This window comes from Lissotriton vulgaris, unplaced genomic scaffold (genome assembly GCF_964263255.1).
Source record: "Lissotriton vulgaris unplaced genomic scaffold, aLisVul1.2 SCAFFOLD_1834, whole genome shotgun sequence".
In the NCBI taxonomy this organism is placed as follows: domain Eukaryota; kingdom Metazoa; phylum Chordata; class Amphibia; order Caudata; family Salamandridae; genus Lissotriton; species Lissotriton vulgaris.
Genome location: NW_028255546.1, coordinates 17,694 through 306,051, shown reverse-complemented (window position 1 = coordinate 306,051; position 288,358 = coordinate 17,694). Strand labels below are relative to the sequence as shown.

General features: G+C 47.0%; 1 protein-coding gene across 1 annotated transcript; it reads right to left on the bottom strand.

Annotated features, from left to right (window-relative positions):
- Positions 1-76,751: 76,751 nt before the first annotated feature.
- On the bottom strand, positions 76,752-283,760 carry LOC147659085 (uncharacterized). The gene is made up of 6 exons (XM_086951979.1): positions 283,709-283,760; positions 281,984-282,091; positions 272,240-272,455; positions 215,486-215,554; positions 153,026-153,103; positions 76,752-78,992 (listed from the first exon to the last, which is right to left on the bottom strand). Exons 1-6 carry the CDS (start codon positions 283,758-283,760, stop codon positions 78,571-78,573), a joined length of 945 nt encoding a protein of 314 aa, XP_086808105.1. The 3' UTR covers positions 76,752-78,570.
- Between the last annotated feature and the right edge of the window lie 4,598 nt (positions 283,761-288,358).

The following is a 288,358-nucleotide window of genomic DNA, read 5'->3' as shown; positions in this document are numbered from 1 at the left end:
TGATGTTGATATATTTGTTCTGCTTATATGGTTGTGTTATGCAAAGCGAATAAAGCTTTTTTGAATTTGAACTTGAGTGCTGACTGTTAATCAGGCCTAGCATAATTCGCCATAAAAGCCCTCTGATAATTTCATTATATAAACGTGGAGATGTTAATAAAAGCAAATATATTCATGTAATAAAAAGGTTAGTGTTTTGACCCAAAAATAACGTTTTTGGCCATTATACTTTTAAAAAAGCTGTGATGCTTTTTATAAGTAAATAAGTACTGGAACAGACTAACATTGAGGGGCAGTGCATATCAGGGAGACACTGCATGTCTCAAGAAGTGAGGCTTGAATGTGCACAGTCAGTGCCACAGTGTGTGAGACACTCACACCCAACAATTGGACTGTCGCCTTTGTCTAAGACTCAGTGACTGCCTGTGACTCACTGGTCTATGTTGCGATTTTGAGCTCCATGAGAGACATGACGGAGCTCCAGCGTGTGAGAATAGAAATCATGGGGTGATGCTGTGCACTGTGGTGTGAGATGCAAACTCGCTGCATGATCCCGTACTGGTGAGTTGCAAAGTGGTTCGAGGTAGCTCCGACCCTATCCAATCGTTCATACTTTTTCCCAGAGGAGAAATACGTGAGTGAAGCTGTACCCTAAGGCGTAAGGCTCTACACTCTGCACCATGAGGCACACTAGAAGGTAGTGTCTGCCTCGGTTTCTGAGAGCAACATCATATTTTGAGGACAAACAGCTATTTTAACGCACTGGATTAGGCACTGCACACTGAAATAAATTGATGTAGCTGTCAACGTTCACTCACCGATCACTTATATTATTACTATTTATATAATAATGATCAAATGACATGGAATCGCATGGTGGTGAGAGAAAAATAGTTAGAGGGCAATAAAGGCAAAATATTTAAAATTGACAAAGATGAGTCTGTCCTCAAGAAATAATGCACTACACCAGAGTAGAGGATTAAAATACCTCCCCCTCCCATCATTTGTGACAATAATTATTTTGTAAAATCAAAGCCCTTTTTTCTGAGAGGTTTCTACTGGAACAGAGTTGGGTTCTGAAGTCCAGTTCTTATTCCCAGTTGGGAAGGCTTCAAAGAAGGGCTTTAAAGTTCACAGAGGTCCTCCCTTCCTGCCCTGACTCCAGACTCCCTACAGGGGGTATGACGCCCTTTGTCTGGTGGCAGGACACAACCTATTCAGTTGTAAGTGTGAGGCTGTAACCAGCTACTCCCTCCCATCCTCCTAGGATGGCGCATCAAGTCACACCTAAGCTCCCATTGTGTGTGGCTGTCTGGAGGGAATACACAAAGCCCAGCTGTCACCCACCCCAGACATGCAATTAGATACAGGCTGCAAGTACACATGTATAAAAGCAGCAACATGGCAACTTTCTAAAAGGGGCATTTTCTAAATTGAAATGATAAATTCAACTTTGCCATTAAAGAGGATTTATCATTACAATTCTAAATGTACCAAACATGACAGATCCACCTCCTCTTATTTAGGAATTACAGCGTATTAAATGTAATAAGGAATACCCAATGTTATCATATGAGAGGGGAAGGCCTCACAGTAGTTAATAAAGAATTTGGGAGTTTGTCACTACCAGTAAACCTAACAGCACTTCTTACCTTTTAATTACATACAATATGGGCTACTCTGGTCTACCTTAGGGGTGACTTATATACAATAAAAGGGAAGTTTAAGGCTTGGCAGGGGGTTTTAAATGCCATGTTGACATGGCATTGTATTTAAGCATGGGCGAATTTTGCGAATCTCGCGTTCGCGAATTTTGCGGATTTGCGAACTCGCAATCCGCAAAATCCGCGAATTCTCGCGAATTTGCGGATTTTTTTTCTGTGTGTTCGCGCGGGTTTCTGCCAGTTCGCGAGGGTTTTGTACAATTTCGCAAACGCGAACTTACCTGTCGGGTCGCAAGTTTTGCGAACTTGTTGTTTCTACGTGTCCAGCCTGTTTGGGACACTCTTCTTCATCACTGCCACTCTCTGTCACCACTGCCACTCTCTGACTACTCATGCCACCCTCTGGCCCACCCATGCCACCCTCTGTTTCATCACCGCACCCTCTGGTTGTCCAGTGTACAATATTTTCGGCAAAGCAAAGCACACCTTCCCTGCCTCAAGTGACCTGAATTAATTTGGGGCTGATTAATGTGTCACAGAATATTTTTTTAGCTGGCACCTGCTTCCTTAGTGCTTCCTGATTAGTGATCGTTTGCACTTGCTAAGTGCTTTCATTGTTGCAAAATTAGTTACAACACCTGCCCTGCCCCAACTGACAATAATGAATTAGGGGCTGATTAATGTGTCACTGGATTTGAACTTCCAGCCTGGCTCCTGCTTGTCTGCTTTAGCTGTAATTCAGGACCTTTGTGTAACTATTCTGAGGGTCAGAGCAGGGTCACATAATAGTTGCAAGTAGGCAACTGAACTCTGGAGGGGCCCCTCAGGAAGCACTACAGGAAATGGCTACTAATGATGAGCTTGAACTTTTGAACCTGGTAAGTAGTTTCAGTTTTGCTAAGATCGTATTTCTGCAATTTAGCGCTTTTTCGCGGGGCGCGAAGTTGAACTGGGAAGCCGCGAACTCACGCGAACAGTGCGAGCAAGCCATAAAATCCGCTGCTCGCGGATTTGCGGATTTTGCGGGAAATCCGCGAATCTCGCGGATTGCGAATTTACCGAAAATCCGCAAAATCCGCGAGCGTAACGGATTTTCCGCCCATGCTTAATTGTATTCTGCAAACACAGGTTCTGCAATGGAAGGCCCGAGACAGGTTTAAAGAGCTACTTAAGTGGGTGGCACAATCAGTGCTCAGGACCACTAGTACTATTTAATTTACAGGCCCTAGGAACGTGTAGTGCACTTTACTAGGGGCTTATACGTATATTAAATATGCCAATTGTGGATAAGCCAATGTTACTATATATTAGGGAGAAAGCACAAGCCCTTTAGCACTGGTTAGCAGTGGTAAAGTGCACAGCGTCCTAAAGCCAACAAAAATGATTTCAGCAAAATGGGGAGGAAGGCAAAACCTTTGGGAGTGACCATCCAGAAAGGTGCAATTCCAGCACCTGGGATACGTTTTTTTTTGGATTTTTTTGAAAATCTTTATTGAGAAAAAGTAAATCGCACTTCGAGTTACAGTATATGCAGGTGGGAAGTCCACCATCACAGATTTCAATCACAGTTATGACATACAGTACATGAATCATTACATGCAAGAAGTCCATTATATAACACAGAAAGAGATATTTATTTATTTATTTACTCATTTTAATGGCGCAGCGAATCATCCCCAAGGGGATCTCTCAGCGCCTGAGAAGAAGTACACCCTATTGACAGTAAGAACCATTTAGAATAGCCAGGTCTTGCGCATTTTCTTGAATTGGGAACAATTGGAACAGGCGCAAATCACATCGGGGAGGGTGTTCCAATGACTGGGGGCAAGATGCAAAAAGCACGCCCACCCATTATGGCCTTCCTTATTCTCCACATGCAAAGCAATTTTCTTCATCAGGTAGGCCGTCCCGTCCCCTGGAGAGACTTAAAAAACAAACATAGCAGCTTAAAAATGGCTCGTTGTTCTCCCTAAGTTGGTAGGGTATGGCCAGACGTGGGTCCCTTGCTCACTTTTGCCATTGGATTCAAGATACCCTGGCTGATGAGGGTTATGAATCCAAAACCTGTCCCAGGAGGCTTGTTTTCGGTCCAAGAAAGACATGGCTTGGCAGTTCGGCGCTGGACTGTTCCCATGAGGCACATGGTCAGACTGATTTGCATATGGCCATGTCTGAACTGGGGTGGTGGAGTGAGCTAAAGAATGATGATGGATTAAACCCAGATCAGTTGACTGGGGGGGTGTTTGATTTGCTCAAACGCTCCATCCATCATCCCTTATGGTATCGCTTAATTCGCCCTAAATTGGCAGGGTATGCCCAGACATGGGTTCCTTACTCACTTTGCCACTGGATTCAAGATAGCCTGGCTGATGAGGGTTATGAACCCAAAACCGGTCCCAGGATGCTTGTTTCTGGTCCAGGGAAGACATGGCTTGGCAGTTCGGCGCTAGACTGTTCCCATGAGGCACAGGGTCAGACTGATTTGCATATGGCCATGTCTGAACGGGGGTGGTGGAGTGAGCTAAAGAATGATGATGGATTAAACCCATCAGTTGGTTGGGCGTGGGTGTTTGATTTGCTCAAATGCTCCGTCCATCATCCCCTTGGGTATCGCTTTTCAAAGCCACATGTGGCTGGAAAGGCGTTGGGTGTAGCCAGAAGTGAAGAAAGCTTGCTTGGGCGCTGAGGGCGTATAGTTTGAAATCAGGGGCACCCAGAGCGCCCCGCTACAGAGGAAGAGCAAGTATGTTACGTGCCATTCTAGGTTGCCGTCCTGGACAGACAAGGGTGACAATGAGAGAGTGGAGTCTGCGAAAAAAGTGAGCTGTGAGGGGATTGGGACGTTCACGAATAAATACAAAAACTTCGGGAGCACCACCATCTTCGCAATGGCTATGTGGCCAGCCAGAGAAAGAGGCAGTCGCTGCCAGAGTTGGATTTTAGACTCTAACCAGTCCCCAGCGCGGCCGAAATTAGACTTCCAGAGCTCATCCACATCCCTGAATAGCCATATCCCAAGATATCTGGTAGGCCCAACGCCCATACAAATGGATAGTCAGGAGTAAAGGGGACAGTGGTGTCAGTTTGAGGAAAAAGAATGTATTTGCTCCAGTTGATCTGGATGCCGGAGAGGCCCCCAAAGCGAACCACCTCGTGGACCATAGGGCCGAGATTCTCCTGGGGGTTGCGAACATAGAGTGTTAACGTCGTCCGCTTACATGGAAACGACCAGGGTACGAGTAGCTAACCAATACCCCTCTGGGTATGGTGCTGCCAGAGTCTGGTGGCAAGGGGCTCCATGGTGATAGCGAATAACATGGGGGAAAGTGGGCCCCCCTGCCTATTACCCCGCGCGATGGGAATAGGTTCCGTGATCTGGCCATTAATCCGGAGGTGGGCTGTGGGGAGGGTGTAGAGGAGCTGAACTTTGCGTAGAAACACAGGACTGAAGCCCAAACGAGGAAGTAGGTGAAAAAGAAAGGGCCACTCCAAAGTATTGAAGGCTTTGGTGGCATCCAGAAGGGCCACCACAGCGAGCAGAGCGGGATTAATTTGATGAAGGACGGAAAAAATGGTCCTAAGATTATGCGAAGTGGCACGGCCAGGGATGAACCCGGACTGGGCGGGCGATTAGCGGCATGAGAGGGAGAAGGCGGGAGGCAAGCAATTTGGCAAAGATTTTGTTATTAGTATTAATGAGGGATAGAAGGCGATAAGAATCATGGAGCTCAGAGGGTTTTTCCAGCTTCAGGAGAACCGTTATTAAAGCCTGGCGGAGCGAGGGAGGGAATTGGCCGCACTCAAATGAGTCATTGTACATAGCAGCGAGGTGCAGCATGAGAAGGGGTGCAAACGCCTTATAAAAGGACGCTGGCAAGCCGTTAGAGCTGGGAGCCATATCCCCGGGCAGGTTGTTGATGGCAGCCAGAATCTCCTGCTTGGAAAAGGGTTTATCAATGTATTCCCGGTGGCTGTTACTCAACCAGAGAAGCTCAAGGGTATCAAAATATTGATCAAGTATGTCTCGCGAGGGTACAGCCCCAACTGTGTGAAGTTGAGAATAAAATGCGTTGAATCGGTCCACTACCTTCCCAGGAGAGACGGTTCTGTCTGGACCCGCGTCCTGATGCTCAGTGATAAAAGAAGCAGTGTGGGGTTGTAGTAAAAGATTTGCCAGAGGTTTGCCAGGATGATGCCCTTCACCAAAGCGGCGTTCCCTCGCCTCCCTGCCCAAGAAGGAGAGCTCCCTATTGGCCTTGTCATTGAAATCAGTGAGCTTGCCCCGGAGCTTTACAAGAGGGTCAGGTTTAGGGTCTGATGAATGCGAGGAGTCCAAAGCCTTGATCTCTCCCTGTAACCTGTCCAGGGCGCCTCTAATGGAACCCAGCACGCCAGATTGCTTAGAGATTCATTCGCCGCAGATCACCTCCTAAAAATCCTCCCAGAGGGTGGAAGGAAAATCGACAGAGCCTCCATTAAGGTCGAAGTAGTTCATGATTGTGTTCTGGATCTCATCACAAAACACTGAATCCCGCAGCGCATTATGGGGCAGTCGCCATGAGAACGCTTGCCGCGTAAAATGAAGGAGTTGCATACAGAGGTGAATGGGAGCGTGGTCGGAAAGGGTGCGCTCCATATGCTCTGCCGAGGTGAGCTACGCGAAGGGGTCCGGTGTAGCAATCCAGAGGTACAAGCGGGACCAGCAACCACGAGAGCCTGTCATTCATGTGCCCTCGAGTGCCACGGGACGAGTATGCTGCCACACGTCAAGCAGTGAGTTGTTGGTGAGTATGGAATTTAAAAGAGAGGAAACGCGTGGGTGAATATCATGTGACCCAGTGCAATCAAGGGTGGCTGATAGTGTGATGTTAAAATCCCCTCCCCCCCCTCCCCGCCCCAAAGGAGCGCAGCGTGGCCCAGAGAAGAGATGTGCTGCCAAACCTGCACAAAGAATTCAGGGTCATCGGAATCAGGACCATAAAGCGCGGCGAGGATCAATGGCTGATCCAGAAGAGTGCCATGCAGGATGACAAATCACCCTCCAGGGTCAGTGATCACCTGAGAAGTATGCAAAGGGAGTCCACTGCGCAGCAGGATGGACACCCCGCAGGAATAGTTGGAATAGAAGGAGGAGTGAATTTTACCCCAGTGTCTTGAGTGAAGCCTGGAGGAGGTGGTGGGCAGCAAAAGGGTCTCTTGAAGAAAACAAATGTCAACCTTATGCCAGATAAGGTGGGCATGTACCAGGCGGGCATTGCGGGGGTCATTGAGGCCACAGACATTCCAAGTCCAGAGGGTGGTGTCTGTCATGTCACTGTGCCGAGGGGATGGAAGACGGATAGAGCCATATGTGTGACTGGGACCATAAGCAAAGGAGAGGGGAAGTACGGAATGAATAGCAGTGTCTCATATGTCATGGTACAGAACAAAACATGAAGCAAAACCAACAACAAAGCCTCAGAAGGAGGCAGCAAACCTCGTAAACCCAACCTCCCACCACCCACACCAACCCCCGAATCAAGCTGAGTGGGTGTCCAGTAATAAAAAACAGAACAAAGCAATAAGAAACACAGGCCTCCAAGAAGAGGCAACGACCCGTCCTAAGACCCCCCCAGCTCCCCACCCACTCTAAATAAGTAAGTAAGTAAGTAATATTTATTTGTATATGATTAATTAAAATCTTTACAAAAGTATAAAAGCCATATGACAATTAAAAGTGATTTAACTTTTTTTTTTAAAAATGCAACAATTACTGTGGTCAATTCAAGGTTGTTACTAAGTCCCAATGAGTCTTTCAAGTGTGATTGAGTCTTTCCTTTGTTAGGTCAAAGAACTTCACAACCTGGCTGTTCAGTTTGATGTTGCTGGTGGTGAAACACAGTTTAACTGCCTGCCTACAGGTCCGAACACCATGTGCTCTAAAAAATGGTAGCAGCAGGTTGTGCCTCAGATCCCTTAATCTCAGGCATATGCATATCACGTGGACAATGTCCTCCTTGCCAGATTTACACAAGCGACACAAGTCCGAGGCATGAGATCTCTCCCATGGAGGCAGGTGCGGTAATATCGGGATAGCCCCAAGGCGCAGTTTTAGAAACTTTTCTTTAACTTTTATTTTCATCCCGATGTTAAGATAGGCTTGTGGCCGTATTTTACCGTAATCTCCCATCGTTATCCATCCGTGCGCTCTGTTGGCTAGATCTTTCATGTCTTCTATTGCTGAGATTATCCGAGCAGACTTTTTGGCCAATTTTTTGAAGGACTGAAGGTCTATGGCTGTTTCCCAAATGTCAGATAAACCTAGCACTTCAAGAGATCCAAATAAGTAGTCCATAGGCAGTGAAGTGCGACATCTGAGTAGCTCTTCCCAGACGCTGGCATTTAGGGAGTCAGAGTCAGAATCGCGGATCTTGCGCCAGTTAGCTACATATGCACTCCGTCATTTTAGTGCTTGTTTGACAAGCCCAAATTCTAAATGAATTTGGGCCGGAGAAACATATTTGGGGAGGTTAAAGATGGCCCTGTAAGAGTTGGCTATAACTGTATCCAACAGTGCAGCGTCCTTCCCATGCAGAGATTCACTCCCGTAGGTGAGCGTTGGTTGAAGTTTTGCTCGGAGGATTTCAAGGAAGGGTTTGAGGGTGAGGTCAGGGAGTTTGGGCTTTAGTCATTTTAGTGCAAGGTAGGTCATTGTTGCCTTCCCTCGGATGGACTGGAGCTGGGGCCTAGACGTATTCTTAGAACCCAGCACGACACCAATGTACTTATATGTGGCTACCCGTTCAAGCTTTTCTCTGTTCAGGTACCAACAAGGGATCCTTTTCTTCCTATAGTTCACCGTCATGACCTTGGATTTGTTAAGGTTTATTTGTAGGGCGTTCTTTACCGAGAAGGCATGGGTACAGTTTAGGAGATGTTGAAGGCCTATTGGCGACGGGCTTATCAGCACTAAGTCATCCACATATAGCAGACTTGAGAGGGTGGCTTTTCCTAGCTTGGTTGCATGATTGCGGCATTTGTCGAGTTCCGGTAAATCCGAAATAAACAGATTGAAGAACATGGACGCTAATAAGCACCCCTGCTTTAGTCCTTTAGTTGTCCTAATCGGCTTCGAGAGGTGTTGGCCAGTTCCAAGTTTGATTTTAATTCAGGTGTTAGAGTGAAGCAGTATTAGGATATCCAGGAGGTGTTTCGGAATGCCCCAATTAAATAGTTTTTCCCAAAGTTTGTTTCGGTCCACATGGTCAAAGGCAGCAGTATAATCGATAAATGAGAAGAATAGCGGTAGCTTAGTAGTTTTTACTTCACCCATCAGTAGGGACAAGGCCATGATGTTGGTTGTTGTCTCTTGGCCTTTACGAAACCTGTTTGATTGGGAAGGATAATGGCTTTTTCGGTCGCTCATACCGATAGTTCCTCCAAGATGAGTCCAGCGAAGTATTTTGCTTCTATGTCAAGCAAAGCAATGAGACGATAGCTATTCGGATTACTCTTGCTCCCATGTTTTTAAATTGGGCTTATAACGGACCCATGACAGGAGTCCGGAAGGGACAAAGTAAGTCTAGCCTCGTTAAAAACTATCCCCAGGGATGCACTCCAGAAAGCTACGTCAGATTTATACAACATGGGAGGGATTCCATTCGGCCCCGGAGCTCCATTCGGTCGCCCCTTGGTGTTTCGCCGTCCGATGTCTGCTGGGGTAAATCCCGTGAGCACTATTTCCGCGTCCTTTACAGATCTTCCTTCCCATTTTAGATAGTCAGGTTGCGGTGGGGTGATACCCTTACCCTCCCGCATTCCGCAAGTATTTGCCCCCCTATGATTGTTGAAGCTACCATCATGACCAAGCTTTGTAATTTTCATGCAGGGTGACTTAGTTGTCGTGTCTCCTGTATTATTGTCATTATTAAAATGTGACAATAAGTATTTGGTCCATACTTCCTCGGCTATGTGCGAATTTTGCCCCAGATGGTCAGGGTTCTGTATTCTTTTCACCATTTGCCAGAACCTAGAGCTGTTTTTCTGCTTCCCTTCATAGAGAAGTTTCCCCCAAAGGTCTTCGTTTCTTTGATTTTGACTTTCCCATTTCAGCCGTTTGAGTTGCTTTTTTGCTTCCCTCAGCACTACTTGCAGGCTAGGGTTTCCCTGGTCCTTTCGCATCCGCCTCAGAGTTTGATTAATCAAACGGTTTGTATTTTCATATCCAGCCGCATCTGTCTCGTGCTTGAGGTTCCCCTCCCAAGGCGAGGGTTATTTGACCTGGTACTTCCCATTTGCTCCCCGATGGTGTTAATGAAGTCTTGCCAGATGTTCGCTAGTTTGGATGAGCAATGAACTTGGTGGAAGAGGGTTTTCGCAGTGGTGCTAATAAGGTCGATGTTGTCGGGGTTGCACCGTATCCGCTTTAGGTTAGCGCTGACTTCTGTCTCTGGGCCAGTATAGCGTTGTTTTTCCTCTGCTGAGTTGGATCTTATCTCAGCCACAAGGGGCAGATGGTCGCTGAAGTCGGTTTCATCTATTTTAAATTATGTTATCCAGCTGAACATCTCTAGAGACATGAACATATAATCCAGATGAGAGGATTGTGCATTAGAGTGGAAGGTGGCTGCGGGTGGGTCGTCTTCTGCATAACGTCCGTTTAGGGCCCTTAGATTATGGTTATCCAGTAGCAAAAGAAAGTTTTTTTAATATTTCGTTAAATTATTGTTTTTTGTTTGGCCTTGTGGCGGCACGCCCCATGCTGTGTCGAGTTCGTAAATGAGATCAGTCCCTTGCTCTTTGCTGATGAGAAGCATGTTGAAGTCACCAGCCAGAATGAAGGTGTCCGACACCCTAGAATCCCTTATTTTTTGTAGGACGTGCGCCAGCTCTTCCACCGATTTTTGTTTCCGTTTGGGGTGGATGTATGTATTTATAACAATAACTTCCTGATGCTGCTTTGTTAAGGGGAGTGAGAGCTTTGCCACCTGTATGCCACTTGGGGGGGGGGGTTATGTGAAAGTCCAGAGCCCTAATTTCGCCTATTGTCGTTATAGAGGCGAAGACCATTAGTCCTCCTGACCCGCGGCCAAAGATTAAGTTTTTGTTTGCGGGCATACAGAGTGACGTGAACCCCTGGAGGTCAAATGCTTTGTCTTCCCAAGTTTCTTGTATTAGCAAGAGGTCGAATGAGGTTAAGTATTGTATGAGTTCCGGGTCGTTCCTTTTGCTAGCTAAGCCATTGATGTTCCAGGAACAGATTCTTATGGCCCCGCGTTTCGCAGAAGGGTTGAAGGGCACTTGCCCATTCTGTCAGACGTCAGCAGTAGTTGTGACGATAGTGCGCTGGATACATCTCCAATTAGGGTCAGTAGATAGCGAAAGGTTTGTGTTTTGATTATGATTTTGACCTAATTGAGGGCTTTTAGTATTCGGGAACGTTGCCCCGGTGAGCAGCTCCTGGCTCCCTTTAGTATTGAATTAGGGTTTTTTTGAGGCTGAAGTTGAGTGGAAGGTAAAAGGAGAGTCGGATAGCGGGGTTGCCTTTCCAGCTTCAAGGCAATTCCCCATTGCTGGAACATTGCCTCCTCTTCCAAAATTTTATTAGCTATCTCCAGCGAGATCCAAGTTGTTTTGGTGATATCAGGCTGGTGGAGCATGGTGTTGGATTGAAACCCTACTTGCAAAAGGTCCCCACCCACTCAAACACACCAATTAGGTTAAGCTACCTTCCCACCCCCTGGGGCCACCCCAACTGGGAAAGGAACAATTATGAGCAAAAAAGGAATCCTCCGAAGGAAGCATGGCTCTGCCAGGCGTACACCCCTGTCGCTGGGACAGGGTGGCCAAGCCGAATATGATGGCAGTGATCAGGAGCTAATACAATGGAAGAACATCCCCGCAGTGAGGGGGCAACATAGCAATACAAATAAAAGACAAGCTTCAATTTGGCGCTGGTGCTGAGGAAACGAGGCCAAACAAGAACAAAAAGGACCGGAAGTGATCCACCACAGGTTAGCAGATACCCAATAACACTGCAACAAATGAGTCACTAAGAAAGTAAACTGCGAGTGCACTTATAACCATGGGTGACCAGACAGTGGAATCAGATAACAGCAAAGCAGGCAAACAGCCAGAAGAACAGATTCCTGCCCAAGAGGACATGTGTCAGTAATAATCAGTTAAACCACCTTCATCGACTTTCTGGGAGCTGGGTGGGGTGGAGCGATGCTGTTTTTCAAGTTTCTTAGCATAGGCCAGGGTATCCATGGGCTCAGTAAAGATGTGCATGTGGGAGCCCTGTTTGACAAGCAACTTGGCCGGGTAGGTCAGAGAGTAGGAGATGTCGTGCTTCTGGAGAAGCTGTTTAGCCAGGAGAATCTCAAGTCTTGCAGCCTGCACCGCCAGTGTGTAGTCGGGATAAAAGGCATGGGAACTGCCTTGGTGGTGGATCGCTCTGTTCTCCCTGGCAGCATGGAGGACTGCATCACAGTCCCGAAAGTTTAACAGCTTGGCGATTATGGGACGTGCAGGCAAGCCGGGAGCTGGCCACGGGCCCAAGGAGCGGTGGGCCCGTTAGAAAATGAAGACATGGGATAGCACCTCTCCAAATTGGTCATGCAGAAGCTGCTCGACAAAGTCCTCCATTTTGGAAATGTTGGAGGAATCTGTCACGCCCGTAATATAGAGGTTACTCCGCCGGAAGCGAGCCTCCAAATCCTCATTGTTATTTCTAATGATTTCCAGCAATTTTCCCATTTGGAGAATCTTCCGACGGTCACCTGTCGCAGTGTCCTCAGCATAAGAAACCCTCGCCTCCACCTGAGCAAGCCACAAATCATGTGTGCCTACCCGGGCCTTGACAGTATCCAGACCAGCAGACAGTTGGTTTAGCTGTGCGGCGATGCCGAAAGCGGTGGCCTATACATCCAGCATAATAGCATTTAGGTCGTCCTCTCAGGTAGGGTCAGTCTCAGTCTCTGTAGCAAGATCACCCGTATCTGGAGGCAACCCATCCTGCCCCTTAATCTAAGCTGTTCAAAGGCCAGCTTGGGATACTTGGGGTCTTCTTTCCCCATTCTCAGGCCACCACAGGCACCCAGACACTCCACCAGCACCCCAAGAGAAGAGGCGCGGCGGGGCACGCTGGGGGTAGCCCAAAAGGCAACGCGGCGACCACAAGCAGCGCGATGGACGATGCAAAAGACAAATGTTTTAAAGCAGACGGTGAAACTGTGAAGGTGCAAGTCTATAGTGCTGGTCTATCAAAGTAGGGGTACAACGCCGACCCAACCACCAGGAACAGCTACAGTGTGGACCAAATAGTGAGGCAGATGGTAAGGGCATGCAGGGCCTCCCAGCGCGTGCAACGGATTCAATGCAGAGTGAACCAAAGACCAAGCAAGGGTCGGGTGGTGAAACATTGGGCCCTCGCTGGCAGTGCCTTCCGACGTGCAACGGACCCCTAGTGTGTGAGGGGGTTAATAAAGGATGAGGCGCCAAGGGAATCCAGCAGTCTGGCAGGGCCGCGGAGGCAGGCTTTGATGATGCAGCAGTACCAGGCAGCAGAGACGGCGAACCCAGGGCCGGGGAAGCAACACAGCAGAGCCATCCTGGGAGGTCCAAGCCCGGGGGAGCAGCGAGCGACGGGGAGCCGCGGGGAGCTCGCCGCCCACGTTGCGGGGTCCAAAGCTGTGCCCAGAATCAAGCCGGTTGTGCGGGATTAAGGAAGCGCCAGGAGGCGCACAGTAGCGTGAGAGGCAGGCACGCCCCCAACCCCGCCACAGTTCACACCTCCCACCGAGCACCCCTACCGGATCCCCAGTCGGCCCGAGCACCGGGGAGCAGCAACAAACAGCCACGGAGCAAGCAAGGCCTCGCTCGTGGTCCCCAACCACGGCAGTGTCCCAATATCAACTCCGGCTGCCGGGCCTGCCTAGCGGGGTGCGCAAGCGGAGGAGCCCAGCAGGAATCGGCATAGCAGAGGAGTTTGGCGCCAGCAGAAGCATCGTTTGTCGCCCCGGGAGGCAGGGAATCACAGACATACAGGTAGGAGAGCCAGCCCTGCTGAAAACGGCAGGATGATGACAGATTTAAGACTTGGCCAGCAGAGCCCACTTTAATTACGGCCATCTTGCAGTCCGCTAAGCCACGCCCGCGCACCTGGGGTAAGTTAAATAGGATAGGAATGGGCAAGTTGGGGGTAGACAGATTAATGTTATGCTATGTTTTGTTCACCCATCGGTTTCTTGGCGCTGGTGCTGAGCATAAGGCACAGAGGTAGGTGGAGACTGGTGACAGCTGGTGTTAAGACAAGGAAAGACCACACCTGTGGCACAGAGTGGAGAAATTCATTGAAGCAGTTTTTGGTAGACAGAGAAGAGAGATGGATTTCTGTGGCACAGAATGTCTGGAACACTTGGACGATTCAGATTGTGAGGGAAAAGAAAACTTATGAGGGAATGAATTAATTAATACATTTGTTGTATTTAAATACCATAAGTAATACAATTAAAAACAATTAAACAATGTTCAAAATAAATGTGGTGTTTCGGATATACAAAATAGTATCAATTTTATATTTAGTATTAAATCTTTTTTATTCATCTACATAAATACCGACCCATGTTTGTGAAGGCACCGGCCACACAAGAACAATGCAAAAGTAACGCCATAGCAGGCGCAAGTGCCATACGAGATGTGTTAAACACAGCAAGCCGCCTACAACCCTGTCGGGCCGGCCGCGTCTAAAAGCAAGAGAGCCAGTCGGAAGCTGTAGCCATGTGTGTAACAAAACCAAACCCCAAACGAACCCCCCCCTTTCCTACCCCACACCCCCCTCCTTGTCCGCTGAATAAACCAAGCAGAAACCCCAACCAGTCCCGCAGCAATAAAGGGGCAGTCTTTGAACTATTTTATTTCTGGACTTTCGGCATGCGGGCCCTAGCCTTGGGCTCAGTGAGGGAATTGTCCGCTAGATGCAGCGACTACAGATAACGGGGACAGCTCAGCTCCCTGAACTCCCCGGTGAGTAAAGTCAAGAACGGTCGCCAGAGGTCTGCAAACTCCTCACTTCTCCCCGCCACTGTCAAGGACAACTTCTCCATCCCCAGGATCGTCCAAAGTCTGTGTAGCCAGCCAAGTTGTATGGGGGTTGCGGGTCTCTCCAGTGCGCCACAATGTTCTGCACATCCACCCCTAGTGCAATAGCAATCAGCCTCCCCCTCATGGATTTCAGGGGTTACATCAGTGCATTTGGTAAGCCAAGGAGTATGTAGGCAGGGAATCTAGGGAGCTGGGTGTCTAAGTGTGTGTCTATTAGATCTAGGATGGTAGACCAGTATTGCTGCAGCCGCTCGCAGCTCCACAGCAGATGCTCAAGTGTTCCCCGTTCCCCGCACCCCCTCCAACAGCGATCACTTACTTGGGGGTCCCAGCGATGTAGTCGCGCTGGGGTGTGGTACCAGTATGTGGCTACCTTAGTCAGGGTCTCTGTGAGGCCAGTGTGATAGGCTGAGTGCCGGGCCCTGTGGTATATCCCTTCCCATTCTTTGAGTGTGAGTTGCCTCCCAAGGTCTTCCTCCCACCTAGCCTTCCCTGAATTGTATGTGTATATGTTGGTGAGGAGCAGGTGTTGGTATAAGTCTGAAAGCAATTTCTTCTCGGATATGCGTGTGAGGAGCCATTTCTGGTACGGCGTGAGGAAACGCTGCGCTCCTGGTCTAATGGACGGGTGCAGGACCCAGTGCCGGACTTGCAAATAGGGCAGTCGATCTGCCTCCTGTACCCCATAATCCTCCTTTACCCTCTGAAAGGAGAGGATGCCTTCAAGGTTAAACATATGGCCCGCCTCCCTACAGGATGTAGTCCTCCACGTTTTAAAGAGCTGTGGGTCAAGACCCGGTGTAAAGTCGGGATTCCCGAATATCGGCGTTAACGGGGAGGGAAATGAAGTGAGTTCTCACCGGACAGCCACCTGGTCCCACACCTTCATCACCGTACTCGTAATGTACCATGCATAGAGGTTAGGTGGCCTGTGACGCCGCGGTAAAAAGGGAACACCCTGGAGGGGTGGCCAGCCACTGCCTGGTCCTGAAAGAGCCAGTGTTTGCTGGATTCAAGTTGGTACCATTCCACCAGAGTGCGCAACTGTGCCGCTTGGAAGTATAGGGTGAGGTCGGGCAGGCCCACGCCTCCATGAGCCGGGGGGAGAGTTGCGATCTGCTGCTTAAAGCGGGGACGACAACCGTTCCATACATAACGCGCCAGATCCGCCTGAGTTTTCTGGAGCCATCCCGTCGGTGGGCGCAGAGGAAGGGTCTGGAAGACGTAGAGGACCTGCGGTAGGAGGGTCATCTTGACTGCCGCTATACGCCCTAGCTAGGAAAGCGTGAGGCGGTTCCATTTCCTTAGCGTCTCACTGAGGTGCGCACTCAGCCTGGAGTAGTTGGCCTCCGCCGTGCCTCGCACTGTCGGCGCCAGTAAGACCCCCATATACGGAACTGTGGAGTCAGACCACTGCAGGTCAAATTCGGCCTTGGCATCTGCCAGCACATCAGGGGGTAGGGACACATTCAGCGCCACTGATTTTTCCACATTCATTTTAAACCCTGAGGCCTGGGCGAAGGAGTGCAGCTCGACGAGGAGCGCCCGCAGGGATTGCATTGGGTCCATGAGGGAAATCAGGATGTCGTCCGCATATAAACTAATCTTGTGCGTGTCTCCCCCAAAGGGGATGCCCCTAATGCATTGGTGCTGTCTGACCCGTTGCGCCAGTGGCTCCATGTAGAGCGCGAATAGGAGGGGGGAGAGCGGGCAGCCCTGCCTGGTCCCTCTGCCTATCGGGAAACGTGGTGAGGTATGACCATTGACCCGGACCGTCGCGTTAGGCTGTCTGTAGCAGTTAAATATCCGATTGCGGAGAGTCTCCCCAAAGCCAAATCTCTGGAGCGTCTGTTCTAGATAGGGCCAATGCACCTGGTCGAACGCCTTCTCAGCGTCTATGGTGAGAAGCATACAACCCGGTCTTGTGTGAGATCCTGCTTAGATGAGGTGGAGGACGCGTCTGGTGTTATCGCTCGGTTGCCGCTGGGGGATGAAGCCCGCTTGGTCGGGTTCAACCAGTTGCTGCATATAGGAAGCCAGCCGGCTCGCAATGTTATGTTATGTTATGAGTTTGATTGAGCGCGACAGCTGCCCCAGCTACGAGGTGTCCCGGCGCTGAGAAACCATAGAATAACCTACTGAGTGGGAGGGGAGGAAGAGACAGATGGCTTAAGACAGTGGGAACAGATGGGTTTTAATTGCCTTCCGGAAGGTGGACAGGTTGTCCAGGCAGCGAATGTTCGGTGGCAGGGAATTCCAGAGTTTCGCTCCCAAAACTCTGAAGGAGCGGCCCCCAACACGGCAAAGTTTCGTTCGAGGGACAACTACCAGATGTTGACCTAGGGAACGCAGATTGCGTTGAGGAGTGTAGGGTAGTAAAAGCGGGCGTAGGAGTTCCGGGCCTTCAGTTTTGAGAATTTTAAAAGCAGTGGTGAGGGTCTTGAAATGGATTCTAGATTCAACCGGGAGCCAGTGTAGTCTTTGTATGGTGGCTCTAAAGGAGCACCTCCTGGGAAGACCCACTACAGCCATAGCCGCTGAATTCTGTACCCGTTGTAGCCTTGCTATCTCTGCTTTATTGGTGCCTAATAGTAGGACACTGGCGTAATCCAACCGAGAGAGGATAATGGATTGGATTATGAGCTGGCGTGTTTTGGGATCAAAGAAGCCAAGTATAGGGTTGAGGCTTCTCAGCAGGCCCACACAGGTAGCGGCCACTTTTTTTGTGTGGGTTTGGTAACTCAGTGAGGAGTCCAACCAAACGCCCAGGTTTTTTACCAAAGTTTTTGGTGATGGGATGGGGCCCAGCAAGGAAGGCCACCAGTGTTCGCTCCAACAACTGGAGTTTTTTCTGAGGAGCAGCACCTCCGTTTTCCCTGCGTTCAGCTGTAAGAAGTTGCCCGTCATCCACTGGGCAACTGAAGCCAGGCCATCCCTAAATCTCGTGGCTGAAATTGAGGGGCCCTCAGTGAGGGTGATGACCAGCTGAGTGTCGTCAGCATACGACACCAGCGTGAGGTCCCACTCTCTGGCCCAGCCGAGAGAGGCTGCACATAAAGGTTAAAAAGGGATGGACTGAGTGCAGAGCCCTGAGGGACTCCTTGGCCGAAGGAGTGAGACCGGGAAATGAACGGAGGAGCAATGATACCCGTATACAGCTTAAGGTCTACGTTTAGTAGGGATATCGGTGTGTAGGAGCCGCAGCGGGTGGGGTCCCTGCCTGCTTTGGGTATCACCGAAATTGCCACCTCCAATAGCTCCGGAGGGATAGCTCCCGCTTGATCGAAGGTGTTGAAGAGATCCCGCAGCAAGGGGGCCACCTGCTGGCAGAACTTCTTATAAAAGGCCGCGGAGTAGCCATCTGGGCCCGGGGATTTCCCCAGCTTGAGGCGGGAGATCGCTGAAATGACTTCCTCCAAGCCTATGGGCCTATCGAGGAACCGTGCTTGCGCCTCACTCAAAGATGGAAGGGTTGCTCCCTCCAAGTAGTCGCTGCCGAGCTGTAGGTCTAGCCTCTCTGCTTCATATAGGTCTGCATAGAAAGTCCCAAACGTTGCCGCGATGGCAGCGTCGTCTGTGAGCGAGTCACCTTGATTAGATTGGATGGCATGGATATGTCGCCGCTGCCGTTGTTCTCGCAGTCTGCAAGCCAACAGTTTCCCGCACCGGTCGCCACCAGCGTAATAGGCATGTTTCAGGCGTATAGCGGCGAACTCCGCCACGTCCTGATCTAGTGCATCCAACATCTTTCGCTCTGTGCATAGCTGGCGCCATGTCCTAGCAGCCCCAGTGCGTTGGTGTAGTTGCTCTAGTTCCTTTATGCGTTGTGTGAGTTCAGCCCTCTTCTGCGCGCGTTCCCTATTATTGGCCGCGGCTAATGAAATAAACTCGCCGCGGATGACAGCTTTAAGTGTCGCCCATTGGGTAGCTTTAGTAGTGTCGCCGTTAGCGTTGTGTGGGAGGAATTGGCTGATGGCGGCCTTAATCTTCTCCACCGAGGAGGGGTTCTGCAGCAAACCATCTCGCAAGCGCCAGTATCGTTGCGGGCTAGCTGTGTCTGGTACCAGTAAGGATGCCACTATCGGGGAGTGATCGGACAGCGAGGCCGGGAGAATCTCAACATCTTATGCGCGCGTCGCGAGTTGGGAGGAACACAGAAGGTAATCTAGTGGCGCATAAGACTTATGGGCTGCTGAGTAATGAGTGTAGGCTGTGGCATGGGGATGGCAGTGTCTCCACAGGTCAACTAGTCCCAGGTCTGCAAGGTATGCAATCCCCTCCGCTGACAATGCCCCCACCTGGCCGGACCTATGGTTGGAGCGGTCAGCGGTGTTATGAAACACCAGGTTGAGGTCCCCCCTAGCAATAGGTGCGGATGCGTGTTGGCTGTGGCTGCTTCTAGTGCTGAATGTAAGTACCTCTCATGTCCTTCATTGGGTGCGTACATAGAGCCTATCAATAGCGTCTGCCCCGCCACGAGAAAGCAATGGACCAGTAGCCTACCCTTCACCTCCGCCTCCTTCTGCAACACCCGCCCTCTGAAGGTTTTTGCCACCAGAATTGCCACCCCGGCCACTTTCTTGGATGCGGACGAAAAAAGCTGCTCTGGAAAGGAGCGGGACCGAAGCCTATGGTGGTCCTTGGACAGCAGATGTGTCTCTTACAGAAGGCATATGTCAGCTTTAAGCATGAGCGAATTTTGCGGATCTCGCGTTCGCGAATTTTGCGGATTTGCTGATTCGCAATCCGCAAAATCCGCGAATTCCCGCGAATTTGCGGATTTTTTTTTTTGTGTTCGCCCGTGTTTCTGCCAGTTCGCGAGGGTTTTGTACACTTTCGCAAATTGCGAACTTACCTGTCGGGTCGCAAGTTTCGCGAACTTGTTGTTTCTACGTGTCCAGCCTGTTTGGGACACTCTTCTTCATCACTGCCACTCTCTGTCACCACTGCCACTCTCTGACTACTCATGCCACCCTCTGGCCCACCCATGCCACCCTCTGTTTCATCACCACACCCTCTGGTTGTCCAGTGTACATTATTTTCGGCAAAGCAAAGCACACCTTCCCTGCCTCAAGTGACCTGAATTAATTTGGGGCTGATTAATGTGTCACAGAATATATTTTTAGCTGGCACCTGCTTCCTTAGTGCGCCCTGATTAGTGATCTTTTGCACTTGCTAAGTGCTTTCATTGTTGCAAAATTAGTTACAACACCTGCCCTGCCCCAACTGACAATAATGAATTAGGGGCTGATTAATGGATTTTAACTTCCAGCCTGGCTCCTGCTTGTCTCCCTTAGCTGTAATTCAGGACCTTTGTGGCATATGTGTAACTATTCTGAGGTTCAGAGCAGGGTCACATAATAGTTTCAACTGGCAACTGAACTCTGGAGGGGCCCCTCAGGAAGCACTACAGGAAATGGCTACAAATGATGAGCCTGAACTTTTGAACCTGGTAAGTAGTTACTTTCAGTTTTGCTAAGATCGTATTTCTGCAATTTTGCACTTATTCGCGGGGCGCGAACTCACGCGAACTCACGCGAACAGTGCGAGCAGTGCGAGCAAAATCCGCTGCTCGCGGATTTGCGGATTTTGCGGGAGATTCGCAAATCTCGCGGATTGCGGATTTCCCGAAAATCCGCAAAATCCGCGAGCGGAACGGATTTTCCGCCCATGCCTGGTCAGCTTGTGAATGTTCTAGGAAGGAGAGGATCGCCCTGCGCTTGTTGGGGCTGTTAAGCCCTCTCACATTTAGGGAAAGTATAGTCAGCGGACGTGTCATCCTGTGTGTGGAACAGGGGCAGGCGCATGTTTAGAGCGGGCTGGAGGCGTAAATGGGAAAAAAACCAACAATGCTTCTCAGCGACTGTGGACAAGGAGGCCCCTCCCCCCCCTTCCTTCTTCCCCCACCCCGAAAGACTGTCCCACCCGAACCCCAACTGGAAATCCCATCAACTCCCTCCCAACCCTCCCCCCTCCCACCCTCCCCCTCCCCCCTCCCCCCGTCAATACCCCAACTTGAAACCCCAAAGAACAAACCATAGTCTCGGCCCTGTTTGGCAGTTCAGGTCCGCAGAAGTGTCTCAGTGGGAAACGTGGCAGTGGTGGCTCCCCTTCGGCTCCCCACCACCCCCCAATATGAAAGCAAAGTGTGGTGGTCAACCCCCCATCGTGCTATTCATTGAGCAACAGTGGTATCACGCACTACTTCTTGGACAGCCGCCGCTTGCTCCTGGGCGATTGTCGCAGGGTCCGGTCTCAGGCGTGTCCCACGCCTGCATCGTCTTCTGACCCTCTGCCAGCCATCTTGGCTACGCTGCGTCAGTCTGTCCTGTGACCCATGAGGCGAGGCATCCTCCATGTCCGTAGGGTCTGGCAGGTCAATATTTAGGAGGGTACAGGTTTCGCTGACGGAGCGAAGTTGATGCAGTTTCCCCTGCCACTTGAAAATGATCCGGAACGGGTAGCCCCATGAATACGGCACCTCCTTCTCGCGCAGGAAGGTTGTTACTGCTTTGAATTCGCGCCTCTTTTGCAGCGTTATGGCCGACAGGTCCTGAAACAGGGCGATGGCAACCCCTCTAAATTGCAGAGGCTGTTTCCGCCGGGCATCCTGGAGGATCCGTTCTTTCACGGGAAAATCAGGGAAGTAGGGTAGAATATCCGGCGGCGGAGCCGGTGCGCGCCTCGGCAGGCCCACCCTGTGCGCACGGTCTATGCATATGGTGAAGTTCTCTGATTCCCCCAGCACCTCCCGGAAAAGATCCTGTAAGTATCCTGTGACGCTATTCCCCTCGGCACCCTGTGGTACATTTCTGACCCGTATATTATTTCTCCGAGAGCGGTTCTCAAGGTCCTCTGCGTGCGCCTGTAAGTCCGCCTGCTGCTCCTGGAGACGGAGGACTTCCTGTTGTAAGTGCACCTGTTCTTCGCTGCGGGCATGACCGGCCTCCTCCACCACAGCCACTCTCTCCCCCAGACCGTCTATGTCTCTGCGGAGTTCCCGTTATTCCCCCGCGATGTCCTGTTTGAGAGCCTGAAAATCGTCTCTGAGTGTGTTGAACAGTGATTCTAAGAAGCTGTGGGTGATGGGCTCTTCTTGCACCTCCTGGCGTTGCACATCAGGGTTCGCCGGAGTAGGGGGGGTGTCTGAGCCTTCCCTCCCTTGGATGTAGGCTTATGAAGCATGTCTGTGATGGTGCGATTAGCTCTACGGCTCGTGTTGGCCATGCTGCCCTCAAGCGTGAGGCCTGTTGTAACTCTGGGTTCCTCCCCTGGGCCCCAGATGGTTGTCGTCGCCGTCTGCCAGTGAGGTATTCAAGCCCACCAGCAGCACCACCTTTGTCTCTGGGCAAGCCCCGGAGCCCCTTCCTCTCTGCCCGACTCAGCCTCCCTGGCCTGGCTTCGATTAGTGCCCTTCTCTCCTCCCGCCGGGGGCCCGATCACTTTGCCCCCGAGATGTTGCGCCCCACTCCTCACCTCTGATGCGGGTTCCCTTGGGTCCCCCTGGCACTCCTCACCAGCACACTTCCCCAGTAGCGCTGGATCCTCTGCGATAGCGATGTGGCTCGGTCCCACTCCGTCAAGTCTTGCGTGGGCAACAGGGTGGCATGCAGTCAGCGGGCCTTTGTGCCAAGCGCCACCATTAACGGAGCCCTCTCTGATGCTCCCGGGGGTGTCTCGGTCTCGCTTTCCCGCCTGGCCAGCCACTGCCGTGTGCCCGGGCGCCAGGCCACTCACTGTCTCGCAGACCTGAGCCCTTCAGCCGTCGTGTCCAGCTCCTAGGCCTCCTGCCTTTAGGCCAGCAGCTCGTTCATCAGACTCATGGTCGCCTTCTCACTTGTCTGCGGCGGTCCGGTTGGGCGCCGACGCCTTCCCCTGCCTCTTCGGCCCCGCAGCCGGTCGCCCAGGCCCCAAGCCAGGCCCCCGATTACGGCGTCTCGCCACTCGGCCGCCTCCCTGTGCCTCCGCCTTATGGTCCTGGCCCACCGGCCCAGATCTGGTGACGGGGAGCCGGTCGCTCACCAACGGGGTCCCCCGCCACTGTGTCCCAGCTCCGGACCAGCCGCCTCCGGCCACTAGCGCTGCTCCTCCCCTTGAGGCGCGTGGATGCACCCCCGGTTGCGGCCTAGTCCCGGCTCAATCGTGGCGTGGGCCCGGGACTCTGGGCTATTGACCGCCCTGCCCCCGTGCTGGTGCTCCTTCACCGCCAAGTCTCTCAGGCACCTGTCAGGGGGGGCTTTCAGGCCGAGCGCTGCTGCCGTTTGCTCCTGTGCTGCTTTGCCGCCGTTTGCCTAGGCCCGAAGCCGGGGCCCCCAGCGGAGCGGCCCGCCGGCCGGATGTTTGATGGCCGCCGCCTCTTGCCGCCCACGCAGCCTCAGGGCAACGCACGGTGCAGGCCAATGTTGGAGCCCGTTCGCCTCTCGTGGTGCCCGCTCCAGACGCTCCCGGGCCCACCGCCAGCAGCTCCGCCGCTCCCTGTAGTGCCGCTCCGACTCCGGAGCCGGCCTCGCCTGCGTCTGTCTCCCGGTCCGAGCCGGGTCACGGGTCACTCCGTCTGCTCCCGCACTTCCGGACCGGGAGGGCGGTCCGGCCGCGGGTGACCACTGGCCCACGTCTCCGGGGAGTAAAATCGCCTAAATTAGGGGGTCACAGCCGCTATGTTAAGGCTTTATGGGTCTGGGGCCGGGGAGCCAAAGGAAACCACGTCCGTTCAGCTCGCCATCTTGGCCACGCCCCCTCAATTATATATTTATATGCTACAATAGTGTATCGCTCGCAGGCACTTGGATAAGGCAGTTGAGTTGCTGGTATAGAGAAGGTGCAGGAAGGGGTGCATACTGGTGGTAATTAGTATAGGGATATCTAGGGCTCGGAAAAAGGGGTTCCTAATGGTAATGGGTGGTGTCAGCACATTTTCCCTAGTGCATTGTGTCAGGATTCCCCGGCCGCTGGTAGATCACTGCCTGCGGTCCGAGTACTTTGCGGGCTCAGAAACTACAATACCCATGATTCCTAGCGCGGCGCGTCGGTATGACGCTATGCGACAGGAAACAGGATAATACGGCACTCACAGAGAGACGCGCTGCCGATTATTCTTCGTATCAGGCACGCGTGTGTTGCTCTGTATTCCTGAATTTGGCTATTCTATGAGCGTGGGCTGAGGTAAGCTCACGTCGTCTGTTTGTTGGCGCCTTCTTTAAGGATTACTTGGAGGGGCTTAGGAAGCGCCCGTGGTGTTGCTTGCAGGGGGCTTGCCTTCCTGGATAGCTCGGGTGGGGCCCTGGATACACCCGCTCCGCTTCGAACTCTGTGCCTCAGGACTCTTGGATTACTTGGTGGGGCTTAGGAAGCGTCCGCAGCTCGTGACAGAACATTCGGATCAGGTTTTCTTCGGGGGGTTCTTTTTTCTGGATATAAAGCAAAGTACGTTGTACGTTATTTCCAGCTGCCCCTCAACCTGTCCTGCATCGGACAGGGGTCGGTTTCTGTTCTTTCCGGACACCTAGAGTATTGGTGCCATTGACAATTGAGGGCGTCCGGTCTCTGTTTTGATATTGCAGAGACGTATCTGCAGCAAGCCGAGTTCTGATTTTGTTTTGTGCTGGGTTGCTTTTTTTTCTTTTGTTGGTTGGCAAAGGAACGTGACTTACAGTTTTCAATTAGTAGGTGGTGTATGAATCATTAAGGGTGTCTGAACTCATCTGCACGTACTGTTTTGACCCCTGACATATGTATTGATTATTCCACCTCGGAGGGGATTGGGAAGAACCTTTGGTGAATTAACCAGTACGTTCCGAGAGCTAAACTAGCTTGTACCTGGAGTAGAGTGATAGAAGACCATACTAGTAGTCTTCTGGGTTTCCCTGTCTTCCTCATTCTAAGTAGGGTAGGTTTGCTCCACCATATACTCTCTACCTGATATAGTTACACCAGTTGTGGAAGGGAGGTCCAATATTCATGTTCTCATTTATCTATCTACTTAGGAAAGCCTGGGGAATGAGAAGAAGCCTATTCTATTGCTCTCTTACTTCAGTATTCCTGTTTTGTATTACAGGTGAGGCATTGCCTAGCAGATTGCTTGCATAGTGTTATAGTACTAGGGTGACAGTACCACTTATTTCATGCTTTATATATTTTCAGATCTCCAGTTCCAGCCGCCCAGCTGTTCCCCTCCGGACCTATTTTTCCCCCCGCTTGATCTCCTTAACAGTCTGTGAACATGATTGCCAGAGTTGGGATGATCTAGAGGAGGGCCCCTTTTATAGCATCACATCAGGTGACGATAAAGTGATGCATTGGGATAGACAGCAGTCACTTGCCTGGAGGCGTCGGAAAAAAGGCATCTAAGGCCTGGTAGAGGATACCAGAAAGCATTTAAAGAAGGGAGTTATGTGCAGGTGACATGGTGAGGTGACTTTTGGAATATGGAAAGTGGGCACTCGGGAGCACTAGAAATGCCAACTGATAGAGGAGCAAAACACACAAGATGATGCCAGGATAGCTTGACTGCAGTGGCGTAGTGAGCACGGAACCCACGTCTGGGCATACCCTTCCCACATAGGGTGAACAGCAAAACACACAAGATGATGGACGGAATGTTGCACAATGGCAAAACATTCACCCCCAGGCACAGATCTGGGTTTAATCCATCGTTATTTTGCTCACCAAACCACCCCAGTTCAGACATGGCCATATGCAAATCAGTCTTGACCCTGTGCCTCATGGAAACAGTCCAGCCCGAACTGCCAAGCCATGTCTTCCCTGGACCGGAATCAAGCATTCTTGGACCGGTTTCTGGCTATCAGCCGTCTTCAGCCAGGATAGCTTGACTCCAGTGGCGTAGTGAGCACGGAACCCACGTCTGGGCATACCCTTCCCACATAGGGTGAACAGCAAAACACACAAGATGATGGGCGGAATGTTGCACAATGGCAAAACATTCACCCCCAGGCACAGATCTGGGTTTAATCCATCGTTATTTTGCTCATCAAACCACCGCAGCTCAGACATGGCCATATGCAAATCAGTCTTGACCCTGTGCCTCATGGGAACAGTCCAGCCCAAACTGCCAAGCCATGTCTTCCCTGGACCAGAATCAAGTATCCAAGGACCGGTTTCTGGCTATCAGCCGTTTTAAGCCAGAATAGCTTGACTGCAGTGGCATAGTGAGCACGGGACCCACGTCTGGGCATACCCTTCCCACATAGGGTGAACAGCAAAACACACGAGAGGATGGATGGAATGTTGCACAATGGCAAAATAGTCACAACCAGTCACAGATCTGGGTTTAATCCATCGTTATTTTGCTCACCAAGCCACCCCAGTTCAGACATGGCCATATGCAAATCAGTCTTGACCCTGTGCCTCATGGGAACAGTCCAGCCCGAACTGCCAAGCCATGTCTTTCCTGGACCGGAATCAAGCATCCTAGGAACGGTTTCTGGCTATCAGCCGTCTTCAGCCAGGATAGTTTGACTCCAGTGGCGTAGTAAGCACGAGACCCACGTCTGGGCATACCCTTCCAACATAGGGTGAACAGCAAAATAGACAAGATGATGGACGGAATGTTGCACAATGGCAAAACATTCACCCCAGTCATAGATCTGGGTTTAATCCATCGTTATTTTGCTCACTAAGCCACCCCAGTTCAGACATGGCCATATGCAAATCAGTCTTGACCCTGTGCCTCATGGGAACAGTGCAGCCCGAACTGCCAAGCCTTGTCTTTCCTGGACCGGAATCAAGCATCCTAGGACTGGGTTCTGGATATCAGCCATCTTCAGCCAGGATAGCTGGACTCCAGTGGTGTAGTGAGCATGGGACCCATGTCTGGGCATACCCTTGCCACATAGGCTGAACAGCAACACACACACAAGATGATGGACGGAATGTTGCACAACGGCAAAACATTCACCCCCAGTTACAGATCTCGGTTTAATCCATCGTTAATTTACTCACCAAGCCACCCCAGTTCAGACATGGCCATATGCAAATCAGTCTTGACCTTGTGCCTCTTGGGAACAGTCCAGCCCGAACTGCCAAGCCATGTCTTCCCTGGAACGTAATCAAGCATCCTAAGACTTGTTTCTGGCTATCAGTCGTCTTCAGCCAGGATAGCTTGACTCCAGTGGCTTAGTGAGCACGGGACCCATGTCTGGGCATACCTTTCCCACATAGGGTGAACAGCAAAACAAACAAGATGATGGACGGAATGTTGCACAATGGCAAAACATTCACCCCCAGTCACAGATCTGGGTATAATCCATCATTATTTTGCTAGGCATTTCCTTGGCAATTACAACAAACTTCAATCTACTCTGCCTCCTTCTCTACTGGCCCACAGGTACCTTCTGTTCATTTGGTTCCTTCCTCAGTTTTCCTCTTACACCATTTTCGGGCCTCGTCACATTTCTTACTTTTGGATGATAATAATGTTTGGGTGGATGTTTCTTTTTTGCCCGTATACCAACCTGACTTTCCAATCTTAAAAGTCTTCTCCAATAATGAGTCCATCACAGTTTCCTCTTGTATACCTATCACCTAAATGCATCACTGTGCTATTCCTTGTTGTTTCTCCACTGCTCCCACTTACTCATCATCCCTCATTTTCTTTCACTGTCACAAAACCCGTCACTGGGTATATTATCACCTCTACCCTTCCCACTCTATGGCCTCACTACTAGAAGCTTATCATCAAGTCAACTCTTGGATCAAATCTACACTTGACCACCTTACTCCTCATATATATCATATGAAGAATCATGGCTGCTGCTCCTCTGTACCTTGGTACTCTCAGGAGTCAACGTCTTCCAAAGAAATTACTCTGTACATAGGCAGACTGTATTTGGAGACACGACTACTTCCTTTCTACAAGTATTTCTTTCCAGTCTACCTTGTTTTCTTATATGGCTATCCCATTTACACAAGCATCTTTTTGCACTGTCAATGAGTTAACTCATTCCTCCAACTCAGCTGAAGAAATATTTTCTATTTCAAATTCACTTGCTAATCCAGAGTGCTTCTCTCGGATTATCGCACCATCACTGGCAGTCTTTGGTTACTTTCCTTCTTCTTACATGACAAGATCACAAACATGTACCAAGCTTTTCTTCTGTTGTTTCCCACAGCTTTTTCTAGTGCTGACTCAAATCCTGTCCCTCTTCCTCCCGATTCTGTACTTTCTCAGTTCTCCCCTCAGTCTCTAGAGAAACGACTAACCTTCTCCTTTGTATTAAATGTGGCTTCCCTTTAGATCTGTCCTGCCACATTGGGCATCTTGCCCCCTCTATAATTAGCCCAATGATTTAATAACTCTCTAATTGTTCCACCAGCTAAGGCATAGTCTTCTTCTGTACCATACAGGCGCTACTTGTTTCAGTGGGTGTCCCAAACAGCTCCTCCCTCAGCCCTACTCTTTTAAAAATGTATGTTGGTCTTCTGTCTCAACTAATAACTTCTTTGGGCTTTTCGCTTTTATGCTGACCATAACAAAATTATTTTCCGCCTTGACAGTCCTTCTTCTGCTAATCTTCATTATTGCCTTCTCTCTATGGTTGCTAGGACGACCGCTAACCACCTGAAAATGAATACCGACAAAACAGAAACTCTCCTCTTCGGCAGTCTCCAGCAGTCATTTATCACTTCCCTTGTGGCTATTTGAAGTAGCTCCCCCTCTGACCCTAGTTATGGATGTGCGAAATTTGGGTATCTGGTTCAACAATTCTCTCTCCCTTTGCACCATAATAAGGTATTCTTCTCCTGCTTTCATCATCTTTGTTTCCTAAACAAAAAATGAGTTATTTTCTACGTTTATCGTCCCATCAACTTGTGGTCAAATCTGTCATTCTTGCCAGACTGGACTACCACAGTTCTCTTTATCTTTGGTTTACATTACTACCTCATTTATATCTTACTTGCATCCAACTTGTGGCTTCCAGAGTCAGTATCAACTTCCAAAAATCTTGCCAGATTTCCTGACCTATTTTCAAGGTTCTTTGGATTCCTGCTTTCCCACATACACTTTAAAGCCACTTGCCTGGCTCATAGAACCATTCAAGAGACTGTCCCTCTCATCTTAAAAAACTCTGGGGGATATTCTCAAGAACGTGTGATAATTAGCAAAAAATTAGCTTACCCCAACTCTTCATATCGCAGTCTATTGCGGGAAAAAAACGCAGTGTTAACTCAGTATTCACAACATGGAGGTACTATGTGATAGGCCCACGACAACACGTCAAATGTCTGCGATAAAGACAACGCAACACCGCAAAAATGCAAAACACCAATGCAAAAAAAGTTGCGATGAGGCCAATCGCTCTACAAAAACCAGTGAAAACCGGCGACAGGCCTGCAAATCCCACGCTTCAGGTCGGAAAATGCACTATAAAAGCAACAAAAAGAATACACCAAAAACAATTCAAAGTGCGTAGCACCATGGATGCACCTGGACCTAGTGCAGAGACCAACGTGAACCCCACAAGCCCTGCAGACCACCAGCAAGGAACCATGGGGTCGGGGGAGGCCAAGGAGAAGAGGAAGACGGGGTGCAGTCCGCAGCAAAACCAGATCAGCGTCACCGAGGTGACAGTACACTACCATCAACTGACCCACAATTAGACTAACGTGAATGCAGTCGGAGTGTCAAGGAGGTCAATGGAGGAGGCCAAGAGAAGCGGCCATGATGTGAAAAGCCAAACCAAGCACAAACCCGCTGCCAATAGGAAGGCAGCAACGGCAACAGGAAGTGGGAGTCCTGCGCCACAGGAAGTGCTGAAGGAAATGGAGGCCACAGTCATCAGTGTGGAGACGGAGCAAGGAAGTTGGAAGGACTGACACAGCTTGATAGGACCTGACACAACATCAACAGGGTCAGTAACGACCAGGGACAGGGGGAGATGGGCACAATGGCACACATGCACAACGATGCGTAGCACACTGCACACCCACAATGACCCAGGATCATGTCCCTGATCCCCGTGGCACACTGCAGCACACATACATAGCAATCACAGCACATCCCACGACAATGTGGTACAAAGTGCAACACGGACATTGCAGAACAGGGGACACAACTGGGTTCACTCATGTGCAGAAACAGGCCAATCACATCTAACATAGCAGGAAAATGTAAGATGGGAAATGTATGTGTATAATCTCACAAGCATCAAATTGCCAGCACCTCCCAAACAGCCACAATGTACATTGTCATACAGTCTGCATGTCAACAAGAACAACACTCCAACATACATGTCAACACAATGTCAACATGCATCTCCCCTTCACATTGCAGAGGAACAAACAACACCTCCTGCAGAGCAGACCAGACAACTCAGCAGTGATGCTGAAGACGACCACCACACCTTCGACATCGACGCACTATAACAGCTAATCGACATCTTAGGCAAACCACCCCCAGGAGCAGGGCAGCCAAGCTACGTGGGGGAGACCCCAGCCCCGGCACAGACCACAAAGCAGGAAGCACCCACCACCACAGCTGGCTCCCAATACTCCACAGAGGCACACATCGCATTCAGAAGCCAGGTGCCAGAATGCCAAAAGGAGGTGGCCGAACAAGTGCAGGTGGGTCAGATCTCATGAAAGCCGAACTACATCACATACGGGGTGGAATATATGATCCCATTCCGCATTCCAAAATCCCGCAGACCATGACTCCGCATTATTTACAACGCAGAGCCATTACTCCGCAGTACAATCACTCGCAAAATGTAACCCCGCATATAACTTTACAACGCATGCCTTTACAACCCTAAGGCATGTGTGGTGAAGTTATATGTGGGGAAAAGTTAGAAAATGTACTTACACTATATATATATATATATATATATATATATATATATATATATATATTATCACACACACAAAGGACACCCTTGTGAGAGAGGCCACAGGAACGTTGTTAAAGCGAATTTATTGGCAGCAGCTCAGGCATGCAGGAATGCAGGTGAGTTCAAACAAGAGTTCTTGACTTGGCCAGACGCGTTTCGAGAATCCAAGTTCCCTTTCTCAATGGCAACACAGTCCCGCAATCACCATCTTGCTGCACTTGCACTAGTTATATCCTTAGGACTGCCTCAGTGGGCGGAGCCAATTTCCCCTCGGCCTTCTGGTCCCAGTAGTGCAAGTCGATAACTGCTCTAGTGAGCGCATTCCGGTGAACTGCAGTCTTTAAAATTATTAAATCCCCAAGTGGGTCTAAGAACCACCAGCTTACTTCTGCTAGCCGTTTAGCAAGCTGCAGCCACGCTCGTTGCTCCCGGTATGAAGATGACGCCACTGGCTGACATCACGGGTCCGCATGGCGGTGGGCCCCTCTCGCGACCGGGCACGGCCGCTATTTATTATCACACACACAAAGGACACCCTTGTGAGAGAGGCCACAGGAACGTTGTTAAAGCAAATTTATTGGCAGCAGCTCAGGCATACAGGAATGCAGGTGAGTTCAAACAAGAGTTCTTGACTTAAATTCGGCCGTGCCCGGTTGGGGATTTAATAATTTTAAAGACTGCAGTTCACCGGAATGCGCTCACTGGAGCAGTCCTAAGGATATAACTAGTGCAAGTGCAGCAAGATGGTGATTGCGGGACTGTGTTGCCATTGAGAAAGGGAACTTGGATTCTCGAAACGCGTCTGGCCAAGTCAAGAACTCTTGTTTGAACTCACCTGCATTCCTGTATGCCTGAGCTGCTGCCAATAAATTCGCTTTAACAACGTTCCTGTGGCCTCTCTCACAAGGGTGTCCTTTGTGTGTGTGATAATAAATAGCGGCCGTGCCCGGTCGCGAGAGGGGCCCACCGCCATGCGGACCCGTGATGTCAGCCAGTGGCGTCATCTTCATACCGGGAGCAACGAGCGTGGCTGCAGCTTGCTAAACGGCTAGCAGAAGTAAGCTGGTGGTTCTTCGACCCACTTGGGGATTTAATAATTTTAAAGACTGCAGTTCACCGGAATGCGCTCACTGGAGCAGTTATCGACTTGCACTACTGGGACCAGAAGGCCGAGGGGAAATTGGCTCCGCCCACTGAGGCAGTCCTAAGGATATAACTAGTGCAAGTGCAGCAAGATGGTGATTGCGGGACTGTGTTGCCATTGAGAAAGGGAACTTGGATTCTCGAAACGCGTCTGGCCAAGTCAAGAACTCTTGTTTGAACTCACCTGCATTCCTGTATGCCTGAGCTGCTGCCAATAAATTCGCTTTAACAACGTTCCTGTGGCCTCTCTCACAAGGGTGTCCTTTGTGTGTGTGATATATATATATATATATATATATATATATTTGCATACAAAGTGATCCTTCGAACCCTGGTTGCGCTCCACTACTGGTGCTCAGCATGGGGGCCGGATCATGGCCCAAACAGCAAATTTTACTCCAATGATGCGGCACACAGGCTTGGGTGCTTTCAGCTCGATATATTCAACACAAATCAACTCTTACCAACGCGTTTCAGCCTGACCTTGGCTTTGTTAAAAAAAAAAATTATATATATATATATATATATATATATATATATATATATATATATATACATACACACACACTATAGTAAGCTCTTCTGGTCAAATAATCCAAGTAGACAAGGATATATAGTTCGTAGATTAAGGTTTTAATCTCAGAGTAAATAACCCACGACCTGCGATATAAGAGTACAGGTGCGTAATGACAAAGATCACAACACAGCATTCTTAGAACATAAGAAAGAACATTGAGGAAACATTCCTTAAAGTAACCAAGTATAAATAAATACAGTACATGCTACACATCCTTCCCCTAATAGAATAAAAAGAAAACAAAAGAGGAAAACTAATTCAAAACACAAAAAGAAAACTAATTCAAAACATAGTCATGAAGTCTAACAGGTACAGTTCTAGAGGAAACATTCCTTAAAGTAACCAAGTATAAATAAATACAGTACATGCTACACACACACACACTATATAGTGTATACATATATATATATCTATATACATATAAATAAAAATAAATATATAAAAATAAACCAAATAAAGCATATGTATATAAGTAAATAAATATTTTACATTTATATTTGTTTAAAAATAATTTTAAAAAATAAATATATATATATAAACAATTAAAAAAAATACTTTTTACACCCTAAAAACTAATACCACCCTACTCCCTTAAAATACCCCATCACCCCAAAATCCAAACCCACCCTTACTCCTTAACCACATCGATGCAGATGACGAGCTCAGCTCGTCATGAGGCACAGTGGAGCTGTGCTTATGACGCGCTGAGCTCGTCATGAACTCAGGCATTTTCAATTTTTCAGCATACAGCGGGAAAATGCGCAGCAGCAATGTGGTTAAAATACCCCAACACCCTTAAACACTAACCCATCTTAACCCTATAAATATACACTGTACCCCAAAACCCAAACCTACCCCTGAACCCTAAAAATACCCCTGTACCCCAAAACCCAAACATACCCCTAAACCCTAAAAATACCCCTGTACCCCAAAACCCAAACCTACCCCTGAACCCTAAAAATACCCCTGTACCCCAAAACCCAAACCTACCCCTGAACCCTAAAAATACCCCTGTACCCCAAAACCCAAACCTACCCCTGAACCCTAAAAATACCCCTATACCCCAATACCCATACCTATCCCTTAACCCTTAAATACCCCTGCACCCCATAACCCAAACCCACCCTTAAAATACCCCTGAACCCCAAAAACATATACTCCAACACCCCCAAACTAAAACCATATACTTACCATACACTTAAATTTAAAAAAACATATGCTTTTACCAATCATGCTTTTACAACGAATTTCGTTGTAAAAACATGCGCGGTAAAAGCATATAATATATAATTGAATGCGTTGTAAAATTTTGCGGAGTAACGGTACCTGCGTTATCATGGTATGAGGAGTAATGGTATGCGGAGTAAAAAATGCGGAGTGACGGTGTTTTACCACGGGGTGTCTAAGTCCCATCAGAGACCACAAAGGAGACCCACACTGTGACAGAGACACATGCATTTGCACATTTCTTGTACTGAACCACACCCAGAGCCCCGGAATTACCATTCACACACCCACGCTGGACCTCCGTAAGATGGCCCAGTCCACTCGTCTTACGCATTGAGTGGTTGACTACAAGGTGAAATGTCCAAGGTCGTTCCCGCTGCCAGCGCAGGCACGGTTGCGTCTGCTCTACACATCACAATGTAATGTTGTAGGGCCCGGGGCTCTCATGCATACATTATGACCACAAAGACATACTTATATAGTTGGTGGGACTGGCTACGGGCATGTGTGCCGAGCCCCTTTGTTGGCATGTACAGTGACGCCTGTGCTGGATGTATGTGGGGTGAGTGTAAGCCAGCCTTCACGGAGTGGTTGGTCCTGGCAACAACTATTATTATTATTATTATTATTACTTGGATTTATAGAGCGCATGGCTGCCCTTAGGCTTCCCAGCGCTAATCATCAATTGCAAGCGTGGAGTGTGGGTATCATAGATGTAGTTTGAACAACCAGGTCTTTATTTGCTTTCTGAACTGCAACTCATTTTCGGTTTTTCTGTATTCTGGCGGAAGGGAGTTGCAGAGTTTGGGAGCTAAATGTGAGAAGGCTCTACCCCCCCCCCCCCCCCCCCCCCAATCTTGCTCTCTTGACCTTAGTTTGTGATAGGTGATTTGCTGTGCTGGACCAAAGCAGTCTGGGAGGTATGTATGGCAGAATAAGTTAATAAGTTTCTTGATTTTCCATGGGCCTTTATTATGCAGAGCTCTATGTGTGATGATTAGTGTTTTAAATGTTATTCTTGCCTCTATTGGGAGCCAGTGTAACTTGGCTAGTTCTTTTTTCACCGGCTCACCGGTCCCCTACAACAGTGAACACTATTAAAACGGAAACAGAAAACACCAGCATTACAGAGACAAAAGCAGAGCATCACAATGCACTGAGTTAGGGCCACGCGGACAGAGCGGGTCCTCATTGATGTCCAAGGGGAATGTGGCAGAGGGCTGCGGGGGACAGAGGAAGGTGTCCTCCAGGGCATGATGCAGAGTGCAGAAGCCATCCGAAAGCGGCAAATTGAGGAGTGGAATGCTTCAGCCTCGTTACTACCACCAAGTCTGTATCAGCTACATGAGGATGAAGACAACCCCTAGTCCATAGACTCAGACGCCACAAAAGTTCGACCAGAGAGTGTCCATGAATGTCGGGAAACACTTAGTGGCACCAAGGCTGAGAGGGGATGCAGACTGCGATGAGGCCGGTACAATGATGTGGACTCTGCCATTGCTAAATCAAGACTCAGTTCCAAATGTGTGACCTACTCGACCGCAGTGTAGGCGGAAGGCATTTCCAGCAAGGGGCCACAGACATGTGTGGTTGTGGTGCTATACACAGACTTGGTGGCATCACATTGAAGAGAGTATAGTGATTTGAAGTCTGCATTGCCATGTGTACTTGGCCATTGCATATTCAAGACTCAGTTCCAAATGTGTGACCTACTCGACCGCAGTGAAGGCCGGAGGCAGGGGTGAGCAGTGGCCCACAGCCACGTGTCATTGGCTTGCGATGCACAGAGTTAGTGACACCAGGGCAGTTGTCGGTAGTGTTCGATCACCTCTGTAACAATGATCCTTTTTTCCTCATGACTGCAACGCCCCATCCACTTACACCTCTCCTTGCGTGCAATGATATGTACTCTGCCATTGAATAATCAAGACTCAGTTCCAAATGTGTGACCTACTCGACATTAGTGTGGCCTGAGTGCAGTAGTCCGGCTGGGCCCACAGACAAGCATGGTTGTAATGCTATGCACAGACTTGGTGGCACCACATCGAAGGGAGTATAGTGACATAAAATCAGCCATGAATAATGTTCTCTGCCACAGTGTAATCAAGACTCAGTTCCAAATGTGTGACCTACTAGTCCGCTGTGTATGCCAGTAGAGTACGTCAACGAGAAAGGAGTACTGCAGGCCTTGCTCGCGGAGGCCGTGTTGGTCGTAGCAGGTTGCCAGGGTCGTGGGCCTCGGACTTGGAGCTTGCACAGGCATGTGGTGGGCCCTCTTAGACACACGCAGTGTCTGCAGGTGAGCAGTGAGGCCTGGGTGTACAGGGGCGGGCAAGACTGGTCCGGGGACCAGCAGCCTGGGGTGCAGCAGGCGCACAGGATCACAGGCAACACCGCTCATGGCAACGGCGTCGGCCTCATGGCAGGCTGAAGGGCGCCGCCCTGGTACAGACGTCCGGAATTCCGGAACAGAACCACGCCAAGAGCTACGTGCTTTTTATTCACACCCCTACATTGGCCTGGCATACGCTGGGCCAGCCCACTCCGCTCACGCTTACAGGGGGAGCGTAACAAGCTACATTTACGTGAGCTTCCCCACTGGCGGGGGTGACATGGTTGCATCCACTGTACACTACACTCCAAACACCAGCGGTGTATGTTGACATGGATATGTGTGTGGTCTGCATACTGCAGTCTGTCCATCACATCCACGCCACACTTGGCATAGTGTACATTCTCATTTATCGGTCACTTGCCTCCTTCGCTCGTGCCTGGTCCCCACCTCTTCCCACAATCTGCTATCGTGTGGCTGAGGTGCAATGCCGTTGATGGCTTATGTGCATGGCTGGCCCAGGTTCCCACAGTAAGTTGTGCTGTAGTGTCTGGTGGGTGGGCATGTTGTTTGGCATGTTATATGTGAGTTTGTAACATGTGCATTCCCGTGTTGTGAGTTGCATGATTGTGGAGTTGAGATGTGTGGTGTGTTCATTTGCTACTTGCCAACGAGCAGTGCATTTCCTTAGGTGCCATCCTGGTAGCGCTGGTTGATGATGGACTATCAGTAGATGTAGGAATCATGCACACTGCCTTGGTGGTTGTCGTCGATGTTGGTGGAGATTCCCCGTGGTCCACTATTGCCTGTCCATTGATGGAATACATGTGTTTTCTGTTGCAGTTATTGTGTGCAGTGTTCCCAGGGGGCACAAGAGGACACAAGTGGTCAATTGCCCCCAACATGTGCGGGAAGCCAGCTATGGCGTAGATACCTTGCTTGGTCTCCAGCTGTTCCAGCGCAGTGTGGAGGAAGTATAGATAGTGGGGTACCAAGCTGATGATGTCATCCACGACCGTTGTGAGGAACTTGGATTGGGCTGGCTATGAGACTCCTCCGACTCTGGCAGTTGTTGGTTGGAAGGTACCAGAGGCCAACACGTGCAGCACCGCCAGCAGTTTTGTCTGAGGAGGGATGTTGGTTGTCCGCTGTGTTGGTACCATCTGCCTGTTGGCAATGGTGGTCAGGATGCGGAGGATGGTTGCCCCTTTGAGCCTGTAGTGGGAAATTACATTCTCTGGTGTTGGATCTGTGAGGTTGGTGCATTTTCTGAAGGTCGCTGTCTTTGTCTGCGCTGCCTCAGTGGTGGTCCGGGGGGTGGGGGGGTCCTGGGGGTGGTGGCCCTCTTGGGTGTCCGGGCTGCATGATCAGTGGCTCCAAGGCATCTGTTGCTCTTCAGGTGTGGCTCTGGCCTGGGCTCCCTTTTCTGGTGCAGGCTGTCGTCCGACTTTACACCAGGTAAGAGCATGTGTTAAATTCCTGCTGCTAACGGGTCTTATCTGCAGTTTTGGGATCTTATCGCCGATCTGGCTGGTCGTTGTGGAATGTTGCAGAGTGGTGTTGTTGCAGCTTTTGGCACGGGAACGCCTATTCTGCATCTCATTAGTGATAGTTGCCGGGGTCATCTGTGGCGCTGTTTTTTGCGGCTGCTATTGCAGGAAAACTGGTGATATGGGCTGTTATCACCAGCTTGTGAATGGGGCGTTAATTTTATCGCAACTTTGGCTGCGATAAAGTGCCGATAACGCGGCGATAGTTCCTTGAGAATATGCCCCCTAGTTTCTCCCTGCTGTCCCTTAAGGGATCTTATTTCTAGGTCAGGACCGGAGGCTTCAGATTATGCTTTTCTCTCTTCGCTGTTTATTAACATCACATCGCACAGCAGCCAGAAAAGCATCAAACTTGAAAAAATGTTTAGTATTCCCAACACAGGAATATCAGAAAACATTGCAATAACATCGTTTAATAACTACAAATCCCACGAGATGAACATTTAGGCAGTCCTTCTTTAGTGTCCATACATCCCAATATAAGGCGTCCAACCAACGAACTCCTCCTCTTTCTTCGCTGCTTCGCAGCCAGTTAAGTGCTATTATCCCTCTCTTGCACTTTTGTGTTTGTAGAGGTTTTTTTGTGTTTTCTTCCATTATATTTGCATTTGTTGTTGCTTTTGGGGGCCTGTGGGGTTTTTCTTCCCTTCCAGAGCCCCTTCCATCGCGGGGACGCCTTCGCCCCTTACGCGATGTCCCCGTGTGTTCCGCGGTGCTGAGTCACCGCTAGAGGGAGCCGTTGCGTGTCGCCGGCCCGCGCGCAGCTTTCGTCTCATTGATTGGAGCTGCACTGGGGAGTCGACCTCGCAGGTGCCCTGCTGCCGCCTAACCCTGACACCCTTTTTGGGTTGTATTGTCCCGTACTTGAACGCCCCGGTGGGGTCTGTATAGTGGTTGTACCCACGTTGAAGCCTGCGGGCGATTTCAGCACCTTCTTCTGCAACAGCTTCCGCTGGGGTGTTCCCCGCTCGAGCGCGCTGGGAGGCGGTGCGGCCCGGTCTCTGGAGAGAGGGTCGGCGCGCTGTAAAGGCTGGTGCTGCCTTTTATTGGTCCAGTTCCACCGGCATACAATCTTTGCCAACCTTCGGTCGGCCCACACGTGGCGGTCTGTGTACGCCATCGGAACCCTCAGTTTCACTTTCGTACCTACTGCGTAGCACCATGGCTGAGGGGTACTACGTCGAGGAGGAGGAGTCCCACCATTACCTCCAGGACGACGAGTTTTATGCGGCTGTGGACCAGTCGATTTACCGGTGTGTGCAGGAAATCGTTGGGCCTATGGAGGACAGACTTTCAGCCCGCATTGTCCAGGAATGTGCAAAGTTGGCACCGGCCCCTGGGGTTTCCCCCGCCATCGATCCTGGCCAGCCTCCGGCGGCCAAGAAGTCACGTGGGGACGCGGGTCCCATTGGTTCGCAAGGTGTGGATAAGGACGCTTTCGAGCGCCTACGCGACGCTTTTCTGGCCAAAGCGTCTGGGTCGACCCCCGAGGCGCCTCCGCCTCAGACACCTTCTGCACCGGCGAACGTTGTCCCGGCCTCCCCGGGGGGGGGCTTCTCCCGCGGATACCGACGACGACGATGGGGACTCCGTGCGGTCATGGCGACCGTCGTCCAATTCGACGGAGTTGCCCAAGGACACTTCGGGCATGCTGGACCCGGACGAGATCATGCACCCGCAGTCGGCCGCCTGGGCGCCTGGTGATAAGGTGGCGCAGTTTGTGGCGGGCCGCCTCCGCAAGCCCTTGGAGAAGGAGGCGCGCAGCTGTTTGAGGGGCGAATGTCCTCGCCCGACTCTGGAGGGGAAGGTGGCCATGACGCCGGAACTTGATGGGAAAATGGCCACCTTCATGGCGAAGTTCGTCAAGGACCCCCGGAAGGGGATCGACCGTTCCTGGCGCTCCTGCCAGGACAAACTCTTGGACACCATTGGCCCCCTCACCAAGATTCTCGATATGGCCGAAGAAGCCAAGGTGTCGGGCAGCGCCATTTGCCCGGAAGTATTGTCCAACTGGGCGCAGCGGGCGGTTATCTTCTTGGGGAATGCCAACTGTGCCCTGTCGACCGAGCGGCGTCGGTCGCTACTGATAAAATTGGATCCCAAGTTGGGTGATTTGGCTTCGTCGGAAGCTGGCGCTGTCGCCCAAGGTGGACTCTTTGGTGAACCATTCATTAAGGAATTGGGGAAGTTTGTTTCCACCTTCACCTCCCTGGATAAGGCCCAGTCGACCATCAAGCGGGTCTTCCACCAGCGTTTTTCCCGGGGGGCTGGTCGTGGTAGGGGCCTCACGACCGGCCGTGGTGGTCAGCAACAGCCCGGTAAAGGGCATGGCTCCGGCAGAGGAGGCTACAACTCCAGCGCGAATTATAACAACTTCTACCCCACCAGAGGTCAGCGTTTCAGAGGACGCGGAAACTTCCGGAACGATTCCGGCGGCAACAGTTCACACGGTGAGTGTTATCCCTGCAGATCAGGTGGTTATTGGGGGGAGGTTGGTGTGTTTCCCCCAAGCATGGGAGGCTATTACAACGGACGCGTGGGTCCTTCAAACCGTGCGGGGATTCCGCATAGAGTTTTACGACCCGCCGTGCCAGGCGGAGCCTCCCCGTCCTATAGTGTTTTCCCAATCGGACGCGCTCTTGATCGACGAAGAAGTCTCGGCGCTACTGCGCAAGGGGGCTATTTGTCGAACAACGCGCCACCCCCGGGGTTTCCTGAGCAATATTTTTCTTGTGGAAAAAGTGGACGGGGGCAGGCGACCAGTCATCAATCTCAGGGAGTTCAATGGCTGGGTGGTATACAACCACTTCAAGATGGAGGGCAGCCATCTTTTGAGGGACGTTTTGCTCCCGAACGACTGGATGCGTATCTGGTGGTTCCGATTTACCCCCGCATCGTCGTTTCCTTCAGTTCTGCTGGAAGGACATGGTGTTCGAGTTCAAGGCCCTTCCGTTCGGTCTTTCCTCGGCCCCTTGATGCTTTACAAAGATTCTGCACCCGGCCATAGAAACCCTGCGGAGTCAGGGGATTCGGCTTATCGTCTATCTGGACGACATCTTGCTGTTGGGTGAGGACCCGAGCAAGTTGGCCGCCCATCTGTCTCAGACGATCTCCCTGTTGCAAGGTCTGGGTTTTATTGTCAACAGGGAGAAGTCTATTTTCACCCCCGCCCAGCAAATGGGGTTTCTGGGCTTTGTGGTGGACTCGGTGAAATCGACTCTCAGTTTGCCGTCCAGAAAGATGGCCAAAATAAAGCATCTGCTTCGGCAAACTATCTCCAAGTCACACACCTCCCTCCGGCAGGTGGCCAGAGTAGTAGGCCTTCTCTCATCGTCCATTCAGGCGATATTCCCGGGCCCTCTTCATTATCGGGCCCTTCAGCGACTAAAAGCGCACCATTTGCGCAGGGGGCTTTCCTACGACCACTTGATTCCCCTGTCGGCGGAGGTCAAAGAAGAAATGTCTTGGTGGCTAGCCCACATGGAGGCGTGGAACGGCCGCGCGATTTTCGGGTCCGTTCCAGACCTAGTGATAGAGTCAGACGCCAGCAGGTCTGGCTGGGGCGCCCGCTGCGGGGATTTCTCCACAGGCGGCGCTTGGTCGTCAGACGAACAGCGACTTCACATCAACTGCTTGGAACTTCTAGCAGGCTCGTTCGCCGTCCGTTGCTGGACGAGGGACTCGGTGAAGTCATGCGTCCTTCTGCGGATGGACAATGTCTCAGCGGTTCGGTATGTGAACCACTTAGGGGGTCCGCGATCGAGAGCCCTTGCGGACCTGGCGAAAGACTTTTGGGACTATTGTCTCGCTCATCAAGTCTCGGTTCAGGCGGAATACCTGCCGGGTCAGGCCAATCAGGTGGCGGATTGGCACTCGAGGTATCTCCGAGACTCCAGTCTGTGGAAGCTGGATGCTCAGGTGTTCCGCTGGCTGGCGGCGTGCTGGGGTCCGTTTTCCATGGACCTTTTTGTGTCCCGTCTGGACTTCCAGCTTCCGAGGTTCTTCAGCTGAAGACCGGATCCCTTGGCGGAAGCGACGGATGCGTTCCTCCAAGACTGGAGTCAGGAACGGCCGTATGCCTTTCCGCCCTTCTCCGTGATAGTACGGGCCGCGGCCCAGATCCGCCGTCAGGTGGCGGACGTGGTGATGGTGACGCCCGTTTGGAGGTCGCAAGTGTGGTTTCCAGTTCTTCTGGAACTTTCCTGGGATTCTCCAATCCTACTCCCCCGGCTTCCTCGTCTTCTCCTCAATCCAGACGGGGTCCCTCACCATCTCCTCCAGGGTTTTCTCCGCCTCATGGCATGGAGGCTTTCAGGCGACGTTGGTCGCTCCCTGGCCTTTCGAACTCAGCTCAGCACTTTTTGTCCAAGGCCTGGGCAGGCAGCACTGCCAAGAGGTATAGTTCGGCTTGGACCAGGTGGCTTCGTTGGTGTCTTCGACGGGGTTTGGATCCCGTGGTCGCAGGCCTCGTTCCTATCCTGAATTTTCTTGCAGAACTCTCTACCGCCGGTTTGGCATACCGGACGATTAATACGATACGTTCCGCCATATCAGCGGCTCATGTACATATAGATGGAGCGGCGGTTGGGGAGCATCCCCTGGTATGTCGCCTTCTTAGGGGAGTACGTCTGGCGTTACCGCCGGAGCCACGGTATTCCGTCCTGTGGGATGTTAACGTGGTGCTGAACCTTTTCCTTTCCTGGCAGCCTAACAAGTATCTTTCCTTAAAAGAACTGTCAGCTAAGCTGGCGATGCTCTTGTGCTTAGTATCTTGTCGTAGAGTGTCTGATGTGCGTGCCCTGGATGTCACGGCGAGAGCGTTCTCCCCGGATGGGGTGACCTTTACCGTGGGTCGCTGCACGAAATCGGCTACAAGGTCTATTTCCTATCCGGCATTTGCAGATGCCCCCAAGTTGTGTGTGGTTCAGTGTTTGAAAACCTATGAAGATGTTACTACGGAACTTCGCCCTCCGGGCGAACGGCAGTTACTGATTGCGCTGCGCAAACCGCACAAGGCTGTCTCTTCCCCCACTATAGCCCGGTGGGTGCGTTGGGTAATGCAGGAAGCTGGTATTGATACGAGGCAGTTCGGAGCCCACTCAGCAAGAGGGGCCATGGCCTCAAAATCCTTTGCCCTTGGGGCACGTTTAGAAGACCTCATGCGCGCTGCGGATTGGTCTTCGGATTCCACCTTCAAAAGGTTCTATTTTAAGCCAGTGGTGGATATTGCTAGTTTGGTGGTGAACAAGCTTTAAACAAGCATAATCTGAAGCCTCCGGTCCTGACATAGAATCGAAATTTGCCTAGCGTAGTAACGGTAAGTTTCAATTCTATTAAGGACACGGAGGCGAGGATTATCCCACCCATTCCTCCTGCGGAGATCCCGCCCGTACTGGAGTAAGTAATCCGTTTTCCGACTTGCAGTATGGTTACTGTTTTCTTGACTTGCATGTCGATGACTTGACATTACGTCTGTTGACTTGCCTTCATGCTTAGCGGTATGGCTTAGCTCACGCTGTTCTTTTTTCCGCCAGGGAATGATGGTGCGAAAAGAGATGCTTGAGACTTTGGCCTGACTCGCCACGAAGAAAGAGGAGGAGTTCGTTGGTTGGACGCCTTATATTGGGATGTATGGACACTAAAGAAGGACTGCCTAAATGTTCATCTCGTGGGATTTGTAGTTATTAAACGATGTTATTGCAATGTTTTCTGATATTCCTGTGTTGGGAATACTAAAAATTTTTTCAAGTTTGATGCTTTTCTGGCTGCTGTGCGATGTGATGTTAATAAACAGCGAAGAGAGAAAAGCATAATCCTCGCCTCCGTGTCCTTAATAGAATTGAAACTTACCGTTACTACGCTAGGCAAATTTCGATTCTTCTTCCTGTTGTGTTTTGACTACCCCCAAAATCTATCATTTTAGGACAGGAGTATGGTCCTTCTTCTACCTTGCACTCAAAATCTGTAACTCTTTCCCGCTCCTAGTACATCCAATTGATAAACCATGTGCCTTCCACAAAGCTCTTTAAACCTATTTCTTTTCATCTCTTTGATCAGTTACTTCTTCTTATCAGTTGTTTGCTCTTAGTGCCATAATACTCAGCTCTGAATCACTCTTCCCAGATGATAATAATGAGTGTACATATAAAGCTCACTATCACCAAGCAATGGAAAGCTCAATAAGCTGTACATATTGCTGTAATAGTGGTCTTAGTTACTGGTAGGCGGTGTTGGAAAAAAAGGCTAGGTGTGATTTGAAAAACAACTAATCTGTTAAGCAGCTCTTTGGAAGCTGCATTTTACATTCTATGTAGCTTCCGCATTATTAAGAGAGGTGCCCCAAGGTACAGTCCATTGATGAAGTCAAGGCGGGAGAGTACTAATTGGATAGTAGCTTGGATCACTTGTGGGAATACTGTGAATGGGAAAACTTGTCAGAGTGAGCTTATCAGGCAAAACGTTGTTCAGTTATTTGATTTACTTGTGCAACAAGGAATAGTTTGGAGGCCTTGATCACCCCAGGGATTGTTACTTTAGCCAAGAATGGAGGCAGCGATCCTAGCTCCTGCGGACACTTGGTTGGAGTGTGATGATTCGTCCAGCTGCTTCATAAGACATTCTCTGTTTTGGGCTGCTGAGCTGCTTGAGATAGCAAACATCTAGTGGTCGACTAATTGTAAGCATTTCCCTAAGGAACAAGCATTGAGGGCAGTTGAGCTTTTAAGCTTTAGAATAATCTGAGTGTTGTCGGCACAGTTATAGTAGTTGAGATTATAGGAGGATAGGACGTCTGGTAGTGGACATAGGTACATTGTGAACAGGAGGGAAGTAAGGGTTGAGCTTTGTAATACACCAGCTGTGGTGTGGAATGGATCAGAAGAGAAAGTGATAAATGTAATAGTGAGCATGTATTTGAGGGTGAATCCTTAAATGCCTATGTTAAGCCTCTGGAGGAGAGTGTGGTGTACCATGTCAAAAGTCAATAAAAGATGCAATAATATATCTGCTACTCCTTTAAAGACAGCTGTAGTTGTGGTGTTATCCCATGTTGCTATAAGTAATGACTCAGTACCATGTCCAGTGCCTAATCCATTCTGGTAGTCTGAAAGACAGTTATTATTTTCAAAAAATGTCTAGAAAGGGACATTCAATGTTATTAGTTATTAGGTTCTACAGGATCAGAGCCAGGCTTTAAATATAGGTTTGAATTGTGTCATTTTAAGTTTACATGGAAGGCTCCAGTCACCAAAGAGTGATGGATTTTGGCTGTTGCCAAAGTGCTTTTAAGGAATGTGTCCTGAAAACTATGTGCATGAATCCTCTGATGAGGCACAGGCTTTTGTTATGTCTTCTAATGTGAGGGTATTACAGTGGAGTAGCTTCAAGCCAAGGTGTTGTATGAGGTTAGGTTGTGGGTGAAGCATTTAGATGCTTCTCTTTTTCTTCAAGGATGCAGCTCCTTTGGTCTGTTGTATCTTCCAAACTTTTCAGGTTACATGAAAAGATGTTCCAAAGTAGGCAGATTCCTTATGGACAGACCTGCACCTCCTTCATCTTGAGGGTCAGGAAAAGATCAGATTCTCTGGCGCTCAGAGATCAATTTAATTCATGGTCAGACGTTCCAGCAAAGCAGCAATTTACGCTCCTTTACTCGTTACCAAGCAGTTGGAAATTCTTCCAAGCAGATCGTCTTCTTTCTTTTCAACCCCTCTTATTTTGAGAATGGTAGCAGTTTTTATAAGGAGAACCCAACTTTGAGTGACAAGATTCCCTAAGTAAACCGAGTCAGCTTTACTCTTTTGTTTTTTTTCAAACAACAAAATTATCTAATTCCTTTTTTCCAAGGATGACATACTGCACAAAGCACAAGTTACTACTTGTATAACGATATATCTGTAAGAGACGTAGATTCCTTACCTTAGAATATCCCCAGGCGTCAAACTGGATCTGGAAACTTTTGCGTAGCAGTACCCTTGCGCGTCGGTAGGCGTCGTCTGCGGCTCCGCGTCAGTCGTCTGCGTCGTGGGCGCCGTGATGACGTCGTTGGAGTACTTAGACACCGCCTTCGCGTGCTGACGTCAGTTTTTAGACACAGCTTTTCTGCGCCAGAAACGCAGAGCTATGCTAAAAACCAACACTGGTGCCATGAAACTAGGGCCCTGAAAGGGGATGTCCTTAACCCTAGATATCGGTTCGCAGAACGGGGAGGATGGGTGGGTCGGTAAGGTATCTATCACTAACTAATGTCTCTTACAGATATATCGTTACACAAATAGTAACTTGTGCATCTGAAAGAGACACGTTAGTGATAGATTCCTTACCTTAGAATAGATACCCCAGCAATACCAACCCCGTGGTGGTGGGTCTGCGAACCAATAATCACACCAGAAAGTCCTGGAGGACGGAACGGCCAAAGAAGCCATCCCTCCGGACTGGACTGTCCAGGCAATAATGTCTTGCAAACGTGTGCAGCGAGGCCCACGTAGCCGCCTGGCAAATGTCCTGCAAGGGCACACCTCAGCCCAAGGCAGTTGTAGTCGCTGTGGCTCGAGTGGAATGAGCCCTCAGCCCAACAGGGGGTTCCTTCTTTGCCAAGGAGTAACACGCCTGGATACACAAGATGATCCACAGCGAGATGGTCCGTTTGTGCACCGCTTTCCCCTTCTTAGCGCCCACGTAACCAACAAAGAGTTGGTCATCCATCCGGAACAGGCGTGTGCAGTCCAGATAGAACGAGTGTGCATGTTTTGGGTCCAGACGGTGGAGCCTCTCTTCCTCTCTCGAGGGATGCAGAGGCAGAAAGAAGGTAGGCAAGGTGATAGATTGCCCAATGTGGAAGGCCGTGACTACCTTGGGTAGGAAAGAGGGCCTTGTCCGCAACACAACTTTATTATGGACTGAAAGGAAAGGAGGTTTACAGGATAGAGCCTGGAGCTCACTCACTCTCCTGGCAGAGGTGATGGCTACCAGGAAGGCAGTCTTCAAAGTGAGAAGGCGAAGAGGACATTTGTGAAGTGGCTCAAAGGGAGCGCACATCAGAAAAGTTAGAACCAAGTTCAAGTCCCACTGAGGCATCACAAAGGGAACAGGTGGGAACGTATGTGTGATGCCTTTCAGGAATCGATTAACGATATGGGACTTGAACAAAGAAGGTTGATCAGGCAGCCTTACAAAGGCTGAAAGAGCAGAAAGGTAGCCCTTGATAGTGCCCAGAGCAGAGCCCTGCTGGGCAAGAGAAAGAAGGAAGAGAAGAAGCTCAGAAAGAGGGGCAGAGAGAGGATCCACAGCCTTTGCTGTGCACCATGCCACAAATCTGTTCCACCTGCAGGCGTATACCGACTTAGTGGAGGGCCGCCTTGCCGCAAGAATGATATTACAGACTTCAGGAGGCAAATCAAATGGCCTCAACTGTCGCCGCTCAATCTCCCAGCATGGAGGTGGAGACTGGACAGGTTCGGGTGGAGGACCGTCCCTTGCTGATGCGACAGAAGGTCCTCCTGAAGAGGCAGACGAACCAGTGGATCGACTCACATACTGAGTAGCTCGGGACACCAGTACCTTCGTGCCCAGTCCGGAGCCACAAGGATGACTTGGGCACGGTCGCGTTTGATCTTCTTCAACACTCTGGGCAGAAGTGGTATAGGCGGGAAGGCGTACAACAGACCGCAAACTCCACTTGCGACGAAAAGCGTCTCCGAGCGAGTGCCGCCTTGGAAATTCCAACGCACAGAACTGATGACATTGCGCGTTCTCTTCGGTGGCAAATAGATCTAACCAAGGCTCTCCCCACTGCAGAAAGAGACCTTGCGCCACGTCCGAGTACAGACGACATTCGTGATCCATCATGCACCGGCGGCTGAGTTCGTCCGCCCTGGCGTTCAGAGAACCTGCCAGGTGTTGAATTACCAGAGTCACGCCCTGATGTTCCAGCCATTGCCAGAGGCGCAAAGCCTCCTGGCAGAGGGTCCACGACCCCACCCCGCCCTGTTTGTTACAGTACCACATGGCGGTGGTGATTTTACGTGAACACCTGCACTACACTCCCCCGGACAGAGGGGAGTAATGCCTTCAGTGCTAGACGAATCGCCCGCAGCTCCAAAAGGTTGATATGGAGCCGGGACTCCGCCGGAGACCAGAGGCCTCTGATCTCCGCCTCTCCCATGTGGCCTCCCCAGCCCTGGAGGGACGCGTCCGTCACAACTACGTGCTCCGGTTGGGGAAGGGAGAGGGATCTGCCGCTGACCCAATCGCAGTCCGTGAGCCACCACTGCAGTTGTCTCGCAGTGCCCTCCGAGATCAGGACATGGTCGGACAGGTTGCCCTGATGCTGGGCCCACTGAAACTTCAGGTCCCACTGTGGAGCCCGCATCCGCCACCGGGCGTGATGCACCAGAAGGATGCAGGAAGCCATCAGCCCCAGAAGCCGCAGCGTCAACCTGACCGAAACTCGGGATAAAGGCTGAAAGATTGGAATCAGAGCCTGTATATCCCGAACCCGCTGTTCAGGTGGGTAAACCCGAAACGGCGCCGAGTCGAGAACCGCTCTGATGAAAAGGAGCTTCTGAGAGGGACACAGGTGTGACTTCGGCACATTGATGGAGAACCCCAGCTGGTGCAAGAGGTCTGCCGTCGTCTGAAGGTGGTTGACGACTGTCTAGGGCGAGCCCGCCTTCAACAACCAGTCGTCGAGGTAAGGGAAGACTGAAACCCCTAACCTGCGCAGATGAGCTGCGACCAACGCCATCACCTTCGTGAACACCCGTGGGGCGCTGGTAAGGCCGAAGGGGAGCACGGTAAACTGAAAGAGCTCGTGGCCTACCGTGAACCGCAGGTAACGCCAGTGGGCCGGCAGGACGGGGATGTGGAAATAAGCGTCCTGCAAGTCCAACACTACCATCCAGTCTCCCGGGTCCAGGGCAGCCAAGACATGAGCCAGAGTCAGCATCTTGAACTTCTCCTTCCGGAGGAAGCCGTTGACGTTCCGTAGGTCCAAGATCGGGCGTAGGCCCGCTTTGCCCTTCTTGGGTACCAGAAAGTAGTGGGAGTAGCAACCACGTCCTACTTCTGGCCCTGGAACGCGCTCGATGGCCCCCTTGGCCAAGAGGGCCGAAACTTCCTCCTGTAGAAGCCGCAAGGGATCCCCCTATACACGGTGGTGTTGCGGTGGCATGGCTTGAGGCGTCGTCTTGAAGGGGAGGGAGTAGCCCCTACGGATGATCTGCAGCACCCACCTGTCCGAAGTGACAGTGCCCCAGTGAGAGTGGTGATGGCGAACCCTGCCCCCCACTGGCGTCACATGGGCCGAGAAGCACGGACTAGGAGGGTTTCGAGGCGGATGCTGCGGGGGAAGGTGTGGACTGGCATCGCCGTTGTCCCCGACCGCCTCCACGGCGATTTCCATGGCCGCCACCGCGCTGGATGTTAGTCTGCGGCGTGTGGCTGGCGGCCCGTGTGGGGCGCCCCTTCCTTGGCCACGAAAGGAGCAAAAGGCACCCGTTTGCTGGCGCGGGGCTGAGAGGTCCAAGGACTTGGCCATAACCCTGGAGTCCTTAAAGCGCTCAAGCACGTGGTCTGCCTTTTCGCCAAAAAGGCGACGGCCATCAAACGGCATGTCCATCAGAGTGTTTTGGACATCTGCCGAAAAGTTGGCGGACCTCAACCAGGCGTGGCGTCTAACCGCCACCGTCGTTGCCATCGCTCTACCCAGTGAGTCGGTGGTATCCAGCCCACACCGGATGGAATATTTGGCTGCATCCCGACCTTCCACAAGGGCTTGGCCGAGTTTGGCCCGTACCTCCAACAGACACTCAGGCAGCACTTCCGCAACCTTCTCCCACAGAGAGTGGGTGTAGCGGCCCAAGAGGCATGCGGTGTTGGAAGACCGCAGTCCCAGACTAAGGGAGGAGAAGATCTTTTTCCCGTACTGCTCGTACCTCTTGGATTCCCTGTCCGGCGCAGCCGATGGGAACGCGGTCTGGGAATTAGAGGCCTGGATGACCAGACTCTCGGGGGTGGGGTGGGTGGACAGGAAACATGGGTCGCCCGGGGCCGGGCGGTGGCGTCTGGCCACGTTCATATCTACGGGCGAACCCGTAGCGGGCCTGGACCAAGTGCCCAAAAGAACGTCGGTCAAGGCCTCATTAAAGGGCAGCAGAGGCTCGGCCGAGCTTGACTGCGGTTTAAGGACCTCAGTGAGGAGGTTAGTCCTCACGGCCGCGATGGGGAGCTCATGGCCCAAGGCTTTGGCAGCCCTCATCAACACCACACTATAGGTTGCCCCCTCCTCCGAAGCCACGGTAGGAGGGGAGACAAAACCAGTGTCAAGTCAAGTCAAGTCAGAGAATTTATATAGCGCACTACATACCCAGAGGGTCTCAAGGCGCTAAGGAAGGGGAGGAGGATTACTTGTCAAATATCCACGTTTTAAGTTGCTTTCTGAATGCTAGGTGGTTCTGGGTAAGGCGAAGGTAAGTGGGGAGTGAGTTCCATGTTTTAGCAGCCAGGTATGAGAAGGATCTGCCTCCCATGGTGGTCTTGTTGATGCGAGGTACAGTGGCGAGGGCTTGGCTGGAAGAACGTAGTTGGCGGGAGGGGGTGTAGAAGGACAGTCGTGAGTTGAGGCATTCTGGTCCGATGTCGTAGAGTGATTTGTGTGCGTGGGTTAGCAGTCGGAAAGTGATTCTCTTGTTGACGGGTAGCCAGTGGAGGTCTTTCAGGTGACCAGAGATGTGTTCGTTGCGTGGGATGTCTAATATGATTCTGGCTGAGGCGTTTTGGATTCGTTGGAGTTTCTTCTGGAGTTTAGCGGTAGTACCTGCGTAGAGGGTGTTTCCGTAGTCCAGTCGGCTCGTGACCAGAGCATGGGTGACTGTTTTCCTGGTTTCGGTGGGGATCCAGCGAAATGTTTTTTTGAGCATGCGAAGAATGTTGAAGCAGGATGAGGATACGGCGCTGACTTGTCTGTTCATTGAAAGTGAAGAATCCAGGATAACGCCTAGGTTCCGTGCGTGGTCTGTCGGGATGGGTGCTTTTCCAAGGGCTTCCGGCCACCAGGAGTCGTCCCATGCAGAGGGGGATGTACCTAGGATGAGGATTTCTGTTTTATCTGAGTTCAGTTTCAGACGGCTGTGTTTCATCCATTCAGCAACTTCTTTCATTCCTTCGTGTAGGTTAGTTTTGGCGGTGCTGGGGTCCTTGGTGAGAGAAAGGATTAGTTGAGTGTCATCCGCGTAAGAGATGATGTTGAGGTTGTGTTGGCGGGCGATGGCCGCGAGGGGGCTCATGTATACGTTGAAGAGGGTGGGGCTGAGTGAGGATCCTTGTGGTACGCCACAGATGACTTCGGTGGCCTCGGACTTGAATGGTGGAAGGCGGACTCTCTGGGTTCTTGCGGTGAGGAACGAGGTGATCCATTCCAGTGCTTTTCCTTGTATTCCGATGTTGCTGAGGCGTTGTAAAAGGGTGCTGTGGCAGACTGTGTCGAATGCTGCAGAGAGGTTGAGGAGGATGAGGGCGACTGTGTCTCCATTGTCCAGTAGGGTTCGAATGTCGTCTGTTGCTGCGATGAGGGCGGTCTCAGTGCTGTGTTTTGCTCGGGAGCCAGATTGTGAGGAGTCGAGGGATTTGTTGGCTTCGAGGAAAGCGGCGAGCTGGTTGTTGACAGCTTTCTCGATTACTTTGGCCGGGAATGGAAGGAGCGAAATGGGGCGGTAATTTTTGAGTTCGGTGGGGTCCGCTGTGGGTTTTTTCAGAAGGGCGGTGAGTTCAGCGTGTTTCCAGCTTTCCGGGAAGGTGGCGGAGTTGAAGGAGCAGTTGATGACGTCTCGGAGGTGCGGTGCTATGACGGAGTCTGCTTTGTTGAAGATGTGGTGAGGGCATGGGTCTGTGGGGGATCCTGAGTGGATGGAGTTCATCAGGCGGATGGTGTCCTCAGTGGAGATTGGGTTCCAGTCGTTAAGGGTGTTCGCGGGGGGAGAGTGTTCAGCATGTGGTTGGGTGGGTTGGACTCCGGGTTGGTTGTCGAAGCTGTTGTGGATGTCTGCAATCTTGTTGTGGAAGAATGAGGCTAGGGAGTCGCAGAGGGCTTGAGAGGGGGTGATGTCGTTGGAGTTGGCCGAGGGATTGGAAAACTCCTTGACGATGTTGAAAAGTTCCTTGCTGTTGTGGGCGTTGTTGTCAAGTCGATCCTTGAATGCTGTTTTCTTGGCCTTTCTGATTAGTTGGTGGTGAGTGCGGGTGGCGTTTTTGAAGGCGTCCTTGGTGCTGGTGGTTGGATCTTTTTTCCAAGCTTTTTCAAGGGTGCGGCAGAGTTTCTTGGACTTCTTAAGATCATCGTTGAACCATGAGGCCTTCTTGTTGCCAGGTTTGCTTTGACGTTTTTTCAGTGGTGCTAAGGTGTCGGCGGTGTCGGATAACCATATGGTGAAGTTGGCGGCGGCTAGGTTTGGGTCCGAGGAGTGGGCTGGGGTGTTTAGAAGGAGCGATGAGGAGATCTGGTCGGTGGTGATTTTGTTCCAGTTTCTTTGCAGAGTTGGTTGGAGGTGGTTGGTGGGTTTTGGCTTGTTGTAGGTGAAGTGAACGCAGCTGTGGTCAGTCCAGAGGAGATCCGTAGTGTGGCTGAAGGAGACATGATTGCTAGAGGTGAAGATGGGGTCGAGTGTGTGACCTGCGATGTGGGTGGGGGAAGTGACCAGTTGTTTAAGTCCGAGGTTGGCGAGGTTGTCCAGGAGGGTGGTGGTGTTGCGGTCGTTGATCTTTTCAAGGTGAAAGTTGAGGTCTCCCAGAAGGATGTAGTCTTTGGAGGGGAGCGCGTGTGGAGTGATGAAGTCCGTGACGTCTTCACTGAATTTTGCGCGAGGTCCTGGTGGTCTGTAGAGGAGGGTGCCTCTGAGTGTGGTTTTGGGGTCGATGTGGATCTGGAAGTGAAGGTGTTCGGAGTTGGCGAGGTTGGCATCAGAGCTGGTTGAGATGCGGATTGTTTTCTTATGGACGATAGCGATTCCTCCTCCTGTGTGGCTGGTACGGTCTTTGCGAGTGATCTTATAGTCTTCAGGGATGGCAATGGTGATGTCTGGTGTGGAGGAAGCGTTCATCCATGTTTCCGTTAGGCAGGCGATGTCTGGAGAAATGGTGTCTAGTAGATTCCATAGGTCAATGGCGTGTCTGTGGATCGAGCGGGTGTTGAGAAGGATGCATTGTAGGTGGTTGGGGTCGGGAGTCTGTGGTGTGGTCGTAGCGGAGATGTTGTCGGTGCCGCTGAATTTGCAGGAGTAGCAGGAGAAAGGTCCATGGGTTTGTCCAGGAGCGGCTTGGACGCAGTTGGGGGCGCGACCGGGGTTGAGGGCTAGGAGGGTGGCGGCATCGTAGGTAATGCGGGAGGGCTGGGCAGCGCGAGGGACAGGGGGTCTAGCGCTGGGCGCGGTCCAGGCGCGGACGGGCGTAGACGGGCTTACCTTTGGCGCACCTTCGGCGCGGGTTGGGCGCGGTCGCTGCGCGCTGAAGCATCAGTCATATATGGCTAGTGGCGGGGGAGGGGCGAGGGAGGGTCAGCAGGGAGGCGGGCCGGGCTGTGGGGGACGGTCTCTGAGGCACCACAACAACAAGTAAGATGGCGGCAGTGAAATGAAACGAAACTGGAGGTAGGCTGGGGCACAGGCAATCAGCAATGACTATAGTTTACTTTAGAGAGCAGTCAATGTAATGGACACTCAGCCTAGCTGTAAATTCGCACTGCAGTTGTGAAAAGCGCGACTCAAGCGCTCTATTCAATGACCCCAAAAGCGCTAGCAGATTAAAATGCAAATATTAGGCTTTTTCTTAAATTTACTCGCACTATAGCGCTATACAGCGCTATGCTCGCACTACAGCGCTATGCTGTGAAGGAGGCAGCAGAGGCGATACAGGCTTGAGCAAATAACGATACCAATCAGGAGCAGGGGGCGAGGGGAGCGGCCGCCTTCAGCAAGCGTCAGGACGGTCAGGAGAGGTGTCCAGGCCACTGGCCTCCCCAAGGTCTCCTGCCCAGTCCTCTTGAGACTGACACTCCTTGGTCAGAGGGTCCTCAGACCCCTCCCAATCCTCCTCATCATCCATCTCCTGATACTCAGGGTTGTCAATCAATGGGGCCGGTTCGTAGAAGTGAAAATCTCCAAACGCCGTCGAACGCGGGGCCCAGCGGCGCCGTTCCGGCGTCGGAACCGGAGCAAAGGAGGAATCGGGGGCGCCGCAGCCCGAGGACGGCGCCGGAGGCGACACCTGATGGACCGACGCCGGGGGGGTCGTAAGGTCCACCGGTGATGATCCAGAGCCCGAAGAAGGCCCAGTGGTGTCCCGCAGCACCGGGCCCGAAGGCGCCGGGACCGCTTGACCCTGCAGCGCCGGGCCCGAAGGCACCGGCGATGTCGGGACTGTGGGGCCCTGCGGCGCCGGGCCCGAAGGCGCCGGTGGCGTCGGGGCCCAAGCCCCCGACCCGCTAGGGGCCCCAGACGGGTCCGCTGGGCCCGAAGGTTCCGCGGAGCCCGTCGGAGGAGAAAGGGACCTCATGGCCATGAGGAAGCGCTCGATCTCCGGCGTCGCGTCTCACCCAGGGACCGGAGGGTGTGGGTCGGGACGCGACGCCCGCGACTCCGAAGGAGCCGAGTGGGCGGTGTCACCCGAACCCCCGGCCGCATCACGGGAGCTTCGGGGGGGGGGGAGTCAGAAGAGCGATGACGCCTCTTCGACTTCTTGTGCTTCTTACCTGACGACGACTTCGACCCGGAGGAGTGGTGCCGACTCCCGGAGCTGTGGTGGCTCCGTCCCCGCGACCTGTCCCTCGACCTCCCGTGGGACCAGGACCGGGACCTCACGCGGCGCGGGGCCAACTGCCGGAGTTCGAGTCGGCTGTGGGACCGCTCCCGCCTGGCTTTCGAAGAGAGGGCCCGGCAGTCGGAGCAGGCCTTGTCGTCGTGGTCGACGTCTAGACAAGTTAGGCACAGGTGGTGAGGATCCGTGACCGACATCGTGCGGTCGCAATCCTCGCAGTGCTTGAAACCAGGCATCCCTACGGCACCGATCGGAGTCGCAAGACTTCGAGAAATGAATCCCAAAAAGTTGGTCAAAAATTGACTAGGGTTACTCCTTTTTCCAGATCTGCGCTTGCTGGCGCGGAAAAAAGAAGAACTGACGTCAGCACGCTGAGGCGGTGTCTAAGTACTCCGACGACATCATCACGGCGCCCACGACGCCGAGGACGGAAGCGGAGAAGCAGACGACGCCTACCGACGCGCAAGGGTACTGCTACGCGAAAGTTTCCGGATCCAGTCTAACGCCTGGGGATATTCTAAGGTAAGGAATCTATCACTAACGTGTCTCTTTCAGATACGTCCCTCATGTTTTGCTCTCCAGTTTTCCAAAGTAGCAGAACAAGGTTAAGCTTAGGATTCCACTTCCTCCTCTCTCTCCAAGTTATTACCAAAGTCAACCCACTATGGCCTCACCACAGGACTAAGCCTTCTAGGCACATTCGCTGTCCTCACCTACGGAGAAAGGCTATTCCACACATGCATGATCCCTTCCCTTCAATGAAGGTAAATGCCATGGGCCTAAACTGACATGTAGTTGTGCCAATCTTATTGATGGCCAATTTACGGAGACGCCTTTTAACCTTAATGGCATACATATTTTCAATCGCTTGCCTTTTTCATATCTCGCCAATGCATCTCAATCTCACTCACGGTCAATTTAAAGAGTCAGCAGATATGTGAAAATGAGAAGTGGCTGGAATCATGTCAAACTGATTTGAAAAACGAAACTACCAGAGGCCAATTAAATTATAAATCTATTGCGTATAACACCCATGGTTTCCTGCCATTGGTGAGTCTCTCAATGATTGCATCATAGTACCGAAACGGGGAACTATGTTATGAATATTTTGGATATCATTTTCGAATTTGTGACAAATGCATATATGGGCTTCTTTTATTTATTTTTATGATAAACTCTTTTTTACTGCTGCCATGGAAGTTCACATATGTACATAAATTGATCACCTTGTGGTAACAACGTGATTACCTATCACCTAGGATATGTTTTGTGTGACTAAAGCCATCTTAAAAATAAGGTACGAATTATGAAATAAATCAAGGTCAGCATCTAAAATAACTACCGATGTCCAAATTTTCTAAGCAAAATCAATCTGGCTCAATTAAAGGTTATTTCTTTCTTATACATTATTTGTGTGGCCCCTTCCATTAGTCTATTTAACTGAACCAAACCCAATACTTTTATAAGCCAATAGTTGCAAAAAAAAGCCCTCATGCGGCTGCTATGCGGTGACAATACCTGCCATTGAAAATGTAAAAATGGGTTCAGTTTTCACATCTAACACCCAGACATGGTCTCCTGTCTTAAACAGATGCCTCTCAGATCATAATGTAAATGTTGCTACTGATGAAAATGGTAAACGTTTTCAATACTTTCTCATACTCAGAACTTGGCTTTTAAGCATTTGGTGCTGTGTGCATTTTACAGCTGGTGTCTACTAAAGTTAAACGTGCAAACTTAAAAGCAAAAATGGCTTCGATGTATTAGGGAAAGGCTGCCTGCAGGGAGAAATGGTTTACATTAGTTTCTCGACACCCAAAGGGCCAAATTTAAGCTAGCCTAGTCAGAAGTAATCATTTTTTTAGTGGAAAACCCACTTAAACGATGGAACTCCCATACAATTACCATAGCCAATTCGTAGTTTTCAAGTAAAGAGGCGACTCCCCTAAGTGAAATCAATCATAGACACTTCCCATCAGGGGGGACCTAATGTCGGTGGGGTTCAAATAGAAGGGTTGGACCATGATGAATAAAGGCAATTACACTATCTGGTGTGGCACTAAGTATGTTCTTCTACTGAGGTAGCTCCAATATCTTCCTTCACTGTGGCATTAAAACCTTTTACAGTAGGGACATGGGTATTCGAGTCACAAGAACGGAGGTGTTTGCTTAGAGCTGCACCAGAACCCTCCACCCTTCCACTTGAGATAGATCTTGAGTTGTCTTTCGGAGAACAATTTGAAGGACGTTTAGTAGGAGGGGTGCAAGCACACACCCTCTGTGAACATTTAGCAAGACCAGAATATGGCCCATTTGGACAATAACTCGTATAAGCACTATTATTCCTATAAATGGTTTTACTATTTCAGTCAAGGGTCTGAAACCTTGGTTCATGAGCCATTTCAAAATCAAACCAAGCGATGTAAAATCGAAATCTTGCTGGCATTTTACGAAGGATAGGCACAGAGAATTCCGTATCACACATCTAGCAAGTACTAGGTTAGCATTATACACTTTTCCCTAGTATCAGGCCCTTCTCTGAAGCCTGTCAGCACATTCTCCATCATACTCTCCTCTTTCTCCTCCACTGCTGTATTCTGGATAGCAATACCCTAGGAAGCACATTGGAATGAGCATTCAATCGAGAGATTGGCCAGTGACAGGCCTGATCAGGCATGTCCCCTCTTTATTAATAATGGTATTATTGCCAATCTCATGAACCGATAGGAGGGCAAAAGGAGATGTTTCTCATTGCAACACAGACTTTGACACAATGGTCAGGAACAGCTCTCATAAGTCAGGGTTTGTCTTATTCAAGTTTATAAGTAACATCAGATTTACTAGGCCTTGAACCCTTGTAGACGTCCTCCACCTCCCTTATGATTCAGTGGGCCACAACACGGGGAGATCCATACTACTCTTTATCACATCATCCTCTGGCTTGATTTATTAATAGAGACTAAAGAAATGAAAACCCCCAATATCAAAAGGCACACTAGTGGTTGAATACTTATTGGGGACTACATCTCCTGCACCAACTCTTCTCCAAAACATTATAAATCATTTCCGGCAACTGCGTCCCTCGATTTTTACCAAGGCACCCGTTCAATCTCAATCTTCATTGTTTTAACTAACTTGTGGACGACTGTATTAGGTCTCCCATCATTTCTGCTTGTTTTATTTTCCTCTACCACTGGCTGCAGGAGGTTTTCATTCCCTGCTATCCCGATCATTCCACTCATCCAAAGATTTCATTACATCCCTGCCTCCATTGTTAGTGATCCCTTGAAGGGCACCAGAATAATCCCTGCATATACTGTCCATATTTTACTAACGTCTGTCTGAAATCTCAATTCCGTATCCATGCAGGTGTAAATATTGAGCCCATCAATGCCTATTGAAGCGGAGAGCATGACTATTCTGCACCAAAAACATCCTGTATCTTTCCTCTATCTGGTGACCCAAACAGCTCCTTATTCAATGCTAGAACCAAGGAGTTGTGTTCAAATTCAAACCGTTTCCTAACCTCCAGTACCAAATTAGCATTCATTGGACAAAAATGTAATCGTCCTAGTGGCCGGCATGTCATGGAGGGAACCTGGCCTGGCCGTTTGGGGTACACTGTTTCTATTCCACAAGGAACAATGTCGATTTGCACAGGATTGATCTCTGTTGAACAAGTTACTTACCTTCGGTAACAACATATCTGTAAGAAACCTAGGTTAGTTATAGATTCCTTACCTTAGAATTACCCCCAGGTGTAAGACTGGATCCAGAAAGTTTTTTTGGCAGCAGTACCCCTGCGCTTCGGAAGGTGGTGTCTGTCGAATCTGCATTAGTTGTCGGCATCGTGGTCGCCGGGATGACATTGCGGTAGCTCCATAGATGCCGCCCTTGCACGCTGACGTCAGTTCTGTACATGATTTTCCACACCAAAAGCGCAGAGCCATGCAAGACACTGACCACTGGTGCACTAATCTAGGGCCCTGAAAGAAAATCCTTAACCCTAGAAGTCAGTTCGCAGAACGGGGAGGATGGGTGGGGCGGTAAGGAATCTATAACTAACCTATGTTTCTTACAGATATATTGTTACCAAAGATAAGCAACTTGTTCATCTGAAAGATTAGAATAGATACCCCAGCAATGCCAACCCCGGAGGTGTGTCTGCGAACCAAGTTCACACCAGAAAGTCCTGGAGAACAGAACGGCCAAAGAAGCTGTCTCTCCGGACTTGGCTGTCTAGGCAGTTGTTTGGTGACGTGTGTGCTGCGATGCCCACGTAGGTGCCTGACAGATGTCATTTAGGGGGACTCCTCGTCCCAAAGCAGTAGTAGCTGCCGTCGCCCTGCTGGAATGGGCGCGTAGCCCTACTGGAGGGTCCTTCTTTGCCAAGGAGTAGCAGGCTTTGATGCACAGAACAACCCACCTGGAGATGGTCTGTTTGTGCACTGCCCGACCTTTCTTAGCGGCCACGTAACCAACAAAGAGCTGGTCGTTCACCTGGAATTGTTTGGTGCAATCCAAGTAGAAGGAAAGTGCACGTCTTGGATCCAGACAGTGGAGCCTCTCTTCCTCTTTCAAAGGATGCGGAGGTGGAAAGAAGGTGGGCAAAGTGATGATTTGGCCAATGTGGAAAGAAGTAACCCCCTTGGGAAGAAATGAAGGTCTAGTTCTAAGGACGACCTTGTCCAGATGCACAGCCAGAAAGGAAGGCTTGGAAGAAGGAACTTGTAGCTCACTCACCCTGCGTGTAGAGGTAATGGCCACCAGAAAGGCAGTTTTCAAAGTGAGAAGTCTGGGAGAACAGTTATGTAGCGGCTCAAAGGAGCGCACATAAGATATGTAAAGACCACGTTTAAGTCCCACTGGGGCATTACGAAGGAAACAGGAGGAAAAAGATGAGTAATGTCCTTAAGGAATCTATTTACAACAGAGGACTTGAAAAGAGAAGGACCGATCAGGAAGTCTAAGAAAGGCTAAAATGGCCGAGAGATAGCCCTTTAGAGTGCCCAGAGCAGAGCCCTGCTGGGCCAAAGAAAGGAGGAACAAAAGAACCTCAGAAAGAGGGGCGGAAAGGGGATCCACAGCCTTTGCTGTGCACCGAGCCACAAATTTGTTCCATCTGCAGGCATATACCGTCTTAGTGGAGGGATCCCTGGCTGCCAAGATAACATCGCAGACTTCGGGAGGCAGGTCAAACGACGTCAACTGCTGCCGCTCAATCTCCAGGCAAGGAAGTGGCGGCTGGACAGGTTAGGGTGGAGGACCATCCCCTGCTGCTGCAACAGAAGATCCTCCTGAAGAGGCAGTCAGATCAGAGGATCGATGGACATGTTCAGCAGCTCGGGATACCAGACTCTTCGTGCCCAATCTGAAGCCACAAGAATGACTTGGGCCTGGTCGTGCTTGATCTTCTTCAGCACTCTGGGCAGAAGTGGTATGGCGGAAAGGCGTATAGAAGCCCGCAACTCCACTTGTGACTAAAATCGTCGCCTAGCGATTGACGTCTTGGAAATTCCAATATGCAGAACTGCCGACATTGCGCAGTCTCTTCGGTGGCGAGTAGATCTAACCAAGGCTCTCCCCACTGCTGAAGGAGAACTTGTCCACCCTGGCCTTCAGGGAACCTGCCAGGTGTTGAACCACCAGGGATATGCCCTGATGTTCCATGTCCAGAGGCGCAGGGCCTCCAGACACAGGGTCCACTACCCCTCCTCGCCCTGTTTGTTGAAGTACCACATGGCGGTGCGGTGATGTTGTCCGTGCACACCTGCACTACTCTTCCCTGGACAGAGAGAAGGAATGCTGAGAGTGCAAGACAAATCACTCGAAGCTCCAGGAGGTTGATATGGAGCCCTGACTTCGCAGGAAACCAGAAGCCTCTGATCTCCGCCTCCCCCATGTGGCGGCCCCATCCCAGAAGTGATGCATCAGGCACCAATGGGAACTCTGGTTGAGGAAGGGAGAGGGATCTGCTGTTGACCCAAACCTGGTTCGTTAGCTACCACTGCAACTGGTGTGCTGTGCCCTCAAGATCTGGACGCAATCGGACAGGTTCCCCTGATGTTGATACCACTGGAACATCAGGTCCCACTGCAGAGCTCGCATATGTCATCTGGCATGGTTCATCAGCAGGATGGAAGAGGCCATCAGACCTAGTAGTCTGAGGGTCATCCTGACCGAAACCCAGGATAGAGGCTGAAAGTTCAGAATCATAGCCCGAATATCCCAGACTCGCTGTTCAGGAGGATAAACCTGAAACTGCATTGTGTCCAGAACCGCTCCGATGAAGAGGAGCTTCTGAGAGGGAATAAGGTGTGACTTCGGCACGTCGATGGAAAACCCCAGCAAATGCAGGAGGACATCCATAGTCTGGAGGTGGGCGACGACAGCCTGGGCCGAGCCTGCCTTTAACAGCTAGTCGTCGGGATAGGGGAAGACTGAAACCCCTGATCTGCGCTGATGAGCTGCGACTACCGCAGTAAAATGAAATGTAAAATGAAAATGCCCGTGGCCTACTGTGAACCGCAGGTAGCGCCGGTGAACCGGCAGGACGGGGATGTAAAAGTAAGTGTCCTGCAAGTCCAACTCCACCATCCAGTCTCCATGGTCGAGAGCAGACAGGACATGAGCAAACATCAACATCTTGAACTTCTCCTTCCGGAGGAAGCGGTTGACGTTCCTGAGATCTAAGATAGGATGCAGGCCTTTGTCCTTCTTGGGCACCAGAAAGTAGTGGGAATAGTAACTAAGACCTACTTCTGGGACAGGAACATTCTTGATGGCTCCCTTGGCCAAGAGTGCCGAAATATCCTATTGGAGAAGGGCCAGATGATCGTCTGTCATGCGATGGGACTGAGGTGGCATGGATGAAGGGGCAGTTTTGAGGTGAGGGAGTAGCCCCTTCGGACTATCTGCAAAACCCACCTGTTCGACGTGATGGCGTGCCAGTGGGGGAGGTGATGGCGAATCCTGCCGCCCACTGGCGTTTGGTGGTCCTGAAAAGTCATACTACGAGGGTTTGGAGGTTGCTGCAGAGGGGCCTGTGGTGGACTGGCCTGCCCTGCCCGCTGGCCCCCAGAACCATGGCGCTGGTTCCCACGTCCCCGACCGCGCAGAGTCTGAGCACCTTGCGCAGCCTTTGGCCCTGGGCCGGATGTGGCGAGCACCTCTTCCAAAGCCACGAAACGGGCAAAAGGCAGACTGAGCAGGGCAGGTGGTGGAGAGGCCCAAGGACCTGACTGTAATTCAAGAGTCCTTAAAGTGCTCCAGCGTGTTGTCTGCCTTGTCGCCAAAAAGGCAACGGCCATCTAAGGGCATGCCCTAAGAGTGGATTTGACACCCCCGAAAAACCAGTCAACCTCAACCAGGCGTAGCGTCGGATGGCTACCAACGTGGAAATCGTCCTGCCTAGTGAGTCAGCGGTATCCAGCCCACATCGGATGGTAAACTTCACTGCGCCTCTCCCCTCGGCAACTGCACAGGAGAGTACGGCCTGGGCCTCCACTAAGGTCCAACAGACATGTAGTGTTTACCGAACGCAGTCCCAAGCTGGAGGAAGAAAGCATTTTCTTCCTAAGGTGGTCCAGCTTTTTGGAATCCCATCTGTTGGTGTGTTAGGGTATGCATAATTACAAGAAGAAAGGGGGGGGTCCTAGGGATTATTTAACGACCGGTCATTGATACTGCCCCTATACATATATAACTACCAACAACAATGTAGCAATGGGTCAAGGAGGGAACTCTATTGTATGTGTCTGTCAATGGGTGACCTCAACTGTGAATAGTAAAGAGCGAAATCGAACCTCGGGTTCTTTCTTTGTGCGAAGAAAATTCCCATCAGATTACCAACCTGTACCGCCCTACATCATCTGGGAGCCTTCACCGTGAAGGTAGATAGTCGTACCCTCGGAAGATTTGGCCAGGCTCAGCCGAATCTCACCAGTATGTCCCAGTGTCAGTATGATCTTACTGGGTATCAAGTGGTAACTGAATAGCAGTGCTAACTAGTGAAAATCATAAGTGATTAAAGTGAGATAAGTAAAATTGAGTAGTAAGGAGGAAAAAGTATGTGTGGGCCCCGGTTAACTGCAGAAGCATGTCGACCTAACACCTATCCTAGTAGCTATTTGTTAATACTACTACTTGCACTGTTTTTAAAACTTGGGAATAAGGAGGTGCCTATTAAAAACACTTTTTCCTTCTTCCTACTCAATTTTACTTATCTCGCGGTACAGGTTGGTAATCTGATGGGAATTTTCTTCGCACAGAGAAAGTACCCGAGGTTCGATTTCGCTGTTTGCTATTCACGGTTGAGGTCACCCATTGACAGACACATACAATAGAGTTCCCTCCTTGACCCATTGCTACATTGTTGTTGGTAGTGTTAGGGTATGCGCCTTTGGAGGTGGAGGCTTGGACAACCAAGCTCTTAGGGGTGGGGTGTTGGGAGAGGAAAGGGCGTTGAGCAATCATCCTGTCCACAGGAGCCCCTGTGTTGGGCTTGGACCAGGTGCCAAAAGGTTGCCCACGAGGGCTTCATCAAACGGCAGCAGGGGCTCTGAAGAGCCCGCTGCTGGTTGAAGCACTTCTGTCAGGAGGTTAGTCCTGACTGCAACCATAGGTAGCTCGAGGTGGAGACCCTCTGCCGCCTTACGCAACACCACTGCATATGACGCTCCCTCCTCCGTAGCCACGGTAGGAGGAGATAACATGCCACGGTCTGGGGAGGTATTCAGACCACTGGCTTCCCCCAGATCCTCTCTCCAGTCCGGTACATATCCTAACTGGTCAGTTAAAGTGTACCCAGAACCCTCCCAGTCATCCTCACCCTCTTCTGGCTGCCAATCTGGTCTCTAAGAGCCAGGGTAGAACAGGGGCACAAAAGTACTCATCGGATGGAGGCCGGGGTCGACGTCGGTTAGGGACACAGCTGATGCTGTCTGTGGACATGGTGCTGGTGGAATCGGCACCAGGGGAGGCATAACATGGTTGACTGGTGTAGATCTGGATCCAGGCCTGGACCCAAGGGGACCCTGCGATGTGAAAGCCACCCGGCGTCGAAGGACCAGAGCCCCTAGCGAGTCTGGGGCCCGAAGGCGCACCAGCGGAGTTGGGCTGTCCAGGTCCCGGAAAGGGGGGGAAACCCGGAGTCGACCCTCGGGCACCCCCCAAATCCCTCGTTGCGTCGGCCGACGGATGGGGTGAAGTCAAAGAGCTATGATGCTTCTTCGACGACTTCTTACTTCGACTTACCTGACCCCGAGTGCGAAGATTTGGATGAAAAATGGTGTTGGCTTCGCAACTGGTCCCTCAACCTCGTATGCGACGGGGACCTCAAACAGCGCAGAGCCGACTGCCGAGGCCTCGAGTAGCTTTCGGGACAACTATTGCAAAGACTTCAGGGCCATGATCTGGCAGTCGGAGCATGACTTGGGGTCGTGGTCACGCTCCAGGCAATAGAGGCAAATGCGCTGCCGATCTGTCACCGACATCAGTTGGTTACAGGAACTGCAAGCCTAGAAGCCGGGCATGCCTCATACACCAGGTGTCGAGGACTCAAAAAACAAAGTCGACAAAAGTAGAGAAAATTTCAGTCAAAAAGTGACTGGAGGTCGCTCTCTCAAGATATGCGCTTGCTGGTGCGGAAAAAGAAACAACTGCCGTTGACCGACGCCACCTTCCGACACACAGGGGTACTACTAACGAAAAAAAATTCCGGATCCAGTCTGACGCCTGGGGTAATTCTAAAGTAAGGAATCTATAACTAACTGTTTCTTTCAGATTTGAGTGGCACAACAGAGGAAAAAGAATGGATTGACATGCACCCAGAGACTCCAGAAGTAACTAAGTTCAATTTAAGAATGGTTTACGTCATTTAGTTGCTTGTTGGAGTAGACACCCTAAGAGTGACTCATCGTGTGTTGGGAATTAGCATAGAATTAGCTACCTTTTTTGTTCTGAACAATCCCTGCCATGCGTGCTTGTATTTGGGCGGAGTTCGGGGTCGGGTATAAATTGTGTTGTTTCCAAGCCGTCAGCGCTTGGTTCCTTACCCGGTCCTGTTACCCGGAAGGTCCTGCCCTTGTTTCGCGGAATTCCTTCCTGTTTCCTTTGGGGATCTGGTTGCCTGACTTCTGGTAACTGGTATTCATTATTTAGCACCCTTTTGTTTGTTCCCCATTTGTGGTTCCGTGTTATTTTTTACTGTGTACCACGTTCAAAGCTTTTAGGGGATTCTGAAAAGCAGTAGACTCGACATTGGGAGGAACGCGGCTGCATTTCCTCTGAGCGATGTAGGAAGGTGGATACCTGACTCTGGTTACCCCAGATTTTTTGCCTAGTGTTTAGCTGGTTTTCGACTTAGTTGGCCTGGGATACTGCTAATCAGGGCCCCAAACTATCTGCTCTCTCTTTAAAATGGACTCAAAGTACCCTAGGTACATCTCCAATTGGATACTGGGTCACCTTATGAGCCCCTGTACAGTGTACTATAGGTACCCAGGGCATAGGTGCATCCAAGGCCTACCAGGGGTTGCAGCATGTATAATGCCACCCCTGGCTGGCCATTCACATTGACACAACTGGCTGATCACTCAGCTGGGGCAAGGTTGTGTAATCACCCCTTGCTTAGGTATAGTATATCTATATCTAACCTTATATCTAGACACATATACACCTATAAGTCACTCCTATGGCAGGCCTTAACAATCCTGGAGGCAGAGTGCTTGGTTTTATGTGAGATGGTGCTCTAGCATGAGCTGAGCCTGTCTGCAGCTTTCGGAGCCATGTCCTTATAGCTGTTCTAGGATATTGCCATACCATATACTCTTAAGTGCATTATGAACCTTGCGGTTAAATGCCAACTATGGTTTGGCTTTATCAAAACATGTCGAGTAAGGTGTCATACGATTTGGAATACTACCCCCTCGCCAGTCCTGGCGACGGGGGTAGCATTCCACCCTTCTAGAGGGAGAAGATATGTTGTTCCTACTATTCCCGGTTAAAGTTAACCAGAACCTCGGCATCACAAAATGGATGCTGCTGCCACAGACACAAGTCTGACCTCCTGCTGCTGGGAGTCCTTCCAGCGAGGGAGGCTTGGACAATAGGTTTCCTGCCTGGGGAGGTGCTAGCACCACCCCAGACAGGACTTTGTGTATTGGGACAGGGAGGGCTGAAAGGATTGAGACACTGCCTGGGGCACACAAGGTGTCCCATGCATAGGCCAGTTCAAACCGGTGCTGGGGCACTCCAGTCCCAGCTCTGGCGCGAAACTGGACAAGGGGAAAGGGGTGCAACCGCCCCCTTCCCTGGTATCACCCATAGGAGGGACCTAGCAGGTAATCCAGCCCCTAAGATTCGTATATAGGTAGGAGCGGAGTCACAGGACTTTAGATTATCCTGACTGAAACTAAACTCTGGACCTTCATCACTCTACTTAAAGAAGACGACTGAAGAATCTCCCTTGTGGTCAATGAGTGACCACCCTGCACAAGCAGGCACCATCCCGCGATCAACGACTTGCTTTGCTGCCGCCTCCCGCTGGAGCCTGAGCCCAGAGCCTGACAAGAACCGGATACCCAGACATCCAACAGCCCGATCCACAGTCCCTGCAAAGCTGAGACCCGTGGAGGTGACGAGAGACGTGGGACCGGCCATCTTGAAAAGTCTGCGACCTGCTAACTGTGCAGCCCCATAGGCCGCCTCGAAGCTGTGCATTGGGGATTGAGAAGGCCCAGCTCCGAGCAGCATCTGCAACAACGATCAGCCCTGCACCCTCCACGAGTTCTGCGTGGGGCCCTTTTGCATTTTCCTGCTCGAAGCGTCTGCCCGGTCACTTGCCCGTTGGCTAGTGGCCATCTTGGCGACGATCTTTTGAAACTACACCGCTGCTCTGGTTGCTCCAGACTGGCCCTTGCTTCCCTCAAAAGAAGCAGCCCCTCAGACCTAGCTGGTCTGAGTAAGAAGCCTACATCGTAGCCTGCGTGGGTTGCCTTTGCCAAGGCTTGTTGACTCCAATCCTGAAGCCAACACCGCCGACAGGGAGAGCCTTCGTGGGACAGTCCGTGCCTGCCTCCTGGTCATTGTCGACGCCTCCTGGTCCACGTGGCTGCAGAGACAAGCTTCCCATCAGCACCTAATTGCTTCGCGACATCGCCTGGTTCCTTCCTGGTCACTGGCTAGTGACCCAGACTCTGTCCCCTCGGCTTTCAGGTCCTCTACATCTTCGATCCACCCTTGGATCCACCCGGACTGTTCTCTTCTGGCCGCCTGCAGCATCTTTTCTCCAAGGCTCCATAGAACTCCACGAAGAAACCCGACACACTTTGGGACCTATTCACCCGCTCCCTGTGGGTTAGGTAACACGAGTACTGCGGTGCTCCTGTTAAGAGTAACACTCATAGTGTCCTAGTTCAAGTGGTTAGGTTCTAGTCCAGTCGGAAGACTCCCAAACCTTTAACTTTCCATTTTTACACACCCATTGACTTCTATGTGTGCACACGTGTGCCTTTAGACACTGCACACGCATCCCGTGGGCCTCCTGCTCCCTAACCATTGTTAGTCCAGTGTAGCCCCAGCGATTATCAAGGCCCTAGGCTTTACCATTGTTCGTGACGTGGTACTTATACCATTTTTTTAGTATATGGTTTAGCGGCCACCCGGCCCTATCCATAATTGTGCAACTTTTGTATGTTATATTAAGTTACTTGTTATGCGCTTGTGCTTCTGTGCTCATAAAGAGTTCAGGGGATTGATTTAGAAATAAATACATATATATTTTGAATATATATCCTGTGTGGTGTCCCTTCATTAGGTATTAAAGGGATTGCATATGGTAAAACAGCTGGCTTCACTTGCCCTCTTGAGTTTAGCCTAAGACTGCTTTGTCCATGCTACATCTAGGATAGCTGGTCTATAAGGTTGACTTTACAACCATCACCATAAGGGTTGTTTGGACTGGTGCAAGGTGCTCACTAGAATAGTGAACATCATATATCAGGCCAACTTCTCACAAGCGAGTCCTGTTGTTTTCTTCTTGTCCTACTTTAATTCCTCTTGGGACAACCGCTGTTGTGCAAGTGGAATAGCCACTACATTAAGGTGGCAAAACTGAGTGCACCCTTTTTTGTACATTTTTTTCCTCTTTTAGGTGGACAGCTATATATATATATATATATATATATATATATATAAAAGCTCTCTCCCTCCCGGTCCCGGGTGGAAAATAACGACAGCACACGTGGGAATTTCGTTGTTAGCAGTCTTTACTCGCACAGACGCGTTTCGGAAGCAACGCTCCCTTCCTCAATGTTTACACCGTAATGCGCGACCTGGCGCCATTTTATTTCAACATCACAGACAACACGTGTTGGTGGGTGTAGAGAGAGGACTGACGCAAAAGCGCCATCTTGCTAGTACAAACAGTCCCTGTATTAGCATGCATGAAATTAAATGTCACATTTCATTTGTGATTGTTAATGTCAAATAAAGCATTTATAAAACCCTCATAAATTATAACGAGGAATTTACAACATAATTGTGCCGTGGATCGGCAGGTAACCCTCTCCTTAGTACAGTGGGTAATGGACAGTAATCTCGCCGTGGATCGGCTTGTGGCAACTCGAAGGTTGCCAATTAAATTCCCATTAACCCCGTGTCCAAATTCAATCCCCCACAGTGTTGAATGATAATTATCAAAATTATTAGAAAAGTTGCTAAGAATAAAACCAAAATCCAGAAGTTACCAAGAATACTAAACAATTATCAAATACGTGGTGCCATGATAGTGAAAAAAGCTCTTAATTCATCCTAAAGCACACTTATTCACAGAAGAACACATATTGTGAGAACCGAAATCCTTAAGCTGTGATAACATCAAGATAGTCCTCACTTCGGATACTGCAGTATTGACATTTAGCTCCCTAAATGCACAGTAAGTTCCTCCCCACTGTTGAGTCCCAAGGGGGCCTTTGTCTGGCAGTCTATAATATAACGGGATTCTAACCTACGAAGTTTCTGTAGTTTATCCCCACCCCTTATATTTTCAGAAATTGCATCCAAGCAGAAGTATTGTAACAGATTCCTGTCGCCCTTATGTTTGATGGAAAAATGTCTTGCGACCGGGTATGTAAAGTCTCTGTTGACTATGGCTCGCATATGTTCTAGGATACGCAGTTTCACGGGGTTGATAGTACTGCCTATGTATCTAAGCCCGCAAGGGCAGAGGAGGCAATAGACTGCAAATGGGGAAGTGCAGGTAAGGAATTGATTAATCTTCTTTTTCTTTTTGCAGCCCACAAGTTCGTAAGAAAGAACCCTTTTACTATTGGCACAGGCCTTGCATCGACCACAAGGGAAGAACCCTTTTGCATCTCTCAATTTCCCTGTACGTGTGGGGATTGGTGACAGGTGACTATGTACCAAAGTATCCCTCAACGAACGTGCCCTTCTAAAAGTAATTAAGGGATTTGCAGGGATATCATTCCCAATGATATTGTCTTTCTGCAATATATGCCAATGTCTTTTCAGGATGTTCCTCAATTGTTGACAGTCTTGGGAATATGGTGTTATCATCCTGAATTTATCTGCATCATTAGTGGGTTTATGTTTCTTAACAAACAGAGTCTGTCTGGGTTGTGTCCTTACTCTGTCTAGGGTGTTACATAACATCTGCTTGTTGTACCCCCTGGCCTCGAATCTATTGATACTTTCCCGGGCTGCTAGTTCAAAATCATCATTTGTGGAGCAGTTCCTTTTCAACCGCAGAAGCTCACCATAAGGTATACTCCTGATGAGTTTCTGGGGATGATTGCTTGACGCATGTAGCGTGCTATTCCCTGCTGTGGGCTTCCTATAGAGGGAGGTTCGAATGTTATTGTCCACGACTTCAATCCTTAGATCTAAATAAACCGCCTCACTCACACTTGCATGGCCAGTGAAAATGAGGTTACAGTTGTTATCATTTAGTACTTTGACATATTCCCAGGCAGTCTCTACTGAACCATTCCAGACTATGCACAAATCGTCAATATAACGATACCATGAGACGATACAGTCTGACCACTGTTTTCTGTCGGGACCCCAGGCCTCCTGCTCCTCCCACCAGCCCACGAATAAATTCGCGTAGCTGGGGGCGAAGCAGGAACCCATGGCGGTACCGGACAGCTGTCTAAACAAGTCATCCTGAAATAAAAAGATGTTATTAAATAAGCAGAATGCAATTAGCTCTATCAACATAACATTATGTTGGGCATATTTCAGTGGTCTTTTCCCTAGGAAATACTTGATCGCCTGCATTCCATGTGCATGTTCAATGCTCGTATAGAGACTTGTGATGTCAAGGGTCAATAGACAATAGCCTGGTTGCCATTCAATTGATTCGATCTTTTGGATAAAGTCAGCAGTGTCTCGAATGTAGGACTTTAGACTCAAAACCATCTCAAACAGGAAATAGTCCAGAAATTTGGATAGATTCTCGGTTAGGCTGCCCATAGATGAAATAATTGGGCGCCCAGGTGGTTTGTCCATCCTCTTATGTACTTTGGGTAAGTAATAAAAGGTGGGGGTGATGGGATGTGTTGTTTTCAAGAAGAGATACTCTTCAGTATCAAGCATCTGTTTGTCATGCCATTTTTTAAGTAGTCCATGCAGTTCTTCAATACTGGACTGGTATCTTTGCTTAGTAGTCAATTCGTAACAAGACTTGTCCTGCAACTGACGCATTGCTTCTTGGACGTACTCTGCTCGTGAGAGAATGACGACATTGCCTCCTTTATCTGAAGGTTTACAGATTATTGATGTGTCATCCGCCAGTGTCTTTATGGCCATTCGTTGTTTGGCAGTTAGGTTGTGCTGACGTCCGCAGGGTTTTTTATGTGTACGCATGCGTCTAAGATCCCTTATTACCAGTTCTGAGAAAGTGTCAATCATATCGGTTTGTGTTGGAGGAACAAACCTAGATTTTAATTTGAGTCCACTTATGGGAGCCTCTTGTTCGATATCCACAGCCTGTAATCTCTGGGTCAGGCTGTCCGATGGTACGGGTATCGTGTCTGCTGTGCTCTCCAGACGTAATTCTTCCAATAGTTCCAAAGTGGTCAACTCGTTCACTTTCAATAGGTCAGTATCTTTGTACCGGGATCGGATTATTTTAGCTTCATCCATTGTTGGTTTGGTTTTGAAGAATTTATGCAGGCGAAGTCTTCTGACGAATTGGAATAGGTCGATCCTTGTCTGTGTATATTCGAGGTTACTGTCCGGGCAAAAGGTTAGTCCCAATTTAAGGACTGATTCCTCTGATGGTGAAAGTACCCTTTCTGAGAGATTAATGATAGTGAGATTATCCTTTGTAGTATCCTAGAACATATGCGAGCCATAGTCAACAGAGACTTTACATACCCGGTCGCAATACATTTTTCCATCAAACATAAGGGCGACAGGAATCTGTTACAATACTTCTGCTTGGATGCAATTTCTGAAAATATAAGGGGTGGGGATAAACTACAGAAACTTCGTAGGTTAGAATCCCGTTATATTATAGACTGCCAGACAAAGGCCCCCTTGGGACTCAACAGTGGGGAGGAACTTACTGTGCATTTAGGGAGCTAAATGTCAATACTGCAGTATCCGAAGTGAGGACTATCTTGATGTTATCACAGCTTAAGGATTTCGGTTCTCACAATATGTGTTCTTCTGTGAATAAGTGTGCTTTAGGATGAATTAAGAGCTTTTTTCACTATCATGGCACCACGTATTTGATAATTGTTTAGTATTCTTGGTAACTTCTGGATTTTGGTTTTATTCTTAGCAACTTTTCTAATAATTTTGATAATTATCATTCAACACTGTGGGGGATTGAATTTGGACACGGGGTTAATGGGAATTTAATTGGCAACCTTTGAGTTGCCACAAGCCGATCCACGGCGAGATTACTGTCCATTACCCACTGTACTAAGGAGAGGGTTACCTGCCGATCCACGGCACAATTATGTTGTAAATTCCTCGTTATAATTTATGAGGGTTTTATAAATGCTTTATTTGACATTAACAATCACAAATGAAATGTGACATTTAATTTCATGCATGCTAATACAGGGACTGTTTGTACTAGCAAGATGGCGCTTTTGCGTCAGTCCTCTCTCTACACCCACCAACACGTGTTGTCTGTGATGTTGAAATAAAATGGCGCCAGGTCGCGCATTACGGTGTAAACATTGAGGAAGGGAGCGTTGCTTCCGAAACGCGTCTGTGCGAGTAAAGACTGCTAACAACGAAATTCCCACGTGTGCTGTCGTTATTTTCCACCCGGGACCGGGAGGGAGAGAGCTTTTATGTTTCCAGTGCGAAGCTCTGACGCGCTTAGACCTGCACCCGCTGCGAGAGTGCCCCGTAGTTTGGAGCAGTGAGCCTGGATATATATATATATATATATATATATATATATGGCGTAGGGGGATTTATGCGTCCTTTATTGATGCTTTTTCCCCTTTCCTCATTTCTTTGATTTGGGAATCAATGAATAGGATTCCTATTGGATATTCTTTATTTTGGACATCTGAATCATACTGGAAGGACATTGACTTCGAGGACCTCATGAGTTCTTCAAAACAAACAACAGACTTTGTTATTTGAAAACTTAGAAACCTGTGGACCTCAATTAGGGGTAAGACATTTGTGGGTATCCTGCCTTTTGTCCTCTGCAAGCGCGTATGTTCACGGATGTATGATTTTTTTATACCTTCTTCTTTTTTCTGTCTTTTCTGCAGGTATCTTGGGGTCTACTGGTTTGTGAAAGATAGTCCAGGGATATCCGAACGTTTGGCTTGTCCACCTTCTTCTATGGTACAGGTCTGCCATCACTATATTTGTTGTTGGTGTTGGCGTCAGGTGCCAGGGAGAGGAGTGGAATTTATCTTCGCTCCTGCAGTATTCGGCTGGATGAGAACTGGGTACAGGACAGTGTTCTTATTGGTGGTCTTCAGCTCTTTAGCATAAGATGCAAACCGGGCTGAATACAGCATTTGAAGATCCCCCATCCAGCTCACCCTTTTCATATGTGTATATTTAGCTGTATATGAATATAATCACATAAATGTTAAATGCTAGCTATGTTATAATTGTGGAAATTCCTGACACATTGTGGGACTCCATTCTATGACAATGCACACTAACAAAAATTGAAATAATGAAGGCCCTGGCGTGATAGTGGTAACTCCTGCCATACTGGGGTCATCAATGACGAGATGGTGCCCAGCCCCAGAATAATGCTGGCCCTCGTATAATGGTGGACATTTCGAGTATTAATGTGATCCTAGCATAACAGTTTTAATCCATTGCTTGAGACAATAACAGAGTGGCATAGGAGGCAGGATCTAAGAATGTTTGATACTAGTTATTGATAAAAATTACTAAATGATGTTTGTGCACCAAACATTTAATTGCTAAAATGCAAAACTGTTTAGGCAGCTGCAAATTGGTCTGTTACAGTATAATGGTTTACCGAGTTTCGTCCTCAAACTGACCACAACAGCATCCATTATTGTACGTAATGTGAAAATTCAAACCTCATTTATTTGTGAAGAAGCAATATGCACACTAGTAAGATGTCAAAAAGATATTCAATTTATCCTTTTGTACACGCAAAGGCAAAATAAATACTCTGCCTGAAGGTGGCATAAATGCATCTGTATCATCCACTCCACAAAAATGTAAATCTCTTTAAATGCTGCTTGTTAGATACAACCATAATCTGCTTTGAAAATCGCACACAGAACCCTGAATCTAATGTTCTGAATTACTGCCAGCCAATGAAATCTCTTCGAGAGCTGGGGATATGTGGTCAGACCACTTCAAGCTATGACAGAGTCGGACTATGTGGGTTTTCATCCACTATTCTACGAGAATGTCTTTTGTGTGTGCTACTAAGTAAATTGTCTTCGAATAGCAAAATGTAAATTGATACTTGTATAGCGCACTACTCACCCGCAAGGGTCTCAAGGCGCTTGTACGAATACCGCTGTGGAACCCATCCTGGTTTTCCCTGTGAGGCGTCCACTCCTGGGCACCCCCAGGGTGGAGGCCAGGCATCCTTAGCGTTTTGGGGGCCGTTGTGGAGATTAAGCAAGCTATTGCCCAGAGTTGCAGAGTGGGACTCCATCATTGGAATAGGCACCGAGGCGAGAATTATTAGGTCCGTGGAATTTTGAGCCCAAGACCTGCCGAGGTGGGGAATTGAACCCTGGTCCCGGGCTAGACCTCTGCATCAGGGTCTGCCACTCTAATCATTGAGCCACACTTCTCCACATAGCCGAGCTATTAGAGGATCACATCAAATCAAAGTGGAGTTTTAACTAAGAATGGGATGATCATTAAAAGGATCATGAGTTGGAATTGGATAATTTTGACAGCCGCCCCCGCTGCAAGTAAGAGCTGTGGGGCCGGGTTGGGTGGGATTTCGACGGATGACGACGAGGGGAAATTATTTATTTATTTAATTTCCCCATGTCATCGTCCGTCAAAATTCCCCTGCACCCGGCCCTACTGCCCTATCGCTCTTACCTGCAGCGGACAATTTTTTATGACTATTGTAACCTGTTGTGCAAAAAATGGGCCTTTGCCAAACCACACACAACTTGCTTACTGTTTGAGCTGAGGATGCTTCAAACTCCATCAGCTAGTGGAACGGGAGATTACTTGGAATGATATCACAGGCTCTCAGGATTTTACCTTTTATTTCATTCATATGAAGACAGCTCAATTTCAACCAAGGGTGGATGAGTTTTGGGGACATTGTTTACTGGCTTCCTCACCTGACAATTGTCCCAGGTGGTGTAAATTTGAATGTCATCTACGTACATTTGGAATTGTCAGTAATAGATCCTGATTTGAGTTAGAAGTCTTATGTAAAAGTTAATAAATATTGGAGAAACTGGAGACCCTTGCCTACATTGGCTGTCAAAGTGGAGGAAGATGATGCCATTTTAATGTGGTACTGTGCTGGATTCTTGATAGCTGTTAAAAGGCAAGTAGCCGTAGTTTTGGAAATATATTCTTTAATATTTCATGTTTCTTGGTACTTAAGCCTTATCAGCAATGAAGCCTCTGCCCTTCTATTTCTTAATAACCCCTTGATTGGGATTTCAGGTCTTTTTACTGAGGGAGTAGGCGTTAGATTCTTTTTCCTCCTGAGAACCACACAGTCTGAAACCCCCTGATCCTTTGCTGTGAGACAGCACATGCTCCTGATGTGCGGTGAACACCCCAACATCCACTTTTTAGAGTGGGCAGGCATCTCCAGTGTAATTCTGCACAGGATTTCTGCCACAAAATAAAATAAATATTAAAATATATAGCTGTAGTCCTTTCTGTCTAATTTCTACTCCTGCTACCAATATACTAAATTTCAATTCCACCAGTGCGGACATTGGAAATGGTACCTCTGAGATCAGCCTCTTGATTTAAATAGTAATAAATTATATATCAATATCTTTGCAGGTGTCTGAAAAAGCTGGCAAACATGTTTTTATGTGTGACCTTTTTTCATCTTATGAGAAAAGCATAGATTCTAACACCTCCTGCAACATCTATACCATCTTCAGAGAAGTCTCGTACCATACACCTTCTTCCAGTGGTTCCCATTTCACAGCACATACATCTGATGGTGTCTTCTTTAAGCAGTTAATCTTTCCTTTTTTCAACCTCAATATGCAGCTTAGCTCCCAAAAGTATTACCAGACTTTCTCCGGCAAAAGTTCTCTTGGGTGGCTAGGCGTAAATCTGGTGTTGTCCATTCAAAAGGCACTCATTCTTCTCAAATTGGCTGTCTTTACCTACGAACATCGTTTAGGAGTTCCTCATAAAAAAAATTGACTTGCCCCTTCTCACACTAGGATTCCTTGTCCTTCCTTTCTCCTGTTGGTTTCCACTAAAAGCAGTTCTCCATCATCACACTAGTTTCTTGCGCTCTTTCTAGTTTCAGGAACAGGAATCGCAACAACTTCTAATATGGTATTGGAGGTTTCCACCACTCTCTGGGCATCCTGTGAACCTTTCTAGCAAACCAATCTTTTAGGGAGATCCTTATTCTCTTTTGTACACAGCCATCCAATAAAATGTAGCTTGTCTACTCAACTCGGACTCTGTAGGTCTGTTCTGGACCTTTCAATGGTTAGCAAGACCATTAACATTTGGAATGACAGTGCATTCCATTCTGTTAGACCCCCATGTTTTCCTTAAATACCGGTTTTCCTCAAGGCTTCCAAAGTATGCTTCTTCCTTCATTCTTAGGCACTGTAGAGGTTACAGCTGGAAACAGACCGTCTATGTCATACTAGCAAATTCGAATTTCACTTTACAAAATGCTCTCTCTCTTGTCTGGGCTGTTTCGGCTCCATAAAGAGCCATTCTTGAAGATATGACTTCCCCAAGAGAAGTGCACAATAACCTGTAAGACGTCTATCAATAGACTTTTCATTGTTACTCTAAAAAAATCTCAAAAGGGTGATAAAATGAAGGTATACAGGATTAGGACTACCAAATAAATTAAAGGGAGCAATTTTAATTCCAATTTAGACTGCAGAACAAATCATTTTGTAGCGAATACAAGATTGCCCCAGATAAATTCACCACTGGGCATCACGACCCTATGTAATGCATTAGTGCAATTCTTTATCGCCACTGACACCAAGTTTAAAAAAAAGACTTTTCAATACCGTACATTTTGCAAGACATGCGCCTATGTTGGTGGTGCATACGCCGGGTTCCCAAATTAAATTATTTACCCATGTAGATTCAGCAATAAAAGCCGCAAATATTTCAGAGTATACATTGTTATCACGATGGTAGACAAATAAAAAGTCACAAGCAAAATTAAAGGCGCCCCTTCTTTGCTTGTATCATAAGGGACAGAAGTTACTATGATTAAGCAAATAGTTGGCTAAAATAGCTATACCAGAAATCCTGGATGAAAATAGTTAAGGCTAATTAATGAAGGCGCAAACATTGAAGTTTTTTAGGTGCGAAAGGCCTTCTCCTAATAGGTGGACATTAAGTTCAGCAGGGGAAATAAACCCCTCATATTCTTATAAACAGAAAGTTGCTTGTGATACTTCCAACATGCACATGCAAGCTTAACCGGTCCACACATGCTTACTTGGCTCATTAACTCGCTTTGGTGGAATGCACTTTGTGGACCAGTGTGACCTGCAGTTGGGGAAATGGGAACACACCCCTTTATAGGGTTCACTTCACCAAGTCAAGGCTAGAATTATGGAATAGCCACCACATGTGCAACTGTCAGAATACTAAAACTAGTGCTTCATAAGATAAGCACGATTGGGATCATTGAAAAGCAAACACATTTTTATCTTAATATTGCTTGACAATATAGCCATGCAATAGACAAATTCGAAATGAATGCTCATTTACAATTAAAGAAGATTTGCCAAGTCAACGGGATGACAATGGTGATTTATAGGTTCAAGCAAGGAAACAGCAGTAATTCCGACACAAACATTACACAGCACATGATCTTGAGACACACCAGGAGGATGCATAGTGTTTTATCCAGGGCAATGCAGAAGGTAAGCTAGACTCGATCATTTAATATACAAAAATGCTTTGAAACCAACAGTTAAGAATACACATTGACAACATCCTCATTAGAGACCCTAATGTGGGAAGCAACATAGACAATCCAATTGTAAGTGGTGTCCAGAGAGACTAGGGAAAGAGCACCAATCTTCCTCAAATGAAAATGATAGTAAACACAGACTGTTGAGTCTATCAGCCAGTGCACAAAAAAAGTTACAGGCAGCATCATAACCTCAGGCAAGGCACCTAAAGCATCGAGGGACCAATTCTTCAGTATCGTTTTGGGATTAGTGTAATTATTGGCGAAGTTGTTCATGTGTGCTTTAATGGTCAAAAGGCTATTGAGTATTTTAATCATAGTAATCTTTACAGGTGGTAATGCTGAGTAGTGTAGGTATACGAAAATACCTCGAGGGCAGTCCCAAAGATAAATGCCTCCGGATTTCCTTAGACTGGGACCTTCTAGAATCTGGTTATAACTTTCTTGACTGCAAAAAACTGAGTCCCTTAGCTTGGATTGAAAAACACATATCTGGAAAACCATAATGGTTAAAATGAACATTTTTTAAAGTGCTATGCAAAAAAATAGAAAGTCCCCCAGAACAAAATGCATAGTTCCTGATTCTAATGGATGACCAACAAAGACAACAGAGGTGGGAGAATATATGTGAGAGGGGCAGGGGATGATTACATTTTCTACTCCAGCAAACATAAAATGTTTGAGCATTCAGAGTCAGTGCAGAATCTAACACAATGAGCTCTACATCCTCAGTAAGTCGGATGAGTTAGAATACATGTGGAAATAAGAGAACGGAGATAAAACTACTGCAGACCAGAAGAAGGTTCTGATAAGCAAGTAGAAAGTCACCACGCCAGAAACCATATAGCTACGGTTCACACTGCAATCCCTACATGTACACATTTTTGTCTGTGAATTGTCTAGGATGATCATTTGCTACCATGGCTTACCAAACTACTTAGGTTTGCTGAACAGCAGTCAGGCTCCTTTCTTTAAATAATAAAGCATACATATTTCATTGAGTGCACTTAAAAGGTGTGGCCTTAATGCACTGGAAATGCATGTCCTTCATTTACCCGCAGTACAGGCACAACACATCCACGCACAAAACCTTCTTTCCTACTCCCAAACTTTTTTTTAAAATATTCTCTGGAAGGCTCAGCTCTACTGATAATAAAGGCACTAATGGTCCCTATTAAGATTCAACCTTTCAGCAGGATAGGGGAGATTAAGGACATGTCTACATCGTGGGCTTCAGAAGAGAGCAGTTTCATCTCCATGTTGTTCTTACAAAGATTTCAAATCTGTGCGTGCCTATAGCTACGTTGCTGGAAATGATTAAAAAATGTTTTAATTTAAAACTGTGATCGGAGACATAAGGAAACAGATCTTAAGATCACAAGATGATTAATAGCATATAAACATAGTGAACACACATAATGGAAAGAGCAAATGTACACAGCCTAGTAGCTTGCAGTGATCCTAAACAAGGATCTGAATGGGCCACTGAATGAAACACAGTCCAGTAACCAATTTCCATACCATGTACTGCCCAGCAAAGTAAAGCCTCCCATCACCTTGGCCAAAGGGGCTTATGTTGCCAGGTACTTTGTACTAATTGTACTAAAGGGAAAGCTTCGGTCTCGGGTTAGCGTTTTGGTTGTAGCCATAGAGGCAGTGAGGTCATAGGTGAGCAGCTTTGGAGCCACAGTTTCACAAGCAGAGTTGCTATTGCTACGTTAGTTCCTTCTGTTCTTGGTGCTCCAGGCATGCCTGGAACTCACAGTCCTCCATCTTGTACTGACTTAGAAACATGCTGTTGGCTATGAGGCTTGCAGTCTGTAGATGATCTGCATCACTGTTTAATGCAATGTTCTGGGAGGACGACTCCACCACAGGAAGAAGACACTGGGATGGCTCAAAGTCCATAATGAAGTTTTGAAAGGATCCAGGGAAGTTCCTCATTGACAAATCAAGGTCAGAGCTCAGTCCGTTGTCTTCAGAGTGATAAATGTTCATGTGATCCGAACCTGAGAAATCGAGGAAATCCTCCAGAGTACTTTCCACTGGCACTTGGTTCATAATGTCCTCAACATAGCTGAAGGCGTCTTCATACCCTCCGGAATGAACTGGAAGTCCAAGAGATGGCAAACACACTAAATACAAGAAAGGAACGAGAAAAAAATATGAGAGAGTGGACTGACAGTAGTTATATATTAATACATCGTGCCTGGAGTAATTGCAATGTGCGAAGGACCTTGAATAATAAGACCTGTATCTGCAGCCTTCACAGAAACACTGACATGAATTACTAATGACCTGATCATGAGTGGGCTTATATTACCGCTCATATTAGAATTCAGAGCACTGGTGGCTGTCATTACTGTATAAACCAAAAAGTTGTGCTTCCCACTGAAAAAGTGGAAGCATCCCCTAGCGCACAGCTGTTAAATCCAAAGTTCCTCAAAAGTTCAAAACAAATTTTTAACTGTTTGTATGTTTCTTTATTTTTCAAAGAATGTCATATTTGATTAAATTCATCAACTTTTTCTTATGGATGCATTTTTTACTTAAGTCCAATGCATTTCGGTCATTTAGACCTTCATCTGGGACCACATGAGCTGAAACAAGGAATAACAGAAAAAACGTGTCACAACAATCATTCTACATAAAAATCATACTACATAGAAAGATAACTTAATACATACTCAATAATCATAGTGACTAATAGTGAAATACACCCCAGTGCGTGAACCAGCTTCTGTGTAATGGTGACAATTTATCGCAAAAAACGCCCATGTGGGCACTCACATTTCTAGTATTAGCCAGCGTCTCGTATCTTATGCTCGTGGTCGCATGGATAAAACTGTCAAGAAGAATATATGAACAACTTCAACATAAAATCCACGTTCGTGATTCTAAATGCTCAAAAACTAAATAAATTCCCACTCGACGAGTGATTAACAAGTTATTCACTTACTTACTCGACGCAAAAAACAGCGTCTTCTCTCTCCTAGTCTCGAATAACCAGCTCGGTCAATCTCCCGGCATCCATTAGACGCCGGACCTATCCGTATTCATATAGCTCTCACTGCGCTAATAGTAGTTCACACAGTTACTGTGATTGGGCGATTCCCGGTCATGTGATCGGGATAACGTCCAATCCCAATCTATTACTAGTTCAAAGGCGAGTTAATAAAACATTTCAAAGCGTCAATATCAACTTAGACAGTATCTGATTTCATTAGAATGAGAACGCTTTGATAATGCATAAACTATGTTAAATAAAATGGTGGAGATAACAATAACATAAATCATCTTAAATGTTAAGCAAAAATCAGAAAACAAAAATCAGAAATGGATGGCTTTTGCATCCTCCAGTGTAGGTAAGGCAAAGCACAAAAAATGTGCTTAATTCAACATATTATCCAGTTCATAAATAGCACATAAATTCTATCCGATCATTGAGTCCACAGGGCTTATGGGTATTCAACAGGTACATCCAGCTATTCTCCCTTTGTAGGAGAAATCTGTTGTTATCACGACCTTCTCTTTTTTCAATTACTTCCAAGATCGTAAATTGAAGTTGGGAAATATTACGCACTGGGGTGTATTTCACTATTAGTCACTATGATTATTGAGTATGTATTAAGTTATCTTTCTATGTAGTATGATTTTTATGTAGAATGATTGTTGTGACACGTTTTTTCTGTTATACCTTGTTTCAGCTCATGTGGTCCCAGATGAAGGTCTAAATGACCGAAATGCATTGGACTTAAGTAAAAAATGCATCCATAAGAAAAAGTTGATGAATTTAATCAAATATGACATTCTTTGAAAAATAAAGAAACATACAAACAGTTAAAAATTTGTTTTGAACTTTTGAGGAACTTTGGATTTAACAGCTGTGCGCTAGGGGATGCTTCCACTTTTTCAGTGGGAAGCACAACTTTTTGGTTTATACAGTGGGTGTCCGAAGGCGAGAGACGCCGCCCTGACTGCACGCTAAAACTGATAAAAGGTACAAACCATAAGGCAGAATACAACACGTCAATAAAATAAGCAGTGCGCTCAAAACCTCATTTTTCTTTCAGTTCTGAAGTTTTTCTTGCCACGTAGGTGAGCAGCACGCAAAATTACGAACAGATAAAAATTGTCAAAATGCAGTATGAAGAGATTACAAAGAGTACTGAAGCAAGGGCAGACACGTTTGGATTTCAAGAGGGGGAAGCCTCTAGAATTTATTCTTTAATTCAGGAAGAGATGACTCAAACATCTTCCGGTAGGACAAAGGCACAAAATTTGAAACAACTGATCTACATTTCCAAGCGTCACATCAACCAAAAACTACATGCAAGCACGCTCATCCGTTACCATAAAGCTCAGCGCATACCCAGAGGCCTAAGAATCGCCCTCAAACCATCTCTGTGCAAAAACTCCAAGCCCTTCCAAGATAAATGGTATGCCATTTTGAATCGTTGTTCATTGGATCTCATTCTACTAATCATAGAGGAACTGTCGCTTATCCTGATAGACTTGACCAAAGAAATGGAGGAACTCACAGAAGACTTATCAAAAATGATGACCACAGAAGAACTAGACGAAGCCTTAAAGGATGCTAAAGAACAAATAGATCGTCATACTCAAGAAGTCAATGAGAGAAAACTAAGAAAATTTAAAAGGGACACGCTTGACTATAAGCTTGGGGAGGTGTACACATGGGCAGATGTGTACGCCCAAAGAAGAAGAAATCGCCCTTACACCCCATACACCGATACCTCATCATCAGGAAGCGATAGCAGTAACAAACCACCTCCTAATAGAAACTATCAACCTAAGAAAACAACACAGAATGCACAAACCAATGAAGAAAGGACCGCTAAGAAGGGAACTACTGGAACAGATAAGCCCACTGAAGAACCGACGACCTCAGCAACAGGTGGCATCACAGAGGATCATTTTTTAGCCGAAGGCCCAGACCCACAAGGAGATCCAGGAGGAGAAAACGAACCTCCAAACACGAGAAGCATGACAACGAAAATAAAGGAGAAAGAGAAAAAGAAGACCACACCAAAACCCACTTAGTGATCAATATATCAAACTATAAATTGACAGACCAAGAACTCACAGTTTTGGAAAAAGGTACTTCTTTTGTTCCCACCACTTTGACGAACCCACTGGAGTTGGAAATTAGTTTTTTCAAACTGATGCGAAAACTAAGGTTACGTTACTTTTTTGACCATGTAGTGGATAAACCCATGGCAACTGAACAGGATCAATTAAAAGGATTACGAACCAGAAGTACATTTATGGCACCATCAAGTCATAAAACCCTTGACTTATTTGAAACCATGGTGAAGCAAGACTTGAACAAAATAAAGTTTGAAAGAAGACCTCGTAGAAACCTAACCAATAAAGATTTGGATACTTTGAAAAAACTTGCTGATAACAAAGAGATAATATGTACTAAGGCTGATAAAGGCGGAGCCCTTGTTATAATGCAAGCTACGATGTACCAACAAAAGGTTGAAGAACATTTAGCTGATTCCAATACCTATTCTAAATTGAACTCAAACCCTACAAAAGAATACACCAAAAAACTGACTGACATAGTCAACAAAGCAAGGGAGAATGGTACTATAAATGACAAAACGAAGAAATTTCTGTTGAAAGAAAATCCTAACAGTCCTACGTTCTACATGATACCTAAGGTGCATAAAAACTTAATGGACCCTCCATTGCGTCCCATTGTATCTACAAAAAACAGCATACATGAAGCCACAGGGAAATTCATCGATAAATACATGCAACCTTCAGTCCAAAACATGACTACATATATCAGAGATTCCACCGACTTTTTGATCAAGCTAAACCAGTTGGAACTCAAAGATGATGAGGAACTGATTCTTTGCACAGCGGATGTGAAGTCTCTATATACTTCGATACCCCACGGCAGTGGCATCGAAGCAATGGAACAAGCTATCCTGGCAACTGATCATGAAAAATCCATGCAAATTTTTCTTCTAGAACTAATAATCTTCACGCTATACCACAGTTACTTCAAGGTTAATGATGATTGGTACCAACAACTAGTCGGAACATCGATGGGCAATTGTGCGGCCCCTGTATATGCGAATTTATACATGAAGGCTTATGAAGAAGAGCATATACTAAACAACCCAACATGGACAAACAATCTGAAAATATTCGTCCGTTACATAGACAATATATTTTTAATATGGAAGAATACTGAAGACAGATTACAACTTGTTTTAACGGAATTGAACCAGAAACACGACAGAATTCAATTGACATGGGAAACTTCTAAATCTACAATAACATTCCTGGATGTGCGAGTCAATCTAAAAGACAGAAAAATTGAAACGGAAATGCATAGAAAATCAACTGACAGAAATAACACAGTTCACTTCCAAAGCTTTCATCAAGAATCACTAAAAAACAATCTTCCAATATCTCAAATGATGAGAGCCAAAAGAATCACTTCAGAGGAGAACAAAGTTGATTTTACTTTGAAAACGATGGGTGACAGGTTTCGAAAAAGAGGATATCCTAATACTCTCATTGAACAATCAATTGAAAAAGTGAAAAAGATACCGAGGACAGACCTTTTGAAAACACAAACTAAGAACAAACAGGAAAGAATGACAGTGGTATCAAAATATTCAACCATGAGTTACAGATTTAAAAAAATCATAAGAGCACACTGGAGTATCCTTAGAGCGGAAATTGACTTCAAACCCAGTTTTGAACAACAGCCAATCTTTGCATTTACCCGCAGTAAAAATCTAGGAGAACTGTTGAAACAGAAGACTTCTAAAAATGAGATATACAGAGGAACAAGACCATGTTTGCAGTGTGGCCACTGCAATAATATCATAAAAGGAAACACGATTACACACCCTATGAAGGGTCACAATATAAAATTACAGGTCAACGCTACTTGTGACACGAGCAATGCTATCTACATGCTTAAATGTCCATGCGGAAAGGCATATGTGGGAAAAACAACCAGAAAAATCAAAACACAACTAAATGAACACAAATCGAATATAAGAACGGCTAATGCCAAGTCTACAATAGCAGTACATTTCAATGAAGCTAAACATAATATTTCCCAACTTCAATTTACGATCTTGGAAGTAATTGAAAAAAGAGAAGGTCGTGATAACAACAGATTTCTCCTACAAAGGGAGAATAGCTGGATGTACCTGTTGAATACCCATAAGCCCTGTGGACTCAATGATCGGATAGAATTTATGTGCTATTTATGAACTGGATAATATGTTGAATTAAGCACATTTTTTGTGCTTTGCCTTACCTACACTGGAGGATGCAAAAGCCATCCATTTCTGATTTTTGTTTTCTGATTTTTGCTTAACATTTAAGATGATTTATGTTATTGTTATCTCCACCATTTTATTTAACATAGTTTATGCATTATCAAAGCGTTCTCATTCTAATGAAATCAGATACTGTCTAAGTTGATATTGACGCTTTGAAATGTTTTATTAACTCGCCTTTGAACTAGTAATAGATTGGGATTGGACGTTATCCCGATCACATGACCGGGAATCGCCCAATCACAGTAACTGTGTGAACTACTATTAGCGCAGTGAGAGCTATATGAATACGGATAGGTCCGGCGTCTAATGGATGCCGGGAGATTGACCGAGCTGGTTATTCGAGACTAGGAGAGAGAAGACGCTGTTTTTTGCGTCGAGTAAGTAAGTGAATAACTTGTTAATCACTCGTCGAGTGGGAATTTATTTAGTTTTTGAGCATTTAGAATCACGAACGTGGATTTTATGTTGAAGTTGTTCATATATTCTTCTTGACAATTTTATCCATGCGACCACGAGCATAAGATACGAGACGCTGGCTAATACTAGAAATGTGAGTGCCCACATGGGCGTTTTTTGCGATAAATTGTCACCATTACACAGAAGCTGGTTCACGCACTGGGGTGTATTTCACTATTAGTCACTATGATTATTGAGTATGTATTAAGTTATCTTTCTATGTAGTATGATTTTTATGTAGAATGATTGTTGTGACACGTTTTTTCTGTTATACCTTGTTTCAGCTCATGTGGTCCCAGATGAAGGTCTAAATGACCGAAATGCATTGGACTTAAGTAAAAAATGCATCCATAAGAAAAAGTTGATGAATTTAATCAAATATGACATTCTTTGAAAAATAAAGAAACATACAAACAGTTAAAAATTTGTTTTGAACTTTTGAGGAACTTTGGATTTAACAGCTGTGCGCTAGGGGATGCTTCCACTTTTTCAGTGGGAAGCACAACTTTTTGGTTTATACAGTGGGTGTCCGAAGGCGAGAGACGCCGCCCTGACTGCACGCTAAAACTGATAAAAGGTACAAACCATAAGGCAGAATACAACACGTCAATAAAATAAGCAGTGCGCTCAAAACCTCATTTTTCTTTCTGTCATTACTGTATCCCATCTGCAAGTTTTCCCTGGCAACTTTTGAAAGGTCAGTCTGCAGACATGTGAAATTCAATTGGGTAAGCGCTACGCTACATGTTTTGCCCCATTTTGCAAGTGAAAACTCAGAATACAAAGCATTCCCTCGAGGTGTCGGTATTTACGAAGCGCAGTAAATACCCTATCTGCCTCACTCGTGATCATGGTCGAAAACGTTAAAATATCTCAAGCAAAGAGAAGGGACGTAAAAGGACACCAGTTTAAAAACATACAAGGCGAATGAACAAAGAGCAATGCTTGGAATGCCTACCTGCCCTTGCGTCCAATGGAACATTCAGCTTAAATTCTGAAATCTTTAAACCTAGCGAAGGAAAATGTTACTTACATTGTGAGCATTTGTTTGTAACCTATAGTACTGTAGGTTCACATGCTCTGCAAAATCATGCCATCTAGTGTTGGGCTCGGATGTTTACAAGTTTTTTTTTTTCTAAGACATTTTTTGTCATGAGATGTGCTTTCACTCCACCCTTGGTTCTCTTGGTTCACAATGCACATGAACACCAACTCCATCTTGGATTGTTTTTTTACAGAGGGTGAGAGTGTTGATGGGGTGTCAAATGGAGCATAGCTTGGTGCACTATGCATATTATGCAGTGAGAACTGGGTAATATAGGAAGATACATGCAATCAGCCCAAGTTTCTGGAGAAGAGTGTGACAGAATGTGAATGTACACCACAACGAACACATGCTTAGAGGGTAAGTACCATATTCCATTCGTAGCAAGAGTGGCTGTGGATAGACATGCTCTGCAGTGACTGTAAATATGCACCATTCATAAGTGGTGGTTTGCGAGTAAATAATGCAAATGTCCGGAGCAAAGTTCTTAAAACTGTCTAACCAACCGTTGCCTACTGTCAGACTAAGATGCCCATGCAATAATGGTTGGTATAAGTGTATGGGTTAACAAGGTGGCCACTTGGCAGATGTCAGCTACCAGGATGTACCCTGCTATCCGGGCCTTACCTGTGGGCAAGACCCCGGGTCCAGAAGGCGTTCCGAGGGACCTGTTAAAATATGAGGCCGACTTATGAGCCCCCTTGCTTATGCAGTACTTTAACGAGGCAGCTAGAGGGAAGTTACCCACTAGCTGATAAAGTTCCACCATAGTACCAGTTTTGAAGAAGAGGTGCTGGACTGATCCTGCCTGTTATCGTCCTATATCTTTGGTGGACAGTGAGGTCAAGGTCCTGGGAAGGGTTTTGTTTGACCGCTTGGCATCGTGGACCAATCAGGGGAATATTCTTACAGAGATTCAGTATGGGTTTAGACACGACCATGCTCTATTTGTTGCATGCCCTTCATGACAGCCTTTCCGCCACAGTTAAATTTGGACCGGAGGGGTAGTGCACTTTGCCACTGGAACTGAAGAGAGGGGAGCACCAGGGGTGTATTTTGGCCCCCTTTCTCTTCACTATTTACATTAATGGTTTGAAGAGGGCTTTGTTGGATCATGAACTAGATGTTCCATTAGTAGGTGCTCAATGTTTACCAGTTCTTTTATTTGCGGACAATGCTGTCCTCATATCTAGGACCGCTAACACATTGCAACGATTAATAGATCTGTTTGTAGGGTAAATGGAAGGTCTGGACCTCACCACAAATCATTATTAATCCCATGTGATGGTGGTGCATCCTAGGAACATCAGGTCTAAAAGCTTTGCATCAAAGGGTCAACCTATTTCTAGGGTGGAGCACTTTTCTTATTTGGGGATTCTCTTAAACTCCAGGCTCCACTGATGAAGAAAAACTCACTAAAAATTAAAAATCGGCTACCGGGGGTTTTGCCCTTTTAGCTAGACGCTTTGGCCAAACTAGCATAGTTAAAGGTCTACTAGCCCAAATGTGTGACACTGGCCAGCTATGGTAGTGAGATTTGGGGTTATTTATTGTGCCCTCAGCTTCAGGTGGTTAAAAACTATTTTCTTATGGGCCTCTTCAATGTTCCTCTAAGCACTCCTTCAGAAATGTTGCATGAGGAATAGGCATTGGTTTGGATTGCCTTCGTCCCCTGATTTTCTGGCTATCAGTCTGCTTGAAAAAAGATCTCTAGCTTAATAGACTCATAATACAAGGCTGTATTGTGTTGGATGAGTATTTCTTTGTTAGCCTATATCAAGCATGCTTTTAAGACTTTGGGTTGACCCGAGCTGTTCTCCAACCCTGAAGGGATAGTCAGGAGGGATATTCCCTCGGTAAAACAGGCTTTATTTTCGAAAAGGCTGCTTCAGAGCGGGAGGCCCTAGCCCTTCATATTTATTATGATTAAGACAGTGCAGGGCATGGAACCCTATTTATTGCGGGAAATGTCTAATTATCATAGGATGCTCCTGACTTACTTCAGGTTTAACTTGTTTTATCAACTATTGTTATCTAGTGGGGCTAGATGTACCACCTTGGATCCTGCTCCTGCGATAACGTGTCCCTCCCTGATACTTTCCATATTGTTAACCTATGCCCCAGATTCAACCAGTTGCACCACAATCTAGTCCAGCCTCTTCTATTGAACCAGAATTGTAATCGAATTCGGCCACATTTTTTTCCCCCCAGATGTTAAAAAAACACACTATTTGTTATTATTCAGCCCATTTTTATCAGAAGTTGTTAATGGACGTTGCCAATGTATTATAGATTGCGTCTTTTAACTGGAGAGCTGACCTTATTATTTGATGAGATGGTTTATTTTAATTTGATGTTTTTATCTTTTTTGTGACTTTATGTCTATACTATATTAAGTGTTGCGATATTTGGGTACTGATCCTTTAAATTGCCTGAGGCTTCTGTAGAAACTTTGAGGCGGTGCTGGCGATTCCTACCTGCTGCGGTCTGGGACGTGATTGAACCACGAGCCTGATCTTCCCCACGGACCCGCTCCTTTGTCCTGGTGCTCCCGCTCACCCCCCGCTGCCGCTTCTTCCATCTACAGGGCGGCGGTGCTGGCGATTCCTACCTGCTGCTGTCTGGGACGTGATTGAACCACGAGCCTGATCTTCCCCACGGACCCGCTCCTTTGTCCTGGTGCTCCCGCTCACCCCCCGCTGCCGCCTCTTCCATCTACAGGGCGGCCGCCGAGCAGGGGTGAGCCTTTGATTACAGGTCCCGGTAGACCCTGCGGCCGGAAGTCGCATACACGGACAAGGCGCCAGGAGGCGCATAAAATTCAGCGTCACTCTCGGCGGAGCGTGACGCTTCTGTAGAAACTTCGAGGAGGTGCTGGCGATTCCTACCTGCTGCGGTCTGGGAGGTGATTGAACCACGAGCCTGATCTTCCCCACGGACCCGTTCCCTTGTCCTGGTGCTCCCGCTCACCCCCCGCGGCCGCCTCTTCCACCTACAGGGCGGCCGCCGAGCGGGGGTGAGCCTTTGACTACAGGTCCCGGTAGACCCTGCGGCCGAAGCCGCATACACAGACAAGGCGCCAGGCGGCGCATAAAATTCAGCGTCACTCCCGCATCGCGGGAGCGCCCGGGCTAAGCCCGGGACAAGGACGGGGCCATCCGTGGCCATCCGAGGCCAGGTGAGGCAGGGCAGGGCTAACCCCCTGACAAGCGAGACTTGGTTAGTGGCCAATTGTGTTTATTACATTATATATATCTGTCTAAGTTTATGGCAGCAACCCGTAAAAATGGTCCGAGAGCGGGGGAGGGAGTGGCGGGAACAATGGACGCTTTCTTAATAAGGGCGGAATCTGTTTTACAACGCGAGATAACTCTAGCGGAGAAGCGGTTATCTCTAGGTATAGCTGAGGCGCAGATGAGGCCTTCTTTGGGTACAATTAGCAATGTAAAATCGCCTGCAGTGAACCCCTATCCTGTACTTCTTATTAATAAGAAGGGCCAGGATCAAGGGATAGGCAGCGCACATGATGATACAGATACATCTATTAATGATATCATCGAAGCTGAGCCTAGTGGGCATCCCCTTGTCTCATTAATACCTTCTTTGGATATGGCCTGTTTACCCCCCCTAGCCCATTATTGGATTCACCAAATACATCACGGTTGTCCAAGACCCCAAAGACCCCAAAGAATTCCGTGATTACTTCCTCTGAGGAAGATATATCATAAACTATTATATCCCTGGTATCAAGACTTCGCTCCCATAGACCAGCTGTAGAGCGCAAGGATCAAGGTCATGGTCCAAAGAAAAATATAACAAATCCTATAGTAAGGAATAAAATTATCAGTAAGGAAACGGGCGGGCTAGACCAAAGACTACATATAACCATGCGAGGGGCAAGCAAGGGGTCCCAACAAAAACTATAGGCACTCAAACAGAAAGCGGGAGTTCCACTTATGACATTGGGTTGGAGAGAAGGCTTGAAAATTTAGAAGCATCACTAAAGGACTCCTTAGTAGAAATGTTAAGGGGGACAGTGGATGAATTAGAAAAGGATTTGACAGCAAGCTTAACACAGTTCACCGCGAGAATAGAACATATGTGTAAAAACTTGGGGAACGCGGGAAGAAATCCAACATCAAAAGAGAGTAATCTCCCACTACCAATCATATCTGCAGGAAAAGAAGCAGAGAGTTCGGTGTCATCTACTAACCCTCCACAGAGGGCCGTAGTTCAACTGAGGGGGAAAAGGATTTAATACATAATAAGGTGGGACCTAACACTGGAAGTGCAGATAGACCGCCAGTCCAGGGAAGCCAGAGTAAGACACTAGGCAGTAGCAAAGTCTATAGCCCAAAAGGAACGGATTTGATGCCAAGCACTGATGTTCTGCAACTACCCCCGGCATCTTCACCATATGTAATAGTTTTAACTGGGGTACCATCCTTGAAAAGAGATCAAACAGAATCTTGGCAAAACCTGCGCAATAAGGCAGTAGATTGGCTATTAAAATTTAAAACGGTTCCATCCGGGAAATAGCCATGACATTGTGATGGTTCGCAGAGTGGGGTGGTTGGGTCATTCACCTAAGAACATCAGAGGAGACTGTGTGGTCATCAACTTTAGGCACCCCCAGCAAGCCAGGAGGGTCTTGGAATCAATGGAAGAGCCTCAGGGTGAAAATACACTTATTAGCGTACTTGCCCTGGGTTACTTCTATAAACCAAGGCACGAAGGGATCCCAAGACACCAGTCCTTCTTTATCCCCTTGGAGAACAGATCTGACGGTTTTAACACTCTAGAGGAGGTAGGTTGACTAACCAAATCAAATACACCTACAACCCCCACTATTAAAGTAAATATGGAGTCCGACTCTTTATTCCATCCCAAGACCTTTTGGGCGTAAAAATAGTGACCAGAGAGAAAGAGGCTGTGTATTTAATAAAAGTATACAACAGGCCAAGCCCATTAAATTAAGAATCTAGGGTGATAGATCAACTTGACTCTTATCTTGACACACTAGTTTCTAACTTGCAAATAATTATAGGTGGGGACTTTAATTGCAAATATGAGCCTTTATTGGGCCTGGATGGTTTATTTGATGAGCAGGATAAGGCTAATAATATCCCTGCCCTAGATAGTACTGGGGAGGTAAAATGCACGGTTGCGGCAACCCAAATTTTACTATTAACTGTAGGACACGACCTAAGGGCATGCAATGGTCGTTTCCTGTCAGATAGACCATCGGCTCCTACATTTTGTAGAGGAAACTCCAAATCTCATATAGATTTTATATTGGTCTCCATAAGTCTGTGGTATTTAATTGTTGATTTCAAAGTTGATATCAGGACAGAGAGTGATCACCTGCCGTTACAATTAATTTTAGAACCTCAGCCCATTATAACTAATATAGCTGAAGAAGCAGCGTCTAATGGGAATGATGGTGAACTTCAGAAAAGCAATAATAGGCGCGCTTTAAAATTGCCGTATATTTTAGCCAAGGAAGCAACTATGGTAAGCATCTACAATACTTTTGCAGACAACGTTGCAATTTATCAGGATCTCCCATTAGGTGACCATGGTGTATTAGATATGCACTATCAATTGGTTGACGCTCTAATACCTCTCTTGAGTAAAATCTATGAGAAGGACGAAAGCCCTAACATTAGTAACTTAGAATTAGGTAATCCTTGGTATAATAAAGAGTGCCGTTTAGCTAAGACTCTCTTGATTCAGGCAGTAAAGACCAAGAATTCAAAGGGAATAAGAGAAAGAGATAGTAGACATGCTTATAAAAAAAACCTTTTTCAATCAAAAAAAGCATGGGATGAGGAAATCTGGGCTGATTTACTCACAGCAGCTAAAATGAAGGACCAAGGTACCTTTTGGAGTCTAATATCCAAGAGGAATAAGACCGGTAGAACCTCTAAGGATCTCTACTTAGATGAAAAAACATGGAGTGATCATTCTTCTAAGTTGTATTCGCAAAATGAGGAGGGTTCGTGCATAGCAGAACAAGAGGTTGTAATAGCACCAAGGTCAGCTAACTTATACTTTAGTCTAGAGGAGACTGTTCAGGCGATACAGGCCATTAAAGCAGGGAAAGCCCCAGGACCTGACAAGATTCCTGGTGATCTATTAAAACATGATATAGAAGTCTGGGGTCCACATATAAACTTTTTATGTAATTCCATAGTAGCAGGCACGCAGATTCCTGAGACTTGGAAAGGGGCAGAAATCGTAACAATTTTTAAAAAAGGGGATCGTTATGACCCAGCGAATTATCGCCCAATTAGTTTAATTGATCTTATACAAAAAGTGTTTGCCAGACACATTTTAAATAGACTTTTAGAATGGATGGAAGAAACCCAGGTACTGTCTAAAAATCAGGCAGGGCTCAGAATAAAAACTAGCACTATAGACCAAGTATTTAGGTTTACATGTATTTGTTGGAAATACATTAATATAAGGAAGGGCAGTCTGTATGTTGCTTTTATGGATCTGAGGGCTGCCTTCGACCTTGCCCCTGCACCCTTTTATGGGAAACATTAAAAAACACAGGGGTTCCAGGCGAATTACTTTTAGAACTAATCAGACTTCATACAGGAAATTACGCCGAAGTAAGATGGGGGAAGGGAGGGGAGGTAACAAAGGCCATACCAGTGAGAGTGAGACGGGGCGTACGCCAAGGCTGCGTGTTGGCACCTACGCTCTTCTCGCTGTATGTTAATGATATACCAATGTATTTGGGGAATTGTGATCATGATTCTCCAAAACTTGGGGGCAAAGCGATCTCAGCATTATTATTTGCTGATGACACCATCCTCATTTCATAGACCCTAAAGGGACTCCAAAATCCGGTGAATTCATTCTATAGTTACTGCGTGGAAAAGGGACTAGAAATGAACTCATCAAAAACCAAATACATGTGCATAAACCCTCAAAAATCGTTTAAGAAAAATCTGGCCTTAAATAACCAAAAACTGGAATATGTGGGGAGTTTTAATTATTTGGGAATTATGCTGGATAGTAAGTTATCTTGGAAGGGCCATCTAGAAAAGAGCAGGATAGCTTTTCGCCAAAATTCGATGCCTGTCCTAAAAGTACATGGTGGTAGCCAATCTAAGGCTATCACACCAGCATTGGAAGTATTCAAAGCAAAGGCCTAATCAGCTGGACTTTATGGGGCTGAGATTTGGGGGCCATCCTGTAAAAAGAATTTTGAACGGGATGAAAATAATTTTAAACGGAGATTGCTTAAAATACCGTCTAGAACTCCCCTAGTATCTGTGTTTCTGGATGTTGCTATTAAACTTACAGATCACCAGGCTATTTTAAGGCCTTTGTTGTATTGGGTTAGGATATGGACTGCCCCAGAGCTGATTAACTATAGAAGTGGTCTGATAGAAATCATGCAGATTGATGGATACAAGAACATTGCCTGGTTAAAACATATTTCACTCTGGGCAAATAGGCTAGGGTTATCCCATTACTGGGAAGAGCCCTTGAGCCTGACACCTTCTTGTAAAAAGCTTTTAAGGTCTGCTTTTTGGTCTTATATCAGTAATACAACACTACACAGTTCATCCACTGGTCGTCCATTAACCCAGAAGTTCCTAACCTTTAAAGATGTTGTTTCCTTTGAACCGTTTATGGACGAGATAGGACCACCATTAGCAAAAACCTTATTCCTGCAATTTAGATATGGGGTCCTGCAGATAAATGCAAATAGGTACAGGTGGGGGGGAAACAAGGAAATTGACTTGTGCACTCTTTCTACGCAGAAGGCGAAAGAGGATGATGTTCACTTACTCTTCTTTTGCCCGGTATACAAGTCACCCAGGGTTCGCTGGATTAGATCTTTATGTAGAAACATGGGTGTTAGGTCATGCAATGAAGCCAAACGCATATTGAAGTCCAACACTTCTCAGGTGGTGGTGTTCTGTATAACTAGGTTTCTATACAATGTTTACCTTATTAGGAAGAAGGCTGGGTTAAAACTATAGTGAAATTGACTAGATTTTAAGATTTTAATGACCTCCGTTTTATATCCTGTATACATAAATTGTTGGGTAACGTGATCAAATTATTTTATGCTCTGGCTTTTAGACTAATTTTTATCTTATTTATGTAAGTAGATTGAAGGTTTTAGGGCGTAATTCATAAAGTGGATAAATTGTATATCTGTTTCTGCCCTAAACTATTGTAACCTGCCCATGGGATTACTTGTTATGTAATGTTTTTATCTTGTTGCTTTTATGGCTAAAGATAGCCGAAATAAAGTTGAAACAAACAAATTGCCTGATGCATTTTCTATGTACATTTTTGATTTGGAAGAAAATCGAATAAAGTTTTTTACTTACTTACTAACTACCAGGATGTTTCCTAAAACGTCATCCTTGCCCCTTTCTTAAGTACAGGTAAGACTTTCCCAATTTAGAGAGCAGTGAGTTCTAGCCTTTAGCTACACTAGATCTCCCCAGTGACCCTGCCTGTGAGCATTGCCTTGCAAAGCATTCTTTTTATTGGGCGCAAAGGGAGCCTGGAATGGGCTACAATAGAGATGCAGTAGGCAATCATTCCTATGAGACGCATCACAGTTCTGACGGTGAGCTGATGACTCGGCTGAGAAAGAAGCTGTTGTTTAGGGTAGGCTTTCCCTGCAATTGTGTTCAACATATATCCCACGGAGGGCTGAACCTGCTGTACTAGGAGGTAGAACTTGGCGACATTTATAGTAAATCCCAAGCTGTGGAGTAGGGAGATTGCTGCTTGAGTGTGGGCTAGGCAGTGCTGCCTGCTATCAATCTTGACTAGCCAGTCATTGAGGTAGGGAGAAGACGGATTAACTGCCTTTTCACAGATGGGCAGCCACTACTGCTAGGAGTTGTGGTGATCCCAAATGGAAGTACTCAGAATTGGCAGTGATGTCCACTTACCACAAAGCGAAGGTACAGAGATCAGCAAGGTGGATGAGTATATGGAAGTAGGAGTCTTTGAAGGGATTTAAAAAAAAAAAACATATCTGGCATTTCAGAGGATGCCTATTGGTGCATTTTGTGATGTGCCCATCGCTTCTCTCTAAAATACCATAAGGTTGTCTTCTAGAGAATGGTGAGGCAGGCTTTAGGTGAGAGGAACAGAAAACAAGCGTGGTAATCTGATCATGGATACTTCGAGTTGCATAGGGTGCAACTTGTTCCATCACCCTTTTGGTTTGCATTTTCCAGTGTTGTTGGTCAAAGCAAGACACACAGTCCATAAAGGACACAGGGAGGCCCCCACCGCCTGGGGTGTTGAGCGGTGGTAGGTAGTCTCCTGAAGGAGCCCAGTGAAGCAGCACAATGGAGAGTCATCTAGACGTTGACTGTTCTGAAAATGTTTGTGTCAAAACGGAACCGCATGGTTCAGAGAAATGTGTAAGGAACACATCAAAGTCGAATTCCTCTTGATGTGCATCCAAACCTGATGGCATAAAAAACAAACTAAGATAGAGGTGGCACCCTTGCACGTTGTGAACCAAGGGAGGAGTCACAGCCCATCTTGTGACTGGAAAGGCTTCTTGGAAGAAAAACATGTTGCAAGCATCCAAGCCCAACACAACATGACAGGAATAGCCAGAGTCTGTGTATCTGGACCCACACATGCTACTAAGATATATTTTGCTGGAGTTGAGCTCTGCAAAGTAGGAGATCTCTCTCAAAGTGAATTAAATGATTGACAAGAACTGGCATATTTATTGTGAATCAGGATAATTTACTTCACTGTGACATTTTATCATCCTGGAACCTTTCATATGTTCTCATGTGTTGCATTACATCGCCACCTAGTGGGTCAATTGAGAACAGTCATATATTTTTAAATAGCCAATCAGGATATTTCTGTGATCAAAGGTGATTATCTGATTTATTAACTTCAATTGACCGACCTTGACCACACAATCCATAAAGGAAAACACACTCAATAGTATTTCAGATGTTTGCAGTGTAAATTTGTGCAGTGGCATGACAGCCGGACCCGCTGAGGTGATGAATTGTTTGGATTATTTACTATTTAGATTTCGTCTGCATGCTTGCGTCCACAAGAATATCTTTGAGGAGGCCATATCTCACAACAGTTCCAGATTTAATAGGCTATATGATGATGGAGTCAAATGCTGGTCAGCCACTCTGGAAATGGGGAAGAAAGGAAAAAGAGTGCATATACATATGCAGTTCCCAGTTTGTAAGAATAAACACCTTGGGGCTTATTACGATGACGGGCGGACAACACCGTTGCAGATACGGGTCCGACCGATGTCTAGTCTGCAGTCCCGACTGCCTATTTATGATGCAACCGCCCCACTCACATTTCCCTATGGAAGCATGTGCTACGGCTGTAAATGGCCGTAGCAAAAGCTCCCATAGGGAAATTGGGAGTTCTGTCCAACCCTGCACCGCGTGGCAGGCCCCTCTGGGTGCCTGCCATACAGTGCAGGGATCAACAAAGGGACACTTAGAGGCTGCAAACAAAAGGGGGCCAGGCTAGGGGCCCTCAAATTTGCTCTACGACAGGCTTTTCTTGTTGGAAAGCCCGGCATAGAAAGCCTGCTGGAAACCGAGCATCGTAATCTGGACTGATAGGGGTAAAATGCCATCCATATGGATTACGGGCCAGTATCCGACTGGCTGACGGGTTCTTTGAGCTTGTCGGAATCCAGCTGGAATTACAGGTCAGTTTCACTTCTGACCGCCTAAATTGTAATTCGGCAGTCGAAAGTGAGGCCAACGATCTTGGTCAGAAAGCCTCCGACCTAAGGTTGGAGGCTTTCCGACCGAGATCAAAGTTAGCCCCATGTGTTGTTTTTATGTACTTAGTAATACTATTAACAGGGGTTCATCGATAATGCAATTCCTAAAGCAGGAACACCAAAAAAAAGACAGATGTCTATAGAGTACTAGCTATAACAACAGATAGAAGTTACCTCTGTAAACCTGATGTATCTTATATCGTAGTAGAAAAAGAAAAATAAGTAGATCAACCTTTACAATTATAACTAAAGCTTGGTAACTTGGGCAGTTCTAGGGCAAGGCAGTACTAGACGCTGGCAGCGCATTACTAGAGTAACAATATTTCTTGGGCGCATCGAACAATCCAAAGTACATCAGTAAGGTTCACTCCTTTTATTTGAAATATAGAACTCTTATGTATAAACTATATATTATTGTAATTAAATTATACATTCATTCTGGTATTAAAAAAGGTAGCAAACTTCTATGGTTACAATATAAAGATAACTTAGCATCATTATTTCTGTTGAGCCAATTTGACAGCTTTCAGCTAACATGTTTTTTAGGCAGAATATGCCACTTCTTCGGAGCTAGTTACATGTCTGTAGTGTATCATACGAAAAAGGTTTCCCAATACACATAAATTAAGTTGTGTGTGGATCAGTTGATTATATGTAGAGTTCAAAGTGGTTTCCCAGGTACTCTCAATCTAGTTAAGAAGAGGTCAGCGTAGATCAAGAGGGATTCTTAGTCTAATCAGGATAGAGGGGGAAGCTTCAATAGGAATCTTCCTTGCAGTTCGAACTACAGTTTATATGATGTGGTCAAACTCCTGGTGAAATTCCAAGCAGTAATGCGCACAGTTAGGACGTATGTGTTTCTAAGAGGATGGGTAACCATAATAGTGCAAATCACTTGTAGACCAAACGTGCATCAACTGGGGTATAACAGGCTTAAGAAAATATAGAAGGAATGTTCTCTAAGGTGTCCGTATCGATCTGGAGCTTACTATCTAGATGGCACCAAAACCCCACCAGGGAATAAATGAGACCCAAACATTGGCAGAAATGGGCGGCCGAGTGTCATTTCACCATTGAAAATCCTAGCACCATACCTGTCCCGCTAGAAACAACTAAGAACCAGAAAACCTTTTTGAAAAATTCAAATAAACATTAGCACATCAACCCAATATTTGAAGATCTAAATGTCAGATGGCGAAGTTTATTAGATTCACCTTTGGCATACCAGGATTGGCTGTATCTGGGAGAGGATATACTTTATCAATCCTCTCCAAGAACCACCAATAATCCCCTTCAGCAACAAATATATTGGGGGAACAGCATTAACCTGGCCTGGTCCTTTTGGCAACAACACAGCTTTCATCAAAATACATGTATGAATATCCTGCTTATTGTGCTACTGGACCAATCACTTCTCCCAATAATGTGTGGAACACAGTGGAGCCACCTCGAACTGAATAGAGAAAGCCTGAAGCAAAACAGTAGGAATCAAAAGTGTTCTCTCTTCTACAACTTCAGAGAATGCAGGTGCTTATGGTGATTTTGACCACTACCCAGTGATGTATATATCAGAATGGGTAGGGAGGAATGGTGCTGGCAGACCGGCTGTGTGTTTCCTTCCCCGATTGTTTACATTTCTTAAATTTACTAAAGAATGTTAGGGTGACTAACTCTGGGAATGCACCTGAGTTTTGAGTGGGACAGAACTTGAAAGTGCTTGCCAAGAACCTAGAAACCGAAGGATTGATCCTTGACGATGAGTGCCAATAAGCACAAAAACGTGTTCGAGAATATCCAGCACCCCCTGTACCAATTCTGGGTGTCAAGCACTCGATTACATGTGAGTATAAACACTATTGAGTACAGAATCTAATGGAATGCACCAGAGGAACGGTGCCTGACGGTAGTGTGTCCCTCCTTCACGGTTTACATTTCTTAAAGGATGGTGGGTACACACCCAGAGAATGCATCTATGAGCTTGGAGTGGTACAGCACCCAATATACTGAAAGCAGCTCCACAAGCTCCCCAGAACGAACGGGTTGCCGCTTACTGATTAGTATAAATTAGCATGAAACACATGTACACGGATATGCACAACTGCTGTGATAAGGCTGGGTGGCGAACACGTGATTAGCTCTACTGAGGACTGCATCTACCAGAATGTATTGAAAGGTCTGGTGCATGTAGACAGGCAGTGCACTCCCATCCATTGATTAAAATGTGCATATTGGTGTATCAACTGTGAATGGTTGGTAAGAAAACAGGAGTACCAAATCAGAAATTGACTAAATATTCATTTGCTGCTCCAAAATAGAGATTAGGCGGCTCCGATCAACTGTATTGAAAGCTGCCAGGAGACAAAGTGCTACTCCAAAATACAATACTTGATGTACGCTGTCTTACATTTTTAGAGTGGCTACCTGTAGGAAGGTAGGGTCCTTCTGCATGGTTACCCCCACTTTTTGCCTGGTGTTGTTATGGTTTCTGACAAGCCGTCTAGGATCCTGCTAATCAGGACCCCAGTCTCTGTGCTTCCTCCCTAAATTGGACATGGTGAGCACTGTGGTACACTCCAGATTGGCTACTGGTATACCCTTGTAAGCCGCTAGTATATGGTACTAAGGTACCCAGGGCATAGGCACAACAGGAGTCTCCCTGGGCTGAAGCATGTATTATGCCACCCATGAGAGACCACTCAAATTGTGTCTGCAGGCCTGCCATTCCCGCCTGTATGAGCTGGTGCTAGCACCACTTACAACAGTTATAGATTTCCCTATAGCTGAGGTTACTACACTTAAAACCTATAAGTCACCCCTAGGGCATGCCTTTCAATCTTGAAGGTAGGGTGCTGGGTCCTAAGTGTGAGGGTGCCCCTGCATGATCTGGGCACCCCTACGACCTTCAGAGTGTGAGTGCATCAGCCATTAAGACATATAGAGGGGCCACGCATCATTACACAATGACCATCTCTAAAATGGCTGTAAAGAACCCTGTCATGTTTGGTATCAAACATCTTTGAATCATACCCCCACACCGTAAATGCTTTGGGGTTATGATTCCATGCCTGTAAAGCTCCTCCGGGTGGCCCTCCGTGCTCCTGGTACCAGTCTTCCAGAACGCAACAGCAAGCTAGGGCTGCTGCCGACCAGAGACACGTTTTTTCCCTCCTGCTGCGGAGCCAAGCTCGACCAGAGGAAGACAGAATAAAAGAAATCCTGTCACAATGAGATATGACCACCTCCCAGACAGAGGTTAGTGTATTGGGACAGGGTGGGGGCGGTTGCCAGCGCCACTAAGACTGCTTGAAGGGCACATTTGGTGCCCTCATTGCATACTTCAGTTCAAACCAGTTCAGGGAGCGGTTGGCTCCCACTCTGCTGCAAAACTTAACAAATGATATTAGAGTATCCTCCCCACTGTCCAGCTCCTCCTCTGGGAGGAACCCCTGAATCATCCCAACACTTTCCTAAGGGTACTTAAGAGCTTACATCTGGTTGGGTCCCCAGATTCGTCATGTGATAAGATTCAGATCACATACCACTTCAGCTTCGACCATCTGGACTTCGCTGGACTTCGCTTTGGGAACAGAGACTGCACCGGGGAAGATTTCTGCTGCTCCTGGTCGCGCCATCCTGCTGGTCTTCTGCAGCGTCTGTGTCCGTGCTCCAAACAGCTTCTTCACCTACATTGTTAACTGTTGCCAAGGCTTGTTGGGGCCCCGGCCGGTCCCGGATCTTCTGGCTCTCGACATCCGACATGAGACAACTCGTAAACGGCTCCTGGTCTTCCACAACATTGCTTGGTCCGCACAACTACAACTTGAAGGGCCATGTCAACCTCTCCTGCATCCCCACCATCGGTGGGCCTTCGTCTTCTGAGCCTGCTGGTCACTCCTGAGTGAAAATTGCAAAAAACACAGTTGATGGACAGAATGTAGAACAATGTCATACATTCACCCCAGTACAAGGATCTGGGCCTAAATCCATCGTTTCTTTGCACTCCACACCACCCTGGGTTAGACACTGGCTATATGCAAATCAGCTCTGACCCTGTGCCTCATGGGAACAGTCCAGTCCGAACTACCAAGCCATGTCTTTCCCAGACCGGAATCAAGCATCCAAGGACCGGTTTCTGGCTAGCAGCCTTCATCAGCCTGGATAGCTTGACTCCAGTGGTGTGGAGAGCCTGGGACTCACGTCTGAGTATACCCAGCACACTCAGGGTGAAAATTGCAAAAAACACAGTTGATGGACAGAATGTAGAACAATGTCATACATTCACCCAGTACAAGGATCTGGGCCTAAATCCATAGACTCCAGCCCTTCCGCTTGCAGGTTCTTCTTACCGTGAACCCACCTTTGGGTTCCACCAGACTCCCCTGTTATCTTCTCCTGCAGCACCTTCCCTGAAGTCCTCGATTGTGGTTTATGGCGGTTCCCATCGTCACTTGACACCTATGCACCCAGCTCCCCTGGTGTAGGTATCCTGGTTCCTGGAGTATCCATGAGTGGAGTGACTCTCCAACCTTCAATCTTCCATGGTAGTCTTCAGGGTCCGCTGGGAAGGGTCCTTTTTCTTTAAAAATGCAACTGCGACTTGCCACTGGTCCAATTTCTGTCTTGCAGCGACCACTGCAGATCTTTTGTAGTCTCCTCTGAAACCAGAATAGATTGTGAAAAGTTGCCCTGGTGCTGGGCTCACTGAGACTTCAGATCAGACTGCAGAACCTGCATGAGTAATCTATCATGGGTTGAGAAGGCTAGCAGGCAAAGAAGCCTTAGAGCCATTCACACAGAGACCCAAGACAGAGGTTGAAACATAAGGTTCATGCCCTGAATGTCCCAAACTTGTTTGTCTGGAAGAAAGAGCACCGTATTTAGGATGGTTCAGCTGAAAGGGAGTATCTAAGAAGGAGTCAGTTGTGACTTCAGCAGGTTGACTGTGAACCCAACAATGTCAAGAGATTCACCATCGTCTGGAGGTGGTCTGCAGTGACTGTGGCGAGCCTGCCTTCAATAGCCAGTCATCAAAGGTGGGGAACACTTGTACTCCCTTCCTCCAAAGAATTGAAGCGATTACTGCCATTAGTTTTGTGAACACACAAGGAGTGCTGGTTAGGTCAAAAGGGAGTACAGCAAACAAAGTGCTCCTTGGCCCCAATGAACTGCAGGTAGTGTCTGGGGGCCTGCAGGACAAATATGGAGAATAAGCATCCTGTAGATCCAGCGTCACCATCCAGTCTCAGGGATCCAGGGCACGGAGGACCAGGGCCAAGGTGAGTATTTTGAATGTGTCCTTGCACAGGAAGGCGGTGAGAAGATTAATATCTAGAATGTGAGGGAGGCATTTGACCTTCTTCTGCACAAGGGGAGAAGCAGAATACCATCCAGTACCTACTTCTGAGGCCAGCAGCCTCTCTCGGCCTCTTTTGGCCAAAACAGCCTACACTTCCTGGCATAAAAGTGACATATGGTCCTCGAAGAAGTGTTCTGATGTAAGTGGCAGGTGCTGTGGTTCAAAATTAGATAGTAGGTCATATTCTCATCGTCATCCTGCTGAAAATGGCTGATCCTGCATTCTACGGAATGGCTGAGGCCCACTATGGGTGCAATAAAGGGTTTTCATGGTTGTGGTTGAAGAGTCGGAGGACTGGCATGAGCATTCCCCTCAAGCAAGTCGTTTTTTGTTGCTTCCATAGCCCCTTTCTGAAAGGGCTGAGAAGCCTGTGTGCGAGTGGAGGAGCCTGGGGCTGCCGGTATGCCAAAGCCCTGGCATATCTGCCAAAAGGGAAAAATTGTTGAGGGGTTGCCCGACTGTAGCCAAAAGGCTCAACGAGTGTCCCATGGCTAGGCTCTCCTTAAAACTCTATAGGGTCAAGTTCAACAGGTGGAAGCCATTGTACGACATGTCCATTAATGATGCCTCATTCATGCATGCAGCAGAGCACAACACTCATTCTCATTGCTCTTCCCATACAGTCAATGGTGTCTAGATCTGAACGAATGGGAAATATTGCTGGATTCAGACTATCCTGAATGGGTTGGGGGTATGGAGGCAAGCATGTCTTCTCGACCTCCAACCAAGACTGGCAGAGAAGAACAATCACTTGTCAAAGGTATCCACAGGTTTTGATTCCCAGTCAAGAGGCGTGATTGGTAAGGCATTAGAATTTTCTCAACTGGTAGACACCTGTACCACCAAGCTCCCATGGGTTGGGAGATGAGTAAGGAAATCTGGGTTGCCTGTAGCCGGTCTAGCGAAATGGGAGACTTGTTGGTTAACTGGGGGACTAGAACATGGCTTAGACGAAGTGCCCAATAACGTGCCAGTGAGAACTTCGTTGAAGGGTAAGAGAGGTTTGGTTGGTGACTGGTGATGCTGCTGGACCTCTGTCAGCAGATTTGTTTTGATCTCCATAGTGGGAAGGTGAAGGTCAAGGACCTCGGTAACCCTCCTAATTACAGTACACAGGATGTGTTTCTACTGTTGCTGCACCAGAGGGGTTACCAACTCAGAATCGGGTGAGGGGTCTTGGCCACTGGTATCTTGTAAATCGAAGTGGCAGTTTTTATCATCAAAGGGTGAGGCAAACTCTTCCCCATCCCTATCATCTACATATAAATGGCTCTGAGCTGAGTCTGAGCCAAAAAACTGGCATGGAGTCAGAGCACAGTTACACAGAAGTGGACTCAGGACTAAGTCTGAAGTATTCCGTATATGCACATCAAGATCTGGACATGGTCTTGGTCAGGACAAAGTATGCTCAGAGTCTGACGCCATAATAGACTGTGGTTCCTCCTCTTACATCGTCAAAGTTGTAGAGGCCCCATGGATTTCAGCGCTGAGCCCAAAGCCAGTACTGATACCATTGTGGATCTAAAACTGGGCTCGACTGGCACAGACAGCACCACGGTTAACCCACTGGTGATAAAATTACTCAAGGCCCCTGCGGTTCCTTGGATCCCAAAGGTGCCCCAGAGGGAACCAGAAGTGTGCCAAAGATGTGCAGTCTCAAGGAACAAGAGCAACCCAATATGCCATGTGAACTTGGGTATAAATGTTAACACTGACATTTTTATTCACTTGGAACTCATTGATAAACACAATCTAAATGCAGACTTCTGTACAGACAGTCTGTATACGGAAATGTATTACAAGGCAGACATGTTATTCTATAACAACTCAGTCTTTATTTCAAATTCAGTAACAAACAGACAACCAGTATCTCATTAATTTATTTTCCAAGTTTGACTCAGCCCAATCAAAGTTTATTTAGAGACACACAGCAAAAAATATTTTTGTATTGCAATTGTAATGAAGTGAAGTGGTGAAAATTTTTTCAAGATGCACCCCAAGTGGAAAGAAACAAAATCAGAAAAGGAGCAAAGTGAACAACTGAGTGAACATAAATGGCAAATTGGTTTCCATGGGGAGACATCCAGTCTCTTTACAAATGATAAGTCACAAAGGATAGATAGACAATGTGTTTCAGTATCCCGCGGCACAAGCCAAATCCCACTGCGTGTTCCAAGGTGTACCAGATTTCAGAGCAGCAGCGAATGCCGGGGGGTGTGCACTTCCCGCCTTGCGGCCACCTCGCCCTGTTCGGCGGCGCGCAGACGCCCAGCAAGTGCAGAGCGCACTTATTTAGGTAAACTAAAACAAAGAGAGAAGCCCGGGACAGTAAACAAGCCTCGCCGTGGCCAATGGCTTTCTGCGCCATTCTGTTTATAGTTCGGTGGCTTGCACTCAGAGGTCACCGCCATAGGCAGCTTGTGTCTTCCAGTGGGGCTCGAGTGCGCGACGCTTATCCCAGAGCTCTTTTAATGAACCCACCTTCCGAGGTGCCTGCTTGCCTGCAGTCACCGTGACGCATCTGGCGCTCATTGTGCTAAGTTCCTGCAGCCGCTGCGGGTTTCTGCAGGAAGCCGAATGACTGACAGGCTGTGACCGCGCGCGACATATCCACACAGCACTACATGGCGAGCGATTCTTTCAGCCATCATAACACTTCAGGTGCATAGTAGGTGTAACAGGGCACGCCAGGTCCAAACCGCGCAGCCTTTAAAGTAATGTTGCGCGGCAGCGAAAGTCATCACGACCGCGATGAAAGCGATCGCGATGACGCGCTCTGTGCTCGCAAAATTGAAATTAAAAAAAAAACGTGAGTTGTGCGCACGCGCAACGGGAAAAAGTGCTGTGCACGGCGCGCATGCTTGTGCACGTGAAAGCAAGCTGGTGGCCGGCAAAAGTAGCACTTTTTAAAAGCCAGCTACTAAATGTCTCGCCAGACCAGCACATGCGCTGGCTCTAGCGAGACCTAAAAATGAGTGAAACTGATTATTATGTCCAATTTTAAAGAAAATTTATTTTAATCAATGTCGTCCTGTATTATACATCTTAAAGAAACTTTTGGATCCATTTGTATGCTTTTCAGTAGCTATGTTCTTATAGGCATGTCTAAGGAGAAGGAAAACCGTTCAGTAAATGCCTTGTGAATCCTGATGAACTAGTTATTCGTCTTTCCTAATACAACTGTAACAGGGATGTCTGTTATTAGTATTTATGAAATACATTCTTAACATATTCGTCTTTTTAGCATGTTGTGTGGTAAAATCAAATTAGGAATTGCGCAAATTGACTTGAACATAAATGCTTTTATGATTTTTACTTTTTTATTGTACTTTTATTATCTATATTTTTAAATGGATCAAATAAAGTTTCTTTGACCTGGGGAATGTCTATGTAGTTGAGAGTGGTCTATTCTAATGTGTAGACCCTGGTTCAGCAAGCATAGGTCTAAGAGTTACCCTTGACGTGTTAGCCAATACAGGCCGAATGGATACGGTCCTGTAAGACACGGTTGAGCTTAAAGGATGACACCAATTTGTACCATCAGGGAGCTCAGTGTTGCGAAGAAGTTGCAGCCGTGGTCACAAGGAATTGAATTGTTTAAGAAGGTTTTCTTAATAGCCCCAAATTTCAGTGGTGAGACCTAATGGCTGAGTAGGTCGGTCTCCCAATTGACAATGAAGAAGCATGGGCTGTCGAAAGGCTTCAATTTGCTGCAATGTTGCAGAGCGACTCGAAAACTCAGGGTGCATAAAGACGAAGGATGGAATCAGCTCCTCGGCTGAGAGAGAGCTAGACTTAGAGGCACAATGACTGCCATGTGCCTTCTCTGGAGAAAGAGACTGTCGGGAAGGAGCAGAGTCTCACTTAGACTTCGTATGTTTCTTATTTGACCTGTCCAAAAGCTTTGACTGTGAAGATGATCTGCTACGGGAATGACTTCAGGGTCTGGTCCATGCTCTCAACTTAAACTTGGAGCAGGACCGATGTGGATCCTTCCGGGGCTTCATCATGAACAGCTTCACTTTGAGGTCTTAGATGGCTTTTGGATTCAACTACGTGAAGTCGTAGCAAGTCCTTGAGAGGCTGTGAGTTGAACCCAGACACCAGAGGTACACCTCACTGGCCTCTGTCACAGACACCTGTCTGTCCTAATAATTGGAAGGTTTACACCCTGTTTTATTGAGTGGCATGTCCCTTTCACACTGGAAAATCTGTGAAGGTTAGAAGGATAGAAGAGTGGACACCGGAACCATGTCTGAAGCGTAGTAAAAAGGAACTGATGTTCGCTCGCATGGGTGACGCTTAAATGCACATTCATTCATCACTTCCAGAATGGAGTAAAATAGCTCCACCCACCAGTTCGCAGGTGCACTGCTTTTAAATTTTCCAGATCCAGTTTGGCGTCTGGGGAAATTCTCAAGGTGAGGAATTTGCAGTTAGAAGTATACGTAGGAAAATTCCAGACCCTTACACTCCTAAGGAAGGCAGTCCTGGCTAAAGATTCTTTTAAATACTGTCTCAGAAGACGATGGAAGACATGAAGTAAAGTAAGAAGCCAGTGATCATTCCGTCATTCATGGTTCTAGAATACAGGCTGGAGGCGCAGGGACAAGACCTGTAGTTGTAAATTGTGTCTGGACATGGAGTGTCAATATTCGGATGTTACAAGTCAGTTGGAATTACTGGGTTTTGTTAAAGGAACAATGGAAGCCGAGGATACCCTTTATATTTGAGTAAAGGTAGAGAGGAGAATCTGTACATTTTAAGTTGGAAATCAATTAAAGTAAATTTTACCCGGGATTGTACTGCACTACCTTTACATGTTTACTTATTGATTTATGATGTAATAACTTTTTTCAGAGAATAAATCTTTATATTATTCTTTCAGTTGTAACAATACAGCAAGTACACAGTGATACATTTGTCCTGTGATACTCTATAAACAGCTTCTTGCTATATACGGACTCCTGTGCCTTTTGCAGAATGGGTCATTCCTCTCAGCCACTCATATATAAGAGGAGTCTTGTTTAGTCGCCAGTGGCGGGCAAAGTGCCTCTTAAGTAGACCTACTACTGTCAGTAAGCAGGAACAGTAGTATGCTTCCCAATTGTCCATTATTCCCATAAGTGCTGTTTTAGAGTCTGCCATTAAGTATGTATAACAGTCCTCACTAGCATTAAGACCATTTGGAGTCTTGGTATCTAAAATAATTATGTTTCTGGATTCTAATTTACGTAGAATAGACTCTCGATCCCCACCTCTTCTCTGCGGGGGGACGGTGTCTATAACTTAGTATCTGAGTTCAGCAGGATTTTTATTATGTCGCTTCTCAAAGTGTCTTGCGACACACATATATATATATATATATCCTGCTCGTTTGAAATAAAGTCCTTCCCTGAAATCCCCGTTGTGTCTCCTCTTGTTCTGTGGCAATTCGGGATCAATTTGTGGTATATATATATATATATACTACAAAAAGTGGAAAGAGGGGTTTGCGCGCAAACAAAACTTTATTTAAATCACATATGCTGGCAAAATGCTTGTAATTAATGTAAGCATTTATTGGGGCTCTAATAAGTAGGATAGCCCTTAAAATGTACAGCAATCCACAACTTGCCGTTTACTGCCAACACTTTCCAATATGGTGTAACGATTTGATGTCCCTTGTTTGTTCCGTCCACTGATCACGTGTGAACGCTATCAAAAACATGGCGCTCGCCATCAATGTTTGTAACATTGAGGAAGGCGGAGCGCCGAAACGCGTCTGTTGCAAACCAAAGAATAAACCAACTGAAAACGACCCCCGGAGTGCGTGGTTTCTTTCCTTCGTGCAAGTCTGGTGGAAACCGTGAGCTGGATATATATATATATATATATATATATATATATATATATATATATATATATGTGTAAATGTGTAAATGTATTTGAGCTTATATAGCGCACAGCTACCCACAAAGGGTTTCCTGGCGCTTGCTTAGGGAACCCGTCCTGGTATTCCCCTGTGAGATAACCCCGGCAGGGTATCCACAAGGTGAAAGCCAGGCATCCCGCCGCGAGGGGCCGTTGTGGAGATTAAGCAAGCTATTGCCCAGAGTCGCAGAGTGTGAACCCGTGAGTTGAGAAGGCACCGGAGCGAGAATTATCGAGTCCGTGGAATTTTTGAGCCCAAGACCCGCCGAGGCGGGGAATTGAACTCTGGTCCAGGGCCGATCTCAGCTTCCGGGTCTGCCGCCTCTAACCCCTGAGCCACACTTCTCCACTGTGAACACACATACATACACACACATATATATACACATCTATATAAATAAAAATGTAACTGTTCGTTTGTTCAAAATCTCAAATCTCCGAAAGTTCTTCACCGATTGCTTTGAAATTTTGACACAACGTTGCATTTGAATACGCATGTGTTTTTAATCGAAAGCACAAAGAGACACATACAAATGTCAATGTGCATTTGATAAAAATCTTAAATCTACGAAAGTTCTTCACCGATTGCTTTGAAATTTTGGCACTGCGTTGCATTCGAATATGCGCATGTTTTTATATACACAACGTTGGATTCAAATACGTGCGTGTCAAATACACGCATGTTTTTAATCTAAAGGACAAACAGACCCTAACGATTGGGTTGCTGCGCACCAACTACAATAGACGCATAGAGACAATAGTCTACATATATTAGGATGGACAGATGGTGTCAGGATAACAGACCAGGAAGTGGGTGGAGGGAGGGGGGAGGAGTTGGTTCACTTGGCAACGTTAAGAAAGGACACATAGAGACAATAGTCTACATATATTAGGATGGACAGTTGGTGTCAGGATGGCAGACCGGGACGTGGGTGGAGGGAGGGGGGAGGAGTTGGTTCAATTTGCAACATTAGGGCGTGTTTTTTATATACACAACCTTGGTTTCGAATACTTGTGTGTCCAATACGCGCGTGTTTTTAATCGAAAGGCCTAACAGACCCTATTGGTTTGGTTGCTGCACAACAAATACAAGGGACGCATATAGACAAAAGTCTACATATATTAGGATGGACAGTTGGTGTCAGGATGGCAAACCAGAAAGTGGGTGGAGGGAGGGGGGGAGGAGTTGGTTCACTTTGCAACCCGAACAGACCATATCGATTTGGTTGCTGCGCAACAAATACAAGGGATGCATATAGACAATAGTCTACATATATTAGGATGGACAGTTGGTGTCAGGATTGCACACCGGGAAGTAGGTGGAGGGAGGGGGGAGGAGTTGGTTCACTTTACAACATTAAGAAAGGAAGCATAGAGACAATAGTCTAAATAGATTAGAATGGACCGTTGGTGTCAGGATGGCAGACCGGGAAATGGGTGGAGGGAGGGGGGAGGAGTTGGTTCACTTTGCAACATTAGCGTGTCAGACTGGGAAGTGGGTGGAGGGAGGGGGCAGGAGTTGGTTCACTTTGCAATCCGAACAGACCCTATCGATTTGGTTGCTGTGTAACAAATACAAGGGATGCGTATAGACAATAGTCTACATATATTAGGATGGACAAAAACATATTGGATACCCACAAGCATTGTGAAATTAAACATATTAGAAATGTGCGCTTTCTCTTTTCTTTCTCTTGCATTTAACCAGACTGAGCCACAGCAATTCGTGGCCGGGTACAGCTGGTAATCAACGCTGATAAAACGAAATACCTTGTGATGAATCCCCCTAAAAAAATCTGTACCCCCCCCATGCTAAACGCTGTACCTCTGGGGAGGGTAGACGTATTTGATTACCTAGGCATCCGGCTGTCGCACAACATGCAGTGGGCCCCTCACTTAGATAAAATGCTGTTAGCTCGCAAGAGGGTAACAGGGGCTTTCCTAAAGGAGCAGCGCTCATGCGCTATAAGACCTATAGCCCCCGTTATCGATATTTACACAGCAAGGGGAGTTAGCTCTGCTCTTTACGGGGTAGAACTATGGGGCTCATGAAACATCAATGAATTGTCACGATCTGAGAGGAAGTTCTGTAGGGCCATCATGTCACTTCCCCGAGGTACTCCCATGGCCCCACTAATGCTAGACTTGGGTTGTCGCCCTATTGAAGACTTAGCAAAGTTCCGGCCCTTACTCTTATGGGCCCGGTTGTGGCGAGTTCCGGAGGTCGCCAATTATGCGAAAGGACTCTCTGAAATGATGTCATTACAAGGGTGGCACAGAATTAAATGGTTAAGAGACATGAAATCCCTCTTGTGCAACTTGGGCATAAGTGAAGCCTGGGCAAATAGGTCCTCTCCACCAAAGGCAACACTTAAGAGTCTATACTGGAACTGGATTCTGTCCCAACGGAGTAGTAATCGCACATTGGGCAGATTGACGGAGGACTTCTTGAAATTTAAGGACCTACCGATCCGAGAACTGTATCTAGATATCATTGAAAAACCATTTGATAGGACCCTTTACTTCAAATTTAGAACTGGAACTCTTCCCCTGCACATCTTTACATCACGGTGGAAACCGCCAGCACAGACCACAGAGTTCTGCCCCATGTGTACATCTAGACAAGAGTCAGTGGTACACTTCATGTTTGAGTGCCAGGTGTATGAACAACCAAGAAGAAAATGGCTTAAACAACAGTGCCGCATGTTGGGGACCAGGCACCACGTTGAGGCATTACGTATTTTAATGTCAGATTCTCGCCCACTGTATGTTTGTAACCTCTCTAAATTTTTATCGTGGGCATGGTGTATTAGAAGTAAAAGGCTCAAAGAAATTGTTTAAATCCTTTTTAACCATTCTTTTATGTTACGCTCCTTTTATCTGTAAATTAAGACTTTTTTAAGCTGAATGTAATTAAATTGTTGTATCGTCTTTTCTTTTTAATCAAATGAACTTGCGTACTTGTAAATTGTGAAGCACTTACGATAATTTTTATCAAAATAAAGCCTTTTTGACTTGACTTGAATATATATATATATATATATATATATATATATATATATATATATATATATATATATATATATATATATATATATATATATATATATATATATATATATATATATCATGAAAGAACGAACCCAGCCGAGCTCCTGTCCGTGGCCCAGCAGCTCGAATTCACCACAGCACAAACGGAATCCAGACGTGATTTCTTCAAGATTAAGGTATTTTTATTTTTTACAACACCATTAGTGCAACAAGGAGGATGGTCAACGCGTTTCGGCGGATGCCTTCAACTGGACCATATAGTCCTGCGGTCTAAACTGTCCATTTAAAGTGTTAAGTGCATAAGTCCCTTCTTTATTTCATTAAAAATAGACTAGACTGTCAACCCTGTTGAACTACTCTTATTTAGTGGCCGTTTTGGTCCTACATTTTTACTGTTTCTGTCAAAACAGAAAGGCATAATGGTAAAGTACCCGAAGACAAAAATGAGATCATATCAACATTATCATTGCCTAATTAAAAACATGTTATTAAAATTCTTAAAAATCGGAAATAGGGGAGTTTATACATGTCAAAAGGTACAATGTGCGATATTCAGTTGTCATGATGTAGGAGGAAAATGGGGGAAGAGGAGGAGGAAAGAATAAAGCAGATCTAGGAAAAACAAAGGAGAGAGAGAGAGAGAGAGAGAAGGCAGGAGAGAAAGAGGAAAAGAGAAAAAGGGGAAAAGAAAGAGGAGAAAGGATAACAGATCTCTATAAGGAAGATGGAAAAGGAGAAAATTTGGAAATAAAGTGTCATGTGCATTGTGCAAAACTTCATGCGCAAATATTTTTCATGTGCAAAGACGCATTAGACTTTTCCTTCTTCCTGTGTTCTATCATACTAAAGTAGACTTTTTTTGTAAAGAAAAGTACACAGATGAGGAGAAAGAGGAATACAAGTATCTATCCATTTTTTCCTATTCCATTCCTAAGTACAACATTTGGTCCTAATTACAACTACCCCCAGTCCTTCCATACATTTCTCCCCTCCCCATTATCTTAGTTATGTCTCTATTTCTCTCTCCTTCACCCCCCCTCCCATATATTTCCTCTTCTTAATTATGTTCATTTCGTGATCGAATTCTCATCGCATTGTACTTATAGTTGTTCTGTCCCCATGGGATTTATGTATGACCCTCAAATCCTGTCCATTTGGTTCCATTTCTACAAATGCACATGCAGTTCAGCATCTAAGTTATGTCCAAAGGGACTTTCTGTACCAAGTGTCTACATATATTAGGATGGACAGTTGGTGTCAGGATTGCACACCGGGAAGTAGGTGGAGGGAGGGGGGAGGAGTTGGTTCATTTTACAACATTAAGAAAGGACGCATAGGGGGCGTGGCCAAGGCGACGATCATGGCGGACGTGGCTTGAGTGAGCTCCGTCTCGCCACTTCATTATCCTGTGTTTATCCCCCGTCACCACTACCCTGGGAGGCCCAAAACCGGCGAATTCAGCAGTCGGACATCGCCGCGGTGCCTTGGCGATCACCTGGAGACGAGCCGGACAGCTGGGCAGCGACTCAGGCCCCCGGAGCCGTGCGGCCTACTGCCGCGTGTGAAGCCGGGACCCTCGATTGGCGGTGGCGGTCCGGAAGTGCGACCTGGCCGGCGCGCCGCGAGAGCTGTGGCCGGTCCCTGATTGCTGTGACCCTGGTAGCCCTGGGAGCGGTGAAACGCTGGGAGACCCGGTGAGGAGGCTGGCGGGTTGGCTCCCGGGTGCTCCGCTCTGAAGCGCCGGCCGAGGGAGGAGTTGCATCGGCAGCCGGACCGGCCCCCAGGAGGCGGCGGCAGACTGGCGGCGGCCGCGTTGTGAGGCAGCAAACACCCCCTACTGGTGCTGTGCCCTTCCTTCGGTAACACCCGGGCAGCGGATCCTGGTGCTGTCTGGGGGGGGTGAGGCTTCTTGATTGCGGCGCACTGTCGGACGCTCCCCCCATGGTGTGCTGGGACCCCTCCTTGACTGCTTTTGGGACTCTAGTGGGCTAGGGCGTGCCCTTATGTGCAGCGGTGACCACAGGCAGCGGCGGCCAGTAACACAACTGCTGCGGAGAGTCGATCCCACGGGGTCTCCGTCCTGCGGCCTGTTGGGGCGGTGGCGGCTTCTGTGCTGGTGGGCCCCTTGGAGTGTGCCCGGTGAAGTGACTTGCCCAGGCCCTGGCAGTGGCCCGTCTACTGGTGTGACCCAGTGGAAGTGCAGCTAGCGCAGGAGGGCGGCATCTTAGGTGGCAGCGCGGCTCGACCTGGGGGAAGGTCACCTGCACCCCGATAGCACCCCGAAAGTACTTTTGGTTACGCCCCGAACCTGCTCACGTGTCTACCTACAGCTGTGACTAGAGGCGGCAACAGCGGACACACCTCAAAGCAGGGCACTATCGATAAATCTACGGGGCCGCCCGGGGGTGCTGGTGCGGCTGGGGGCCCACCGGCGTCCGTCCCTGATAATGCCGCCCTCCTGGCGGCGATCACACAGTCCAGGGACATGCTGGATGCGGAAATTGGGGCGGTCGGAGCAGATGTTACTCTACTGCGCCAGGACCTGCGCAGCGCTGTGGCCCGCATAACCGAAGCCGAAACGAGGATTACTGGAGTGGAGGATGACGTCGCGACTTTTAAGAAGAAAGTGGCAAATCTGGAGGGCGCCCAGAGGGGCCTAGCCCTGCGGGCGGAGGATGCAGAGGGGTGACCCCGGAGGAATAACCTACGCTTTGTGGGATTTCCAGAGGATTGTGAAAAGGGCGACATGGAAGCCTTCCTGACCACTTGGCTGGAAAGTTGGATTCCTCCGGAGTCCCTATCGCGATGCTTTATTATCGAGAGGGCACATCGGGCGCTGACCCAGAAGCCGCCGGTTGGGGAACGACCTACACCTGTGATAGCCAAACTCCTCAACTATCACGACCATGACACGATCCTGCGACAGGCCCGGGCGAAGGAACCTCTGCTGTTTGACAATCATAAAATACTGATTTTTCCAGACTACATTAAATTGGTGCAAAGACAGCGCCAATCCTTCACTGAGGCCAAGGCGAAACTGTGGGGCCTGAAAATTCAATATGCATTGCTTTATCCGGCCAGACTGAGGGTGGTGTTCCAGTCCAAGACTTTATTCTTTAACACCCCGGAGGAGGTCTTTGCCTGGACGGACGAGACGGTCCGTATTAGGGTGCACACACCCCCGGGTCGTCATTCGGACTCCTCCCTTTCGGGCAGACCGTAACAGGGCGAAACACACTCCTGCAGTTTTCTTAGCTTGGGTCCGAAATGACAAGTCTTGCTCTAACCAGACTCCCAGGCTCTTAATCACCTCTTTGGGGTCCGGGAGGTCTCCCATACAGCTCGGCCAGCTGGTCAAAGGAAGAAGAGGAGTTTTGCTCCCTAGCAGCATTATTTCCGTCTTCGAGCCGTTCAGCTTGAGGGCTGATTCTTCCATCCAGGTGTGAACGTCCGACAGACAGGAGCGCAGAATATCCGGATTCTCAGCCAGTTGGGATAAAGAAACCACCAGCTGCGTGTCATCCGCATAACTAACGATCACCATAGGTGTGTCTGTTTGTCAACAAAAGTTCTGAATTGCATATATGAAACAGAATTTGGTGTAATTTTTAGCTGACCAAGAGATGACAATGTCTTTTTGTGTAATTTTCAGTCATAATTCTATAACGTGGTCCGGGAGACACCACCCCCTGGAGACTCTGTTCCTCTCGCCCTCCGCGATAGGTGAGCCAGTACTAGATCTTGTATATCTGGATTGCAATCCCCTGCAATATTAGAACTATGTGTGTAGTGTCTTTTGCATTTTGACAACACGTTTTTAACTGATAATTTTCCTAATTCTGCCTTCTTAGTATTAATCAACAGGAAGGGTGTGTGTTAATTGATTTCTTTTTAACTGCCCCTAGGAACTCGCCCACCCACAACTGTTTTGTCCTGAAGAAGACCCGTTCTGTAAGGGCTACTTTCCTACACGTATTTTGGAACGTAGACCATACAACAATTACCAACTCCTAACCCAAGCAAGACTTTAGCGGCTGAAGTGGAGTCTGGTTGTCTGCATTAGTTGTTTCTGCACTCTTTATGAGCCTTATGTTGTGGCCTTTGGCTAAAGGAACCACATGTATTTAATTTTTGAATTGTGAATAATACCGGTCACTGAATGATTCAGGTTATCCCTTTATCCTACCCTATCCTTGACACTTTCCCTCACTTCACCCCTTCCCCGTTGTGTATGTGGGCACATAAAAAATCTTGCTACTTAGAGAAAAAATTGTTATGTGTTCTAACCAATGAAAGGTAACATGTGCAAATCTGAATTAAACTTTTTTGCATCTAATAACTTTGCTTCTTGAAACAATTGTCTTTTTTCAATTAAGTCATATTTTGAATTATCTGTTTTCTGTCTGGGACCCCTTCCTTTTGTACTGCATTTTTAAAATGGTGGTGCTTCCCCGCCTGCTGTACCAGCTACAAAATCACCCATTCCCAGTGCCGCCACAATGGTTCCGACTGGTCAACTCGGCGCTTGGTCGATTCCTGCGGGCCGGAGGCGCGTCGCGGGTGGCTCTGCGGACCTGCTTTCTGTCCACATACTGTGGGGGACTAGCGACCTCGGACCTTCTATCGTACTACCAAGCATCACATTTGGTAGTTCTAAATGACTGGTGGTACAGTGGCAGAGAGGACCCGGCATATGCCCTTGAGAGGTACCTGATGGAACCAGACTCCCTGCACACGGTCTTATATTCGGCACAGCTGCGGAAGGGATTGCCTCGGGCAACACAGGTTGTCTTTCAGATTTGGCGACAGTCTTTGCGTCGTATGGGATGGTGGGGAACACTGACGGGGGAGACCCCACTCTGGCACAACGGGCGCCTACCAGCCCTGATGTCCCTCCCGGGTTTTAGGGGCTGGGATACGATAGGAATCTCCACATTGGGCCAGGTCCTAAGGGGCACCACACTCAAATCTTTTCAGGACCTTAGCGCAGAATTTGATATGCCCCGCACGCAGTTTTTTCGCAACTTACAATTTAGGCACGCGCTGGCACCTGCGCTTGTGGGCTTGGATACGCTGCCTGAATTCAGCCCGATAGAGGCGAAGGTCTTTATGGGGGACCTTGAAGACAAAAAGATTTCCAAAATTTACCAAACATTAGTGACACTTTGTTCCTCGGACCTACAGCCCCTGAGAGACTGCTGGTTGCAAGATGTGGGAGAGCTGGAGGAGGAAGATTGGCGGGAGGCTCTCTAGTCCCCCAGGGGGGCGGCAATAGCGGTCCGCTTACGCCTCATTTAATTCAAATACTTGCACCGTGCCTATTATACCAGAGAGAGATGGTGGAGGGCTGGCCTGATTGAGTCCCCGGAGTGCTTGCGATGTGGTCATGAGTTAGGCACCCTTCTACATACAGTGTGGGAATGTAGTGCCCTGGCAAGATTTTGGAAAGGTGTATGGGACTGTCTGTCGGAGGTGCTGGGGTGGGAACTCCCCCGTACGGCGAAACTGGGCCTGCTCCATGTGCTAGAAGGGGTCTGCGGTAACATCTACAAGAGACACTTGCTGTTACTAGGGCTGACTCTGGCTAAACGGGATATAGCACAGGCCTGGAAGGATCCCAGGGCTCCCAAGGTGGTCAGTGGAAGAAGGGTTTGGACTTTTGCATGGGACTGGAGAAGCCGTTGTTTGAGGCCAGAGGCTGCCCCACAAAACACTATAAAATATGGAAGCGATGGGCAGACTACAGGGGATTGTGGCTGGAGCCTTCGCCACCGCCCAGAGGCGAGGATGGGCAGTTGTAATGGGCATGTTGAGACAAGGTTATTTCTACGGACAATTGTATGCTTACCTTAAACAGTTTCGGAGAGGAATCGTGTTGCAGGAAGGGGGGAGGGGAGGGTTGGGTAGTTGGGGGGGAGGTGGAGGGTAGAGGGTTTGTCAATTAAAATGTATCGCACCATCTGAAACATGATTGTTGTCACAGCCCCTTCGGGGTTCGGAGTACTGTGTATGTCTATCTCTGCGATCTTAATAAAAATGGTTTTGAAAAAAAAGAAAGGACGCATAGAGACAATAGTCTAAATAGATTAGGATGGACAGTTGGTGTCAGGATGGCGGACCGGGAAGTGGGTGGAGGGAGGGGGGAGGAGTTGATTCACTTTGCAACCCGAACAGACCCTATCGATTTGGTTGCTGCACAACAAATACAAGGGATGCATATAGACAGTAGTCTACATATATTAGGATGGACAAAAACATATTGGATACCCACAAGCATTGTGAAATTAAACATATTAGAAATGTGTGCTTACTCTTTTCTTTCTCTTCCATTTAACCAGACTGAGCCACAGCAACGCGTGGCCGGGTACAGCTGGTGTATGTATATATATATATATATATATAGATCATGAATGTTAAATGGTGTGCAAATTATTTATTCTTAGTGATGGACATTGATTCACTATACACATCCATCAACCACCATCATGGCATCAGTGCTGTTGAATATTATTTGAGTAAACGTGATATTTGTGTTCGTGATCACAATACAATGTTAATTGAAATGATTAAAATCTGCCTCACCTCAAATTTCTTCAGGTTTCAGGGCAATATATATCAACAGCTACGCGGTGTGGCGATGGGCTCGTGCTTCTCCCCCAGCTACTCATGCTTGCATGTGGGCTGGTGGGAGGAGCACGTGCTCAGAACCACACACCAACACTGGCTGCCCAATATCGTCAATTATTGGCGGTTTATTGATGATGTTTGTATAATCTGGAGGGGGACGACAGAGGAGGCATTAACATTTGCAGCAGATTTAAACATCAATACACTCAATTTATTGCTGCCATAACCACAGAAGTGGCCGAATTTCTAGATGTACAACTGTTCATAAAAAATGATAAACTAGAGACCCGGCTCCATCGTAAACCTACAGCGGGCAACTCAATTTTACATGCCCGGAGTGCCCATCCCGCACATACTATTAAGAGTATCCCCTATAGGGAGTTTATACGTATCTGTAGGATCTGTAGTGATAAAGTCTCATTGGACCTTTGTTTAAACCAATCAGTACATCGGTTCTTGAACAGGGGATATTCGAAGCTTACATTGGAACAAGCTTTAACTAAAGCCAAATCAGTACATCGTAAATCCCTTCTTGCACCTAAAAACATAGATACCACCAGATCAGAATACTCAGTTAGACTGATAACAACTTTCTGTGCATAAGAACGAAAAATTTGGCGTATTATCAGCACTGAGTGGCCAATTGTGTTAACAGATGTTATTTTGGGCTCAATTTTGCCTAGCACACCAAACATAACATTCAGGAGGGCGCCTTTGATGCGTGGTGCATTAGATAGACCTAAACCTGAGATTACTCCTAAAAAAACTTGGCTGAGCAAAACAGGATTCTTCAAGTGTACTTCCTGTCGCGCATGCACATTTGCAAGAAACAGTACTCACTACACAACAGCTTCTGTCCCTATTCGAGAGTATTTAACCTGCAGGTCAGAATTCGTAATTTACAAATTAAAATGTACCTGCAATCTCGAATATATAGGAAGTACGAAATTGCCTGTGCATAAGCGCATTTTACAACATATAAGAGCAATCATCAACAGTGACAATAACTATCCTGTGGCGAGACACTTTCGGGCTGTTCACAATAGATTACTGAAAGATCTTGAATACACTGTTTTGTGCTCAGTACCCCAGCCCGGACGGGGTGGGGACCGTGAGAAACTACTCAGGCAAAAAGAGTCACACTTTATACTATCTCTAGATACCAAGGCACCGAACGGTCTGAATTTAACAGATGATTTGAATAATTTTTTATGAGAATGAATTGTATATTACATCTTTTCAGGTTGTATTCATATTGCTGCATTCAATATTTTATTGCTAAACTATAATTGAACAGATGTGTCATCGGATGATGACTAACTGTGTCATTTTTTTGCATACAAATTTAATGATTTCAGCGATTTATACAATACACATGAACTGTGATGGGCTGTCAAATTTGCTTAATCGGCTGTAACTAGTATACACTTTCTTTTGTGGGTTGAAACCATGAATCTCTTTTGTTTATTTTGCACTGCACTTTTTTATGCACTTTTTTGACAGCAAAAATCTTAAATAACTGATAGCTACCACTTATGTTTACACATACTTGGTAAATTTTGAGCACTGTTACATGGGAAGTATAGCATAGCCTAAAAAATTGTATGAGTTTATCTTATATTTTCAGGTTTCTGACACTTGTCATGTATTTAAAAAGCTAGACTTGATTATGGCACTATGCCTTTAAGTTCTTACCTACATTTTTGGCTAAAAACTATAAGCTGAATACTATATTTTAAACAACATAGTTTGCGCTTTTTTGCTATTTCTAATATTCCTCCCTTGGTTTAAAACTAAAAACATCAACGAAACCTATAATGATAAATACATGCATGCTGAATTTGATATTTATTGCAAAATATTATAAGATAGTGTTTCATCATTGTATGAATTGGTCAGTACAATATATTTTTTTGTCTGTCATTTGTTTTCACTGTCTGCACGTTGAGGGCGTGCACTGCACTAATTTGTCCCACCACTATGTTTACTATATATTGGGACACCATTCTGAGCGTTTCATGTGATCAAGCTCCCTAGAGGAGTGAAAGGCTTTGTGGATGGACACTGGTCCTATGATTTTGATTCAGTAAAATCTTGAACTCTGCTATCCATTTGAGGATTTGAGGATCTGTATTTTCTTTTTGAACCACTACAAGCTACAAAAACGGAGTTGACTTGGAGGTCTGCACGTGGTTTTGTTTCCGCCGAGCAGTGGTGGAACAGGAACATTGCGCATATATATATATATATATATATATATATATATATATATATTCACAGAAAAAACCATATGTTTTACACACGTTATAGTTAGGAAGTAGCATTTAAAAAACCTATGAAATTCACTGAAAAAACCATAGGTTTGACACATGTTATAGTTAGCTGGAAATTTTACTGATATAAAACCAATGAAATTCCACGTTATAGTTAGTTGGACTCACTATAACTTGCGCGTGCAATGCACTGCTGATGACGTCACATATTACATCACTCATGACATGGTCAGTGACATCACTCATTACATCACTGATGAAACCATCCAGTGAATATGTGTCTTTCTGAAAAATAAATATTAGTGAGTAATGTTTAAATATTTAAATATATATATTAGTGTTTCACTTTGTGTATAAGTGGCTACATGTGTTGGTAAGTAGCTCCATGCGTATGTATATGGGTTATTAGATGTTTCTCTTAGTATCAGTATGAGTGTCTATATGGTTTGGTGGGGGTATTACTTAGCACATAGATGCATGAGTGACTGACTCTCTGTTTGTATGTGTTTTGAAGACAGCATATGTGCAGGACTGTATGGGTGGATGAGTGTGTATATGTGTTTGTTAGTGAGTGAATGACTGTCTCACTAGTGTCTTTATCAGTAACTACATATGTTTTAATCTAGTATATGTGAATATTTATGTATATAAGTCAGTATATGTGAGAGTAAGAGATTGTAAGAGTTCCTGTTTAAATAAGTATGTGTTTCTATAAGTGATTGTTTAAGAGAATAAATATGTGTAATTTTCAATAGAAGTAAGGTGGAAGTGTGTGTATAACTCTATATTCAAATAAATGGATGTTCAATAGTTTATTTGCACGTGTGAGTATGTGTGTGAGTAACTTTTGGATGACTGTCGGTGTGTAACAGGATGTATAGGTGTATCACTTCATATGATGACTGAGTATATGTATGAGTGACTATATAGAACTGTTGGTGAATGAGTGGATGTGTATATAGATGGTGGAATTACTGAATTGCTTGTTGTAACTGATATGGGTATCTCCATTTTTTTTTAAATTTCAGTTTCTATTTTTGAATATGTGTTTCAAGGGTTACATTACAGTGAAAGGAGGCCTGTCACTATGTCACAAGGATGGTGCCATCAGTGATGTCATGAGTGATGTCACTGACCATGTCATGAGTGATGTAATATGTGACGTCATCAGCAGTGCATTGCACGCGCAAGTTATAGTGAGTCCAACTAACTATAACGTGGAATTTCATTGGTTTTATATCAGTAAAATTTCCAGCTAACTATAACATGTGTCAAACCTATGGTTTTTTCAGTGAATTTCATAGGTTTTTTAAATGCTACTTCCTAACTATAACGTGTGTAAAACCTATGTTTTTTTCTGTGAATTTTACAACCAATTTTATTGAGCAAAAGAGTATCAAGAATGTGGTATCTTCACACACCAAGATCCCCACAACAGTATCAATGTAATGGTGACATACATAGTAATCCACGAAGCAAGTGTCAATGAAGCTCAGCTTTAAAAATGCCCTAACAGCCCACCCCAACCCCAACTACACCCCCACCCGTACCCAACACCCCCCCCGCCACACATGTACAGAAGCAACACAAAGACGATACACATAGAAGAAGCAGGTATAATGCAACCAGGGTTTTGCCATTCGGGCCAGAAGAGTCACTGCGATCAAATGTCCTCCTCCTGCTCCGCCGGGGGTTCCAAGGACAGGCCACGGTAGTCGGCCCACCGCTTCCAGATCTTGAAATGTTTGCGTGGGCAGCCCCGCGCCTCAAAGACCGGTTTTTCAAGACCCATAAAGTAGTCCAGCCCAGCCTTCCATGCAGACAGGGGGGGGGCCCTCACAGATTTCCAGGCCCGAGCCAGGTCACGCTTAGAAACCACCAGGCCCAGGAGCAACAGATGGCGCTTATACATGTTGCCACCAACCCCTTCCATACTGTGCAGCAGGCCTAGCCGGTGGGTTCGAGGAAGATCCCAGCCCAGGACCTCAGCCAGGCAACTCCATACGCCCCTCCAGAATCCAGCCAGGGGACCACACGACCACACCGTATGCAGCAGAGAGCCAGGCACTTCCCCACAGCGCAGGCACTCCGATGACGCAATCAAACCAGCCTTCCACAGACGTTCACGTGTATAATAGGCACGATGCAGGTATTTGAATTGTATCAGGCGGAGCCGAACCGCAATAGCGGTGCCGCGCGGGGACTCCAGCGCCTCCCTCCAATCGTCCTCATCCAGGGCGCCCACGTCTACCTCCCACGCCTCCCGAAGGGAGCTGAGAGTGGATGAGCAGTGAGTAACAAGTGACTGATAGATCCTAGAGACCTTCTTGTCTCCCAAGTCTCCCATAAACACTTTCACCTCAATCGGGCTGAACTCCGGCAGGGAGTCGAGGCCGGCAATGCTCGGGGCAAGGGCATGCCTCAGCTGAAGGTAACGGAAGAACTGGGACTGAGGCATCTGGAACTCCACACGGAGTTCCTCAAAGGACTTGAGGGTGGCGCCTGATACGACCTGGCCCAGTTGTGTAATTCCAATAGCCTCCCAACCCTCGAACCCGGCCAGGGCCGCCAGTTCCGGGAGCATGCCATTGTGCCACAGCGGCGTTTCAGCCGTCAATTTGCCTCACCAACCCATGCGGCGCAGAGACTGCCGCCACACTGCAAAGACCACTTTAGTTACCGACGGCAACCCACGGCGTATACGGGCCGAATAAAGAATGGTGTGGAGCGTACGATCTCCCATGAGATGTCTCTCCAGGGCATAGGCCGGGTCACTCCTATCCCCGTACCACCAGTCATTGAGGACAAGTAGGTGCGACGCCTGGTAGTAGGAGAGGAGGTCGGATGTGGCCAAACCACCACAGTATGTGGACAGAAAGCACGTCCTCAGGGCCACTCTGGCTGCACCGCCATCCCACAGGAAGCGGCTCAGCACAGAGTTCACCTGGCGGAACCACTCCATGCCAATAGGGTGCGGGAAGTGTTGGAGGTGGTACAACAGCCTCGGCAGCGCCACCATCTTAAAGATGGCCGACCTCCCAAAGATTGTAAGGGGCATCCTGGACCATGTTTTGACATCTGTCTGGACCCGTTCCCACACCGGCAAGACACTGCGCGTCCAGGCCACGGCTCGCGAGGTCGAGAGGAAGACACCCAGATACTTCAGGCCGTCCGTCGCCACGCGCAGGTCGGCGGCCCAAGGGTCGGCAACCACTCCGCCATGTAAAATCCACAGGGTCGATTTAGACAGATTAAGGTGAAGCCCTGAGACTTCGCCAAACCCCCGCATGATCTCCAAAACTCGAGGGCCCGAGCGCCGCAGATCGGTAAGGAACAGGAGGACGTCGTCTGCATAGAGTGCAATCCTATCTGTTAGGGTATCGTTCCAGACAAAGCCACGTAGATGGGCATCCATTCGTATCCGCGACGCCAGGGGCTCCATGGCCAGGGCGAACAGATAGGGGGACAGCGGGCAACCCTGCCGAGTACCACGTCCGATTTGGAAGCGCCCAGAGACCGCACCGGCTACACGGACCGACGCCGTAACATTGGTGTATAGGAGACGGATATAGGACAAAAAGACAGGCCCTAGATTGAGGCGGGCCAACAAGGTGAACAAATACGCCCAACTCACCGAATCAAAGGCCCGGTCCATGTCCGCAAGGAGGAGTGCGGCCTGTTCATCCCTAGCACCCATGGCGTCGATCGCTGCCTGCGCCCGCCGGATATTATGCCGGGTGGCCCTGCGCGGCATGAACCCGGCCTGGTCAGGGTGGACTAGGTCGGCGATGTGGGGCAGAAGGCGGTTCGCCAGGGCTTTCGCCAAAATCTTGGCCTCGATGTTGAGAAGGGAGATCGGCCTGTAAGAGTCGTGCCGGTCCGGCGCCCTGCCTGGCTTCAAAAAGACCACAATCTCGGCATGACGCCAGTCAGGTGGCAGCTCGCCTCTAGTCCGCGCTGCCTCCAGGGTTTTTCTGTGAATTTCATTGGTTTTTAAAATGCTAACTCAGAAATATGTCGTGTATGCAACCTATACTTTTGTCAATAAAGTTCTGGCAATATTTTTTTCGAAAACAAGCCGTTTTCTTCACTGTTCAAGTTGCATAGAGACTCCTTGTAAAGCGATACAGAATTCGAAAGTCTGTACCTTGCCTTTTTTTAAACACATTAAAATTTGTCTGTAAATAAAAATAGCCTTACTAAACTTTCGTGCGCGACCCGGTGTGCGCACTCTCGGCAACAGTTGTCAATAAAATGGATATCGCATTTCCAGGCTTTCGTGCGCGACCGAATGCGCGCACCTGCCTATATATTTTGTGAAAACTTTGCAATTTGAACTTATTGAATTTCTTCATACACCCCTCAAAGAACTTATAGTACGTCAAAGAGACTGTACCTAGACTTCTTTTTTATTCTTATGAAACTTTTCAGTAAATGGAGCCGAATGTCTTTTTAAACTTTCGTGCGTTACCGGATGTACACACCTTGGTATTTTCTTTAGAAATATAAAACGTTTCATACTTTAACAATTGTGTGCTTAAATCCAGCTCAGAAGATATACAAAATCAGGATGGTAGTTGGTTCAACCCAGACTGTTTATTAGAGGTAGATCGTCCGACTCCACCGGAGGACACCCCTAATAAAAAGGAAATATATATAAAATGCGGACTAGCCGCTGTATCGTGCTAGCAAACTATAACATATAAATCGTTAGAAAAAACAAAAGGAATCGAGCAAAATCAGTAGGCCACTGATGGGATCTCTTTTTGACCTCGCTAAAATAGAAAAATTAGGAACAACCCCTCATAAGAAATATGAAACTAGTGAGAGGAACCGAGCTCGACGCCATGATGGCTGCAAGACAGCTCGGCTCCGCCGCCCACCCCACCCAAAATAACGACAAATATTATAAAGATATACAACACACCAGCAAAGTAACAGGGTAAAATGTTTTATTAAATAACTATTTACATGGCAGCCTGCTGTAACATGAAAACAACACTTTCAATTGGTTCTTAATAGTTTCAATTCTGGAATTTACACGCAGCACTCCACCCACTTCCCTCACTATCTTTTCTACTCTCAAGAGAGAACAACGTCCTACATCTTTCGGAAGACTTTGGTGAAATGGCTACCGTATCTCATTCATCTTCCGAATCTGACCAAAATGATCGACTACCTTTAATAAGAAAAAATAAATCTTTCATCTGGCAATTTTTCACTTATCCTGAAGATCAAAAGAAAGTGAATGCACCAAAAGTAACCTGCACGATATGTGACTTGGTTCTCTCAAGAAGAAATCCAGCAAAAAAAAAAAAAAAATATTCCTTTTCCATACATACCATGGTGCGGCATGTCAAACAAGTGCACCCTGTGCAATTTGCAGAGGCAACGACAAGAGCCCTGGCCACGCTATTACCATTAGAGGTGGCCAGCACATCTTCTGATCGACGACCTGTATCTCCATCGAGTGCAGAGATGGACTTCAGATATTTAACTATATATGGTCTATAACCTATGGTTTTTTCAGTGATTTTCTTTGGTTTTTTAATAGCAAATATCAAAAGCTTTTTTCTGGAAAATGACTAAAATTAGGTATACATAAGCGGCGTTCATTTATGTTCACCACAGCCACTGTTAAAAGTAAAGTGAAAGTCGCGAAACAGTGGCCACGCCATCTAGTCCCTTTTAGGCCCCATCATGCACGTAAGTAACAACCATTTTCTGTGTCATGGCCTCTCTGCCCACTGCCAATAGCCTATGATTGTTCGAAATTGGTTCTCTTTGGGTCATTCTCTGTTCACAAATAAGCACAGAGTCGCAATACTCTGTTTAGTTTTTGCAGATAGTGAAGGATAGGTAGTGCACACTTTTGTCCCCTTTGTAACCCGTCATGCCTATCTCTGCCCCGTTTGTTGGTAGTTGCTTCAACCCGGACCGTTTATTAGAGGTAGATCGTCCGACTCCACCGGAGGACCCCCCTAATAAAAAGGACATATATATAAAATGCGGACTATCCGCTGTATCGTGCTAGCAAACTATAACATATAAATCGTTAGAAAAAACATGAAACTAGTGAGAGGAACCGAGCTCGACGCCATGATGGCTGCAAGACAGCTCGGCTCCGCCGCCCACCCCGCCCAAAATAACGACAAACACTATGCAAATATTATAAATATATACAACACACCAGCAAAGTAACAGGGTAAAACGTTTAGTTAAATAACTATTTACATGGCAGCCTGCTGCAACATGAAAACAACACTTCTAATTGCTTCTTAGTAGTTTCAATTCTGAAATTGAACACCCAATACATCCAGAGGTGATGTCCGACAAGTTGTGTGGGGGGATGCCTTGCTAATGCCGCCACCCCCACCACCTTCTGTAGGAAGGACTCTGGATATGCTTGGTCCCTGAGAGGCTTCGATCTCCCTGCCTTGCACAAATGTCATAAGTTCTGGATGTTGAGTGCCATACTTCAGGGTCCGACAAGTTGTGTGGGGGGATGCCTTGCTAATGCCGCCACCCCCACACCACCTTCTCTAGGAAGGACTCTGGATATGCTTGGTCCCTGAGAGGCTTCGATGTCCCTGCCTTGCACAAATGTCATAAGTTCTGGATGTTGAGTGCCATACTTCAGGGTCCAAGAAACGCGGACTCTGAGGGGGTGCTTGGCTCCTGCCCCCTCCCCAAGTCTTGTTCCCCTGGTATGGCCTGAGATCGCCCGCGATATAGGCGGCCGGCTCCCGGGGTCAGGCGGAACTTGTTGCCTTTTGATGCCTCTTCCATTCTGGACCTTGTCCCACAATCCGTTTGACCTGAAGACACTTCCTGCGGTGCCCTGGTCCGACCATCACATATACCTGCGCCAGGAGACGGCGTGGGGTGCACTGGAAGGGAGAGGCGGCGCGAACGAGCCTCTCCCACCTCACCAGGTGGAGGTTTCTTAGCTACACCCCAGCGCTTCACTCGGCCAGCTGAGTTGCGCCTGCTCCTGCGGCACAGTGCCTCGCTCGGCCAGCTGAATTACGCCTGCTCTTGCTATTACAGCGTCTCACCCGCCATCCGGCTGAATTGCACCCACTCTTCCGATACAGCGACAGGCGGCTGCCACGGAGCTCAGGAAATGGCGGTCGGCTCCACAGACTTGGGCCTGGCCTGCAAGGATGGCTCTGGGCAACCCTGGAACTCGGACGCTTGACTGCTAGGGCATGAGCCCCATTCCCAAAAGCGTCCCCTCAGCCTTGAAGATTCTACAAGAGTCACCGAGGCCCCGACTCCTGCAGACTTCCGGTGGGGAGCGACTGCCATGATTGCTCGCGGAATAGCCACGACGTAGCCACGAGGTGCTCTCATGCGGACGCCAGCTTCAGTCTGAAACATCCAGAAACACTGTAGACTAGTTCAGTTCCGGTGGAGCCCCAACGACGTATCGCGTTGTTGCGTAATCCGTCATATGACGCGCTGCGTTAACGCACCCGGAAGTGCTCCGGTGCGCGAGGCGCGAAGCGCAGCTTCCCAGAAGCAATCCGGGGCGCGGCGCGGAGCGCGTAACGTAAGCATTTACATTTCAGTTGGTTCTCCCTCACAATATTTTCAATGTCACATAAAAGTCACCCATCACCCACTGCCATCTCTGGCTGTTTCCATGGCAACACCTCATTCTGCACCTGGCTGAAGGCACAGGTCAAAAGTTCATATCTCAACGTTCTACAGCAAAGTAACAACACTGTTTTCCCTCCAGAAACACCTGCCTATCCACAGCTCTGTTACATGTCATTTTTTTCACACCCAATAGTACTTTTAGTTTTACATAACATTAACATGCAACGTAGTCTTCAATCTTCACGTATTAGAATCAACCAATCATTTTTTGTTTTTCAACCACACCAAGCCTCATCCATTTTTTTATCCTGACTTTCAGCTTCTAACTGCCATTCCACTTCCAGAACCCATCGGAGTACGAGTGCATCTGCCTTGAAAATGAAGCTTTGGCTTTTAGGACACAGCTATATTCACTGGACTGGAAAATATGCAGCAAGCAGACGAATTTCCAACCTTCATTTACCAAATGTGCAAATAACGTGGATTGGCCAAAGAGGATTGAGATGTCACCAATTATTCCCATTGGTGAAAACTTTTATGCATCTCCCAGAACCACACCTTATAATTGTGCACTGTGGTGGGAACGATCTAGGCACATTGACTGAGGTAGGTCTGGAAATGCTTCTAAAACACACCTTTCAACAATTGATGACACTTTTTCCTCGAACTGCCTTGGTATATTCCAATATATGCTAAAGACAGAAATGGAATTGGTCCAATCAACATTGTGCACAAATTGAGAAAGCAAGGAGACATGTAAATAAATCTGTTTCTGCATTCCTCAGAGATTATAGCATGGGTTCTATTTACCACAACGACTTGCGTTACCACATGCAAGACATCTATAGGAGAGATGGTGTTCATTTCACAGATGAGGGAAACAGAATCTTCCTCTGCAACATCAGGCTCTGCATCGGTACTTACTTATAAATGCAGAAAAAACTCAATTAACACAAGGGCTCTTTTCAGAGCCACCTTATATCAAAGCACTCAAACTTCTGATTTATCTCCATTTTCACACTCTTGTAAATAGGTGTGCGCGACCGAGTGCGCGCACCACGCAACTTAAAAAAAAAATATATATATATATTTTCGCCTTTAAGGGCCTTACTGCACACCCTGAGAAAACCTACGCAGCAAAACAATCTCTACCTTCTCCCCTTTCCATGTTCCAACGCTTTGAAATCAACAATATATTTACTCACAATGACAAAATGGCGGTCAACACTTCCTGATTTCCTTCGAATCGAACGTTAACAGACGTCACGCAGCAAAATTCCGCTCGCGCGCGCAGCCGCTTGAGTGCGCGCACCCGTCCGCGCGTATAGATATATAATTGACTTTAACTTTAATTTCCTCAGCAACTACTGAACGGATTTACACCATTCCAAAAAAAGCGTCATCTGTGAGCCGGACTGTACAGTTTTGCCAAATTTCTTATAAATCCATTCAGCCGTTCAACCTGTAGCCGAGTCTAAAGGTCCTATGGAAAATAACATGGAGAAAACACGTTTTGGGACCCCCCCTTTTATCTCAGCCCCCACTTGACCAATCCCCCCCAAACTTTTAGGGAAGGAGAGCAGCGGACCGAGCCATCTTCTTTGAGAAATTCGCTAAGATTCTTCAACCAGGGCCAAAGTTATTCCAAATAGAATGTTGAGGATTTCCGATGGAAACTAGGTCCTAACTATAACTACCTACTGGCGACCGCCAGTAGGTAATATATATATATATATATATATATATATATATACACACACATGAGCTGAGAAGCCTACAAAAACAACGATTGATGGGAGAAAAGAAACCACCTCAACAACCATGGTGGCGAAATAAGCAATAGGTGACAGGGCCCATACTGTAATGAATTTAACACCCACAATCTTGAGCAAAGCAGAGAATCAAATATTTTCTTTGGGCTTATCTTTCTCTCCAGAAAGCTCATTTCAATATGGACAATCCCGTATTGATGTGTTTAAATTCATTCGAAAGTTAAAATTGATGAAGGTATATCCGTCGAAACAACTCAAACCCCAAAGTCAAATGCCTGTGACTAACATACCTATCCATCAACAAGCATTGGCATAACCAAATAGGTCTCGCCTTTGGGACCTTATAAGTGTTTAGCCATGTAGCAGTTGATATAAGGATATTGTGCTGCATAACTAAATACTTATAAGGTTCCAAAAGCGAGACCTATTGGCTACGCCAATGCTTGTTTAAACACTGTAAAAACAAGTATTGTTGGCGAATGTAACCGCTTTTCAGAGAGTGCATGAACTTAGAGGGAAGGAAAGGGATTAGGGACAGAGAGGGAGAGAGGGTAGAGTAGGGTGGTGAAGGTGGAAAGTGTAGGATGAGGCGGAGAGGGATGGAGAAAGAGCAAGGGGGGAGTAGAAGCGAGACTGAGGAAAGAGAGTGGAGAGGAAGCAGGGCAGAGTGAAGGAGAGGTGACAGACCAGGGCACAGAGTGCCCGAGCACGATGGCAGCATTGGAAAAGGGGAGATAAGTGAAAGAGACAGTCGCTAGAAGATTAAGAGACAGTGACTGGGGTACAGGGTACGAACTGAAGAGACAAGCTGAAATGAGAGGAAGAAGAGGAGGTGACAGACTGTGCAGAGGAAGAGTTTGATGTGGACTCACAGGGTCTGATAGAAAGTAGACAGCAGGGCTGGTAGGGGCAGGGCGGGCTCCAGAGGGACCCGTGTCCTGGGGGGTGCACTGTACTGAGAGACAAGTTGCAAGTCCAGCGGGCGCGCTGCAGCAGTGACCGACGGGAGACAAAGGTGAGAGATAGGCGCTGGGACAGTATGAGACAGTCACTGTGAAATAGGGTCCGATGGAGGAGATGGGTAGGAAGAGGACACAAGGGACAGGGCAGACGGGGGAACAGAGCAGGAGGCCTGAAAAGAGTTAGAGAGAATGATGTCTGAGAGAGAATGCTCAGCTAAGACAAAATATGTGCAACAGGCAAATAGAGTTTGAAATACTGAGCACAACTCTAAGCACAAGCAGGAAAGAGGCAGGTATATGTGAGGGGGGCTGTGGGGAGCACAACAGAAGTCCTGAATCGAGGAAAGAGGTGCAGATAGTTAAGAGGGCACAGAAACAGCCACACCAACTGGTGAAAGCGGAGATGTAGACGGGCGAAAAAGCAGACAAAAGGCAAAAGTGAACAAGTGGGAGGGGTGGGGGGAGTGCGCTCGCGCGCAAAGTAACAGCTGTTTGCTCTATTTCAAAGCACATACTCGTACTTGTGGCACGCCGCTGCACACTCCCACAAGGCGTATGCCGCCACAAGCACGAGTATGTGCTTGGAAAAACAGCTGCACGACGGCTAAAGGTCTCCTATGCAGTGCATGCGCACTGCGTAGGCGAGACCTAAAAAGGTATGATAATATCTGATATGGTCCTGATATGTCCCTGCTTAACTGACCTGCAAAATGAGCATCTGGGTCTTGATAGACCGATCGAGGAACAAGAGCTAGCTATCTAAGAAGAAGTTGAAACATGGGGAAATGCCGAGTCTCCTTTTAAACCCACAACCAAATTCTTACCAATGACTCCACATAAGGGATTGATAGATATATATATATATATATATATATATATATATATATATATATATATATATATATATAGTGACTTACTGATTAAGGACTTAAAGCGACTACGAAGAAAACTAGCCAAAAATCCTGGTAAACACAAAGGACACCACCAGAAATACTTTATCCTGATTGATAAACTTAAGAAACCGCATTAGAAAGTTGTATCTAAAGCTGACAGAGGAGGAAATATTGTTTTGGGGACTTTAAGTGACTACGTGGAAGAAATCCAAAAACAACTAAGTGATGCCCAAAGATCTATGGACTAAAGTAAAAATTGAAACCAAAGAATTACAGCAGGAATGGCGTGAGGAAGGTCCCCTAACACAGCAGGAATATAGTTACTTTCAGATGAACATCCAAAATTGCCAGTCATATATGTGATTCCCAAGGTACTCAAGAACCCAGTTAAAACTCCAGGAAGATCCATTATTTCGGCCATAGGGGGATGTGAGAAGTTGGCCTGGCATATGATGTTCACTATTCTAGTGAGCACCTTGCACCAGTCCAAACAACCCTTATGGTGATGGTTGTAAAGTCAACCTTATAGACCACCTATCCTAGGGGTAGCATGGACAAAGCAGTCTTAGGCTAAACTCAAGAGGGCATGTGAAGCCAGCTATTTTACCATATGCAATCCCTTTAAAACCAAATGAAAGGACACCACATAGGTTATATATTCAAAATATATATGTATTTAAATCTAAATCAATCCCCTGAACTCTTTATAAGCACAGAAGCACAAGCGCATAACAAGTAACTTAATATAACATACAAAAGTTGCACAAATATGGATAGGCCCAGGTGGCACGCTAAACTATATACTAAAATTGTATATTAGGGCTTTGGGAATCGCTGGGGCTCCACTGGGCTTAACAGAAGTTAGGGAGCAGGAGGCCCACAGGATGCGGGTGCAGTGTCTAAATGCACACGCGTGCACACATAGAAGTCAATGGGTGCGTAAAGTATGAAAGTTAAAGGTTTGGGAGTCTTCCGACTGGACTAGAAGCTAACGACTTGACACTAGGACACTAGGAGAGTTACTCTTCACAGGAGCACTGCAGTACTCGCGTTACCTCACCCACAGGAAGCGGGTGCATAGGTCCCAAAGTGTGTCGGGTTTCATCGTGGAGTTCTATGGAGCCTTGGAGAAAAGATGCTGCAGGCGGCCAGGAGGGAAGTGTCCAGGTGGATCCAAGAGTGGATCGAAGATGAAGAGGACCTGTAAGCAGAGCGGACAGAGTCTGGGTCACTAGCCAGTGACCAGGAAGGAACCAGGCGATGTCGCGAAGCAATCAGGTGCGGATGGGAAGCTTGTCTCTGCAGCCACGTGGACAAGGAGGCGTCCGCGACGACCAGGAGTCAGGCACGGACTTACCCACGAAGGCTCTCGCTGTCGGCGGTGTCGGCTTCAGGATTGGAGTCAACAACCCTTGGCAAAGGCAACCCACGCAGGACACGAAGTAGGCTTCTTACTCAGACCAGCAAGGTCTGAGGGGCTGCTTCTTTTGAGGGAAGCAAGGGTCAGTCTGGAGCAACCAGACCAGGGTGTAAATTCAAAGGATCGTCGCCAAGATGGCCACTAGCCGACGGGCAAGTGACCGGGCAGACGCGTCGAGCAGGAAAATGCAAAAGGGCCCCACGCAGAACTCGTGGAGGGTGCAGGGCTGATCTTTGGAGCAGATGCTGCTCGGGGCTGGGGCTTTTCAATCCCCAATGCACAGCTTTGAGGAGGCCTCGGGGGCTGCACAGTTAGCAGGTCGCAGACTTTTCAAGATGGCCTGTCCCACGTCTCTCGTCGCCTCCACGGGTCTCAGCTTTGCAGGGACTGCGGATTGGGCTGTTGGATGTCTGGGAATCCGGTTCTTGTCAGGCTCTGTGCTCGGGCTCCGGCAGGAGGCGGCGACAAAGCAAGCCGTTGATCGCTGGATGGTGCCTGCTTGTGCAGGGTGGTCACTCCTTGACCACAAGGGAGATTCTTCAGTCGTCTTCTTCAAGTAGATCGTCGAAGGTCCAGAGTTTCGTTTCAGAGTTTCAGTCAGAATTAATCTAAAGTCTTGGGACTCAGCTCCTACCTATATACCAAACTTAGGGGCTGGATTACCTGCTATGTCCCTCTAAGGGTGGGACCAGGGAAGGGGGTGGTTACATCCCTTTCCCTTTGTCCAGTTTCGCGCCAGAGCTGGGGCTGGAGTGCCCCAGCATAGGTTTGAACTGGCCCATGCATGGGACACCTTGTGTGCCCCAGGCAGTGTCTCATTCCGTTCAGCCCTCCCTGTCCCAATACACAAAATCATGTCTGGGGTGGTGCTAGCACCTACCAAGGCAGGAAACCTATTGTCCAAGCCTCCCTCGCTGGAAGGACTCCCAGCAGCAGGAGGTCAGACTTGTGTCTGTGGCAGCAGCATCCATTTTGTGATGCTGAGGCTCTGGTTAACTTTAACCGGGGATAGTAGGAACAACATGTCTTCTCCCTCTAGAAGGGTGGATTGCTACCCCCGTCGCCAGGACTGGCGAAGGGGTAGTATTCCAAATCGTATGACACCTTACTTGACATGTTTTGATAAAGCCAAACCAGAGTTAGCATTTAACCGCAAGGTTCATAATGCACTTAAGAGTATATGGTATGGCAATATCCTAGAACAGCTATAAGGACATGGTTCCGAAAGCTGCAGACAGGCTCAGCTCATGCTAGAGCACCATCTCACATAAAACCAGGCACTCTGCCTCCAGGATTGTTAAGGCCTGCCATAAGAGTGACTTATAGGAGTATATGTGTCTAGATATAAGGTTAGATATAGGTATACTATATCTAAAACAAAGGGTGATTACACAACCTTGCCCCAGCTGAGTGATCAGCCAGTTGTGTCAATTTGGGTGGCCAGCCAGGGGTGGCATAATACATGCTGCAGCCCCCGGTAGGCCTTGGATGCACCTATGCCCTGGGTACCTATAGTACACTGTACAGGGGCTCATAAGGTGACCCAGTATCTAATTGGAGATGTACCTAGGGTACATGGAGTCCATTTTAAAGAGAGAGCAGATAGCCTGGGACCCTGATTAGCAGGATCCCAGGCCAACTAAGTCGAAAACCAGCTAAACACTAGGCAAAAAATCTGGGGTAACCATAGTCAGGTATCCACCTTCCTACAGGGGATTACATGAAAACATATCAAAATATATTGATTACTTTTTGCAGCCCTATGTACAGAACTTGCTATCATTTATTAGAGACACAGGGGACTTTCTAAGAGTGATTTAGAATATGCCATGGGAAGATGTATTTGTATTGATGTTATTAGATGTTTCATCCCTCTGTACCAGTATAGACACCAAGATAGTTTAGAGCAGTGGAATAATATCTAGGTAACAGGCCTCTAGCATTACATCAACACACAAGGATGTTACTAACTATGATAAGGCTGTGTCTAGAGAACAACATGTTTCTGTTTAATTATCAACTATACCGACCGATACGAGGAACCATGATGGGAGCCTGCTTCTCTCCCAGCTACGCGTGTCTACACGTGGGCTGGTGGGAGGAGCTGGTTCTCAAACTGACTCACAGCAATCAATGGGGAAGAATATGAGGTAATTTGGTTATAATACATTGATGACCTCTTCATTATATGGGGAGTGTGAGAAAGTGGCTCTATATATACTGGACTAGAATGAAGTACAGTGTGTATAGAGTCCACCAACCCCAGAGGTATAATAACAGAGGTTAAAGTCAGAACTGACCTTACTCTCCAAAGTGGTAGCTTGGTCGAGCAGTAAGGCAGTACCAGAGGACAGTGTAACGCATTTGTTATACACACTGAGTCAGCAAAAGGTTTCACACACTCAAGGACTAAACTCCAGGCCAATTGTTTTTACATTCACAGATATCGCTGTTTTATTTTTAGAACCAACAGTTATAAAAATATACTTTTCTTGTTATGAGTTCTCTCATGTAATTACCTTGCAAAGGAGCAATAAAGTTCATGCACACAATTAATACAGTATTGACAGTAAGCAACACAATCCTACAACACACGATAGCATTGAGCCCAATGGGTTTTCCACATGTAAGTACAGTTGATTACTATACAGATCACTTTAGTAGTCCCAGGACTAGATCTTAGATTCGGTCCTGCGGTCTAAACTGAAACCAGATTAGCAAAAACGTTTTAGTTACTGTAGTGAATTTTCAGGAATATAAACTGTTTTAAAAGTTCACACTTAGAAACTTTTCAATGGAAATCTGACAATGTTATTCAATGGGAGCAAATTCAGGTTGCAGGTAAAGTACGATCGAGTTACTTTTGTAATCCAGTACTGGTCTCCTAGGGCCAGCAATGGGGTCTTAACTCAAAACAGGTAGGTAATTGCGTTTCAGTATTTTGTGTGATGTTTAAAGAATATTTCAAGTTTTCAAAAGTAGACAGAAGAAATTTCATAGAAAAGCAGGCAATGGGTTCCTATGGAGAAAAGACAGATTACTAGTAACCCCGCTAGGGATTACTTTTGCGGTTCAGTACTGGGCTGAAAGGTACAGTACTGGCTTTTCCCTTGATCACAGGTGAGTATTTCGGAATTCGGACTTTGGCTGATTTTATGTGAATATTTTTAGATTTCAAAATGAGTCAATGTTATCCAATGGCAGGTAAATAAATTACCGGTTTCCAGGTGAGTACTTGGTTGGTGAAGTTAAGGTTCTGGGCATAGACTCAGGGGTCCCCCAGGGTCAGGTAAATACAGTTAGTTCACTCCCAGGGGCACAGGGGCGACCAGGTGCAGAGGTAGGTAGGCCCAATGATATCCAATGAGTCAAGGGGGGCCTACGGTTGGTGGCTGCTGGCTAGCAGGCCACGGGCTGTGGGAGCTGGGATCCTGGTCACTTGCTCAGGGCAAGGAGGGAAGTAGGATAGGACACAGGGGTCACAGTCAGCGGCACTCGGGCGGCTGGGTGCAGGGTGCTTTTGAGCCTTCGGGCGCTCAATGTTATCCAATGGGAAAGGTCAAAAAGGAACAAAGGCGGCAGGCTCAGGGACGGAGACTCTACAGGGGCGACCAGCACTTCGAGAGGTAAGTTGGGATCTTGGAGCACAGGTAGGTACCCCAAAGGGAGGCACAGGGGGCTGTAGGGCGCCGGGGTGTCTTTGGGTTTCGGAAAAGCTTACCCTCGGCTGGTCGCGGTTGGGGTGGCCCCTAGTTCTGAGTCTGCAGGCGTCTGCTGGTTCGTCGAGGAGGGTCTTTGGGCACTGGACTTCAGGTCCCAGTCGCCGGGGGGGGTCGTCCTCGTGGTCTTGGTTCGGTTGGGCCCGGGCTCGGCGGGTGCAGAGTGGGCCGGTCCGGAGCTTTCAGGTTGGCACCAGGTGGGTTGTTGCAGCAGAGACTCTGCTGATGGGACTCCCAGTCTTCAAGAGGGTCAAGGCAGGCAGGTCCTCCGGGTGTCCCAAGGTTGCTGTCCGCAGGAATCGCCGGGATTAAGCAGGAGCAGGTTCCAGGATCGACAAGCCGTTAGGGCTGGGGCCAAGTCAATTGTTGTCTTCCTGTTAGCAGCTGCACAGCGGGTCTTCTTCTTCTTGATCCTCTTTCTTCTTTTCGTATCGGGATCTGAGGAAGGAAGGTTCAGGGAGCCCCTAAATACTGAATTTAGGGGCGTTACAGGTAGGGCAAGGACAGGGACCAATGGGTTCCTGCCCTGGGGTGAGTACACCCCCTAGCCTGCTCCTCTCCTGTGGGAGGGGAGCAGGAGCCTAGCTGTGATTGGGCAGGACTCCCCATCTTCAAGATGGCCGGAGCCCGAGGTCGTGCTTCACCTCGTCTCCCCCACCTGAGGGGTGGGATTGGCACAGGCTGGCACCCCCCCCCCCCCTTCCTGACGCAGTTTTTCCCGCCAGTCTTCCCGCCAGAGTGGGGAGCAGGACTGGTGGGGGCTGGTTGCTGGGTACAGCAAATGGTCTGGAGAAGCTCACAGAGGAGGCATGCCTTTGAAGCTTCCCCCTGCCCATCCTGGGGGAGGAGACCTAGCACCTCGCCCAGGATGTGCATTGTTGCAGGCCCAGGAGAGTGGGGGCTCTCCTATCCAGGGGACCAGCAACATGTCTGTTGTGTTGCAGCCTCTGCAGCCACTCAGCCAGACATGGATTGTAAGTTAGGTTTTCAGGGGGCATCTCTAAGATGCCCTCTGGTGCATTTTACATTAAATCTCACACTGGTGTCAGTGCGGGTTTAATGTGCTGAAAGGTTTGGTACCAAACTTGTCAGTCTTCAGTGTAGCCATTATGGTACTGTGGAGTTCGTAATGGCAACCTAACAGCACCATATACTCTTAATGGCACCACTGCACTTACAGTGCCCAGGAATGGCCCTGGGTACTGTAGGTGCACAGGGCTAATGAACCTGGGCCCACACCACTGGCAAAGGGCCCCCAGCTAGAGGGGTGACTGATGTATGCCAGGGCAGTGGGTTTGTGGGCACAGCATACAGGGATGTGTGCCATGTCGAGTCTTTGTTTAGTTCTGTTCCTAGGTACTCACCCTGCCAAAGGCAGTGGGTGGGTACCCAGGTACAGTGCCCCTAAGGGTGGCACAATAAGTGCTGCAGCCCGTAGGAGTCTTCTCTGGTCACAATGCCTTGGGTACCTAGGGTACCATTTACTAGGGGCTGATAGGTGGCCAGAGATGCCAATTGGGTTTTGTTTCAACACAGTTTTTAGGGAAGGAAAACAGGCCCTGGGTACCTGGTTGGCAGGAGGCCAGGGCACACTCAGTCAAAGCACATCAGCAATTCAGAAAAAATTGGGGGCATACCAAGGCAAGAAAGATGGCACTTTCTCACAGAGAGGATCAAAATAAAGTGCTGTAGAATTCATAGCTGTACAAAAGGGGGTGTGATGGACGGAGCATCTGAACCAATCAAACACTCACACCCAGTCAACAGATCTGGGTTTAATCCATCACTGTCAATTAATTTCTTCGATCTAAGAATATTTGTGCAGGACGGTAAAATTGAAACAAACTATTTAGAAAGACTACAGCCGGCAATTCCATATTGTATGCGACTAGTTTTTATCCTAAGCATGTAATAACAGGGATCCCCTATGGGGAATTAATGCGGGTCAAAAGAAACTGTAGTCTACCACAACACAGAAATTCAAATCAAGAAGAAATGATACAAAGATTCTCAGATAGAGGGTATAATTCACGCACATAAAATACAACAATGAAAAAAAAAATTGTTAAAATTTCAAGAGAACAGATACTATTTGGAAGTAAGAAAATGGAGGACAAAGATGATTGTGTGAGGTTACTACATATAGTAATCAACGCAAACCGTTTCAAAGGATAGTTACGAAAAATTGGCATATTGTGTGCGCTGACCCAGTCATAGGTGAGAAGGTACCAATCAAACCCTGTACCACATACTGAAGAGCTAAATCCACAAGGGATACTTTGGTTAAATCAAGGCCAGAAAATACAAGATCAGGTGACTGGTTGACTGCCCTGAAGGTTTTTTTTTTAAATGTTCCAAATGCAAAGCATGCAAAATAGGTAAAAACACTGAGGGAGATACTTCTCCATTTGTAAACAAACCAATACCTTTAAAGAACAGATACACATGCAAGAGCGAGTTTGCTATCTATGTACTAACTTGCACCTGTAACAAAAGATAGCACGACTTTACAAGTACATAAGCGCATGCTACAACATACGTGTGCTATTAAGAACAAAGATTTTTCATACCAAGTAGCTAGACACTGTACTGATGTACATCAGAGTGATGAAACACAAATGTCTTATTTTGTGATTGATACAATACCAACCTCAAGTAGAGGGGGTAATAGAGTTAAAGCCCTCAGAAGGTTGGAAAGTATGTATATCCTATCCTAAACCTTGATTCTCAATACCCTAATTGATTGAATATAGAAGAGGATTTACGTAATGTTCTATGAAGAAGTAATGGAAATTATACTCCACACTCTTCGCCACAATGCCCCACATAAGTTTGTAGAAACTATATGTAAGGGATATATTTCCGTTATTAAATTTTCCCAATTGATTTAGTCTATTATTAGATCTTACACAGTGGTTGGTAACGATTAATATGGATGAGAAGTATCAGCGGCACGATTAGGAAGTATAAAATGAACTACATTGGGAAATGTTCTAGAAGCTTTGATACTGCCACAATAGGCGATAAACATACACAATCAAATATGCTCTATAAGCAGTAACTACCTAGTTGCAAATGTGAGCTACCGAAAGACAGACTAAGATGGGTAGAAATGCATAGAGTGATGTCACAGTGGTAATTATTAATATGGATTAATCAATCCTCTAACGTTAGCGTCACAATGTGTGAGTGGCGTGACAACAATGAATTATCAATGATGGATATGCAATCTGGAAAGATTTAAATGTTTTTGGAATAACATGTGCAATAGAAGGCAATCAACAATGTATACATTGTTTAAAAATAAATAAACAAATAATATACAATAAACAATAGGTAGGGGGAGGGATAAAATAAGGAAAAAAGTAAATACGAGAAAGTATGTTGTTTATGTTTATGCTTACTTGAGATATAAAGACTCCAAACATGGCGCCGCCGCAATTGTGTGGTCGAGGCCGCGGCTGCGGCCGGAATGCATCATGTTGGACTTGGGCAATAACTAATAAACCACTGATAGCATCCTAGTTGGTCTGTTTCATTTTCTGCACCTGGATGTGCGTTGAAGAAACTGGAGTGCTATAATATATACATACATACATTACCTGCTGGCAGTCGCCAGTAGGTAGTTATAGTAAGGACCTATTATCCATAGGAAAAGCGTTTTTGATTTGCCAATATCTTTGGCACTTTTTGACGAATCTGCGAAAATTTCAAAACTAATGGCCCGGTCTTGAAAGTTTGGAGGTAATTCGTCAAGCAGGGGCCGAGAAAAAAGGAGGGTCCCAAAAATGTTTTTCTCCATGTTAATTTCCATAGGAAATTTTGGAACAGGCTACAGCCTGAACTGCTGAACGGAATTACACCAAATTTGGCAAGAAGGTAGCTCTTGGTTCATAAAGTGACATTTTTTTACAATGGTGTACATATGTGTTGTAGTTACAGAGAAACTCAAGAAATAAAAATATCGATATCTGAGCACCGAGGAGTCACAACTCCTCCCAAGCACGAGCTGACTTCTGATTGACTGCCAACACTCCAAACCAGGAAGTGTTAGGAGCCATCTTGTGACTCAGTAACCGAATCAGTAGAAGAAAAGGTGAAAAACAAGAAAAGAGAGCAGGGTAGAAGCACCCCGACGCCCTAGGCCTGTTCAGAGGGTCCCATAAGGATCCCGAAGGCAAAAAAATGCATTAAAAATAAAAATTTCGGCTGAGAAAACAACAAAAAACAAAGTGCGGCCTCCTGCGCTTCGTTATTGTTAAGCCCTCGGGTGGGCCAGGTTTCGGGGGCTTTGCCGAATTATATAGCGGGACCCGCGCAGCCCGGGGACCGCCACCTACCTGGGGCTTTTTACATAATGTGCGGGGGCACGCGGCCCCCTGCAGCCCCGGGAACTACCACCTCCCCGGGGTATAATGAAAATAGGGGCAGGGGGCCTCAGGGGCCCCCCAAGCCCTTGGGACCGCCACCTACCCGGGGTTTTGTTGAAATTGGGGGGGCTTGCGGGACCCCCAAGCCCCGGGGAGCGGTACCTCCACCACCCCAGGGCAGTGTTTATTTAAATATGGGGGTCCGTTGCCGACCACCACCTCCCTGGGGCTAACTTCACCTTGGGAGGGGGCAAACCAGATAGCTTTTTGGCAAGGGGAGCTGCATGTCAGCAGCTACCCTTGCCCAAAAGCAATGCCGGCTCCCAAAGGAGGCGGGGTGCTGGCAGGGACCGTGAAGGCATTGTGGCTCCCCAACGTGAGGGCGGGCCCCGGTGGATGGGGTCCCCGGGGCCAGAAGTGGCCCAGGAGGGAGGCCACTCGCCCCTTTAATAATTGTTTTTGTTTTAAAAGCAGTAGGCCGGCCCCGGGGGATGGGGGCCCCGGGACCATAATTGGCCTGAGGATGTATTAAATAAAAAAAACCAAGTTGGGCCATGCCCCGGGGGATCGGGTCCCTGGGGGCGAAATTGGCATCGGGAGGGGGGCCGCGCTTCCCCCTTCCTGTTGTTTTATTTTTTAAATGTGCAGGCCCTGGGGGTTGTGTGGCCCAAAGGCCCAAAACCTATTGAAAGAAAGGGGTCCACTTCAAAGATTTTTTTCTTTAAACCAGGCATCTAGCCAGAGGTTCCACCCCCTCCCTGCATCGCTCTGCAAACGCACCCCTAGCGTGTTCTAAGTTGGGGAATTAAGTCCCCTTGAATACTGAGGGTCCCTAGGGGCCAACTAGCCCACCAGGTACCTCTAGTAAGCACCAAATAGCTGGATTGCAGAGAGGTGGTCCGAGGCAATGCCCCTTTCTTTTTACACCACTCTGCAAACGCGCCTCTTGGCACACTGCTGATGGGGGGATGAGGTGCTGTACTCAGGACACAAGAGGCCCGGTACCCCGAACAGCAGTGTACCAGGAGCCTTGTTTGCAGAGTGGTGTAAAAAGGGGGCGTGGCCTCAGACCACTCTCAGCAATCCGGCTGTGTGGGGCTTACTCGAGGTACCTGGTGGGCTAGTTGGCCCCCAGGGACCCGCATGAGGAAAGGGGACTTCATCCTTGAACCAAGAGCGCGCCAGGATGTATGTTTGCAGAGTGGTGGAGAAAAGGGGCGTGGCCTATGTCCACATCTCAGCAATCCCACTGTGTAGGGCTTACTGGAGGTAAGAGGTAGGCTAGTTGGCCCCCAAGGACCCCCAGCAGTGAAGGGGACTTCAATACCCATCGAAAAGTGCGCCAGGGAGCACGTTTGCAGAGTAGTGGGCAAAGGGAGCCTGGCCTGTTATGAGAACTTAGCAATCCTGCTGTGTGGTACTTATTATAGGTAATAGGAGGGGTAGTTCGCCCCCAAGGATGTCCTTGGGGGCCAAGTACCCCTCTTGTTACCTCCAGTAAGTCTCACACAGTAGTATTGCTAAGACGTTTTTGAAGGCTTTGCCCCCTTTCTCCAGGACTCTGCAAACGCGCCTCCTGGCATACTATGGATGGAGGATGAAGTCCACTTTACTTCTGAGGCACTTTGGGGGCCAAGAAGCCCTCCAGGTACCTCCTGTAAGTCCAATGCAGTGGAATTCTTGAATGCTGGTCAGAGGCCCAGCCACCTTTCTCTACCACTCTGCAAACGCGACTACTAGTTGTTTCTGCACCTCTGACTTAGAGGTAGTTTTAATCCCCCTGCCCTATTATATACTAGGGGGGCAGTGGTTCCCAAACTGTGCGCCGCGGCACCCCAGTGCGCCACTGAAACCCGCCAGGGGTACCACGGTCGCAGTTGCTAGGAAGAATCCATTAGGAATTAATTACATTGGCCGTTTGTATGTAGGCTGGGTGCACTGCTCCTGGCGTCCACTAGGTGGTGCACTTGCTGCCTCTTAGCCCCATGATTTGTAACTTCGCTTGGCAGCTGTAGTTCTGTGTTTTTTTTCCGTTCTCGCTCTGCTGCTGCAGCCTAGGCCCTGCGGACCCAGGGAGAGGGGTGAAAGAAGGAAGTCAGCAAGAGTTGGGAAGCATAGGACGAGCTGAGAGTGTGGCATTGTTACTAGGTAAAGTGTCCTTCTTGTTAAATTTTGTTTCAACCGACTACTAGTACTACTAGTCTTATTTACATCACGGAATGCTCACATATTACACCAGATATTACACTGCATGTTCTTTTATTCACTTTGAAAATGTTAGCTGGATAAGTATAGAATATCTCTCACTCGCAACTGAATTCCTAACTCCCCACGAGCCCTGATAGGAGGCTGCGCAGCAGAATGTCTTCTGTTAGTTCATGAGGAGAGCAGTGCACGGGTCAGGTAGTGAGAGCACTGAGCATGTAAAAATGGGTATAGGAACTCTCGTAGCATAGTCAAATAGTCTGCAGTCATTTTGTTTTAAAATTATATATGTCAATTATATTTGTTTCTGAATTCCGGTTTGAGAAATAACCATAAATAGAAATATTACTGGCTCTGGGCTTGCAAAATGCATTCATCCCACACTTTTGGATAACTAGCTTAAACTGAAAAAACTTAGAAGAGCTATGTCAGATATATATATATATATATATATATATATATATATATATATATATATATATATATATATATATATATATATATATATATATATATATATATATATATATATATATATATATATATATATATATATCCACGAACACCCTCCAACAAAATGAAAGGAAAGAATCCCAGGCAGGGAAATACAGGTGGGGTTCTTTATTGAAGTTCCTTACAGCCGGGCATAATGCATTTCGGATTGAAATCCTTCCTCAGACGCCCCTAGCCGCTGTGCCCCATGTCCGTTGTGCCCCGATTGAGAGTCGTCAATCTTAATAAAGTTCACTTCTGGCACCGCCCCCGCTCATATAAATATATATATTTATATTTATATATATTTATATATATATATATATATATATATATATATATATGTATATATATATATATATATATATATATGTATATATATATATAGGTTTGATGAAGAGGGTCCCCAAATTCAGTTAAATCTCCATTTTCTCACTTTCACTTACCCCCAAGGTGCTTGACTTTGTATCATATTCATATTTGAAAATCCTTCATACTTAGAAATGCGTGTGAATGCAGTCTTTATTTCCCTCTTTTCAAGTCACCATTAATCTTAGTACTATATGTATCTGACGCACATGCACTAAATCAGCTGTCCAAAGGGACGCTATCACAACTTAGTTTTCTTTATAGCACTTAACATAGTTTCTAAGCACTAGCTCTCGCAGCATACGAAGGAACATGCAGTGCCTTCTCTGAACTGGGAAGCTCAAGATCAGAGGGCCGCGTGGACCAATAAGCAAGTGTGCTCTTCTGTTGACCCCCTCCATCTTCCACTGTGTTTCACTCTTTCGGACGCGCTTTCCTGGAGAGGCGCTAGCTGCTTTGTCTCCGAGCTCCCTGCTTCTGCTATTTGCTACAGTTGCTGACATAATTTTAACCCGACCAGAGCTACACTTCTGCTATTTGCACAGTCGCTGACATTATTTTAAACCTACCAGAGCTACACTCCTTTTAATTCGTTTTCAGTTCAGTGTGCTGTTTGCGTGTTAACTTACTCGGCATTTTCCTCTGTTTATATTCGTGGACTGGTGGTGCTCGGGGATTTTAATTTTCATTGGGAAATAACCCCGAAGGACGGTCAGACAAAACACTTAGAAGAGGTTTTAACATCTTTGGGACTTAGTCAGATGGTGGGTTGGCCCACACATGAGAGGGGCCACACTTTGGATCTGGTTTGGTCAACCTGCCCACTTACAGCTCTATTAGTGGTCTCCCCATGCTCTTGGTCAGACCACTATCTGATTGAAGGCCAATATCCACTCTTTACAAGAAGAGCAAAAGTTAAACCAGAATGGAAAACACTGCGTAGTTGGAAACAGGTCAAAGCGACTGACCTGACAGCTATTCTATTACACTCTGATAACCCTCAGTCCACGAAGGACGATCTGGAGACTGAAAGTGTTACCCTGTTGTCTACACTTAAGGACGCCATCGAGGTAGTAGCACCGGCTCATAAAATCAGACTGATAGACAAGGGTAAGGCGACACTATGGTTTAATAATGCTCTTAGGGAACAAAAACAAGTCCTCCGCCAATGCGATAGAGCATGGTGTAAGTCTCACAAACCCAGTGCTTTTGCTGCATATAAAAAAGCCATCCGCCTGAGGAAGGCCGAATTTTATGAGGCGACAATTTCTGAGGCTGCCAACCCGCAGAAAGAAGTGTTTAAGGTCTTAAACGATATGCGGACGTTAGGGTGCCAAACCCGACCTTTAATCAAAAGGACTGCCAAGATTTTCAAACCTTTTTCGTGGACAAGATAAAGGATCTGATGATAGAAATCAGTCATACCACAAACTTTCTATGTTCAATCAAGCCTCCCTCCATCCTCCTTAGGCTGACAACGAACTTTCTGACTAGGCTGCCTGCCCTTACCAAGGAGTCTCTGTCCACCATAGTGGGCCGGGTGAAATCAGGCTCTCCAGCGGACCCCTGCCCTCCTAAACTTTTTAAGCTGGGATGGTCAGGGATGGAGGATAAAGTGCTTGCCCTTCTGAACCGTTCCTTGGAGACGGGACTTGTCCATTCTAATTTTAAGGAAGCACAGGTGGTTCCTCTTTTAAAGAAACCAGGTGCAGATCCCAAAAATTTAAAGAACTTTAGGCCAATTTCTCAGCTGCCTTTCTTGGCTAAAATTTTAGAGCAGCATGTTTTACATTCTCTTACCCACTTCCTAGAATGTAACCACCTCCTTGAGCCCAATCAGACTGGGTTCAGAGCTCATAACAGCACGGAATTGGTTATGCTTTCCGTGCTGGATGACCGGAGACTCAGGGCTGATAAGAAAACTCTGTGTGCCCTGGTCTTATTGGACTTATCCGCGGCGTTTGACACCGTCAATCATCTATTTGCAGCCTCTGATAGCAGCATTGAACCAGATGGACAGCAGGGTTTATAATTATGCCGACAACACTTACATTCTGATCCAGATTGACCATGCATCTACGGCTTACTTGAGAATGCAAGACATTCTCAAGTTCACCATCAACTGGATGTCAGCTAATTCATTAAAAACAAACCCGGACAAAACCGAAGTCCTAGCAGTCACCACAGCTTCAAATCCGTGGAGTGATCTGTTCTGGTCGGCAGAATTGGGGTCTTTTCCAGAACCTGCAGTGGCAGTAAAAAGTTTGGGCATCAAAATTGATGCCCTGCTATCCATGACACAGCAGGTGTCGGCTGTGGTGTGTACATGTGTTAGCCTGATGCGCCAGCTCCGGAAACTATCTTCACTGCTGTCTTTCTCCACTCTTAGACTGGCGGTCTCTACCCTGATTCTGGCACGTCTTGACTATGGCAACTCCTTATAGTATGGCCTACCCAAAAACCTCCTGGCTAGGCTCCAGGTTGTAATGAACGACACTAACAGACTAATTTTCAAAAAACCTAGGCGAACCCGGGCCACGCCCTTACTACAGGATTTACATTGGCTTCCAATTACCCAGAGAACCAAATTCAAAAGCCTATTTATAGCACAGAAAGGCCATCTATGGCTCAGCCCCTAGCTATATCAAGGACAGACTGATCAACTACATGCCAAGTAGGGCCCTTCGGTCAGCTGAGGCATGTAATTTGGTCTGTCCCTGGTTCAACCTTGCGTCTATGGGCGGTAGAGCTTTTTCCAGCACTATCCCTTAGGCTTGGAACCGCCTTCCAGTTAAACTTCGGAAGGAAACTAATCTCCTCCCTTTTAGGAAGAATCTGGAGACTGCGCTTTTCCTGGAGGCCCCTCTGAGCTGGTGGTTCTGCGTCTCTCGCTGGTGGTGTATGTCTGCTGATAGCGCTTAGATACCCCTGGGTGATAATGCGCTCTATAAGTTTATAATAACATAACATAACATAACTTTGTGAAGACAAGCCCTCTCGACGAAACGTTCACCTCTTGCTTAGTTTATCAAAAGATAAATACCCAACTCGACACCCTTATAAATATAAAGTAAACATCTGCTAGTCATTTCGAACTGCTCCACAGAGCATGCATTTGAAAGCAGTCTCATCATTGATGTAGACACTTCTGCAGCGATTAGACTCAATTTGAGACTTTATATGGCCAATCAGGGTGCAGGTTTGAGACTCCATTCCCGTTTATAAGGTGGTAGAGATGAATTCCATCCAAGTCTACAAGACCTGTCGGAGTGCAGAGTGAGGTTCCTTTCTATAGGGCCTGTAAAGATGCAGGGGAAAGGGAAATTCAAATCTAATTTGTAATGCTCACCTCATTTTCATGTAGGACCTCACAAGCATCTTACACCTAACCCTACATTTGTGATTGCAGACATTTTATCATACTGCAGAATTTAACAATTCCTAAATCCCATTTAGGACACTACAATCCTGCCAATTTTGCTAATCATGATTATAATTTTGCCCTTGAAAATCCTTTTGCTTGCAAACCTAGGTTGCAATAGATACACAAATGCATGTAGAAATCAATCCAACAACGTGTAGTTTATCCACGTGAGAAATTTGCTGGCTTTCTTTACAGAAACAATCTAAGATGTAAACCAAGTTTGATTTAGTCAGTTGAGCAGGACCTCAAAAGAGAACGATTGTAGGAAAATGATATGAGAAGCTCTCAATAACTTCATTCCTATTATTTTCAGGGATTAAAATGGAAGTCCTACCGAAGTCGGCCTTACATTCTCCCCTTCAAAAAAATAGTAATGTAATGGGGAGCCGTGGCAAATGGCCAATTGGTCAAATGAGCTGAGGGTCAAAAAGTTTGGGAACCACTGTACGAGGGCCTTAAAGGGGATATCATGCCAATCACAGGGGTACCCCAACCCACAGTATACTCTAGTGTAAGTAGGTATTTTCACTGTATTCTAAGTGTCTTTTAGCATAGCACTAGCTCTAGGCCTGGTTAGTCAGCCAGTTATCACCAGTACCCATCAGCAAAAAGTTTGGGGCACAGGATGACTTTGCAACAAGGCCTCTTTCTGCACCTCTGCTGGTTCTTTATGCACATCGTTTGCTTCTTTCTGCACCTTTCCTTGTCTTTCTGGACTTCTGTTGCCTCTTTCTGCATTTCCCTTGCTTCTTTCTGTGCCTTTCTTCCTATTTCTGCACATGTCCTACCTCTGTAGGCATAATTAGAAGTTAGCATTTAAAAAACCTTCAAAATTCACTGAAAGAAAACATACGTTCCAGGGACGTTATAGTTAGAAATTAGCCTTCAAAAAAATCTTTGAAATTCAATGAAAAAAAGCATAGGTTTCAGGAACATTATAGTTAGAAAGTAGAATTTAAAAAACCTTAGAAATTCACTGAAAAAAACATACGTTTCAGGGACATTATAGTTAGGAATTAGCATTTAAAAAATCTTTGAAATTCACTGAAAAAACACAGGTTTCAGGGACGTTATAGTTAGTTAGACATTTCACTCGTACAAAACCAGAGAAATTAGGCTGTTATAGTTAGTTCAGATAACTATAACTTGCGCCTCCGCAATGCACTGGTGATGATGTCACATAATACATCATTCATGACATGGTCTGTGACATCACCGATGACATCTCAAATTACATCACTGATTATATCATCCACGTTATAATCTGATGCACCTCCCCACACCCTATGATAACCTTTGATACACCCACTCTAAAATACAGACTACCATTTTTTAAACCATAGACACACCAGTACCAGTTACTACATACCCACTCACTGATTCCTATGTCTACACACACATCCACTCATTCACCCATACAGTCACTCATACATGCAGGCACTCATCAATACAGCACTATCAAATGAACTCATACACCTATACAGACACTCATACACCGCCACTCATCCATAGCGTTACTCACACACCTAGTCATGCAAAGAGCCAATCACACTCCCATTTACTCACCTATACAGTTATACACACACACCGCTTCACTTATTCATACAGATACTAACACACACTTGCTCTCTTATACAATCACTGATACAAGCACACACTCCTCCATACAGCCACTCTCACAATCACTCACTCTCACATATAGTCATTTATATACTTCAACACTCACATATACTGCCTTTCACATATGTAGTTACTCACACATGTACAACTGAGACATCCATTCACTCACCAACATACGCATACACACACTCACCCATCCATACAGCCTTTCACAGATGCACTCTTGAACCCATACATCCAGTGAATCACCCACTCTCACATCTATGCACAGAATCACCCCCCCCCCCAACTACCCCCACAGACACTCAAGCACCCATACAGACAACCAATCAATAACCCATATAGACACTCATGTAGCTACTCGCAACCCATGCAGCTGCTTACACACCAACAGCCAGACTGATACAGACATTCACACAGTTTGGTCACTATCCCATGCAATCAGTAAGACACATGTAATCACTCGCTCATACAGTCAGTCATGCACCTACTAAATCATTAATTCAGACACCTATACATATAACATATTGAAACTTTACAGAAACACACAGTCACTGGATGACGTCAACAGTGATGTCATTTGAGATGTCATCAGTGATGTCACTGACCATGTCATGTATGATGTAATATGTGACGTCATCAGCAGTGCATTGCAGGGGCGCGAGTTCTAGTTAGCCCAACTAACTATAACAGCAGAATTTCTCTGGCTTTGTACGAGTGAAATGTCCAACTAACTATAACGTCCCTGAAACCTGTGGTTTTTCAGTGAATATATATATATATATATATATATATATATACACACAAACACATATATATATATATATTTATAAAAAAGCAGAGAACAATGGGTAGTTCTCAAGTTTAGGTGAAAAGCAGCTCCAATATAGAGCACTCTCAACACCAGCGACACTCTAAATTTGCTCACCTCAAATGTCTACTTTTCTTTCAAAGTCTTTCAGGGTAGGATTAGCACAGTGCCATCCACGCCGATATAGAAAGAGACAAAGTATTTTGCTATTTCCACAGCAAATTCTTTAAGCATAGTATTAGCACAGTGCTATTCATGCCGAGCTGTAAAATGGCCAAAGCCGTTTACCACTCCAGGCACAGTGTTACATCTTTGGATTGGTAAAATACCATCCAAGCCAACCGGAAATGAATAAAAGCAACCCCTGACACGTGTTTCGCTCTCATTAGAGCTCTTCAAAGAGGTATACTTTGTCCAGACACAAGGGAGCACCCATCATAAGTCAAAACCCTTTCAGGCACAGAATGATGCATACATTATGCAAAAAGCTGAGAACTCTGGGTAGTTCTCAAGTTTAGGTGGGAAGCAGCTTCAATATAGAGCACTTTCAACACCAGCGACGCTCTAAATTTTCGCACCTCAAATGTCTGCTTTTCTATCAAAGTCGTTAAGTGTACGATTAGCACAGTGCCATCCGCGCCGGTGTAGAAAGGGACAAAGTCTTCTGCCTTGCCACAGCAAAATTCTTAAGCATAATCCTATGCGTAAAAACTGTGCTGTGGAAATGGCAAAATACTTTGTCCCTTTCATATAATTAGCAAAACTGTCTGCGATTTCAAAAGAGCCATCAACTAGAATTTCGAAGGGTTCTGGATTATGGTTATTATCCTAGTTTCCACTTCCTGGTTAACAAGCTAATCCAATAATTTGACCTACCTTGTCTCCTGCCTTCTAAATTCTGTATGGGGACGTAGCCCAGGCTAGTCTGCGCAGATGCTGTTTGAGGGACAATCTGGCAGCCTCCAGCTAGTGGAGGATGTCGTGGTGGTGGTGCACTAATATGAATTTTCTCTTCACAGCATTAATGATCATATACTTTCAAAATATATGAATTAGCATTCTCTTTCCGTAGCTCTTCTGCTTAGAAAGGACGACATTCATTTTTATAAGGTTCAGATAATGCAGTCTCTGAGGGCATTGTAGTTAGGAATAAAGCAAAGAAGGCCCCAATTTCTTCCCGGAGGAACACCAAGAACTCATCTTCTATAAGCCAACATGCAATTATGTGTCAATATCCCAAAGGATCCCTTCTTGAGGAGGAAAGGGTCATCTCCGAAAGTGGGTGGTCTGTAAGACTTCTTGGAAGGATGCATTTATCTACTACCTCTTATCTCAAGCAGAAGAAATAAAGAAGTAGTCTATTAGTGAGAAAAGGAATGATACGCGGTGGACTAATGTATTCTCTGTTTCCTAAATGAATAATATGCCACATGTGCAAGTCACTAAACCCCAGTTGCACCATCCAGGTGTTTTAGTGGTGTTAGTGATTGGCAGAGGGGAGGAGGTGGGGGGGGATTCTCCTCTGCCATGAGGCTAGTTCCTTTGTGTCCATTTTGTGTGACATTACTGATTTGAAACCATTTCCCCACCACTGTCATCCCAGATGGTTAAGTTGTCAGTAATTCTGCTACGGGTTATTAAAATTAGCACAGATGTGGCATAGAGGCAAATTATGGTGCACATGTAAAGCAACCTGGTTAGCATCACAAAAAACCTCAAACTATCATTGTGTACTTCCTTGACTGTCATTGGAAGGGATCTATGTTGCATACCCCACAGGATTCATTTGTGTAGCTGGAAAGGCAGACTCTGGTGTTCTCATGATGACCAAAGGAAGTCACAGTTTATTACCAGTAGGTGGGTTTCTAATACTAGGAGTACCTTGGTGAACGGCCCCTCTTAATTATATTATTAAGGACATTCACATTCCAAGATACTAATCTATATTCCCTGAATTTCCTATTCTATGTTAATGCAAGTGTGCAGTTGGCTTGCCATGTGGTCTATGTGCATCCTCTGTGTGCTGCAGTGAACTTGGTAACTGGGTGAACAAAATAAATACCCTACCCTCAAATACCAAAAACCCACACTTCGAAAAATCTCACCCATATATACTCTATTAATAGGTATTACATAGCTTGGTTAATTCCTGTGGTACTTTGTCAGTAACATCTCCATAAATACCGATACCAATGCAAAATTATAAATATTTTGCCCAGTGGACATTTATATGTAGCCAATAGGATCTGACTTTGCAAGCAGGCCAAAAAACACAGCAAGGGGTGCCCCCACTTAGCAATGGTTTTAAGCGTTAGCCTAATAAATAAAATGTGTTACAACTCTTTGAATCACTGCATTTGATATGACTTCTTAAACATTCAGATTGTAGATTGCCTGGGGACTTCCTCCCTGCTGTCACTGATTCACACTGACTCCTCTCTTCTCTTTTTTGTGCTTTTACATGCAGTTTTCTTTTAGCAGCAGCGTGTCTTATCTGTCACTTTTTAAGAGAGGGCATACTCATCAAACCTCAGCCGGCAGGCAGAGGTATTGGGTTCTGATCTAATTTTGATAGTTTTCCTCTTTTCAATCCATTTCCAAGAACCATAAGGTCAAAGAAGTATGACTTGCCCTGGTGCATTATCTTTAATTTTGACATATATATCAAATATAAGTAATTTGCATTGTTCTGATTTGTTGCCTAACCACATGGAAGATTTGGGCAGCTGACATCCAGGCAGGGAATACCATGATTCTTGAGGATTTGAGCCTGAAAATCTAATTTGTGGCATGGTGCTTTAAGAATTGCATCTTTGTCTAGATAGTTCATTAATTAAGAAAATTGAGGGGGGGGTGAGCCCAGTGTAGGTTTGTGCCAAAGCTCTATGGGCCCTTTTAATCACAAAGCTTACATGTAGTTGCTCCACCTGTATCCACGTTTTAAGCCATTTAGTGAGGAACTGTTCTAGTCATGGACCATTAAGGCCCTTTGGAATACCAAAAACTCTGAGAGTATATCTATGGGAATTCGCTTCTGTATATTCAGCTCACTTTTTAAGTAGTGTGGCAGTGTTCAAGTTAATGTTCGACCCAGAGAGATTATTCTAAAAACAAGCGATGATGGAGATGTGTGAATACACACTGAGCTGTGTGGCTCCTGTGTAGTTATGCAGTAAACAGGATGCCTGCAGTCTAGATGTTCACTTAACAATGTGTCTGCATGGTACATGATTCGGACAAATAGTTTGCCTTATCTGGCTGTGGACCCTAAGAATTGGTAACACTGTGCATTATGACTAGTTAAAGAACTGATCAGTTTACGTGTAATAGACTGTCAAATGTAACTCCAAGTAAAGTAAAATGTGTGTTTTCAAGCGATGCAAGTATGGTGCAGATCCAGCAACATTATCTGTGTGGTGGTATTTGAAATCTGAAACACAAGGAACTTGAGTCCATACTTTTAATTATCAATGTAAAGCTGCTCCATATAGATTGTGCTACAGATAGCTGGATCACAACTGGAAACTGACATCTAGTTCTACACTTCATATGATAAGTAAGCACAGCAGGTATTTGGGAGTATACATCTCTATGTAATGAAATGACCAGAACAGCACATCAGATTGTGACAAGTGTGCGGGCAATCATCTTACCTTCTTCAGGGCCTAGATTGCAGTGATCCTTATAATGTGGCTTCTTTTTTCTCCTCTTTGCTTCAATACCATGTGGATCTAAGGTGGAAGAGAAAAAAGAATCAGTACAAGCGCATTTTACAGAGGCAGTATGCTTTAAGGTTGCTACTTAAAAAAAATATTGCATTGTGGTCTTATTGATAAGACAGAAATTAAGTCAGTGTGATGCAGGGATAGGATTAGGTAAGAAGAAACAAATATGAATGAATGCCTTTTATATAGCGCACAGTTACTTGGAAAGTGTCTTGAAGTTGGGCATAGAAGTACAGGTGAGGAGGGGCATGGTCCCCAAAGGTGTCCCAGAGTCCTTAAAGCTTAAAAAGATGTCTTCAGAGTCTTCTTGAAGGGTGCTTCCTCAAATATTAATCTCAGGTGATTAGCTGGTTTCACATGCTTACTGCTCTGACCATGAAGGAGGACCCTCCCCTCACCCTCCATAGTTTTTGGAAACGAGTGATTGTTAACAGGCCAGCGCTAATAGAGTGTAGCAGTCATTTGGGTTTGTACTTCTTGATTCTCTCATTTAATAAGAGGGAGCCGTGTTGTAGCGGGCTTGGTGGGCCAGGATCAGGGTTTTAAACTTTATGCGCTTGCCCACCCAAAACTAATGAAGCTTCTCACGGAATTGAGATACAGAGGCATATTTAGGTAGCCTATAGATGAGATGCACTGCCATGTTCTATATCACTTGTAGATGCTGGACTAAGTAGTCAGGAAGACCCAGATACAGAGCGTTGATATAATCCAATTGGGGCAACGTCAGTGCCCTGATCACTGTGACCTCACAGGGCCAAGCTCCAGTCCACCTGAAAAAAGGGTTCAACCCAAACAACAGGATCTCAGTTTTGTCTGGGTTGCATTGTGGTTTATTAGACTGGAGCCAGGTCAACAATGCCTTCATACAGAGGCCAAAATACCTTTTTGCACGAACTGAATCCCCTTTATAAGAGAATAGGAACTGCGTATCATCCGCATATGATACAATCTTGATGGCAAAAGATTCAACCAGGAGGGCTAGTGGGACCATGTAAATATAAGCATTTGCAATGCAATAGGTCTCGCATTAGGAAAGTTTGAGCTATTGGAATTGTAAATGACAAATTTTTTAGTTAGGTTTTGTTTTTGAAAATAGCAAAATTAATAGTTTTGTCATTTACAATGCCAATAGTTATAATTTTCGCAAATGTGACACATATAGCACTTGTAATGCAATATGTGTTGTATTTACATGACTTACATGTATTGATATTACAAATAACAATGGCTTTTAATTTTTTTTTACATAATTAATACTTAAATAAAAGGTATTGTAATTTATAATGGCAATAGCTTAAACTTTTGTAAATAACTTGTGAAGATTATGTTCTGTGTGTTTTATTGTTACAAAAGTCCTAAAACAGAAGTGAAATATTAACATGTTTTTGTTACATTTGTAATAAAGCTTGAAACATTGAGAGAACATATTTGAATTAGTTGTTGAATGGTTGCACAGATTGATGTTGTGGTGGCGAATGAGTGATGCGGGGTGAGGATGTGTTTGGGTGAGAGGGTGTGTGAGGGTGAGAGGGTGTGAGGGTGAGGGGGTGTGAGGGTGGGTGAGAGGTGTTGAGAGGGGGTGAGAGTGAGTGAGGGTGTGTGTGTGTGAGGGTGAGGGGGTGTGTGAGGGTGAAGGAGTGTGTGCACCAGGACATGAAGACGCCACCAGCACCGTCCTATCCAACATGGTCCTGTTTTCACACGAGCAGCAGGGGTAACATTTAGAAAATCATGGTCCCCTTCAAAAATGCTGCTCAACCTGGAATGTTTGCAAGGCTAAAGTTGTTGGCTTGAGTTCTTCACTTCTGCCACCTATCGCCAGATTAATCAATACCTCCATATACCAAGCATGAGAGCATCATTCCCATCTTTAAGAAACATTCGCCAGTGTTTCCTAATATCTCCGACTATAGATACACTTCTGGCTCACTCTGTATTGCCAAGGTGCCCTGCCACAGTTGTCACCTGCCAATATGTTTCTCACTTTGAATTGAATAGCCTCCTCAGAGAACTCGGAGTCAGGCTTAAATGTAAGGGAAACATGTATGTTGGGTATCACCAGCGACGTTCTAAAGAAAAGTAGAGAGACTTTTGTTAAGGGGACTGTGATCGCCGAACACATAGGAGATGCGGGTCCACTAGGGCCCACCGTGAATAACAGGGGCTAGATGTGCTCGATAGATCAGACCAATGGCCAGAGAATGGATGATGGTGTATCAAGGCCACACCGTCCCTTCTACCAAGCTTCCCATTCTTTGGCGGGATGTAGCGGTTGGAGGGTGGGTCAAGTCACCGGTTCAATAAGGCATAGCGGTATGGTCAAACCAAGCCACAGTGATTGCAGGCAGGTGAGGCAAATGATCGGAAATGAGGTCGGGAATATGTATCGAGTAAGGCATGAACAAGGGGTGGAGGAGTTAGAGGATAGTATACATAACCTTTAAGTTATCAATGTAGTTTCCTGCTGTTCATGCTATATTCATTAGGAATTTTGCCTGCCTGCCTATACACATACCAAAAAAAATAGGTGTTGACATAGCAAGATTAACTTAATTTAATTGTTTGGTCGTTTAACCCACACGAGTGAAAGCAAAAAAAAAAACGTTTTCTGCCATATGTTCGCCATAAGAACGTCTTCCTCAAATCCGCAGCACTGAAGTATGATTAAATGAATACCTGACATGTGGCTGGCACCGATTAAGAACTACTAGCGCAGTAGCTTGTCATTACACCAGTTCTATTGATGACGATGCCCCCGAGTTTAGAATTGTACACGCAGAAAGGATAAATCTTTGTGAATGAATAAACTCCACACTTAACTGTAAAACATAATAATTGTCAGGTCGGTTACAGGAACAACGTTATTAACTTAATAAATCTGTCCGTGCTTTTATTTATGCTGGTGTTTTACATGACCGAAACCGGATAGAAACAAGCATGGCGCGTGCTGCAGTCCGCCGCCGGCCTGCGACCAGGAAGTCAGGCAGGCCGGGTGGGACAACCGGAAACAGGAAGTAGGAGGGCGGGAGCCTACCCCGCCTCCCACGGAAGAGCCGCGATTGTTTTGAGCACCGGAGCAGGCAGGAGCCTACCCTGCGCCCCGGTGCCGAAGAAGGAAGGAAGAGTCCTGCTGCCGGTGAGTGCCGAGGAAGCCGGTGAGTGGGGCTTCGCCTTGTTGCTGGGCTGCGAGGGCGGGGGGGGGGGGGGGCATGTGTGTGCGCGCGCGCGCGCGTGCGGCGGCGGGCTGTGTATGTGTGTGTGAGCGTGCGTGTGTGTGTATGTGTCTTGGAGTCTGTGTGTATGCGTGTGTGTGTGTGTGACTGTGGGGGGGTTGCCTGTCTGGGTACCTGCGTGTCAGTGTAAGTGTAAATGCGTGTGCATGCATGCGCGTTAGGCTGACTTGCTGGGAGTATGGGAGGGAAGTGCACGGCGCGGCACAGGACGGAACGTGCGCGTTCGCGCAGCCAAATCCGCCTGCTAAAGCTCGTGACAGTTTCTTGTCCCTCATTCCCCGGCATCGGATAGCTATAAGTCTCTGCCCTGGACGCATCCTTCGGATGCGAATTCCAGGGCGAGACCTAATTAAAAAGGGTGGGGCTCAGAAAGGATCCCTGGGGGACACCCCATTTCAATGATTTGGCTCTGGAAGAGCAGGGGTTCATCCAGACAACTTGTTTTTAGTTCTCCAAAAATGAGCTCAGTCAGCCAAGGGCCGACCCCGACACTCCTAGATGTTCTAGCCTTTGTAATATAATGCTGTAGTCACCATGTTGAATGCTGCTGGCAGGTCCAACAGCACCAGTGCCACATTAAGGCCAGAATCCAGACTAGTTTTGATGGATTCAGAGAAATAAAGGAGCGTTGTTTCCATACTGTGATGGGCTCTGAAGCTGGATTGGGATGGGTGTGAGATTATTATCTATCAAAAAGGTAAGTGAACTGACGACTCACTACCTTATCCATAACTTTTACTGCTGCTGGCAATATGGAGACTGGTCTGAAGTTTGCTGGTACTTCCGGATCCGGATTAGCCTTCTTAAGAAGGGGGGCCACATTCGCCCTCTTACAGGAATCAGGCAGGACACTTGAGTGGAGCGAGATGGAAAATCAACTCCTGATAAATTGGGGCAATGTTGTTAGCTATGGTCTTCAGGATGTGAGGTGGACAGGAATCTTTCGGGGAACCTGATCTACAAAGTACAAACATCACCATCAATTCATCACTTGTAGAAGGGAGAAAGCAAGTTAGCTTTGCTTCAGATGAGGGTCCTGCTAAAACACCCAGGCTAGGTATTAGATCGAAATGCTGACTAAGATTCCCCAGATTGGCCTGGATTTTGGTGATCTTTTCATCAAAGAATTCACTGAGTCCATTACAAAGGACCCGATTGTTATCCGGTGGTGGGGCCATCTTTTTAGGGTCAAGGAAGCTGGAGCGGATCTTAAAGATCTTCTTTGCATTATTATCCGCCTCTATGATCTGATGGGTATAAAAGGAGCAGCAGGCTTGTTTTAAGTTTTTATGATAGACACTGAGGGCCACTTTGTAGCGTGTTTTGTCTGCTTCCTGATAGTGTTGCCTCGCCGCTAGGCTCTCTCCAGCCTTTTACAAGAGGCTCTTTCCAGGGCTAAGATCTGGGTAAACCAGTGAGCTGAATAGGCTGTAATTCATTTCTGTGGGACCCTCATGGGTGCCACTGCATCAGCGGCCATAGGAGCCAGGTGCTGATAGTCTTCCTCAGTGACCCTGCCAGTGCCTTCTGGTCTTGAATCATCAATAATTTTTTTGAGGGCAGGTATAGAGACCTTTTTCCAAGGTCTTTTCTTCTGCTTCTGAACGGATGGCCTACTTTCCGTAAAAGCGGCAATAGGCCAGAAAAAAAGGGAATAGGAAATGATGCCTGGGGATCAACTAGCTATTTGACATCCGAAGGACTAAGACGTGACTAACAGCGGTCCCATACAATTATAATTTTGTGCATTTGAGAATCCTTTGCGGATGTCAGGGCTTTCAGGATTTGTATTGTATTGTATTGTGTTTCTTATAAAGCGCTAACTATCATCCTGAATAGGATATCACGGCGCTGCAATAGCTATGGTGAACGGTGGGTAGACCGGAGTCCTACAAGTTTAGTCTGGTTTGGGGAAAAGGAGGGTTTTCAATTGTTTTCTAAATAACAATGGCAATCCGTAAGTCTGAGAGCCACGGGCAACTCATTCCATTTGGTTGCGGCTATGTGGGAGAAGGCTCGCTCTCCCATCCTGACTCTCTTCACTCGAGTAGTTCTTGCTCTTGCTGTGAATTGAGAGCGGAGATTTCTAGTTGGTGCATAGAACTTAATCCTATTTCTTAGGATAAGTGGGCCTGTTTTATGCAGTGCTCTGTGTGTTATACACAGCATTTTGAAGGTTGCTCTCTGCCTCATTGGCAACCAATGGAGTTCTCTTAGGCAGCTCTTGGCTGAGTCAAATTTTCTTTTCTTACAAATTGCCTTAGCCGCCGCGTTTTGCACTATTTGTAGTTTGGTGAAGAGATAGTCCGCCATACCTACAAACAGGGAGTTTCCGTAGTCCAGCCTGCTCATCAATAGTGACTGAACCAGGATCCTTCTACACTCTATGGGAATCCAGGGGAAGACTCTTCTGAGCATCTTTAACAAGGCAAAACCTTTGCCGCAGATTGTTGACACGTGAGACTTCATAGACAGAGTGTTATCAATCGTCTCTCCCAGGTTCCTTGCTGTCAGTGTCAGGATAGGGGTGGTGCCCAGGGACGCTGGCCACCAGCTGTTATTCCATAGCTGAGTATGTCCCCCAAAAATCAGTATCTCTGATTTGTCTGCGTTCAGTTTTAGACAGTGGTTAAACATCCAGTCAGACAGTTCTGTGAGACAATTTAGTAGCCTGTCTTTGGGGTCATCATCCTCATCCAGGATTACAGTTAGTTGGGTGTCATCTGCGTAAGAACAGATTTTGACACTCCACTTTCTTCCTATCGCTGCCAGGGAAGACACAAACACGTTAAGGGTATTTGAAGGACTTGGCTATCCCCTATCTACCCCAAAGAGCACTTCGCTCGGTGGGTATGGGTCTCCTTACAGTTCCTCGTGTAAGAAGAGCCAGGATGGGAGGCCGCTCCTTTCGGGTGCTGGCAGCCACCCAGTGGAACAACCTTCCAGCTGTGATCAGACTAGCCAAAACTGAAACTATGTTCCGGAAACTTTTAAAAACACATCTGTTTGCCCTTTAGGGATGGATGCCTCTGCCATCTTGTCTCTCGCTCCACAGCGCGGGGACACGCCGTGATGGCGTCACCAGGCGCTTTAGAAACCCCCTTTTATTAAACAACGTTGGACTCAATGAGGCCTCCTGTGGGACCCCATATTTGATGTTCCGGTGGGGGGATGAGAAGTTACCCATGCGGAACGATTGCGTTCTGTCCGACAGAAATGATTGCAACCACCCCAGTGCTCTGTCCCGGATACCTTTTGCTGCAAGAGTTCTTAGTAGCAGATTGTGTGGTACGGTATCAAATGCCGCCGAGAGATCTAATAATATCAAGGCGACTGTTTTCCCCCGATCTACCTGCATTCAGATATTATCCAGCACAGACAAGAGTGTTGTCTCTGTGCTGTTGTTGACCCTAAAACCTGTTTGTGAGATATCTAATAAATTGTTCGTTTCCAGAAAAGTCGATAATTGCCTGTTAACCAGTTTTTCTAGAACTTTTGATAGATAGGGCAGTTGGGATATTGGTCGGTAGTTGGCAGGATTATTGATGTCTGAGCCTGCTTTTTTTTAGTAGAGGGGTAACTATGGCATTCTTCCAATTGGTTGGGAATTCAGCAGATTCTAGCGAGTGGTTCAATGCTTGTGTTGCTGCTGGCATATTATTGGAGCTAGTTGCGAAAAAATATGATGTGGACATGGGTCCAGCGGGGAGCCTGATTTCATTTCTAGTATGACTTTACCCACTTCTTCCGAAAACGGGCCAAAGCTGGAGCAGCTGATCTGGGGGATGGATGACTCGTGGGCCTCTAAGCATTCCGGTTTAACATGAGAAAATGAGGAGTACATTTTATCTATTTTTTCACAGAAAAAGTAATTAATTTTATCGCAGCCTGCTTGTGAGGGAGTCAAATTCAATGAAAGGCTTGTAGGACTGCAAAGTTCTTTGACTATTTTAAATAGTTCTTTGGACGAGTTTTTATTTTCTGTTATTGTGCGAGAAAAATATTCCTTCTTTGCTTTTCTAATGGCTTTATTATATAGTATAAGTTCTTTCTTATATGACAGTCTGGCGTCTTGAGTTTTTGTAAGTCTCCATTTATGTTCAAGTGATGTACATTTCCTTTTTAGTAACTTTAGTTCTAGCCCATACCACTTTTCTGACATAGTACGTCTGGGTTTGTTATTGGAACGTAGCGCTGAACAATGTTCCAGTGCGTTCCTGATGTGGCTCTGAAGATAGTCTATTTCGTCGTTGATACTAGTTTTGGTTGTAAATAAAGTGTTGCTGAAAAGCTTCTACTGTGAAATTTTTCCAACTCCTAATTTTTGCCGCTGCCGGAGCTAGAGGTCTGGTGTTTTTGACAGGTAGGTTAATGTCGAACTCAATCATAGAGTGATCTGTCCATGTCATTGGTTTTATCCCTTTAATGAGGATGGAACTTATATTGGAGAACATCAGATCTAATATGTGTCCTGCCCTGTGTGTTGTTCGATTCTCTGGGACAGTTGTAAGATTTCCATATTCTCCTCTAAATGTTTAGCTAGGGCGTTATTGCTATTATCATAGTGAATGTTAAAGTCCCCTAGTAACAAGAAATTTTTGTTGTTGAGACAGACCGGCATAGTTTGCGCAAGAAGTACTAAAATCAGACATGCAGCCTGGTGGATTATGGATGATCGCACCGCCGAGCAGAATATTGGTGTCTATGGACACTGAGAATGCCATTGCTTCATGGCTGTTGGATTGTGTGATAGCCTCTTGTCTGCAAGTGAGGGAGTCTTTGAACAGCAATGCTACCCCACCTCCCCTTTTTTTCCCCCTATTCAGATTAAGAATTTTATAATCTGCTGGGAGGGCCGTTGCAATATCCGGGGTAATGTGATTATCGAGCCAAGTCTCAGTAATGAAGGCCAGATCTGGTTTTTCCGTGCTCAAAGTATCCCAGATTTCGGTTGCATGTTTTGGGAGGGATCTTACATTGAGGTAAATACATCTCAGTGCAAGGTCTGGGGTGCTTATATTAGCAGGGCAGTACCAGGGATCACTCTCCCATTTGCAGTTCTGACAGCAGACTGGCCCTATGGTGTTCAAGGGCTCTAATTGTGAACATGACGCAGGATTTTTTGCGCCTAAGGTGTTAAGTTTCCTAAGCTCACTGCTTAAGTATGTAATGGCACTCCTTGCTGTTCTCGGTGTCTGGCTAGTCAGTTGTGCAGGGGTTGTGGCCCCTGGCCCCGGCCTTTCGCGGCGGGGCACAGACGGGCTTGCCTTTGGCGCGCCTTCGGCGCCCCCGCTGCGCCCGTCCGCTGCACCTCCTGAGAAAGGGTACCATTTTATCCTGGCGAGGGTGGGAGTGCGGGAGGGGCCTAGCACTAGTCTGCTAGCCCTGCGCTTTCTCCTCACCCAAGATGGCGGGCCCCAAGCAGCACCTACTCGGCTGCAGTGGGGGCGGTCTGGGGAAGTGATCTGGGCCAGGTGGGCCGATTACCTCAGCACAAGTAGTTGGGACGAAAGAGCGACCCGCTATGGCACAGCGGTGTTCATTCAGTCTCCAAATCAATCGGGTGAGTGAACATTCGGGCAAATTAAAATGTAATAAGTGCAAGTTAAAAACACATATAGCAGTTTTTTAAAACAAATAATCGCGCTAAGTCCCGGCTTTCCGCCTCAGGACGCTCAAAATTACCACACCACACACACTAGCAATCAGCGGGGGAATGGCTTTCAGGGTTTTTATTCTGGCGAGGGCGGGAGTGCGGGAGGGGCCTAGCACTAGTCTGCTAGCCCTGCGCTTTCTCCTCACCCAAGAAGGCGGGCCCAAAGCAGCACCTACTCGGCTGCAGTGGGGGCGGTCTGGGGAAGTGATCCGGGCCAGGTGGGCCGATTACCTCAGCACAAGAAGTTGGGACGGAAGAGCGACCCGCTATGGCACAGCGGTGTTCATTCAGTCTCCAAATCAATCGGGTGAGTGAACATTCGGGCAAATTAAAATCTAATAAGTGCAAGTTAAAAACACATATAGCAGTTTTTTAAAACAAATAATCGTGCTAAGTCCCGGCTGTCCTCCTCAGGACGCTCGAAATTACCACACCGCACACACTAGCAATCTTTTGACTCTACCTGTTGCAATAGGGCTACAAGCCGCCTTTCACTGGTACCTGGATAACCAATTTGGTGCCCAGGCATTCATGTATACAGATCCTACTTCGGGGAGGCAATATATATATATATTTTTTATAACAAGGAAACTTACTTTGGAGTCAAAACACAAGCCTACACTTAAGGCCATCTTTTCACATTCTTTTGTCCTGAGGAAGACCTGCGGTTATGACTAATATGAGCACATGATTTAACGGGGTCGAAACGCTGACTATAATTACTGTTGCTCCGTAATGTTATCAAGCAGACCCTCATATTTTAGCAAAAGAATGCAGGCTTAAATCGCTTTCACAGACAGCACCATTGCAAGAAACTCTTTGTCTTGTATTGTTATGTAACATATGTAATGTCTTGTGTTTTTAATGTGTATATATATATATATATATATATATATATATATATATATACGCTTCACAGTCCTGCTCCGTTTTCTGCCAAAGGAAAAGATTTCCGTAAACAACCAACGGAACCCACAGGTACAGACCACTCCACAGTATATTCGAACACAATCTGACTATCCACGTCAGAAAAACGGCAAGCACACTGGAATCCGGTATAAAGATTTTAATTCTGCAAACCCCCCTCACCCCAGACAGACGCGTTTCGCTGTGAAAAGCTTCGTCAGTGTCAGTTAGTGCTTTAATTACAAAGCCATTTAAAAGCCCGCCAGCCGCTCATGCTTACATCAACATAGAAAATAGACAATATGTACAAAGAATTGGGGTGGCCATCTTATAGTGTACCTATCAACACACATTTCTATTACTTTTAAATGGCTGAGACTATAAAGTGCATAAAGTGCATAATAAAATTACCAAACAATAACACAATAATAATCTCATATATGTACAAACTTTCATTTTGCCATATTTAGCATGCAAATTTCATAGGTTTGTAGTGACTTATTCCAACTTTTTTGTTAGCATCATTTTGTTTTTTTAGTGGGAGGAATCCCCTTAGATTTAGCCACTACTACTTTTTCTTTGTCTTTTTGCCCTGTATGGGCTAGCTTGACCATTTTAACTATTTCATAATAGGCTGCAACATACTATTGGGCAACATTATGTAGGGACTGGTTTCATTTATTCTAATGTTTCTGAAGAATATACCCAATGACTGTTTGTGGCCAGAACTCTGTTCTATAGTTTCAACTACCCCTGTTTTATAGGATTTCAAAGATGAACCCACATCTCCTCATCATTATTCAGGCCCCAAGGTGTTATTGTTTTGAGGTCAATAATGCATTTTGACTCCAAGATTCGAAGTGCCTATTCTCTGTTACCGCCTCTTTCTGCTTTTGCAACTTGGTCCATGCAATAAAAGCTGAGCAGATCCCTATTACTTTGGTGGTATATGGCAAAATGTCGAGCGACCGGATAATTCTTATCCTTATTTGTAATTGCTCGCATGTGCTCTAAAATCCTCAGCTTAGTGGCGTTTATTGTGCTGCCTACATATCTTTTTTTGCATGGGCACTCGAGGCAGTAGATCGTATGGTCAGAGTTGCAATTGAGAAGTTGTTTGATTTTTCTGTGGGGTCTGTCTTCACCTGTTCTGCCTGGGAATTCTAGAACTTTTCTGCTATTTTTGCAGGCTTTGCACCTTAGACAAGGAAAAAATATAATATGTGTCCTGCCCTGTGTGTTGTTCGATTCTCTGGGACAGTTGTAAGATTTCCATATTCTCCTCTAAATGTTTAGCTAGGGCGTTATTGCTATTATCATAGTGAATGTTAAAGTCCCCTAGTAACAAGAAATTTTTGTTGTTGAGACAGACCGGCATAGTTTGCGCAAGAAGTACTAAAATCAGACATGCAGCCTGGTGGATTATGGATGATCGCACCGCCGAGCAGAATATTGGTGTCTATGGACACTGAGAATGCCATTGCTTCATGGCTGTTGGATTGTGTGATAGCCTCTTGTCTGCAAGTGAGGGAGTCTTTGAACAGCAATGCTACCCCACCTCCCCTTTTTTTCCCCCTATTCAGATTAAGAATTTTATAATCTGCTGGGAGGGCCGTTGCAATATCCGGGGTAATGTGATTATCGAGCCAAGTCTCAGTAATGAAGGCCAGATCTGGTTTTTCCGTGCTCAAAGTATCCCAGATTTCGGTTGCATGTTTTGGGAGGGATCTTACATTGAGGTAAATACATCTCAGTGCAAGGTCTGGGGTGCTTATATTAGCAGGGCAGTACCAGGGATCACTCTCCCATTTGCAGTTCTGACAGCAGACTGGCCCTATGGTGTTCAAGGGCTCTAATTGTGAACATGACGCAGGATTTTTTGCGCCTAAGGTGTTAAGTTTCCTAAGCTCACTGCTTGAGTATGTAATGGCACTCCTTGCTGTTCTCGGTGTCTGGCTAGTCAGTTGTGCAGGGGTTGTGGCCCCTGGCCCCGGCCTTTCGCGGCGGGGCACAGACGGGCTTGCCTTTGGCGCGCCTTCGGCGCCCCCGCTGCGCCCGTCCGCTGCACCTCCTGAGAAAGGGTACCATTTTATCCTGGCGAGGGTGGGAGTGCGGGAGGGGCCTAGCACTAGTCTGCTAGCCCTGCGCTTTCTACTCACCCAAGATGGCGGGCCCCAAGCAGCACCTACTCGGCTGCAGTGGGGGCGGTCTGGGGAAGTGATCTGGGCCAGGTGGGCCGATTACCTCAGCACAAGTAGTTGGGACGAAAGAGCGACCCGCTATGGCACAGCGGTGTTCATTCAGTCTCCAAATCAATCGGGTGAGTGAACATTCGGGCAAATTAAAATGTAATAAGTGCAAGTTAAAAACACATATAGCAGTTTTTTAAAACAAATAATCGCGCTAAGTCCCGGCTTTCCGCCTCAGGACGCTCAAAATTACCACACCACACACACTAGCAATCAGCGGGGGAATGGCTTTCAGGGTTTTTATTCTGGCGAGGGCGGGAGTGCGGGAGGGGCCTAGCACTAGTCTGCTAGCCCTGCGCTTTCTCCTCACCCAAGATGGCGGGCCCAAAGCAGCACCTACTCGGCTGCAGTGGGGGCGGTCTGGGGAAGTGATCCGGGCCAGGTGGGCCGATTACCTCAGCACAAGAAGTTGGGACGGAAGAGCGACCCGCTATGGCACAGCGGTGTTCATTCAGTCTCCAAATCAATCGGGTGAGTGAACATTCGGGCAAATTAAAATCTAATAAGTGCAAGTTAAAAACACATATAGCAGTTTTTTAAAACAAATAATCGTGCTAAGTCCCGGCTGTCCTCCTCAGGACGCTCGAAATTACCACACCGCACACACTAGCAATCTTTTGACTCTACGTGTTGCAATAGGGCTACAAGCCGCCTTTCACTGGTACCTGGATAACCAATTTGGTGCCCAGGCATTCATGTATACAGATCCTACTTTGGGGAGGCAATATATATATATATTTTTTATAACAAGGAAACTTACTTTGGAGTCAAAACACAAGCCTACACTTAAGGCCATCTTTTCACATTCTTTTGTCCTGAGGAAGACCTGCGGTTATGACTAATATGAGCACATGATTTAACGGGGTCGAAACGCTGACTATAATTACTGTTGCTCCGTAATGTGATCAAGCAGACCCTCATATTTTAGCAAAAGAATGCAGGCTTAAATCGCTTTCACAGACAGCACCATTGCAAGAAACTCTTTGTCTTGTATTGTTATGTAACATATGTAATGTCTTGTGTTTTTAATGTGTATATATATATATATATATATATATATATATATATACGCTTCACAGTCCTGCTCCGTTTTCTGCCAAAGGAAAAGATTTCCGTAAACAACCAACGGAACCCACAGGTACAGACCACTCCACAGTATATTCGAACACAATCTGACTATCCACGTCAGAAAAACGGCAAGCACACTGGAATCCGGTATAAAGATTTTAATTCTGCAAACCCCCCTCACCCCAGACAGACGCGTTTCGCTGTGAAAAGCTTCGTCAGTGTCAGTTAGTGCTTTAATTACAAAGCCATTTAAAAGCCCGCCAGCCGCTCATGCTTACATCAACATAGAAAATAGACAATATGTACAAAGAATTGGGGTGGCCATCTTATAGTGTACCTATCAACACACATTTCTATTACTTTTAAATGGCTGAGACTATAAAGTGCATAAAGTGCATAATAAAATTACCAAACAATAACACAATAATAATCTCATATATGTACAAACTTTCATTTTGCCATATTTAGCATGCAAATTTCATAGGTTTGTAGTGACTTATTCCAACTTTTTTGTTAGCATCATTTTGTTTTTTTAGTGGGAGGAATCCCCTTAGATTTAGCCACTACTACTTTTTCTTTGTCTTTTTGCCCTGTATGGGCTAGCTTGACCATTTTAACTATTTCATAATAGGCTGCAACATACTATTGGGCAACATTATGTAGGGACTGGTTTCATTTATTCTAATGTTTCTGAAGAATATACCCAATGACTGTTTGTGGCCAGAACTCTGTTCTATAGTTTCAACTACCCCTGTTTTATAGGATTTCAAAGATGAACCCACATCTCCTCATCATTATTCAGGCCCCAAGGTGTTATTGTTTTGAGGTCAATAATGCATTTTGACTCCAAGATTCGAAGTGCCTATTCTCTGTTACCGCCTCTTTCTGCTTTTGCAACTTGGTCCATGCAATAAAAGCTGAGCAGATCCCTATTACTTTGGTGGTATATGGCAAAATGTCGAGCGACCGGATAATTCTTATCCTTATTTGTAATTGCTCGCATGTGCTCTAAAATCCTCAGCTTAGTGGCGTTTATTGTGCTGCCTACATATCTTTTTTTGCATGGGCACTCGAGGCAGTAGATCGTATGGTCAGAGTTGCAATTGAGAAGTTGTTTGATTTTTCTGTGGGGTCTGTCTTCACCTGTTCTGCCTGGGAATTCTAGAACTTTTCTGCTATTTTTGCAGGCTTTGCACCTTAGACAAGGAAAAAATCCCTTTGTTTTAGTTAGAGGTGCAGGTGGGGGTTTTGAAATGAAATGACTATGTACTAGATGTTCTGCTAGTGATTGACAGCGGCGATACGTGATTAAGGGCCTATCTGTCAGCTCTTTTTTCAAGATATTGTCCGTGGTCAAGATGTGCCAGTTTTTTTGAAAACTCCGTACTAGATCACACGATTTGTTATTATACGTGGTGATCAGTCTCACATTGTTATCTTGTTGGGGTTTATTTTTGACTACTAGGAGACCCCTCCTATTTATAGACGATGACTTCTCAACTGCTTCTTTGAAAAGGTTGCTAGAATAGCCCCTATTTTTGAAACGTGTTCCTGCCTCAGTTTTAGCTTTTAAGAAATCATCTTCAGACGAACAGTTTCTTTTTAATCGTAGGAGTTCCCCATAAAAAAAAAATATATATATATATATATATATATATATATATATATATATATTTGTGATGACTTGCACTAACTGTGTATTGTGTACTTGTGCTTTTTGTTAATTTCATGTGTCGATATATCCAATGGCCTTTGAGCTATTGTAAGCATTGATAGTATATGAAAATGAACCCTAGATTGATGCTGAAGGATCCGCTTTTTGACCACTTGTGTCGTTTTGCCAATGGCTGCAAAACCAAAAATGCCCCACTGGTTGAAAATTATGTCCTCAAGAAACACACCGAAAAAGAAATGCTGTGGTGGGTAATGTAATGTAATGTAATGTAATGGTGATACTTGTAAAGTGCACTGTTACCCCATCTCGGGGTGTCCTGGCGCTGAAGACCGCTGGGGAACCCGTCCTGGCTTCCCCTGTGAGATGGTCCCTTCTGGGTATCTCCAAGGTGAAACTAGGCATCCCCAGCGTCTGTGGGGGGGTGTTGTAGAGATGAGGCAAGCTTAATGCCCAGAGTTGCCGAGTGTGATCCCTGGTTAGAGTAGGCACAGAGGCGAGAATTATCAAGTCCGCTGACCCTGGTCCACGACCCTGCCGCGTCGGGAATTGAACCCTGGTCCCGGGCCGTTCTCTGCTTCCGGGTCTGCCGCCTCTAACCAGTGAGCCACACCACTCCTCCACATGGAGGTTGTTAAACCTACTATCAGACAAGCATTTGTTGACCGTGTTCTCAAATTCAAAGAACAACGTTGGACTGGTCGTGCTGACACTGTGAATCATGGTCTCAACTCCCAGACTGAATGGCATACATTGGCATGCCTCTAAAAGCATTTTATCAACATCTGTTAGCTGTATAACAAACACCATGTATATACATATCGTGGTAAGTTCATTATTAAGTGCTGGCTCTCTTTTCACTACATTGTTGTCATGTATATAAAACAATTGTGGTTTTATTTCTCAACATGTAACTGACTTATGATGCTCTGATACCTTGATATTTGTGTTAAAGCAATTGTTAGAATAATCGCACATATATATTCACATGATTCGTTGCAGGCTTACATAGACCACCAATATCCTCTGTGCATGATAAGGATATATGCTGTGACATGTCGATTACTATTATATAGGTAAAGTAACTTTATTAACTGTGCGGTTACTTAAAATCTTTACAGTATAAAACACATAAGCATCCCCCCCCCGAATGCCCTTTTCCCAATAAAACCCTATGTACAACTTTAAGATAACATAACAAATGTTTTCATTACTTTTTGTCCATTAAAACTTCTGTTAAAAAGAAACATTTTTGTTTGTTCCTTATCTTCCCACCTTCGAGAATCTAAAGGTTGTGTGGGAATTGAGCATGGTTGTTCTCATCACAATGCCAATTGTCAGTAAGACAGTTCTTCATAAGTCCCTTGACCAACCCTGCTTCGATTTCTGGGTCCGGTAATTCCACTTACTTTGCAAGCTAAATTAACTATCAGCTAGTATGGTTGGGGTACCAGATGGATCTCCTTGCACAATGTCAGGACCCTTGGGATCTGTGACCTTTTGGTGGAGATCAAGTGCCATTCTGACTTGGTGGATGAACTTGCCGACCCTAGCTAGTAGGCAGGTCATGGTTTCCGAAAAGCACCAGTCCGAGGCCTCTGTGCATTTTCTGTAGCCTAGGTTCCGTAGGGCCGGGCGCAGCAGACGATGTCAATCGCGGTCCAACTTAGTGCCGCAGCACAGAAGATGCAACCAGGATTCTCTGCGGTAGTTGCATAGCCGGCAGGCGATTGCACAATCCGTTTGTGCACATTTTGGGTTAAAGTCCACAATCCTGAGGGCCAAGAGGCGCAGATACAGAATTTTCTTCCTCGCTTGAATTGATAGCGAGTCTTGCAAGTATGGTTGAGGTTTGCCGGGAATATAAGACTGATCCAGGGCCAGAGTTAGTGAATTGTGCCGAAGTGATGAGCAGTCAAGCTCGAACGAGATGGTCTGGACTTGGCGCTTTACGGCTTGGGCCCAGGCTGAATAGGGAATTTCATGAAGAGGTAAGTTCATGCCCTCGATTTTCAGTGAGGCAATACATTTTTCCACCTTAGCGTGCCATTGGGTGCCCGCTTGTCCAAATATAATTTTTAGAAAATGTTTGAGGTTGTTTTCGGGCTCTTTCAGCACTCTGATGTACCATTTTAGCAGGTCCCCCCTGTAGTACCAGCTCTGGGCGTTTCAAGCCTATTTCTAGCCTTAGCCTGTTATTCCTTGCCTCTTTTGGGGCTTGTAGCACTAATATATATATAAGGATTGTTGCAAGCCCACTGACAAGTGCATTTCTTTCTCTTCCTCGATTTCTGTCATGAATACAAAGTTACTGGGTACTTTTCAATATGTGACTGACCTGCGATTACTAAAATTTATGTCAGATGTAATTGCGAGGATATTGTATACATATATTTACAGGATTTGTTGCATGTTCCAATAGACTATCAATATCTTCTGTTGACCACAATGGTATATGCTGTTATATGTTCATTAATCTACACCTGTGGATCCCTCTTTGTTATCCGTTTTTGTCATGCTGCATTGATGCTATGTGTTACTATTCGCATCCCCTAGGTGTTTACATAAGTTGCATTTTGGGCAAAGTTAAATGGATATCTACTCTTTGTCTGAAATATCCATTTTCGGCAAAATCAATTTTTTACTTCGGCAAAATCCGTGTGTCTTGCCCTTTACAAGACTCAGTAAGTCTGACTATAGACATTTAAAGATGTCCGCCGTTCACCATGGCATACCGAGGCCGCCTTTCATGTTTAGTATCATCAGAGTGCCCGACCCAGATAAGCATTTCCGGGTCGTGCATTTTAAATATACGTACCGGCAAACATGCCTTTGCATGCAGCCCTGATTGCTGGACGCACGCTGGTTATCACGCTACGCCATCTACTTTCTTCAAGTGAACAAATACATCTTGTGGTGTTAGGTGCGCTGTCTTGTGGGTTTCGTGACAGTCTTAAACCACTGTGTGAATGAGCGTTGCAGTAACAAACATCACCCATTTGGTTTTCTCATATGTGCGCTAGCAGCGCTTAATTTAGTTAGCTACCCCCAGTGACCGCTAGCTTTAACGAGACACCCCACGTTTTTCAAACTTGATGTATATGTGGCCTGCATGCACTTTTGGCTGCATTGCTATTCCTTAGTGAGGTTTCTGTCTCTCTGCTGCAGCCGAGTAGTCTGGCTGCGGTAGAGCATATTTGTAGTTGTGTATTGTATTTTGGCATTAAATGTGTTTGAGCCACTACCTTGAAGTATTTACTATAAGAAGTCCATTACATCTGTGTTCTGCTTGGCTTGACTCAGTTTCATTTGTTAAAATCACATTTATAGATGACCGATGCAGTTGTTTTGCAGTTTTTTCGTGTATTTACCAATCACACATACCGTTTTTAAACACAGGATGTGTGTATCCTTCAATTTAAATTAGTTAGGCTCACTAGGTGTTAGAACTGGCTATTTCTGGTAGGCTAAGGCTGACGCCAAAGCCAGGCAGAAACCACTATTCTAGTCAGGGCAAGGAAGTCACACGCCAAGATAACCCCTGCTCACCCCCTTGGTAGCTTGGCACAAGCAGTAAGGCTAAACTCGGAGGCAATGTGTAAAGCATTTGCGCCAGCGCACAACAGCAACAGCATACTAGGCACACCACAAAAGAGACTCCACACAAGGTTATTATAAAAATAACTTTTGTATTGTAAAAACACATCAGATAAGATCACACATATACATTGTGCCAACTGGATGGGGGCAATATTCACATGGGATTATTCACAAGACAGGGCCACATGGGCCACTGTCATATTCAGATATAGCACTTCTAGAATAAGAAATAATAAACATAAAATGGTAATCACAAAGATCACAACCAGTATCCACTGGTAACAGGAACCAGTACCTTACTAGGACCACCTGTACTAAAAAGGACAACCACCTAAGAGTAAAATACATTTAGGGGTATACCAGAACACATTACCCATGATGCATGAACCACATTCAGAGGAGTAATAAAGAGAAACACATGATGCCTAAAACATTCAGAGGTGTTAAGAATAAAGCACATGATGCAATAAAATACATTCTGGGGTGCAGCGCAAGAAGACACATGATGCCTAAAACATTCAGAGGTGCAGCGCATGGAAAGGAAGACACATGATGCCTAAAAACATTCAGAGGTGCCAGAACCACACAATAGCGCAAAAACACACAGTAGGCAATTACTATTAAAACCATAGAAATCACATTGCGCATAACTTACATAAGCCACCACCTGTGGCAGTCCCTAGGCCAACTGGCCTTGTGGGGCAAGGATGCCCCGAGTCCAATGTCAGAGCGCGCTGCCATGCAGCGCCAGTCGCAAAGTACAAAACCCTAAACGTGGCAGCTGCCCACAAAGTGCTGGGCAGCTGGGAACTCACAGAGAAGGCCTAAACGGTGCAGCTGCCCACTAATTGCTGGGCAGCTGGGAATCAAAATCTGTGGCAGGGCCTTCACTGACCCTAAGCAAAACTGCACCACTCTGAGCCACACAGGCTCTACAGCAAAACATGCCCCCAAAGCGTTGGAGCCCACTGGGCTCTGGAAAGAAGTAGGGGGAGGGGCGCTGGAGCCATCTGGCTCAGGAATTCACTGTGCCCCCTAGAGCCCTCGTGGCTCTTAACTAAAATAGGCCAACGAGCCTCCGTGGCTCTGCAAACAAAATGCGGGCATCGTGGGAGCCTTCACGGACTCGTGGACAAGGGCGCCGTGAGCCTCGCAAGGCTCTAAGTAAATAAAACATGCCCCCTAGTCACGCTGGAGCGCTAGGGGCTCTAAATCATCAAATAACGTTGGGGCGGCCCACTGCCATCCGGGGCCGCCCTGACTCTGCAGCACACAACCGGCACCGCCAGCAACCTTACGGAGCCCCCCCCAGCCCTCTTAACTCACCGGGCTGTTCTGCAGCAGGGGCTCCGGCGTTCTCTTGGCTGCAGCTGGCAGCTCTTCCTCACCCGGTCCCGCTTCCTGGGGCCGGGTCTGCACACGGGCGGTGGCGGAGCTCTTCTCAGGCGGCGGCGGTCTCCTAGATGCAGCAGGGCTCCCTCGCATCACGGGAGCCCTGCCAACCGGCCGCCATGCTTCTTCTGCTTCTCCGGGGCTCCCTCTGCACACGGGAGCCCCGCACCGACCCTTGCAGCTCCTTCCTTCCCCCCGGACTTCGGGGGCGGTACCTTCCGGCCAGCCGCGCTTGGATTGGCCGGCCGGCCAGTCACTTCCGGGTCGCCGCGGGCAGCGCGGCGGCCCCTCTCTAGCTCAGGGAGGCGGGCAGACAAAAAAAAAATATTGGCAATCACGGCGTGGGCAGCCGAAGATAAAGTAAAGTTGAAAATACGCGAGGTGGGCACTCGCAAAGTAAATAATCAAATAAGCGGGGTGGCACCCGCCAATCCGCACGCAAAATGCGTGCAACGAAACGCTCGAAATGCAGCCAGGAGCGCTCTCAAGAGCTAGGATCACAGCACAGCTCTCCCAGGCGCCAAAGGTCCCCAGAGCAGACCCCTACAGCAAGAAGGGTCCACAGAAAGCGCTCTCTGCAGGAAAATGCAGCTTCTCCATGCTGAAAAGGTCCCAGAGATTCCCAGGAGGCAAAGCAAAGTCCCCCCATCAGCCCAGCCAAGGCAGAGGGGTCCCCCAGGAGTCCAGGAAAGTCCATCATAGGTCCAGGGGATGGGCAGGGCCCAGGGATTCCCCTGAGCCCCAGCAGCAGCATGCCCCTGGCAGATTCAAGTTAGAAATTTTGGAAAATGTGATGGACAGAGTTTCTGAATGATGCAGAATACTCCTACGCAGTCAAGAGATCAGAGCTTGATCCATCACCATTTTTTAGCTCACTGCACCATCCCAGCTCAGAACCTGGCTACATGCAAATTAGTCTGTTCCTGTCCCAGTGCATGATGGGAACAGGGCAGACCAAACTACGAAGCCAATTCTTCACCAGAAAGGAGACAAGCTACCGGGGACCGGTTTCTGGCATTTCAGCCGTCATCGGCCCGGCTTGCTTGAATCCTGATGGTGCAATGAGCTAGGGACTCACGTCTGAGTATACCCTCCCACAGGTTCTGAGCTGGGATGGTGCAGTGAGCTAAAAAACGGTGATGGATCAAGCCCTGATCTCTTGACTGAGTAAGAGTATTCTGCATCATTCAGAAACTCTGTCCATCACCACCCCCTTTTCCACAATAGATTCAAGTTAGAAACAAGAACATTTTGGAAGGGGACACAGCCCCTTCTTATACAGTGAAAAGTCTTTGAAGTCTTTGAAGTCTCAGTGTGAGAACCAGCTGGACTGGTTTAGAGGGAAGTCCCTTCAGTATCAGGGACAGAGGTGACAGTCGCCCAGCGGGAGGTGGAGCCAGCTTTGTAGTTAGGCAGGCACAGCCCTTCACTATCAGGTGCCATCTCCTCCCACTTCCCTGGCAGCAGATGCTGCCTTTCATCCATGGGCTGACTTCAGACAACCTCCTGGGCTCTCCAGCCCCTGTCACCCTCAAACCAGACAGTTAATCCACAAGCAGGCCCAGGCACTCTAGGCCAGGCTCACCAGCCAACCAAACGCCAGCACCAACTTACACAAATATGCCAACTTCCAAAAGTAGTACTTCTAGACTAGACACAGTCATGCCGCATATATCATTTTGCAGCATTCATTCTCACGAGTTCATACATACCAAACTCACCCCTGCACTCCCCACACATCCGGAATTACCATGGGCATACATCTTCCCCATTCATTCCTATGGGAGGGCAGGTCACTCACCATACATACACAGAGAGCTCCAGCACTTTACACTGTACCACAGTGAAAAAGTGCGCAGAGGCCTAAAATCACCAACACCAGATTCCATAAACAGGCTAGGAAAAAGCTAAAAGTCTAGGGGTAATCCTGCCCAACGGGCCGGGTCCAACACAACCATCTTCCAGCCAAAACGCAGGGTAGACCAATCACTCCACTGATGGGCTTTCTTGCTTTGGGCGACAAAACACGGACACGGACCCGCACAGCAGGGACACCTTCCGGTTTTACGCCACTCTGAACCCACTTGGTTACCTCCAAACAATAACTCTCTGACACAACTAGGATACCACACTGGTACTCCCTAGTCATCCACAGCCAGGACCAGGCCATAGGCCATCCAAATCACAGGTCCTAACTAATCCACAGAGCGGGGGGTAGTAACCCCTGGCACACAATAGCCATTCTCCACTTTCTCTCTCAGTGTAGCTAGAAACTACCACTGATCCAACAACCTAGGGTCCACACCCCCAGGCTGACCAGAGGTCACGGGCAAGAATGCCCCACCCTACCTCTACTTCTGGGTTTCCGCACTCTCACAGAAAAGCACTCACCAGAACACAATTCTCCTACCAGATCAGGACCTCACTCCATTACTGGTCTACCACCTGGAAACTATTCCACTTCTGAGGTACAAAGCACACAGCACAGTCCCTCTTCAAGCAGGTGGGAGGACACAGCACATAGCAAAGCCCCCTTTCCTCTACCTTAGTGGAAACAACAAACTGCAGGTGAGCCCCAGAACACACAGCAAGGGCAGCCCCCTCAGTCTCTTCAGGAGATCCACTTTGGCAGAGACTTCTCTTGACCTAGAAGTTTCCTAATCTCCCAACCTAAGATCCAAAACCTCAGGTTGCACCGGGGTCAGAAGTAAGGACACCGTCCCTCTGCACCCCCTTCCAGTATCATGACTACAGGCCCAGTATGTCTCAGGCTAGACAGAGCACACGCCAGCGACGTATCAGCGACACACACTCCTCCAGTACTCCCTATCACAGGGTGATTCTCAGTATGTCCCAGGCTAGACAGAGCACACGCCAGCGGCGTATCAGTGACACACTTTCCTTCAGTACTCCTTCCAGTTCAGGCCACAACCCCAACCTGGCTTTCCCCCCTCCTCGGGGAATTACCTCCAGAGGCCCCACAAATGGTCAAGCACTCTAGACGGTCAAATGCTCAGCGAGCCAGGACTTCTGCACCCTCCTCTTAGGAGCGGTACTGCCCAACACTAGGACCGCCGGAGTTCTGGTTACAGACACTCCCCGTCCTCTAGACACAGGAAGATCCTCCTCAAATGACCTATGTACAGCTTAGGCCCCTGACCTGGCGCTCCCTTAGGGAACCCTCCAGGCCCTGAGATAGGGTTTCAGGCCAACGTGGGACACACCGTCCCACATTCACTCCGCCTCCACTAAGACAGGACATGAGCCCCTACACCCTACCCTTTCTACTGGGTCCTAGCTGGGATACATAGTAACCTCTTCCCCTTCACAGGATCATCAAATACACAAGCCACTCCTTTTAGAATCACCTCCTAATGCCTCTGCAAGACATCTTGCACACCGCCAGACATCCACCTTCTTGTCCAGTGCCTCTGCAGGACCTCCTGCACACCACCAGAGGTACACCTCATGTGCAAGCTCTTTAAAAAAAAAAAACCACACCAACTCCTCCAGTTCAAGACACCACTCATCCACACGCTCCCCCTCCAGACTGGTGAGGATGTTTCTACCACCCCTGATCACTCAACCTGACCACACGTGACACAGGTACTAAACTCTGGGAGCGGGGAATGGGAATTAACACACTGGACACATTAAAGCTGCCACCACTGGATCCTACCACACTGGGGAATCCAGACACACACACACTACACTCGGGGAACAACCACCCTCCTGAGCTAGTCATTTCTCCTCACACTCCCTCTCTTCCATCTACCCACACAGGGACAGGATTTGGGATTGGACACGGGACCCAGCAAGGGATTCCTAATCTATGGGAACCTCCCCCTCTAAAGGCGTCCCGCCCTGTCACTTTCTCTCATCTGCCACTAAACATAAAGCGCAGAAACACATTTGAAAATGACACTCTTGAGGAAAAAAATCAAAAACAATAATCCCATACATGTGACTATCTGAAAAAAACAATTGCAGAGTTTTGTAATGTAGCCAGTTGTCGCTATGGCACTTCGCAAACACAAGTCCAAATCCCACCGCTGCCACCAATGTTAGAACTGGCTATTTCTGGTAGGCTAAGGCTGACGCCAAAGCCAGGCAGAAACCACTATTCTAGTCAGGGCAAGGAAGTTACACGCCAAGATAACCCCTGCTCACCCCCTTGGTAGCTTGGCACAAGCAGTAAGGCTAAACTCGGAGGCAATGTGTAAAGCATTTGCGCCAGCGCACAACAGCAACAACATACTAGGCACACCACAAAAGAGACTCCACTCAAGGTTATTATAAAAATAACTTTTGTATTGTAAAAACACATCAGATAAGATCACACATATGCATTGTGCCAACTGGCACGGGCAATATTTACATGGGATTATTCACAAGACAGGGCCACATGGGCCACTGTCATATTCAGATATAGCACTTCTAGAATAAGAAATAATAAACATAAAAAGGTAATCACAAAGATCACAACCAGTATCCACTGGTAACAGGAACCAGGACCTTACTAGGACCACCTGTACTAAAAAGGACAACCACCTAAGAGTAAAATACATTTAGGGGTATACCAGAACACATTACCCATGATGCATGAACAACATTCAAAGGAGTAATAAAGAGAAACACATGATGCCTAAAACATTCAGAGGTGTTAAGAATAAAGCACATGATGCAATAAAATACATTCAGGGGTGTAGCGCAAGAAGACACATGATGTCTAAAACATTCAGAGGTGCAGCGCATGGAAAGGAAGACACATGATGCCTAAAAACATTCAGAGGTGCCAGAACAACACAATAGCGCAAAAACACACAGTAGGCAATTACTATTAAAACCATAGAAATCACATTGCGCATAACTTACATAAGCCACCACCTGTGGCAGTCCCTAGGCCAACTGGCCTTGTGGGGCAAGGATGCCCTGAGTCCAATGTCAGAGCGCGCTGCCATGCAGCGCCAGTCGCAAAGTACAAAAGCCTAAACGTGGCAGCTGCCCACAAAGTGCTGGGCAGCTGGGAACTCACAGAGAAGGCCTAAACTGTGCAGCTGCCCACTAATTGCTGGGCAGCTGGGAATCAAAATCTGTGGCAGGGCCTTCACTGACCCTAAGCAAAACTGCACCACTCTGAGCCACACAGGCTCTACAGCAAAACATGCCCCCAAAGCGTTGGAGCCCACTGGGCTCTGGAAAGAAGTAGGGGGGGGCGCTGGAGCCATCTGGCTCAGGAATTCACTGTGCCCCCTAGAGCCCTCGTGGCTCTTAACTAAAATAGGCCAACGAGCCTCCGTGGTTCTGCAAACAAAATGCGGGCATCATGGGAGCCTTCACGGACTCGTGGACAAGGGGGCCGTGAGCCTCGCAAGGCTCTAAGTAAATAAAACATGCCCCCTAGTCACGCTGGAGCGCTAGGGGCTCTAAATCATCAAATAACGTTGGGGCGGCCCACTGCCATCCGGGGCCGCCCTGACTCTGCAGCACACAACCGGCACCGCCAGCAACCTTACGGAGCCCCCCCCCAGCCCTCTTAACTCACAGGGCTGTTCTGCAGACGGGGGCTGCGGCGTTCTCTCGGCTGCAGCGGGCAGCTCTTCCTCACCCGGTCCCGCTTCCTGGGGCCGGGTCTGCACACGGGCGGTGGCGGAGCTCTTCTCAGGCGGCGGCGGTCTCCTAGATGCAGCAGGGCTCCCTCGCATCACGGGAGCCCTGCCAACCGGCCGCCATGCTTCTTCTGCTTCTCCGGGGCTCCCTCTGCACACGGGAGCCACGCACCGACCCTCGCAGCTCCTTCCTTCCCCCCGGACTTCGGGGCGGTACTTTCCGGCCGGCCACGCTCGGATTGGCCGGCCGGCCAGTCACTTTCGGGTCGCCGCGGGCAGCGCGGCGGCCCCTCTCTAGCTCAGGTAGGCGGGCAGACAAAAAAAAAATATTGGCAATCACGGCGTGGGCAGCCGAAGATAAAGTAAAGTTGAAAATACGCGAGGTGGGCACTCGCAAAGTAAATAATCAAATAAGCGGGGTGGCACCCGCCAATCCGCACGCAAAATGCGTGCAACGAAACGCTCGAAATGCAGCCAGGAGCGCTCTCAAGCGCTAGGATCACAGCACAGCGCTCCCAGGCGCCAAAGGTCCCCAGAGCAGACCCCTACAGCAAGAAGGGTCCACAGAAAGCGCTCTCTGCAGGAAAATGCAGCTTCTCCATGCTGAAAAGGTCCCAGAGATTCCCAGGAGGCAAAGCAAAGTCCCCCCATCAGCCCAGCCAAGGCAGAGGGGTCCCCCAGGAGACCAGGAAAGTCCATCATAGGTCCAGGGGATGGGCAGGGCCCAGGGATTCCCCTGAGCCCCAGCAGCAGCATGCCCCTGGCAGATTCAAGTTAGAAACAAGAACATTTTGGAAGGGGACACAGCCCCTTCTTATACAATGAAAAGTCTTTGAAGTCTTTGAAGTCTCAGTGTGAGAACCAGCTGTACTGGTTTAGAGGGAAGTCCCTTCAGTATCAAGGACAGAGGTGACAGTCGCCCAGCGGGAGGTGGAGCCAGCTTTGTAGTTAGGCAGGCACAGCCCTTCACTATCAGGTGCCATCTCCTCCCACTTCCCTGGCAGCAGATGCTGCCTTTCATCCATGGGCTGACTTCAGACAACCTCCTGGGCTCTCCAGCCCCTGTCACCCTCAAACCAGACAGTTAATCCACAAGCAGGCCCAGGCACTCTAGGCCAGGCTCACCAGCCAACCAAACGCCAGCACCAACTTACACAAATATGCCAACTTCCAAAAGTAGTACTTCTAGACTAGACACAGTCATGCTGCATATATCATTTTGCAGCACTCATTCTCACAAATTCATACATACCAAACTCGCCCCTGCACTCCCCACACATCCAGAACTACCATGGGCATACATTTTCCCCATTCATTCCTATGGGAGGGCAGGTCACTCACCATACATACACAGAGAGCTCCAGCACTTTACACTGTACCATAGTGAAAAAGTGCGCAGAGGCCTAAAATCACCAACACCAGGTTTCATAAACAGGCTTGGGAAAAAGCAAAAAGTCTAGGGGTGAACCTGCCCAACGGGCCGGGTCCAACACTAGGCATGTACTCTCCAATGTAACTACACGTGAAATGTAACTAATAGCAATGTGTCATTTAGTGCTAGATTGTTTTTACCTCATGATCACTCATTCAGTGCCCTAGTCTGAATGGCAATTGTTGACTCTTTATTGGTGTTGTCTGAGTCAACATCTTAGTACTACCTCTGCAGTCTTTTACTGCAAGTGAACCCTCTGATACAACCGCGGTCTATCTCTACAATATGATGATTGCCTTTCATCAAGCGTTCAACCAAATATATTTTTTGCGCTTTACCTAGAGAAATCAAAGATACACTAAGCATGGAAGATTGTTCTCCTGCTCTACACGATTGATTCAGCTGAACTGAAATATATACATGCACCATAGATGTCCGGTATTGGCAGATTAAGTCAAACACGACCTTGAGTTTACCTAAGTAACCTTCACAGCCGACGCAGGTTGTTTCTTTCTCGACAGCGTTAATATTGACGTTTGTGCCCATTGATCCGTCTCAAGGCTTTTGGCCGCATTCCATTATTCATATAAGTACGCTTCTTTTCTCTCACAAATACCCATTGAGGTGACGGTGGATTTTTAGGTCGAGCCTGTCAATGCGCTTGCAAGAGATATTGGGGCATAACCAGAGCTTAACCATCGGGCGATTTGATGCTGTGCCCGTGAAAAGCAAGCTCAATGCGCAAGGGCATTGACCTAAAAAGCACGTACACATCAAAGCCACCAGCCTCCCTCCCACCGGCATCCCCCAGCGTGCGCTTTGCCTCAGGCATTTCTCCTCCCCATATTTATTCACTGCCCACGGCTTTCACTTTGACGGCCGCCGGGCCGTCTTTCGCCTCGCGCTTATCACACCCCCCCTTCTCTCTAGCATGCTATGAGCTTGCGCATTGAGCTTGTTTCTACATTGAAGACTTCGCATCCGACTAAATAAATCTCTTGGTGCCTGCTGCCCTTACGTAAGCAGGAAACTCCTGATTAAAATTATAGCTAGCCCCAATGCTGATCTGACTACTCGTGCCCAGTGTCTGCTCAGCCTTTGTACTGTGTGGATTCTACATGCAATACATTTTCAGAACCCAGCGATTCATCCAATCATTTATTCACTGGATCTGTGCCTTTGACCCTGCACAGTAATCTGGTGTTTGGCTTTGTGCTATACAAATACCACGTACACGCATTGAGCTGTTTGCTAATCTCAAGTAAATTGTTTTTATTCTACTTTGAGGGACGTAAAAGCGAAACTGCATGATATCTGGCTATTACCTCTGTGAAAATGCTCTCATTGTTTAAATAAAAAAACACAAGATTGCTCGACTAGAAATGTTTTTTTATTTTGCTGTTAAAAGTAAGATTTGAAAAAAAAGAGAAAAACGCAAGAGCAACTATTATTTTGCCTTGCAGCGCCAATGCTTGTTTTTATTATTACTGAGGCTTTTTAAAGCGTTTTCCAGCTCTCCTTCAGCGCCTCCTCTCCGCCCCCTTCCCTGCTGCTATTTTACACCAGGTTTTCACTCTGCCTTCAATTACGGCTTTGTTTCCTTCTCTTCAGACAGCTTCTCACAGCTTTGATGTTCTCAGTGGGCTGTGTCTCGACATTTGGCTAACTCCAGCTTGTCTTGTTTGTAAAGCAATCCTGCGTAGCCATTGGTTTGCAGGATACACGTAATTGGCTGTAATAAGCAAACCTTAGCGAGCGTATCAGAAGGAATTATTTTGAGGGAGAAATTCCTTTTAACAATTATTTATAATAAGGGCAGATTAGAACTGCAGGTTAGTATCTCAACATCCTTGGAAAAAAAATATCTTCTAATGTATGGGATTTTTTAAGTCTCTGCTTTGGGGAGGGCCAGAGCTTCAACAACGTAGATGCAGAATACAGAACCAGTTGTACAGAACCTCCTAGTGCCCACATTTCTCACAGCCAGTTTATTCATTTCGGAAGTGAAAATCACCCCAATATGCCTCCCGCTATCTCTCTCTCTCCCCCTCTCTTTCTCACTCTTTCCCTTTCTTTCCTTTCCTCTCCTCTCTCTTTCTTCCTCTCTATCTCTTCTCCCTCTCTATCTCTCTCCTTTCTCTTTCTGTCTCTCCCGCGCTCTCTTGCTCTCTCTCTCTTTCACTCTCTCCTCTATTTCTATCTTTCTCTGTTTCTTTTCGAAACCTCTTTCTCTTTCTCTAGCTCTTTCTCTCACTCCCTCTCTTTATCACTCTTCCCTCTCACACTCCACTCTGTGCCACGTAATAAAACGCGCTACATAGTTACACTCTACTCAATACTACATAAATACACCACACATAATACCACCTCTACTACCCCTCTACTACCACTCTAACTCTACTATACCCCTCTACCTCTACTCTACCTCTCTACCCCTCTTCTACCCCTATACACCCCTTTTACCCCTCTATTACCCCACTACCTCCACTCTACCTCTCTTCTACCCCTCTACCTCTCTTCTACCCCTCTACTCTACCTCTCTACCCCTCTTCTACACCTCTACCACCCATCTACTACCCCTCTACCTTTCTTCTACCCCTCTACCCCCCTACCATACTACCCCTCTACTACACCTCTATTGCCCCTCTACTACCACTCTACCCCTCTACTACCCCCCTACCTCTCTTCTACCCTTCCATCCATCCATCCCCCACTACATCCATCCATCCATCCCCCCACTCCATCCATCCATCCATCCCAAGCCATCCATCCATCCATCCCAAGCCATCCATCCATCCATCTCACTCCATCCATCCATCCCCCCACCTCATCCATCCATCCCCCACTCCATCCATCCATCCATCCCCCACTCCATCCATCCATACCCCCACTCCATCCATCCCCCTACTCCATCCATCCATCCCCCTACTCCATCCATCCATCCCCCTACTCCATCCATCCATCCATCCATCCACCCCACTCCATCCATCCATCCATCCATCCCACTCCATCCATCCACCCACCCCACTCCATCTATCTATCCACCCCACTCCATACATCCATCCCACTCCATCCTTACATCCATCCATCCCACTCCATCCATCCCCCCATTGCATCCATCCATCCCCGCACTCCATCCATCCATTCCCCCGACTCCATCCATCCCCGCCCCACACTCCATCCCTCCCCCGCCCCACACTCCATCCCTCCCCCGCCCCACACTACATCCCTCGCCCACACTACATCCCTCGCCCACACTCCATCCCTCGCCCATACCTCGCCCACACTCCATCCCTCGCCCACACTCCATCCTCGCCCACACTCCATCCCTCGCCCTCTTGCCCTGGCTCTATCTCTCACCCTGCCTCTATCTCTCGCCCTCCCTCTATCTATCTATCACCCTCACTATCCATTGCATCACCACAGCATCACTCAGGTGCACCACAACATCACTATGCGCTACCACAGCATCACTGAACGCCACAGCATCACTCGTCGCCGCCACAACATCATTCAGAGTCACCACAGCTTCAATCTGTGCAACCATTCAACAACAACTGATTCAAATATGTTCTCTCAATGTTTCAAAGTTTATTACAAATGACACAATTATTTTTAATATTTCACTTCTGTTCTTGTATTTTTATCACAATAAAATACACTAAACATAATCTTCCAAAAAGTTATTTGCAAAAGTTTAAGCTATTGCCATTATAAATTACAATAACTTTTATTTAAGTATTAATTATTGAAAAAAACACAACCCATTGTTACTTTTAATATTAATACATCTAAGTCATGTAAATACAACACATATTGCATTACAAATGCTATAGGTGTCACGTTTGCAAAAGTTAACACTATTGGAATTGTAAATGACAATGTTATTAATTTCGCTATTTTCAAAACAAAAACATAAATAAAAAAATTGTCATTTACAATACTAATACCTCTAACTTTACTAATGCGAGACCTATTGCATTGCAAATGCTTGTTTGAATTTAGGATGTCTTCACCTGGGTTGTGCATCTATTTCACAATAGCACTTTTTATGATAATTCAAACACAGCACTTTTCTTCCACACAGGTTCTTATTCTTTTAATGTGTTCTTTGATAAACATTATGTTTGTATTTTTGTAACATATTGTATTATATTTGTATAGGAGTTTTGTTATAGCTTGTCCTGAAGATGGTCTGATGGACTGAAGCCACAAGACTGAAACGTCGACTCCACCTTCTATTCCGGAGAAATTGTGTTAATCTCTTGCGACATACATTTTCATTAGATTTGTCGTATTAGAATGTTTGTTGGTCATGAACTGTTAGGATAATCTGATTTTACTTCTTTTCATGATATTTTGCTGACTTAATTCATGTTTCTGTACTCCTTTTTAATCATTGCTTTATACAAACAATTTTGTACCTTCAAAGAATCCGAATTTCCAATGTGTTTTGTGCTTATCAGTTTCATTGGTTGAGGTTGTCTAAGGACAAATTAGGGTTTGCCCCAGATGGACTAACCTTTTAAGTAACTACATTTATTCAAGTCCATTGCAAATAAATTCCCTTGTTGGCACCTATTATTGTATTGCCCAAGCCTCCAAGGGTTTATTGGGTTTCCCAATCTATTTACTTTATTCTAAGAAGTCTTTTGAATCATGAGGTAATGTGACTTCTTCACTGGGTGATAATGCACATGGTCATCAATTCCATTGTTAGATTTCATTCCAGGACGGAGGGTAAGGATGGAATATGAAGCAATCAAGATATATATATATATATATATATATATATATATATATATATATATATATATATATATATATATGTATATATCCATGCAAAAGAGGAAAAAGAGATAGTGAATAGTGATAGATACTGCAAAAGCCAAAGGCCCCCAGGGAGGAAGGTAGGTGCATGTGAGTCTACAGTACTACATTCCACAAACAGATGCTTGCAGTGTAAGTAACATTTTCTGAATGAGGCATGTGTGGCTGTAGATACACATGATGTGCATAGACTGTAAAACAATCCTGCCAAAAAGCAGAGGCTAGGTAGTGGTTATTGCATAAGATTGATAGAGTGTACAGAGAACTGCTTTACCAACATTAGCTTGTTGGCGGACTAGGACATCCACACAGAAATGTTTTGCAAAAGTGTGAGGTGTTTTCCAGGTAACTGCCTTGCCTATATCCGCTATATGAATGTACCCAAAGAAGGCAATTTAGGCTCCTTTCTTCTGAGTAGAGTGTGCTCCAAGAGGAGTGGGCAGAGTCCTCTTAGCTTTAGTATAGCATGTCTGGATGCATTCAACTATCCATCTGGTTATGCAGTGCAAGTAACATTTTCTGAATGAGATGTGTAGCTGTAGATACACATGCTGTGCATAGACTGTAAAACAGTCTTACCAGGAAGCTGTGGCTAGCCAGTGGGTACTGCAGAAGATTGATAGTGTGTACGGAGAACTGCCTCACTAACATTAGCTTGTTGGGGGACTAGGATATCCACACAGCAAGGTTTTGGAAAAGTGTTCAGTGTTTACCAGGTTGCTGCTTTGCATATATCCGCTCAAGGGATGTTCCCCAAGAAGGGAATAGAGGCTCCTTTCTTCTGAGTGGAGTGTGCTCCAGGAGGGGTGGGTAGAGTCCTCTTAGCTTTAACATAGCATGTCTAGATGCATTTAACTATCCATCTGGCTATGACTGACTTGAATAGAGCCTTCCCTTTGTAGGTTTCAGAAAAAGCACCAAAAGGTTTTTGTGTCTTTTGAAATGGTCTATTTCTATCAACGTAGTACATGAGGGCTCATTTTACATCCAAAGTATGGAGAGCCCATTTCATAATCCACAAGTGACTCATGTTGTGGAAAAAACACGAAGGTCAATAGACTGATTAATGTGGAAGTGAAACACTACCTTAGGGAAGAATTCGGGGTTGGTGTGGAGGACAACCCTATCCCAAAGCCCAAAGGTTCTTTCAGGGTTAATGTCTGAAGCTCACTGGCATGCCTCAGTGAGGTAATATCAACCAGAAATGCCACCTTATAAGAGTGGAACTGAAGGGGGAAGAATGGTGTGGCTCAAAAGGAGGGCCCATGACCTGTGTGAGTACAATGTTGAGCTTCCATGAGGGTGCTGATGGGACCTGTTTGTAATTTGTAGAGACCCTCCATGAAAGCTTTAATGAACGGAATCCTGAAGAGAGAGCTATGTTGTCTATTCTGAAGGTAGGTGGCCAGTTGTAATCGTATAGAGGTAAAAGGTAGACCAGAAACCTGAAAGTATAGTAAGTAACAGACAATGTCATGTACTGTGCCTGTCAAAGGATCAACATTATTTAGTGAGAGTAGAACAGAAATCTTTTCCACTTGGTTGCATAGCAGGCGCATTTGGTAGTGGTAGGTCTTCGTGCATCTTCGAGAAAGCCAGATAGCAAGGATGAGGGATCTGGGTGCCTGATTTCTCTATGGTTCTGGTCCTGCTTGTTGGCAAGCTTCTCTTGCAGAACCGGAGAGAGTTCAAGCAGAGTAATTAACTAAGGTTAGTGGGCCCATTGGGGAGCTACCAGGATAAGTGTGAGGGACGTCTGCTGAAGCCTTTGAACCCCAAAGGGGAGAGGAAAAAACGTAGGCAAATATCCCTCACAAGTTTATCCACAGTGCATTCCCGCAGAATGTGGGTGTGCGAAACTGGAGGTGAAGTTTGGGCATTTGGTGTTTTCTGCTGTTGCAAACAGGTCTATCTGTGGGAACCCCCATCTGTGAAAGTAGCGGAGGACTTGTGGGTGAAGTTCCCTCTCGTGGACTTGTTGTCACATCCTGCTGAGGAATTTGGCAAAATCGTTGTCCATCCCTGGAAGATTCTCTGCTAGCAGATTTATTTTGTGGCAGAAAGCCAAAATGCTCTGGGATAGCTGAGACGGAGTTTCCCTCCTGTTTCCGAAGGAAATACATGGCTGCTACATTGTTCGTCTGGGACAAGAACAACCTTGCCTATAGGATGAGGTAGGAAACCCTTAAATGCTAGGTGAATGGATAGAAGTTCCTGGTAGTTGATGTGAAGGCCCTGGTGCTTGGCTTCTCACTGACCCTGGACAGTCACATCTTGTAAGTAGGCGCCCCAACCCATAAGGGAGGTATCCTTTGAAACAATACTCTGCAGAAGTGGGTCAAGGAAAGGTCACCTCTGCAACAGGTTGTTGTGGTTCCATCATCCACTGTAGAGATCGATAAGTGCGGCAGTTGATCAGCACTAGATCGTCCCAATTACCTTCCACCAGAGACCACTGTTACGCTAAGCATTCTTGCAGCGGACGCATGTAAAGGCTGGCAAAAGGTACATTGGCAATGCAGGAAGCCATCATGCCTAGATGGCGCATGACTGTTCTGGCTGAGTTGTTGATCTGGCTGGAACAAAGGGAGAGGTGCCTGAAAGGACATGATCCTGGCAGGTTTTTGATAGGATAGGCTTTGCCTGCCTACGAGCTGAGAATGGTCCCAGGTAGGGTTGGATCTGGAGGGGCAGGAGGTAGGATTTGTGACGTTGATGGTAAAACCTAAGCGATGAAGGTCTGCTGTGACCCGTGTGTGTTTGCGGTACTGTCGACAGGTGGCATTTTTGATCAGTCAGCCATCCAGATATGGGAAAACGTGGACACCCTTTCTGCACAGGTGTGCGGCCACCACCACAAAGCATTTGGTATACACTAGAGGCGTAGTATTGACCCAAAAAGGGAGAACTTTGGATTGGCAATGCTTTCCGCTAACCACAAACCTGAAATACCGGCATTGAGCCGAATGTATTGGTATGTGGAAATAGGGATCTTTTAGGACATGCGGCCCATGAAGTCGCCTTGCTGGAGAACCGGAATTACATCCTGAACGGTAACCATATGGAAATGCTCTTGACATGATTTATTCGTTTATGGGCCTGAGGTCCAGAATGGGCCTGTTGGACTCTTTTTGGGTATTTGTAAGCATAGTCAGTACACTTCCGTGCCTTGCTGATGGCGGGAGATGGGTTCAATAGTCCCTTTGTGGAGGAGCGCTTTGACCTCCTTTAGGAACATTTGGTTTTCTAATGACAGTTTGTGTTGGAATGTTGGCAGGCATGGAAGTGAGCTCCAGACAATAACCATGTTGGATAATATCCAACACCCACTGGTCTAAGGTGACTTTGCCATGTGGGAAACAAGCCTTGCAAGAAACCCAGACTAGTGTCGTGTGGTCAGGAGGAAGACGGGGGAAATCAGGGTTTGGTGGCGATTGTAGCTCCTTTTGGGGAGCTACCCTTGCCTCTAGAATTGTTGCCCCCATCAAACCCTCTAAAATAACCCCTGGGGGTGATCTTGAGGCCTTGGGTGCACTGATAGGATTGAGAGGAGGTGGTCTTTCACCACCCCATCACTTTGGTCGTTTCCATATCATTTTTTACCTTCTCTAACATTTAGTCCACCTGTGCACTAAAGAGATGCTCACCACCAGACATACGGAGCCAGGCGTGTCTGCATAGCAGAACACTGGAATTTATCCCACTGGCAGCGGTGTGCGCAACATAGGGGGGGGCACAGCGAATAGAGGATTTAGATATCAGCTTGTACTCAGAAACTATCTTGTGTCCCCTTTTTCCATGCTCCTCTGGGAGGTATAGGAGTAGCTCCTCCATGGCGTCCCAGTAGGCACGATCATATCTTGCTAAAGTGGAACCTGAAGAAGGGTATCCAGCAGTATTTTCTGCTGTTTCGATTGAACATTCTGCCATTAAAGCACAAGTTACTTACCTTCGGTAACAATATATCTGTAAGAGACATTACTTAGTGATAGATACCCTACCTTAGAATTACCCCCAGGTGTTAGACTGGATCCGGAAAGTTTTCGTCAGCAGTACCCCTGCTCGTCGGAAGGTGGCGTTGTGCTTCTCCGCATCCGTCGTAGGCGTCGTGATGACGTGGCGGCTACTTAGACGCCGCCCTCGCGCGCTGACTTCAGTACTATACACAACTTTCCACACCAGGAACGGAGAGCCATGCAAGATACTGACCACTGGTGTATTGAAACTAGAGCCCTGAAAGGAATGACCTTAACCCTAGAAATCAGTTCACAGAACGGGGAGGATAGGTGGGGCGGTAAGGAATCTATCACTAACTAATGTCTCTTACAGATATATCGCTACCGAAGGTAAGTAACTTTTACATCTGAAAGAGACACGTTAGTGATAGACTCCTTACCTTACAAAGATACCCCAGCAATACCAACTCCGGTGGTGGGTCTGCAAACCAAGATCACACTGGAAAGTTACGAAGAACAGAACGGCCAAAGAAGCTGTCTCTCCGGATTTGGCTGTCAAGACAATAATGCTTAGTAATAGTGTGCAGCGAGGCTCACGTGGCTGCCAGACAGATGTCTTGCAGGGGACACCACGTCCCAATGCAGTAGTAGCTGCTGTCGCCCTGGTAGAATGGGCGCGCAGCCCCACCGGAGGTTCCTTTTTAGCCAGAGAATAACAGGCTTTTATACACAAGACAACCCAGCGGGATATAGTCCTCTTGTGTACAGCCCGGCCTTTCTTGGCACCTACGTAGCCTACAAAGAGCTGGTCATCCACCCGGAACTGTTGTGTGCGATTCAGGTAAATCAAGCAGTGTAGGCAATAAGGGGACGTGAGACACGACACAGATCAAAAACTGGGCACAAGCCTGTACCAAGTAAGAGAGGAGAGAAAACAATACAAGGGTAAAAAATGACAGGCAAACAGAGTGGAGCAAAAGGTGGCTTACAATACAATGCAATCTTGTGTAAGCACAAACCAACAGTAGCTGCAACACATATTGTACAAATGAAAGATGCAGTACTGTTAAAACAGTCGACGTGACGTTTCGATCCCTATCTCCAATTAATAACTGGGATCATCTTCAGGACTACTTATAATACTATTGCCTGAGTGATTTATGGAAGCCTGTGGGAATAAACAGGAGGAAGGAAGAGAACATTTTTTCTAAAAAATCAGGTAAATCAAGAGCGCACGTTTTGGGTCCAGACGGTGGAGCCTCTCTTCCTCTCTGGAAAGGTGCGGAGGCGGAAAGAAAGTGGGCAAGGTGATAGTTTGCCTGATATGGAAGGCAGTAACAACCTTTGGCAAAAAGGAAGGACGAGTGCAGAGCACAACCTTGTTCTGATGAACCGACAGAAACAGAAGTTTACCGGAAAGAGCCTGGAGCTCACTCATGCGCCTAGCGGAGGTAATGGCAACCAGGAAAGCAGTCTTTAAAGTCAACGAAGAGGACAGTTGTGAAGCGGCTCAAAGGGAGCGCACATCAAATAGGTAAGAACCAGATTCAAGTCCCACTGCGGCATCACAAAAGGAACAGGAGGAAATAGGTGAGTAGTGCCTTCGAGAAATATACTTACGAAAGGGACTTGAAAAGAGAGGGCTGATCAGGGAGCCTGAGAAAGGCCAAAATTGCTGAAAGGTAGCCCTTAATAGTGCCCAGAGCAGTGCCCTGCGGGCCAAAGGAAGAAGGAACAAAAGGACTTCTGAAAGAGGGGCAGAAAGGGGATCTACAGCCTTTGCTGTGCACCATGCCACAAATTTGTTCCACCTGCAGGCGTATACCGATTAAGTGGAGGGACGCCAGGCTGCCAGAATTATACCACAGACTTCAGGAGGCAAGTCAAATGGAATCAACTGTCGCAGCTCAATCTCCACACAAGGAGGTGTAGGCTGGACAGGTTTGGGTGGAAGAACGTCCCCTGCTGCTGCAACAGAAGATCCTCCCGAAGAGGCAGTCGGATCGGAGATCCACGCTCATACTGAGTAGCTCGGGATACCAAACTCTTCGAGCCCAGTCTGGGGCTACAAGAATGACTTGGGCCCGGTTGCGCCTGATTTTCTTAAGCACTCTGGGTAGAAGTGGTATAGGCGGAAAGGCATACAATAGACCACAACTCCACTTGTGGCGAAAAGTGTCGCCGACTGAGTGCCGCCTTGGAAATCCCAACATGCATAACTGCTGACATTGCACATTTTCGTCGGTGGCAAATAGATCTAACCAAACTCTCCCAACTGTTGAAAGAGACCTTGCGCCACCTCCGAGTGAAGACCCCATTCGTGATCCATCATGCACCTGGGGCTGTGTTTGTCCGCGCTGGCGTTCAAAGAACCTGCCAAGTGGTGAACACCAAGGAAATGCCTTGATGTTTCAGCCATGTCCAGAGGCGCAGAGCCTCCTGACATAGGGTCCACGACCCCACCCTGCCTTGCTCGTTGCAGGACCACATGGTGGTGGTGTTGTCTGTGAACACCTGCACTACTCTCCCCTTGACAAAGGTAAGGAATGCCTTCAGTGCAAGTAGGATCGCCCGGAGCTCCTGAAAGTTGATGTGGAGCCTGGACTCCGCCGGAGACCAGAGGCCTCTAATCTCCGCCTCTCCCATGTGGCCTCCCCATCCCAGGAGGGACGCATCCATCAGCACTGTGTGCTCCGGTTGGGTAAGGGAGAGTGATCTGCTGCTGACACTGCAACTGTCGTGCAGTGTACTCCGAGATCTGGACATACTTGGACAGGTCCTCTGCCCACTGGAACTTCAGGGCCCACTGCAGAGCCCGCATATGCCATCTGGCATGTTTGGTCAGCAGGATGCAGGAGGCACACTCTTCTCCAAAATCACTGGAATCCGCATCAATAGGTAGAGATAACCGAGACATACAATCAGCGTGGACATTCATGCGGCCAGTAATGTACTCAACGCTACATTGAAATTCTTGTAACTTAGCAGCCAACCTAGCCAAACGTGCAGTTAAAGTTCTTCCACCATCTGCATCTAACATGTTAATCAACGGTTTATGGTCTGTCCTTCAACAAAATTTTGTTCCCCACAAAAATTGTCTGAAATACTGTGCAGCCCAAGTACATGCCAATAGTTCTCGATCTATAGTGGAATAATTGCATTCAGCACCACACAATGATCGAGGCATATGAAATGATTTGTTCAATTCCATTATTTTTCTGCATCAAAACTGCCCCCAGACCAGTCCCACTCGCACAACAGCTACTACACATTCCTGTCCAACCACAAATGGTTTCAAAAATGGTGCTGAGCAAATCTCCTTCTTTAGAATCTCAAACTCAATTTGTTGATCTTAGCCCCAGTCAAATTTTGCATTTTTCTTTAACAACAATCTAAGATGAAATACTTTCGAAGCATAGTTCTGAATAAATTTGCTATAGAACTCAGCAAGACCCAAAAATGAATATAACTGTTCTTTGTTTGTAGGAGCAGGCGCTTCAGCAATACTTTTAATGTGGTTAAGCTTAGGTTTAATGCCCAGGCTAGATATTTCATGTCCCAAGTATTCAACCTTTCCTTGTCTAAATTTGCATTTAGAATATTTAAGAGTCAACCCTTTAGTCTGTATACTCTGCAAAACTTTCATCAAGTTGTTATCATGTTCTACAAAACCTTTGCCATAGATTAATATGTCGTTTTGAAAGGCTATCGCACCAGAACAGCCTTCCAAAACTTCCTTCATCAACCTTTGGAATACCGATGCTGTGCTAGCTAAACCAAAAGGCATTCTTAAAAACTGGTACATACCCTCTGGTGTTATGAATGCTGTTAAACATTTTGAATCCTCATGTAGCACAACCAGATGATAGGCACTAGCCAAATCCAATGTTGAAAAAACACAAGCCCCAGATAATGTTGAGATTCATTCGTGTATATTAGGTAAAGGATGTCTATCAGTCCAAATCTCTTTGTTAAGACTGCGGAGATCAACACATAACCGAAGATCCCCATTAGGTTTAAGAGAAAGAACAACCGGAGAAACCCACGGTGAAGATTCAATGGGTTCAATGACCTTACCATGCACTAACTCTGCTAGCATATTCTTCAATTTATCACGATAAGCAAGAGGTACATTGCGTACTCTGTGTCTCACCGGAATAGCAGTACTTTTAAGAATGATCTTATGTTTGAAGTCAATGAATTCACCAAGACTCTCCTCAAAAACTTTAGGAAATGTCGCCTTAATACTAGCAACAAACTGTTCATTAGAATCAGATACGACATACACAGAAGGTGAAGCCTTAGGATCAAGTTTCATCCCCATTTCCTTCTGATGAGGCCAACCTAAAATTGACACACCTTTAGTAGCTACATATACCTTGCCTCTGGTTCTTCTACCTTGAAAATTTAAATCTGCCCAAAAAAAACCTTCCAAATCAATTTTTTTTCAGTATAACCAGCAGGTCTAATATCAGAAGGCAATAATTATTTGTCCCCCTTTAATTTCATAAAGACTTCTTTCCCAATTATAGTGTACCAAGCACAATAATCAACCATCACTTGAATATCTTCACCATTAATAGATATCAAACAAGATGGAAAACTCTTGGTGCCAGTACATCCAACACAAGAAATGCAGTTAAATTCACTAAATTGTTCACACATACCATCTTCACCTGAAGTTACGCAATTTACTTTTGGATTGGATCTACACATTTTCCCAAAATGGCCTACCCTTTTGCATTTTATACAAATTTTATTTAATGCTGGACAATTTTAAAAATTTCCAACATGGTCAAAACTACCACATCTATAACATATTATGAAATTACGTTTCCCAGCAAATTTGTTTTCAGAAAAGGTAAATTCTTTTTTTACCCACTTGTTTTCTTTTATTTCCACCTCTTTTTTAAAAAGATGCAAAGGTTTCTTAAGATAGGACTGGTTCTTAACCACAGATACTTCAGAAGTGGAATCTTGAATTTTCACCGAAACAGTTTGAGATTGACCTCTGATCTCATTAACAAATTTCTCAGATTGTTCAATACCCTTAGCTATGTTAAATACAGCACTCAGAGAAGATTCAGTACCCAACCATATTCTCTCTTGTATTTTTTTACTCTTGGTTTTCATCATGATTTGATCTCGTACAACTTGTTCATAGTTGATAGTGTCAAAAGCGCATGAACCCGCTAAAGCACGTAATGCTGAGACGTAACATGTTAAATTGTCATGAGATTTTGTATGTTAGTAGCTTTGCCTTTTAATTCCGCTATTCCTTTGCACACTTGCGTCTTGACCATGTTCGTTATGTTTATTCTCTTATTCTGTTATGTTCTTGCATCGGTTCACGCATAGCGTCCGCTATTCACTGTTTGTTTTGAAGCTCACTCACTCAGTTCACGTGACCGCCGTGTTGCAACGCCATTGGTCGCAACCGCGATCACGTGACATGCAGCTCTTCCTATGAGTACGCAGCTAGTTGGATAGTGCTTATCCGGCAGACTCCCATAGAAGCGCCCACGCGCGTTCAAACTCGTAAGTTTTTCTTCAGCGTACTGTTATGCCAGCGTGTTTAAACTCTAGCCTACCATTAATGCGCAAGATCTGCACACTAGTATAATGGTGGAGCCTCCTTCGGCTCGGTTGTGTAGTGTTGATTCAAATTCGTAAAGTTAAACTTGGGCTCAATAGGGTTCTCATGGCACTCCCTTTTCGTTTTCTTCGTTTGTGAAAGGCATAGCTAGGTGCTTATATTGTTGTTTATGTGGCCGGGTGACTAATTTGGTCCTGTTTGTTTTCCTTTATTCAGACCCCTGACGAAGGGTCATGGCTATGGTTTGACCCGAAATGCATTGGGTATTGTGAAAAGTTGAAAGCTTTGGATGAATTCAACTATGGTTCATACAACATAAGATGCGATTATGTTGGAAATATGCATAAACAGTAAATATTCAATCTATGAATAGAAATTGAAAAAAATGTGAACTGCAAATAAATGTGAATAACCTAACGAGAAAACAGTGTTTTCGTGCTAATTGGAGAGCCCAGTCTAGAAGTTAGTGATCCTAACCTCAAAATACATTGTAGTTTTCAATAGACTCATCATCTTTTTGAGCTTGTGAGTAAAATTTGAATCTCTCCATTACAGTATTGATTTTCTTGCCAAAGCGTAAAGACAGTTGTTTAACAGCAATTTCAAATACATCAGTCTCCTCAGATCATTCAATTGGAGGTAAATTTGTAAATTCTTTTATTCCCTGTCCACCTAAACAATGCCTCAAAAGATCCAATTTCCTCTTTTGAGAACAACCATCTTCCTCCAATACCTCAACGTATGCCAAAAACATGGGGTACCATAACTCCCATTCAATTTTTGGTTCTCCTGCAACCGGTAAAAAATGTGGAGGCGCTAAAATAGAGGACATCTTGATAACAGTATAATGTGGAATAACAGGAATGAATGACAAGAAATAAACTTGTTTAAAAAAAAATAATTTCCACAATAATATTTTGCAAATTGACAATAAATGTCTCAAATACAATTAAATATCTCAAATTCAATTAGTATTAAAAAATGAGATAAATATCTTTTAAGAAGAAAGTGTGCGAATCACTGAAGTTCGCAATAAAATACGAAGAAAACTGTGTGTAAACTGCTTTGCAATGCTGAAAACGCAGAATAAACCAATCTAAAATGGCCGCCTTGCGTGCGTGATGACATCAATGCCCCAGAAACCTCAGGAAGATCCAGAATGCATTGCACGACAACAATGAGAACTATGTCAGCTTCATATGACGAAAAGAGTGTATGGATCTCGCTGAAGAATGCAAGGCTCGAGCAAAAATGACGGTTAGCTTAAATAAATATTTCCTTAAGTTTCTGTATTATAAGTGCCGATAGAACAAAAATGCTTCAGAGCAGAAGTCACAACAACAGAGTAATTTGAAGCAGGGCACAGGAAATAATAAATAAAAAAAATATATATTACTCTTGTTCCTGCCGTGATGCGATCACAAGCACGGTATATTAATCAGCCGCCGGTGCAATCACAACACGATATATAAACCAGCCGCGGGTGCAATCAGAAGCACAACACATAAACTGCTGCTGGTGCTTTCCCCGCACAAAAATAAGTTTAAAAAAAAAAATACCTTGAAGCTAGGTGAACGCTGTCTTCTTCTACTGGTCTTAGAAGTATCCCATCTTGTCGCCAAATATTTATGAAGTAACTTGGAAACGAAGCGTGAGATGTTTTCCTTAGTTTTATTCCAGGTATAGCAGAAGGACAGCTTACACAACCACCATGCAACAGTATCTTCAAACACTGGTCCCCAACCGCCCATCCATAGAATCCCCAACAAGAATATAGAACATAGAATACCAGCCCAAGATAAACAAGTGAAAAGGATACAACATGGTTGTGTTATAAAATAATTGTTGGGCAAAATCAATAGCAACCACAAAATATTTAGTAAAATATTTGATAAATGTGTTCCATATTTCAAACCTCACTTTTTTCTTTAATTCTGATTCTGCTTCACACTTCTAACACAAACACAGGGAATTCAAACTCTACCCCAGAGCTATCAAAACTAAAACAACTCAAAACTTGTGAAGGGTTTGAGATAAACTCATCTCAAAATATAGCGCAACAATCTTATTATAATGGAAATAAATGTATCCCAAAATCTACATCAACTCCCCACATGGATTCTAAACCCAGCAAAGCATCCAGCATCCATATCCGTCTTAAAACAGTGGCAATCCCTTACAAAAGCTACACTGTCTGGTCACAGGAGGATGTCCCTGAAAAGCAGAGGCAAACAACAGCCAAAGCTAGACGTTAGCATGGCATAAAAACCTAAAAAACATTTTACTTCTTACAGTAATCAAATCTTCAGGCTGGTATATTCCGGAATGAATTTGAAACATACAAACATACACAGAAGATATTTATACTTCTTTTTTTTTTTTACCAATTGGTACTGGGCCACCTTATCAGACCCTGTAACTCAGGGCATAGGTGTACCCAGGGCCTACCAGGGGCTGAAGCATGTATTATGCCACCCCTGGCTGGCCTCCTAAATTTGACACAACTGGCTGCATGACAGCTGGGGCAAAGTCGTGTAATCACCCTTTGCTGTAGATATAGTATACCTATATCTAACCCTAAAAATGGACACACAGATTCCTATCAGTCACTCCTATGGCAGGCCTTAACAATCCTGAAGGCAGAGTGCTTGGAATCGTGTGAGATGGTGCTCTGGCATGAGCTGAGCCTGTCTGCAGCTTGCGGAACCAAGTCCTAATAGCTGTTCCATGATATCGCATACCATATACTAATCACTGTGGCATAACACCAGTGATATTTATACTTCTAACTCCATGGCTGATTTGCATGGTAGAGGTTTGATGATCTGTAGTCATCAGGAATCAAGCTTAAAACCATATATGTAGATTTGAATATGAATGACTAAAGCCTGAAGGCAGGACACTGTTATGAAGAACCTGACAGTAGATGTGAGGAAGAATTCAGGGACTGCTTCGAATAGGGTGCTATTGATCATCTGCCAGGAAAAAGAAGGCTGTAAAGTGGCCATGATTGATTTATCTTGGCTGCATTTGGAGAATGGGGATATTGCCCATTTCCTGTTGCAAAAAGGGTAATGGCTTTTTGGCCAAAAAACTGCAGTAAGCTGCCACAACAAAATATGAAGGATGGAAATGCTGCAGAACGTGTGCCGTTCAATAGAGGTTAGTGCTCTTAAAAGATGTAATGGCAGACAAAACTGACAAATACTTCACAAGACATAGGCAGTTCTTTCTGACAAGGGTACGCTTTTCTTGTCTACTTCTGTATTTTCAAATTGCAGCAACAGGCTAACATGATTAGGCTCCTCAAATTGCACAATATGATAGATGTATAAAAGATATATCAAATTACAAGCTGATCCATGGCCACATTTTTTATTGTGTATCGTCTGTTGAGGCAACATTTATGTTTAAGGGCATGTTGTAAGGTATATATTAAAAGTTATCACTAATGGTGAATTAAAAAGATGGTGTTTAATACATTTTATGGTGGATCAATATTGTCATGTCCTGTATTTTGATAGCGCTAGAGGGATTGGGTTTGTTTTTCTCCCTTCTTACCTTTCTGCATATTTGGCATTCTGCTGTTTGTTTTCTTTTTCTGACCTGGGGAGCATTTGGGCACAGCTGCTGTGGATTCAGAGAGCGGCCGGCGATTATTTAATCACCGCCCACTTTCCACTCTTCGCTTGGTTTCTTTTCCGGTTTTTCGCCTCAGATCTACTTCGCCTACAGAGCTTCCTGGATCTCGTGCTGTACCCTGTTGCTTCGGCCCTTCGCGGGTCACGCTTGGTGGAGCCCTTAGATCGTCATGGGAAGTAGTGCTTCATTCTGGTTGGAATCACTTCTGCATTTCATTGGACTCGTTGTCCTTAAACCTTCATTGGGAGGTAACGGGGCTTGAGATATCCTGTCTCTCGCTTCCTGGAATTACGGGACATTTTGTATCCTATTTACTTCGTTGTGCACTGATTGGTGTCTTTCAAGAAGCACTGTTACGATATCTTTCTTTGGTAAGGGATCTCTTTTTAGGTCTCGCGTGGTGCTGCAGCACCTAGGCGAGCTTTATTGTGAACGAGGAGTTTCAGTAGAGGGCTTGAAGCCCCGCCCCTCATTTCCATTGGCTGGATTCACCGTTTATGCTAAATGGTGGCCTGCCATTGGAAATTAGGGTTTTTGGTTCACGCCCTTTCACCTGCGAGCCGGACTGGCTCGCCTGCTTTGCTGCTGTCGCAAAGCACTTTCTTATCTTTATGGGTCCATGTGTTTCTACATAGAAACACATGGCCCCATAAAGACAAGAGATCAATGCTTGTTTTAACTGTAACTTGTGTTTGCATCGCGCGCTCACTTTCACTTAAAGTGAAAGCGCAACGCTAAAATAAACACACTGCTGTGTAAATAATAGAGTTTAGAAAGGTAAGACACGGACGAAGGAGGAAGCACCGATGTGTTGGGGGTTGAGTAAGTACGGCATAGCCGATTGCAAACAGCTGAGAGCTCATCTTGCAACCTGATGCAGCCAAAAAAACATTTAGCCTGTAAAACAACAACCTAGAACAAGAAATCATTCCGTTCCTTCGTTCCCATTTTTATCCCCTTTTGCAGTTGGACCCTCAAAATACCCTTCGCCCATCTTGGCTAATGGGGCACTGACTCCAACCTTCCTAAGTATGTATCTATGACAGAATACATGCTTTTTCAAGCTAACTTTTTGTGTTCTAATGAATGTGTGTTTTTACTGTTTGTTATTCAGCACTTCACTGTCCGACAACAGAGTACTTTCCAATTCATCTAGGATACCAAGTACCATAGTCTATATGTGTGTTGGTTTTTCTTCTTCTTCCCTTACAGGTGACTAGTAGTCTAGCGCAATGGGATCCGCACATTAATAACCATGTGCTCTTATTTTTTCAGGCTTACTACATCAAAACTTCTGATAAGCTAGGGATACGTGTATCTATAATTTATATTTATACACATTGATAAAGAGAACATTATCACTTTTCTTTGTACATACACCTTAATTTTTCTGTGGTAAAACATTAGTGAGTGACAGGGGGAATCTGACCCATGTCATGACGAAGGGGCATGGCGCCCCGAAACATGTTGACCCGCACAGGAGAGTTTCAGCCCGATTCATCATCGGTATGTTTTGCGAGTCTGTAATAGCGAATAATAAGGAATCGCTATTACAGACTCGCAAAACGGGATTCATGTAGGAATCTCAAAATAAATTGCGATTCCTACACATTCCTTATTTGCGATTAGGAAATTGCTAATCGCAAATAAGGAATAACTCCCCATTCAATCCTATGGGTCTAAAGGCCTATAGGAATGAATGGGGAGTTATTCCTTATTTGCGATTAGCAATTTGCTAATCGCAAATAAGGATGCGATTTCAAGGGTGCTAGGGGTGTTCACAGGACACCCTGTAGCGCCCCAGAAATGTAAATTGGACTCATGTTGCGCACACACATGTCCAAAGGACATGTGTGTGTGTAACATACAACTGAGAAAAATGCACAAAAGTACATTTTTCTCAGTTTTCGCTATTTACCACGAAGTCTGACTTCGCGGTAAATAGCGGGAAAAAATAGCAAATTCACAATTTTTTATTGGGTCTTGAATAGCATTTAAGGAATCTCAAATTGAGATTCCTTAAATAAGATCGCAATTTGAGAAATCGCAATTTTTTGCGATTTCTCAAATTGTAAGTACATGACCCAATGATGAATTTCAAATGCCATTTTTGCGGGTGCAAACGGCCGAATTCTGCGATTCGCACCGTTTGCGCCCGCAAAAATGCTTCATGAATCTAGCTGAAAGCCCATTAACTTGCTTTATCTCTCCGTATCACTTTTTTAACAATACCAGCCAGTGTCTATTAAAAAGTTTTTTCTACCACTAGGCCAGGTATTTTTTAACATCACTTTATTTATTATCACTCCTGACCCTACTGACACTCACTCCTATTCACTCACATAGCACCCACAATAAAAAGGTGCTCCAGCGTAATCGCTTGTCATAGCACTGCCCCGTCCCGCAGCGGGGCAGGAAGACCCCAATGATGAAGCATGCCACCAAGGGCCCTTTTGGTGTGTGAGGGGTATTTTAACACGCATTGTGTATTCCATGAACGCCAGGATATACACTAACTCTACGTGAGGTGGACTTTGATGATGATCTAAATAATAGAGTTGTCATGGCCTACATTTTCCTCATCTGAACCTGCCCCCTAAGGCTCGCCTCCGCACTGACACCTCCTCGACCTAGTACAGTATTTGATATTAAATGTGTGCTTGGCCCGGTTCCATAGCGCCATCCTACACAGTTGGGGGTTTCTAGCAGCTGCTGGCTGCTGCCCTGGAAAGCTAAGCCTGGCACAGGTACAGAGGCGAGGCTCAGCGGCCAAGCTGTGAATGGGAGAGAGGTGCCATCTACACTCAAAGCTGGCCAGGGGCTGCTGTGAGAAGACGCAGGGGAACGGACGGTCAGGACATAAACAAGGCAGGGCCGAAGACGCAGAGACCCGATGTACACAGGCCACATACCCAGAAGGAGGACCAGAATTAGGGGCAATTTCCGTGATCTCCAAAGCTGGAAAGGAGGCGCGAGACATACGCAGAGCTGGGCAGGAGAACTGTCGAAACTCGCCGGTGGGAGGAGACCTTCTGCACCCCACAGCTCGTTAAGAGACCTGTTGGAGCGTAAGGGTCAGAGGGGCTGCAGTGGGAGCAAGGCTGCCATGGCCCCCAATGCAAGGAGAGGAAATGGCAGTCCAGAGTGCCCAATTGGATAGCAAAAGACTGTACTAATTAGTGTACAGTGCCCCCACATCTCCAGTGCCACTCCACCCGCTGTACCATTTGCTCGCGGCGCCCGAGCCTCAGCAGGAGAAGGGGGGGGGGGGGCAGCAGGGGTGCAGTGCAGTGGGCCCCGAGACCGGAAGGACCCATTGAGCCCGGATTTATGTTGTAATTTATAATTGAAACAGCAGAGAGGGACAATTCCCTTCTGTGTATTAGGGCTTTTGACATGCTGGCTATGCCACTGGCTGGCAGGTCGACAAGCAGGGCACCTACGGCTGTGGAGGAGGCCAAAGGCTGAAGGAAAACTGCGTTACAACCAGAGTTGGGCGGTGGCGGAGACCTGCATCAGACTCAAGGTTTGCCTGAGGGAGACATGCACAGGGTCTGCGAAAGAAGCGTGCAGGGGGCAAACTGCATGAGAGGGGGCCTGCGAAACACCTGAGGCTAGGCAAGATGCCCATGCCAAGGGGATGTTGGGCTAAGGCACGTCAGAAAAGGGGGGGCCAATCGGCCCCCACGCAGGCATGGCAGGGCCCGGCCCCTCCCATATCCCGCCCCCTTCGTGGTGGCTTGTCCCGCCCCCTTGCCCCGGAAGTAGTTTTGTGCTTCCGAGCCGGGGGGGCGGGGCCGCGACCAATGTCGTATTTATTATGTGGGTCTGGCGGTAAGGTCATAATCGGTGAGCAGCATTTTAAGGTCCTTGGGGGGGGCGGGCCCATTCACGAAAGGGCCGCCCGTCGGGAAGGATTGGTCTCTCCCAGAACTTCAGGGGCAGGATATGATATCCATTACTTAGAAGGGTGCGGGGGAGGGAGTCCACGCTTTCCTCAGGCTGGTAGCCACCCCTCACAGACACTATGACGTCATCAAGGTGCGCAAGTGTGGGCCCTCCTGTTATGGTTTAATGGAGTTCAGAGCGCACGGGGTGAAACGTGCCCTGGGTTGCGCATGCGCATCTCGAACGTGAGAGCGTAGCTGTAAAGGATCTGACACCGGTTAGCGACCTTGCCGTCCGACTTAATTATTAGAATGCTTAATTTTCAGAATGTTTAGATTCGGTTAGGAAACACGCTGTACTAGATATTTGTTAAGGTTAGCCCATCTTACAATGTCAAAATGGATGTAATTTAATGTTCTGAAAGGTGCATTCAATAATTGTCAAAAATGTTTATTTTATTAAAATTTTCATTTTATTTTCATATTTTAATAAATACGGCCAGGGGTCCCTTGACCCCTGCCTTCCAAAGACCCATGTGTTGACTTGCTGAATTAAGTAATGCAATTTGTGTAGTAAGGAGGGGGGTGGCCGGTAGTCCCAGACCATGCTCGCGGGAGCTTATGTCTTTCATATGTGTGTACACAGTAATCCCGGATGCGTGCATGCGGTCATCTTATTTCGCAATCAAAGCAGAAAGCGTTTCCACCTCTAAGCTGTCTGTGGGCAGCGCTAAGTCAAACAACAGGTGTGTCTGCAGTCTCCGAAGAGAGGCCAAAGACTGAATGGGCATAGAACACGATTAGCAACCCTTCCTGTGGGATTCAGTGAGGTGATAACAAATCTGTACTGTTCCAGAGCAAGGTGGAGGGAGGTATGTTGGCTTTGTTGTACTTGGGCTCACTTTCTTCTGAGAAGTGACAGTACCCTACAAGTGAAAGTATTGTACCTCTGCTGACAAGTGCAGGTTCTCTCCCTCTCAAAATGAAGACATGCAGGTACAGTACCGGGCTGGTCCATTTAAAACACTCTGGCTCTAGGGCTGTACCATCCAAGGGCTCCGTAGGTCAGATCGTACAAATGACGCTGGTGTATGTTCTGGGGTCCAAGTCCTGAGACAGGAAGCACTTCTTGAGGTCAGACTAGAGGCAGGCAGTTTAGGTAGATGCTAAACGGCGATGAGTCAGAGTCTTGAAACCCATCTAACATGTGATATTTTCATGTGGACGGACGGGAGGGGGGACCGTCTTGTTCTCTCCTGAATCAGACCCCTTCACACATAAACCGTGCTGAGCGGGTCATGCGGGGGCTCATGAACCACGCGGGTGGTCCTGGGAGTGAGCGCTCCAGGTACCAGCACCCCCTCTCTGCTCTGCATGTGGCAGCACCCGAGCCATCTTCGGTGACCTGTGAGTGTCTGGAGAAAGGACTAAGCGGCTTTGGAAGAGAATAGCACAGCCCTTCCCGCGGGGACCGTCCAGTGAGTGGTGAGAGGAGGAGAACACATTGAGAGGGAAGTGTGAGAGGTGCCAAGAGGGAGTATTTTTCTCCCTGCTCTTTAGAACCCCTATCCCCTTCTTTCCTTTGCTCTGTGTTAATCTCCTCTCGATTGCCCTCGCCCGCTCTTCGTCCCTCTTTCGCCTCTCCATACTTCCCCATCCTAGTTCCCTCCCCAACCTAGTTCGCTCTCCACTCTTGCCTCTCCCTAGTCACACGCTCTCACCTGCTCTTGCTCCGAACCACTTTCGATACCCTACATTCTTCATTTCTTAATTTCTTTCCTCATGCTCTCCCCATTTGTTTCCTGCACTCTCACTCACTCATGTTCTTTTGTGCACTCCTTCATTCTTTTCTCTTGGGCCCCCTCTTCTTGCTTTACCTCGCATGCTCACTCTCTCTTGTTCATATTCTTACAAATAATATATCTCAGTCTTTTCATGACACTTTAAATTTTTTCAGTATGATAAGTTATCTCACTCCCTCGCGTACTCTCACACCTTCACTATCTAGCTTTCACCGGCTATGTCTCTTGTGCTGCCGGTGAACGCTAGGTAGTGAAGGTGAGACAGGAAGTATTTCCCGAGGTCAGACTGGAGGCAGGCGGTTTAGGTAGACCCCTCCGAGGCCTGAAACCCATTGAACATGTGATGTTACATGTGGACGAGGTGGGACAGCAGTCCTGCTCTCTCCCTGGTGCATACGTTATGCACTGCATCCACTACTACTTTTTTCTCTTTTACCCTTCTTCGCATGTTCTCTGCTAATATTATCTCCCTCTTGCCTTCAACTCCCTCCCCTCACACTGACGTTCTTTCTCTTATACCCTGTCTCTGACTATCGGAATGTCTAGTACTTATGTGCGCTCATTCTTCTGCAGTGCCTCATGGTCTTTCAAACACTCCCTTACACTCTACTTCTTATTTTCTTTTGTACTTTTCACAGTTTTTCCTCTGTTGCCTTCACTACACTGCACTCTACTTGGAGCTTTTTTTTTATTCTCTTGACTTGATTCTCTCACACTCTTTCTCTCGCTCTAGCCTACAAATACCCCTCTTGTATTTTCTCTGTTACTCTCTTGTGGTCTTTCTTTTTTCTTTTTTTGTTTCTTCTCCCTCTTATCATTCCTTCTTTGGTCTCATCTTCCTTCTTTCTTCCCTGTTGCTTCTTTTTTTCTCTCTTTCTTTCTTGTTCCTTCTTTCTCTCTCTGCCTCACTATTTCTCTCTCTCTCTCCCTCACTATTTCTCTCTCTCCCTTTGTCTCTCACACTCACCCTCTTTCTCTCACTCCCTTCCTCTTTCTCTCTCTTTCTCCCCCTCGCTCTTTTCTATCCCTTATTATCATTAACATATATCCTTTCCTCTAAAAGCACATAAAAGTACAGTATAGTTACTCCATGAAGGAAGGGCACTATCTAAAAGAATAAATGAGAGCAGCTCAAGGCTGTTAAGACACTCGTGTTCTTGATTTAAATGACAAATGTGTTCCCTATTTGGGTTTTAGAAATCCCTGCTTCGCCGGACCCCTAAAATATTTTGGCCTCCTTCCTTATCCTTATACCCCTTGAATTACTCTTTCTGGAGCTCAGTGACTTTTGGTTGCAGTAAGTGGTGATCAGGATTGTGCTCCCCACCAGAGTGTTATGATTTGGAGTCTTGAGAACATGGGGTTTACATCCAAAAGTACAAAAGAGGTGTCAGTATGTTGTCTTTGCCTAATATTTCGTTGTACCTTTATTTCATCTTTGACAGTATTGTACACGATTAAATGGCAGTCAAAAAGAATGTCAGGCTTCAGCCAGGTTTAAACGGGGACATTCAGACCCAAAGCTTCAGTGTGCCTGTGACTCAGTGTGCCTGCGTGTGTGATCATGTGCTTCGGTGCACCTGTGTGCTTTTATGTATTAGTGTGTCTGTCTCACGGGGGCATGTGTTTCTCAGCGTGTACATGCATGTGTGCCTGTTTGTAGTGCGGTTTCTATGTATGTCTGTATGCAGGGGTCAACAGGGGGTAAAAGACATTGTCATTTACAACGCCATTACTTGATTAATGTTTCACGAAGGGAAATAAAAAACAATAACATTTTCAATGCCAATAGCTCAAAACAATGTAATTGCAAGAACTATTGCATTTTAAATGCTTGTTTCTGGGGTAAAGAGGTGCAGGTTTATTGCCACTTGTGGATTTTTCCCCACTAGAAGACTTGGATGAGTGGGTATACAACATAAAAAAGGTTGTGGGCTTAAAGAAGACCTTTCTAGAATCTACACTTTCGAAATTGAAATTTGTGTGTTTTTTTGTCTGCTCCCTTGGACAGTACTCTGCCTATGAACGGGTAAGCCTCATGAATAACACTGCTATAGTGCCTACATGTCTGGTGCTGTGTAAAGATTTTACTTTTCAATTTTTTATGTTAATAATTCTCTTAATTTTCTCCTTTCCTAAGCCTCCAGTGCTTACCCTGGGTCCCGTACAAGGTAAAGTCGTCTACAAGGGATTTGTTTAACCACTATCATTTACACTATTTGTTGAAACCTTATTCAATGAGATTGTCATACAAGAACTATCTCACAGGAGTCCACAGAACAACACTTATGGATATCTGAAAGCAAAAGTAACACACGGGAGAACCTATTTATATGAAAAATATATTCTGTATTTAATTACAAATTGATTAAAGCGGATACATAAAATCTTGAATCTAATGCAGAAATGTAATGAAAGAATGTATAAATTAATTCAACGTCAACAAACAGCAGGTTTCCCTTTTCCTCACTTTATCAAGGATAATGATCCTCATGGGTCACTAGATCTTAGTGCGCCCTTCCCACACAACATGAGTATGGTCAATGCGAGAGTTACCAAATGTACAAAACTATTTTGGGACAATTCTTCAACAAGAGCACCTTCTCACACATGAGTTTAAAATTTCAATGATTTATTGAAAAAATTGTTAAAATATCAGTATTCTATTTGGGTCATGGTGTACATTATTTCCAAATCAGTAATCACAATTAAAAAAACATTTCCATTAAAATCATTAACAAACACAATTTATTGCAAACAATTCTTTTGGTCACTTTATAGTTAAAAATAAAACAAACAAATTGTCGACGCGGCGTTTCGGTGTCATACACAATCTTGCACCTTCTTCAGGACTTTGTTCATTACATGTACATCTATTGGCTCCAGATGGAACCTCCAAAGTTCTGTATGATTAAAAACTCTTCAGGTCCCAAATTTGACAAGCTAGGGGTTATTTCCTTTCCAGGCCAGAGATTTGGTGATCCGAGTGTCTATTTTCCTTGTCTTTCAAAAGCTCTTACAAGAGGGGCTTGCTTACTTCTTCTCTGTAAGGTATATGTAAGCGGTGTTGTTTTCACTTAAAGTTCTTTTCTCCTCTTTGGGGTAAGGGGGACGTCTTTTAGTTAAAAAGGTCCAAGCTTCCTGGATATGGATCTTAGTTATATATATTTATTAATTAATTGGTGAGGTTTTTTTTGTCTTCCTCTGTAAGTTTTTCTTGATCTTGTACAATTCAATCAAGGTCCACTGTATTTGAAATTTTAACAAATTGTTCCAAATAGTGAATAGGTGGATCTGGCACGACGTCCTCCCTTGTCAGCTGCCTTTCTGCATCCGAACAGCAGTTTCTGGATAGATTCCAAAAATTGAAGGACGTGGCCGAAATTCACGCTTGTTCAAAACGCAGCCAACCGACTCGGCCAATGACATGCTCCATTTCCCAGACCGTAATTGGCCGAGTAGGTTGGCTGCGTTTTGAACAAGCGTGAATTGAGAACACGTCCTTCAATTTTTGGGAATCTATCCAAAAACTGCTGTTCGGATATTGAGGTCTTATCGGTGGAGGTTAGTTCCAAGCCAAGAAGAGATTTTGAGACAATTCTGCCTTTCCAACCTGGTAGATCCGTTCTTCCCAATAACCCTGGGGCACTCTTTTTTGCTATAAAACATTTTTCCTGATGATGGTCTTGGAGACTACAGCTACAAAGACCGAAACGTCGACCTGCAAACCATCTCCTAAGGAATCCATGTCTGGAAGAGCAATAATGATCTATGATTTTTAGTTGTTCTCACCTGATTAATAGGAGTGGTTATTATGTTATGAATTGTTTTGTTGAATTAATTTATACATTCTTTCATGACATTTTTGCATTAGATTCAAGATTTTCTGTATCCCCTTTAATCAATTTGTAATTCAGGGGACACTTTGTGCAATTTAGGAACTGCGTGCGGAGGAGGAGTTTGCCTTTGGACTCATTGTGAACATTTTCCCTGACTCTGATCACTGCTCGCCGGACCCGCTTCGCGGGTCCCGCTTCGGCAGTTCGAGGTGGGTGTTTGCTCGTGTTTGGAGCGGAGCAACAAGGGCAAGGAAAGAACACCAACAGGGCTGCGAGCAGTGAAGCAGGGTCTCCGTATCCCAGGAGTCCCTGCACTGACCATCAGCACACCTGGTCTGCACTCCCTGCTGCCACGCCCCGCCCTCGAGCATTGAAGAACAGCGGCGTTTCCAAGCCTCTGTGGGACACTTTGTGCAATTTAGGAACTGCGTGCGGAGGAGGAGTTTGCCTTTGGACTCATTGTGAACATTTTCCCTGACTCTGATCACTGCTCGCCGGACCCGCTTCGCGGGTCCCGCTTCGGCACTTCGAGGTGGGTGTTTGCTCGTGTTTGGAGCGGAGCAACAAGGGCAAGGAAAGAACACCAACAGGGCTGCGAGCAGTGAAGCAGGGACTCCGTATCCCAGGAGTCCCTGCACTGACCATCAACACACCTGGTCTGCTCTCCCTGCTGCCACGCCCCGCCCTCTCCTCACCCTTCATAACAGGATTAGTATACCGCTGCACGGGAACGCGCAGGAGAAGCCCGGGACAAAGGCGGGACCGTCTGTGGCCGACCGGGGCTGGCCAAGGCTGGGCTGGGACACCCCCTGTCATCTGCTACTCCCGGTTGTAAGGGCTGGATTCTGTTAGGCTTAGTGTGTTGCTATACCCCAATTGTTACTACCAATGTCTACACGCTCGGGGAAAATCTTGAGGGGGAGGAGAGGCGTGGCCCAGTACCATTATAGGAACTATGGACCAGTTCATCACACGGGTAGCTGCTGTTATTGAGAAAGAGATTGTAATGACAGAGCGCCACCTTTCCCAAGAACAGCTTCCGCCAAAGCGCTCTTCTCTGGGCTTGTTAGCCCAGGCTAAGTCACCAGTATGCAGCTCTGGTGCCCTCAACCCCACCCCACACACATCCGACCAGTTAAGAATTGCCTCTTTGAGGGACAGTATTGATAGGCTGGAGAACCTGGTAGCGCAACCCATCCCGCTCCCCCTGCTGGTAGTGGACTAGACTTGTGTTCCCAGGAAGCTCCAGCACCCTCACCACGCCCGGCATCCTCTCCTAGTGGTTCTGGTTCTCCATTACCTTACCGGTGATGGAAACCAAGAACCCTTCTCGCACCGAAAGGAAAAGGATTGCTAGTCCGCGTAAAGGTAGTTTCTTTAAATTATATAAGAGATCGAAGAAGCTTGGAGGTAGGGGTACAGGAAACGCAATGGTGGAGGGTTTAGTTAAGGACAACAACGATATTGAAAACAGGGGCAACCATCCCGGTACTAAAGTTAATGAAGCATGTGTAGCCGCCCCTCCAAATTGTCAACTGGGTGCCAGCCATGACCCGATAACACAGGCTCAAATCGAAAACATGATGAAGACACTACTGTCACCGATAGTCGACAGAATAAGGGGGCTAGGGGAAAGGGTGGACAGGTTTGAACAGACAACCCTGGATAACTTCTTCTAGTTGAAAACCCTTATCAAATTGCACTCTAGGATGAGGGAGGATGGTCAGGGAGGGGTAACTGGGTAATCCCGGATTCCCCGCAGTCAACTCCCACAACAACAACATCCACAGCAAACACAGTAATTCTACAGGCGTCTGAAAATGCTCCTGCAGTTTGTGTTGTGGATACCTCAGTGAGTACTACCCTGACTGCCCATGCACCCACGAGTATCCCCAAACCCCCTGAAGCCCAGGTGAAGAAGCCTAGTAAGGCCAAGCCGCCGGGAGGGAATGGCTCCGGCAATAACACGACTACATCGAAGGGGAAGGGTTTTGGTAAGGGTCCTGATCGGGTACGTCCTGTCCCAACTTCCACTACTATATCTGGGACCACCAAACCGGAAGGTTCTGTGCTAAAAACCGCCCCAAAGTGCCCCCCGGTTAATCTGCCCCCTGATTGTCATCCCTATGTTGCCATCCTTACAAATGTACCAATCTTGAAGGATGGACAATACGAATCCCACCAAACACTTAAAAATAAAACCTTACACTGGCTAAAAACCAACAGACCACTTCCCAGGGGTGTTGACGGGCTGATCCTGGGAGTAAGAAGAGTAGGGTGGGTGGGGTATGGCAAAAAGCAATTTGAAGGGGATTGTGTGATAGTTAATTTCAAAGACAGTAGAGTAGCTCAAGTTATTTGTAACCAGAGGGATACAAATGGGGGTTCCAGCATTGGCGTAGTAGACCTGACCTATTTTTATCCTAGACCTGCTGCAATCTCCATTTGTCCATATCCTGATGGGGGATGGAGTAGTGGTCCATCTTACTTTGGTAAACAAGTGGGCCCTCAGTTCCACCCATGTGCTATATGGCCTGGATTGGAATGGAGCGCTCCTGGATATTGAACTGAAATCCACAATGGGGAGGCTACCCGGGCACAGAGCATGGGTAAAGTTGGCGCAGCCCTTAAAGCATCAGTAGTGGCAACATCCGGGTCGACAGCCCAATGCCACCTATTATTGTACTTGGAGATAACGCGTCCCATGGGAGATCAAGCAGGGGCAGCGAAACAGGAAGCCAGGATCAGTTGGAGGGTAGAGATGGTCCCGTATCCCGCGGCAAGAGAGCTGCAGCGGATCCAGTCTTAATGATTTGCAGCTGGAACGACGTGGGTATTGAGAGGAAGTTGGGCCTGCCGGATTGGAATACCCTCGTGGAGGGTTATTCCATCTGTATTTTCCAGGAAACCTGGTGCAGGGAGCCTTGTCACAAGGTGGGTTACTCAACCCACTTTGTCCCAGCTGTTCCCTCGGTCACAGGGAAGGGACGCCCTTCGGGTGGTCTCCTTATCTGGGTTGGAACTTCCCTAGAGTGCAAGGTGGTGGAGCATCCTACTAACTCTCCCGACCTCCTTAACATCACCCTATAGGATTCTAGGGGTGTCCTGCTTTTGGACATCTTTAACATCTACGCTAGAGGAGCAAAGGGTGGTACGCAATCGGCCACCATTGCTCTCCTAGAGGATCTCCTTAGGCAGCGCGCCCCTGGATCCCACATCTTGGTGGCGGGTGACCTTAACTGCACATTTGAGCCCCTCGATACGGATGATGTATTAGGCACAGAAGAGGAGGACTCAAGGCGGGGTATTCCCGCTCTTTCCTTGCCCCCCATCAAGAGGTGGACTCAAGTGGCTCTACAGATTAACTCCCTTAATATGGAGTTTCACTTGAGGGCAGTCAATGGGAGGTCTAAATCAGATTTGAAAGGGGCCCATACTTACAACAGGCCAAATCATACATCAAGAATAGATTACATCCTTCTTGATGTACGTTTATGGGGTGACCTAAGGGATATGGAGATTATTTCGACCATTGAGAGTGATCACATTCTCCTCTCTCTTGTTCTTTCTCCCCAGTGGCTTAAGGGAAGGAAGAAATCCCTCCCCCATATGGCCCCCAATACCCAGGCAGTTGATATCTCTAACTGTGGTCGACGGTTGAAGTGGGCTAAATTTACCTTATCCCCAGAGAAAGTTGCAGCCGTAGGGTGTCTCCTGCTTGCAGCTTCGAACAAACTAGACCTGTCTTCCCAAGTCTCTGGAGAGGTCTCGTTGACCTTCTGCAACCTAACTAGGGAATTAAGTAATTTATTTACTCTTCCTGGTGGGTGCATGGGAGCTCACAATAGGGAGCGACCACTTACCAAACAGGGTTGGTATACAAAGAAATGTAGGGCTATGAAAAAAGCCTTGGTGGGAGCAGTCATATCTAAATCCCAAGTAGCTACCAGGCTTGCAAGGAAGGATTATTATCGGCCATTGAAGGCAGCGAAAAAGGAGTGGTAGGAAAAGTTCTGGGTGGACCTCTTGGCAGCTAGCATAGGAAGGGATGCTAGGGGTTTCTGGAGCCTGGTCAGGAATAGGGATAGGCCGGTAGCCACGTTGGTCACATGTAACATTCCAGCCCAGAGTTGGTACAACCACTTTGAGGCCTTGTATTCCTTACCTGGCGGGGCCAACAGTGATACTCCATCCATGGTGGTCGAGGCAATGGTTGACCTCCCCGATGCCTTCACCGCTAGGGAGGTCGAAACTGTAATAAAGACCCTGGTCCCACTAAAAGCTGCAGGACCAGATGGGATTCCTGGCGACCTGATACGAGCCTTCCCCAAGGAATGGGGTAAGTTGGTCGCCTCCCTACTGAACGCAATTCTGGGGGGAGGTCCTGTACCCGACTCCTGGCAAGGGGCGGAGGTTGTCCCGATTTTTAAAAAGGGGTGTCGGGACAGCCCTGCCAACTACAGGCCCTTAAGCCTCATAGACTCTTCCCAGAAGGTGGCAGGGAAGGCGATCCTGGGGAGGCTTCTCCAATGGGTAGATGATAATAAGATCTTGTCAGACCTTCAGGCGGGTTTCCGGTCGGGAACTGGAACTATCGAACAGGCCTTCAGACTAATGCTCCTGCATTGGAAGGTGGTAGTGCTGGGCAAGGGCAGTCTTTATCTGGCCTTTATAGACCTGAAGACTGCCTTTGACCTGGAACCTAGGGAGGATTTGTGGAGGGTCCTGCAGACCATGGGGTTGCCCCCCTACCTACTGTTGCTCCTAACCAAACTACACTCAGGGAACTACGCACAGGTGCGGTGGGGCACGGGGGGGAAAAGACTGATAGGATCCCGGTGTGCAGGGGAGTCCGCCAGGGATGTGTGCTAGCCCCCACCCTATTCTCCCTGTATGTGAATGGGGTGGTGGAGTATTTACAACAAGAACCGGCCGATGCACCCTCCCTGGCGGGCATCCGGATCCCTACTCTGCTTTTTGCGGATGATACTCTCCTCATTTCTAAGACCCCCCAAGGTCTGCAAAAGCTTCTCGACCGCTTCCAGGAGTTCTGTTCCCTGAGGGGATTAGTGATCAATATCGATAAAACCAAATATTTGGTCATGAATCCCCCCAGGAAACTAGGGCGTCCACCGGTGCTGAATAACAGTCCACTGGAGAAAGTAGCAGAGTTTGACTACCTGGGAATCCGGCTTAGTGACTCCATGAGCTGGTCCCCGCACATTAACAAAATGTTACTCATCCATAAAAGAGTGGGTGGCGCGTTACTTAGGGAACACTGTTCTTCCCCCAAACATTGTATGGCCCATGTTATCGACATATATAAAGCTAGAGGGGTCACCGCTGCACTATATGGGGCTGAGCTGTGGGGTACTTGTAAATTGGAGGTACTAGCCAAAGCGGAGAGCAAATTTTTGAAAGACCTAATGGCTCTCCCTTTGAGCACAACCACAGTCCCAGTATTATTAGACTTGGGATGCAGACAGATTGAAGATCAGGCACCATTACGGCCCCTGTTGTTATGGGCTCGTTTGTGGAGGGTCTCAGAACTCGCCTCATATGCAGAGGGCCTGTCCGAGGTGATGGCCATGGGGGGTTGGCATAAGATAAAGTGGTTGAGGGATGTCAAAAGCCTTTTGGGGAGTTGGGATTGGGCGAAGCATGAGTTACTCGCTCCTCCCCACCCAAAGCCACCTTAAAGAAATTGTACTGGGACTGGGTCTCTTCTAAACTTATTAGCATCCCACGGCACTGTAATTCCACCGCAGCTTTCTTACGAATCAAAGACGTGGTGGCTTACAAACCCTATCTTGATTTGATTTCCATCGCATTTGATAGGGCTCTGTACTTTAGGTTTAGGGTGGAAACCCTACCAGTAGGCTATTTGACATCGAGATGGAAATCTACCTCCTAGCACTCCCCCTATTGTGCCCTATGTTCCTCGAGGGTGGAGACGGTTGCCCATATCTTTTTTGAATGTCCAGACTATTGCAACCCGAGAAAGCGCTGGCTTAAACCTGTGTGCAGATCACTTGGCACTCGCCAATATTCAGTGGCCCTATGTATTTTACTAACAGATACCACCCCCCTTGTAGTTTGTGGTGTTTCAAAATTTTTAAAATGGTCTTGGTTGATCCGATCGAATAGGCTTTCTGTATCCATTTAATTTCTTTTTAACTGTACATACTAATCCAATTCTTTTTAATTGTACATATTCCAATGTTTTATTGTCTTTTTTATCTCATGGATGTATACCTATGTAGATTTGTTGTATATCTTTTTTAATTTCTATTGTATGTACTGCTTTTAAGATATTTTTATGTATCGAAATAAAGCATATCAACCAACCAACCAAGAATTCAGTAATTAAATACAGAATATATTTTTCATATACATAGGTTCTCCTGTGTGTTACTTTTGGTTTCAGATATCCATAAGTGTTGTTCTGTGGACTCCTGTGAGATAGTTCTTGTATGACAATCTCATTGATTAAGGTTTCAACAAATAGTGTAAATGATAGTGGTTAAACAAATCCCTTGTAGATGACTTTACCTTGTACTGAACATTGCCCAAGCCTACAAGGGTTTATTGGGTTACCCTTTTTAGAATCAATACCCTGGGTCCCAGCATTACCCAGTGAGGGGAACATAGAATCGACCATCCACATCTCCTTTCTCTTTTCCCTTGTTTACCCACCTTCTCCCAGTGTGCTCTTCTACTTGTGCCTCTTCAATTATTGGACATGAGTGGATAGTGTACTGGGATAGGAACTGGACATTCTTTGTTCCTGCAGGACCTGTGTTACAGGTGAGTGGGGGCGGAACAAATATAATACAGGACTGGAATAAGAAGCCATATTTACAAGAGATCCTGGGTATTTAAAGTTTTTAAGCTAACTGCATTTGCAGACACTGGATCTCTGTTCACCTCATCTTAAACCAGCCAGGAATTATATATTCTTTGATTTATATGTGCTTCTGATATTTAAAAATAAATGCTCCCTGGCCTGACCAAATAAGAAAAACAGAAGTAACATCAGATCAGTGTTTTACCACTCTTGTTTCTTACCCAAATATTTTAAAAATGTGAATGTAATATGACTTGACTAGTTCTATACTATGATTGACAAGTTGGTGTCACTGCTAAGTCAATAACTGCTACTCCTATTCTCTAAACCTCTCCTCTGACTCCTCCAATTCTCTTGTTCAATGGTTACCTACCGCTCCTCCATACAACCCCAATATATTGAGTTGCAGATTTAGAGACCCTCATGAATAAAGAGGGTGGAGGAAGCACTAAAAACACGGGTAATACTTTTCTTTGACACACCAAAAATGGTTGCTTAAAACCATTATTTCATTAGGGATTCCTGTACATGAGATTGGCATAGCTAGTAATACACAATTCTATCATCTCAGTATAAGTGAAGGATGTGATAAGAGATGGTGTGGTGATTTGCTTATTTGATTGACAGTTTGAACATGAAGCGTGTCATGGAGCTAAATCATACTGCATGGTGTCCCCAGTCACCCAGTATTGGGCTGCATGGCTGAGGGGCCAGTCTTCATTCTTGGAAAGAATTCTGAAAAATCAAAGCAATGAATACCCCAGAGATACTGCAAATATGAATGTCATGCAAAAGAGCCAACAGGCGGGTGAACAAGTAAATCGAGAAATTATATGATACCTGAGTATTACCTTTTTAGAAATCACTTAGGCAATCAGCACTTCATGCAGAATTCTAACAGATAAATCCAATTCAGTACAGTTACTTCCAATATGAGGCATTTAACTTCTTTTTGCAGGACTTACATGTGGAGATTCCAGACGATAATAATAATTCTAGCTGCCAGTTATCTATCTGGGAATCTCCGCACATAATTGTTCAAATCAGAGGCATATAGGGCTATTGCAATAAAGGCTTATACTTCAGACTGAAAGCAAATAAGTATCTAGTCCTCATACACACCACCCCTGAAGATGAGAGGCAAGGGTGGAATAAGCAGATGAGCTTACCAGAGCTGGAAAGTTCTCCAATGACGTCAGGAAAACCTCGCTTCCTCTTCAGATTCACTCCATAGGCATCTACAGAACAAAAAAAATAAATATAACATATGCAAAGCTGGGCACGTAGATGACTTTGGCGGCAATCTTCTACAATAACCTTCTTGCTTCTTGTGACAATGGAAAACCATTTACAGGCAATGGTATTAACACTGGATTGGACTGCTTTAACATCCTTCTCAATCACTAACAATACCTAGTTGGCTTCAATCTCCATAAAGCTCAAAACACAAAGACCATCGGAGACTTCCTGCTAAATTTGATAGCATTACTCTACCTCACACATCTGGGGTACATACATGTGCCAACCTTTTATTTCGAATACCTCAACCCTTGCATGCTCACTCCTCCTCCCTTTTGATGCCCCACCATACATTGCTCAAGTCTTATCACAAAGGACAATCTAAAAACCCACCAGTTAGATCCAGTTTCTTTAAAAAATATTAAAGTGAAATCCCACCAACATAACTTTCCAGCCTTTCACTTAAATGGCCCCAATATTGATACCATTCTAGAAACACCTAACTCCACACAAAGACAATTTACTGATACCCATGCAACCATTCTATATCGAAAATATGAAACCCAAGTCCAAAGCACGAGACAACACAATACACCATGGTTCTGCAGTGCCTGGAATTCATCTATATGCACAATCAAAAAGCTAGAAAAGGATTGGCCATCATCTTGTTCTCTTGTAGACCTTATTGAGCTCAGAATCACAAACTCTGCCCAAACATTCTAAAGGCCAAGCCAACTCAGAATATCATTCTAAAATCATCACTGACAGTGAGAACAAAAGCAAAGTTTGAGTCAAAAACGTTTCAGTTCTGCAAACATAACACCCCCAATTATTCAACCCTCAATTGAACAGGCAATCGAAATTGAATATTTCTTCACCTCTGAAACAGAAACCATAAGTTATACCTCCCTAACTCACATTACTCCTCCACATTTGCATTTGGGATACCCACCCAAAGGGAACACTGACATGCGTCAGAGCCCTCAAGTGACACACACCCCTCATATAATCAAATTCTTCTATTTCAGTTTCAGCTCCCCTTCTCTTCATATCGTGCACACTTGCAATTAGACATGCCTCTCTGTAATACTGCTGAAAAACAAACACTCCTATTAACAAGGTCGAACATGGACCTTGGCAGTGCCACAAACTATGCGTCCATCTTCCACCTCATCTTTCCTGTTAAAATTCTGGATAAATCAGTAGTACTGCAGCTCCAAATCATACTGAGCAACACAACCTACTATTTGCTTCTCAATCTGGCTTCTGCTGTCAAGGCAGACAGCTGTCCTTCATAATGTGCAGTTCTTAATAGCAAAAGAAAAAGAAAAACAGGCGAGTAGTTCGCGGCGATCACATAAAGTCATGGGTCAATACCCCTAGACAGGGCGGATCAGTGCTGATGAGTCTCACCAGCGGGTGACATATAAACGGATAAAATACAGTGCAGTCTAAACTAAACTGGGGACACAGGGTACAACAAAATGAGGACAACATAAGCCAAGGAAGGGAAACTGGAGTCGCTTAGGACCTGCTGAAGCATTTAGTGTAACCGGGGGGGCAGAGATGATGGAGTTCTTAAACAGGAGAGCTAAAGCAATCTGGAGGGTGTTGTAAATTAACAGCGATTAGATTAAGCATTAGCAGAAGACATCCTGTATTTAGAGATTATCTTGACCGTTTATGGAATCCATTTTGTATTTCTGTCAACCATTTTGTTTGCCATGTGCTCACCATGTGCTCTGTCCTACCTTCCAGTTAACTGCTCTTGAAATCTGCCTAGAGACGAGATATATTTATCCTCCTTTGCTTTGCACATGCCCAGTAGAGCTTACAGCTGTTCCTAACTTGTAACTGTCAAGATGTGTCCACCAGAATTAGCTTACTGTCTGCCCTTCCCACTTGTTGCTAGCACACTCTCTGTATGACCTTTTATGTATTTGAAACCAACACTCTGTGTCTTGTACCGCCTTCATTTCAGCCCCTGTGTGGGTATAAAAGGACAAAGATCCTTCTGGTCAGTGTACTACTTCATACACTACCGAAGGGTGTTGTATGGTTGTGGTTCCACCTCATGAGGTTTAATAAATACTTTGTTTTCTATTCCAGTTTCTGTGCCAACTTCTTACTATTGCTGATGAGCCGGACACCCTGGCCCCCTTGCACTCGCTCTTACAAACTGAAACCCCTAGACACGTGGTGTCCATGCTTTATAAACATGCCCATCCTGCCCCATCGCCTCCCCCACTCAGGGTTCGCAGGGAATGGGACGGTGACCTTGACACACCGCTCTCTGACGATCAGTGGGAGGAAAGCTGCTCGCATACTACCACAGTGACCGGTAATACTCGTTTACGGTTGATTCACTTTAAATTCTTGCATCGCACTTACTTCACTCCTTCCAAATTATTCCGGCTCGGCCTCCGAGATAATGACCGCTGCCTCCGATGCGGGGTGGGAGGGGTTGACTTCTTCCATCTGGTGTGGACCTGCCCTGCAGTGGCGGAATATTGGCATGCCATTTTTAGAGCTTTATCTGATATGGTTGGGGTCGATATGGACCCCTGTCGCAAGACCGCCTTGTTGGGACATGCGGTCCCGGCATTGAAAGCACATAGGAAATTTTTTGCGCTGGGCCTTTTGTTGGCCAAACGCCATGTTGCATGTAGATGGGGCAGAGGCCGTGCTCCTAAATTCAAGATCTGGCTCAATACGATGTCTACCTGGCAAGATCACCTCCACAATTACGCCGAACTCTTACCACACAAATCACGTCCCAAGGACATATGGGGGGCCCTCACTGCCTATCTACTCCGTCGCCAGAGTGAGGACCATCCTGATACCTGAAGCACTCTCCCCTTCTCCCCTGTCCCTTGCCTGGCCCTTGCCCTGACCGCCCTACTCCCATGCCGCCCTCTCCCCTTCCTCCCTTCCTCCCTCCCTCCCCAGGTTGCTATCCTGTGGGCGGGCCTGCCTGCACTCTGTGCCCTTAGGCCCCCTGACCTAAGACACTCCTCTGCCTCCTAATCATGGATAGTCCTCATATACTCCTTGCCCACTTCCGCTGCCCGGCCTCTACCAGCTTTGCGTCACAATACTCTCGTCACCAGTATATCACACGTATCATTACTTACATGACCTCGGCACTCTACGGACCTCACGGACTTAACCATATGATGTCTCCCCCCCCCCATTCCCCTCCTACCCCGTGTTAGCCAGAAGCATTTCCCTGGTGCGGACCACACTAATACTGGCGCAGGTCGCCCCTACTATTCAGCAGTACACTGTGGTTCCTCACCTCCAAATTCTCTGATCCACATACAAGATATGGTGGTACATTACGGGTGGGATTGTTCCCAGTTTGGTTTTTGTAAAAATGATAAAAGAAGCCCCATTTGCATTCTTCTTGTATACAGTGTGCCTTCTCCCACTGCTATGATATATGCCTTACCTGACTGTATCTCAATTATATCGTGGCAGGCCCTACGGGGTTGTAGGCGACATGCTGTGTCTAAACTATACTGCCATGCCGTTTCAAGTATGTGCCTGCCTTTGACTTCCTTTTTATGGCTGCCGGCCTGACGTCTCAGGTTGTAGGCGAGAAACTCTGTGCTGTAATATTGCTTTGGTTCTTAATAAAGGCTTCACAAAAAAAAAACAAAAAAAAAAACTTCTTACTATTGGTCTGAGGACTCTGAGCAAAGAAGGGTGAATCCCTTGCACTGGCAGGCCTTGTTGAGGCTTGCTACGACAAATTGGCGCTCCAACGTGGTGCTCATCAGCAAGCACTGGTCAAGACGAAGGATTGGAATCCTGCTTTGGACGTGATCACTGCCGGAGGAGACGCGAGTCTTGGCATCCACAGCGTTTTTCCTTTCTTTCTGATCTGACCATCCAGGTGGCGCCGGACCTCGACTGAGATCTCTTCTTTTGATTCGCCGTGCAGTGACCGTTTGGTCGATTTGAGAACTTGGCAGTAGGAACCTGGACAACATTTGATTGGTAAGAGCCGTTTTACGGCACTTGTTGCAAGTTTGAAGCCTTGGATTGGTAAGGTAGTTAAGAAACACTTACTGTGGCATTTGTATATGGAATTGGCCAAATATTGAACTTGTCCTATGAATATGAAAATATATGTGTTGCAATACATATAGGCAGGTAATGAGGAGATTTTTCTCTACTTCTAAGAATATTTGAACGGCGCAACGTACGAAGAGTACTTTAAGTGTTACTTTGATTATAATACTGCATATTTTGCACTATTTTTGGCAAGCCTGTTTCCAGCACACTTCGTAAGATGTGTTGCTTTTGTAGTGGTACCAGTTTGAAACTCGATGAAAGACAACCGCCCCACCCGGAGGGGACCCCTAATAGGGATATGTATAATAAATATGGTATTTCGTCCGTAATGTACAGCACATTATGGAGTAAATACACCCGCAAGGATCCTGAGTTGTGTTGGCCTATACATGGGTCATTTGATTTGCAAAAGATTCAGTATGTGGAGCAATGGATGTTCAAGCGAAAGGCTAGGCAAGACATGTTTGACTGTGTGCGAAAGTGGGAGAAAGAAGTGCGTGAGCGAATGAAGCGTGAACAGGCCTTGATTGAAAAAGAACAGCGTAAAAGTGTGCATGCAAAAGCATTAAAATTGAAAGATAAAGAGATTAAAGAAGTTAAAGTAAGGGAAGATAAGGAGCGTCAGTTACAGGTATATGGCCAATACGCTATTCGTAGGCCTCTTTATCCTATCCTTAATAAACCTCAAGATGATTTCTTGCTATTAGAGCGTTCTCCACCTCCTTATATTTTCCCTTCTGGTCCTGCTGAGTCAGATGAGGATTCTCCTACAGATCAGGATAAAGCCCGAGACACTCGCTCGATGTTAACTACCGAACGTTCCTCTGAGATTAGATCTGCGGCGCAAAAAGCCGTTCGTGGTACTCTCACTGCTTCTGAACTTCTATATACTATTAAGAATTGGTCGGAAAAGGAACAGAAATATTTTACTGAGATATTGGCTACAGAGGTTGTTGAGCGATTTAGGAAACATTCGGTGGAAATAGAGCCAGCTGATATAGCAGCTGATTGTAAGCAATTACGTGAAGGTTCTTTTGCCTTTTCCCAGGTGGCTGACACGATCAGACGCCTGGTTAAACTACGTGATGAAGCAGTCCATTTGCGAGAGAAGAAAAAGGCAGCAGACGCAGCTGCACAAACATCTCGAGTCAACATGGCACGAGCTCCGACGTTCGAAACAGATAAGAATGTTGTAAATGTGAAACCCATGCGGGAAGCAGCGCCTTTATATGTTCCTCCTAAAGGAGCAGGTACGAGTGATGATGATACTTCTGCCGACGCGAAGGGTATTTTATTTATAATTGGGTTTACACTTCTTGGAATAGAGCAGATGTCATGGCTCTTAAAAATGCATTGCCTGATCCGCGAAAGAATCCGACAGCCTTTTATGAAGAAATTGAGGGTGCCATTAGTTCTTGTGCTATGACTTTGTCTGACATTGATTTGCTTTTTGGGTTAATATTACCGCCTGATATTGTAGCAGGGATTCCGTTCTCTTACAGAACTGTGCATAGAGATCCGGAACCTCAGTGAATTAGGGTGACCCAAAACTCACTTCAGTATCCAAAATCCCCTTACCGAGCTAGCTACAGTGTCTCATTGGTCATAACAAACTCCCAATGACTTAGACAAACCAGAACATGAACTTAGGTTACCTCAGGTATCGTGGAACACATGAACACTCTTTCGCTCTATAATCATTTCAAACCAGAACGTGGAGTAAAAGAGGACACGTGCACATTTGAAATATTTATTATTCAATGCAAGGTTCTCAAACGCAGTATCTCATATAATACAAGAAAACATATCATAAGAATCAAAGTTATTAGCATAGTTACTAGTCCATAGTAAGCAAACGGTGATAGCATATTATAATGCTGAAATTAATAGGAATTAATAACACCTATTTCTCGCCCTCCCTATTTAGCATATTATATTATATCTATGAAGGTATCTTTTGGGTTTTACCAGGGCGGGCCCATACCTCTAAATCTCAGGAGGAGAGGATCACATCATCTCCTACCAGCTCTCTGCATGCGAAGTATCATCAAGTGTGTTTTTGCATTCTCAGTAACTCTATCTTAAACCCGCTTAGAGCCCAATGTTGGCAGCAACTATATTTGTGTTATGTCTAATGTGGTGCGAGGATCAGACCTCCCAGCAACCTTGTGTTAGGTTATTCTTAGAGGGTTCAGCACTCAGTGTGCAGACAGTGTACCAAGCACGACTGATATCAGAGCAATAACATATTATTCTCAAATAAATCACATCTTTCGTCTAGGTTGAAAGCTACAATAACAATAATGTGTCGTGTGCAAACGGAAGCCGAAGGAAAATATGTTGTTTAAACACTTAATAAACTCATGCTAACTTAACATAGTATATAGAAAAGCAGCATCTATATGACACCCGCCCAATGATCCGAGGACGGTCAAAAAACAAGCCAATACTAGAATAGAGGCATAACATGAAAGCAGAGTTCAACAATATTGAGCCAAGCTAAATATAAAAAAATATGTATGAATGCCTATAGTGGCCAAACAAAATTTAATCAAAAGTCTTCAACGCGAGGCCACTGAAGTATGAAGTTATAGGCCTAGGTCGTATAAAGTCAAATGTTCGTAAGAAAAAGGCACCTTTGAAAAATACTAAAAAGTCACGTGCCATAATAATGAAAGTCTCCAAGGCATCTCATGATTGGACAGAATATGCAAAATAGGCAGCAACAGCTTCCAACATGAAATCACTGTCATCATCCAAAAACAGTTCAGCCATCCAATTAAGCAATGGGAAAGAACATACGTGCTCCTCCAGCACCGGATCCTCTACCAACATCAGAGGACAACTCGTGGGTTCTCAAGAACGCTATGTGCCAGAAGAAAACAAGTTACTTACCTGTAACTTTGGTTCCCCAGTATTGGTAACTTTCATAGATTCCCATGCTTTGTATCATTCCCCGTCGTCGGAATGGGAGTCTCAGTAATAAAAAATACCATAGTTGTAGGTACAAAATAGAAAGGAAAGGCCTAGGCCTCATTCCCTTTTGTAGCATATCAGCATCTTTTTGTAAAAGAGACCAAACTCTAGGCATCAGCCAATCAGAAGAGCCTCACCCCTGGAAGCTTCCTGAAGGAACCTCAGAGCCTCAGATTTTCGTAGCCTTTGTGTGTTAGACACCATACTTGCTGAAGGCTGAGCTTTCCCCGGGGAGGTGGGCGGGCGCATGGGAATCTATGAAAGTTACCAATACTGGGGAACCAAAGTTACAGGTAAGTAACTTGTTTTCTTGCCCCAGTATTGGAACTTTCATAGATTCCCATGCTTTGTATCAGAATAGCAAGCAGTAAAACACCATAAACACATTTTGCAAATAAGTACCTTATAACATTACAAATGAAAGCACAAAATGTGTTACCAATGGAAGGTGGGATAGAAAGGAAAGCTCACCAATTACTTGAAGAGGTTCCTCAGGACAGCCTGGCCCACCGCCGCCTCCTCCTGCTGCAATGACTCTAACTAGTAATGCTAGTGAACGTGTGCACGCTGCTCCAGGTAGCAGCCCTGCAAATGTCCTTTATATGTACCCCCGCAAAGAGGGCTGTTGAAGATGCCACTGATCTCGTTGAGTAAGCACGGATCCTGCCCACCAGAGGTTTTCCTGCTATCTTGTGACAATGCAGAATAGCACTCGAAATCCATCTTGAGATCCCCTGTTTGGACAGAGGGAGACCTTTGCTCGGACCACCAAAGGCAATGAACTATTGCGAAGTCTTTCTAAATTCCTTGGTACGGTCTAAGTAGAATTTTAGACATTGTTGTAAATCCAGAGTGTGCAATGTCTTCTCCGCTGGAGTGACTGGGTTTGGAAAAAATGACTTTAGAATTACTGGTTCATTTAAGTGAAAGTCTGTAGGAACTTTAGGAATGAATCTTGGGTTCGTCCGCAAGATGACCGTGTTCCTTTTGAACTGTAAAAACGGCTCTTGGATAGTAAGGGCCTGCATCTCCCCCACTCGCCTAGCCGAGGTGAGGGCTAAGAGTAGAGCCAATTTCCATGACAAGTATTTCAAGTTTGAGTGGTGAATCGGCTCGAATGGTTCCTTCATCAGTTGAGCCAGGACCAAGTTTAAATGCCAAGTTGGAGGAGGAGGTCTCACTGTTGGATAGACCCTGAACAGGCCTTTGAGGAATTGCTTGACAATCCTTGAGGACCATAATGAAGGACCAGAGTCAGATCTCCTGAATCTTGAAATTGCTGACAAATGGACCTTGATCGTGGAATGGGTCAGATTAGACTTTGCCAGCGAGAGTAGATAAGGCAGGATTTGATGAGGTTTCGAAGTAAAAGGATCAACCTTTTCCTTTTTACACCAAATACAAAACCTTCTCCATTTTAATTTGTATGTCTTGTTCGTTGAAGGTGCTCTTGCCTGGGAAAGGATGTCCTTGATCTCCTTGGAAAGAGGGACATTCATGAATTCTCGCTGGTCAGGAGCCATGCAGTCAGGTGCAATGATCTTGGGTCTGGATGCCAAACCTGTCCTCCGGACATTGTCAGATGATCCGGAACCTCCTCCAGCAGCAATGGAGGAACTAGCGACAGCAGATGTAGTTCTGTATACCAAAATTGTCTCGGCCATGCTGGAGCTATTAGGATTAGTTTGCATGGTTCTGTCTCCATCTTCCTGATGAGGCGTGGAATCAGGGGAATTGGTGGAAACGCATAAAGAAACCTCCCCGTCCAGGCTATCGACAGGGCATTGCCCAATGAGCCTTGATGGTGGAACCTGCTGGCGTATGACCGGCATTTTTTGTTGGTCGGCGTTGCAAATAGGTCCACCTCCGGTGTGCCCCATGTCTGAAATAGGAGATCCAGAACCTGCTGTTTTAGTTCCCACTCGTGACTGACTGAGGATAACCTGCTCAGTCTGTCGGCGCCTTCGTTCAGCACTCCTGGTAAGTGCTCCGCCTTTAGTGAAGTTCTCTGAAGAATTGACCATTCCCATATCTGTTGAGCTTCTCGCGACAGGAGGAGTGATCTCGTTCCTCCTTCTTTGTTCACATAATGCATAGCCGTGGTGTTGTCCGTCCTGATGAGCACTTGTGAACCCTGGAGTCGCAGAAGAAAGGCTTGAAGAGCTAGCCTGATCGCTCTCAGCTCCAACAGATTGATATGCAGTTTTTGTTCGCGAGGAGACCAATGGCCGCTGACCTGCAGATCCTGCATCACTGCTCCCCATCCCTCCAATGACGCATCCGTCGTTAGTATCTGAGGCGATGGTACGCTTGCGAAGGGTAGACCTTGGCACAATTTGTCTTGATGTGACCACCAAATCACTGCTTCTTTCATCTCTCGAGTGACAACCACCTTGTCCTCGAACGAGCCGTGCACTTGTTTCCATTGGAGGTCCAGTTGTTCCTGCAGGGGACGCATCCGCAGTCTGCAGTGTGGAATTAAGGGAATACATGATGACATCACTCCTAGCAGCGACTTGTAGCTGCGTACAGAAAGACACCTTTTCCCCGAAGGTTTCCTGCCAACCGTTGGAGTTTCGCAATCCTCTCTTGAGTAGGAAACGCCCTCGAGAGCCTTGAATCTAATACTGCTCCTAGGAACCGTGCTCTTCTTGAGGGCATCAGCGTGGATTTTTCTCTGTTCAAAGTAAGCCCCAGATTCTGGAACAGATTGGTGCAAGCCTGCACAGCGTCCTGCGCTAATCTTCTGGACGGGGCCTTCAGTAACCAATCGTCCAGACAAGGGAAGACCTGGAAGTGGTTCTTTCGCAGTAATGCTGCCACCGGTGCCAGCACCTTCGTAACAATCCTTGGGGCAGAGCGAAGACCGAACGGCAGAACTCTGAACTGAAAATGGCTCGTGGCTACTGTGAAGCGTAGGAACCTTCTGTGTGCTGGGTGAATCAGGACATGGAAGTAAGGGTCCTCCAGATCGAGCGTGGCCATGAAAACCCCCGGGCTGACCATCTTCAATATGTCCTGTAGGGATACCATCCAGAAGGATAGGGAGACGAGATAGATATTTAGCTCCCTGAGGTCTAGGATGGGGCGCCATTTTTCCAGCGTCTTTCTCACCAGGAAGAACCTGGAATAGAAACCTTGGCCCTGTTGTCTGGGGGGGACCAGCTCTATCTCCCCTTTGCGGAGCATTTGTTGTACCTCGAGCCTTAGGAAACGCAGATGTTTCGATGGAATGGCTGCCGGGGGGCCTGGGTGGAGGGACTTCCATAAATTCCAAAGTATGTCCTCGTTTTATGATGTTGAGCACCCAACGGTCCGATGTTATTTTGGACCAATTCTGAAGGAATTTTGATACCCTGCCTCCAACCGATGATCTCTTGGAGGAGGGAACAGTAGGCAGAGCCAGGAGGCCGCTATTGGCGCTTGGACGTGTCCCGTCCACGGGCAGCCTGCTTGCCCTTGTTGTAAGGCCTTGAGTAACCCGAAGATTGGCCCTGTCTTTGCTGGTATGACTGGCGGTTTTGTTGGTATCCTGAGCTGTTTGAAGAATAGCGTTGCTGCTGTTGTTGGTATGAAACGCTATAACCACCTCCTCTGCCTCTCGCACCTCTGAAAGGAGTTTTGCGATACTGGAGGGGTCCTAGCGACCTGGCTGTTTCTGTGTCTTTTTTGATCTCTTGAAGAGTATCATCTATCAATTTCCCGAAAAGGGCCTCGCCATCGAAGGGCAGATCAAGGACCTTGTTCTGAATTTCCGGTCTAAACGAAGTTGCCTGCAGCCACCCTTGGCGTCTTAACAGTGCCGCTCCTGCCAATGCCCGAAAGGACGTTGTGGCAATGTCCATGGCACAGTCTATAATTTCCATAGAGACCGCCTCACCCTCTTGTAAAGTTTTCTTTGCTTCTGCCACTGACTCCGGTGGAAGTTGTTCTAAATATGGAGCTATATCACACCATAATTGGCGATCATATCGTCCTAATATCGCCAACGCATTGGCGGCACGTACTAGCAGGCTAGCTATCGATGAAAACCGCTTGCCCGTGTTATCAAGACGTCGTCCATCCTTGTCAGGAGGGGCCGTTAAGGGAGCAGAGGGGTTCCGTGACTTCCTCTGTGCTGCCTGAGAGATGACAGAATCAGGTTTTGGATGGCCCGTTAGCGCTGCAGGTCCATCATCTGGTGCTTTATACTTTTTATCCAGACGCGGTAGCACAGGGACCACCGTCGCTGGGTTTTTCATAGCTTTCAAACCTTCCTCCCACAAATGATCCACAATTGGAATCGACCTGGTTGTCTTGCGGTGTGTTTCTTTGAAATCATATAAGAAACAGTCCGTGGTTTGAGTGGGCATTACCAGTTTAAATCTCCCAGCTGCACGTTCCATCAGCTGGTGAAAACTGCCGATGTCAGCAGGAGGTGAATCTCCCAAGTCTTGATGAGGCGAAACTTGGTCTGGGATGACTTAGTCATTATATTCATCCCCGTCATGATCCGATTCTTGGTTACCATCGGATGAATCATCATCATCATCATCCCCATCCGGATCATCGGCTGGCTCTGATGTAGCCTGAGGCACCGGCCGCTGAGGTTGAGGTGGCGTCTGTATCGGAAGTACCGGAGGGACTACAGATGATTGATTCCTCACTGGTGTCGAAGGAGCAGATCTACGTGGTGTTGGTCTTTCTGCTTTTGACTTATAGTCCTGCAGCATCTTGTGGAGGTCATGCAGGAATGTTGTAGGAACCGAAACCATGTCTTGTGGCTCAGAGCCCCTAGAGTGAGCCATTTGATGATATTCTCCTTCCCCTTGGTCATATGCCCCTTCTGAATCTGTCTCTTGACTCTTGATCAGGAGCTGAGACGGGCTATTGGCATATTTAAAAGCATCCTGTCTGTCTCCCTCAGAGTCTTCCTGGTCCAACAACATAGTTGGCGGTAAAGAGGTCACCCTTCTCGGGGATGTCATCTCAGGAGTGATTCTCGTCAAAGAAACCGTCACTCGTCTCTCCGTAGCCAGTATCGTCGAAGGTTCCGTCGGCGCCGGAGATATCCTCGTCGACGATATTGGAATTACAGATGTCGTCGTCGACGACCCCGCCAACGTTGTAGATATGGTCGTCGTCGTCGATACTGTCGTCGACGCCGTCGTCGTCACTGCCGTCGACGATGATGGTTTCCTCGTCGACGATGTTAAAGAAGCCGTAGACGACGTCTTCGTCGACGATGTCGTCGGCACGCCCTCCGTCGACGCTGCCGTCGACGACACCTTCTTCGACGACGAAGCTTTCGTCGACGATTCTCCCGCCAACGAGCCCGTCGACGAGATCAATTGGATTTTGGGCTTCATTTTCTTCGTTGACGGAACCACCGTCGACGATGACTTCGTCGTAGAGGACTTGGAACTCCTCTCTGAAGAATGTGAGGAGGGTTTTTTGAAGGCTGGGTCTGTCTTCTCACCCTTAGGAGGCGAAACCAGTTCGGCCTTATCCTTCCCACTGCGGTGGGGGGAACTTCCTGAACCCCGGCCATCAGACTCTCTGGGGGTCTTTTTTGAAGCCTTTGAGGGGCGCCAAACAGAGGACGATGGGGAATCTCTACCCCTTTTCACTGACCTTTTTGAGGAAGCAAATGAAGACGATTCCTCCTCATCACTGGAAACTCCATGTTTCCTCTCCTTCTGCCTCTGTAGCCATGTAAGCAGTCTTCCAGCACGATCTCTCAAGGTCTTGGTGGAGAGAGTGCGGCAAATCTTGCAGTCCTCTGCCTTGTGATCCGGGTAAAGGCAGTAAATGCAATCCTTGTGTTTGTCCTCCACAAACAGCCTTTTCTTTCCACAGGTGGAACAGGGCTTGAAAAGGGCTTTCTTTTTCTCAACTTCAGACATCCTGATGAAAAGGAGAGATCTCTGAAGTAAACTGAAGAAATCCTGAAGAAAAAACTGTAGAAATCTACTAGAAAGAGTTGAAAATAGAGCAGAGCTCAATGGAGACTCCCTAGCACAACGTGCGGTAGAAAATCTGAGGCTCTGAGGTTCCTTCAGGAAGGTTCCAGGGGTGAGGCTCTTCTGATTGGCTGATGCCTAGAGTTTGGTCTCTTTTACAAAAAGAGTCTGATATGCTACAAAAGGGAATGAGGCCTAGGCCTTTCCTTTCTCTTTTGTACCTACTACTATGGTATTTTTTATTACCGAGACTCCCATTCCGATGACGGGGAAAGATACAAAGCATGGGAATCTATGAAAGTTCCAATACTGGGGAAAACTCATGCGCCGCTGCGGGTATGTCCCACTGACCCATTAGTCCATGCATCGCTGCCAAGGCCATAATCCTTTCGCCAGAACAAACCAACTCGTGAGCAACTACGGGGCCCATCAGGTGATTAAAATCGACGCCAGGAGATACCGTCAAGCAGAGACACAAATCAATGGCCCAGTCGAAATCGCAGCTCAGGCAATGAAACACAGGCTGGACACATGTGAAATAGGAAAATCGAAACGATAATCCAAATGCCGTGCTTAAAGTCGCAAGCGGCAGGGTGCCATAGTAATCAAGCATCCGGTTACAAAACAGTGTCAGAAGGAGCTGAGCGGCTTCTTGCGCAGGACAGGCATCCATGTTTTAGGAAGCAAAACAATATCAAAATGCCTGCAGCCAAAGCCAGCAAAACAGGGAATCCGCCAAACAAACTTGAAAATATAGAATGAAAGAACGCAGGGATGACACCAAAAATGTTTTCAAAGGTAGTCACAAGACCACTGCTAACTAATTTAAAAAAATGAGCCAGGCCAGACGTGGAGGAGGTATTAAAGATTTGATGAACTAGTTCGCAGAAATGAAACTGCAAGTCAATATTTAAAAGTGCCTGCACCTCTGTGCGTGTGTTAGCTATGTGAAGGACATAAGTTTCACGGGCCGGGCTCAGGGCCACTTCCTTTTGAGACAGAAGGGCTCTTATTCTACTCATACCATTGAACTCCGCTTTCAAGGTTGGGATGCGCGGCCAGATGGAAACATCTGAATTCCCATGTGTGGGAGGATATAGTACATTTTTGCAACACACCACACGTTCTGATACAGTAACCACATAAGCGATACCGACCATTAAACCACAACACTCTTCGTTATTCAAAAGCAAATAACTACCATTTGTCAATAATGTAAATGTGGGAACTATCGCCGGAACTGGTGTGCCTTTCAAAACACAGGCTAAATTAGGCCGGTCCTGATTACAAGAACCGTGTAACTGGATGTGTCTGCATATTAATGAACGGTCAGGCGACTGTGTGCAATCTTCACCATTAAGATTCACTTCCTTTCCATCCTTTAGACATCTGTATGTGTATGGTAGAGACCATGCCTCATGGAGGAATGCGCTGCCTAGTGGTTCATATCGCCCTATTGCAATAAACCGCATACAATTAGTAAATATTTACAAAGCAAATGGTAATGTAATTAAACCATGGATAAGCCATGTTGCAGCAGCGGCTTCAGCTACAGAAAAGGGTAAAGATTCTAACTTTTCAATATGTAACATAGAAAATGATGCATTCCGCATTGAAAGCATGAGCTGCTTGTCAGTCAAATTAAATGGGGCAAAGAGGGAGAACACGTTCATGTAACTCCAGGGCCTTAAGAGTCTGTAGTGTCCATGCAAACTGCATTACAGAACGCAATTGATTTTGACCATGGTATAATACAGACACCTCATCATTCACAATGTCAACTACAGAAGAAACAATATTATTCAACGTGTAAATTCGGGAAGAAAGCATGTTAATACGGTTATCGACAACTGCAAGCACTTTTTCCAAATTTGCTTGGTCAACCGCCCTTAGGCGCTTAGCAGCCTCAATTTGCGAAAATTTCCAAATTTCATTGTAAACCGCATAAATCCACCGTTTAGATCTACCATTAGCCGGGCCTTTTGTAAAATCATTTAAATCCACATTATCATTTAACTGAGATAGATGTAGTTTAACTGCAGCTAACATGGAATGTTGCAACCAATTCTGACAGTTTGCCCACAGAGTAAGTTGTGACAGTATGATCAGTTTCAAAACGGGGATCAGGCCTGACTTGTGTAAACCCTTCAGTCAAACCCAGAAAACGACGTGGGCAAGAATCAGAGCTTCTATGCCACATCAGCCAATCCTTCGGATCCAAACTGGATACATTAAAGGATGAATTGTGCAATAGAGTTTGTAACTCACGAATGGACAATTCAGTATAGTTACCCCAACCTGAATATTCTTCCAATTCGGGGATAGTTGGTGTATTCAATTTTTTAGAAGTTGCCAATCCAAAGCATGTTGTTTGGGAAATAGTAGAATTTAGAAACAACATATGATTCGGAATGAGACATGCACGGTGCAAAGCCTCAGTGCCTTGTACCTGCCAATCTTTGGTACCCCAAACCGATTTAAGGTCAATTGTTTTCTTCCATAGCTCGTAGCCATCCACAGCTAACTTGTCTAGAAAGGACTTCGAATACAGCAATTTTGTATCGGTAAGTCTAACTTTGGACATGGACTTTTGTGTCATTTTCAAATAAAATGACTCAGGATTTGATTGATTAAAGTCTGTAAAATAAGTGTATTTTTTCAGAAATGTACTGGAGCTGCCTCTTAATGGAGCTGGGCAATGTTCCCACTGTGTGTAATTTACAGTACCCTTTCTGGAACTTGTTTTATGCAGAAAATTATTACCATAATGTTGAAAGCAAAACAAATCACCATAATTAACAGAATCTAAGTATAAATCCTCAGCATCAAAGGCAGCATAATATTTTAAATCAGAGAATAATGCTTCCACGGCCTGAATATCCCAATCATCAGAACGTATATTTTGTTTTACCACATCCCCCATGTTTACTCTAAGCACATTCGGAACATTAATCACTTCAGTGGGGCCATGTATTTGAAACCTAACCGCATCCCACACAATCCCATCAAGAACAGGCCAAGCAGTGATGTTAACTGTATTCAAATCTCTTTTCAGTCTGTGTGCTGAATGTGAAGGGGAAAGAGGGGCCAATGTTCCATTAAGGTACCGAATTCCTGTTCTCTCTTTGACATAGTGTCTATCAATCAGACGGAAAAAATAAAACACAAAACCAATTGACATAAAAAGATAAATTGAAAATAGAATCATCCAAATGTATGTCCAAGGGGGAATCAAAAAATGTTTTTTAAATAATGTGGCATAAATTGCAATATTTGAGGGTTTCTTCGAATGTACTGAAACAAGAGTCAAAAGAGAATCTGGATTCTGTGGCCAAACGAGTCTGCAAATCCGACATTGATAAATCAGTTGGATAGGTGTAGTTCAGCTCATCAGTGTCATTAACAGGAAAAGTATTTAATAAAGGATTGGAAACAACAGGCATTCTCGAGGGACACCTCTGGCTCAGCACCAGAAGTAATGGCCAACACAGAATGTCTCACCATGGATGGACAGGATACTGCCGGTGTCATGCTATGAAGAATCGGCCACCCTGTGTATCTTGACATTGTCAATTGAGATAAATCTGTTTTCCTTACGACCTGGAAGAGGTGGTAATATGACTGTTCTCGTGCCCTTCACTCCAAGAACTCGAACCGGTGCACGATATGAAGGACCGAATTATTTCTTGTTATCGATCTTCTCTCGAACCAGTTCTCCAACTTGGGGTAGCCAGCCAACTACCGGGATCTGCAACGCAACATCCGATGTGGAGGGCAAATGGTCCTTAGCTAGACTGTCTCTGGTCTTTCGTAGATCCTGTAAAACATTGCAATGTTCATCTACGTCAAAGGCCGCGGCCTGGGCCTTGCAGTCTAGACCGTCGAGGTCAGGTACATACATCTTGATACCAAAGAGCATTTCGTATGGGGTCCGCCCACCCAGAGACCTTCTAGGGAGATTATTAAGAGCACGCTGCACGCCATTGAGATGGGCCAACCCGTTTCTGCCAGTGCCTATAACTCGAGCTGTCAAAGATTGCTTTAAGTCACGGTTCATTCGTTTCACTACACTGTTACCCTCAGGTCTGTACGAAGACGAAAACTTGACTTGGACCCCCAACTAAACCATAGCATCCTTATACGCCTTAGAGGCGCAAGCCGGACCCTGATCCGAATGGAAGGTACCACAGGCAAAAATCCCTACAAAGACACGCAAATCCTTTACGACAGTCCGTGAATCAGCGCTGCGATGGGGCCATACCCACACAAAGCGTGTGCATGAATCAACTGCTACTAAGATGTACTTATACGCAGTATCAGAAGAAAAAGGACCACAGTGATCTAAATAAACACAACCTAGCTGTTTATTAGATATGTACAACTGTGTCTGAGGCGGACGCGCAGCAGTTGAAGGCTTAATCTGCTGGCAAATGTCACATTGAAGGACATAATAGCGCGTCTGTTTGTACAGTCCCCGCCACCAGAACCTCTGTTGTAGCTGAGTTACAGTGGCCGAGACGCCCGCATGCGCAGACGCCACACCTTCATGCGCCGCTGTAATCAAAGTAGCTCTGCGATCCGAGTTGGGAATTAAACGTTTGCCAACTTCAGGAATTTTCACATAAGGAACCTTATCGGGACTTAAGTGGTATGTGTACTTCGAAGGGAACCCCGCAGGATATTTTACCTCCCTTCTCAGTGGCAGCAACACCCGCCAAGATGTCATCATCTATTTTACTTTTGGACCGTGTAACTGCTGCAACTAAGTATTTTGATACTGCTGACTTCGCCGCTTCATCAGCAAGCGAATTACCAACAGCGTAGACTCCCACACGCTGGTGGCCAAGAGTATGAATCACAAACACGAGTGGTAACTTTTCTTTAAGTTCCGCCACTCGGACCCAGATCATTTTATGTTTTATTGTGCTACCTCTGGAATCACGAAATTCATTCTGAATCCAAAAGAACAAGTTCTCATTGTAAGACTGGACACAGTAGTAAGAGTCACTTACGATTAAAGTCGTCAAACAAGGATTAGCGTACTCTAAAGCAAGCATCAGAGCACGAAGTTCTACTAATTGTGCGGTGCAGTCCCCAAGTGACTGCGTGTGAACGACACTGGACTTGAACTCGTCGTTCACCATGGCACCGACCACAATGGCGCACGTGGAAACGTAGGCATGTTTAGAGCCATGCGCTACCTGCGCCGAACCATCAGTGTAAATGATGCAATGGAAATCCTCCAACGGCCGCATTGCTAAAGGAGCCGGATGAACAAATTCATACTGTAAGTACTCCTGCGACCGTAAAGTGGCGTCAAAAATAAACGTGACATCCTGGGATGTCAAGGATGCAGCCCATTGAATCCACCGAGGGTGCAAAGCTTTGGAATTTGGTACACTGGCTTTCGTAACTGCCTCCAAGGCAGGACACGGGGTAACAACCAACATGCGTTTTCCCTGTGACAGGGCACGTTCCTTGAGAATTGGGCGCCATGTAGCAGGGATTCCGTTCTCTTACAGAACTGTGCATAGAGATCCGGAACCTCAGTGAATTAGGGTGACCCAAAACTCACCTCAGTATCCAAAATCCCCTTACCGAGCTAGCTACAGTGTCTCATTGGTCATAACAAACTCCCAATGACTTAGATAAACCAGAACATGAACTTAGGTTACCTCAGGTATCGTGGAACACATGAACACTCTTTCGCTCTATAATCATTTCAAACCAGAACGTGGAGTAAAAGAGGACACGTGCACATTTGAAATATTTATTATTCAATGCAAGGTTCTCAAACGCAGTATCTTATATAATACAAGAAAACATATTATAAGAATCAAAGTTATTAGCATAGTTACTAGTCCATAGTAAGCAAACGGTGATAGCATATTATAATGCTGAAATTAATAGGAATTAATAACACCTATTTCTCGCCCTCCCTATTTAGCATATTATATTATATCTATGAAGGTCTCTTTTGGGTTTTAGCAGGGCGGGCCCATACCTCTAAATCTCAGGAGGAGAGGATCACATCATCTGCTACCAGCTCTCTGCATGCGAAGCATCATCAAGTGTGTTTTTGCATTCTCAGTAACTCTATTTTAAACCCGCTTAGAGCCCAATGTTGGTAGCAACTGTATTTGTGTTATGTCTAATGTGGTGCGAGGATCAGACCTCCCAGCAACCTTGTGTTAGGTTATTCTTAGAGGGTTCAGCACTCAGTGTGCAGACAGTGTACCAAGCACGACTGATATCAGAGCAATAACATATTATTCTCAAATAAATCACATCTTTCGTCTAGGTTGAAAGCTACAATAACAATTATGTGTCGTGTGCAAACTGAAACCGAAGGAAAATATGTAGTTTAAACACTTAATAAACTCATGCTAACTTAACACAGTATATAGAAAAGCACCATCTGTGCAACGGTGCGTAAAATCGATGATCGTGCGGTATTGGGGCATTGTGGTCAGATATAGAACAAGTAGATAAAGATAGGAGACCTGCACAAAAACCATGTCAGCTAATTTTAGATCTTCCAGCAGCTGTCTTGGTTAAATTAAAGACTATTATTCCCCCAAAAAAGATAGATTAGACTATGTTAGCGTCTTGTAAGCAAAAGATAGATGAATCAGTTTCAGACTTCTTCACACGCTTTGAAGAAGCATTTCACGATTTTAGTGGTCAGACATTGACAGATGACACAGGTAGGCATCTGTTTGTCGATAAATATGTCACAAACCTTTTGCCAGAAATAACTAGACGCCTAAAGGCGAGTGAAAGTTCATGGACTACCTCCTCTCCGGTTTCTCTCTTAGCTATGGCTCAGTATTATGAACTACAAGAATTAGAAGCTAAAGGTGAAGTGGATAAAAAATCTTAAGAGTTAAAAACAAAGGTTATGATGGCTCAAGCTTATGGCCCACCTTCTAGAGGTACTAATAGAGTGGATGTGGATCTTATGGTTCGTCTTTTCCTCCCAATCCTTGTGTAGATTTGTCTATTGATCAGTGTGCATATTGTAGACAATGCGAACATTGGATTTCTAATTGTCCAGTGCTACGTGCTCAACGGAGTTCCTGTGGTCGGGGACAAGTGAGAAATCGGTCAGGATATTCAGGACCTAGAGGAAATAGAAATGATTGTGCTAGGTTTGATGCTAATACACGTGGACAAGAGGGGGCTAATACTTTTGACAGACGGAATCAATATCAAATGTCCGACTATGACCCGTCTAATTTGCAAGCTTCTGCTTATGCATAGGATTGCCTAGGATGGTGCAAGGAATCAGTTGAAGTTCCAGTAGATCAGAAGGGTCCCTATGTTACAGCACATGTTTTGGGTTTTACTGATCAGTTTCTGGTTGATACAGGAGCTACTAATAGCGCCTTGTCTAAACACTTGATTCCAAGGGCTCCCCTGTCTGGCTTAACTATTACATCAATAGGTTTCGATGGAACATTATCCCTTAGCCCATTGTCACAGCCACTACCACTTCATGTTGATAAGTTTACTGCTTCATGTCCGTTTTTGCTTTCTCCAAGTACACCAGACAATATTGTGGGTCTTGACATGCTCAAATATTTCAGGGCCACAATACGATGTTCTCCGGAAGGAGTATGGCTTATTTTGAATGACAACCACCCCATGATTGAGAGATCCTGTATTGTTAAAGAGGACATTGCCCTAGCTTCACTCCCTAGTACTCTCTGGGTTACTTCAGATACTGATGTAGGACAAATGTTTATTCCGCCAGTACATATTAGTGTCAAGGAGGGTGCTATACTACTGAGATTGCCTCAGTATAAAATTTCTCGAGAAGGAGAAGAAGCACTTACACGTATTGTACAAGACCTGATTGAAGTGGGGGTGGTGGAAGAAGTTCCTTATAATGTCTGCAATAGTCTGATTTTTCCCATTCTGAAAAAAGATACTGACACTAAAATTTAAAGATTTATCATCGATTTGAGTGAAGTCAACAAGATTGTAGTACCACAGTACCCTGTAGTGTCTGACATAACAACATTGCTTACCTTGGTCCCTCCAACAGCAACTACATTTTCAGTAGTGGATTTGAAGAATGCTTTCTTTTTGATTCCTATTCATCCTGATAGCCGATATTTGTTCAGTTTTACTTTGAATAATCGATCGTACAGATTTTGTGGAGTTACTCAAGGCTATACGGAGAGTCCTAGTATTTATAGTCAAGCCTTAAAACGACAACTTGATTCCTTTACTTTGACTGAAGGAGTGGCTATCATACAATATGTCGATGACATATTGTTGGCAGCCGATACACCTGAGCAGTGTGAACAATGTACTTGTCCTTACTTTCTTTCCTTGCCACAAACAACCATAAAGTATCACTGAAGAAATTACAATATTGTAGACCGATGGTGACCAACTTAGGACACCTTCTGTCTAAGGAGGGCTGTGCATTGACATCAGATCGCATTCAAGCAATTCTAGACACTCCAGTACCTTCCACACAGAAAGATGTCTGTGCATTTATTGGTTTAACTTCATTTTGTAGGCAATGGATATAGGGTTTTTCACACATTGTTAAACCGTTGCTAGCAATTTTGACTAAGAACACTCCGATTCCTCTTCCTTGGACAGATGAATGTCAGAATGCCTTCCGCCAGTTGAAACAAGCTCTTTGCTCTGCACTAGTGTTAGGCACACCAGATTATACGAAGGCCTTTACACTCTATGTACACGAGAAAGATGGATGTGCATTGTCAGTTTTAGTACAGACACACAGTGACTAGCAGCGTCCCTGTGCATATTTTTCTGCAGTTCTTGATTCTGTTGCTCGTGCGTTGCCTGGATGTTTCCAGCGACAGCTGTGTCCATACGTCAGAGTGAAGGGATAGTTTTGTCACACAAACTGTTGGTGCTAGTACCCCATGCAGTAGATGCCCCTTTGAATCAGACTAGAACGCAACATTTAACTAGTGCTCGCCTGACAGGATACGAATTGACACTGTTAGCACCTCATATTACATTGAAGAGGTGTGCAACATTAAACCCAGCCACTTTATTGCCATATCCTGTGGCTCAATCTCAACCAAAGGAGCCTCATGATTGTATATTCCTTACTAAGGAACAGACAAAGGGTTGCATTGACTTGCAAGATACGCCCCTGAAAGATGTAGATGGGGAACTGTGGGTTGATGGGTCCTGTTTGAAGTTACCGGATAGCACAACCTCAGCTGCATATGCAATTACCACTCTTGAAACAGTCGTGGAAACAGCTCGCATACCACAGAAGTCGGCTCAAGCAGCTGAACTAATAGCTTTGACACGAGCGTGTGAGCTTAGTACTGATTTATGTGTGAACATTTACACGGATAGCCGCTATGCTTTTGGAGTGGTTCATGATTTTGGCCTACTCTGGAAGGAAAGAGGCTTTCTTCCATCACATGGGATGCAGATAATGCACGGAGAATTAGTACATAATCTTTTGACTGCACTTACATATCCGAAGAAAATTGCCATTATTAAGTGTAGCGTACACAAGAAGATCACTGACAAGATAGGACAAGGAAATGCCTTTGCAGATCGTGTAGCTCTTGAGACTGCAATACAGCGAAACACTACAACTATGTACGTAGTAAAATCACAAGCTGAGCATTGGCATGATGCTAGAGAGGAAGTATTGGATATACAGAGATCTGCCTCTGTGCAAGAACTTGAGCAGTGGTCCAAAGAAGGAATGTTAGACGATGAGGGTTGTTGGCGTAACAAAGAAATGAAAGTTACCTGCAGCCTATTTGCAACCTATGGTTCAAATGGCACATGGGCTGGCACATGTTGGAGCTCTAGCAATAACGAAACTACTTACACAAGTTTGGGAGCATCCTGAGATTGCCAGCACAGCTAAAAGAGTAGTACAGTCCTGTTTGATCTGTTGGCAGTACAATCCTGGAAAAGGGACAAGAACTCCTACAGGAGGGTTTGTTACACCAACCGTACCTTTTGAAGTTTTGCAGATGGATTACATCCAACTTGAACGCTGTAACAATCTAAAGTATGTCCTAGTGGTGGTATGTGCCTTCAGCAAATGGATAGAGGCATACCCTACGAAGGATAATACAGCGCTCACTACAGCCAAGGTGCATTTAAAGGAGTTTTTCCCACGGTATGGTGTTTGTAAACTTTTGTGGAGTGACAACGGACCTCATTTTATTGGGCAAGTTGTTGATTATGTCATGAAAGGATTAGGGATCAAACAGAAGTTCCATGCAGTCTTCCTCCCACAATCAGCAGGACTATCGGAGAGGTATTAACGCTACTCTGAAATTAAAGTTAGCGAAAATTCTGGCTCCCACATCTTTAAAGTGGCCAGATGCGTTACCTCTGGCATTGCTGTCCATAAGATCGGTGCCACACTCACGATCTGGGCTCACACCTTACGAGGTGGTATTTGGAAGACCAATGAACATTTGGGGAGTTCCTAAGCCGCACCCCATACATGATGTACCTTGTGTTCTGTTGAATGATTATTTGGCACAATTAACTGGGTTAGCGGAAACGGAATGCCGACATGACAAGGGGGGGGGGGGGGATCAGCCCTGCGTAGTGTAGTGACACCCGTCTTGATCTTTGGTGAAGAAATCAGCGGATGCCCACGGGATAAGAGCTCCAACGATTGTTTCAACAAGTTTGCAGAAATATTAAATTATCACTGTTGCTACAATGCTCAACAAGCGAATCATTTGTGCTGTAGGGTTTGTTGTTGCTTTGGTGGTTATGGCGATAATCACCTGGTTTGTTGAGAAAGTGGCTCCTACGCCGGTTCCAGTGGAACATAACTATTTTACGCTTCCCTATCATGAACAGAAGCATTGACAATCCTACCTAAATAACACCTTTATCCAGGTGTTGCATCAAACACATAATGCCACGAATACCACCAATTGTAGGGTGTGTGGGATGATACCTGCACATCAAAAGAAAGGAGGAACGCCTTTTATTCCTCTTCCGTTTTCCCATAATGGTTCATGTCAAGCTTGGTATGCCCTTTTGTTTGCTTATGGAAAACCTTCAATAGGTGGAATAATTTTTCAATTCAATAAAGAATGTTACCAAGATAAAGACGGTTACCCTCAAGCTAAAGGGACTAAATGGGAATGGGATGAATACCAACCGGACAATATTTCGACACCATATGTCTTCACAAATGTAAGGAATATGAAGAACATTGGACCCTTTGTGATTTCTGTAACCAGAGCAAAAGCAGATTTATGTATTGGCAGTGTTAGGAGAATTCCCGTAGGATGAAGTGAATGTACTTCTGTACTAAACATTGAGGGCATAAATAATAGTAGTTTTATATCGTCGCACAACACCTATTTTGTGTGCGGTAATAAAGGATATTACCAATTACCTGTTGGTTGGTCAGGGGTATGTTATATATCATTTCTGTTACCACCTGTGTTTTTAGCACCTGCATCATATCATCGTGACCTGAAACTGTACAATGATATTTCTAAGAATAGATATAAACGGACAACAAGTACCGACGAGATTGATCAGACAGACACCACTCTGCAACAATATGTTGATTTCAATTTGGGTTTGTTTTTCTTTGTGGGTGCTGCATTGAATAGCAGAAAAATCAGACGATTGACTTGTGTAGTGGAAGTTGTCACCATTCAGACAGCTATGGCACTTGGGAACATTACAGAAGAACTGCAAATTGCAAGAATAGTAGCACTCCAAAATCGAATGGTGCTTAATGTGATTTTGGCTGATCGAGGTGGTGCATGCCGCATCATCGGTAGCAGTTGCTGCGTCTTCATCACAGACCACTCACCTTCAGTTTATGACGCAATCTCTAAGCTACATAAGATTGCTGCAGACATTCACCCCGAGACTGGTACATGGACATTTTCAAACTGGATATGGACACTCTTTGTTACTTGGGGCTGGAAGCTACTGACTATTCTATGTATACTGCTGGTGATACTATTTACATGCTGTACTTGTATACAATGTGGTCCCATGATTTGCTCCATGTGCATCACTGCTTGTATACCTGCAAAAAGAGGTATTACAAAAGAACAACAAATGCTAAATAGTGAAGTTACTGAGATGATGAACATCAATGTACAGGATGCAGATCTAGATTACCCTAGACAGACAAATGTCTTCAGCTAATGCTGAAAGGGTCATCTGTTGTAAATTAACAGCGATTAGATTAGGCATTAGCAGAAGACATCCTGTATTTAGAGATTATCTTGTCCGTTTATGGAATCCATTTTGTATTTCTGTCAGCCATTTTGTTTGTCATGTGCTCACCATGTGCTCTGTCCTATCTTCCTGTTAACTGCTCTTGAAATCTGCCTAGAGATGAGATATATTTATCCTCCTTTGCTTTGCACATGCCCAGTAGAGCTTACAGCTGTTCCTAACGTTTAACTGTCAAGATGTGTCCACCAGAATTAGCTTACTGCCAGCCCTTCCCACTTGTTGCTAGCACACTCTCTGTATGACCTAATATGTATTTGAAACCAACACTCTGTGTCTTGTACCGCCTTCATTTCAGCCGCTGTGAGGGTATAAAAGGACCAAGATCCTTCTAGTCAGTGTACTACTTCATACACTACCGAAGGGTGTTGTATGGTTGTGGTTCCACCTCATGAGGTTTAATAAATACTTTGTTTTCTATTCCAGTTTCAGTGCCAACTTCTTACTATTGGTCTGAGGACTCTGAGCAAAGAAGGGCGAATCCTTTGCACTGGCAGGCCTTGCTGAAGCTTGCTACGACAAGGGCAGGACTACTCTACGCCTCTATCAGTGAGGGATGGATCCCGAGTGTCAGCCCCAGATAAAGCATTCAAGTCCACCACAAGTGATCAGTAATGTCCTTTGAATTACAAAGTGTCCCCCTCGCATACACTCCTCCTTAAGCTCTCAGCAGCTTTAAAAAAAACTACCATTTGGAGGTCTATCCACATGTAATGGCATCTTTGACACTATCCTCAACGTCTTCACTTGGCTCTTCGCAAAAAGGCATTATATTCAAATAGACTACTCAAAATCTCCTTAACTCGTGACTCGCTGAATCCCAACATGGAGCATCTGGTTAATGCTTCTAACCAATTAAGATATCGCCCTTCACCAACATCATTATGAGATGAACTTCATTATAAGAAGTCCTCCCAACGATAGGTTTGAAGAAACTCTTTAGTTTTTCATATATACATCGTGACTACTTTGATGCCACGTAGCCATCTAGTAATTCAAGATTTTCTGACGTATACCACGTAGACACAGTTACGCCGGCGTACATACTCGGAAGGGCCATTCGGGAATTTGTGGTTTCACAGAGACGCTAACTTGGCAGGCAGGTGATTGTATGGATCCAGCTAATATTTTCTGGAGGTTCAACATTATTTGACAACTCTGGGGCTATTTGTGTCCCCTTATTGCATGGAACGTTCTTTAGGCATTGTTGCTACGTTGCTACCACCCAGATAGATCGGACATTTTTAAGTAATGAGTAAGGCCGAACTGGCATGCTGGTCTCAATAGGATATAGCAATGAGGGTATCACAGTTTTAATTGACTAGGTTCTTGTTGAGTTGAATTGTTAATTTTGATGAATCTTACCTAAGTGCCTTGCCTCTTCGTGTTCTTGCATTACATATAATGAACTTCACGTATTCACATACAATTGGAGTAAATACTGGTCTGGAGAGTTCTATAATACTAACTTTAGGGCGTGGTACTCCCGAGTGGTAGGAGTATACATTTGTTGTTTCTATAGAGTGCCCAGTCGGGTTGCTGGTATAGGTCACATTTACCTATTAAAGTATACGCGGCCCGAATTATTTTATACTCTTAACCCACTAGCATTTTACACACCGGTTTCAGCCATTTGGCTCTGGCCATACTATAGGCCGGGCAGGCAAAGAAAAGGTGAGCAATAGACTCATTGTGATAGCCACAACCTGGGCAGGGCACAGATGGCGAATTCGGCCCCTTCCAAACAGCTGTCACACTGTTAATGGGGAGAGTCCCTAGTCTCATCTTAATGTACAGGGTCCTGTCCCTAGGGATCTGTATAAGATCTAGATACGGTTCCAGACTACAAGTGATGTTATGATCAAAAAAACCCTCTGTCAATTTTCCTAGTTTGGGGTTTAAAAGGTCTTGTGTCTGTACTCAATCCCAGTATGCTCTTTTCAGATCTAGCTTTGAGGGAGGGACCTGGGTATCCCAGGCCTCTTTAAATCCTATCTTGGATAAGAGCTGGCGGAGATCAACTAGCCATTTAATTCTGTTCCCAGAGTAAGCTAGAACCAATTCTTCAAGGGCGTCCGCATAGTTGGACAACTCGGGAGTCCTTATGCGCGCCCAAAATAGCAGGGGGCGCAAACCGGCAATGTCCTGTATGGAACGTTTTCCCATATCATAGAATAAGGGTTTCAGTGGGGTAGATAAAGGAAGGGAAGTAAGGTCTCTCAAGAACTTATTTTTGGATCTGGCAAGCTCACTAACTTTCTCGAAGCCCCACAATTCTTCCCCATACAGGGCCGAAGGAAGCGCCTTGCAGTCATATACTGCAAGATCCGGGGCTACTGGCCTGCTCACTGACTTACGTTGTTCTCTTGCAATAGCTCCCGACACCCGTTTGTGGCTTAGGAGCATTTTGGCTAGATGGGGACCCCACCTCATATTCTTAGAGATGCGGATTCCGAAGTAGTCAAAGGAATCAACACTGTCCAGAGGGGAGTTATTTAGGGTAATGCCATTTCTAAAACGAAGTACGAATCCCAAGGTAACAACAACCAAATTAACATCACCCTAATTCAAAATTTATCACACAATATTTTTTTTAATTCAAGAATCATTTTACATACATCTTATCACGTGTAACATATATCACAATTCAAGATTATTTTTTTTACAAAATACACCACAAGACCAATATTTGACCAACCAAGACAATCAATGGCTTTCGGTCATTACATCAATACGACTGACTCGCAGACAACACATGTAACACATAACAGACATCCAAGTGATCTTTTAGTTCCACAACTTTTCAACAGAAGTTTTTCAACTAAAAAACAGTGTGATTCTTAGAAAGAACAATTTCTGCACTGCACCAGTAAATAAACACACTTTTTACAATTTGTCTAACCAGGCAGAAAAAATCATATTATTAATCACACTTGTTTTTGCCAAACACAACAAAAAGGTCAACGCGTTTCGAACCCCACTATTGCTGGCTGGAAGTTCTCTTCAGGATCAGACAGTCTTTTGCGAAATCAGCCGATTTCGTGTTTAGACTCAATCAAATACTCTCTTCTGAATTTTTTATGTCTGCAGAGCCTGGAAACGAAGTAGGTGGTTGGCTTGCCTTCAAGCGTTATGTTCTATGAAAAAAGAAAAGTATAATGTTACTTACCCAGTAAGCATCTGTTCTTGGCATATAGAGCTGTAGTTTCACATGCTTTGCATACTCCTGCCATCTAGTGTTGCGTCCGGATGTTCGCAAGTTGTCTTTCTTCGAAGAAGTCTTTCCAAGTCATGAGGTAAGGTTACTCCTCCTTTCAGTGATAGTGCACATGGTCATCAACTCCATTGTTTGATTGTTTTTCTGCAAGAGTGAGAATGGAGGAAGTAGGAGTAGTATAGATATGCCCATGCATATAAATGTATAATGAAGAACTGCAACAACTACAGGTGCCCGGAGAGGCGGGTGGGAGCATGTGAATCTACAGCTCTACATGCCAAGAACAGATGCTTATTGGGTAAGTGACATTATCCGTTCGAGGCATGTATGCTGTAGATACACATGCTTTGCATAGACTATAAAGCAGTAGACTACCAAAGTGGTGGATAACCTGTAGATGCTGCAGGTGTTTGAAATAGTGTTTTAAGTACTGCTTTGCCCTCATTAGCTTGTTAGTGTGCTAATGCACAAGTTACTACTTGTGTAACGATATATCTGTAAGAGACATTAGTTAGTGATAGATTCCTTACCTTAGAATATCCCCAGGCTGACATATGTAAAGCAGTGACACGGTCTATACCACACACATTTACCAAACATTATTGTGTAGATGTATCTGAAAGAGACACGTTAGTGATAGATTCCTTACCTTAGAATATCCCCAGGCGTCAGCCTGGATCCGGAAACTTTTGCGTAGCAGTACCCTTGCGCGTGGGTAGGCGTCGTCTGCGGCTCCACGTCCGTCGTCGGCGTCGTGGGCGCCGTGATGACGTCGTTGGAGTACTTAGAAGCTGCCTCCGCGTGCTGACGTGAGTTCTTAGACACAGCTTTTCCGCGCCAGAAACGCAGAGCTATGCCAAAAACCAACACTGGTGCCATTAAACTAGGGCCCTAAAAGGGGATGACCTTAACCCTAGATATCGGTTCGAGGAACGGGGAGGATGGGTGGGTCGGTAAGGAATCTATCACTAACTAATGTCTCTTACAGATATATCGTTACACAAGTAGTAACTTGTGCATCTGAAAGAGACATCTTAGTGATAGATTCCTTACCTTAGAATAGATACCCCAGCAATACCAACCCTGTGGTGGTGGGTCTGCGAACCAATAATCACACCAGAAAGTCCTGGAGGATGGAACGGCCAAAGAAGCCATCCCTCCGGCTTGACTGTCCAGGCAATATTGTCTTGCAAACGTGTGCAGCGAGGCCCACGTAGCCGCCTGGCAAATGTCCTGCAAGGGCACACCTCGGCCCAAGGCAGTTGTAGTCGCTGTAGCTCGAGTGGAATGAGCCCTCAGCCACACAGGGGGTTCCTTCTTAGCCAAGGAGTAACACGCCTGGATACACAAGATGATCCACTGCGAGATGGTCCGCTTGTGCACCGCTTTCCCCTTCTTAGCGCCCACGTAACCAACAAAGAGTTGGTCATCCACCCGGAACTGGCGTGTGCGGTCCAGATAGAACGAGAGTGCACGTTTTGGGTCCAGACGGTGGAGCCTCTCTTCCTCTCTCGAGGGATGCGGAGGCGGAAAGAAGGTGGGCAAGGTGATAGATTGCCCAATGTGGAAGGCCGTGACTACCTTGGGTAGGAAAGAGGGCCTTGTCCGCAGCACAACCTTGTCCGGATGGACTGAAAGGAAAGGAGGTTTACAGGATAGAGCCTGGAGCTCACTCACTCTCCTGGCAGAGGGGATGGCTACCAGGAAGGCAGTCTTCAAGGAGAGAAGGCGAAGAGGACAGTTGTGAAGTGGCTCAAAGGGAGCGCACATCAGAAAAGTTAGAACCAAGTTCAAGTCCCACTGAGGCATCACAAAGGGAACAGGAGGGAAAGTATGTGGGATGCCTTTCAAGAATCGATTAACGATAGGGGACTTGAACAAAGAAGGTTGATCAGGCAGCCTCAAAAAGGCTGAAAGAGCAGAAAGGTAGCCCTTGATAGTGCCCAGAGCAGAGCCCTGCTGGGCAAGAGAAAGAAGAAAGAGAAGAACCTCAGAAAGAGGTGCATTGAGGGGATCCAATGCCACTGCAGCCCTGCCTACCTGCTGACCCTCGCCGACGCCGCCAGCAACGCCCCAGCCGCCGCTGGGCCGCCCGCTCTGCCGGTCCCGTTCCCGCGCCTCCTGCCTGCGGCCCAGCCCCCCCGCCACACGATTGGTTAACCCCTTCCCGCCTCCCAGCGGACCCGCCCTCCCTGCTCCCCTCTTAAGGGGACCTCGCCTGCTTCTAGGGAGCGACCACTGCGCCTCTGGCCTGGTCGCCCCCCTGCTCCTCTCCGTGCCTGCAACTGCAGCCCTGCCTACCTGCTGACCCTCGCCGACGGCGCCAGCAGCGCCCCAGCCGCCGCTGGGCTGCCGGTCCCGTTCCCGCGCCTCCTGCCTGCGGCCCCGCCCCCGCCACACGATTGGTTAACCCCTTCCCGCCTCCCAGCGGACCCGCCCTCCCTGCTCCCCTCTTATGACGCCCCCTCAGCGACCGCGCAGCGGACGCGCGCAGCGGGAGCGCCGACTGAGCGCCGAAGGTGCGCCAAAGGTAAGCCCGTCTGCGCCCGTCCGTGCCTGGACCGCGCCCAGTGCCAGGACCCCTAGCCCCCGCAGTTCCCAGCCCACCCGCCGGACGTACGCCGCCGCCACCCTCATCGCACTCAACGACGGACGAGTCCCGGGATGCTACCGTGCCACCCCGAGACGCTCCCACGGACCCTTCTGCTGTACCGCCTGCAAGTTCACCTGCATCCGGACCTGCCTCGCACCAGCACCCGCCAAGACGAACACCAGCAGCAACCACCTCAAGTGCATCCTGCTCAACACCCGCTCAGTCCACAGACACGCCATCGAACTCTGGAACCTCATCGACACCACTGCTCCTGACGTTGCCTTCCTCACGGAGACCTGGATGAACGCCTCCTCAGCACCCGACATCGCCATCGCCATCCCAGAGGGCTACAAGATCACCCGGAGGGACCGCACCGCCAACCAGATAGGAGGAGGCATCGCCATCATCCAAAGGGACACCATCCGCATCACGACCTACACCGACGACATCCTGACTACCGCCGAACACCTACACTTCCAGATCCACACCGACCCGAAGACCACCCTCAGAGGCACCCTGATCTACCGACCCCCGGGACCACGCACCCAATTCAGCGAGGACATAGCCGACTTCGTCAGCCCGCATGCCCTCCCCTCCGCTGACTACATCCTCCTGGGGGACCTCAACTTCCACCTGGAGAACAACAACGACCGCAACACCACCACCCTGCTCGACAACCTCGCCAACCTCGGACTCAAGCAACTGGTGACCACCCCCACCCACCTCGCCGGACACACACTCGACGCCGTCTTCTCATCCAGCAAAGACATCGCCTTCAGCCACGCCACAGGACTCCACTGGACGGACCACAGCTGCGTCCACTTCACCTTCAGAAGAACAACGACCCACCACCACCAGCAACAGGTCGCCCCAGAAGCTGGAGCAAGATCCCAGCCGACCAGCTCACCGCTTCCCTGAGCCAGCACCCTCCCGCCAGCTCAGCGAACCCCAGCCAGGCCGCCGACAACCTCACGAAGTGGATCAGCAACTGCGCAGACGAACTCGCCCCACTGAGGACCCCGCCCAGCAGACCCGGCAGCAAGAAGGCCCCGTGGTTCACCGACGAACTCAAGAGCTCCAAGAAGAACTGCCGAGCCCTCGAGAAAGCCTGGAGAAGGGAGCCAACACCGGACAACATGACCACCCTCAAGCTTGCCACCCGGAAGCATCACCAACTGATCCGCGACACCAAGAAAACTGCATTCAAGGACCGGTTGGATAACAACGCACACAACAGCAAGGAACTCTTCAACATCGTGAAAGAGCTCTCCAACCCCAACGCCGGAAACAACAACATCACCTCATCGCAAGAACTCTGCAACTCCCTCGCCTCCTACTTCCACAACAAGATCGCGGACATACACAACAGCTTCAACACCCAACCGACGAACGCCACGTCCAACTCGACCGAACCACCGCCCCCCACCACCACCCTCCGCGCCTGGACTCCGATCTGCACCGACGAAACCGTCCGCATGATGAACTCCATCCACTCCGGATCTCCGACCGACCCCTGCCCTCACCACGTCTTCAACAAGGCCGACGCCGTCATCGCACCCCACCTGCGGGACATCATCAACACCTCCTTCACCACCGCCACCTTCCCTGAGAGCTGGAAGCATGCCGAACTCAGCGCTCTACTCAAGAAACCAACAGCGGACCCCACCGAACTCAAGAATTACCGCCCCATCTCGCATCTCCCGTTCCCAGCCAAAGTCATCGAGAAGACCGTCAACAAGCAGCTGGCCGACTTCCTCGAGACGAACGGATCCCTCGACCCCTCACAGTCTGGCTTCCGAGCCAACCACAGCACCGAGACCTCCCTCATCGCTGCCACCGATGACATCCGAACCCTGATGGACAACGGAGAAACAGCGGCCCTCATCCTACTAGACCTCTCCGCGGCCTTCGACACCGTCTGCCACCGCACCCTAGTGCAGCGCCTCAGCAACGTCGGAATCCAGGAGAAGGCGCTGGAATGGATCATCTCCTTCCTCGACGGAAGAACACAGAGCGTCCGTCTACCACCGTACAAGTCAGAGGCCACCAAAGTCATCTGCGGCGTCCCTCAAGGATCCTCGCTGAGCCCAACCCTCTTCAACGTCTACATGAGCCCCCTCGCGGCCATCGCACACCAACACAACCTCAACATAATCTCCTACGCCGACGACACCCAGCTGATCCTCTCCCTGACCAACGACCCCGCCGCCGCCAGAGCCAACCTGCACGAAAGAGGTTGCCGAGTGGATGTCGACCAGCCGCCTGAAGCTGAACTCGGACAAGACGGAAGTCCTCATCCTGGGATCCTCGCCCTCCGCCTGGGACGACTCCTGGTGGCCCCCCGCCCTGGGCACCGCACCCAAACCGACAGACCACGCACGCAACCTGGGCTTCATCCTGGACTCCTCCCTCTCCATGACCAAGCAAGTCAACGCCGTCTCCTCGTCATGCTTCAACATCCTGCGCATGCTACGGAAGATCTTCCGGTGGATCCCCACCGAGACCAGGAAGACTGTCACCCAGGCACTCGTCACCAGCCGTCTGGACTACGGCAACGCCCTCTACGCCGGAACCACCGCCAAGCTCCAGAAGAGACTCCAACGGATCCAGAACGCCTCAGCCAGACTCATCCTCGACATCCCACGACACAGCCACATCTCCGGACACCTAAAAGACCTGCACTGGCTCCCGGTCAACAAGAGAATCACCTTCCGTCTCCTTACCCACGCACACAAAGCTCTTCACGACCAAGGCCCGAGCTACCTCAACAACCGCATCAACTTCTACGCTCCCAAACGACACCTCCGATCAGTCAGTCACGCCCTCGCCGCCGTCCCCCGCATCCGAAGAACGACAACAGGAGGAAGGTCCTTCTCCTACCTGGCCGCCAAGACCTGGAACTCCCTCCCAACCGACCTGCGCCTGACCCAAGACCACCTCGCCTTCAGGAAGAAGCTCAAGACCTGGCTGTTTGGGTAGCAGCAGCACCCCCCCCCCCCCATGCGCCTTGAGACCCTCCGGGTAAGTAGAGCGCTCTATAAATGCCTATGATTGATTGATTGATTTGCTGTGCACCATGCCACAAATCTGTTCCACCTGCAGGCGTATACCGACTTTGTGGAGGGACGCCTGGCTGCAAGAATGATGTTACAGACTTCAGGAGGCAAGTCAAATGGCCTCAACTGTCGCCGCTCAATCTCCAAGCATGGAGGTGGAGACTGGACAGGTTCAGGTGGAGGACCGTCCCCTGCTGCTGCGACAGAAGGTCCTCCTGAAGAGGCAGACGAACCGGGGGACCGACTGACATACTGAGTAGCTCGGGATACCAGTACCTTCGTGCCCAGTCCGGAGCCACAAGGATGACTTGTGCCCGGTCGCGCCTGATCTTCTTCAGCACTCTGGGCAGAAGTGGTATAGGCGGAAAGGCGTACAACAGACCGCAACTCCACTCGCGTCGAAAAGCGTCTCCGAGCGAGTGCCGCCTTGGAAATTCCAACGCGCAGAATTGATGACATTGCGCGTTATCTTCGGTGACGAATAGATCTAACCAAGGCTCTCCCCACTGCAGAAAGAGGCCTTGCGCCACGTCCGAGTTCAGACGCCATTCGTAATCCATCATGCACCGGCGGCTAAGTTTGTCCGCCCTGGCGTTCAGAGAACCTGCCAGGTGTTGAACCACCAGAGTCACGTCCTGATGTTCCAGCCATTGCCAGAGGCGCAGAGCCTCCTGGTAGAGGGTCCACGACCCCACCCCGCCCTGTTTCTTGCAGTACCACATGGCGGTGGTGTTGTCCGTGAACACCTGCACTACACTCCCCCGGACAGAGGGGAGGAATGCCTTCAGTGCTAGTCGAATCGTCCGCAGCTCCAAAAGGTTGATATGGAGCCGGGATCCGCCGGAGACCAGAGGCCTCTGATCTCCGCCTCTCCCATGTGGCCTCCCCAGCCCTGGAGTGACGCGTCCGTCACAACTACATGCTCCGGTTGGGGAAGGGAGAGGGATCCCAATCACGGTCCGTGAGCCACCACTGCAGCTGTCTCGCAGTGCCCTCCGAGATCAGGACAAGGTCGGACAGGTTGCCCTGATGCTGGGCCCACTGAAACTTCAGGTCCCACTGCAGAGCCCGCATCCGCCACCGGGCGTGATGCACCAGAAGGATGCAGGAAGCCATCAGCCCCAGAAGCCGCAGCGCCGACCTGACCGAAACTCGGGATAAAGGTTGGAAGATTGGAATCAGAGCCTGTATATCCCGAACCCGCTGCTCGGGTGGGTAAACCCGAAACTGCGCCGAGTCGAGTACCGCTCCGATGAAAAGGAGCTTCTAAGATGGACACAGGTGTGACTTCGGCACATTGATGGAGAACCCCAGCTGGTGCAAGAGGTCTGCCGTTGTCTGGAGGTGATTGACGACCGCCTTCAACAACCAGTCGTCGAGGTAGGGGAAGACTGAGACCCCTAACCGGTGCAGATGAGCTGCGACCACCGCCATCACCTTCGTGAACACCCGTGGGGCGCTGGTAAGGCCGAAGGGGAGCACGGTAAACTGAAAGTGCTCGAGGCCTACCGTGAACCGCAGGTAACGCCGGTGGGCCGGCAGGACGGGGATGTGGAAATAAGCGTCCTGCAAGTCCAACGCTACCATCCAGTCTCCTGGGTCCAGGGCAGCTAAGACCTGATTGCAAAAACAACAGGTGATGGACCGAATGAGGATCAATGTCACACATTCAACCCAGTCAAAAGATCTGGGTCCTAATCCATCGTTTTTTTGCACTCCACACCACCCTGGGTTAGACAATGGCGATATGCAAATCAGCCCTGACCCTGTGCCCCATGGGAACAGTCCAGTCCGAACTACAAAAGCCATGTCCTTCCCAGAACGGAATCAAGCATCCGAGGACCGGACCGGTTTCGAGGTAACACCTCTCATCAGCCCGGCTAGCTTGACTCCAGTGGTGTGGAGTGCCTGGGACCCACGTCTGGGCATCCCCAGTACACTTATAGCGAGATTGCAAAAACAACAGGTGATGGACCGAATGAGGATCAATGTCACACATTCAACCCAGTCAAAAGATCTGGGTCCTAATCCATCGTTTTTTTGCACTCCACACCACCCTGGGTTAGACAATGGCGATATGCAAATCAGCCCTGACCCTGTGCCCCATGGGAACAGTCCAGTCCGAACTACAAAAGCCATGTCCTTCCCAGAACGGAATCAAGCATCCGAGGACCGGACCGGTTTCGAGGTAACACCTCTCATCAGCCCGGCTAGCTTGACTCCAGTGGTGTGGAGTGCCTGGGACCCACGTCTGGGCATCCCCAGTACACTTATAGCGAGATTGCAAAAACAACAGGTGATGGACCGAATGAGGATCAATGTCACACATTCAACCCAGTCAAAAGATCTGGGTCCTAATCCATCGTTTTTTTGCACTCCACACCACCCTGGGTTAGACAATGGCGATATGCAAATCAGCCCTGACCCTGTGCCCCATGGGAACAGTCCAGTCCGAACTACAAAAGCCATGTCCTTCCCAGAACGGAATCAAGCATCCGAGGACCGGACCGGTTTCGAGGTAACACCTCTCATCAGCCCGGCTAGCTTGACTCCAGTGGTGTGGAGTGCCTGGGACCCACGTCTGGGCATCCCCAGTACACTTATAGCGAGATTGCAAAAACAACAGGTGATGGACCGAATGAGGATCAATGTCACACATTCAACCCAGTCAAAAGATCTGGGTCCTAATCCATCGTTTTTTTGCACTCCACACCACCCTGGGTTAGACAATGGCGATATGCAAATCAGCCCTGACCCTGTGCCCCATGGGAACAGTCCAGTCCGAACTACAAAAGCCATGTCCTTCCCAGAACGGAATCAAGCATCCGAGGACCGGACCGGTTTCGAGGTAACACCTCTCATCAGCCCGGCTAGCTTGACTCCAGTGGTGTGGAGTGCCTGGGACCCACGTCTGGGCATCCCCAGTACACTTATAGCGAGATTGCAAAAACAACAGGTGATGGACCGAATGAGGATCAATGTCACACATTCAACCCAGTCAAAAGATCTGGGTCCTAATCCATCGTTTTTTTGCACTCCACACCACCCTGGGTTAGACAATGGCGATATGCAAATCAGCCCTGACCCTGTGCCCCATGGGAACAGTCCAGTCCGAACTACAAAAGCCATGTCCTTCCCAGAACGGAATCAAGCATCCGAGGACCGGACCGGTTTCGAGGTAACACCTCTCATCAGCCCGGCTAGCTTGACTCCAGTGGTGTGGAGTGCCTGGGACCCACGTCTGGGCATCCCCAGTACACTTATAGCGAGATTGCAAAAACAACAGGTGATGGACCGAATGAGGATCAATGTCACACATTCAACCCAGTCAAAAGATCTGGGTCCTAATCCATCGTTTTTTTGCACTCCACACCACCCTGGGTTAGACAATGGCGATATGCAAATCAGCCCTGACCCTGTGCCCCATGGGAACAGTCCAGTCCGAACTACAAAAGCCATGTCCTTCCCAGAACGGAATCAAGCATCCGAGGACCGGACCGGTTTCGAGGTAACACCTCTCATCAGCCCGGCTAGCTTGACTCCAGTGGTGTGGAGTGCCTGGGACCCACGTCTGGGCATCCCCAGTACACTTATAGCGAGATTGCAAAAACAACAGGTGATGGACCGAATGAGGATCAATGTCACACATTCAACCCAGTCAAAAGATCTGGGTCCTAATCCATCGTTTTTTTGCACTCCACACCACCCTGGGTTAGACAATGGCGATATGCAAATCAGCCCTGACCCTGTGCCCCATGGGAACAGTCCAGTCCGAACTACAAAAGCCATGTCCTTCCCAGAACGGAATCAAGCATCCGAGGACCGGACCGGTTTCGAGGTAACACCTCTCATCAGCCCGGCTAGCTTGACTCCAGTGGTGTGGAGTGCCTGGGACCCACGTCTGGGCATCCCCAGTACACTTATAGCGAGATTGCAAAAACAACAGGTGATGGACCGAATGAGGATCAATGTCACACATTCAACCCAGTCAAAAGATCTGGGTCCTAATCCATCGTTTTTTTGCACTCCACACCACCCTGGGTTAGACAATGGCGATATGCAAATCAGCCCTGACCCTGTGCCCCATGGGAACAGTCCAGTCCGAACTACAAAAGCCATGTCCTTCCCAGAACGGAATCAAGCATCCGAGGACCGGACCGGTTTCGAGGTAACACCTCTCATCAGCCCGGCTAGCTTGACTCCAGTGGTGTGGAGTGCCTGGGACCCACGTCTGGGCATCCCCAGTACACTTATAGCGAGATTGCAAAAACAACAGGTGATGGACCGAATGAGGATCAATGTCACACATTCAACCCAGTCAAAAGATCTGGGTCCTAATCCATCGTTTTTTTGCACTCCACACCACCCTGGGTTAGACAATGGCGATATGCAAATCAGCCCTGACCCTGTGCCCCATGGGAACAGTCCAGTCCGAACTACAAAAGCCATGTCCTTCCCAGAACGGAATCAAGCATCCGAGGACCGGACCGGTTTCGAGGTAACACCTCTCATCAGCCCGGCTAGCTTGACTCCAGTGGTGTGGAGTGCCTGGGACCCACGTCTGGGCATCCCCAGTACACTTATAGCGAGATTGCAAAAACAACAGGTGATGGACCGAATGAGGATCAATGTCACACATTCAACCCAGTCAAAAGATCTGGGTCCTAATCCATCGTTTTTTTGCACTCCACACCACCCTGGGTTAGACAATGGCGATATGCAAATCAGCCCTGACCCTGTGCCCCATGGGAACAGTCCAGTCCGAACTACAAAAGCCATGTCCTTCCCAGAACGGAATCAAGCATCCGAGGACCGGACCGGTTTCGAGGTAACACCTCTCATCAGCCCGGCTAGCTTGACTCCAGTGGTGTGGAGTGCCTGGGACCCACGTCTGGGCATCCCCAGTACACTTATAGCGAGATTGCAAAAACAACAGGTGATGGACCGAATGAGGATCAATGTCACACATTCAACCCAGTCAAAAGATCTGGGTCCTAATCCATCGTTTTTTTGCACTCCACACCACCCTGGGTTAGACAATGGCGATATGCAAATCAGCCCTGACCCTGTGCCCCATGGGAACAGTCCAGTCCGAACTACAAAAGCCATGTCCTTCCCAGAACGGAATCAAGCATCCGAGGACCGGACCGGTTTCGAGGTAACACCTCTCATCAGCCCGGCTAGCTTGACTCCAGTGGCCCAGATCTTTGGACTGGGTTGAATGTGTGACATTGATCCACATTCGGTCCATCACCTGTTGTTTTTGCAAATTCCGCCCTAAGTGCGCTGGGGATGCCCAGACGTGGGTCCCAGGCACTCCACACCACTGGAGTCAAGCTAGCCGGGCTGATGAGAGGTGTTACCTCGAAACCGGTCCGGTCCTCGGATGCTTGATTCCGTTCTGGGAAGGACATGGCTTTTGTAGTTCGGACTGGACTGTTCCCATGGGGCACAGGGTCAGAGCTGATTTGCATATCGCCATTGTCTAACCCGGGGTGGTGTGGAGTGCAAAAAAACGATGGATTTGGGCCCAGATCTTTTGACTGGGTTGAATGTGTGACATTGATCCACATTCGGTCCATCACCTGTTGTTTCAGCTAAGACCTGAGCCAGAGTCAGCATCTTGAACTTCTCCTTCCGGAGGAAGCCGTTGACGTTCCGTAGATCCAAGATAGGCCGTAGGCCCCCTTTGCCCTTCTTGGGTACCAGAAAGTAGTGAGAGTAACAACCACGCCCTACTTCTGGCCCAGGAACGCGCTCGATGGCCCCCTTGGCCAAGAGGGCCGAAACATCCTCCTGCAGAAGCCGCGAGTGATCCCCCGATACGCGGTGGTGTTGCGGTGGCATGGCTTGAGGGGTCGTCTCGAAGGGGAGGGAGTAGCCCCTCCGGACAATCTGCAGCACCCACCTGTCCGAAGTGACAGTGCGCCAGTGAGAGTGGTGATGGCGAACCCTGCCCCCCACTGGCGTCACATGGGTCGAGAAGCACGGACTAGGAGGGTTTAGAGGGGGATGCTGCGGGGGAAGGTGTGGACTGGCCTCGCCGTTGTCCCCGACCGCTCAACAGCGATTTCCACAGCCGCCATCACGCTGGATGTTAGTCTGCGGCGTGTGGCTGGCGGCACGTGTGGGGGTGCTCCTTCCTTGGCCACGAAAGGAGCGAAAGGCACCCGTTTGCTGGCGCGGGGCCGAGAGGCCCAAGGACTTGGCCGTAGCCCTGAAGTCCTTAAAGCGCTCAAGCGCGTGGTCTGCCTTGTCGCCAAAAAGGCGACGGCCATCAAACGGCATGTCCATCAGAGTGTTTTGGACATCTGCCAAGAAGTTGGCGGACCTCAACCAGGCGTGGCGTCTAACCGCCACCGTCGTTGCCATCGCTCTACCTAGTGAGTCGGTGGTATCCAGCCCACACCGGATGAAGTATTTTGCTGCATCCCGACCTTCCACAAGGGCTTGGCCGAGTTTGGCCCGTACCTCCAACGGACACTCTGGCAGCACTTCCGCAACCGTCTCCCACAGAGAGTGGGTGTAGCGGCCCATGAGGCATGCGGTGTTGGAAGACCGCAGTCCCAGACTAAGGGAGGAGAAGATCTTTTTCCCGTACTGCTCGTACCTCTTGGTTTCCCTGTCCGGCGGAGCCGACGGGAATGCGGTCTGGGAATTGGAGGCCTGGATCACCAGACTCTCGGGAGTGGGGTGGGTGGACAGGAAACATGGGTCGCCCGGGGCCAGGCGGTGGCATCTGGCCACGTTCCTATCTACGGGCAAACCCGTAGCGGGCCTGGACCAAGTGCCCAAAAGAACGTCGGTCAAGGCCTCATTAAAAGGCAGCAGAGGCTCGGCCGAGCTTGACTGCGGTTTAAAGACCTCAGTGAGGAGGTTAGTCCTCATAGCCGCGACGGGGAGCTCAAGGCCCAAGGCCTTGGCAGCCCTCATCCACGCCACACTATAGGTTGCCCCCTCCTCCGAAGCCACGGTAGGAGGGGAGACAAAACCAGTGTCTGGAGAGGTGTCCAGGCCACTGGCCTCCCCAAGGTCTCCTGCCCAGTCCTCTTGAGACTGACACTCCTTGGTCAGAGGGTCCTCAGACCCTTCCCAATCCTCCTCATCACCCATCTCCTGATACTCAGGGTTTTCAATCAATGGGGCCGGTTCGTAGAAGTGAAAATCTCCAAACGGCGTCGAAATCGGTGCCCAGCGGCGCCGTTCCGACGCCGGAACCGGAGCAAAGGAGGCATCGGGGGCGGCGCCGCCCGAGGACGGCGCCGGAGGTGACACCAGACGGACCGACGCCGAGGGGGGGGGGGTCGTAAGGTCCACCGGTGACGATCCAGGACCCGAAGAAGGTCCAGTGGGGTACTGCGACACAGGGCCCGAAGGCGCCGGCGGCGCCGGGACCGCTTGACCTTGCGGCGCCGGGCCCGAAGGCGCCGGCGGTGTCGGGACCGTGGGGCCCTGCGGCGCCAGGCCCGAAGGCGTCGGAAGCGTCGGGGCCGAAGCCCCTGACCCGCTAGGGGCCCCAGATGGGTCCGCCAGGCCCGAAGGCGCCGCAGAGCCCATCGGAGGAGAAAGGGACCTCATGGCCATGAGGAAGCGCTCAATCTCCTCCGGCGTTGCGTCTCGCCCAGGGACCGAAGGGTGTGTGGCGGGTCCCGACGCCCGCGACTCCGAAGGAGCTGCGTGGGCGGTGTCACCCGAACCCCCGGCCGCATCACGCGAGCGTCGGGGGGAGTCAGAAGAGCGATGACGCCTCTTCGACTTCTTGTGCTTCTTACCTGACGACGACTTCGACCCGGAGGAGTGGTGCCGCCTCCCGGAGCTGTGGTGGCTCCGTCCCCGCGACCTGTCCCTTGACCTCCCGTGGGACCGGGACTTCACGTGGCGCGGGTCCGACTGCCGGAGTTCGAGTCGCCTGCGGGACTGCTCCCGCCTGGCTTTCGAAGAGAGGGCCCGGCAGTCGGAGCAGGCCTTGTCGTCGTGGTCGACGCCTAGACAAGTTAGGCACAGGTGGGAGGATCCGTGACCCACATCGTGCTGTTGCAATCCTCGCAGTGCTTGAAACCAGGCATCCCTATGGCACCGATCAGAGTTGCAAGACTTCGAGAAATGATCAAAAATGATCCCAAAAAGTTAGTCAAAAATTGACTAGGGTTACTGCTTTTTCCAGATCTGCGCTGGCTGGCGCGGAAAAAAGAAGAACTGACGTCAGCATGCGGAGGCGGCGTCTAAGTACTCCGATGACGTCATCACGGCGCCGACGACGGACGCGAAGCCGCAGACAACGCCTACCGACGCGCAAGGGTACTGCTACGCGAAAGTTTCCCGATCCAGTCTGACGCCTGGGGATATTCTAAGGTAAGGAATCTATCACTAACGTGTCTCTTTCAGATACATCTACACAATAATGTTTGGTAAATGTGTGTGGTATAGACAGTGTCACTGCTTTACATATGTCAGCTAGAGAAATGTTACCTAAAAGGCCCACAGGAGCCCCTAATTTGTGAGTGGAACGCGCTCTAGGGGGTATGGGTAAAGTTCTTTTAGCTATAGCGCAGCATGTTTGAATGCATTTAACAATCCATCTTGCAATACCAGATTTAGAGATGGGATTGCCTTTGTGAGGCGAAGCAAATACAACAACAGTTGTTTTGTTTTGCTAAAGTCTTTTGTTCTATCTATGTAGTACAATAAAGCTCTTTTAACGTCAAGCGTGTGACGAGTGTGTTCTGCTACAGAATCAAGTTTAGGAAAAAAAACTGGTAACTCAACTGTTTGATTTATATGAAAAGTAGAAACTACTTTGTGAAGGAATTTAGGGTTGGTGCGTAGAACTACCCTGTCTTTGTGTAGCTGAAAGAAGGGTTCTTCTAAGGTTAATGCCTGTAGCTCACAAACTCTCTTCAGTGATGTGATCGCAATGAGGAAAGCAACTTTTCATGAGAGAAATTGCAAGGGGCACTTGTGCAATGGTTCAAAAAGTGGACCTATGAGCCTTGTGAGAACAATGTTGAGATTCCAAACTGGGGCAGGAGGAATCCTTGGTGGTATTACTCTTTTCAACCCTTCCATGAAAGCTTTGATTACTGGAACTCTAATTAGTGACAGATGTTGCCTGTTCTGCAAGGTGCAAACAAATCGATGTATAAGCTACTCCAGTTTCCTGTAAGTGTAACAGATAATGGTTTGCATAGAAGCATCTAAAGGATTGATTTTGTTGTTATTGCAGAATACAACAAATCTTTTCCACTTTACTGCATAACAAGCTCTGGTGGTAATCCTCCTTGCTTCTTTTAGAATATTCAAACAGTCTGGTGGCAAATGTAAATAACCAAACTCTATGACCTCAGAAGCCAGATCGCTAAGTTCAGTTCTTTGGGATTTTGATGTCTTATTTCTCCATGGTTCTCTGTGAGGAGAGTGGAGGTGAGGGGCAGCTTTTGATGTGGAACTAGTGACAGCTCCAACAGGGGGGTGTACCATGGCTGACAGGCCCATGTAGGAGCTACTAGAATTAGTGTGAGGGATATTTGCCCGAGCTGCCGAACCACACACGGAATGAGCGGGAGAGATGGAGAAGCATAGGCAGATATCGCTGACCAGTTCATCCATATGGTATTGCCCTTTGAGAGCAGGTGTGGGAACCTGGAGCTAAAGCTTGGGCATTTTGCATTTTCTGCTGTGGCAAACAAGACTATTTGTGGAAATCCCCATTGTTGAAAGTACAGAAAGCGAACTTGGAGATGATGTTCCCACTCGTTAATTTGCAGTCTCCTTCTGCTGAGAAGGTCGTCAATTTAGTGGTTTACTCCTGGGATGTGTTCTGCCAGAAGGAGTAGTTTCTTTTCTGGAACTCCAGTTCTGTAGTAGGGGTATCTCTGTTATAGTCATAATCTAGTGAATAGTCCCTGCTCCCGTGGACCCCGGAGCAATCAAAAATAATCTCTTAAAGTGTCGAAGAAATGCAGAACTGCACAGACACTTAAGAGAGAATTTAAAGACATATAATGCAGCCTATACACAGGCTACACTGTCCAGTACTTCAGCTAGAGATTCCACCAAAAATCCACAAAACAGCAAAGCCTGTCCAGATTACTCTTGCCTTCAGCAAAAAACCCCTCTGGAATGATAGAGAGGAAGACATGGACAGACAAGCCCCATAGGCTGCCATTATGTGGCTCAGAACAGGATACTGTGCCTTTAAGAGAACTTTCCAGAACTTCACAGTATCCCAGAATGCCCTGCAGGTCCCTCTTACTTTCAGTTCTTTTTGAAGGCGTAACACGCCAGACCTGTAGCATTCCTTACATGAATATCTTTCTCCACCGGGGAGGAGGGCGGGCGCTTATGACTATAACAGAGATACCCCTACTACAGAACTGCAGCCTATACACAGGCTACACTGTCCAGTACTTCAGCTAGAGATTCCACCAAAAATCCACAAAACAGCAAAGCCTGTCCAGATTACTCTTGCCTTCAGCAAAAAATCCCTCTGGAATGATAGAGAGGAAGACATGGACAGACAAGCCCCATAGGCTGCCATTATGTGGCTCAGAACAGGATACTGTGCCTTTAAGAGAACTTTCCAGAACTTCACAGTATCCCAGAATGCCCTGCAGGTCCCTCTTACTTTCAGTTCTTTTTGAAGGCGTAACACGCCAGACCTGTAGCATTCCTTACATGAATATCTTTCGCCACCGGGGAGGAGGGCGGGCGCTTATGACTATAACAGAGATACCCCTACTACAGAACTGGAGTTACAGAAAAGAAACTACTCCTTCTGTAGTAGGGGATCTCTGTGTATAGTCATAATCTAGTGAATAGAATGGCAAGCCCATCCCCACAACAAAGCGGCGGTGGAGAGAAGAAACCAACACCACTATTGTGCAAACAAATTCCGCAGCGAAGCCTGTCCAACCTGAGCATCCGCCCTGGCATCAGTGTCCAGACAGTAATGCTTAGCAAAGGTATGAACCGACTTCCAAGTGGCGGCCTTGCAAATTTCTGCAATCGGCACATTACGGAGCAAGGCTGTTGTGGCAGCTTTGCCCCTGGTGGAATGAGCCTTAGGCTTACCTCCTAAGGTCTTATTAACTTTCTGGTAACACAGTTGTATGCAGGACACAATCCACCTGGAGATGGACTGCTTACAGGTCGCAAGACCCGTCCTGACCGATCCAAAATTAATAAACAATTGGTCTGACCTACGAATAGCTTTGGTCTTATCCAGATAAAATTTCAACACCCTCCTAACATCCAGGGAATGTAGAGACCTTTCCGCTGGAGATGAAGGGTTCTGAAAAAACGTAGGCAAAGTTATAGTCTGGTTGACATGAAAGTCAGAAATAACCGTGGGAAGAAATTTAGGGTGAGTACGCATAACAACCTTAGCAGCATGAAATACAGTATAAGGTTCATTACAACACAACGCCTGAATTTCACTCACCCTGCGGGCCGATGTAATGGCCACAAGGAACACCGCCTTCCAGGACAGGTGCTGCAACAAAGCCTTATGAATGGGTTCAAAAGGCTCCTTCATCAAACCGGACAGCACCACATTCAATTCCCATGAAGACGAGGGAAGCCTGACAGGAGGGAACACTTTCTTCAAGCCTTCCAAAAAGTCCTTGATCACAGGGATCTGGAAGAAGGAAGTCTTCGAAGGGCTTTTCCTGTAGGCAGTCAATGCAGCGAGATGAACCTTAATGGAATGAACATTAAGGCCAGACCTCGCCAAATGCAGAAGGTAAGGAAGGATGACATCTTCCTTGCACGTCGTAGGGTCAAAGTTCCTGGACACACACCAGACACAAAACCTCTTCCACTTGTAAGCATAAGAAGTCCGAGTGGAAGGTCTCTTAGACACCTTCAGTATGTCCATGCAATCTTCGGGCAAATTCAAATGGCCATATTGCACTATCTCAGGAGCCATGCCGCCAAACTCAAGGACGAGAGGTGCAACATCTGCCCCCCGAACTTCGTGAGAAGGTCCGGCCTGCACGGCAGCCGTATGTGCGGAAGGATTGACCGGTGTAGAAGGTCCGTGAACCACCACTGCCTGGGCCATTCCGGGGCAATCAGGATCATCCGTGCCCTGGACCGGGACAGCTTGATGAGCACCGCTGGAATCAGGGGAATGGGCGGAAAAGCGGAAACAAAGCTGTTCGACCAGTTGATCCAGAGTGCATTCCCCAGCGTCCCTTGCTGGTAGTATCTGGAGGCGAAGTCTCGGCATTTGCTGTTTTCGGCGGAGGCGAACAGATCTACGTCTGGCGTCCCCCACCTTTCAAAGACTTCTCCTAGTACGTCGTCGTTTATGACCCATTCGTGGTTTTCCTGAATTAGTCTGCTCAGTGAGTCTGCCTGAACATTCTGCACACCTGGTAGATGGGTAGCCGTTATCGTCAATCCTCTGGCCAGAAGCCAGTGCCAGATCGTCTGCGCCTCCCGAGACAGAGTGCGCGATCTCGACCCCCCCTGCTTGTTGAGGTAATACATCGTGGTCGTATTGTCCGTCTGTACAAGCAGAGAGTTGGTCTGGAAGGACGGAAGAAAGGCCTTCAGTGCCAAGTGAAGAGCTCTGAGTTCCAGGAAATTGATGTGATACGTGAACTCCATCTGAGACCACGTCCCTTGAATCTGTAAGTTTCCCGAATGTGCTCCCCAGCCTTGGAGAGAAGCATCCGTCACGATAGTCTGAGTAGGGATGTCCTTGTGGAAGGGAACCCCTCTGAGGAGATTCTCCGCTGAACACGACCACTTCAGAGACTGAAGAGCATGCAGAGACAGTCGTATCTTGTCGTCCCAAGATCCTTTCCTCTGGTCCCATTGGTCCTCCAAGCACTCCTGCAGAGGTCTCATGTGTAGCCGCGCATGAGGAGTGAGGAAGATACAAGAGGCCATCGACCCCAGTAGAGAAGACACCGTCCTCACTGTTGTAGATGGAGCGGTCATAAGAGTCTGAGCCTTCCGAAGGATCGATCGCCGTCGCTCCTCCGAAGGAGACACGCTTGCTGACAGCGTATTGATGGTTGCTCCCAAGTATTGAATGCACTGGACTGGGATCAGGACGGACTTGGACATGTTGATGTGCAACCCCAACTTGTTCAAGAGAACGCACGTCTTGTGGAAGTCTGCCTGAGCTTCCGAGAAGGAGGAGGCCTTGATCAACCAATCGTCCAGGTACGGGTAGACAAACACCTTGTTCTTCCTGAGGTGTGCCGCTACCACTGCCATGCACTTCGAGAAAGTCCTGGGCGCAGACTTCAGCCCGAAAGGCAGCACTGTGTATTGATAATGGTTGGGGCCGACTTGAAATCGCAGAAACTTCCTGTGTTTGTACGCGATGGGCACGTGGAAGTAAGCATCCTGTAGGTCTATGGCACAAAGCCAGTCCCCCTGTTGCAACTGAGGAAAAATCTGATGCAACGACAGCATGCGAAACTTTTCTCTGCGAATCCACTTGTTTGCCTGCCGCAAGTCCAGAATGGGCCTGAACTCGTTCTTGTCCTTCTTGCGAACCAGGAAGAACCAGGAGTACAGACATCTTCCTCTTTGAGACAGAGGTACGTCTTCTATCGCCCTTTTCCTTAACAGGATATCGGACTCCGCCTGGAGCTCGCGCAGTTGATACTGCGAGCTGACCGGAGGGATCGCTGGAGGAGGGCTGATGAACCGAAGACTGTATCCATTGCAAACAATATTCAGCACCCACTTGTCCTGAGTAATTTTTCTCCACTCTGCCAGAAAAGATTGAACGCTTCCCCCCACCGGAGCGGGTAACGGATGAAGGGGGGGGAAGTAACCGCTCAGGGTCGAGACCCGGCCGGGCCCTTGTTCGCGGTAGAGGACTGCTGTCCTCCTCTACCCTTTTGCCGTTTCTGGAAGGGTCTCCGGAACTGCTGATGTTGTTGCTGCTGTTGTCCCGAAGACTGTCCCCGTCCTCTTCCTTGTGCACCGAACCGCCTTTGGAACGGTCGGTAGGCTTTCTTTTCTTTGGGCTTCTCCAAGCCCACAGCCGTAAGGGTCTCCGCCTCCGCCTTCATGCGGGCCATCTCATCATCTGCGTGTTTCCCGAATAGGGGCTCACCAGAAAATGGCAGATTGGCCACCCGCTGCAGGGCCTCCGGCTTGAGTGACGTGAGCCGTAGCCAGGCATGCCGCCGCTGATTGATTCCATGGCAGTAACCATGTGCGGCCAACAGGGAGGCGTCCGCCGCTGCACTGATCACCTGGTTTGATACCAGCATCCCTTCCTTGAGGATCTCCTGCAAGTCCTCCCTCTTGTCTTTCGGTAGCAGTTCCACGAACTGTAGTAGGGAGTCCCACAGCGCCCTGTCATAACGTCCCAGCAGAGCTGTATCGCTGGCCGCCTTCATGGCTGCGGAAGCGGTCCCACATGTTTTCCTGCCCGCTGAATCGATCCACCGACTCTCTTTATCTGACGGCACTGTGGATGACGGGGAGGTAGAATGCAATTTCCTGGCCACCGTCACTATCACTGAATCCGGTACCGGATCCACTCTCAGAAAGGCAGGGTCCGAATCCGGGGCCCTGTACTTCTTTAGAAGCCGGGATGGAGCGGCCTTCACCACCGCTGGCGTGAGGAACAGCTCCTCCGCAGGTTCCTTCAATCCAGACACCAGAGGCAGAAGAGGGCGAGACAAGTGCTTCTTGTGAAGCGTCTCGAATATCACGGACGTCGTAGGTGTTGGAGCCGTCACCGTGATACCTAACTTCGCAGCTCCCCTCAGGAGAACTTCCAGGAATGTGGCAATGTCGTCCACTGGAGAGATCCTGGTCTCAGGAGAGTCCGATAAGGTCGGCGAGTAGGAATGGGTCCTGTAAGAGTCCGTGCGGGACCTAGACTCTCGCCTCCTATGGCGACGCCTCGATCTGGTGGAGGATCTATGACGACTCCTTGATCTTCCTCTCCGTCCGGAGCGTGAACGGGACCTCCTCGGACGAGGACGATCAACCGGGTCCACCGGAACGGGTGACTTGGGTTTGGACGGAGCCTTCGGTCTAGGTGTACCCTTGGGAGGCGTCGGAAGCTTAGGTAACGAGGTTGACCTCGGTGGAACCGGAGGTGGCTTCTCAGGCAACCCTGACCCAGGTTGCGGTGGAGGTAACGGAGGCGGAGTAGGCGTCCTCGGAGGGGGACCCCTCGGTAACGGAGGAGGGGGAGTCACACCGAGTGCGGCGAACCCCCTTCTCTTCCAGCCTGGGACGTAGGCGAACCTCCCACGGCATCAGGTCTACTTCCACCTCTTTTCGGCGTCGAAGAACGGCGACCATACGGCGAGTGTCGGCCCCTGGACGTTGAGCGTCTCTTCCTCGGCGTCGGCCGCCTCCTGCGCCTCGACGGCGGCCTTTTGCGCCTCGACGGCGAACCTCTGTGCCTCGACGGCGAACCTCGGTGCCTCAACTGCGATCCTCGGCGCCTCGACGGCGACCTCCTGTGCCTCGACGGCGACCTCCTGTGCCTCGACAGCGACTTTGACGGTGAGGACCTCACCGACGACGTCCGCCTCCTCTTCACCGACCGCGAACGGCGGTATCGCCTCAACGGCGAGCGCCGACGCCTGGCTCGTCGACGTCGATCGCTCGACATCGACGAGGATGACGATGAAACAGTCACCGGGGACTTCGAAGGTCTAGTGATATCCCTCGACGCCGAGCGTCGACGTCGTTTCGTCTCCGACGAAGGGGAACAGACCGCAGTCATTCCTCTCGACGCCGTAGTGGGCGCAATGGACCCAGGCAGAGAATGGTGACGCTTGCTGGTCTTCCTGCCCCTGGGGAGCCCCCCAGGGGCCTCAGCATGGGCAATGAAGCCCCTTCAGACCCACCTTGTGCCTTCAGTCTTCTTTCTTCGAGACCCTGAAGTCTGATCTTCTTCCTTTCCCTCAGGGTCCTTCCTGAGAAGCCTTGGCAGATAACACACTCCTCTGGAACATGAGAAGCTGGAAGGCAGAGGATACACACCCCATGGTGGTCCGACCTGGCCTTTTTCCTGGAGCACTCCGGGCATTTGTCGAATAATGCAGGCATATTCGACAAAAAACAGAGTGAGAAAACCAAGAAGAAAAGCCCCACAGCACAATAAAGTACTAAATCTGTGAAAATTAGAGAAAAAACACCAAATAAATCCCAAAAAGGGAGAGCTCAATGCTCCAGGGTCCTGCTAGCAGGAGCCGGAAAAAAGAACTGAAAGTAAGAGGGACCTGCAGGGCATTCTGGAATACTGTGAAGTTCTGGAAAGTTCTCTTAAAGGCACAGTATCCTGTTCAGAGCCACATAATGGCAGCCTATGGGGCTTGTCTGTCCATGTCTTCCTCTCTATCATTCCAGAGGGGTTTTTTGCTGAAGGCAAGAGTAATCTGGACAGGCTTTGCTGTTTTGTGGATTTTTGGTGGAATCTCTAGCTGAAGTACTGGACAGTGTAGCCTGTTTATATGCTGCATTATATGTCTTTAAATTCTCTCTTAAGTGTCTGTGCAGTTCTGCATTTTTTCGACACTTTAAGAGATTTTTGATTGCTCCGGGGTCCACGCACATGGGCGGGACTATTCACTAGATTATGACTATACACAGAGATCCCCCTACTACAGAAAATAAGTTCCAACTGGCATGAGCGAGTCTTGACAGTTAGAGAGAATGTGTGCCCCCTGCTTTTGCACATAATTCATTGCTGTCAATATTGTCTGTTTGGACTAGGACAGTTTTGCCTATGAGTTGAGTTTGAAAAGCTTTGAGTGCTAGAAAAACTGCTTGAAGCTCTAGATAGTTGATGTGGAGGCTTTTGTGTGTGTTGCTCCACAGGCCTTGTATTGTGTATTCTTGGAGATGAGCACCCCAACCTGGCAGAGATGAGTCTGCTGTGAGCACGATCTGTGTAATAGGGTCGATGAAAGGCCGTCCTTTTGATACGTTTTGTGGGATTCAACAATGCAGAAAGCGATGGGTACGGGAGTCTATCAACATTAGATTGGATAATTGACCGTGCGCTTGATTCGACTGACATGCCAAGCGCTCTTGTAGGAGACGCATGTGAAGTCTAGCATAGTATACAATTGCGATGCAAGACGACATCATTCCCAGCAATTGCATGAACATTCTGGCTGGTAAGGCTTGGTTGGACTGAAACTTTAGTATCATAGCCTGAATATTGTGAACTCTGGCTACACTGGGAGAGCCTAGAGCTTTGACTGTGTCTAAAGTAGCTCCTAGTTAAGAATGCATATGTGACATATGCAGGTGAAATTTTTGTGCTTTGCCGTGAAGCCAGTTGATGAAGTAGGTCTATTGTGGTCTGTGTGTGTTGTAGACAGTTTTGGTAAGTGCTTGCTTTGATGAGCCAGTGGTCTAGATAGGGAAAGATGTGAATATCGTCTTCTGAGATGAACCGCAACTGCTGCCAGACATTTGGTAAATACTCTGGGCGCTGTAGTCACTCCAAAGGGAAGTACTTTGAACTGGTAATGCTTGCCAGCTATTACATATCTGAGGTATTTGCGATGAGCTGGATGAAATTGAACATGAAAATGTAGGTCTTTTACATATAGAGTAGACATAAAATCTGCCTTTTGTAAAAGTGGAAGTTCCTGTTGATGGGTCACCATGTGAAAATGTTCTGTCCAGAATATGTCTTAGGGAACCGCCCCTTTTGGAATGAGAAAATACAGACAGTAAATCCCTGAGCCCTGGTACGGTGTTGAAACCAGCTCTATAGCACCTTTTAATCAGAGAGATGGCACTTCCTGTTCGAGCAATTGTGGGTGTTCTGGAGACAATTTGTGAGATTGAGGTGGAATGTTTGGAGGATTGACGGTAAGCTCCAGGCAATAACCATGTTGGATAGTTCCAATCACCCCTTTGTCTGTTATTATAGATTGCCAAATGGGGAGAATTTTTTGACGTCTTTCCCAGACTGGTGAGGTATAGTCGGGGGGAAGTGCGGGCAAGTCACTGCTTATTAGGGGAAGGGGAGATGCTAGGTGTGTTGCCCCTACCTTTAAAGTGGTTTCCTCTATAACTTCCTCAAAGAAAGCCTTTTGAGTGAGAGGACTGTTATTATCTATGTAGGTTGAGGTATTCTGGTCTGCAAGTGTGGTTTTGGACCCCCACTCGGTAAAAGGAACAACTAAAGGAGCCCCTGTTTGACGGAGACTGCAGCGCTCCCATGGACTTGGCCACTTCAGGGTCCTTTTTCATCTTTCCTAATGCCTGATCTACATCAGGACCAAAAAGATGTTCTTTATCAAATGGCGTGTTAAGAATGGATTGTTGGACCTCGGGCTTGAACCCAGAGATCCTTAACCAAGCATATCTCCTAAGCAAAATGCTAAGTCTTGACCTCTCTAGCCGCGGTCTCAGCAGCATCAAGAGCACACCTTATGGAGGAATTTGAAATTAGCTTACCCTCATTTACTAAATCCTGCACTTTAACTTTAAGCTCATCTAGGAGATATTGAAGCAATTGCTCCATTTCATCCAAGTGTGCCCTGTCGTACCTGGCTAAAAGGCTCTGTGTATTTGAAATGAGCCATTGATTTGCAGGTTGTATGCGCTTGCCAGAAATGTCTATTAACTTAGACTCCTTATCTGGTGGAGGAGCATCCCCTGATGTCTGGAAATTAGCCCCCGACAAGCATTAGACACTGCCAGTGAATCTAATGGGAACTGGCACTTGATAAATACTGGGTCTGTTGGGGAGGCCTTATATTTTTTGTCAAACCTAGGAGTTAAGATGAGTGCTCGTATTGGGTCCTTAAAAATTTCATCAGTGTATCTCATCATTCCCATAAGCATAGAAAGTGTTTGTGACGCCCTAAGTGTGGATCCTAAAGTCTCAAACAAAAAATCTTCTTCTAATGATTCTTTGTGCAGTGCCACTCCATGATATTGTGAAGCCCTGGCAATGAGTTCCTGGTGGGATACATTGTCGTCCGGAGGGGAAGGCTTGGCTGGGTTTGGGTCATTATCTGCTGGCGGATCAATTGTATAATCCATCCATGGATCTAGTGGAAAATGTGTCCCCCAATCATCAATCAGGAGTTTGTTAAATCAGGAGTTTGTTAAAGCGCGACTACTCACCCGTAAGGGTCTCAAGGCGCTAGGGGTGGGGGGGGGGGTTGCAGGTTCCATTCCATCAAGGAGGGGGTCTGTCGAAGAGCCAGGTTTTGAGGTTTCTTGCGAAGATGGGGAGCGATGTTGTCTGTCTGAGGTGGAGCGGATAGGCGTTCCATGCTTTGGCCGCGAGGAAGGAGAAGGAGCGGCCTCCCGATCTGGTCTTTCTGGTGCGGGGGACCACGGCGTAGGAAAGCTGGGCTGATCATAGGGTCCTTTGGGGTGCGTGGAATTTGAGTCGGCTGTTCAGGTATGCTGGTCCGGTGCCGTGGAGGGCCTTGTGTGCGTGGGTGAGCATCTTAAAGGTGATTCTCGCCTCGACGGGGAGCCAGTGAAGTGTGCGCAGGTGCTGGGAGATGTGGCAGTGTTTTGGCAGGTTGAGGACCAGTCTTGCGGCGGCGTTCTGGATGTTCTGTAGCTTGCGGATGAGGTTTTTGTTTATTCCGGCGTAGAGTGCGTTGCCGTAGTCGAGTCTGCTGGTGACCAGGGCGTGAGTGACTGTCTTTCGGTGTTCGAGGGGGATCCATTTGAAGGTCTTACGAAGGAGGCGGAGGGTGTGGAAGCAGGAAGATGAGACAGAGTTGATCTGGCGGTCCATTTTGAGCTCGGAGTCCAGGATGATTCCCAGGTTGCATGCGTGGTCTGTGGGGGTTGGCGGGTTTCCGAGGGCGGTGGGCCACCAGGTGTCGCTCCAGGCGTCGGGGTTTGGGCCCATGATGAGTACTTCTGTTTTGTTGGTGTTTAGTTGAAGGCAGCTGTTTTTCATCCATTTGGCGACTGCTTCCATGCCTTCTCGAAAGTTGCGTCAGCATAATTGTCATCATGGTGAGATTGTGGAGAATACTGAGGTGTGATTTGCAAAGGATTTGCAGTTGTAGATGGAGGTGGTGGAGAGGATGATGGTGGTAGATGAAAAGGACTGGTAGAAACAGATTTCCCCCCTAAAGGGATTTTGTAGGGAATGTCCTCATCAGGAAGCTTATGTTTCTGAGGCAGCTTGATATGAATAGGACTAGTCTCAGGATTAATAAATAGTCTCTTTTGCTTGAGATCCATTTTCAGTGGGACAATGTCTAAATTCTGGTCCGAAGGGACATCTTTCAGTTTTGGCGCTGACATTTTCGGTGCCAGTGTGGGCTGGCCTTTCCGTACTGAAGATTTTGGCTCCGATGGCTGCCTGGCTTTCGGCATGGCGGATTTCAGCTCTGAGACAGATTTCTGTTTAGAACCAGAGGGCTTCGGTTCCGACAAGGTCTTTTGTTGACTCAGTATCGAGGCGGGGCGTCGGAAACATCGTCTCGGTGCCGACCTTGGCCAGAAGGCAGAGGTGGTGCCGAATGCCTTGTGCATTTTGGGAGTAATTTGAAGGGGCAAGCGGTCTTCGTACTCATGTCACCTTGTCCCTGTGGCAGTTCTTTGGCACCAAGGTCTATGTCAAACTCTGAGTCGAAGTCCTGCCTGGAGAAGGCTTCTTTCTCCTATGCAGCTGATACATCAAAGTCTTCTTGACCAGAATCTTCCCTGAAGATATCCAGCATTCCTTCAATGCTCTGACGCTGCATCTCTTGATGTTGAGCCCAATGATCGCGAAAGATCGATCTGCAAGCGTCGCAGTCTTCTTCCTTGTGCTCGGGTGACAAGCACAAGTTACACACCCTGTGTGAATCAGTGCGCGAATACTTAGTGTGGCACTGAGGGCAGTATCTGTTCCATCAACTGAGAGCTGATCCGATGTGGTTAGGCCCGAAGGCCGTCCACAAAGCTTTCCGACCGAAAGGTAGATTCTGTTGACCAAAATGATACGTGGAGAAGTGGGAAACACGTACGAAACAATACCGCCAAGGGTAGAGAGGATTGCGCGTCGAGGGGAACCCGAAGAACGGTTTCAGGAGCGCAGCAACACTCGTACGAACGCGATGGCGGAAAAAAACAGTCTAACAATTGAGTGGATGACCATGCGCACTATCATTGAAAGGAGGAGTCACCTTACCTCTTGACTGGAAAATACTTTTTCGAAGAAAAACATCTTGCAAACATCCAGACCCAACACTAGATGGCAGGAGTATGCAAAGCGTGTGTATCTACAACACAGATGCCTAGAACATAAAGAATTTTTCGGACATCACTTGCAAAGAATGGGCTCAATTCATGTGGAACTTTGATTGTGCAGTGCACTTCACATTTGTTTGTGTGAATCCTTCATCTTATAAAGGGACTCAGGCCATTCTGTGAAGGGTAGATTCAATATGAACCAAAGAGATTGATACCTTATCAGCCTCTGACACAGAATAAAACAGTTTCTCCCAGCACTTGCCTATCACACAACCACACAAATCCTAAAGGTACCCGACTTTGAGGCAAAACTGGCTTCCCTGATCCGATGATCATCCAATTCAAAACAGTCCTTCAAAGTCACCACATGACCAATGACACAAGAACAAAACTTTTGCCACATCATTCTTACACTCCAGGAAATTCCAGAGACTCCAAATACCAACAGACATGACATTTAAATCAATATGCAGCAACAGTAATACCGAAGAAACATATATACGCACAATATAAAAGGTGGACTGCCTAGCAGAAAAACCTGCCTTCACTAGCCATGCATGGTCCAGCCCGGCCACCAAACGAGTGCTCCTGAATGTACCCAAAAATTGAAAGGAAATAAACAAGGCTATAAGCATTTTTCTTCTTCACTTCCTCCCTATTGAATGGGCTCATCCCCCTAAGATCTCATCACCATTGGTAGCATTCAGAAAACAACTCAGGACCCTACTCTTCTCAGTGCATCCTTTGCACCTGACCCCACTTCCTCATACATCCACAACATAAAGAATGTGAATTATGAAAATTATATAATGATTGCAATGTATGCTGTTGTTTATTCTGTCTAAAAGATACTGTGATTTTTCTTGCTTCTATTAGGATTTTGTAAAAGTCTGCACATGCTCCGGTAACCTGTGGTGACAAAATATCCTGCTTTCTGTAAAGCTCTCCATCTTAGCTGTGTACTGAGATTGCAATTACCAAAAACATCCTTTTAAAATGCACAATAGTTGCCTATGCTAATTGACTCAAATGTGTAGGTAACTCAGTAGTCAGTTATATACTAGTAAGACTAGTATATAACTAGTTGTGTCTATAAGATTGATTTACGACAACACCATACAAGAAAGGATTCACAATAGGGCATACATCTTCTATAATCTTCATATAAGTGTTTATAAGACAGCTATTCCATGAAGTAAAACTGACTGAAAGAAAACGACTTATGGGTATTTGATGCCAATAGGGAATAACCCTTTGACAGAACAGACACGGTCATCTGATTGGTAGCTGTACAGATCCAAGTGATAGATGAGCTGGGGTGCAATTATCCTTTAAAGCATTCTAGGGAAGCCTTAAGCACATCCCTTTGGACTACTCGAAACGCTTACCATGGTCTTTCGGGAGATATGTGAAATAGAAGCCTTCACTTCGGACTTTGTCAGTTACTCGCTCTAAGCACACCTCAACGCAGACCGGTTCACTGATCTCAAGGTCTTGGTAACTGGGAGTCTTGAAAACAATAGCAATCTGTCGGTGTACATCTGCCTGGGAGAAGTCTGCTTTGGCCTCCCACGCCTCTTTGTGAAACACCACAGCAATGTCCTCTGAAAAGAAGGAAGAAGAGGAATCATTACTCCAATTCAACAGGCACTTTTTTCTCACCAGGCAAGACAGTAACAAGGCCGATACTCATTTAGCAATACAGCTTTCCAAGTCACCGAGAATGCTTCAAAACAGGGACTCTAAAGTTGACCTTGCTTTTCAAAAAATAACAGATGCTGTGTGCAGTCCTCATATATCATCGACTCCCTTAGCTGGGGTTAAGAAGAGGGTGCTTGTTATTGGATAGAGGTTTATGATTAGAACCATTCAGATAACACATAATTTCCCTATTATAAACTACCTTTTGCAATTACAAACAGAAGCATGTCTGGGCAGTGGTTACAATTAAGTGCCAAGCAAATTACAGAATAGTTCAAAAGCAGAAGTTGTGGCGCATTGTTTGGCCAACCCTCATTCAGAATATAATAGTCATGACAGTAGGGTTTCCAATTGATGCATAAAGCCACTCTTGAAGCTGTTCTGCACATTTTCCTGAAACAAATGGGGTTTAAATCCTAACAAGCATTTACAATGCAACGGTTTCGCCTTTGCAAAAGTTAGAACTATTGGCATTGTAAATGACAACATTTTTATTTATGTGTTGGTTTTGAAAACAGATAAATAAATGGCATTGTCATTTACAATGTCAATAGCTTAATCTCTCGCAAATGCCACACACACACACACCCATAGAGTGCCGGCTGCACTGAACGGTAATCCCCCCAGCAGAGGTCCCTTCCACTCAGGGAGCCCCCCCCCTTTACAGGAAATAAACTTTCCGGCGATGGGAGCACTTTTATTAAGACGTGCCTTTTTTTATAAAACTAGGAACTTTTTTTTATACCCACCAGAGTTTACCCGAATATAGATTCACTGTTAGCTCGCAGCACCATATTGGTGCTACCAATGTTACTGAGATAGGAGGGAGTTGACAAACTGTTTAGCCCAAGATTACACATGGCATGGATACGGATACGTTGAAAATACATTTCAGCTCGTGCTTTCAGCCTCCTTCTTCGCACTCGTCACCACCAAGTGATATCATATGCTAATATCAACTGGACAGCACTTATCCTATCGATATTGTGAGGATGAAGGTGAAGTCACCCAAGGTGGCGTACAGAGCAGCGTCAAGCTTAGAGAAACAGATCTCAGTCCCACTGCTAGGGAGAAAGGTACTCACAGTCTGAGGACAGAAGTGAGCCCTGAACTAAGAACTAACCATGCAGGTAAGTGTATCTGTCTGACATTTACTCCCATCCAAAACTATTACTTTTCTACCAAGTGAATTCGAAAATGTCATGAATGTTTACATTTTTTAAAAGTACGCTTAGACATGAGCTCACTGGTTCGACTATCCATCCTACACACCAAGCGCCGTTGATCTAATACGAACAGAATCATTTGCAGTGAATACAAAGTGCTGAGAAAGTGTTCAATGAAAGATCTGAATGGAAAGAAGTTATCTAGGGATAGGTTACCCATTCCCATAGGTCCTGGCAAGATCGCACTCATTCAGGCAACCCTGCTTGTTCCACACAGACATCAGCAGACCCCCAGTCTCGTTCCTCCTCCCACAACCGTGCCAGCCCTGGAGGCACAGACCCTGTTCTGTATCTGATGTGATGATTGTGATCCCCTGACAGTGCAAAATGCACAGCTCTGAAATGATGAGTTTCTATGGTGCAGTAGCTCACCCATAACAAGTCTACTTTTTGTGCTTTGTGGAACCGTCACCGGGTAGTCGCTTTCCAAGTTCGACTTCACAAATACGACAATACACTGAAATTAAAAGGAATGGATCAGCAACCCCCCCCCCCCAATCACGGTTTGAATGACACTAAAATACTAACAACTGTCTGATTCCGTGGGACTTATTTTCAAGCACTTCGACTAGTAGGAAGAGACCAATATCTATGTAAACAAAAATTCAAGGTCCTAAAAACGTACACATTTTAGTTTTCTTTCAGCTCGTCGTTGCAGTGTGCTGATAAGGCATTTTAAATTAATCAATGCCGTCACATAATCACCGAGACACGTGCAGTTTTTCACTGCAGGGGTCAAGTGCGAGCTATTTATGGTTGAAGATTGTTTTGAGAAAGAATAGCATATGTGTAGCTAAAGTAAATGTCATATTTGGCTCGAATTCTATTTTTTTTTGGTAATAATCTAATGCTGTTGGGACAAAAATTGGCCACATCTCAATCGAACTGCAGCTCTGAGTGGGAAAAGAAACAGGAAGTAAAACACCCAGACACCAATGTAATTCCCAGCACTACAGCGTGTGCTATTTTTCAAACACTCAGTGAAGGTTTTTTGTACTTGCAGCTGCCATGCTAACAACTCCCCTTGGCGCAGAATGGGATGAGCAGTCCCCGGGTCTTGCATATATTCCTAATATTTAGTTCTCTGATCGTCAAAGCAGGAATGGTACATCAAGGATTAATTTAAACACACAGCGGGAGGGGGGGCGGGAAGGGGCACACGGACAGCGGGAGGGGGGGGCGGAATCAAAAGCACTCACCTGGAACTGGACGTCCTCCGGCGGCGGCGGTCGGCCGCGGAATGAGCTGGATGCCGAGACAAAAAAAAAAAAAAACAACTCCGCCCACCGCCGCATGACTACACAGAGGGAACGCCCAGGGAAAAAATCGCGGGAACGCCCACGAATCTGGTCCGTGAATGACGGACAGATCTCTGTTCCAATGGCTAGCCTCCATTTATGGAGCTAGCCAATGGAACAGAGGGCGGATTCAAGTCCCCCATACTGCAAAACAAAAGATTTCTCCTAGGGGCGGAGCTAGGAGCTCCGTGCCCCAGGCGAAACCTAAAAACGAATTTCGTTGCGCGATGCAGGGTGCGCTATGAAATTTGTTTTATTAATTATTATATTATTATTGGTTTGCTCAAGGATTCTATCTGTAATCTTTAGTTGTTGGTTTTTGTAGCACTAGACTGTAGTTGTCTCATCAGCTGAAAAAGAATTGATGAAAAGCTGCTAGAAAATCTCTCTCTTTCACTGTCATGAAATTGTGTAGTGCAAAGTGGAATATTTTTGCACTAGCATCTCTCTGTCTTGTCCAGTAACTTCAATTCTGGATCGTTTAGGAGTGCTTATGCCCTCAATACAACAAAAGAGCTCTATGAATGACTACCTGTCACGTGTGTGTGCCTAAGGATGAAGCCCTGGTCAGACTTGGTAAGGCTTCTATATTTAATCTATAACTAGTAGATAACTTTATTGTATTGTATTGTATTATAATAGCATTTATATATCTCTTACTACCCCTGCTGAGGCATCAAAGCACTTTTTCAGCGAGTAGCACGCTACTCCAGAACCCATAAAGTATTAATGTTGAATTAGTATAGTGAAATAGGAAAGGAATTTGAGTGGTGGATAGGTTAGTCAGTTATTTGGATTCAGAAGGATAGCGGAACGAAAGAAGAGAGAAAAAAAATGGTTTTTATATTGCGCTTGTTACCCCTGATGGGGTGTCAAAGCGCTTTTTTGGCGAGTAGCACGCTACTCCGGAAACCCACAAAGGATTAGTGGTGAATTTGTATAGTGAAATATGAAAGTAATTTGAGTGGTGGATATGTAAATCAGTTTTTTTGATTGAGAAGGGTAGAGGAGGGATGGAAGAGGGGAAATGTTTTCATTTCTATAGTGCTTGTTACCCCTAATGGGGTGTTGTAGCGCTTTTTGGGCGAGTAGCACGCTACTCCAGAACACATAAAGGATGTGCTGAAAATGAATATTGTGAAATATTGAAAGTAATTTGAGTGGTGGATATGTTATTCAGTTATTTGGAGAGAGAAGGGTAGCAGAGAGATAGAGATTCTGGAGCATTTTTTCAGCTAGTAGCACGCTACTCTGGAAACCATAAACAATTAGTGGTGAATTAGTATAGTGAAATATGAAATTTGAGAAGTGGACATGTTAGTCTGTTATTTTGATTGAAAAGGATAGTGGAGGGATAAAAGCATGAAGGATTTAGACTATTTTTTTTGTTTGTTTTGGAGGTCACAGGAGTAGGAGGAGGCTTGGGATGAGTTAAAAGGGATGCCGAGGTAAACTCTTTAGAACGTCTCCAGTTTGGCCTCCAACAGGGCAGTTAAATTGCAAAGCTATTTGATTCTATGAACTATAACTTTAAAATATTATCAAAAAGAGCAAACCCAGAGGTGTTCTGGGCCCTAATGGATCGCCATAATGTCTATTCAAGATGGACCTTGTCTTCGAGTCGGCTGCCCTTACACCAATGTTCAACTATACCACAATCAAACATGATTCCTGACTCAATCAATCAATTGCTTTATTCAAACATTAAATATGAGCATAAAAGCAAATATATAATTATCACACTTAGGGAGCCATTAGGATGAGGGGCGGAGTTTGTCCGCCCACCATCCTATCGGATACCGGGGTCCTGTGGGGGGTATTAGGATGCGCCCGCCACAGTGGCGGGCGCATCCTGCATTTTTAACATTCGCCCGCCACAATGCTAAAAATGCTTGTCGTGCATGTGTATGCACAACATGGCAGGCACTGCGCAGTGCCTGCCATGTTGTGCATGCACATGTAGGGGGTACCATAGGTACCCCCCATGTGCCTCGCCCAACCCCCCCATCATCCTGGGGGCCCGCAACGGGCCCCCAAACAGAAAGACCGCATGCCTTTTTCGTGGCGGCGTTGCCGCCACGGAAAGGCACCTTTATCCTAATATGGTTGTCAGTGTCTCGCAGACACCGCCACCATAGGAAAGCACTTTTTCCGCCGGTCGACTTTGTGACTGGCAGAAATGCGGCGAACGGACTATCCGTCCGCCGCGGACCCCCCAGCCATCCTAATGTGGCGGTGGGCCATTTTGTTGAGGATGGCGGGCGGATTGCCCCAGCCATCCTAATGGGCCCCTTAATATTAAAACTATAAAAGCATTACGTTAAAATCCTGTCCTCGTTACATCTTTGATTCAATAGACCATATGACTCCTAACTCGAAGTGCTTTAAAGAAATGAACGCTAAAGCAAATCAGTGGTGAGCTAGAAGTCTGTAAGTACAATAGGGCAGGTCTACATTCAGTTAGCCCTGTGCCCCTCAAACCTGGGATGAAAAAGCACCTTGTAAAACAAGAATAAAATCTACAAAAACACGAAATGCGACAAACTCTGTGGAGAACTTTCATTGCAGGGGAAAACAAGGATGAAAGAGGATTCATACTTCCATTGATGGTCTTTCTGATATGATTTACACCATGATGCATCTAAAATGAAAATCACTTGACCGAGCACATAATTCGAACTCAGTTTTAATTAAGTTCCTAATGGTGCTGGTTTTATGCAGTAAATAAGACCTGTGTTCTGACACCTTTCTAGCCGTGATACCACACTTTAAGCTTGTGTCAAATGTTAATTTGCTTAGTCACACAACTACAATGAAAAGCCGGAAGGCTATTACCTGGTTCAGTAACCTAAATGGGCTAGGAAGTTTTACGGAACCACTGTTATGCTTTTATTGAGTCCTGGGCATTAACAAGCAGTCTATTCAAAGTGTAATCCAAAAAAGAATCCCAACTTAGTCAGTCTATGCCACTCCGATAAGTTATATTGTTTGTGCCCCCTACACAGCCCACCACTACTACCTTGGCTGTAGGTATGTATGCGTGCCTCAATTAACTTAACCAAAATATCCCCAGTGTTATGTGTAGGGGTACTTGGTGCACGATGGGTGGAGCATGGTGAGGGATCACGGTCAGGCATTGTAACACCTTCTGATTTTTATGAAATCTTTCAAATTGTGTGCAAAGCGTGCCAATTATTTTTTTGTACGATTCTGACACATCACACGAGAACACAAGGGATGGCCCAATTAGATGGATTATACTACTAATAAAAACGAAATACACCATTTGTCTATAAGCATTCGAGTGTTAGTAAAGTTGTGTAAGTATCATTCGCTCTCCGAAAGTGCTTCACAAATGTAATATACCATACAGGAAATCTGCAGTTAAACAAAACTGTATAGTTAAAACGATCCCCAAGTTAACAATTGAAAAAGTAGTTAACGTAACCTGTTGACTAACTGGGGAGCAGCAGATGTATTGAGGATTCCCAAAAATATTGTGGGCAGGTGCTTAACTAGTCCCACATTGAGTTTTGCTAGGGGGAGGGGCTGGGCTGGGCTTTCTATGCAGGCGGCGTTTTGTTCAGACAAGCTTACTGCAGCAGGTCACGGGACAAAGACCACATAAACAGCATCTGGGGATTTTCAATTACAGGCCCTCACCCAGCATGCCTGCACTGTAATCTCTACCAGATGAGGCCCAGGCCTCTCTATTTTCAATAATTCACACACTGTGTACACATAACATGACAATACGGGCATTCATGCCGCCGCCTGATTCGCAGATCAAAGCCCCCGAATGGCCAGCTGTAAGCACGCTTACTGCTGAATAATTCATTCTTTTCACGGGCTTGAAAAACGCTCAGCGGGTCTTGGCAGGCAGGCGCTCTTTCCTATGTGCTATGCTAAACTAAAAATGTAAAAAGAATCGCAGTCCGCAAACTGAGAAACAGATCCAACCCTTTAAATGTGTATTTACAAGTATTCAGTCGCTGGTTTTGAAAGCACTCAACGCAGCACACTGGTTTCACCAGAAGGCCAGAGAGAGAATAGAGCCGGCGTCTTTTCCGCTTTGTCATACAGGTGGCTATTTAGAAGGAACTCGCAGCGGTGTAATTTCTGCTGTGCCGGATTGCAGCTGCAGTAAATCATATTGTTACCTCTTCTGAATCCACTGCTACAGATGCTTAGCAAGGGACGTGCGCAGTAAATAAACCTCAGTGCCCCACAAATGCTATCGCACGTGGTGTGAAAAGAAGCCTAAAAAACGAGAATCCCTGAAAAATAATACGTGTTTGAAAATTATTTTCACCGTCTGACGTAAGCCCTTCCTGCACCTGCTGCTATTCAGTTACCCTGACATAGCAAACCCGTTGCAGGTTTATATTTCCGTCATTTCATCCAAGAGGAAACGAAGGACGCATCAAAGACAGGGCTCGTGCTGAAGTTCAACACTGCACTTGTTGCCTTCTGTTTCTGTGGGGAACTTTTGTCGGTCGGCGCTGGTAGTGTGTCACGTCACGATATTAAGGTCTCCCTGGGTGTCAATCACAACTAAACACAGCAGGGTAAACTAGCCATGACCCCCATGCGCAGCAAGCGCATGCTGCTTACCAACTGCTGGGCTGTTTGTTTTTACGCTCCTTTCTCTCTCATTCAACAAGCAACGGAGAGTGAAAGGGGAGGGGGGGCAGGAATGGGCACACGGGGAGGGGGGCGGAACGTACACACGGACAGCGGGAGGGGGGGCGGGAAGGCAGGAATTAAAAAAAACACTCACCTGGACTTCTTCCGCCGGCCGTGGTCGGCATGGAATGACGAATACAAACGGAAAAAAAAACAATGAAACTCCGCCCACCGCCACCATGACGATGCGAAAAGGGTGAAGAGGGAAAAAATTGCAGGAACGCCCACGAATCTGGTCCGGCCATGACGGACAGATCTCTGTTCCAATGGCTAGCCTCCATTTATGGAGCTAGCCAATGGAACAGAGGGCGGATTCAAGTCCCCCATACTGCAAAACTAAAGATTTCTCCTGGGGGCGGAGCTAGGAGCTCCGTGCCCCAGGCGAAACCTAAAAAGGCCTTGTTTTAAACACTGGTGCACTGTGCCTTAAAGTCCCTTCTAAAATGTAAGGCAAAGAAAAATACTGGAGTCTGTAGTTACAATAATTATCAGTTGCACTGCAGACTTAGGGGTCGATTCTGATCTCAATCGGAAAGCATACCGAAATACTCGGTTCAGGAATGCTTTCCGGATGACTCGGATTGGGGGAGTCCGACCAAAGTCTGAAAAATATGATTTAAACATAATGTAGCAGGACACATGACAGGGTCTCTAGTGCACGCAAGCAAAATAGACCTTCCTGCTCCTAGGTTTAGTACTTATATATGGCTATATATGGAACACACAAAACTCCTCACAAGCATGGGCTCCTGTGCTACTGCACCTGCTGTACGATTGACAGCTACGTCTCTACTTACACAAGTCATTGTGTAGAACTGAGCTGTCTATCGTTAACAAAAGTATGGCATTTCATTAAGCAGAAAGTTAGAAAATAAACTAGTGTTTCCCGAGCCTGCCGACAAAGTGAGCCATGTACTCAAATGACATCTTCTAGAAGAATGCTTTCTAGGCGGCTACTAGATGGCATGCTTTTCTTCTGAGAGATCGAGGTGTTACAGCTAAGTGTCAAGCACCCGAATTTTAAACTAATCAGTTGAGAATACAGACATTGGGAGAGAAGCCGCATCTACCCTGGGCTAACCAGAGAGATTTCTGTGTGAACAAATTGTCAACACAATGCAAGCCGGTCAAAAGAGGAGTAAATGACATTTCAAATCGTCCTTCTTGCTCTGATGTTATGCTGGAGCATTGAAATTAGAAGTGTTAAATAAAGACATTCACGAGATTAAGAAGAAATGCGACATCTCAAAAGAGGTCTCATACTTGCTTATTTATAATTTGAAATAGGGCATTTGTAATGTGTACAAGCGGCTGAAAATATCTGTGGAATAGCACACCCACCACTGCATAATGGAGATGCCATTTATGTGCCACAATAGGTAACCAGTGACGCGTGAGTAATTCAAGTTCGGTGAGGGCCAGTAAGGCTCCAACTATAAATGGTCCGGTGTTCCTGCAGTCAGTAGGCGAGGTAAAACCAGGCCTGATTTTACAGGTCAGAGAAATCACATGATGATCAGGCTGAGGAAGCAGCCGCGCCTCGGCCCAGGCTCTTCTGAGCCACTGAGAGCACATAACAACCACTCTGCCAGGCATAGCCACCACAAATACCCTCATGCACAGACCTCCCCCTGCACAAGACCTCGCCCCCATTCACCACCTGCTCAGATTAGGTGGTAAATTGGAGGGAAATGGAGGCTGCACATGCTGATTTGAACCCACAATGCCAGATCCTCATATTATTCTTTGCGCTGGGAACAAAGGCCGACTTTAGGTGCTTGAATACAGGTCAGAGGAGACCATTCCAACCCCTGCTCTCAAGTCACCAGGGTTGGATTGGGATTAGAAATTGGAACAGGCAAGCAAAAAAAAAAGTGGCCCACATTTGCATATTGCCTTTCCGCAAAACACTGCTTCAGCTGAGTTTTATATACACCTGAAGACAAGTGAGGCAACTTCTGCTCAGGCCCCATGCCCTGAATGCACACATTAATTGGCCGTCCCAGAGAGAGAAAGGGAGTGACACCTCTGCCCATTGATAAACGGGATGTAATGGACGCCCATCTGTCACCAGAAAGGCCACTCGGGGTCCCACTGGGCCGCTGGCGACATCCCAACACATCAGACACAGCCCAAATCGGCCCCCAGGCTACCAAAAAAGCAGCCCACAGCAGGAACTTCGATACCGGCCCCTCGGTCATTGCCCTAGTGCCCGCCTTACCAATCCAAACCTGCAAGTCACCTACATTCTGCTCATCTTTAATCGTGGCTAAAGAATCCCTTGGAAAGTAAAATGCCACACCGGTGGGATGATTGACTGACACCTTGCCTGTGAACATTAGACATTGCAGAAAAATGATTTAAGAGACACTCCATTTCTCTGAGAGCCAGGACGGTAGGGTTAAATACAATTATTTTAATTTACTTAAGTTTCATATATAGCACATTTCTATCTTCAGGGTGTCAGAGCGCTTTCCAAACAAACAAGTGAACCAGAGGAGTCCTGGGTTAGACAGTTTTAAGAACTTCAAGATCCAATGCCGATATTTATATTTTTGGGGAGATAAAGAAATGCCAATAGATGAGATCATTCCCCCCTCCAGATTTGTAACTTCCACCTTCCCAGATGATTATGTATTCAGCAAGGAAGAGCAAATCTATGATTACCTGAGAGCCTGAACTTGGTCACGATTCGTGAGGATTGGCAGATCAGTGTTGAGTTGGGCAATGCTATCCGCACTGTCAGAGAGGTGAGCACTTCAAGACATGCAGTTGTGTAGGGAACACTGTTCACATCAGAGGACTTATAAATGATCTTGTGGTAGTTTGGGAGCAGTGAGACAGGTTTTAGCCTTGTGAGTTCATATTGATATTTTAAGCCTGTCTTCTATACTGATGAGGATCCCAGAATGTGTGGGGGGCAGCCCTAGAAGAAGCATGTGGAAACACACTGAAAAGACGTCCCAAGGGACAACGGCTGAAGAACATGTAGTAACAAGGGAAAAACGTCTAGAAGAGGAGTATGAGACACACACAGGGCGCAAGCAGAGCAGAACCAATTAATTGGTGCTATTTTATATTTTCGCCCCCCACCTCAAGGGGAGATTAATTCGCCGAGGCTTTTGCACTTTCTCTTCCCACAGCGCCGCTGTACTCAGGCGCTGGGAAGGGTTCAGCATAAACTTTGGGCGCCATCTTCAATTGGGAAGGCTGGCCAGATAGCTCTGCGCCCCTCCCGCCCTCCCAGGGTATTTAAGCGCGTTACCCTTCATTCCTTCAGGTTCTGCTTGATGTTTTCCCTCTGAGGCGGAAGCCGGAGGTATTCTATGCTCCCTTGCACTTTTGTGAGATAAAAACGATTGAATTGATAATCCGTTTTTTAAGACTGTAAAATATTTTAATTGGTGCTATTTTATATTTTCGCCCCCCACCTCAAGGCGAGATTAATTCGCCGAGGCTTTTGCACTTTCTCTTCCCACAGCGCCGCTGTACTCAGGCGCTGGGAAGGTTTCAGCATAAACTTTGGGCGCCATCTTCAATTGGGAAGGCTGGCCAGATAGCTCTGCGCCCCTCCCACCCTCCTCCCGCCCCGGCCAATCATGTATATCAACAACAGATCCGCCCAACCGCACAGCGGGCAGGCGCGCCGGTGGCGCGCCGAAGGCGCGCCAAAGGCAAGCCCGTCTGCGCCCGTCCGCGCCTGGCCCGGGCCTAGGGCCACCCCCCCTGGTTCGCTCCCTCTGCCCCCACGTATTCACTACTCTGCCGCCCAGCTCCAGCATCTTCGCCCAACGACCAGTCAGACATGTCTCATATCCCACCCGATTTCTATGCTTACAAGCCCTATTACATACTGCCCAGGCTGTCATGCTATGATACCTTCCGCCCACAAATCGCCTCTTGGTGGTAAGCATCACTCTACGAAAACCCACACCATCACGCTCACGAACGTCCGCTCGCTTGGCAAACACAGCCAAGACATTCATGAGCTGATTCATGATCATAAAATAGATCTTCTGTTTATGACAGAAACGTGGATGGGTCAAGCATCCGACCCTGATCTAGTTATTGCCGTTCCTGCGTGGGTTCAGCACTCACAGACTGGATAGGCAAACTAAGAAAAAAGGCGGTGGCATTGCTATCATTGCCCGTGACACATATACAGTAAGGTTTAAAATGATTACACAAACCTCCTGTGAAGCCTTAGAATTTGCGATCAAACTGTCCCCCTCTTATACCTTCAAAGGGATTCTCCTCTATCGACCTCCGGGGCCCAGGAACAATTTCATTGTTGATCTTAGGTCCTTTTTGGAAGCATCTGCGCTTGACAACTCCCTCACTATTCTAGGTGATTTTAATTTTCACTTTGACACCCTAGACAATCCTGATACTGCAACGCTCTTAGCCGACATGTCCACCTTTGGTCTTCTCCCCCTGGTCCATTCTCCTACGCATGAAGGAGGTCACACGTTAGATGGCATTTTCACCAATGCCATGGGCTTCCAAGTCACTCAAATTCTCCCCTTAACTTGGTCTGACCACCATCTCATCCTGGCATCGTTACCAGTGCACGATTCCTTGGCCGACAAATCCAACGCCAATCCACGCCAACCCTATCTGGCATGGGATGACATAGACGAAAGTAGGCTGGAAACCCTGCTTAAAGACACCTCCCCTACACTATCTCCCGACCCTAACGCCGCTACTACCCAATTTTACAACTGGGTGAGCTCAGCAGCCAAAGACTTGGTTCAAGTTAAACAACGGTCACGTAACAGATCAACCCCGTCGGCCCCATGGTATACGGAGGAGTTACGCACACAAAAACAACAGTGCAGAAATAGAGAGAGACATTGGCGGAAGGATTACACAGCCGAAGCCAAATCTCTGTACAAAGAGTCAGTGGCAAAATACAAAAATCTCATTTTTGATGCTAAGAAAAACTATTACTGTGAAAAAATAGAAAAAGCAAAAAACTTGAACAAATCTCTATACGAGACCACCAAACAATTAGCAGGTCTCTCTGTCGATCTTACACCTCCCCCGTCCCAAGCTCTTTGTGATACTCTGTCCAAGTTTTTCTTTAGTAAGGTCGACGATATCTATAGGATTTTCGCCAACAACGCCAACCCTTCCCAAAGGCCTCCAACTCACCATGAGGGTCCAATCTTTCCTCAGTTCAGAGAGGTCACTTGTTCTCAGGTACAGAACATCGTATCCTCCATAAAATCGGGCTCGGCCCTTGACCCCTGTCCCCTGAAGGTCCTGCGTCCAATCATGGATACAGTTCTCCCGGCAATAACCGATATTTGCAATTCCATGTTCTGTACAGGTACTTACCCAGACACACTAAAGAAAACCCTTAAAAAACCGCTCCTCAAAAAACCCGCCCTAGACAAGGAAGAATCCAAAAGTTACCGCCCTATTGCCAGTCTCCCACTACTAGCGAAAATAGTGGAGAAAATCATGAACTCCCAACTCTCTTCCTTTATTGAGGAAAACAAATGTCTGGATGAATCTCAGTTTGGCTTCCGCCAATATCATGGAACTGAGACCGCCTTGGTCAAAGCGGCGGATGATATCAGATCCATTCGGGATGCGGGAGGTACAGCTGTTCTGATCCTGCTGGACCTATCGGCGGCCTTCGACACGGTCGACCATGCCACCTTGGTCGACCGTGTCGAGAGAATAGGCATCCGAGGTAATGCTAAAAATCTCCTTGCCTCCTTCCTGGCAAACAGGACCCAGGTCGTCACTGTCGGACCTTTTGAATCCTCCCCCCTGTCACTGCCATGTGGAGTTCCCCAAGGATCATCCCTAAGTCGGACACTATTCAACATTTATGTGTCGGACCTCGCCAAAGTCATCAGGGTCAATGGGATGAGCCTCACCTCCTACGCAGATGACACTCAATTGGTCCTCGCCGTTAAGAATGACGGGCTTCAAATAGCCAACAAGTTCAATCAGGGCATGCTGGCAATTGGGAGCTGGATGGCTCACAATTGCCTGAAATTAAACTCCGATAAATCGGAAGTTGTAATTTTTGGCAACCTATCCCCGGAGTGGTCCCCCCTTTGGTGGCCTTCATCCATGGGCCAGCCCCCAGACCCGGTCAACAAGGTGAGGAACCTGGGAGTCATGTTCGACAACCGTCTGAACTTCTTGCCACACGCAAACCAGATTTCCTCCTCAGCCTTTCACAAACTAAGGCTAATTAAGAAAATTCTGGCCTTCCTACCTGAAAATGCCGGCAAAACACTGTTGAGCTCCCTGGTCTTGTCTACCCTAGACTATTGTAACGCTTTGTTTCTAGGTGCCCAGGAGAGAGTGCTATCAAAAATGCAGGCTATTCAGAACGCAGCCGCCAGGCTCCTAGGGCGAATTCCCAAATACCAACCGGTGTCACCTACCATAAGACAGCTTCACTGGCTACCGGTGAAGTCGAGGATCAAGTTCAAGTCTCTGTGCCTGGTATACAAGGCTCTACATAATGCTGGACCTGTGTTCTTCACCCAGAACCTAATCCCTTACTGCCCTTCTAGAACACTGCACTCCTCCAGCTCCTTTGAACTGATGGTCCCCCGAACCAAATCTGTCAACTGGGGTGACAGAAGATTTCTCGTAGCCGCACCGAAACTGTGGAACACACTGCCTCACTCAATCAAAACCAGCACCTCCCTCTGGTCCTTCCGCAAACAACTTAAAACTTGGCTTTTTAATCAATGAACCTCAGCCTGCCTTGTTGGTTAAACACTGCAGTAACTCAGCGCCGAGATGCCCAAGGGCCTTCGTTCGCGCTTTACAAATGTTGTTATAAATAAATAAATAAATAAATAAATAAACCAGCGGCCTGTGGAAGGCAGTGCCAGACACAAACAAACTGTGAAACACCGCCACAGTCGGGTTACTGTCAGCCCAAAAACGGACAGACCAACTTGTGGACGCTGAATGAAAGTTGCAAAAGGAAGGAGCGGTAACCATCCCAGGGTAGGATGACCTGAGGCAGCCAAGGACAGAAGGGGGGGGGGGAGCGAAAGCCCGCAAGGAGGTGCTGAACCGCTGAGTCAACATGGGTATTAAACAAAAGGACCACATCAAAAAGGTCAACAAGGCGCTCTCGAATATTCTTCGGAAAGACGCAATCCCGAAACCAAGCATATCGTCCGGCCTAAGGAGTCTGAAGTATCCAGGGCTGACCGGATAGTAAATACTGCCAGGTCACGTCCGTCATAGACTTGATGGAGGAGGTCAGCACGAGCGCCCTCAGAGGTTGAAGAGAGAAGAGATTCAGGAGAGTCCCAAAGGACAGAAGTAGCCCGAGCCAACACACACACTGTTTTGAGGGAGCGAAGAGCAGCGCTAGGGGAGGAGAAAATATTACGACCCCACGACTCCAGCCAACTAGACTCCCGGAAGGGAGGAAGCAACAGCGGAGGCAAAGAAGGAAAGGCAGTTTGTTCATCCGGACGATCAGGGGCTCTTTCTGCAAACAAGTAAACCGGATCGTTCGGGGCAGGGCGGGGCATGGTGGAACGAGCAACTGGATCACCTGAAGCCGGCCGAGCCCAGGTCCCCAGAAGGGCAGTGGAGAACCTCCAACAAGGGGTCAACAGGCAGGGGAACTGAAGGGGGCTGCACACCCAGAATACGGGCGGTGATGGAAACAACCCTCACAAAGGCCGCACCAGCCTCAGTAGCTCTCCGAGGAGGGGACAGTAACTCATCCGTGGGTGAGGGCTGTAAGCTAAGCCACCCACTCCAAGGGGATTGTCAGTTGAAAGGAGGAGCAGACCAATGTCTAAAGGGAGGAAGCCCCATGGACGAATGAGGGTCCTGAAGGGGCTCTTGAGGAGGTAGAGAGTCCGCTGGAGACACAAACTCCATGGGGGGGGGGATGGGAGAGGCAAGGACAGATCCGGCGTCGACGGACGTTGGGGTGACACCGAACTCTCTCCAGAGACCCCCGGAAAGGAGTTGATGATCCTGCGCCGACCTCCCAGAGAGGAGTCGACAACCTGGCGTCGAGGCGGTGCCTGGGCGTCCTCAGCTGGCACCGACTCGGCCTTGTCCACAACAGGTTCTGGTCCCAAAGTAAGGAACGGAGCCCGAGCTGGGGAGGCAACTCTACGGCGCCGGCTCGGCCTCCGAAAAGGCAGCCGCTCGTCCAGAGGGCTGAGCGGGACTCAGAGATGAGCTGCGAGTACCAGTGACCACCTGCAACACCACAGGGAGCCCCACTGGACTATGCGACGTGTTAGGGGCGCTATGGGCCGAAAAGGGGGACCCAGCCGGGCAGCCCCTGATGACGCCATACCTCCATCACCTGAGGCAAGGTGCTCAGTCCACTGGCGAGTCCACCGGAGACTCCACACGCCGCGGGGGTATAAGGACGCCCCAGGGAGAGGAGGGTAACCAAGGAAGGCCTGCAGGGCGGCGGCATAAGCCACCATCTGGGTCAGAGTCGCCCCCACACCAGGAAATGGCAGATAGGGGAGGGCAGACCGTCGGGGCACACATCCTGAGAAGTCCGGGAACTAGTGCCCCCTACAACAGGAGGAAGGAAGCTCGATGACCTCGGCGACAGGACTTACCAGGG

What these genes read in the sequence shown, in the direction of transcription:
- LOC147659085 (XM_086951979.1), bottom strand. Translation starts at nt 283,760, where the DNA reads ATGAATCAGCTCATGAATGTCTTGGCTGTGTTTGCCAAGCGAGCGGAC. An exon ending in TGACTTGCAGGTTTGGATTG is followed by an intron (nt 272,456 to 281,983) that starts GTAAGGCGGGCA and finishes CCTTCTTTTCAG; the next exon opens with AGGACATTGCTGTGGTGTTT. An exon ending in ATATCTCCCGAAAGACCATG is followed by an intron (nt 215,555 to 272,239) that starts GTAAGCGTTTCG and finishes TTTGTTCTGTAG; the next exon opens with ATGCCTATGGAGTGAATCTG.